At 38.1% G+C, this 288358-nt stretch overlaps 2 protein-coding genes, 1 non-coding gene and 2 pseudogenes across 7 annotated transcripts; 2 read left to right on the top strand and 3 right to left on the bottom strand.

Moving 5' to 3' along the window:
* Window positions 1-85256: 85256 nt before the first annotated feature.
* Window positions 85257-198379, bottom strand: METTL8 (methyltransferase 8, tRNA N3-cytidine). 4 transcript variants are annotated; one of them, XM_004485044.4, is made up of 11 exons: window positions 198123-198365; window positions 174925-175015; window positions 152030-152184; window positions 133016-133107; window positions 122290-122660; window positions 120382-120431; window positions 114333-114396; window positions 94734-94873; window positions 91528-91634; window positions 91335-91400; window positions 85257-90605 (listed from the first exon to the last, which is right to left on the bottom strand). In XM_004485044.4, exons 3-11 carry the CDS (start codon window positions 152170-152172, stop codon window positions 90457-90459), a joined length of 1182 nt encoding a protein of 393 aa, XP_004485101.2. In that variant the 5' UTR covers window positions 152173-152184; window positions 174925-175015; window positions 198123-198365; the 3' UTR covers window positions 85257-90456. The 4 variants fall into 4 exon arrangements, with proteins under 4 accessions (XP_004485101.2, XP_071072403.1, XP_058156638.1 ...); XM_071216302.1 differs by lacking the exon at window positions 198123-198365 and adding an exon at window positions 176323-176432; XM_058300655.2 differs by lacking the exon at window positions 152030-152184 and having other exon boundaries at window positions 198123-198379.
* Window positions 97042-98271, top strand: LOC101417291 (proteasome subunit alpha type-1-like; annotated as a pseudogene).
* On the bottom strand, window positions 157274-159479 carry LOC101417717 (protein FAM217A-like; annotated as a pseudogene).
* Window positions 198380-198487: 108 nt separating the features above from the next.
* Window positions 198488-239524, top strand: DCAF17 (DDB1 and CUL4 associated factor 17). Of its 2 annotated transcripts, none has more exons than XM_004460781.4 (14): window positions 198488-198967; window positions 199368-199471; window positions 209606-209696; window positions 212101-212237; window positions 213336-213414; window positions 216001-216090; window positions 218295-218399; window positions 218696-218801; window positions 225685-225827; window positions 227230-227339; window positions 232933-233023; window positions 233690-233773; window positions 236198-236353; window positions 237148-239524. In XM_004460781.4, the coding sequence occupies exons 1-14, from the start codon at window positions 198842-198844 to the stop codon at window positions 237286-237288; spliced, it is 1563 nt and encodes a 520-aa protein (XP_004460838.1). In that variant the 5' UTR covers window positions 198488-198841; the 3' UTR covers window positions 237289-239524. The 2 variants fall into 2 exon arrangements, with proteins under 2 accessions (XP_004460838.1, XP_012381532.1); XM_012526078.4 differs by having other exon boundaries at window positions 198493-198679.
* A 5622-nt stretch (window positions 239525-245146) lies between these two features.
* On the bottom strand, window positions 245147-245274 carry LOC131279338 (small nucleolar RNA SNORA31). Its single transcript, XR_009186706.1, has one exon. It is a non-coding gene; the product is annotated as a small nucleolar RNA SNORA31 (small nucleolar RNA).
* Between the last annotated feature and the right edge of the window lie 43084 nt (window positions 245275-288358).

Here is a 288358-nt window from a genome sequence, read left to right as displayed (position 1 = left end):
GTCTTTTATGGTTGTTACCTTATTTAAAAAGAGTCACAACTCTTTTATAAAGTAGGTATTCATACACTCACTTTACAGATGGGAAAGTTGAAGTTTAGAGAGATTAATTTTTCTGAGGTTATTCAGCTCATAAATCACTGCTCCAGAATTTAAACTCATGTCTTTCAGACTCCAGATCTTTCTTCTAAGCAACATTGCCTATCTCTATACTTAACCTGCACATATAAGTCAGGGTTCTCCATAGAAACAGAACCAAAAAGATATCTTTCTCTCCTGCCTTTCTCTCCACCCCTTTCCTTCTCCCTTTCCCTCTCTCATATAAGGAATTGGCTTATGCTACTGTGGGGGCCGGCAAGTCCGAATTCTATAGCAAGCTGATAAAAATGATGCTGAAGTTGAGTCCAAATTCCCCAGGGGAAGCTGACTGTCTGAAGTTGAGGCAGAAATTCCTCTTTCTGATTTTTGAAATCCTCAGTTTTAACTTTTATGACCTCTAACTGATTGATTAGAAGATCCCCTACTTTGCTGAGGGCAAGCTCTTTGGTTGATTATAGATGCAACCAGCCATAGATACAAATCCGTCTATGAAATATCCTCACAGGAACAAACAGGTCAGTGCTTGCTTGACCAAACAAAATGTATGGTGGACACCATACATTAGCCAAGTAGACACATGAAATTAACCTTCATGCTGTATTATTAGATAATGGTTGTCTGAATCCACGAAGATAGCAATTTATACTCTGGAGATATATTTTATTAAACCCTTGGTTTAATTTTGTAATAAAAATATTTGGTGTTGCTCTCAGGATACTAGACACTTCTGTCAATGCCTGGCTACTCACCCAGCCAATTGGACTCCTTCCTCCTGAGCTACCAGCTGAAAGGACCAGAAATGGACATCTGAACTGGCAAGCTAATTAGATTCACTCATTTGGGAATTTAAGTAAAAAGCAAAGAAGAAAGTTTCACTTGGTGCATGCTCGAGTGGAAAGGGCATATAAATAATCTGTATGACACTCTTCTCCAGTTTAAGGGACAATATGGTCTGTATTAGTTTTCCTAGTGCTGCTGTAACAAATTACCACACGTTGATGGCTTAAAGCAACAGAAATTTATTCTCTTATAGTTCTGGAGACCCAAAGTCTGAAATCAAGGTGTTGGCAGGGTTGGTTCCTTCCAGAGGCTCTGAAGGAGCGTCCATTTCCTGCCTCTCTTCCAGCCTCTGGTGGCTGCCGACCATCCTTGGCATTCCTTGGATTAGAGGTGATCACTGTAATATCTGTCTGTATCAAAATCTTCTCTCCTGAGTGTCTTCTCCCCTTTTTGTCTCTTCTCAGGACACTTGTCATTGGATTTAGGGCCTACCCTAATCTAGGATAAACATATTTTATGGGGGGTAAACATATTTTATGGGTAAACATATCTTATGGGGGGAGCACTTTTCAACCCACGATGACTGTTTACTTTGAACCTCACAAATGATGTGTCACAGATAACATGGCAATTCTTTCCATCCCATCTACCTCCCTTCATCCCCAAGGTAACCACTATCCTAAGTGTTACTGTCATGCATGATTTAATATTTTCACTACCTTTGTGTGTATCCAAACACAACATGTGGTTATTTCTTATTCTGAAACATACATGCAACATAACGTTATCCATTTAAACCATCTTCAAGCATTCACTGGAATAGTATAAATTACATTCACAATGTTGTGCTACCATCACCAACATCCTTACCAGAACTTTTCATCCCTCCAAACAGTCACTCTGTCCCCATTGTAGGATTGACTTCCCTTTCTACCTCAACCCTGCCCTTGGGAAACTATAAGCTACTTTCTGTCTCTGTGAATTTGCATATTCTAGTTATTACATGTAAATGAAATAATGCAGTATCTTTCCTTTTGTATCTGGCTTATTTCACTCAACGTGATATCTTCAAGATTCATCCATGTTGTAGCATGTATCAGAGCTTCATTCTTTTATAAAGGCTTAACGATATTCTCTTGTGTTTATCCATCACATTTTGTTTATCCATTCAGCCATTGATGGACATGGGTTGCTTCCTCCTTGTGGTTATTGTAAATAAAGCTGTTATTAACACTGGTATAAAATTTCCTGCTTTCAGTTCTTTTGGGTATGTACCTAGAAGTGGGATTGCCAGGTTATATGGTAATTCCACACTTAACGTTCTAAGGAATTACAAAACTTCTTTCCACAGTGACTGCGTCATTTTACATTCCCACCAACAATTTATAAAGGTTTCTATTTCTTTGCATTCTCACCAACACTTATTTTCTGTTTTGTTTTGTTGTTGTTGTTAATATTAGCCATTCTAGTGGATGTGAAGTGGTATCTCATTGTGGTTTTGATTTGCATTTCTCTAATGGATAATGATGTTAAGCATCTTTTCTTTTTTTTCACCCCCTCCCCCATTCCCTGCTCTTTTTTGCTGTCTGTCCATTCGCTGTGTGATCTTCTCTATCTATTTCTCTTTTTGTCTTCTCTTCTCATTTTTCTCCTCTAGGATTCACTGGGATTCGATCCTGGGGACCTCTGATGTGGAGAGAGGTTCCCTGTCAATTGCACTACCTCAGTTCCTGGTTTCTGTTGTGCCTCGCCTTGACTCTTCCCTTTGTCTCTCTTTTGTTGCATCATCATCTTGCTGCATTACTCACTTGCACAGACACTGGCTCGCCACATGCACACTCATTTCGCCATGCGGGCTTTTGGCTTACCAAGTGAGCACTGGCTCGTCACATGGGCACGCTTTTTACCAGGAGGCCCCAGGGATCAAATCAGAGTCCTCCCATATGGCAGGCAGAAGCCCAATCACTTGAGCCACATCCACTTCACTTGAGCATCTTTTCATGTGCTTATTGACCATTTGCATATCTTCTTTGGAGAAATGTCTACTCAAGTCTCTTGCCTATTTTTTAATTGGATTGTTTGTCTTTTTGTTATTGAGTTATAAGAGGTCTTTTTATATTCTGATATTAAACCTTTATCAGGTATATGGTTTCCAAATATTTTATCCCATTCACTTTCACTGTCTTATTGATGCACAAAATTTTATATCCTTTTTTTGATGAAATCCATTTTATCTATTTTTTCTTGTGTTGTCCACACTTTTGGTGTAAAGTTTGAGAACCCATTGTCTAATACAAGAACTTCAGGATATTTCCCTATGTTTTCATCTAAGAGTTTTATAGTGTTAGCTCTTATATTTAGGTCATTGATTCATTTTGAGATGATTTTTGTATATGGAGTGAGATAAGGGTCTAACTGCATCTTTTGAATGTGGTTATCCAGCTTCCCCAGCACCATTTGTTGAAGAGATTATCTTTTCCCCATTGAGTGGACTTGGCACCCTTGTCAAATAGCCATAGACATGAGGGTTTATTTCTGAACTCTCAATTATATTCCATTAGTCTATTTCTGTATCCTTGTGCCAGGACCACACTTTTTTTTTGTTTTTTGTTTTTGTTGGTTTTTTTAGGAGGTACCAGGAATTGAACCCAGGACCTTGTAAAATGGGAAGTAGGTGCTCAACTACTTGAGCTACATCCATTCCCCATACTGTTTTGATTACTGTAGCTTTATAATAACTTCCAATTAGGAAGTGTAAGTTTTCTATCTTTATTATCTTGAAAAAGATGCTTTTGGCTGTTTGGGGGTCCTTGCTCGTCATATGATTTTTCCCCCTCCTCTCTCTCTCCCCCACCCTGCTGTTTTGGCTGTCTGTGTCCATTTGCTGTGTAATCTTCTGTATCTATTTCTCTTTTTGTCTTCTCTTCTTGTTTTTCTCCTTTAGGATTCACCAGGATTCTATCCTGGGGACCTCTGATGTGGAGAGAGGTTACCTATCGCTCGCGCCACCTCAGTTCCTGGTTTCTGTTGTGCCTGCCTTGACTCTTCCCTTTGTCTCTCTTTTGTTGTGTCATCATCTTGCTGCGTGACTCATTTGCACTGGCACTGGCCCGCCGTGCAGGCACTGGGCTCACCACGTGGACACTGGCTCGCCGCGTGGGCACGCTTTTTACCAGGAGGCCCCAGGGATTGAACAGGGTCCTCCCATATAGTAGGTGGAAGCCCAATCAGTTGAGCCACATCTGTTTCCTCCTAATGATTTTTAAGATTAGCTTTTCCATTTCTGCAAAGAATGCTATTGGAATTTTGATTAGGATTGTGTTGAATCTGTAAATTGCTTTAGGAAATATTGACATCTTAACAATATTAAGTCTTTGAAGCCACAAACGTGAGATATCTTTTCATTCATTTAACAATGACTTGTCATTTCCTAGCTATTTTAATCTTAATTATATTCCATATTGCTATGGAAAATTGAATAATTTCTTGATTTCATTTTTGAACTGTTCATTGTTGGTATATAGAAACACCACCGTTTTTTTTAAAAATTTCAAACTTACAGGACAGTTATGAAAATAATACAAACCCCATACAGATAACTCCAACATATCCTTACCCTCCAGATACACAGACCAACAATTTTAACATTTTGCCACATTTGCTGTATCATTTTATCTCTCTCTCTTTCTCTCTATCTACTTATCCATCCATCCATTTATCAGCCTATCGGACCATTTTCTCAACACTTACGTGTAGGTTATATACATCAAACTCTTTAAACACTGAATACTGCCATGTAATTTCCCTGATCCTTTCTGTGCATGCATCTTGTGTTCAGCATCTGTGCATTGCCCTAAGAACTCCTCTGTTTACATGGATACATATGCCTCCTCTTTTCCAGGAAACAGTTTCCTAACAGTTTAGAGCAATGCACTATACGTCCTACAGCCATCAGTCCTTTGCGTCATGTGGTCACTTGACTACTCTCCCACAGCATTTTGTAGAAAGCTTGGTGAGCCAGGTTCTCCATGCAGGGCAAATTCTGGGACCATGAGTCCCTTAGGCTACCATGAGACAGATTGGCCAGACATACATGCTCTTTACTCTGCTTCTTCTGGAGCTGGGACCAGTGATCCATGCATTGGGAGCCTGAGCCAGCTTCACTCTTAGTCAGCAAGAGTTTGGGGAGGGGACTTTCTGAGGAACCATGAAATTCTACCACTTCTAAGTAGACATTTTCTTGATTTGGTGCTCATCCTGTTATTGCAGTCCTTTAACTGTTTTCTGGGGATTTGAGAAAGGTATTTCTGACAGTTCTTGCTAGTTGTTCAAAACTTCCGGCAGGGATGGAGCCCTGAAACACTTACTCTGTTATCTTGGTCAGGGCAGGCTCTTTTGTTTGTTTTTAAGACTTTTCTCTTTGTCTTTTTTTTTTTTTTAAACAATTTATTAAAGTATATCATTCATACATGAGCAGACATAAAAAATAAGTATATAATAAAAATTGTGAACTTACAAAATGAACATGCACAACATCTTTCACCCCACCTTTCATCCCATATATCACCCCACCATTTTTTAAAATTTTTGTAACAAATTATGGAAAAGCATCATCAAAGTATTACTAACTATAATCTGTATCTTACATTTGGAGTATTTTCCCCCAACCCACCCTATTTTTTGTTGTTGTTCATAAACAATACAATTTACCTAAAGTGTACAAACAATGGCATTTGGTGTAATCACTGATTGTACATTCATCAATTCAATCAATAAATATTAAGGCATTTTAATTACTCAAAAAAAAAAAGGGCAACAAAAATCAAACCACTATCATATCCATATGTTTGCACTACTAATTGCAAAATCTATGATGTGTTTACACCATTTCTATTCATTTACATTCATTTACAAGTGACATTTTACCAACTCTGCAGAGATTAAACCTTAGCTTTCCATTTGTTAACCACATTCTTTTCCCTAGTAACTTATATTTTATCTATTAACGCCATGAGTTTGCTCATTATATTTAGTTCATAATAGCAAAGTCATACAATATTTGTCTTTTTGTGCCTGGGTTCCTTCACTCAACATAATGTTCTCCAGGTTCATCCATATTGTCATATGCTTCATGACTTCATTCCTTCCTAGATCTGAATAATATTCCATTGTGTGTATATACCATAGTTGTTATTTTTTATCCATTTGTCAGTTGATGGACACCTGAATTGTTTCCATCTTTTGACAATTGTGAATAATGTTGCAATGAACATCGGTGTGCACGTGTCTGTTTGTGTCATTGCTTCCAGTTCTTCTGGGCATATATGTGATAGTGGCCAGGTCTAACTTCCTTTGGAACTGCAAACAGACTTCCACAGTGGTTGTAACAGTCTACATTCCCACCAGAAGTGAATAAGTATTACTATCTCTCCATAATCTCTCCAACGCTTGTAGTTTCCTGTTTTGTTAATAGTGGCCATTCTAATAGATGTGAAATAATATCTCCTTGTACTTTGATTTGCATTTCCCTAATAGCCAGTGATGCTGAGTATTTTTTCATCTGTTTTTTCTCCATTTGTATTTCTTCTTTAGATAATGTCTATTCAGGTCTTTTGGCCACTTTAAAAACTGGGTCGTTTCGTCTTTTTATTGTTGAGCTGTAAATTCTCTTTATGTATGATTGATATTAAGCCCTTGTCAGACCTGTGACTTCCAAATATTTTCTCCCATTGAGTAGGCTGCCTTTTCACCCTCTTCACAAAGGTCTTTGAGGTGCAGAAGTGTTTAATTCTGAGGGTGTCCCATTTAGCTTTTTTTTCTTTTTTTGCTCATGCTCTGAGTGTAAGGTTTAAGTGACCCCCACCTCCACATGATCTAGTAGATTTTCCCCTATGTTATCTTCTAAGAGTTTTAGGGTCCTGGATTTTTAGGTCTTCGATCCATTTTGAGTTGATTCTTGTATAGGGAGTGAGATGGGGTCCTTTTTCATTCTTTTGGTTATGAATATCCTGTTCTCCCAGCACAATTAATTAAAGAGACTCTTTTGTCCCAGAAAAGTGGACTTGGTAGGCTTGTTGAAAATCAGTTGACCTCAGTGGTGAGGGTCTATTTCTAAATGCTCAATTTGATTCCATTGATCAATGTGACTATGTTTATGCCAATACCATGCTGTTTTGACCACTGTAGGTTTATAATACACTTCAAGGTCAGGAATCATGAGTCCTCCTACTTTGCTCTTCTTTTCTTAGGATGCTTTTGGCTATTCAGGACCCCTTTCCCTTCCAAATACATTTGGTAATTGACTTTTCTATTTCTGTAAAGTAGGTTATTTGGAATTTTGATTGGTATTGCATTCAATCTATAATTCACTTTGAGTAGAATTGATTTGTGATGTTCAGTCTTCCAATCCATGAACAAGGAATGTCCTTCCATTAGTTTAGCTCTTTTAAAATTTCTTTTAGCAGTGTTTCATAGTTTTAGAATATAGATCCTTTACATTCCTGGTTAAATTAATTCCTAGATATTTTCCTTTTTGTTGCCATAGTAAATGTAATTTTTTCCTTGATTTCCTCTTGCTCATTACTACTATATAGAAATGCTACTGATTTACGTGTGTTGATCTTCTATCCTGCTACTTTGCTGAACTCGTTTATTAGCTCAAGTAGCTTTGTTGTAACTGTCTCAAGATTTTCTAAACAGAGGATCATGTCATCTGCAAATACCGAGAGTTTTACTCCCTCTTTTCCTGTTTGAAAGACTTTTGTGTTTTTTTGCCCAATTGCTCTAGCTAGAACTTCTAGCACAATGTTGAATAACAGTGGTGATAGTGGACATCCTTGTCTTATTCCTGATCTTACAGAGAAATCTTTCAACCTTTCCCAATTGAGTACAATGTTAGTTGTGGGATTTTCATATATGTCCTTTATTATGTTGAGGATTTTTCCTTCTAAACCCATATTTGAAGTGTTTTTATCAAGAAATGATGCTGGATTTTGTCAAATGCCTTTTCTGCATCAATTGAGATGAACATGTGTTTTTTCCCCTTCAGTATATTAATGTGGTGTATTATGTTACTGGATTTTCTTATATTAAGTCATCCTTGCATACCAGGAATAAAACCCACTTAATTGCAATGTATAATTTTTTTAAAAAAAGATTTATTTATTTATTTATCTCCCCTTCCCCCCTGCCCCAGTTGTCTGTTCTCTGTTGTCTATTTGCTGTGCCTTCTTCTTTGTCTGCTTCTGTTGTTGTCAGTGGCACGGGAATCTGTGTTTCTTTTTGTTGCATCATCTTGTGTCAGTTCTCCGTGTGTGCAGCACCATTCCTGGGCAGGCTGCATTTTCTTTTGCGCTGGGCGGCTCTCCTAATGGGGCACACTCCTTGCACGTGGGGCTCCCCTATGCGGGGGATACCCTGCATGGCATGGCACTCCATGCATGCATGAGCACTGCACATGGGCCAGCTCCACACGGGTCAAGGAGGCCTTGGGTTTGAACCGTGGACCTCCCATGTGGTAGACGGACGCCCTAACCACTGGGCCAAGTCCACTTCCCTATAATTGTTTTTTTTTTTTAATATGCTGTTGGATTCAATTTGCAAATATTTTGTTGAGAATTTTTGCATCTATGTTCATTAGGGAGATTGGTCTGTAATTTTCTTTTATTGTAGTGTCTTTATGTGGCTTTGGTATTAGGGTTATGTTGGCTTCATAAAATGTGGTGGGTAGTTTTCCCTCCTTTTCAATTTTTTGAGGAATTCAAGCAGGATTGGTATTAATTCTTTGCAAAATGTATTCTGGAATTCACCTGTGAAGCCAACTGATCCTGGACTTTTCTCTGCTGCAAGATTTTTGATGACTGATTCAATCTCTTTGCTTGTAATTGGTTTGTTGAGTTCCTGTATTTCTTGTAGTGTCAATGTGGGCTGTTTATACATTTCTAGGAATTTTTCCATTTTGTCTAGGTTGTCTAATTTGTTGGCATACAGTTTCTCATAATATCTCTTAATGATCCTTTTTATTTCTGTGGGGTCAGTTGTAATGTCCCCCATTTCATTCTTGATTTTATTTATTTGCATCTTCTCTCTTTTTTCCTTTGTTAGTCTTGCTAAGGACTTGTCAATTTTATTGATATTCTCAAGGAACTGGCTTTTGGTTTTGTTGATTTTCTCTATTTTTTTGTTGTTCTCAATTTCATTTATTTCTGCTCTAATCTTTGTTATTTCTTTCTTTCTCCTTGCTTTGGGATGGTTTGCTGTTCTTTTTCTAGTTTCTCCAGTTTTTCAATTAGCTCTTTCTTTTTTTTTTAAATATAGGGATTTAGGGCTATTAACTTCCTCCTCACCACTGCCTTCACTATATCTCATAAGTTTTGATGTGTTGTGTTCTCATTTTCATTGGACTCAAAATATCTACTAATTTCTCTTGTAATTTCTTCTTTGACCCACTGATTGTTTAAGTGTGTGTTGTTTAGCCTCCATATATTTGCAAAATTTCCCCTTTCCCAACTATTACTCATTTCCAGTTTCATTCCATTAGATCAGTGAAGGTGTTTTGTATAATTTTTTTAAAATATTCATTTTATTTATTTATCCTCTCATTGTTTGTGCTCACTGTCTACTCTCTGTGTCCATTTATTGTGTGCTCTCTGTGTCTGCTCTTCTTCTCTTTAGGAGGTATCAGGAACTGAACCTGGGACCTCCCATGTAGGAGAGAAGCACTCAATCACTTGAGCCACCTCAGCTCCCTCGTTTGTTGTGTCTCTCATTGTCTTTCCTCTTTGTGTCTCTTTGTTGCATCATCTTGTTGCATCAGCTTGTCACACCTGCGCATTGTGCCAGCTGACTGTCTTGCTTGTCTTCTCCAGGAGTCACCAGGAGCTGAACCTGGGGCCTCTGATGTAGTAGGTGGGAACTCAATCACTTGAGCCACATCCACTTCCCTGTATAATTTCAATCGTCTTGAATTTATTAAGATCTGCGTTGTGCCAAACATGTGGTCAATCCTACAGATATATCCATGAACACTTGAATAGAATGTATAACCTGCTGATCTGGGGTGCAATGTTCTGTATATGTCTGTCAGGTCCAGCTCATTTATGATATTATTCAAGTTCTCTTTCATTATTGATCTTCTGTCTAGTTGTTCTATCTATTGATGTTAGTGGCATGTTGAAATTTTCAACTATTATTGTAGATACATCTATTTCTCCTTTCAGTTTTGTCAGAGTTTGCCTCGTATATTTTGAGGCAACCTTGTTAGGTGCATAGATATTTATAACTGTTATTCCTTCCTTGAGATTGTCTCTTACTCATATATAGGGCCTTCTGTATCTCTTATCATTCTTTTTATCCATTTAAAGTGTGTTTTGTCTGACACCAGCATAGTTACTCCTGCTCTCTTTTGGTTACTATTTCATGAAATATCTTTTCCAACCTTTCACTTTCAGTCTATTTGTATCCTTCACTGTAAGATGAGTCTCCTGCAGATAGCATATGGATGGCTCATGCTTGCTTATCCATTCTGTCAGCCCATGTCTTTTGATTGGGGAGTTTAATCCATTAACATTCAATGTAATGAACTGTAATGGCATTACTTATTTCAGCCATTTTATCCTTTGGCTTTTATATGTCATATCTTATTTTTGTTCATCTTTTTACCTTTCTGGTTACCCTTTCTGATGATCTTCACTTCTCCACTATCCTCCAGACCTCTTTCTCTTGTCTTTTCTTTCCTGGCTGCAGAACTTCCTTTAGTGAGTTCTGTAGAGCTGGATTCTAATTTACAAACTCCCTTAGTTACTGTTTATCTGTGTTTATTTTAAGCTCACTGTCATATTTGAAGGACAGTTTTGTTGGGTAAAGAGCTCTTGAATGGCAATTTTTCTCTTTCAGTATCATAATTATATCATACAACTGCCTTCTCATCTCCATGGTTTCTGAAGAGAAATCTGCACTAAGTTTTATTGGATGTCCTTTGTAAGTGAACTTTCACTTTTCCTTGTTTCTTTCAGAATTTTCCCTTTATTTTTGGCATTTAGCATTCTGCATATTATGTGTCTTAGGGTAGGTCTATTTGGAGTACTTTCTGGACACACATATTCATGTCTTTAATGAGAGTTGGGAAATTTTCAGTCATTATTTCCTCAAATACTCTTTCTGCCCCTTTTCCCTTCTTGTCTCTTTCTGGAACATCCATAAAATGCATGTTGGTATGCTTTGTGTTATTGTTCAACTCCCTGAGCCCCTGTTCATTTTTCCCATTCTTTTTTCCCTTGTTTGTTCTTCTTTCTCTTCAATTTCAGCTGTTCTTTCCTCTATGTTGCTGATTCTTTCTTCCATGATTTCAAATCTGCTGTTGTATGCCTCTATTGTATTTTTAATCTCACTTATTCTGTCTTTCATTGCTAAAAGCTGTTATTTTTCTATACAAGATTTCAAAATCTTCTTTGTGCTCACTCAGTGTCTTCTTAATGTCTTTTACTTCTTTAGCCATGTTGTCCTTCAACTCCATGATTTGATTTAGGAGATTTGTATGAACCTCATTTATTAGCTGTTTCAAAGCCTGTGTCTCATTTGGCTTTGGTTGTTCCTTTGCCCAAATCATATCTTCCTTTTTTGTGTGTGTGGCTTGTAATTTTTCCCTAATGTCTAAGCATCTGATTCTGATACTGAGTTTACTCTGATGTTCAGTTTCTCCTTTCCTAGGAATTTACCATTAAGTAGCTGTGTGCTACCACTGTTCTTTGACTCTTAGTTCAACTTATTCTGGATATTTAGGGTTGCCCCTGTTTAACTGTTCAAATCAAAGCTAAGGACCCAGTAATGGGGTGCAGGCTTGTTTCCAATAGCCTTAGAGAGGATGGTAGTAAAGGCCACTGCTTGCCTCTTATTATTCCTTTTTCATGCACTTTTCTAGTCTTGCCTGAAGATGGCGTTCTTTCGCAGGTGGGGGGGGGATGTATTCAGCGTAGCTCTTCAGGCAGGTGGGTGGTGCAGAAGTATTTTCCTCAGGGCTTTGCAATCCTTACAAACAAATTTTCTCAGAGGCTATTCACCCATGGCCACCTCCTCCCTCCCTAGTCCTCTTCAGCAACCAGCCTGGGGCAGTAGAGAGGGTGTTTGAGGAGGCAAATTATCTTTAGTTCCCTACAGGCTTTCAGGGCAAACATGTCACCGCTCCACCCAGCCTGGAGGTATTTGACCCATCTGGTTCAGCAGACCAAGTTCCCTGGACAAGATTTGAATTTGCTATGGGCTGTATCCTTCCATCTCCCTTTTCTTGGGGAAGAGGATCCCTGCAACCCCCTCAAGTCCACAGCTACAGCAGTCCACAGCCTCTGCAGTCCACAGACTGCTATTTGCTCTGTATGTGGGGGGAAGGGCTCCCGTTGCTGCTTTTGTTTGCAGTTCTACTCACTGGATTTTTTTGGCCAGCTGAGATGTCTTTCCTTTGCCCCTCTCTCTTCTGGGTGGTGTCTTGTCTTTCCGTGGTATCCTGAGTCCCAGAGCAGCCTCTCAGACAGTCTCTGTTTGTCCTCTAGCTAGTTTTTTGGGGAAAGATGTCATTCTTCCTCCTCTTTAATCCTCCAACTTCCACATCAACCTCCCTTTATCTTTAATATTCCATTATTCCATTATGATGCTTCTAGTTAGATTTGTTTTTATTTATACTACTTGGGAAACTTGCAGAACCCCAAGGCTTATGGGTGTTACCATCCAGCACCCAGCCTCTAGGGTCAATGTCCTCGTTTGGCACGCCAGTTGGTTGTAGGTAACTCCTGGGTCTTACTACTTTGGCTTTGAGTTTTTACTTCATTTCCTGCACGAAGAATTGATTGCTTTCTTTCTCTTTCTTCTTTTCTTTCTTTCATTAAAATTGACTTAATAATTATTTTATTCTATATTTCTATGCATTTATAGTGGGAAGAGGTTCTTTGTCAGCTCTGTCCTCCCTATTGATGAATCAGAAGGTCCTCAATTGCCTTTAATCTTCTGTGAGACCACTGCTTTCCACTGAGAATCACAGAATTGAGAATGAAAGCATATCATTCACTTCTAGCCCATATCCCCACGTAAGTTAAGATTGGTGTAATTAAAATATTGGATAACCTGTAGATTAAAAGTATTTTATAAAAGTGAATGATGGGGGATGTAGCTTAAGTATTTGAGCACCTGCTTCCCATGTATGAGATCCTGGGCTTGATCCCTGGTATCTCCTAAAAATAACAAACAAAAATGAAAAACAAAACCAACTCTCATTAGGAAGCAGATGTAGTTCAGTGGTTGAGTGCCTGCTTCTCATGTAAAGGTTTTGAGTTCATTACCTGGTACCTCCTAAAAAAAAAAAAATGATGATGCCAGCATGAAAGGATATATTATTATATTCTATAGCAGAGGAACTGAGGTTCAGAAGTTAAATAACTTTCCCAAAAGTTACAAAGACAGTAAATGTGAGAACCAAGATTTTAAGCTAAGATTCTGAGACCAAAACACATACTTTCCCTACTATGCTTGCCTATTAGGAAATTATAATCTTTGTAACAACAAGAGACATAGAAAAAATGTAAAAAGGAAAGAATCAGAGTATATTTAAGGACTAAAATGTGTAGTTCAGGGGAAAAAAACTATATCAAGGTAGGATATATATATCCCTTCCTTCCTATTGAGATAAATCAAATAGCTACATGTCAGTTCAACATACTCCTTAGAGATAGAATTACCTGTCGAGTACAGTTTTGGAAGAGCTCAGCAGATGGCATTCCAAATGAGAGATGCCCACATGGGCTGTGAAGAGTATAATGGATTCAAACATCTATGTCTCTCTGTCTCTCTGTCAAATGACATTGCTTTGAAAAGGCGACTTTTTTTTTTTTGTCTTTTCAAGTTTGCATCCACTTGTAAAGAGATGCATATCTGCCTTATATGGATTAGTTCTAAATCTGCATATATATCAGATTATGTGTGGCAGTTGGCCCAATGACCCTGGGTGATACTAAGGCTAGAGGTACTCCAGTTGATTCTATTACTCCTTACTATTCCCATTCTTTTTACCTCATGAGACAAAGCAATCTGATTTTCCAAGTAAACATGTTATTTCATGATATGAAGCTGATGGTAAGTAAGGTCCCTGTCTTCAGTTCTAATGTATGTAACAGAAAATCCAACTAAAAGTGACTTAAACGGTAAGGAATTTATTTTTCCGCCTAGGAATTCAGGATATAGGGTAATTCATAGGTTGGTCAATTTAAAGCTCAACAGTGTCCTCATGGACTCTGGCTCTTTCCATGTTTTCCAGCTCCCATCCTCAGTGTGTTGGTTTTGTCTCATCATGGTTCCAAGATGGCTGCCATCACATCTCCAGGCATCTTCACCTCATACAGCAATATTAAGACATCAAAGAGAACTCCTAGCTGGAGGAAAATCTTTCTCAGTAGCTACCCTCACCCCAGAAACCTTTCTCTCAAGTCTTATTTGCCAGAATTGTATCATAGACCTATCTAAACAATCAACGGTAAGAAAAATGGAATTACCAAAATGGACTTTGCTAATGGAGGTTCATCCTTTGGGGCTCCTTCACTTAGCATATGGTCATCCTGAGGGTGAACCAAATCAAGGTTCTATTGGTAAGGAATATGGGAGGGACTGGCTGTTGATATACAACCTGTTAGATTGGGAAAATATGCTAACAACTATTACCTTGGTTAATTGGTTGAAGAAGGAGGATCTACTGTCATTGTTTAACTATCATAGTGTTAAGAATGATGTGGTTTTTCCCCCCATAAACAATCTTTTTCAGTTCATGAAGATTGGACCTGTATCTTAAAATATAATAGTTTCGTCTGTCCAGAATATCATTTCCCACCCCACCTTTTTTTTCCAAAAATTGAATTTTCACTACTCTGAACAAATGAATCTTTTGGATATTGCTAATCACTGTATTCACTCTCTTGGCCACAGAGGTGTCCATGTGGCCCAGGATAGCCAGTTGCACCCTACTACTCTGGCCAGTAATTGATCCCTGAATGGGCACATAACCCAAGCCAGGTCTAAAGTCTTTATCAAGATTTTTCTAAGTGGTGATGAAAGAAAATAATTACTCTTTTATGATGAGTGGGGCTCTGTTTCCAAACAAAGACTCTAAAAGCCTGGACACAAATGTGACCTTGATTCTAGCTGCACAGTTATAGCAAGCCTGAGAAAAATAAGGCCACATACAAAAAGAAACAGAGACAAGAAATGGGGTGGATGGAGGGAGAGATAAAGAGAGGACATGAAACATGAAAACAGTTGATTTCATGAACCTATCATTATGCCTATTCTAAGGTTTGGTGCATTGAACCTATAAATCCTTTTTCTGTTTAAGCTAATTCAAATTAGATTATTCTTATTTGCAACAAGAAAGAGTCCTTACTAAACAGTCTTTTAGAATCTAAATTATATAGTTAAGGAGTGCCAACATTCAAATTGTACAATATTGACACTGAATAAGTCAAGTTCCAACCAGGAGACAGAAACCGCATAGAAATTTGAACACAGAAAATTTAATATAAATTAATATAAAACCATTACAGAGGATTGATGTAACAAGGGAATGGCTAGTAGGAGGTAAAGAGAGCTCTAAATAATATAGGGCTACCAGATATAGGGAGTAGCCTCTAAACCTAGGACTGAGGTGAGTGCCCAAGGAATAGTCTCCCTGTCCCTCTAGATCATGCCTTGTTTAAGAGGGCATGACCTCACAGAATGGCAGAAAAGTCACTCTGGTGCAGTGTTAGCAGAACTTGCTGGAAATTCCCCTGCCAGGAAAAGCTGTTAAAAGGAAGGTGTCTTGCTGGAAGCGTTTCACTACAAAACTGCCTTAAGAGGGGTGCGAGGGGAAGCTGCTGGTTGCCGAATTCTGCTGACCACTATGCACTACAGGAGCCCTGTCCTGTGAAATCACATGCATTGCTGGAACTGGTGGCCAGAAAAGCCACCCATCCTGCAGGATCCTGCTGTAAGACACACAGGAACGGGAAAGGAAAACACCTTCTTCCTGTAATGTCTCTCTAGTGCCCCTCTAACAAAGCATAACATTCATTATGCCAGCTGTCAAAGGAAAACTATTTAGGGGGCCCAGGTCCATTTTGCAGTGCAGGCAATGACTACTGAATTGGAGTTGAGAGGCAATAAATTGAGAACTGGCAAAGGCATCTTACTGGAATGTCCTGAAAGCCTCAGACAAGACTCAATCACAGGTCCAAGAATAACATTTGCCTTACTTGATCTCAAAGAAACATACACTTTACTAAACATACAGCATTTAGGAATGTTGTTTCAAGGCAACGGTTCCTCAAGCTACTTCTTTCGGCAATCAGAAAACTAGATGCAGAACCACTTAGTTCACTTTTTGGTTGTTTCATAAACACACTGAACTCCAATAGAAGATTCTGCCACAGCAGAGCTGGAGTCAGATATCCTACCCCCTGCCAGGAAAGGTTGTACAGCTTGTTAGAATAATTTGGTAACTTTGTTAGGCTAGAGCTTAGAAATAACTTTCTCCTTTACAGGGAAGGGAATACTATGTAACAGATAAGAGTGCAGTTTCTGAAGTTCCATGGCCTGGATTTTAAGCTTTATTTGCCCACTTATTTATTAGCTATTTAGACTTGTTCAAGATACTTAAACATTCCTGTCCCTACTTCCTTCATCTATAAACTGAGGATAATAATAGTCTCTACCCCAGTGGCTGATCTGAGGATTGAGTGAGTTAATATTCTAAATTGTTGAGAACAACACGTGCTCATAGTAAGTGGTTGAAAATGGTAGTTATTATTATTATTAAAACCAGACCCTAGAAACTATAACTAACAGAAGACTATAAAGGAAGGTAAGACTAAATTGCTTGCAAACCCAAACCTTCAGGGGCTCTAAAGCTTTCTCTATCAAAAGACCTCTTCTCAACCGGTAAAATGAAGAGACTGAGACGACTATGGACTTTACTCATCAAGTGTTTTCTTAGTTCATCTGTAACCAAGTGACAAATTTCTCATCTGTTTTCCCATTAGGCTCCACTTGACTGAAGAACCTTACATTCTTTAATTTCTATATTGAAGGAATAGATTAGTAACACGAGTTGTCTCTCTCCTCTTCTATTGACACTTTCTCAGAAGAGAGAAGCTCTGTTCTGATTTTATTATGTAGCAGATGATTGATAAAATGAATAGTCATTGTATAAGTTTAAATTATACCCTCCATCATGACCCTAATAAAAAATTTGCAAAGGATCTTCTGTTCAAATCACTATGCTTGGATGCATCCTCCCCATGCAGTTTTTCCTTCTATTAATGAAATCCAAAGTACAGTACTAGGACTGGGGGCTGGAGGTGCTGAGTGGAGAGTCTGGGAAGTAGGGGCAGAGCCCATTCACTGCCTTGAAATAAAGAAGTGACTGACTGTGAGCTCCAGGTGGCAGAACAAAGGCCCAAGGGTAGAAATTAGAAGCAGATTTTAGCTTAATATAAGGAAGACTTTCCTAGTAGAGTCATTCAAAAACAAGATAAGCTACAATAGTAAGTAGTGAGTAGTGAGTTCTCCAAAATGGACATTTAGGTACAATATCTACAGATGTGGCAGAAAGGATTCCTGCCTTGGTGGAGAGAATGGGATAAATAACCTACAAATTTTCGGTGATTCCATGGTACTTGATGAATCAACCAGTCTTATAGAGAACTACTTGATAATGGCTATGTAAAGACTCAGGCATAAACAAATTCTTGTTTGGGAACCCTGGCTCACCACACATTGTCAAGACTTTACATTGTTTAATCCTCTCAGTAAGTCAGTGTCAATTATTATTGCACTTTTCCAAATGAAGAAACCAAGGCCCAGAGAATTTAAATTACTAGTGTTACCGGATTTTGTCTAGATTCTTGGCTATGTTGTAGAAATGAATTTCAAGAACATATCGGGTGAGTTAGGCCAGTAATTTATTCAGGTAGGGAGGGATGAGAAATGGGAGAAAATAACAGATCAAGGGTCCCAGGTGGAGAGGAAGGGGCTGAAAAACGATAAAGAGAGCTGATTTACGGCTACAATTACCCATTATAGATGATAAATCCCCAGGTTTACTTGTGTAATGATCCAAGCGGGGGAGAAGGTAGCCAGAGTCGGGGTCCAGAGGTGAGAGAGTGAGCTCAGGCCTCGTGCCTCCGTTTTGAGCCATTAATTATTCCACCCCTTGGCAAATGGCATAGGTGGAGTTACAGCTGTTCGCTGTTTTGATTGATTACTCCACCTATCAATCCCCTGTGAGGGTCCAATGATAAAGTACGGGGCTTCTCCTTGCTTCTGGAAGAAGTCTTTGTTCTGAACGGCAGTATCTTGGGGAGGGTCTCCCAGCAGCCATCTTGGGGGTCACTGATGTCCACGTGGACTCTGCCAGGGTCCAGATCTGTCTACTGATTTTCTATCTTACTAGTCTGCTTCACCAGTCTTAGATAAGAATCCAGTCTTGTCTGTCTTGAAGGACTGTTCTTGACCACTTTATTAAAATGAAACACTGGTTACAAATGTGTAAACATAATTAAAGCAAGTACAAAATCAAGTAAACTTTAAAAGCAGTCAAACAGGTAGATACATACTTTAGTGACTAACTATATCCCTAAGGGCTACTCATTCAAATCTTCATTTCTCTCTCTTACTTCCAGGAAAAAAAAACCCACCCTTTTCTCTCAGTTTTAGAACTACCAGGCTTATGTCAAGCTATGAATAAAGAGTTCTTTCAAAGACGTACTAAACTTTATAGGGTTTCTCCTCTTGTGTATGTTAATTCAGAATCTTGAATAGTCTTCCATGTCCTTATTGGCATCAGACTTTCTCCAGTAGCTCCTTTTCCTTGCTCTTTCCTCTTCCTGTTCTGAAAAAAAAAAAAAAAAAAAAAAATCAGGGAAGCGGAGTTGGCCCAATGGATAGGGCGTCCGTCTACCACACAGGAGGTCCAAGGTTCAAACCCTGGGCCTCCTTGACTCGTGTGGAGCTGGCCCATGCGCAGTGCTGATGCGCGCAAGGAGTGCTGTGCCACGCAGGTGTGTCCCCGCTGTAGGGGAGCCCCACACGCAAGGAGTGCACCCCATAAGGAGAGCCGCCCAGTGTGAAAAAACTGCAGCCTGCCCAGGAATGGTGCCACACACACGGAGAGCGGATGCAGCAAGATGACACAACAAAACGCGACACAGATTCCTGGTGCCGCTGACAAGAATCCAAGCAGACACAGAAGAACACACAGCGAATGGACACAGAGAGCAGGCAACTGGGGTGGGGAAGGCAGTGAAGGGGAGAGAAATAAATAAAAAATAAATCTTAAAAAAAAAAATCATGCTCTTCTTTGTCCCCCCCCCCCCTTTTTTTTCACTTCTACCACTTTCCAAAGTCTGTGTCTAACCACTTTGTTTTCCTTTCAATCAGGAAAAATGTACTATTGTAACCAAATTACTAATTCACTCAACTTCCTCCTTCATCACTTCTAAATTAGCTTAAGCGACTTCTTTGCTAAACCCTGGAATTTTATAATCTGCTCTAACCAATCAGTGTTTTCAAAGAGACCAACAATTTAAAAAAATTCTAAACATTTTTAATACTTCTTAAAAGAACAGAAACACTTAAAAATAATTTGAAATGTAATTAAGGTACAAGTGTTGTAGTCCATACACTTCAAATGATTTATAATCTCAAAATGCCACTACCAATAAAAATGTTGTAAATTGAGTCTTATTTTCCCTTTGGAAACTATAGGAAGGAGATGATGTTTCTGACTAAGGATCCAAAGCCCATCTTAAAGTGAACACTAGGAATTCATTAAAATGAAGGAAATGAGGAACTGGAAGGAACCTTAAAAATCATCAAAAAACTCCAATTCTTCTATTTTACAGATATGGAATAGCAGCCACAAGCATCCCTGTCAATGAATTATATATACCTCATGCTGAATAGCATATAGTTTAAGTAAATATATTATTCAGCCATAAAAAGGAATGAAATTCTGATATATGCTATAACATGAATGAATTTTGAAGCCATCATGTTGAATGAAATATAAACCAGACACAAAAGGACATATTGCATGATTCCACTTATGAAATACCCAAACATGCAAATTTACAGAGATAGAAAATCGATTGCAGGTACCAGAGGCCATGGGCAGGGATGGGGTGGAATGGGGAGTCCATGCTTAACAGTCATGGAGTTTCTGTTTGGGGCAATGGAAAAGTTTTGGCAATGTATGGTGGTAATGGTAACACAACATTGTAAATGTAATTAACAACACTGAAAATTGTATATCTGAATGTGGTTAAAAGACATTTTAGATAGCATATATGTTTCTAGAACAAAAACACAAAAACAAAACAAAACAAAAATCATAGGCTTGTACAACACAAACAGTGAACCCTAATGTAAACTATGGATTATAGTTTATAGTATAAGTATAATAATATTCTCTCACCATTTGTAACAAAAGTACCACACTAATACAAAATGTTAAAAATGGGGACAGGTATACGGGAACTCTGTTTTCTGCATGTTCTTTTCTACAACTCTACAACTTCTCTAATGTAACTTCTCAAAAAAAAAAAAAGCAAGAAAGAAGAAAGGGCTGGGGGTGTGGGGGTGGGGGTGGAATGGGGTGTCAGTTCTTAATAGGTACAAAGTTTTGGTAGTGGATGGTCATGATGATGACACAATACTGTGAATATAATGTTGTTGAATTGTACTAATGAAGGTATTTAAAATGGGAAGCTTTGCATTGTATATATGTTATGACAATAAAAATTTAAAAGAAAAATATAGCCCAAATAGTAATCCAATCTACATACAGCTTCAATTTACATGATAAAATCTGAACAAATTTCAGAAAGTCTTTTATAATTCCCTTCAAAATTTTTGCCTTATTTTTATCATGACAAAGCAAAAATTGAAAGATCATTATTCCGTGGGCCAGGGAACTGAAAATAATTTATAAAAGAGATTTTGACAAAGCTTCTTAGGCAAGAGACTTTGGGGGATACTTCCATCACTAAATAACTTTTCAGGAACTCAGTGCAGCAAAGTTTGCTTCATTGTGTAACTTGCCAGTTTTATATATCAAATTAAAAGTGCTGGATGCATGCAAGGTTGGGATCCATTTCCCCCAGATTAGTCAGATGACAACACGTGGATGCATTTGTCACTACCTTGAACTACTCATTTCCTTATCTGTCCAGACTGAACTTCCGTAAGACTAAGATGGGTCTGAGTGCATCTGCATCCTAAAAGTCACACACCAGGGCACATCCAGGTTCTACAGACCCGAAGTTTATATGATTTGGGGGTGGGGACTTCTTCAAAAGAATGTAAAATTAATTGTGAAAGTAAGTAATTATTTAGAATAAGAAAAGAAATCACAACCAATTACAAGTATTAAAAAGCAGATGAAGAGCAAATGGGAGCAAGATGGCGGTGGAGTAAGGAGCTCCTAGAGTCAGCTCCTGCTACAGGGCAGTTAGTAAACTCCCAGAGCTCTCTGGAGCTAGCTGAAGCACCTTTTTGTGGGCTTCAGGAGGCCAGAAAGGCATCCTGCAACATCCTTGAAGGAATGGAAGGAGGAGACTGCCCATCTGCAGAGAAGACTCGTTAAGTAGAGGCTCCATGCCCCGGAGGCCAGTTCCCATCCTCCACTGGAGGTACAAGCCACCTCGGGAGCTGTTCTGCGGCTGGAATTGAAAGCTTCACTTCCCCAAAACGGGAGAGGAAGAGACAGTTAGGCACCAAATTCAGCTATGATGAGGAAATTCAGTGGGCTACAGTATAATCCTGAGAACAGCTAAACTTTGAGCCTGTTCAAGTGAGAAAGAGGCCGGGAGCCACCATCTTAACTCTGCTCCTGGCATGAGGGGAAGTCGGGTGGACTGGGGATCCCAGTGCTGATGGGGACTGGCTTCTTCCCATCCAGATCATATTGCAGGTCTAGCCTAGGCCCAAGTGCCTCCTCCAGCAGGGAGGAAGCTGCAGGGACCTGCACCAGCCTCTCCGGGAAATTATCGGCCAAGCTGCGGAGGCCAGTGAGTATCCTACTCTGGCGGCACGAGCCGCCCCAGGAGCTATTCTGTGACAGGAATTGCAAACTCCATTGCCCAGAAACAGGGGAGGAGAAGACGGTTGGCTTTTGATTTTGGCTACTGAATGGGAGACTTGGCTGGCTAAGAGATAACCCTGGGAACAGTTGGGGCGAGAACCAGCCCAAGTCAGAAAGAGGCCAGTAGTCGCCATTCTGAAACGCCCCCAGCCTGAGGGGAAGCCGGGCTGACAGTTTCTTTCACGCAGCTCAGCCAGCAGCCCGCCTAGGCTTCAGCCCTGCCTCTGGCAAGGAGGAGGCTGAGGAGCCCTGCACCAGCCTAAACAGGTAACTGCAGGGAACTTTGGCTGGTATAGACTGAAAATCAGAAGTCTACCAGGGCAACTGCGGTCATCTCAGACCCGCACTGCATAGATTGCTGCTCACACCTGCAGCTCCATCCCTGTCCCAGGCATGGGGAGAAAGGGGCAGGAAGCTTTATCAGTCTCTCTGGGCAACTACAGTCTAGGTAGGCCTGCACGTGGATTATTCCACATAGCTGTGACTCTGTCCCTACCCCTGGCAAAGGAAAAAGTTAGAAGAAGCTTCATTGGTCCCTGGTGCAATGAGGGCAGCTTGAGCTTCCACAGCTTGTAGCACCAATTACATGCTTGGCTCCTACTGCACAACCAGCAAGGGAGAAACAATAGGAAGCCCTAAACGAAAGAGAAAAACTGCACCCAGAATAAATACTCTAGTAAGCCAGATGCGAAGACACCAACAAAAAATTATAATCCACACCAAGAAACAGGAAGCTATGGCCCAGTTAAAGGAACAAGATAAGCCTCCAGATAAGGAGTTGAGACAACTAATTATAGATGTTCAAACAAATCTCCTTAATAAATTCAATGAGATGGCTAAAGAGATTAAAGATATTAAAAAGACATTGGATGAGCACAAAGAAGAATTTGAAAGCATACATAGGAAAATAGCAGATCTTATAGGAATGAAAGGTGCAATCAAAGAAATTTAAAAAGACATTGGAATCATAATAGCAGATTCGAGGAAGCAGAAGAAAGGATTGGTGAGCCTAAAGAAATGAACTCTGAAAGTGAACATACAAAAGAACAGATGAAGAAAAGAATGGAAAAAATTGAACAAGGTCTCAGGGAACTAAATGACAGCAAAAGACATGCAAACATATGTGTCATGGGTATCCCAGAAGGAGAAGAGAAAGGAAAAGGGGCAGAAGGAATATTTAAAGAAATAATGGTAGGGAAGCAGACTTGGCCCAATGGATAGGGCATCCACCTACCACATGGGAGGTCCGTGGTTCAAACCCCAGACCTCCTTGACCTGTGTGGAGCTGGCCCACGTGAAGTGCTGATGCGCACAAGGAGTGCCGTGCCACACAGGGGTGTCCCCTGCGTAGGGGAACCCCATGCACAAGGCATGCACCCTGTAAGGAGAGCCACCCAGCATGAAATAAAGCACAGCCTGCCCAAGAATGGTGCACACACACGGAGAGTTGACACAGCAAGATGACACAACAAAAAGAAACACAGATTCCCAGTGTCACTGATGAGCTTAGAAGCAGTTACAGAAAAATACACAGCAAATGGACATAGAGAGCAGACATTTGGGGGGGAGGAAGGGGAGAGAAATAAATTTTTAAAATAATAAGTAAATAACAGTAGAAAATTTCCCAACCCTATTGAAGGACATAGATATCCCTGTTCAAGAAGCACAACATACTCCCATCCAAAAAAATCTGATAGACCAACTCCAAGACATATATATACTCATCAGAATGTCAAAGACCAAAGACAAAGAGAGAATTCTGAGAGCAGCAAGAGAAAAGCAATGTGTAACATATAAGGGATATCCAATAAGATTAAGTGCTGATTTCTCGCCAGAAACCATGGAGGCAAGAAGACAGTGGTCTGATATATTTAAGATACTACAAGAGAAAGATCTCCAGCCAAGAATCTTATATCCAGCAAGACTGTCTTTCAAAAATGAGGGTGAAATTAGAATATTCACAGATAAACAGAAACTGCGAGAATTTCTAAGCAAGAGACCAGAATTTCAGGAAATACTAAAGGGTGTGCTAGAGCCTGAACAGAAAAGACAGGAAAGAGGGGCCTGGAAGAGTCTAGAAATGAAGATTACATCAATAAAAGTAAATGAAAGTGTCAAAAGAGTGGTGAAAATAAAATATGACAGATAAAACTCAAATAGTCAGGAATAGACTTAACCAATGATGTAAAGCACTTGAATTCAGAAAACTGCAATTCAATGTTAAAACAAATCAAAAAGTCCTAAATAACCGGAAGAACATTCCATGCTCATGGATTAGAAGACTAAATATCATTAATATATCAATTCTACTCAAATTGATATACAGATTTAATGCAATCCTGATAAAAATTCCACCAGCATTAAAGAAAAAGTTGAAAACACGATCATTAAATTTATTTGGAAGGGTAAGGAGTCCTGAATAGCCAGAAACATCACAAAAAGGAAAAGTGAACCCTCATCTCCAGATTTTAAATCATAATACCTACCTATAGTGGTAAAAACAGCATGGTACTAGCCTGAAGACAGACACAATAGAACAATGGAACCAAATTGATGGTTCAGAAACAGACCCTCACAGGTATGGTCAAGTGAGTTTTGACTAGCCTGTCAAACTCACACAGCTCGGGCAGAACAATCCATTCAACAAAAGGTGCTGAAAGAATTGGACATCCATAGCTGAAAGAAGGAAAGAGGACCCCTATCTCATACCTTATCCAAATATTAACTCAAAATGGATCAAAAAACTAAAAATAAAAGCAACAACCATAAAACTTCCAGAAGAAATTATTGGAAAATATCTTCAAGTCCTGGTGGTGGGTGGTGGATTCTTAAAGGAGATAAGAGAAGGAGTGAGTGGACTACTGATGTTTAATGTATGTACAAGTTTTAATTAGCTTTACTGTAAAAGTGTGGAAATGTATAGAGTGGATGGTAACACACAGTGAGTGACAGCTAATTTATAAATGGGGATGTGACTGAAAAAGGTAGTCTAGTTATGTAAATGCCAATTGACAGAATGCTTGAGAATAATCTAGGAACTGGATGGCATGGTGAACCAAGAGGTGGGTGAGAACTGTGGTTGATGGTACAGATGCAAGAGTGTCCTTTGTTAGCTAGAGCAAAGGTACATCACTACTGCAGGGTGTTGGGAATGTGGAGAAGCATGGGGAAAAATACAGCTGGAGTGACCTATGGACTGTGGTTAGTGGTAATGATATAATATTCTTGCATCTATGCAAAAGATGTACTGTGCTGATACTGAGGCAGTATGGAAAATGTGAGCCAAATGTACACTATGGACATGGTAATAATCAGATGATAGTGTTTTATCTGTAGCAAATGAAACACCACATTGTGGTGTGTTGATGGAGGGGTGTTGTTTGGGAATCTTGCACATGTGCATGATTGTTTTATAAGTTTACAACTTTTGTTGTAATATTTAAAAAATATTAATAAGGTGGGTTGGGGGGAAAAACACACCAAATGTAAGATAAGAACTATGATTAGTAGTAAGATTTTGACAGTGATCTTTCATAGTTTGTAACAAACATCTCATGACAATGCAAAGTGTTGGGGAGGGTTGATGTATGGGACTCCTGTATAATGTTACACATGTTTGCTTTGTAAGTTCACAACTTTTCTATACACCTAATGTATGTTCATATGTAAATGATATAAAAATAATAATCGGATTGGTTAGGGGAAAAATACTTTGTTTAGTAGTAATATTTTGACAATGCTCTTTAAGCATTAGTTAAAAAGGTTTAAAAACAATGAAAGTTATTGGTGGTAGGGTGAGATGATATACATGTTTGTTTGGTGTTATATATGTTTGTTTTGTAAGTTCACAATTATTATACACTTCTTTATGTATGTTTATGTATGAGTGATATATTTCAATAAATTTTTTTAAAAAGCAGATGAATACCACAAAACCTATAAAAAATGAGACATCCTTATTAACTATCTGACACATCTGTCTAAAACCTTTTTCATACTCTTTTGGTGACATACTCTTTGGTTACCTTTATGTGATAACAATTTGTAAGATCATTTTCTCCAGAGAATGGAGAACAGAAAGATAATCCATGCTATTCTCTTGATGCTACATCAAAATGTTTTCTATTATTGGTAATTTAGAAAAGCGTTGGTTTCTCAACTCTTTATTGATAAGTCATGTAAATTTGGGGGAGTGCATCAAATGTGGGAAAGCCTCTACCAAGTTTCTCTTATGTCCAATATATAAAATGTACGATTGGACTGTATGATTTCAGGGCATTTCAAGTTATGTTGTGCAGTGACTAATCTTAAATATTCTTTGAATTGACTGCACTCATTAACCAGAGTATAATATCAATGGCACTGGGAAGCAGATTTGGCTCAACTGATACAGAGTCCACCTACCATATGGGAGGTCCAGGGTTCAAACCCAGGGCCTCCTGACCTGCGTGGTGAGCTGGCCCACACAGTGAATGCGCACACAAGTGGTGTCTCAGTGTAGGGGAGCTCCACGTGCAAAGAGTGCATCCTCAAAGGAGATCTGCCCCATGTGAAAAAAGTGCAGCCTGCCCAGGAGTAGCGCTGCACACATGGACAGCTGAGGCAGCAAGATGACACAACAAAAAAGAGACATAGATTCCTGGTGCCACTGACAAGAATACAAGCGAACACAGAAGAACACACAGCGAATGGACACAGAGAGCAGACAACGGAGGGGGGGAGGAAGAAATAAATAAAAAATAAATCTTTAAAATAATAATAATAATATCAATGGCAAGGAACTTCCAGGTCACAATACCAGGTGAGTCAACACACTGGAAGGCAAGAGTATTCTTGGAAGCCAATTTACAGAAGTGACTGCCAACCACATGAACTTATCCCACCAAGTTCAATCTAAATGCATTCCTAACTCACCCTCCCTTAGATGAATCCCCCAAAATGACCACTGACTTTCCAATGTCACCAGACACAAGGGAGAATTATGACAGAGAAGTTGTCAGAGTCAAAAGAGAGAATGGTTTTTACCAATTGTGGTTAAAATACTTCATTCCACAAATTTTGCTAAAACACATGGCCACTCGAACACATCGCTAGGGGCTCCCTTGGAAGAGGCCCATGCAGTTGAGGGTAACTGACACTTCAGTTTCACTGGATTAACACCAAATTCACCTCTGTCTAGCACAGTGCCAGGCACAGAAAAGTGCTTGAGGCGTGCTTGAACGGGAAGTTCCCTCTGTGAGCTGCCTACCGCAGTATGGAATGATAACAAGGATAGGGAAGGAGTAAATAAGTGCTTTGAGTCAAAACAGTCATAAACAGGGACTGTTTATGAGCTTCCCTTTTAAACATTTGTTCCAATATAGTAAAAGAAACAAAAGGTTCTTCTGGGTAAAAACAGTGAACTGATAAAATTCTCGCAGCTCTGAAAATAACTTTCACAGCACATACCTCATAGTCTCTTCTTGCTGCGTAAAAGCAGAGGAAGGGCTGGCACATCCACTGTATGAGGAGGGCTTCATTCTCTCTGCTGCCTTCATTGGGAATACCTCCCTGGTCACTTAGCCTCATCCCCATCGCGAGCATTTCCATGATTTGGGGTGTTCTTTAAAAACTTGGCTATGATAAAGCCTTTCCCATTTTCAAATCAGGACTTAAGTTCTATATTCATGAAATTAAAATGTGAAAAGAGGCTTTTTCATTTAATCAGCACTCATAGGTATCATCATCAGGAAAATGCCTTCATAAACTGTTTAGGGAGCATTCTGATAATGAAAAGAACCAAAATTTTCAAAGTTTTAAAGAAAAAATTTGAGAGTCTTGAATTCATATAAAAATACCTCCCATTCTAATAATTTGGGCCACTTGTATCCTATGAAAAATGAGCTATTTGCTAATGTTATGGAGCATGGTAGAGATCTACACTGCTGTTTAGCTTATTTTTTTCTGACTCAATTCTGGGTTGTGCCCCAATTTAGGACTTATGCAGAAAGGGTTGTGACCTAGTTGGCAGTCAGAAATCAATGTCAGAGTTGGCTAGCAAGAACACGTCCAAACTTTGAGAAAAGTAAAGCTAATAAAGTTAGGCTTTCTAAAGGATGGGGTGGGTCACAGACAGGAGTTCTAGCAGCCCGCCCAGGAAAGAGGCCAATTCTGTAGACTGTATGTTTGCAGTTTCTGCCAACATTAGGTAATAGATCCACCCTTTAAAATTCCAACATAGGAGTGATTTCTTATTGTGGGGAGCGGTGCTACTCAGCTTCTGCATCTCAGAGCCTGCCTTCCATTTTAGAAGCAGGAAATGCCAGATCATCATTTCCCAGCTCCCTTACAGGAAGATTGTGTCACATGATGGGGGCACAGCCTGTCTTTGACTTTGAACCAGCCATACAAAGGCAGAGTTATGGCAGGGAATCTTTTCTGTGTGGGGGGAGGATCATCAGCAGAAACAGCAAGTGGGAAACAGTGTTTAGTGACATAATTTTGTCCATGGCTTCTGCCTGCCCTCCTTATTTTTATCCATTTTTCAAGCCCGATTTACAGCCTTCCTGGTAACTGTGGGAATTACTCAATAACATTGAAAATTTTTTTCCTTCTCTCATTCTCCCTTTAATTTTTGTTTCCCTCAAATCAGCCAGAATTAGTTTCTGTTGTGTGAAACTTGTGACCAAATTGTAACTTCTGACACCTTGGTCACAAATGAAATGAGGGCTTGAAGGGCACTTTGAAATTTTGAGTAGTTCTTTTTAAACATTTAGGTATAGCTTTGTGTTGCATTTTTTTTTTTTAAAGATTTATTTATTTAATTTCCCCCCCTCCCCTGGTTGTCTGTTCTTGGTGTCTATTTGCTGCGTCTTGTTTCTTTGTCCGCTTCTGTTGTCGTCAGCGGCAAGGGAAGTGTGGGCGGCGCCATTCCTGGGCAGGCTGCTCTTTCTTTTCACGCTGGGCGGCTTTCCTCACGGGCGCACTCCTTGCGCGTGGGGCTCCCCCACGCGGGGGACACCCTTGCGTGGCGCGGCACTCCTTGCGCGCATCAGCACTGCGCATGGCCAGCTCCACACGGGTCAAGGAGGCCCGGGGTTTGAACCACGGACCTCCCATATGGTAGACGGACGCCCTAACCACTGGGCCAAAGTCCGTTTCCCTGTGTTGCATTTTAAGCTTTGGAAAGATGTTGACATCTGTTATGATAATTGATCCTCATAGTATCACTGAGATAATCAGGCAAGTATTATGGATCCGATTTTACAGTTTAAGAAACTGAGGCACAGAAAGCAACAGTGGCTTGCCCTAGAAACAAAGCCCATTTAATGACAAAGCAGAGGATAAATCGAGTCTGTTGAAATCCAGTCCTATGGTCTTTCTTTTCTTTCCTTCATAAATCTTTATTGGGAAAGCAAAAGAAAAGCAAAGGGAAAGATGCATTATCAGAATTCAATTCAGAAAAAGAGCAAAAAGGTAAAGGCCAGAATCAAAATGACCTGAGGCAGCTTCTTCTGTCAAGACAGACACCAAACTGCTGAAAACATGACCCGAAAGCAGCAGAAAGGGGCTTATGAGTCCCTCCCTTGTTTTATTGCTCAAAAGGCAAACACAGAGACTCTCCTTTTTCTCTGGTCCAGCTTAGACTGTGACCAATGGAGAAGGGCAGTGACAAGATAATCAATCATCCATTTTCTCTGTTTAAGAACAACCTTTGTAAGGTTATCTTAAGGGGAACAATTACTGCTAAAAACCCGGTCGTGGAGTAGTAATCCGAAAGGCCTTCTCCTATATAATTCCCAAAGGACATATTTGTACTGAACAACATACTTAAAACAAACCTACTCTGCAGAATACATTTCAGTTTCCTGATAATGCTTCAGCTTTCTATAAGAACTCGACTCTATAAAGAGTAACTGGAACAATAAGAGATCTCAGGATATCAACCCCCAAACAGTAATGTACATTTAATGAGAGCTTCAAGGAACATTCCTTAATTTGGAAGAGGTGCTGTCTATAGGCAATGATTGTAGTTATTGCAGGCATCCACAGAGAGTTCAGCTGTTGTGTTAAAAATAAAAGGTCAGATTCCATCTTCGAGTTTCTCACAGATTATGTTCTATTCAGAGTGACAAATAAATGCTTTGGGAAGTTATTCTTTTTTGTACAATGCTTTAATTTCAGTTTTTATCTAGATCTGATTAAAAAAATGTTTGGGTGATAGTTCTATTACACAGACCCAGAAAATGAACTGCAGATTGAGCTCAGTGCAGACTCTGGCTGCTGTCTTTGGTTGTGGAAGACTGCCAGAGGGCTGGGGAACAAGTCTAGCAAAGTCTACCAAAAAGGAAAGTCCACTATTTTTTGTTTAATAAAACTTTGCATTTTTTAACTTTTATATTTACAGAATTATTGTAAAAAAGTCCAAGGAGTTCCCATGTACCTACCCCAGTTTCCTTTCTTATTAACACCTGAGGTTAGTATGGTACATTTTTCACAATTAATGAACCGATACTGATACATTATTATTAACTAAAGTCCATACTTGATTTGCATGTCCTCAGTTTTTTCCTAATGTCCCTTTTCTGTTCCAGGGTCCCATCTAGGACACCACATTACATTTAATTGTTATGTCTCCTTAGGCTCCTCTTGATGATGGCACTTTCTCAGAATTTCTTGCTGTTGATGATCTTGAGGATTTTGAGGAATCGTGGTCAGGTATTTTGCAGAATGTACCCCACTGGGATTTTTCTGGTGTTTTTTTTTTTTTTTCCATTCTCATGATTAGACTGTGTTATAGGTTTTGGGAATGAAGACTACGTTGGTAAAGTGCCATTCTCATGACATCCTATCAAGGGAAATTGCTATCAACATGATTTATCACTGGTTGTTAGGAAAGTTCACTCTTTCTTCTCAATCTTAGGTACCTTCTTTCAGGTTCCCAAATAACACTGACTTGCTTTCTCTCCTGATTAGTTAGTTATAATATCATAATTAAGTCAGGAATCAAATATTCCAAAGTTGGACAGAGTCCCTATGGCAGGCAGGAATTCTATCAATTCTAGACTCATAACAGAAGAGAAGGCAGAGAGAGAGGCCTTCTAGTCTAAGCCTCTGCCTTCTCATTGTTCCCCTGACAAATCAAATCACCTCAGACAGATGAGTCTCTTTTCAAGTCAGAATATAAACCAGGTGATACTGTCAGTAAAGGACAAGAGGAATTGCAAATTGTGTCAATCATTTTGTCCAGTACGTTTTATACAGCTTTGCTTTGGCTAAATATAGTTGTAATCCATTTCTGTTGCTAAGTGTCATATTTTTATTAGGCAAGGTAGTCTATTTGAAATTGCAAACAGAATCTGGGACTTGCAGTGAAGTGCCTGGATAGAAAGGGACAGACTCTAAATGTCAATGACTGGTCAATTTGGGCTTCCAGAAAGGCACGGTATAGTTTCCCATCTCCATCATACAAATGAGTCCCAGGAATGACCTGCTTTCGTTTTGCAGCCTACCTTATTTTATTGCCATTCTCTGTGTCTTATTTTACATATCTTTCCTGTCAGCCACGGAAAGGCTGAGCTACAGCTATGGCCACTGAGCTGTGTCTATCCACAGTCACGTGGTTCAGGTAACAGCAAAACAAATAGCTCACTCGGATGAGCAAGGGCTCTCTAGAGCAGGGTCATTTATATGAGCAAGGGAAGAACAAATCTATCCAAAATCCTTTCTCATGAGAAGATTCTGGGAATGTATTAGACAGTACAAGGAGTCTATGGGTTGCTAAAAATTGCAGCAGGTGATCCATGGAGGTTTATGTAGAACATTCTTCTCTGGCAGTTAAAGAAAAGCAGAATGGGTATTTGTCTCTCTCAGTGGCTTGAGAATAAGCTTCTCTTAAAACAGAGGTATAAACTAAATTTATCAGTCAGGATTTTATAACTGCAAATAAAAAACCAACAGTGGGTAGTTCAAGAATAAAAGGAATGTTTTTGCAGAGGTCAGCAAACCACAGCCCATGGGCTAAATCTGACCCACCACTTATTTTTATGTGACCCATAAGCTAAGAATGGTTTTTATAATTTTAAGAGTTGGCAAAAAAAAAAAAAAAAAAAAAAATCTAAAGAAGAATGACATTTTATGGCCTGTGAAAAGTATGTGAAATTTAAATTTCAGTCTCCAGAAGTAAAATGTTATCGGAGCGTAGGAACCCTCATTTGTTTACATATTGTCTAGGACTGCTTCTTTCACGCTATGGTGGCAGAATGGAGTAGTTGTGACAGAGACTATGTTATCCCAAAGTTGAAACTATTTACGAACTAGCCCTTTATAGAAAATGTTTGCCAATCCCTGTATTAGAGGAAATTAGGATTCTCACAAAATCTCCAAGAAGGCCAGGGAATCAGAGTTGAAGGCAACAAGCCAGGAATGCTCAGAATCACACTGTCAGTTGTTCAGGGAGACTCCACTTCCATGACCCCAGGTGCTGCCAACATCCCCAACACCAGAACTGGACAGGACTGTCAGGAGCCTTGGCACTGCCGCCTCTGTAAACTGGAAAGTTGCTACTTGCACCTCCCCGGAAGGATTCAGCCAGCGCCTGCCACTTGCTTCACAAGCTTTTGATTTGAAGTCGGGTGTGAGTGGATCTGATTGGTGGATCTCGGACCACGGGTCTGTGTTACAGCAGTAAGAAAGGCTAGGACATTGCGTGTTTGACCTCAGCCGTGATGGGGTTGAGAACCCAAAAATAACATGGGGAATTCCCCAAATGTCTCATGGTACTCGCTAATAGCAAGATGCATTATTATTAATAAAATGACTTGTTTGTGGATTGTCACCTCCATCATTTTGCCTGAGAATTGTTGCCCTAAAAATATCTCAGGAAAATAAAAAACAACTCTATTTTCTTTGGGAAGTACCCCCATGTGACTTCCTAATATTTAGCAAGACTTCTTGGCTCCAGGCACTGTTCTTGACAAAAATGTGAAAGGGGCAAAAAGTAGGGCTCAGTGATTCAGAAACTGCTCTGCAGAGGCATGCCACACACATGTCTCTCCCTCCTGCCCTTGCTAAATTCTCTGCTCCAGAAAAAAGCTGCTATGAGTTTTTTCCACTTTGGGTTTAGGATTTGTCTCCTCTCTCTGGGCATGAACATACTTTTATTTATTTTTTGACCACAAGATGTATGTTTTGGGACAACTAGAAAGAAGAAATCAAAGGACTCCACAACATTTTATTCTCCTTAAAGTTCTTTATCAGGAGAGCTTCCACTTTTAGCAAAGCTGGATTAACAGGGACTAGATTTACTTTTTTGCCTAGGACAACCCATGGGTTTTAAAACACAGGGCAGCAGGCATTGAAGGACATGAGATGAGCACTATGATTGACCTAGTTTATTGTCTTGAGAGAGTTTTTAGGTCATGGAGCAGGGAGAAGGAATCCAGGAATATGGCAAACTGAGTTGAGGAGATTAAAATTATTTGACATCAAGAAACTAGGGTTTGCAAGACAAAGTATCAGAGAGGAAAGAAATTTACAAGAGAAAGAACTCTGGGAATGTGCAGAGGGCGTTACCCGAGTATTCAGCAGAATACTCAACAACCCAGGCATGGGAAGGAACTGTCCCAGTCTGAGAAAGAACAATCTCAGAAGATTTGAGGGAACAGTGTCCAGTGCTAACACAGGACCAGGAATACAGACTGCTCCATCAGCTAGACTGGAATCTCGTAATTGATAGGCATTTAATAAAGTACTCTGTTGAGGACCTTGCCTCACTAGGGGGAAATAATGACTCCTAGACTAAATGCTGCTCTGATTCCACCTAACAAATCTTAAAAACAAGATGCAAAATGATCAATCTTTTTCCATGTAATTTAACTGCACCCAAGAACAAAACTCTAGAATATAGGAATACAAAAATATTGAGTACCCAATAGGGTAAAATTCACAATATCTGGCATCCAATAAAAAAGGTACCAGGAAGTAGACGTAGCACAAGTGGCTGAGCACCTAATTCCCATGTACAAGATCCTGGGTTCAATCCCCAGTGCCTCCTAACAACAAAAACAAAACAAAACAAAACAAAACAAAAAATCCAACTTGCACTAGAGAGTGGATGTAGCTCAGTGGTTGAGCACTTGCTTCCCATATATGAAGGTCCTGGGTTTAATCTCTGGTACCTCCTAAAAAAATAATACAAAAAAGAATTTAAAAATGTAAAAATTAAAAAAAAATACCAGACATGCAAAGAAACAGGAAAATATAGCCAATATGAAGGGGGATACTGGCCAATTGAAATGGACACAAAACTGATACAGATATTGGAAGTAGAGATAAAGACACTAAAATAATCTCTCTAACTGTATTGCAGATGTTCAAAAAGTTAAGCAATGACATGTATGATAGAAAAATGAAATTTCTACAGGTGAAAATTACAATGTTTGAGATGATAATTATACCAAATGGGATTAATGACCTAAGAAAAGATTAATGACTTTGACGACATGGCAATAGAAACTATTCAAAATGAAACAATAAAAGAGGATGAAAAAGAAGCATTGCACTAGTCAAGGACTATAGTTTATAGTTTATACTGTGCCCTGCACAATTTTTTAGGTATTGACAAAGTGTATAATGGCCTGTATCCATTATTGCATTGTCATGCAGGACAATTCCAATACCCCCAAAATGTTCCCATGTTGTACCTATTCTTCCCTCTCCCTCCTTAAGAACCTCTGGTGGCCACTGCCTTTATATCAATGACACAAATTCTTCCATTGCTAGAATAATAATATCTCTACTTTAGTCCAGAGTTGCTTTCCCCCTTATGTTTGTTCATTCCTCAATCTTGAGGATTTGGGAATGGTGATGGCAACCCTGTCTCTGATTGAGAGAGGGCTTAGATCCCATGGGATGTATGGATGGAACTGTATCGCTTGCAGTTGCAGACACTCTCTGCTTCCTGGGACGGGCATTGTCCTTCATTGTCTTTTTATTAGTTGTCCTGGGTGAATCTAATGAACTGAAGAGTAGGTGTTGCAACTCTGCTGAGATTCAGGGTCCAACTGGTATATGAACAGACTGAAGATTTAAGTCTCTGGTACATATGTTTAACAAGTATAGTACTAATTATAGGTCCAAATAGAAGGAGCAGAAGAAACGTGTAGGGAGATTATAAATGAGTCTAACTCTTTTACATTGGGGAGCACCAAGAATCTTAATGAAGCCCAGGCACAAGAAAAATGAAGAAAATGACACTAAAGCACATCATAAAAAATTATTCAAAAACAGTGATAAAGAGAGAGCCTTCAAAGCAGTCAGATAAAAAAGACATTATGTAAAGAGGACCAAAGATAAGGATTACAGAAGATTTCTTGTAGTATACTATGCAAGTGATAAGACAGTAGCACACCTTTAAACTACTGAAAGAAAAATAAGCTGTCACCTAGAAATTTATACCCAGAGAAAATATCTTTCAAAGATGAAGATGAAGGTGAAGATGAGACAAAAGTTTTTTAGGACATAGGAAAGCTGAAAGAATTAACCACTAAAGATCTGCACTATAAGAAATGTTAAAGGAAATCTTTCAGGCAAAGGAAAATGATACCAGATGGTAACTTGAATACACACAAAAGAAGGAAGAACAATAAAAATGGTAACTACACAGACAAATACATAAGATGTTTTCCTTATAATTTGAATATTTTAAAAGATAATTAATGGTTTAAACAAAAGTAATAACAATGTATTGTAGAGGTTGTAACATATACATAAGTAAAACATATGATACCAATAGGATAAGTGCTGGGAGGGAAGTAACAGAAGTACACTATTAAAAGATTCTTATACTATATGTGAAATGGCATACTACCACTTAAAGGAACTTGTGATTAGTTAAGCATGTATACTATAAACATTAGAGCAACCACTAAAATTTTAAAAAGGTATAGCTAGGGAGCAGATGCAGCTCAAGTGGTTTGAGTGTCTGCTTTCTGTGTATGAGGTCCCAGGTTTGATTCCCAGTACCTCCTAGAAACAAAACAAATAAATGAAAAAACAAATTCTCATTGGGGAACAGATGTAGCTCAGTGGTTGAGTGCCTTCTTCCCAATTATGAGGTACTGTGTTTAATCCCCAGTGCCTCCTAAAAAAAAAAAAATTATAGCTAAAAAGTCAACAAGGGGATAAAATGAAAACATAAAATAAACTTGATTAAGACAAAACAAGGCAGAAAAAGAAGAAAAGGAGAATCAAAAATATATGGGTCAAATGGGAAACAAAAACAAGGAGATAAATTTAAATCTGTGATGGTTAATTTTATGTAATGACTTGGTTAGTGTATGGTGTCCAATTATTTGGTGAAACAGTGTCTTAGATGTTGCTGTGGAGATATTTTATAGATGGGATTAGGACCTATAATCAGTTGATTTTTTAAAAAAAATTTATTTACCTACCCTTTGCGGCTTGCTTGTTGTTTGTTCTCTGTGTCCATTTGCTGCACGCTCTTCTGTGTTTTTACTTGTCTCCCTTTTTGTTGCATCACCTTGCTGAGTTGGCACTCCGTAACATTCATGGGCTGGCGACTCTTCGCAGCATGTGGGCAAGCCTGCCTTCACAAGGAGGCCCTGGGGATGTGAACCCAGGGCCTCCCATATGGTAGATGGGAGCCCAACTGATTAAGCCACAGCCGCTTCCCCAATCAGTTGATTTTAAGTAAAAGAAGATTACTTCCCATAATGTGGGTAGGACTCATCTAAGCAGTTGGAGGCCTACAAGCAAAGGACTGAAGAGTCAAGAGAGAAAAAGAAATTCTGCCCCAAGGATACACCATCTTGGGGTGATGAAAATGTTTCAATAATTCTTGGCAGTTAGGGTAGCACAATATTGTGAATAGAATTAACATTACTGAACAGGATACCAGAAAGTGGTTAAAATGGAAATTTTGAGTTTTATATCATTTACCACAATAAAAAGTTTTTTATAAAAAACATTGCACTACCTATTCCTTTCTGAGTTTCCAAGATGACTGATCTCCTCTACAGACTTTGGACTCATGACTTCAACATCAACTCTTAGTGGAATTTCTGTTTTCCCAGCCTGCCTACAGATCTTGAACTTGCCATCCCACACAATTGCATGAGCCATTTCCTTAAAATAAATCTCATATACCCCATTAGTTCTATTCCTCTAGAGAACACTGAATGATATACTAACCATATTGAAAATTACATTGACTGTAAATGGACTACACACCCCAATTAAAAGGCAGAGATTTTAGGTTGGAATTAATGGGTAAGAGCCTACTTTATGTTCCCTAATAGAAATCCACTTTAAATATAACATCACTAGTAAGTTAAAAGTAAAAGGATGAAATCACTAGTCAAAATAAAGTTGGAGTGACTATATTAGCATTAGCAAAAATAGATTTCAGAACAAAGAATATTACTAGGGATAAAGAAGGTCATTTCATACTTCTAAAGGAGTCAATTTATCAATGGGAAATAACAATCCTAAACATTTATTCACCAAATAATGTAGCTTCAAAATGATGAGCTGCAAGGAGAAACAGATACATTCACAACTATAGTCAAAGATTTCACTCCCCTCTTTCTTCAACAACTGTTAGAACAATTGATGGCAGGAATAGAGAAGATCTGACAATACTATCAACTAATTGGTATTTGTAGAACACTTACACACATTATTTTTAATTATTCACTAAATATTTACCAAGATAGACCATATTCTAGGCTAAGAACAATTCTTAATACATTTAAGAAGTTAAATTCATGTTCTTCGACTATAATGGAATTGTATTAGAAATCAAGAAGTTCCCAAGTATTTGGTGTTTCTAACTTTCAAGGAATTTGTCCGTTTCATTCACATTACTGAATTTATTGGCAAATGGTTGTTTGTGGTATTCTCTTCTTATACTGCTAATATCTGTATAGTCTATAGAGATGTCACCTGTTTAATTTCTAATTTCTAAGAAACCACAGATCAGGAAAAAAAAGGAATCAAAAGGAAAATTAGAAGGCACTTAAGCCTGAATTAAAATATGACACACCAAAATTTGTAGAATGCCACTAAAGGAGGACTTATAAAGAATGTTATGGTACTAAACACTAAATCAGAGACTCCATTTTTCACCTCAAGAAATTAAGAAATTAAGAGAGAAAAAAAAAAAAAAGAAGAGCAAACGAAACCTAAAGTAAATAGAAGAAATAAAGGAAATAATTAAGATAAGAATAGAAATCAATGAAATAAAACAGAAAACCAGTAGAGAAAATCAAAGAAACTAAAAGCTGATTCTTTGAGAAGACCGATAAATTGATAATCCTGTAACCATACTGATCAGGAAAAAGAGAAAGACACAAATACCAATATTAGAAATTAGACAGGTTACATCACTACAGATTATACAGATGTTAAAACTATAAGAAGAGAATTCCCCAAACAACTACTTGCCAATAAATTTAGCAATGTGAATAAAATGGACAAATTCTTTGAAAGATACAAACATCAAAGCTCACTAAGAAGAAATAAATAATCTAAATAGCTCTAAATCCATGAAAGAAATTAAATTTTAAGTTAAAACTTTCCCACAAAGAAAACTCCAGGCCTCAGATGGCTTCAGTGGTTAATTCTACCAAAAATAATACCAATTCTACACAAACTCTTCCAGAACATTGAGCAGGAAAAGATACTTCCCAACTCATTATATGAGAGCAGCACTACTCTGACACCAAAACTAAAGATATTATAAGAGAAGAAAACTACAGACCAATATCCCTTTTGAAGTAGATGTGAAAATTCTAAACAAATTTTTGGCAAGTTGAATCAAATAATATATGAAAAGAATACTACCTCATGAACAAGTTGGACTTATCCCAGTAATGCAGGGTTGGCTTGACCTTTGAAAGTCAAGCAATATAAGAAATATAATTCACCCTATTAACAACTAAAAAATAAAACATATGATCATGTCAATAGATGCATAAAAAGCAGTTGAAAAAATCCAATCTCTTTTCTCAACAAAAACTTTCAGGAAACAGTAATAGAAGGGAATTTCCTCAACCTGACAAAGAGCATTTATGAAACACCTATCACTACCATCACACCTAATTGTGAAAAATAGAATTTTCTCCCTAATATCAGGAACAAGACAAGGATGTACACTCTCATTACTTCTATTCAACATTGTACTGAAGTTTGTAGCCAGTGCAATCAGACAAGAAAAAGAAATAAAAGTCATCACGATTAGAAAGGAAAAAGTAAACCTGTCTTTACTCACAGAGATATGATTGTCTTTATAAAATACTTATTGGAATCTACAAATACGCTACTAGAACTAATGAGAGAGTTTGGCAAGTCTCCATGTACAATATCAATATAGAAAAATCAATTACATAGCAACAAAATACTGGAAACTGAAATTCTAAAAATATAACACAAAAGCATCAAAAATATAAACTTCTTAGGGATAAATCTGACAAAAGAAGTATAAGACTGGTATGCTGAAAACTACAACACACTATTGAGAGAAATAAGGAAGAACTAAATAAATGGAGATTTATTCTCAATTCTTTGGTTAAAGACTCTTTAATGTAAAGATTTCAATTTTCTCCAAACTGACTTATAAATTCATTGCATTCCAGTCAAAATTCTAGCAGGGAATTTTTGTAGAAATTTACAAGTCAATTCTAAAATTCAAGTGTAAATGTAAAGAACAAGAATAGCAAAAGAACATTGAAAAGAACAAAGTTGAAGGGCAAAATACCTGATTTTAAGATATAAAATAAAGTTACAGTAATCAAGACAGCTTGGTACTGGCATCAAATGGACAAATAGGTTAATGGAACAGAATAGAGAGGTCCCAGAAATAGATCCACATATTTCAGGATAAATAATTTTTTACAAAGGTGCAAAGGCAGTTCTGTGGAGAAAGGATAGTCTTTTCAAGAAATGGTATAGGGAAGTGATTGTGGCTCAACTGATAGAGCATCCACCTACTATATGGAGGGTCTAGGGTTCAATACCCAGGGCCTCCTGACCCATGTGGTGAGCTGGCCCACGCACAGTGCTGCTGTGCACAAGGACTGCCGTGCCATGCAGGGGTATCCCCTGCATAGGGGAGCCCCAAGCACATGGAGTGTACCCCACAAGGAGAGCCACCCTGCATGAAAAAAGCACAGCCTGCTCAGGAGTGGCGCTGCACACACAGAGAGCTGACACACAGCAAGATGACACAACAAAAATAGTGTCACAGTTTCCCGGTGCTGCATGACAAGAATGCAAGTGGACATGGAAGAACACACAGCAAAAGGACACAGAGAGCAGACAAGGGGGGGAGGGGATAGAAATAAATAGAAAAGAAATCTTAAAAAAAAGAAAAGAAATGGTGCAGAAACAATTGGATATCTACATGCAAAAGAAAGAACCTTGATCCATATATCTCTACCTATACAAAAATTAGCAAAAATTGGATCATAAACCTAAATGTAAAACTTAAAACCAGAAAAGTTATAGAAGAAAACATATGAGAAAAATCTTACAACCTTAGGTTAGTCAAAGATTTCTTAGATATGATACCAAAAACACAATTCCTAAAAGAACAAATTGATAAATTGTACTTCATCAAAATTAAAAACCTATGTTCTTTGAAAGACACTGTTGGGGAAGTGGATGTGGCTCAGGTAGATGGGCTCCCACCTACCACATGGGATGTTGTTGGTTGGACTGGTGCCTCCTAAAGAAGACAGCAAGCTGGTGTGATGGGCAGGTGTGGCAAGCTGATACAAGAGACACAAGAAGAAAAGCCAAAATGATAGAGTCAACAAAGCTGGGAGTAGAGGTGGTTCAATGATTAGGCGCCTCCCTCCCACATCAGAGGTCCCCGGTTCAGCTCCTGCTGCCACCAAAAGAAATAAGGAAGACGAACAGAAACAGCAAGTGAAAAATAATAATAGGGTAGGGAGATATAAATAAATAAATAAATAAAATTTTTAAAAAAGACAAGTTGGGAGAATGAAAAGACAGGGTACAGCTTGGAAGGAAATATTTGTACTGCTTATATCTGATAAAAGACTTGTATCCAGAATATATAAAGTAATGTCAAAATTCCATAATGAGAAAACAAACAACCTAATTCAAAATGGGCGTATATTTTCAACAGACATATGGATGGCTAATTAATTATTAGGAAAATGCAAATTAAAACCACAAAGAGATACCACTACATACCTATTAGAAGTTTAAGTTTAAAAGACCAACAATACCAAGTGTTGGAAAATATTTGGAGGAACTGGAATTCTTATATACTACTAGTAGGAATATAAAACGGAGCAACCACTTTGGAAAACAGTTCAGCAGTTTCTAAAAAAGTTGAACATATGATCCAGCTATTCCCTCCTTGCTATTTATCCAAGAGAAAAGAAAGCGTACATCTACACATAGATTTGTACATGAATATTCATAATATCTTTTTTTTGTAATAGCTGCAAACTAGAAACAACCCAAATGTCCATCTCCAAGTGAATGGTTTAACAAACTGTGATATAGCCATACAATGGAATACTACTCAGCAATAAAAAGGAATGAGCTATGAAATAATAAATTTTATAGTATATAGAAGTTTTACTTGCCTTCAACATTGGTTTTTTCATTTAGTCTTTCCCTTGGCATATGTGTAATATGTTAACTTGCATAACTATTAAAATGCACAGTACAAAGGGAGAAAAAGGAATGAATTTTCGATATGTAGACCAACAGAGATAAATCTCCAAATAATTATGCTAACTGAAAGAAGTGAGACAAAAAAAACCCCAAATGTACTGTATGAGTTCATTTATATGACATTCTATAAAATGCAAACTAATGTATAGTGACAAAAAGTGAGTAGTGGTTTCCTGGTAGGTGGGCAGATGGGGAGTTGTAGGAGGGAGGAATTAAAAAGGGTACAAGGAAACTTTTGGTGGTGATATGTTCATTATCTTGATTGTAGTTATGGTTGTATATGGGTGTATACATATGTCAAAACTTATCAAATTACGCATTTCAACTATACATTATTTATTGCATGTCAAGTATACCTCAATAAAGCTGTTAAAATAAATAGACGTCAGTCATAAAAATCAGTGTTAGGCCTTACCACACCTTGTCTAGTCTCCTGCCTGAAGAAGGCAGGTTCTTTAGTCATCAGTATGGTTCAGGCCCTGGAAGTGGTAGTTCTTTTTGGTAATTTGGGAGCAAAGAGTGATTACTTTCTTATTGCCAACACCTTGCAACCCATATTAAAGGGATGGTTGGGGTGGGGAGACATAGGTGTTGGGGCTATTGTTATTATTATTAATTATTTCTTCAAGGAAGATATTAAAGTCCTTTGGGGTCTTCCAGTCATAATTTTCTCTTCTCATTTGAGTTGCTGCAGGGCAGATTTCTTTGCTTTCCTTTACAGAAACAAAGAATGAGTATGATTTCTAAACAAAGCATGGGATTTACAGATGCTCTTGTCCCTTGATGCAGATATAAATTAATCTTCTGACAAAGGACAAAGAGATTCCTATGTGCCATGTTTAAGAACAATAGACATTGTCACTGCCTGTTAATCCCATCTGCTTCCATTAAGAGGAGAAGTTTTCTATAATATAGTGTCAGAAGGTCTTCAGGCCCCGTGCAGGGATTGTCCTGAAGGGATTCCATCACAAATTTCCTGTGTATTTAAGGCAATATGCTCCACTTCCTAGAGTAGTGGCCATATCTCTTATTGTGGAATAAAAGGTTTGTCTTATAAAATGAATTTGAGGCATGGGGAGAAGGGAACGTATTTTGGTTGGTGGGAGTTGAAGTCACATAGTGACATACTTTCCTGGTCAAGATGGCATCATCTGTGCAGGGAAAAAAACTGAACAGCATCCAAAGTAAAGTACTCTCAGTCACCATAGTCCAGAAATCATGAGTTTTCCCAAGGCTTTTGGTAACTGGAGCAGAGAAATTGTAGGCAGAAGATAATAAGGACCAAAAAGGCAAACAGGTCCACTCCATTCCCTTTTTTTCTGGGTTCATGGGAATATGTTTACACAGCAAGAAGTACTTCTGCTTTCCCCTCCTTTCCTTGCAGAACCCTGTTCCAGCCCTCGCTGCCTGCCTAGGTCCAGGGCCTCCATTCCAGCAGGCCAAGAGGCAGGCTACTTTGCAGTGTGATGCATGGGTGTCCAAACAGTCCCCACCCAAAAAACTTCTCCTGCTTGATGATTCTGGTCATCTTTCTAGTCTTCTGCACAGAGGGAGTATGAGGGAATCCCTGTAAGGGAGTTACTTGGGACTGCACACCTTCCTCCCGGCAAGTTTTCCTGCTGGAGAACCAGCTCAATTGGCCCCAGTCAGCTGGGTGGGGGTGAAGTGTATTTTCCATTTCCAGGTTCCCAGTATATGCGTTCCTTTTTCATGATAGCGTGTGAAGCTGTGGGTGGGCTGTGGGGCTGAGGAGCTGTGTGAAAAATAAGTGTGGGAGTTTCACCGTATGTCTGGAAATTCCTATGGAGAACTTCAAGAGAGAGTAAAAATAAAAATGCTCCTCTAAGCAATGTAATCTTTCCACACAGGAAACACTTCAGAAAATATTTTCGGACAAAGGTACGATCACAATAAAGTGAAAAGTGTTACTTTTATTCCCATTACTTGATAGATAACATTAGGCTATACTATTCTTTAGGGCTTGACCACCAATCTCAGAAACCATCTGAGCACAGGACAACTTTGCATGGACATTAGATCATTAAAACAAACCACATTGATTAACCTTGAGTGAAGTTCAACTCTAAGTTTTGTCCCTCCTCAAAGAGTACCTAGTGAATTTGTTTAAACAAAAATTAAACACAAATTTAATTGAAAAACAAATACATAAATGTGCAGATATTCAGCATAAAGGGGAATACAATGAAAGCAATTCCTCCTCTAATTCCTGCCCACAGTCTCCCTCCAAAGAGCTCCATCAACAATTACTTAAGTGTCTTAACATGGTCAAGGACACACATACACACGTATATATACTCATACATATGCGTATACACATGTGTGTATATGTCACATATATCACATACCCTTTCATTTTTGGTGAAAATTTTCATGCATATATTCTTTTGAATATAATGTATCATTGATGAGCAAAGATTATGACTGGCATGAACCCTGTTTTATCAGTCATGCTTCTGGAAACAGATGGCATGCTCAAACTGGGAAAATGAGGATCATTTAATAAAATGACTATTTACAAAGTTTCAGGCAGATTTAGGGAAACCAATAAAAGAGTAGTATATTCAGCGACTTATCCAAGTTTTGTGTTCTAAAAAGCTGATATAAATGTTAGAACTCTCTTTAAGAAAGAGAATGCAAACTAAGTACAAAATGAACTTAGAATGAGAAAGAAAGCATAACATAAATTTATAAAATTACAAACATCACAAAATCTAACTAATATCATCATTGTATCATTATTAATTTATACCACCCCAACACACATCTTTAATGCTTTTATGGTCCCTTTTTTTTTTTTTGCTCTCTACTCTTTGATCACCACTTCATATGACAATGTCATAAACTCAATGGCAATCTTTTTTTTTTTTTTTTTTTTTTTTTTTTAATTTTTTTATTTTTTATTGAATTTGTAATAATATTACATTAAAAATATATATGTGAGGTCCCATTCAACCCCACCCCCCCACCCCCCCTCTCCCCCCCCCCCCCAACAACACTCGTTCCCATCATCATGACACATCCATTGGATTTGGTAAGTACATCTTTGGGCACCTCTGCACCTCATATACATTGGTTCACATCATGGCCCATACTCTCCTCTATTCCATCATGTAGGCCCTGTGAGGATTTACAATGTCCGGTGATTACCTCTGAAGCACCATCCAGGGCAGCTCCATGTCCCTAAGACGCCTCCACCTCTCATCTCTTCCTGCCTTTCCCCATACCCTTTGTCCATTATGTCCACTTTTCCCAATCCAATGCCACCTCTTCTATGTGGACACTGGATTGGTTGTGTCCATTGCACCTTTATGTCAAGAGGAGGCTCAGATTCCACCTGGATGCTGGATGCAATCCTCCCATTTTCAGTTGTAATCACTCTAGGCTCCATGGTGTGGTGGTTGTCCTTCTTCACCTCCATCTTAGCTGAGTGTGGTAAGTCCAATAAATCAGATTGTAGGTGCTGGAGTCTGTTGAGGCTCAGGATCTGGCTATCACATTGTCAGTCCAGAGATTCAAATCCCCTAAATATATCTTAAACCCCAACATTAACTGCACCTCCAGCACATTAGCATGAAAGTCTTATGAAGGGAGATCCCATCTGAGTCCAGATTCATCACACATAAACACCATTTCCAAAGAGGGGCCATCTGCCCTGGTAGTTAACCCCATCGGCCATGACCATAACTCCCATGGGTCTCTTTAGCCCTCAAAGGAACCAATATCTGGGGGTTGTATCTGCTTTATCTGTCTCTCTGACTCTGCTCAGTTGTGCATGAGGGCAAACCTTCTGCCAGCCTCCAGACTCTTTTTTAGAAACTCGTAGCCATATAAACTCATTTCTCCTTTCCATTTCCCCCTTACTTTAGGTCAAACAGCATTTTAAAGTCATGGTATTTTATGTAGACATGGATATTCTGCTGATCCGCTCAATGGCAATCTTTACAATATAAAGAACAGAAAGTGAATTCAGTTTTTTCTCTAGCATTGGTCTCTTTCTAAATTCTCTACTCTGTTCAACTGCTCTAAGGGTTTCCCCTACATGAAAATGAGAGGAGTTCAATGCCACAGTTGGAAAAACAGTCCTATCAAGTGACCTGCTGAGCACTGGTCTAAGCACCATTTCTTTTTTTTTCCCTAAAGATTTATTTATTCATTAATTCTCCCACCCCATCCCCTTCCCCACCACTTGCACTTGCTGTCTGCTCTCTATGTCCATTCGCTGTGCATTCTTCTGGGTCTGCTTGTCTTCTCTTCTTGTCTTCTTTTTAGGAGGCCAGGAACTGATCCTGGGACCTTCCAATGTAGGAGAGAGGCACTCAATCACTTGAGCCACCTTAGCTCCCTGGTTTGCTGTGTCTCTCACCATCTCTCCTATGTGTTCCTTTTTGATGTGTCATCTTGTTGGCCAGCTCTCAGCACCGCACGGGCCAGCTTGCTTTCCACCAGGAGGCCCCAGAAATTGAACCCAGGACCCTCCATAGGGTAGATAGGAGCCCAATTGCTTAAGCCATATTCGCTTCCCTGAGCACTGTTTCTTTAAGTGCACAGGTCTGGGCATTTCACAAAGCTAAGGAAACTTTTGAAAAATATATATAAACTTTAGTGTTTAAAGCTGTTTTAAATTTACAGAGATTCCCTAGGAAGTTTAGAGAATTGTCATTTATGCCATTGTTCCCCTACCCTCAAACAGTTTCCCCAATTATTGACATCTTACATTACTGCGCTACATTTGTTACAATTAATGAACCAATATTGATATATGATTGTTCAACAAAGTCTATAGTTACATTAGGGTTCTCTCTTTCTGTTGTACAGTTATATGGGTTTTGACAAATGCATGCAACATGTATCTATTATTACAATATAATACAGAATAGTTTCACTGCTCTAAAAACGCACTGTACTCCACCTATCAAGCCAATCTCTCCTCTCCTGGAACCCTTTGCAACCACTGATCTTTTTATTCTCTCTGTATTTTTACTATTCCAGAATGTCATATAGGTAGGCTCATATGGCATGGAGCCTATTCACACTGTCCTCTTCCACTTAGCAATATGCCTTTAAGGTTTCTCCATGTCTTTTTGTGGCCCAATAACTCATCTAAAAAAAAAACAACTCAACTCTTTATTTTTAAATACTTTCAAATGTATAGGGACAGTTACAAAAATAATACTAATCTCACACAGATAACTTCGCCATACCCCTATACTCCCGGATACCCAGACCAACAATTTTAACATTTTGCCACATTTGCCATATCATTCTATCTATCTATCTATCTATCTATCTATCTATCTATCTATCTATCTATCCTTTCACCCATTTTCCCAATACTTGAATGTAGATTGTACACATCAAGCTCCTAGAACACTTCTTACTGCTATGTATATTTCCTCAGAGCAAGGACATTCACCTATGTAACACCATTAAATGCAGTTATCAAGTTCAAGAAATTTAACATTATATAAATATTCCATCTATATTTCAATTTTTTTCATGTCTCAATAATGTCCCTTTGAGTCTTTTCTCCTCCCTTGTTAGATCCCATCCACGATCACACATTGCTTTTTTTTTTTAAGATTTATTTTATTTATTTATTTCTCCCCACCCCCTTGTTGTTTGCTTTTGCTCTCTCTGTTCATTGTGTGCTCGTCTCCCTTTTTTAAGAGGCACTGGGAACCGAACCCAGGACCTCCCATGTGAGAGGGAGGTGCTTAATCACTTGAGCCGCCTCCACTCCCTGCTCTTTTGTGTCTCTCATTATGTTTTCCCACCTGTGCCTCTAGTTGCATCATCATGTTGCATCAGCTCGCAGTGCCAGCCTGTCACGTCAACTCACTGTCTTGCTTGTCTTCTTTTTTTTTTAAAGAGAAATAAATGTATGATTTTTTAAAAAATTTCTTTCCCCCTTCCCCCCCCCCACTCCCCCCATTGTCTGCTCTCTGTGTCCATTCACTGTGTGTTCTTCTATGACTGCTTCTATCCTTATCAGCGGCACTGGGATCTGTGATTCTTTTTGTTGCATCATCTTGTTGTGTCAGCTCTCCATGTGTGCAGCGCCATTCTTGGGCAGGCTGCACTTTCTTTCGCACTGGGCGGCTCTCCTTACAGGGCGCACTTCTTGCACGTGGGGCTCCCCTCCGTGGCACAGCACTCCTTGTGCGCATCAGCACTGCACATGGCCCAGCTCCACACGGGTCAAGGAGGCCCGGGGTTTGAACCACGGACCTCCCATGTGGTAGGCGGACGCCCTAACCACTGGGCCAAGTCCGCCTCCCATTGCTTGTCTTCTTTAGGAGGCATTGGGAACCAAACCCAGGACCTCCCATGTAGTAGGCAGGAGCTCAATTGCTTGAGCCACATCTGCTGCCCACATATTGCATTTAATTGGCATTGTCCCTTTACTTGCACTTTTTTCTTTTTTAATTGTGGGAACATATATACAACATAAATTTTCCTATCTCAACCACTGTCAAGCATACCATTCAGTGGGATTAATCACATTCACAATGTTGTGGTACCCTAACTCTATTCCATTACCAAAAGTTTCCCAAACCCCCAAATAGAAACTCTATACCCACTTTCTATTAACTCCTCATTCCCTCTGACCCTGGCAATCTGTACTCTAATTTCTGTTTCTATGAACTTGCTTGTTCTTTGATATTTTCTTTGTAGTTACCATTGGGCATAAATTAACATCCTAAATCTATAACTACCTTGCTTGCTTGATACCAACTTAACTTCAAAATATTCACAAACTACATTCCTATAGCCTCTCCATCCTCCCACCTTTAATGTCACAAATAATGAGTCCAAAACCATTGATCTATCATTATATTTTATATATATAGCTTTTAGATCCTGTAGGAAGTAAAAAGTGGCATCACAAACTAAAATGCAATCGTACTGGCAATTATATTTACCCATGTCATTAACCTTATTAGAGATCTCTATTTCTTCATGCAGTTTCAATCTATTCATTTCAACTAGCAGAACTCTCAGACATTTCTTATAGGACTGGTCTAGTGGTGACAAACTCCTTCAGTTTGTTTTTCTGAAAAGGTCTTAATCTCTTCCTCATTTTTTCTCTATGTATTTACTTTTTATTGAATTTGTTAATGTTTTAGAATCCCTGCACTGCCAACACCATGCCTGAGAATTCACAGAAAGAAATGGTACAATGGACAGCCTCATCTACCCATCATACAATATATTAAAACTTGATTGATGTGCATTTTGATAATTTCACAATCTTTTAAAAAGTTTTAACTAGAGCTGGAATTTTAAATCTATTATAGGTTTTCAGATTTCTAGTACAGTATGCCATTAAATAATATTTTCACACATTCATCTAAGCTCATTCCTCAAGAACATAATGCCCAACAAGATTTTGCTGGAAAAGATGCATACCTTTCAGAGAAAGTATGTGGCTCAATGCCCAAGAGACAATTTAAGGTTTTTGGTTCCCAAACGAAGTCTTCAGTATAACCAGGCCCTTGTGTCTCTTTTAATCATACAACCTCTCCTTGCCCAAATAGATCAGAAGGCAGTCATCCTTCCTGCCGTCTCAAATAGTACCAACATTATTGCCCAGAAGTGGTTGGCAGGTCCCTTCAGAAGTCACTGTAACCCTCCTAGAGTCCAATCCCTGCAATGACACTTTCATTAAGACTGAACTCCTACAGGAAAATGCTCCCACAACAGGATGGTTTTATTCACCCATTTGCTTTGCTCTTTCCAGTAGAAAGTCTGCAACTCCTGCATTTGGCAAAGGGATTTATTATAGAGACACCTGGACTCTGCATCAAGTGGTCACATACCATTGCATATATTTCTATTGAACCAAGAGACAAAACTAGGAAATTACCAGAATATCTCATTAGATGGAAAGAAACTTTCCAGTAACTCTAGGTAGCTTCCTAAAGTCCCTTTAAAGGACTAAAACTTACTGGATCATTTAAGCTGTAATTATTAAAAACACACGTGCTACATCACCTGTCTTTTGCCCCAGACTCTCCAAATGAACAACATAAAGATACACCAAAGGACTGATAATAGAGCTTGAAACCATCACTGCAGCTATAGAACATCTAATACCTTTAAAATGTGGGCTCAAGTATGATATCCAGAATTCTTGTCAAAGATCTCACAAGTCCTTGGAACTTAAAAGGGTTTTAGGCAAGGTTCTGCTCATGCTGCTCTGAACTTTTGAGAAGAGGTTAGTGAATCCTTTAGCATGAGCAGAAAGCGGCTAGATATGGTCTCCACTGCCATTTACTGCACAATTTAGACCTGATTAGAGACTTAAGCAGCACCTGAAGTAGAGGCCCCTGTCCTTTACATCAAAGGCTATTTGGTTCCATTCTAGGGGTTGGCAAATTCATGAGGCATTTCATAATCCTAATGCATATTTCAGATTACTAAACCAAGCAATATGTTCTGTCAAGGAATTAATTCCAAGTCAAACTAAAAAAAGGATTTATTGTGGAACACGGAAAAAGCACTACTCAAAAAATTACTAAAAGAAATAACATTATTCCCTTCCCTAGCCCACTTGGTGGATCTAAGCTTGGTTTAATCTAACTTGTGGTTATCTCAGAGTACAACTAAAGGCTTAAATTATAAATCACAGCCCTAAACAAATGACCTGAACACATCAGTTCTTTAGAGAGGCATGTTCCAGGAAGTCTAATACAGCCACAGCCTACTACAAAGAGTGTTCCTTAAGGGCAGGGCACCAGGTTAATTAAGGTCACTTAAATCTTCATCTTCTACAGCAGATCGGAATCTGAATGGCTGACTTTCTGCAGGATTTCTCATAGGAATCCAGTAGAGCTGGTTTCAAGTTTCCTGTGACATTTAATAGCTGTAAACTTCTTATCCAGTGTGACCCACAAAATCATTTTGTTTGAAATGACCTCCGGCTGCAATTGTTTTTTGTTTTTGTATTTTCGCACTTAGGAAAGACACTGCTCAATTTAGTTTATACATTTTATATAACAATGAAAATTCCCCTACATCCAATATATGTTAAGAGCAGTTGATGGTTCAAACTTCCACAGTGCAATAAGGCCAATTGCTTATATTGAGGTCTCCCTTATTTTTAAAAGACAGTTTGCCAGATATAGAATTCTTGGTGGGCAATTTTTTGTCTCCAGCACTTTAAATGTATTATACTACTGCTTTCTTGCCTCTATGGTTTCTGATGAGAAATTGGTACCTAATCTCATTAAGACTCCTTTGTATGTGACATATTACTTCTCTCTTGCAGTCTTCAGAATTCTTTCCTTATTTTTTGCATTTGACAGTTTGATCATAATAGGCCATGGCATGTGTCTTTTTGGGTTTATCCTGTTTGGAGGTTGTTGAGTTTCTTGGATATGTATATTCATGTCTTCTGTTAAATTTGGGAAGTTTTTACCCTTTATTTATTTGAAATTCTCTCTCCTCTTTCTCTTTTCTTCTCTGTGCGGGACTCCCACAATGTATACACTTGATACACTTGATAACATCCTACAGGTTCCTCAGGCTCTGCTCACTTTCCTTCATTCTTTCTTCTTTCTACCCCTCGGACTAAAAGACTTCCATTGACCTATCATCAAACCCTCTGATTCTTCTGCCTGCTCCAACGTGTTGTTGAACCCCTTTAGGGAATTTTAAATTTCTGTTGTTGTGGTCTTCAGTTCTGTTTGGTTACGTTTCATAATTTCCAGCTCTCTATTGACATTCTTCTGTGTTTGTCTTTGCTTTCCTTCAGCTCTTTGAGCATATTTAGGATCATTTTTTTAAAAGTCTGTCTGCTATGTCCCAGGTCTGGTCCTCCTCACTGATGATTTCTAATGCTTTAATGTTCTCATTTCCCCGGGCCATCATTTACTGGGTTTTTTGTTTGTTTATGTTTCGTAACCTTTGGTTGAAACTTGGACATTTTGGTATTTTAATGTGTTATCACTAGGATTTAAACTCTGGGGCACCTGTTCCTTAAGCTTGTATCCAGTTAGTGTTGACAGAGCTCTCCTTGAATGTCTGAAGCTAACAGAGAATGAGAGGGAGAGAGAGAGAGAGAGAGATTGAGAGAGAGAACCTTTCCCACTCTTTGCAAATTCTCTTGTGCAAATGCTCTCCTTCAGGGCTTATCCATACCATGTGTTTAGAGAATAGCTCCAGGCCAAAGCTTAGGGGCCTCCTAGGTCCTTCCTTCGTGTGTCTCTTGTCTTGGGACTGTACACACAGCCCTAGAAACGCTCCCCTCACCCCACGCAGGTTTGCATGGTTTGAATGTTCCCACTTCCCTAGGAAACCGTTTCCTCATGACCCCAGCCACGGAACTGTGTGTTCTACAAGCTGCAATCCCTTGCCCCAGGCAGCACAACTTGACTGTTCTTTCACAGAGAGATGTAGGAGAGCTCTGTGAATTGACTTGCACATGCAGGGTAAATTTTGGGATAGTGAGTCCTCAGACAAGCACTAGACAGATTGAGCCAGACAAACATACTCCAGTATGTACTCTGCTCCCTATGGAACTGGGACCAGGGCCTGTGCTGGGAGCGGGGCCTGCTCCACATCAGGCAGTAAGGGGCAGGGCATGGGCCAGCCAGGGCGTCATGAGATCCTACAGCATTTAAGTAGCCTGATTCAGCACTACCCTATTCCTGCAAACCTTTAATTCTTTTCTGTTTTGGGAAAGATGTTTCTGCCTGTCTTACTGATTGTTCAAAGCTCCTTTGGGGGAAGGGAGCCCTGAAGCATCTGACTCTGCCATCTTTATCTGGGCGGGGCCTTAGGAAACTCATTTTTATTCAACGTTCTCCTTTTCATTCATTCTGACTCTGGCCTGGGCCACACACATTCCATCCTCATCAGATCAGCCTTATTTTATCACTAAGTATTTCAGTGGTTCCTCATTCCCTCAAGATAAATTCTAAACTCCTTTGCATTACAAATAACATTATTCACCCTCTGATTCCTGACTACCTGCCTGGCTTCATCCCTTGCCCTCTTACTTCTGCCACCTCCACATGTTCCACACAGGTTGTACACCAGTAACACTCAGCTATCCTTAGTTCCAGAATACGCTACACTCAGTCCCATTTTCTGGGCTTTTGTACATGATGCTCTGTTTGTTCTTGCCAGCTTGTCCACCTGGTAAATCTACCTCATCCTTTCATGTCCCAGATGAAACACTGTTACCTCTGTGAAGCCCTCCTTGATTCCCTCAGAGAGACATCAGGTTTTCTTCTCCCTTGTCACTATCCCATTGACTCAATTATCTTGCTCTACTGCAATTGTTTGCATGACTATCTCTTCACTTCTGTACACTTTTGGAGAACACGGACTGAGGCTTCTCATTCTTCTATCCTATGTAGGGTCTGGCACCCCATAGGACTCGAAGAGTATTTCTGAATGAATGAGCATTGAGTAACTTCTATCAGCTGTCCCTTTGCCTTAGCATTCTTCCCATCCCCCCCCCCCCTTTTTAAAAATATATAGCTGGTTCTTTTTTATCCATCAAGTCTTGGCTCTTTGTGACCAGACCACTCTAATCAGAATGACCTTGCCTTTTATTCCCTTTCTCATCACCCTTTTTATTCTTCAGTGCTCATTCCACAATCTATTAGTACAACATTTGTATATTTGCATACTTGTAAATTTTGGGACTCCCTCATTATAATGTGAACACCATACAGATCTCATTAAATGAGAAAAGTACATGGTCCGAGGCGTGGACTGCCTGCATGCGGCAGAATGAGAGTGCGTAGGGCCCCAGGGCAGGGCTTTTTAAAGTCTTTCCTCCTCTTCCTTCATAATGTTGTAGGGAGGAACCCCAGCTGCTTGCTGTTCTGATTGGTGGCCCCACCTGTCAGTTTTCAGGGGCCAATGGTGAGGCCTTTTGAGGGTATCCAGAGCTCTTCCATGACCCCAAATAGGATTATTCTCAGGGCCAGAGTCTTGCAGGATCCCTTAGGAGGTTTCTGGGTGGGGTCTCAGAGCCATGTGGTCTGCCAGTCATGTTGTCTGCTGGCCAAGTTGTCTGTTGGCCATGTTGTCTGCTTCAGCTGTGACCCAAGACTTCCCTTCCACTATACTAACCTGCTTCACTACTTTATCACCAGCACCTGGACCATAACATGCTGCGAAAATATTTATTGAGCAAATAAATAAATAAATACATGAATGGATGATCTGATCATTGAATGGCAGCAAAAGAAGAGACATTTCCTCCAGTGTACCTCTTTAGCCAAGAAAGAACAATAAATTCCTTAATAAGTCCACTCTCCATGAGAGCCCAGGTCCAATTCCCAGCCTCCTTGGGGTTCCAGACATTGAAACAAGGCCCTGGAATGGATCATACCTCTTGAATCACACCTCTTCTCTGGAAGAGGCAGGTCTGTCAAAGGATCAGAGCAATATATCACTTGCACTCTCTTAGTGGTATAGTAAACCATGCTATTTTCTGGAGCTCCGAGGTCTGTGATGGTTACCCGGGATCTCCATTTTCTTTCAGGCAGCTATTTGCAGCCAGGCCTGACCATTCACATTTAGATAATCATCTTTGCAAAAAGCCCTGCAATTCTAGACATTCAAAGACACAGACAAAATATGATGGTTTCCAAATATTTTGGATTTGTTGCCACAATCCATTTACTATGGTTTTTGGTTCTGCCTCACGCAAGAGCTATAGGCATATATTTGTTTTTCCCAAACTAAAGAGAATCACCATGAAAAGGATTTTGAAGGAATTTCAAGACTTTTGCCAGTTTCTTTAAGCTTCGGCTTCAGGCGTCAAAAGACTAGCACTCCAAATCACCAATCTAAAACACCTTTTGACAATCTCATCAGTACTGAAGGTGGGATTTACCATTTCATTTGCCTTATCAAGGTGATATTTTTTCCCTTTCATTCACACTGGATCTTTGGCCAAAGAAATGTGCTTGCAGCTTTCCTTCAAGGAAGATTTTGCTTCTATTGTTTTTCACTGTACTTCTTTTTCTTACCTTCACAATTGCTTGTCAATTTCCCTTGCTATTTTTTTCTTACTGATGGTATTTAAGTCCTTTATGACCTGTTATCTTTATTGATAACAAAATGGAAGCTTATTTTTCTCTTCCCTTTGCAACTTAGGAAGGATTTGTCAAGTGTGACATTTTAAAAACAACAACAACAACAAACCAACTGTATCTGTTTGGCAAACGATTCACTGGTACATTTGTGATTCTCCTCTCCAGCACTTTTCTAAAACTGACAGTTTTTTGGTCTACCTCACCGGCTGCTGTAATGTATTCCTTTACGCCGCCTCATTCCCAATGGTTTGGCAGCAAGTCAGCGATGCATGAGTCAAGACAAACTGCCAAGTAGAGTTAGCACTGCATGCTTCCCTCGCCCCCCTCACTGACCACCTCACATCCTTTACCTGTTGCAAAGAGCCAAGTAACTGACTCTAATGCCTATTCATCTGTCTCCAAGTGGAGACTGTGAAATCTTTATGAGCACAAAAAAAAAGTCTGCTATATCTGAAATTTTTTTCTGCTACTCTTTTCCCCTTGGAGAGTTAACACAATTTTAAATCTAACTGTTCTGATAACTAAAGGATCGTTTTATTGAAGAGAAAAAGAGAGACTGGATGTTAATTAGCAACATTTTTATCATTTCTCTCAAGCATTACCCAAATCCCTCAACTATCTTATTGCTCAGAAGAATTCTGTAATCTCTTTCAAAAGAAATCCTTTGGACTGCTACCTCATAGACAAACCTTGAGAACAATTTAATGTGACTGTGCCTTTATTGTTTTCAGTTCCTTTAAAGAAAGGCAAATATTTACTACATCTGATACTTTGTCTCTACTCAACTGATTTTGAAAAGACAAGGTCTTTTTGAGCACTTTATTTTCTCCCAAGTACCCTGAAAAGTGTTCTCTTTTGCAATGATCTTCACAATGTTCCATCTGTTCTGATTTTTCAAAGGCTTTTTTAAGAATCTCCTTAGAAAATTCAATGAAAAAGGTAAAGGCTTAACTGCCAGTAGATTTTTGTTTCTCTTCTTTCTGGGAAAGAGCCAGTTTGAGTTTAAAAATAGACCTGAGAAATGTCTACAGCTTGAGAGTCTTTCAACCCACTAATATTTGTTCTAGAATAATAAGAAGAGATAATACATCTGAACTAAAATGATCCCCATATTTGTCATCTTTCCATTTCAGAGCAAATAATTCACCATGGCAGCCTTCTGTGGAAGCAAACTCAGTTATGATAACCAACCCCCTCTCTCTTCTTTTCAATTTATCTCTGAGAATAGCAAAGGTGACAATTCAGATCATTGTAAGTATTCCATGTTAAACATTTATCAATTGATGCTATTTATTACTTATTACCAATAGCAATGTCCATGGTTCTAACACCAGATATCCACTGGAATAAAAATACTGGGGCAATAAAGAAGAATCATTTAATCTTAAAGTTGTTTTTATTAAGGTATCATTTACATACAATAAAATTCACAAGCTTTAATTTACGATCAGTGACTTTTCATAAACGTATAGTCTTATAACTACCACTGCAATCATGACGTAGAACATTTCACACCCCTAAAGTTCTCTCCTGCCCCTTTGCAATCTCCCTTGCCCTTGCCCCAGGCAATCATCAATTTGATTTAAGTAACTAAAGTTTTTATTTTTGTAGAATGCTATATGAGTGAAATCACACCAAATGTGGTCTGCCTTCTTTCACTCAGCAAAATGCTTTCGAGATTAGTAATAGATTATTCCTTTTTATTGCTGAGTAATATCCATACATATCATCTTATGGAAATAGCATAAATTGTTTATCCATTCACCAGTTGATGGACATTTGGTGATTCCAGTTTTTCACTAGTGTGAATAAAGCTGTTACAAATATTCAAGTACAAGCCTTCGTATGAACATATTTTCATTTCTCTAGGAGTGGGATTGCTAGGTCTGATAAGTATATGTTTCAATTTATAGAAGCCGCCCAGCTGTTTTTTCTCAAGTGGGTATACCATTTTGCATACACACCAGCAGTCTACGAGCATTGTAGTTGCTCCACATCATTGTCAACCCAGAGCATTGTCAGTCTTTTAAATTTTAGCCACTCTAGTATGCGTGCAATGGTATTTCATTGTCATTTTAATTTGTGCTTTTTTCCTAATAACTAATAATGTTGCATCTTTTCATGTGTTTATTTGCTATATATCCTTCTTTGGTGAAATGTCTATTCAAATATTTTGCCTACTTTTCAAAATTGGATTATTTTATTATTGAGTTTTAAGTGTTCCTTAACTATTCTGGATAAAAGCCTTTATCAGATATATGTTTTGGAAATATTTTCTCCCAAAACAATGACTCAATTAGCTAAAAACCAGAGGATTTTTGATGAGTTGATACAACCAAAATTGTGATTGCTTAATTTCCAATAATAAATAAGAGTTGTTGATATTAGTACATTGGTACTTTGATGCAGTCTCGGGGTCAATGTCAAAAGACCTCTGTAATTAAGATGATTTGGATGCTTTTCCCTAGAAGCAGCTCATCTCTGCCTATAAAATCAACTTTAAAGGAGCCATGAGTAAATTTTCCATTTACTGGTTCCAGAATGAAGTAAATATTTCCCTTCCCCACAATGGGGATGGATTTACCTTATGGCAAATCTAATGCTTAGAAGAGAAGTAGAGTATACTCCAGAAAGGGGGCAGATAAAAGATACCCAGGTAGGCCAGCTCCTATATATCCTCTTCTGATTTGTTTCAATCTCTGACTTAAGTTTACCTTTTTTTGGGGGGGTGGGGGGTAGAAGGTACCTTTAATTTTTATAAAATTTCAAAGTTACAGAAAAGTTGCATGAATAATACAAGAAACTCCCATATACCGTTTACCTAAATTCACCAATTTTTACATTTTGCCCCCACTTACATAAACTTTACATTCAGTTGGTTTTTTGTTTTGTTTTTTTTTTTGATAAAAAAACTAAGGTCTAGTTTTTTTCAAATTTTTTGTTATCATTTATCTCTAACTAAAAGGTGGATAAAAGCAGCAATTAATGCCTCTATTTTATAGCTAGAGAGTCTGAGACACAGAGAGCACTGGCATGGAGCTTGGGGGACCCTGCCATTCAAGACGGTGGCCACTTCCTTGACGCCAGTCATCACTCAGCTTTGTAGTCTAGCTTTGCAGCCCATTTCCTGACCTGTTCCTGCTGTCCTTGCTTTTGATGACTGATATTGCTCTTGTCCTGATCTTTGATGTGCCTTCTGACCTTGACCATTTTGGGAAACACCCTATCCAGTTCAGCCCACCAGGGACCTCACCCTGGTATCAACCCTATGGTTCTCCTTTGCCAGTGCCGTAAGAGCAGGCAAATAGACATGTGGTAACATTTCCAAGTACGCAAAGCTAGTGAAAGCAGGTGTCCCAGCCCCTAGAATCATAGAACCAAGACACAATAGGGAAACGGACTTTGGCCCAGTGGTTAGGGCGTCCGTCTACCATATGGGAGGTCCACGGTTCAAACCCCGGGCCTCCTTGACCCGAGTGGAGCTGGCCCATGTGCAGTGCTGATGCGCGCAAGGAGTGCCGCGCCACGCAAGGGTGTCCCCCGCGTGGGGGAGCCCCACGCGCAAGGAGTGCGCCCGTGAGGAAGCCGCCCAGCGTGAAAAGAAAGAGCAGCCTGCCCAGGAATGGCTGCCCAGGAATGGCGCCGCCCACACTTCCCGTGCCGCTGACGACAACAGAAGCGGACAAAGAAGCAAGACGCAGCAAATAGACACCTACAACAGACAACCAGGGGAGGGGGGGGAAATTAAATAAATAAATAAGTCTTAAAAAAAAAAAAAAAAGACACAATAGTGCTGAAAGGACCTTGAGATCATTTAGTACAACTCTTTCATCTTCAGATGAGGACACTGAGGTCCCAAGAGATTTAACATTTTGTCCAAGGTCACCCATTTAGGTTGTAGCTAAGGCGTGACTAAAATTCTAGTCTTGTGCTCTTCTTTCTACAATATAGTGCTGCCTCCATTTTTATTTCTACTAGTAATTAATTCTCAGATATGAAAGCCCATGTATTCATTCATGGATTTAACATATATTTATTAAGCATTTACTATGTCCTATACTCCAGGCACATAAAATAGACTTAATCTGCTTTCCCCGAGGTTACTTTCCAGGAGAGAAAAGATGATTTAAAAAAGTAATTATGACTTCAACATCCGACTGTGATGGAGTATCAGAAACTAGATTTACTCTCCTAATTTAAGCAACTAAAAAACAAAACAAAATATGAAACAGTGGTTTTCAGACATTGGACAGCATACAACACAGGATAGAGATCCCGCAGAGAAAGGAGCTAAGTGAAGTGAGCCATATAATTGTCCTTGCTTATTTTCTGGAGAGGTTTCCAGGCTACAGCAGAGGGAAGGACAACCCAAACAGAACTCAGAAGTCCCGCTAAGTTGAGCAGACAGAATTGAGAATTGGGGTGGCAGCAGCGGGGGTGCAAAGTAGATAGACATCACAGGGCAGAATTCCAGATAAGAGAAAGCTGCACAGAGAAAGAGATCTCGAGATCTGCAGAGGGTTCCTTTCCAATCTTTAGCTAAGTATTGACCAGACACGTTGAGTGAGGAACCTACCAGAGTAGGGGGAAAGACACACTGGAAAGGAGCAGACGGAACAATTCTCAAACACAGGAGGCCAGAATTAGTTTCTGTTTCCAGCAGTCAAAGTGGAAGAAACTTGGGATACACTAGTGTCAAGAAGAGTGCTTAGAAGGGTATTGCTTTAGTAAAGCTCTGGGCCAAATTAGCAATAGACCAAAGATCGTTCTGGTATGCCTAACAAAACTTAAAGCAGGTCATGAAAGAATTAAAATATTTCTAAGAAACTTAACCATGACCCAGAACAAAGCTCAAGAATATTTAAAGGAATAACAAAAATATCTAGCATACAATGAGGTAAAATTCACAATGTTTGATATTCTATTTAAAATTATCAGGCATGCCAAGAAGGAAGAAAATAGGTCTTAAATGAAATAAAACATTCAATAGAAACAGACTCAGAAATAATTCAGATGATAGAATTAGTAGACAAAGGCACTTATTAAATTATTTCATATGGTCAAGAAGGAGGATGAAAGCATGAATATACTAAGGCGATATGTAGAAGATTTTAAAAATATCCAACATGGATGAACCTGGAGGACATTATGTTGAGTGAAGCAAGCCAGACACAGAAGGACAAATACTGTATGATTACGTAACCATGAACCAAATATTTTGTGCAACATATTGTATGATTTTAAAAAATTATATATATCAGTACATTTAATTGAGAAATGTATGTTTTTATTTAGAAACAAATATATATATATATCCAAATGAAACTCCAGTAGTAATGAGCATGTATAGTGCTCAGATCTTGGGTTCTAGCGTCAATCTCCAGTAAAAGGAACCAGGACTCCTTGAGAAATGGCTGATTCTAGGACTGGTGCAGGGAATATACAAGATGAGCTGGGAGCATCTCATAGTGCCAGAAAGTAAGGAAGTGCTACATACACAAACACTCTGATAGGGGTTTATGTCAAAAGGGCACAGGAGCAGAAAGAACTCCAAATGGCTAGAGTCAGAACAATTTCTGCATCAGAATAAAGTAGTATTGGATAATAATCCAAAGTATGAAATAAATATCCATGAGTCCATACTGATATAAATTGAATAAATTAATGAATGAGGGGGAAGAGCCAGATCTCCCAGGCAGAAGAATTCCAACTGGTTTCTGTAAATACACTACCCTCAAGGAAGGGAAGCACAACTCCCCACTCCCTAAGTGCTGATTGCACAGTGACTTCCTTCCAAATGTTACAGAAGGGAAATGGGGGAGGAAGAAGTAACATTTTAGGGGAGAAACTTGACAAACACTGTTCAGCCAGGGGGTCAACATGAGCAGTCATAAATCATGTTGATAATATGTACCCTTAATATGATGTGATGAAAATGGCACTTTAACTCTGTCTTCTTTCTTCCAAAAACGGATAACCCCAGACTAATCACGAGAAAAACATGAGGCAATTTCCAATAGAGAAGCCTCCTGAAACATACCTGACCAATACTCCACAAAACTGTCAGGGTCATCAAAACAAGGAAAGTCTGGGAAACGGACTTTGGCCCAGTGGTTAGGGCGTCCGTCTACCACATGGGAGGTCCGCGGTTCAAGTCCCGGGCCTCCTTGACCCGGGTGCAGCTGGCCCATGCGCAGTGCTGATGCGCGCAAGGAGTGCCCTGCCACACAGGGGTGTCCCCCGCGTAGGGGAGCCCCACGCACAAGGAGTGCACCCATAAGGAGAGCCGCCCAGCGCGAAGAAGGGAGCAGCCTGCCGAGGAATGGCGCCGCCCACACTTCCCGTGCCGCTGACGACAACAGAAGCGGACAAAGAAACAAGACAACAAGACGCAGCAAAAAGACACAGAAAACAGACAACCGGGGGAGGGGAGGGGAATTAAATAAATAAAAATAAATCTTTAAAAAAAAAAACAAAAAAAAAACCAAGGAAAGTCTGAGGAACTGTCACAGCCAGAGGAGCCTAAGGATGACATTCTGAACTGTCAGTGATTTGGACCTTCCAGAGACTGGTCCAAAGTTCTCACCCGCCTTCAATGGCTCAAGTCTGTTCTTAACTGGGGAAGGGGGTATGGCTTGAAGATCAGCTGCTCTCCAAGCAACCCAGGCAGCTCTTGAAAATACCAGGCTAAAGAATGCTCAAGAAACTAACGCAGAAGTCTTGGGAACATTGGAAACAACCTAATGGCCCAATATTATGGGATTTTAAAAGTAAATTATGGTGCTTTCAGATAATTGAAATATTTGCAGCCATTAAAATCTATGGTTTAGAAGAATATTTAATAACATGGGAAAATGCTCAAATTGTAATAGTAAATGTAAAAAGCATAGGCAGTATCAGGCTATTTCAAAAGAGAATTGTATATGTAATTTAATTTCAAAAGAAATTAGACCCAAATATCAATGAAGGTTATCCCTAGATGATAAAAATGTGAATAATTTTGGCTTCTTTAACCCATTCTCTATTTTCAAAAATTCCTACCATGACTTACTTTTTTTAAAACAATTTTTGATACATATTAATAAAGATTAAATCTATCCAAAGCGTACAATCAGTGGTATTCAGTATACTCACATAGTTGTGCATTCATCACTTAAATCATTTTTAGAGCATTTTCAGTATTCCAATAATGATAGTAATAAAAAACAAAAAACAAACAAAGAAACAAAAAAACCTCACCACCTCCCAATCTCTTTATGCTTCCCCTGCCGTACATAGCTGTTATTCTGTTTCCGGCTCTCTAGTTTGTGTTTATATTTTGTGAAAAGTCTTATATACACAATATCACACATATTTGTATTTTACATGAGGTTTCACTGTGTTATAATACAGCATGACTTACTTTTAAAATTAGAACAGAAAATGCTATTAGCATGATTATTTTTAAAGAAGTCGGCTTGTAGAACTAGAAGCAGACAGCCTGGGTGTAAATCCTGGCTCTGTCAGACCAGCAAGCCACTGTCCCTCTCTGAATCTCAATTTCTTTATTTCAAAATACAGATAATGATAGCACCTACTCATCGAGTTGTAAGATTAAATGAGTTAAATCATAATAACGTGCCTGGCATATAGTAAGTGCCCCCTCCCCCAAGTAATCTATTATTATTATCATTGTAGGTTCAAGGTTCTGCCCTCCTACCTATTTACAAGTTCTGTTATTTTAATAAAGGCTATTTTCTGAATATAACCACAGACCTCCAAGACTCCGCAGAGCCTACAAACAATAGTTATTCAAAAGAACCCTAACAATTTCCTTGAGGAGGAAGTGTATAGCTTGCTGAATTAGGCAATGGAGAGCAAACTAGTTAGAGAGGTAGCCTGCTACTTCTTTTCCTCTTTCTCTATGGCATTATGCTGCAGGTGTGATCAGTGTGTTAAACCTTTTTATTCAAAGTGTGGAGGGGTGAAGGAGTCCTCTCTGAATTTTTCTTTGGTGGATTCCAAACTTAGAGCTGTGTGTCCACCTCTCAGAATTCAGTTCAACCCCTGATTCAAATCTGGGTGAAAAGATTCCATGTCCAAGACCACCCAGCTCTGGATCCACACATGAGAGTTTAACCTATATCTTAGAAGATCATCCAGTTGAAGGAAGAATAGCTTCAAGAATGTCACCTCATCCATTAAAGCCCAACAGAGGGGCAAAGAAAGGATTGGTTTGGTTCCAGTTTCTCCTTCATAAATCTCATCAGGATAAAACAAACCAAGATCCAGCATGGCACTGGTGCAAGGATCAGCTTTTGCCTATAAAACAGAGCAAAGAATAGAAGGGACCTATTCTTTTCATAAAACAAAAATGAGTTGCCAAAGAGGTCCCAGGGTACCATGAATTGGGCTAGAAATCTGTGTGCTGGTGTCATTATCTTCTCAAGTGAGGAAACTCTGGGTGAAAGTGTAGGAAGGGAAGGGTAGCTTCACTCTGAGAACGTGGGCTTTGCTGGCTCCTTCAGCACTTAAAGTTTGTGCTATCGGTTCCTAACTGTTGGTCTGTCTGTCTGTATTCCCGCCTGCCTGATAATGATCTCTTTCACATGCATTATTCCTCCTTGAAAACTAGAATGCTCTTACCTCTGTGAAGCCTGACCTTGCTCTCTGGGAAAAGCTACCAGGTCACTCTTCTGCTAAACTCACCAGCTTTGGTCTGTTCCTCCATGACGTTGCTTCTCACACTTTGTGTTGCTGTTCTCTGTCCTGTCACACCCCAGTGAGCTCCTTGAGGTCAAAACTTACTTTTTTTTTTTTTTTTAGGGTTGATGGGATAATTAATTGGGATTATGTAAAGTCATCAGCAGTGCCTAGTACATGAAAGGTGCTCAACAAATGTTAGTTCTCCCACTAAAGGGACCCAGCACTCGGTTCAGTTCCACAATGATTACTGTGGTAGTTTGAGGTTTTTATGGACCCCAGAAAATGAAGTCCTTAGAGCTAATTCATTCCTGAGGGTGTGAACCTATTGTAGATGAGAACTTTTGATTAGATTAATTTAGTAGTCTAATCCTTTATAAAATAGAATGAATATGGAGAGAGGGAGAGAAAGAGAAACACACAGAAGATGAGGGAGAAAGCCAGAGGAAGCCAGGAACTGAAGCAACGGAGCCCAGAAGAAAAAGGAGACCAGCAGACACTACCATGCGCCTTGCCATTTGACAGAGGAGTCCAGGATTGCTGGTAGCTGGTCTTTGGGGAGAAAAGCATCACCTGATGAAGACTTGATTTGGTTATTTTCATGGCCTAGGAACTGAAGGTTTTAAGTTACTAAGTCCCCATTATAAAAGCCAACCCATTTTTGGTATGTTGCATTCTGGCAGCTTTTGCAAAGTAAAATAGTTACTAAACAGATTTTTTAAAAAAATAAGTAAATAAATGAATGATTCCACCTCCTGCCTTGAGGGCAGAAGTCATGTCTTATACTGATAGTCCCCTGGATAATCTTATTTTTACTTATATCCTCTGAAACATGGCAGGGTACAGTAAATAATTTGAATGATATTTCTTTTGCTGCAAAGGATATTGATTTTTTTTTTTTAAAGATTTATTTATTTATTTTTTATTTATTTAATTCCCCTCCCCTCCCCCGGTTGTCTGTTTTCTGTGTCTTTTTTGCTGCGTCTTGTTTCTTTGTCCGCTTCTGTTGTCGTCAGCGGCACGGGAAGTGTGGGCGGCGCCATTCCTCGGCAGGCTGCTCCCTCCTTCGCGCTGGGCGGCTCTCCTTATGGGTGCACTCCTCACGCGTGGGGCTCCCCTACGCGGGGGACACCCCTGTGTAGCAGGGCACTCCTTGCGCGCATCAGCACTGCGCATGGGCCAGCTCCACACGGGTCAAGGAGGCCCGGGGCTTGAACCGCGGACCTCCCATGTGGTAGACGGACGCCCTAACCACTGGGCCAAAGTCCGTTTCCCAAGGATATTGATTGATTCAACATTTATCTCTGGGCAGCTACAGGAAAAGTATTCTACTGTCTGTTTTATCTTGAATTGAATGTGATTGCCAGTGGTCTTATAGACAAAGCTTTAGGTCTCTGATACAAGTCTAACTTAACCCACTTGACAAGAAGAGGTCTGTTTTCCTTTCTTTTTAAATAGTTAATAACCAATATAAACTCTAGAAGAATAAATCCTTCTAAAGTTAAGACTCCTGGAGAAATCCAAGCATTTGTTATTATGATCCTAAGGAAGATGTGGAAAGTCTAATTTATTTCCACATCTCCAGTGCCAGACTAGTATTTCATGCATAGTAGGTATTCAACAAGTATTTCTTGAATAAATGAAGTGGTTTTTAAGGATATAAAGAGAAGGAAAGAGATCAATTCTACAAGGTAACTTTGTGGCCTTACAGCTACATAGTGCAGAGCAGAGATGCAAAAATAATTCACGTGTTTGTATAGCACTATGCTATTATAAAAGCACTTTCCCACATTATATAGTATTATTTGTATAGCATTAATTGAACTCCTTCTGTATTACAGATGGTTTAAATATCATTGTCTCTGATCCTGACAACAAATCTTGAAATGTTATGGTGTCCATTTTACAAATGGAAAAACAAAAGGGTCTAAGTGATTTGATCAAGGCCATAGAGTAATTATAGTGGCCCTCATTAAAATGTGAGCTTCACAAGGACTGCATTTCTGGCACCTGGACCAGTGCCTAGTATATAGTAGATGCTAAATAAATATTTGTTGAAGAATAAACCAGTTTGATTCCAAAGTCCTCTTTCCACAATGTCACGCCACTCTATACAGTGGTCTTTTGAAGGATCCAGAAAGGCTATTATACCTCTTTACATCCATGAAGAACTGAGGTCCAGGGAGATGAAACTAATGAGAGTGACTGAGCCAGCACTAGATCTCAAGGCTCCAGATTCCTAGTAGAATGTTCTTTGGCTACTTACTATTCAGGGAGACTATGAGACCGATACATGTTGTGGCCCATTCCCTTTCCCCAGAAAAGTCCAGGGGACTTGACCTGGAGAGAAACATTTAAGGAAAAGTTACATCTGAGACTTTTCTCCTAGAAACCAGGAGGCAAAGTGGTACTGGAGGAAAGGTATTTTCCTCTTTAGATGGACGGACATTTGGGTGTTAATTTTTTATTCACCATGTCAGAATCTGATGTTTTGAGATAGACTTAGTCTTAAGGCAAAGTCGAACCAGGCTGCGGCAACCTGACAGTAGCTACTTCATCACACAGTTGTTTTTCTCCTAATCATATCATTTCAAATGGTCATGAGCTTTGAACTTTTTAAGGAAGAGAGATGAGTTCAATTAAACATTTTATGGTTATCCAGACATTTTTATTTTATTTGTTGCCAAATAGATTTATTTTTCTTCTTTTTTCATTTGTGTTTAATACCAAAGAAAATGACTATGCATATGCTACTGTTAATATGTTAGTAGCTATAGCAACCCCTATAGCTATCCGTTAAGTACCCAACTGGGTATATCCCTATGCTAGATATAATGTAAAACAATAAGCAAAAAACCCCAAAAACAAAAGTTTATCATAAGCTATGCAGCATTAAAGAGACTACGTAGAAGGACACCAATGTATATCAACCCTACAGACAACCAGCAAACCGATTACCTGCTATAACGGGCAATGAAGTATTTACAACCACACAGATCAAGGCACTCAATGTCATTCATCCCATTTTCAGGCCGTCTAGCCTTTTCCTTTCCTTTTCAATTTTCAAAAAATCTCTGACTATTTTGCCTGCTACTCTTCTCACTGCACCAAAATCTGAGTGGAGACAATCAGAGTCTGTTGTGGTTACCTTCCCCCCAGGAGTCCCCAAACCTAAGGTTTAGTTCACCAGCATCAGCTTGCAGAAAAGCCATACACACCCCTCCTGGCTGCGAAAGGAGTCATTCATCTCCCCAGCAGCTCATGTGCTGACAAAGCCCCCACAAAGGCGATTGTATGTGGCCATAAAAACCAATGAACATGCCTTTCACACCCGACACATCTGTCCCTTCCTGGATTCTCACATGTGTCTGGTGTCTGCCTTGGCAAAGCTCGCTCCGAGGATGCCAGATTACTGGAGCCATGTTTTCCTTGGCTATTGTTCCTCTCCTCATCTCCACATTTAATGACTCCACAATGCACAGTGAAATATTTGGCAACGTCAGAAAGAAATCAAGCCTGGGGGCCAGGGGAGGCTTCTATTCTTGGAAGGAATCTGTGATGGTCTCTTGCTCTTCTCTCACCTCCTCATTGCACTTTGCTTTACCCTAATTTTTCCATCTTATACATCTTTTATTGCTTTCTAAATATAGACATGCTAAAACATCAGTGGAAAGACCATCTACTGAAACCAGCAGAGTGATAGCAAGTAATGTGCCCAGCAGGCAAATCACAAAACAAATAGAGGGTACACTCAGCACTTTTTTTCAGCTGCACAAAAGAACCCAAATAAGGCTCCTGGAAACATGGGTTGAGTAATCAAGTCCTTTTCCTGGGTATACGACAGCACAGCTTTGGGAGATAACTAATTCAGCTTGTATAATTGTACACCCTTCTAGAAGAGGAAAAGGAGGCACAAAAAAAGAGACAGGGAGAGTGGGCCAAACTTTTAACTGCTTGCCCTCCTTCTGCACCTGCCATGACTTGCAAACATAATAGTGTGTCCCAGCTGGCCACTTGTCCTGATTCTGAGACCCCAAGACACCCATTGCCCTTGGAATTAAAGAATTACAAATGGAATTTTTGCACCTGCAAATTAAAAAAAAAAAAGATGTGAGAGAACTTGGAAAAGATCCCTGAAACATTTCTATCACCCTTGTCAGTTCATGTTTTCTGCCCCTGGTGAATGCTAACCAGACATATGAGTAAGTTCTCTTGAGGATCATTTGGGATGTTTCCCTGAAATTAATTTCAGTTCCTACATATTAACTATAAAGACATGTGCTAGCTGCAGGTGTGCCAAAGCCAGCTTTAGGAGCAAACCCAGCAAATTTTGCAGAGATGGTTAATGACTCCTGCAAAATTAATTTAAATTGAAATCGGATAAGAACATATGGAAGGAATCAATCATTCCTCATTTTGTGTGAATATTATTTTAGCATGCATAGATTTCTGATATAATTGTCTTCCTTTCCCTTAAGGGTTGGGATGTGCTCACACACAGTCTTTTTGCAAAAGGGAAGGTATTTTCCCAGGAAAGGGGAGAAATGTGTTCCATAAATCTCTTTCCTTGCCTAATGCTGAAACATAAATCTGGGGCTCTACAGACACTGATAAAAGCGCTCCCCGAAAATAAAACTCTGTTCTCCGGGTAATTAGGCTTTCCTGGGGTCTGGATACTGATTCTGGTTTCCATTTAGAGTAAGATCTGGACCCACTTATTATGTATGTCCACATTAACTGGATGGTTTATGGAATTTAAATGTGAAATGAGGAGAAAAGAAAAGAGGCAATGACAATTGAATGGAATTAGAAAAGTATTTTTCAAGTGTGTGGAAGGAAATGAGTATGTTAACAAAAATCCCAGGGCCACATGTCCACACTCTTTTATTCTCAATTCATGTACAAAGTCATCTCCAAAGTTCAGTTTCATATTCTCTCGAGGGGAATGAAACAGAGGCAGGCACACCCATTTTAAGGATAGGTTCCCAGGGCAGGAGTTACATCTTTGTGGCCTCTTCTCATAGGGCTTCTCTAATACTATTTATCATTTATTTCCTTCAGTAATTTATATCTTGTTTCAGAAAATATTTAAGGTGATAACATTACTGATATAAATCTTCATCCGTACCAACAACATATTTAGTGAGCATCAAGTATTCATTCATTCTTTCTTCAACAAATATGGCTTAAGATTCTGTTCTGTACCAAGTACTGTGTTAGTCACAGGGTGGGGAAAGATACAAAGGAGAACAAGGAATAGTCCCTATTCTTAAAGACCAGATAATTTTGGGACAAAAACAACATGTAAACCCATAAATTTATATAAAGCAGCATTGCTTATGCAAAATGATTTACTGATTTTTTTCTCACCCTTTTCACTTTGGTTTTAGATTTATGTAAGTTTATTGGACACATACGATGTCCCAGGAGATATGCTAGGAATTGGGGATATAAATTTGGATACAAAAATCTGAAGAAGAATTTTAAAACACATTCCACAAATCTAGGGACTGTAGGAAAGAAGTCAGAAGACATCTATTTTGTAGTATCTGTGCCAATGGACGTGGAGCAGAGAATTCAGAAAAAAGAAATTATTCCTATGTGGCTTTGGAAGAGATTCTAAATTTTGTGGAGAGCAGGGAATAGGGGGTGGTGGAGAACTAATGATTGTCTAATTCAGCTTTCCTTGGGCTAATGTTTCAACTAATCCCTGTTCCCTTAGCAGCCATCCGCTAGGGAGGGAGGTTTAGTGGGGGAGGATTAAATCCAGATTCCAGTACTCAGGGTTCAAACTTTTATTGTGCAAAATCCATGTAAGAAATCATCTGGAATTGGCTGGGTAAATAGTACAAAGTAAGGAAAGAAGGGGATGGGAGACAGTTGGAAAAGGAAGTCCTTAAGAGAAATGGACAACCGGAGGACAGTGAAATAAAAGATAAACTCAGTATCAAACTGAAAGAACACCCTTCTTCCCATCTTAGTGACTAGACCCCTGGTTGGGAGCACTTAACCAATTGGTGGATCGGCCTGCCTCTGTGCTCCTCGGCCCAGTGGAGCCTGAGAGAGCTGTGACTGTGACTGGTCGTCCTCTTCAGCAAACCTCAGCACCACCTGGCCAGAGCCGGCCTTCCTCAAGTGTTGGCTAAATAGATTAAAAAGTGAATCAAGTGTGGGAGAGGATAGAAATAAGTTAAACAAACACTACGCGAGGCTGAATCAGAGAAATTTTAATGTTGAACAGCCTCCATTTGGGAGGCCCAAGACAAGCAACATTAGGAGAGAACACAGATTGGAGTCAGCACAAGGCTTCCTAGTGACCTCTGCTCAGAATGAACTCATCTATATAATCCTGCCCTCCAGCCCTCTGCCTAGAGAACCCAAATGTGCTCAGCAAGTGCACATTCTGCCAAATTATAAATAAGTGTAAGTTCAATCTCATATGCTTCCAGGCATAGTAAGATGTGGCACAAAGCTGAATCAGGATTCCATGGAGGGAAAAGAGCATCGTGATTAAGAGCTTAGGTTCCAGCCCCCATTACACTACTTGTGACTCTGTGATCTTTGGAAAGATACTTAATTTATCTAGCCTCAGTTTCCTCATTTGTGAAATGGAGATAATAGTATCTCCCTTATTAAGCTATTGCAATAATAACAATTCCAATAAAATACAGCACCATAGTGAAGCAGGCTAGTAAGACAGAGAATCAATAGGTGAATCTGGAACCTGGCAAGAAGTCCACGTGGACGTGGATGCCCCCAAGATGGCTCCTGGAAGACCGTCCCCCCCAAGAGTCTGTCATTCAGAACAAGATTTCCTCCAGAAGCTAGGGGAAGCCTCAGCTATTCCCCAAGGACTTTTTCATTGGACCCTCCCAGGAGACTGATGGGTGGGGGTAATCAAAAGAAAAGAGCAAATAGCTGGAACTCCTCCCCTGCCATTAGCAAAGGGTAGAATAATTAATGGTTCAAAAAGCTGGCGCAAGGCCTGAAATCCCTCTCTCTCCTTTGGACCCAGATTCTGGCCACCTTCTCCCCTGCGTGAATCATTACACAAGTAAACCTGGGGATTTATAATCTATAATGAGAAATTGTAGTTTGTAAATCAGCCCTCTTTATCACTTTTCAGCCCCTTCCTCTCCACCTGGGACCCATGGTCTGTTTTTTTCTCCCATTTCTCTTTCCTCCCTACCTGAATAAATTATTGGCCTAACTAACCCGACATGCTCTTGAAATTCATTTCTGTAGCATAAAGAATCTAGACAAAATCTGGTAACAATAGAAGTTTCCAGTAAACATTAGCCAGTGTTATTGTTAGCACTTTGGGGCCTAGAGTCTGAAGCCTTTTTTTTTTTTTTTAGGATGTACTGGGGATTGAAAATGGGCTTTGTACATGGGAAGCAGGTGCTCAACCTCTGAGCTGCACCTGCTCCCTGAGTCTGAAGCTTTTAATGTCAAATATGCTGCTGTACTCCAATGTGAAACTCAGTGGTGAACCATAACAATGTACTCCCTCCCCTGATAAAATTTAAATTCTTGTTAGGGAAGCAGACAAAAATCAACAGAGACAATTTAAATAAAACAAATACATATGGTGATAAATACTACCAAGGCAATAAAATAAGACTGAAATAGAGAATGGGGAGGGGACCCTAATTCAGTTATTAAGTGGTCAGGAAGACTTTCCTGCAGAAGAAACATTTGAGCTGAGAGCTAAAGTAGAAAAGGATGAAAAGGACTGAGGGACATCCTAATCTCAAGCTTGCCAAGAATGAAAGAAAACCTGTCCGAGCCTAAGGAATAAGAGATACAAATGTCCAGAAGTGCACTTCAAATGGAATTCCTAACAATATCTACAGTTGTATAAATCCTTAACATAAATACATCATATTTACATAAACATGATATAAATGATATAACATGAAACATGAGAGCATGTACCAAATGCACATGCTTACTTGGTGTTTAATTGGGCTATGCATGTGCACTACAATGATATGCTAATGTGCACAGTTTTATGTAAGTGGACAAATGCAGACTTAAATTTCTATAAAAGACTAATGCAGACCTAAACTTTCCTAATTAATGATACGTTTAATTATTTAAATGAAAGTATTTTAAAAAGGCAGGACTCTTATCTTTAGGATTGCACAGAAACAAATTTACCTGGCAGTACAAGTTGATGCATTACTTGTTTCCAATGAGTTAAAATTTTGATATATAACACATTTGGGTGTGAATGCTGTGTTTTAGTAGGTTATTTAAAGTATATAGATATATACTTTATATATATATAAAAACACAGGGAGAAATGTCTTTAGAATGCCTAAAGTAATTTCACTAAACTCTTAAGAGTCATAAAGCAATTTGAAAAGCACTGCTCCAAAAAGATCCCAGGTGGGGAAATATTAATTTATCACTGTCCCCCATTCTCTCCCAATTGGCTAGTGTCATTCATTCATTCAACAAACATATTGAGTCTTGTGCTACTTACTTTCCATCTCCTGCCCCACTCTTGCTCTGAGCTATTCTCTGCTCTTCTCGGCTTGGTGATCCCTAGGGGATGTATCATTCAGGATCTCTTGCCTTCTAGTTTTCAGTTCTCAACAGTCAATGGGAGGAGATCACAGGTGAACTCGCCATTGGTTCCATGGATTTGGCAGTGACTGGGTGCCTTTGTAACTAGCGCTCCTGTTCAGTAATCCTCTACTATCCCTCTATCACTCACCAACTGTAATAACATCATTTTAAGCTTGGGGTGTTACCAGGTCTCCTCTATTGCTAGTTTCTTGGTGCTTCAGCATCCTTTGGGAGTTTTCTTAACCTTGTCAACATTTTGGTAAACGGCCCTGTATGAGTCAGCCAAAGGGGTGCCGATGCAAAATACCAGAAGTTGGTTGGTTTTTATAAAGAGTATTTATTTGGGGTAGGAGCCTACAGTTACCAGGCCATAAAGCATAAGTTACTTACCTCACCAAAGCCTATTTTCACATGTTGGAGCAAGATGGCTGCTGATGGCTGTAAGGGTTCAGGCTTCCTGGATTCCTCCCTTCCAGGGTCTTACTTCTCTCTGGGTTCAAGTTTCCTTTCTTCCTGGGGCTGGCTTCTCTTTACTCTGTGAGCTTACTTCCCAGGGCTCCAGTTAAGGCTTCAGCATCAAACTCCAACATCAGAAACCCCCAACTCTATCCTTTGCCATGCCTTTTATCTGTGAGTCCTCACCCACCAAGGGGTAGGGACTCCAAGCCCTAATCATAACTCAGTCGTGCCCAGGTACAGATCAGATTACACACATAATCCAATATTTATTTTTGGAATTGATAACCATATCAAACTGCTACAGGACCTTTCATTAATAGCTCTTCAAAATTTGAACTGAGTGTATCTTCTTTTTCCTGCTGAGACCCTAACTCAAATAAGACTTTACTATGTTCTAGACCAGTCCTGGCCAATAAAAATATAATCGGAGCAACATATATAATTTTAACTTTCTAGTATCCACATAAAAGAAAAAAGAAACAGCTAAGATTAATTTTAATAACACATTTCACTTAACCCAACATATGCAAAACATAACCATTTCTACACGTTATTATTATTATTTTTCTTCATTTTAAAGATTTAATACATATAATGTTAATTTATTAACTTGGTATTTTATAAACCAAAGAGATAACACCCAAGCTAAATAAATTGAAACTGTTATAGTTTATGCAAAGAATGTTTTTCCATTTTTTTTTTACTGGGGGTTAAATCCCTTTTTTAAATACAAACTGATGTGCTTTTTTTTTTTTTATGGAAAAAAATATAATTTTATTTTATTCATTTTTTTATAAGAGAAATTTTATTCTATTTTTAAAATATTAACATTCAAAAAATATAAGAGGTTCCCATATACCCCCACCTCCTCCACCCTACTCCTTCCACATCAACAACCTCTTTCATCACTGTGGCACATTCATTGCATTTGGTGAATACATTTTGGAGCATGTTATTATTAATATTTTACATTCTCTTATTTGTACCAGTCTTCAAAATCTGACATGTGTTTTATACCTGCAGCACATCTCAATTTAAACTACTGACATTTCAAGTGCTCAATAGCCACGTGTAGCTGATTGGACAGTGCAGATCTAGACACTGTTAGGGCTGGGGATATAGAGACGAAATACACCGTCCATTCCATCATGCGGTTGATGTTCCAGTAAGACAGTGGACAAATAAACCATTACAAAACAATGTAGTAAATGCATCATTAGTGCTATGTACAAAATGCTATGGGAGTAAAGTTCTTTCTACCAGTGGAGTTTAGAGAGAGGAGATAATATGAATAGTGACACACGAGTAGATTCAGAAAGCCATTAGTATTCTGCCAAGGAAACAAGAGGGTGGAGGGGGCGATGAAAGCAGATAGAGAATCCTCATGCTTTCATCTGCTCTAGCTACCTCAATCATTTCTTGACCATACATCCGAGATGGACATCCTATTCACCTAGGATACACTTGGATCACCCTAGTTAATCTGGTCCAGGTTTAGGTGAATCTCTGTAGCCTTAGCCCAGGCTCTGAGATTAGAAGTTTCCAAAGGAAATTCAATCAGGAAATAAAGGTGGAGGGTTAAGGGTGGTGGTGGTGGTGAGTTAAGTGTATGGGAAGAACAGCCACACATAAACAGATACCTTGAGAGAGACTGGGCTCACCTTCCTACCGTAATGGAACTCTGCTCACTGATTGACTTAGTTGCTTCAGGATCCTGGGCAAAAGCCTGGTCTTATTTTCCTCACCTCGTCTTGTTTCCTTTGGTTTTCAGTGGCCAGGTATTAAAGCCCATTGTTCCTATCCTTTGATGATGCTTCTTTTTTTTTTTTTCTTTTCTTTTTTTTTTCTTTTTATCATTCATTCATACATGAACACACATAAACAATAAGTATATAGTAAAGATTGCAAACTTACAAAATAAACATATATAACATCACACAGAGGGCTGATGCTTCATTTTTTAATATCTATCGTCCCCTTAAGAAAAAAAAATTTGGAGACCTTATTTCTCCAGTCGTCCTGAGAACTTAATGATCAGCATCATCATCCCTGAAGTCTGCCTCTTATATGAAAATCATACAACCTTTAGCCAAATATCTCTTTTCCCATTTCAAAGATGAGCCTCCCTATAGAAGAGGCCAAGAAGTTCTTGTTTCCCATCTGACAGACACTGCTGGTTCTCAGCAACTTGAAGGGAGGATTTAATTTAAGGGACCCCAAGACCAAGGAACGGTCACATATTTCCTGCCTCAACTTACCTTCTCAGTGCACTTTGTGAGATAATTTTGAAAAACTCACCTGACCGTCCTAAATCTTCCAACTTCATTTTTTTTTTGTTTTCTGTTTTTAACGTCAAGGTACTTCACACATATCATAATGACAATATGGAGCTGTCTACCTTTCAAGCCCAGGGCCTCATGGGAGTTGGCTGATCCTCCTTAGGAAGTAACAAAGTCCCCTACAGATTTCTTTGGGTAACTCCACAGTCCTTAACAGCTCATGGGGATTTTTAAGGATACCCAAACAGTAATGGGAGAGCAGAGGAGGATATCTATTCTTAGACACTTTAAAAAAAAAGGACACACTTAACTCAGACAAACATTCTGGCGCCTTTCTGTATGAACAGAGCTCTGATTTTCAGGCGGTTGGAAAGCTATGGCTAACTGTTTACATCCTTTGTCTGTAGCAGTCAGATGGTATATACTGTAGCCTTATTTTCCTTGTCTCCTTCTTAAATCAACCACAAATCATTTTTAATGTTGAGTTTTCCACAAAAATTCCCTGTGGTTTCTTTTGGTCTCTCTCATTCCAACTATCACATTGCGATTCTCACTGGCAATAATGTCAGCATCTGTTCTCCATACCAGCACTATTTGCAAATACTTTGAGACCAAGTCCTTGATTACTACTCAAAAGTTCAACTTCTGTTTTCTCAGAGCCAAAACACATACTGCATTATCCAGTTTAAATAGTTTCCAATCCTCATCTGGGCAGCGGGCGTCTTCACTTCCTCCCATTACTCATATAATTTTTTTCTTGCTCTTTAGCCTTTTCTTTAAATTCACTCACTGTATATATGATTTATTTTAGTCTTGAACATTGCTAACTTTGCCATTCTGAGCTGTATTTCATTCCCTCCCTAAGGATCTCTTCCATCCATGATGTCATGGATTCTAAGAGGTTCTTTTACTTCCAAAAGCAATTTATTGATGCCACCTTTTTGTTTTTCCTCTAAGTGGTCTAAGTTAGATATCAACATGGCATGGCATGGCATGACAACGATTGCACACAAAGAGTAAGTTACTCTTAAAGAGAAATTTCCATGATTTGCAATTTCTTTCATTTCTCTGGCTTAAAACATCTGTTGTTTTATTTGTTTGCAATACGCGAGTATGTACATGATTTGTTTTTGGTTTTGTAGGTGCGTGTATGTATGTGGCTTGCTTTTACTTTTGGTTTTGTTTGTTATTTTTCTAAACAATTTGGTTGGACAGTTCCTCCGCAGAGCTGGGTGAGCCAGTCTGGGCACTGTCAGGCAGTCACTGTTTTTGTGAGCAGCCCCTTTTGCACAGATGCTGTTTCTGGACTTGTGGGAGAATTGCGCATGTACACCTCCATGTGCGCACTCACAGAGGCATGACTAACAGAAATCAAAGCAATCCGGGGAAAATACTTTACCAAACCCAGCAGATCAAAGAAGTCACATCTATACTATATAAAGAGTTCTCTTATAAATTAATAAAAAATATTTATCCACTTATACAAGGACTAGAAGAAATCATAAATTATTGAAGAACCCAATCCACTAATATCTGTTAGATAACACAAATCTACTACTACTATTTTTTTGAAGTTCCTCCATGTATTAGGTACTAATTTAGTAATTAGTTTAATCCTTACAACAACCCTCTGAGACAGGTACTATTATTACCCTGTTTATTTATTTATTAACTTATTTTTAAAGATTTCTTTTTTATTATTTCTCTGAGCCTGTCCCTCCCTCCCCCAGTTGTCTGCTCTCTGTGTCCGCTTGCATTCTTATCAGCGGCACCAGGAATCTGTGTTTCTTTTTGTTGCGTCATCTTGCTGCACCAGCTCTCCGTGTGTGCAGCTCCATTCCTGGGTAGGCTGCATGTTTTTTGTGCTGGGTGGCTCTCCTTACGGGGCAAACTCCTTGTGTGTGGGGCTCGCCTACGCGTGGCAGGGCACTCCTTGCGCGCATCAGCACTGCGCGTGGGCCAGCTCCACACGGGTCAGGAAGCCCTGGGTTTGAACCTTGGCCCTCCCATGTGGTAGGCGGACGCTCTTATCAGTTGAGCCACATTCACTTCCCAAGACCTCTTTTTATACCACCAAAACTTCTAATGTGGTCTAATCTAAAATATCCCTTAAAGTCAAGGACATAACTGAAGTTGGTAGCATGGGCCTTTCTATATTGTCCCCTACTTCAGGTTTGCCACATATGACTTCTTGTATGGCTATGCTTTTCCAGATAAGCCTGTTGGGAGTGACATTCTCTGGGACCAAGATTCAGGCAGCATGGCTGGAAGGGACATTTGAATTGAAGTAGCAGGGAAGCTGAGGTAAGAAGATGAGCATCAACTCCGAAGGGAGACGCAAGATCAGAAAAAGGGAAATGAGCACTTGGGTCAGAACGTGGGAGGATGGAGAGCTGGAAAAAATGTGGCACATAAAATTCTAAAGTAAAGCTCTGAATAATGCTGGGGTTTCTCTTTTATGTCATGCCCAGCACACCATGTGGAGAAGGTCAAGTGTAAAACCTTTCCCTCAGGCCCTGTCCACTTACTCATCACTCCAACAGCAAAGGTTGGTGGAAAGGCTGAAATGTTTTCAGGTTTGCTCGACAGAGGGTTGTGATGGTCCCAGAGGGTGTTTGGGGGATAGAGGTTATGAGTTGTTCTGTGGTGGTGGGACCCCGGGATCTCTTCTATTTAGGCCCTTTCTACCAACCCTGGGCATTGACAGTGTAAGCAAAGTGCCAAGTGGAGTCCAAAGGGTCTGGGCATGGTGAGACAGGGTGATACATAAGGAAAGTGGGTAGGATGAGCAGAAGACTAGAGATGGAGGGCAGCAAGTTGATGATTTTGGAAAGCTGACTGAAAGCAGGTGCCAGTTTTTTAGTTTATGTGAGAATCAGGAGATGATTGTGGCAAAAGGTGAGCCAGATCATGCTCCTTGCTTGAACAGCTACAGAATGATGGTGAATGGAATGAAGCTTTGTAAGCAGCAGTTGGCCTATTGGAGGGAGCCAAGCAGATCTCTTCAAGGCAGCCTAGCTCTCATTTCAACTGTGACTATTTGTATGGACTGTGGTATTGAGAGTGGAAGCCCTAACTACTGGCAGGACGTGATCTGCACTGAGGTATGAGCAGCATAATTTAAAGCAACCTTTTGAGCCCCTATCTTGTACCATATACAAATATTATTAATAACTCAAAATAGATCAAGGATCTAAATATAAGAGCTAAAAATCATAAAACTCTTAGAAGAAAATATTGAGAAAAATCTTTGTAACCTTGGATTTGGTAATGATTTCTTAGATATGACACCAAAAGCATGAATAACAAAAGAAAAGATAAATTAGATTTTCTCAAAATGTAAGACTTTTGTGCATCAATGGGGGGAAAAGGTTAGGTTTCCAGAATATATAAAGAACTTTTATAACTCAACAACAAAAGATAAATAACACAAGTGAAAAATGAACAAAGGACTCGAATAGACATTTTTTCAGAGAAGATATATAAATGACCCATAAATGCCCTAAATTATGCTCAGCATCATTAGACATTAGGGAAATGCAAATTAAAACCACAATGAGATACCACTTCACACCCACTAGGATGGTCCATTATTTTTATAAAACTGAAGATAACAAGTTTTGGTGAGGATACAAATAAATTGGAATCATTGTACATTGTTGACAGGCATGAAAAATTATACAACTGCTGTGGATAACAGTTTGGTGGTTCCTCAAAAAGTTAAACAGAATTACATATTGCCTGGCAATTCTACTCCTAGGAATACACCCAAAAAACTGAAAGCAGGGACTCAAACAGGTATTTGTACACCAATGATCATAGCAGCATTATTAACAATAGTCAAAAGTATCCATCAACAGATGAATGGATAAACAAAATTATTAACAATAGTCAAAAGTATCCATCAACAGATGAATGGAAAAACAAAATGTGGTATATAACTGCAATGGAATATTCAGTCATAAAAGGAATGAAGTTCTGATACATGCTACAATATGGATGAACATTATGACTTATTATGCTGAGTGAAATAAGTCAGACACAAAGGACAAATATTATATGATTTCATTTATATGAGCTATCTAGAATCAGAAAATTCATGGAGACAGAAAGTAGATTAGAAGTTATAGGGGGCTGGGGGGAAGGAAAATGGGTAGCTATTACTTAATGGGTACAGAATTTCTGTTTGAGGTGATGAAAACATTCTGGTAAAGGTGGTGGTGATGGCTGCACAACACTGTGAATATAATTAATACCATTGATCTGATACTTAAAATGGTTAAAATGAGATTTTTTGTTTTATATATCTATTACCACAATAAAAAGAAAAAAAAAAAAAAAGCAACTTTGGGTGCCAGAAGTCAGGTGGTAGAGAGGCTATAACTTGAGACCTTGAGGACCTGCTTTATATGCTTTTTTTTTTTTTGGCCTTTGCTGGGTTGTACAACTAGATTTATTCTTAGAGGACCTTTGAAAAGGGTCTCAAAAATAAGATGCCCATTGATACAAAGGCGTTGGATAGACTGGTATTCCAATGGTGGTGGCCAGCTGGAGCCAAGAGATTGAACACATCTTGAACAAATGGACACCCATTCCAAATTGTAGGTATCTAAGGAACAGGGGCCAAGTCTTATTCATTTCGGTATTCTGAGTATTAGGCACTGTTTCTATTATACAGTGAATGCTTAATAAATGTTTGTTGAACTGGACTGAACACAAGCCAAGGAAACAGCCATGACTTCCTGAAATGAACTTTTCATAGTCAGGAACAGTTTCTAATGGCTGATTTAAATTACACATAAACTGCAGGGAGAGTTCACATCTCCTTTCCTCAAAAGAGATGAAGACTTTATCACCATCTTTTGTTTAAAAAATTATATTTAAATATAATTTTTAAAAAAATATTATATTTTAAATTAAAAAAATATATATTATATTTAACTACCACTTATTAAGCACCAAGCATTTTCAGGCATTGTGCTTGGCACTTTATGCTCATTTAGTCCTTGCAGCAATCTGCAGATAAGCATTATAATTTCCATTTTATAGCTGAGAACACTGAAACTCAGAGATATTAAGTGTCATGCTTAAAGTCACACATCAATAATGAAACTAGGATTTAAATCCACATGGGTCCACACTTCTTCTCTGAGAACCCTTTTATACCTGTTTCTACCTGGGAACTATGGCCTAATCTAGAATGCTCTTCTTCCAGGGTAAAAGCACTTTCTTCAGGCTCTCCTTATGGCCCGTATAAACAAACTATTAGTAATCTTTTATCTGTCTCTGGCCTTTCCCCAAGTTTTCCATGTTCCTTGAGTTTAGCATCAACCCAGCATTTAAAATATTGTTCAGTGAAAACACACACACACACAAATACAATTTTTGACTCCAGCAAAAAAATAGAACAATCTCCTCTTCCATTTAAGTTAATCTAGAAACTATTTTGTGTGCCTAGTCACATATTCACAAAAGAGCCAAATTTTTAAAAAGTGAACAAACAGAACAATCATCGCCGGCACCCTGGTGGTTCTATCTTCTTAGCACAGACATCTGTATGAAAAGGAGAGGAGGACCTGGACTAGGCATTGGTGCAAAGTCCAGATTCTGGCAGTGTATACCTCCAGACAAAGAGACAACAGACTTCAGGAGGCGAAGCATGACAAACACCGTGATGTCGATTTTTATTCTAACCCCTGTTGTCTAGAGCAGAGCAACTGAAAGTGAGGCCTGTGGACAGGTGCTGGTTTGTGAATTATTTTTATTACCAGTCTGTGATGAGGCAAGTATAGAAATCAAGTAATTTTATATTTGTTGAATCTAATAATAAAATCTTGGGCTTGTATTTTGTATAGCTTACTTAGGCTTGTCCATTCCTTCATTCTCAACAGTGCTGTGTCCCTGGTACACACTGACTAACTGGGTGAGAGAAGGGAGAGATGGTAGGGTGAGGGCAGAGACCAAGAAACAAAATGGCAGGAACTGTAGTAAATCTGTTTTTTTATTTTCCAGGAATTATAGTTTTCATTGTGTTTTTCAAAAGTATTGATTTCTGACAGGTTAGAAATTTAAAAAACAAAGCATAAAGTCACAACTGATCCTTTATCTCAGATAGTTTGAGACACACTGGTCTAGAGCCAGCTATTCATTTTAAGAGTTAATGTAGAAGTGGTTGTAGGCAGGGCTGCTAGACCTTCTGGTCATTTATTGAGCAGTATAGTAGTAAAGATTTAAGCATGGTAGAGTTCTCAGAACAAGTCACTGGTTATAATTTTGGAAATTCATTTTGTTTGCAGTTCTCATATTCTGATCATGTACATATGTCAGTCCATGCCACAGATTTCATCCTTCAGCAAGGCAAATGGATCCAGAAAACTCCCACAGGTTGATAGATAAATGCTGAAGAACGACAGACAGTAAACCTCTGTTGTCAGACTACTCTGCAAGTGACAAAGGGACAACGTAGAGTCCACATTGTTTCAGTCTTGGTTTATGTGGGGTATGCTGTACTCAGCAGTCATGGAAGGTTTTAGGTAATTATCAGTCTGGTTGCTTTGTTCCATGTGGAGGGACAGCAATTGGTATAATACAACTCCTGGCCTCTGTAGTCCATCCTTCTTCATTCCTGGGGGAAGTGGCGAGACTTATCCAATTAGTGAATTTGGGAGATGAATTAGGCAATTTTAACCCACCTCTTCTTTGCTCTTGGGAATAGGCTCTGCAGGGGCAGCCCCATGAGTACAGTCCTGCAGCTGTCCAGCTGTAGGTCCTGACTTTGGGGCTCAGAATTAGGAAGCCAATTGTTTCCATGTACCTTAGTCCATTTCTTCAGTATAAGCTCATCTCCATCGTGTTGATGCATATTTTTCTCAGTTGGTTTAAAACTTGGGCAGGAAAAGCAGGGTTATTATTTTTTGGCCTTCTCTCAAACCTAAACAAATGACGATGATACCATATCATGATCCTGTCTAGTAGGCTATTCCGGCCCTCCTTGCCCTTCTTCCTTGCACAGGGTCAGTATGCTTTTAATCACTTAGTGACTCCATTACACCGATATCTATCATTTTGCTTCTTACAGTAGAAGCTGGGCCTTTCTCCTTTACCACAGGGAAAACTGGCCATCTTCTGGCTTGGCCTGTGTCCCTTCCTTCTGCACCTCTCTGGGTATGTTTCTTCTAAAGCTGTGCCCCATCTTTGTAGGTTTATGAAGGATTATTAAACTCATGCATTGTGATATGATATGGTAGAAAGCAAACACAAAAGTCCAAGGGCTCTGGAATCAAAAAGTAATAATCTTCTAAAAAGCATCAAAGACAAAATGTCTTCTTAGCCACCTTTGTGGTATTACTATAATTCAGGTAAATGGAAAAATACTCATGACCTCTGTAGCCTTCTTATTCCCAAATTGACTGTCATTTGCAGGCTCAGCTAGGGTACTTTCTATGACTCTGCCTTAGACCTTAAGGTAAGGGGCATTTAAGCTTAAAGTCCAGTTCTCTGAGAGTCACTCTTGCTATACTCTTACCTGATCTGGCATGTGCTGAAAAAGCATTTGGTTGCTCTGCAATCAGCTTGTGAATACTGCCTCTTCTCTCTAAGCTGGAGACCTGCTTGTTTCTGCTGGTAGCCTCTCACAGTGGTGACTGTGCCTGATCAGACTTCAAAGAAATGACTGACCTCAGATTCCTTGTGTCCACATTGACATAGTGTGCCTCCTCAACTGAACTTTGTCTATGGCAATAGCTTTGTCTTTGTTTCTACCCCTTGAACATGGTGTTTTATTTGCCATGTTACTCTATTTTACAGATTAAGTTTAAGTCCCCAAGGAAAGATAATACTCACCCTGGATGTACTTAGGATTTCTGATTTGTTAGTCAATGTTTTCTGTTTCCATCATTCACCTTTCCTAGCCCCATCTTTTGATGTATAAAAGTGCATTAATCATAAAAGTACAGGCTCCAGGTTTAGAAAGCCTCTCTTTGGAAAGTAACTGATGTCATAACAAACTTAGAATCAATTCCCCAAATCAGAATGAAGCAAGAGTAAGTAATATAGATATATAAACATACTTACAGTATAGATACAATTGCATGGGCTAGAATTAAAATTTAATGTAAATGTGCCAAAGAGAAGACTATACAGAGGACTTATAAAACTTACATAAGAAAATGTTCAACCAAATAAGAACCAAAGCTTTAGCAGCTCAGCAGTCATAGGTGTTATGGACAAGGCGACTGGCCATGGAATCAGAGTCAGTATAGCCTTGCACATCATGTTGTAGGTGAAAAACAGTAAAGAGATAATGGTTTATTTGTGAAGGTTTCCCTTTGCACATGACCAGCTTCTGTATACATTTGAAGTGTCTTTTTAAAAGTGAAAGCTAAACGACCATACATTAAAGTTTTGAGGAATGCATGGTTAGAAAAAAAATCTATGGAAAAAACATCAGCATGCTTCTCCAGAGAATGAGCAGAAGAGCTTAATTCTCATTCCAGCATGGAGCTGCTGGGCACCCAGCTCCTTTCACTGTGGTAGAAAACAAATCCCCCAGTTGCTACTGAGCCAAAACTTTAAAGGCCAGTCAGGAAATGAGCAGCACTCCAGAGTGGGAAAGCCTGATCAGTGTTTTTTCTAAAGTAAACAAAAGATCTGCAAACGTATTTCCTTGCACTATTTGGCAAGAGAAAGAAGCACCTGGAGAGTGAGTTGGGAAGAGAAAGCACATAGGAGGTGGGAGTATAACAAGGACGGTTATAATGAAGCTTTGTCTCGCTAATCTCCAGGGCCCAAGTGTTCTATTAGGAAACAAAGCTGCAAATGAAGAGACGCTCAGAAAGACTGGGTAAGGATACATTCATGGAAAGGATAAACAGAACAAATACTTTTCTGGATCCTGAATATCACCTTTGATTTGGATTTTTAAAGAAAACCTTAAAAACTATATTTTAGAAAGTCAAAGTGGAATATATGCATTAAAATAAATGAGGGCTGAGAAGAAAGAGGCATGAGCAATGAGAAAAGCAATTATCCTTGGAGACAGAAATGTCTTCCTTGCTTCAGTGCAGCATGTGACACTGGCAATTTCGGCCATTCTCTTTCGGGTGGTTTTCAGTGCCAGTTACAAGTGATGCTGGAGGGGCCGCTGGGTCTGCTCACCTGAGGGATCGGGGCATAACTAAACAGGTAGGAAGAGCAATCACATTCTTTATGCCAAACATTCTTTCTGTTCAGCAGAACAGCCTCAGGAGGAAAAACAGGTACTCTCTGGAGGCAGGAGCCTAGAGAAATGAGGCAGCAATCGCATAGTGTTGCTTATGCTAAGCATATAGCATTAAAAAAAACAAAAAACAAACCAACAAAAACCCCAGTGTAATTGACTCCAACAGCACCTCACCGTTAACTTTAGAGGAAGTCAGAGAGTTTTAGTGCTTTTCCCAACTAATAAGCCTGAGACCAAAAGGTGAATGCCGTTCCCCAATATTTTTGGAACAACCATTACTCAAACTCAAAAGATCAATTGAGGGGAAAAAAATTAATTTCAGCTTTGTCTGTAATGAATAAGGAAGTGTCACATAAAGGAACATAGACTGAAAACATCACCAAAGAGTTTTTATAAACATAACAAAATTTATAGTTTTCCCGGACCAAACCCCATCAGCCCAAGTAGGAGAGATGCTTGGGCCATTTTAGGTGGCAATCTATGACTCTTTTTATCTGGAAGGTAACATTTTGACAGAAAAGCATATATTTCCTGGGGTCCACAATCTCCTTAGTGCCTACCGGTTGAAGAAAATCAAAGATAAAAGAGGCAGAACACTGGGTTGCCAAGGACAGAGCTAACGGGATGCCATTTGAAGTATTGATTTCCCCTCCTTACGTAATGTTATCTTGTACTTATTCATTCGCCTGCCTCTAGCTGTTCCTTGCTAAAGGTTAAGTGGTTGTGAAACCACATGCACTGCAAAATCAAATTTGGCTGTTTTGAACTCTTGGCCAAGTAGCATGCTTCCCATGAGCTCCAGGGGCAGCTGAGGGTGGGCTGTCTTGACCATTTGGAGGTTTCAATATGCTGCATCCCTCTCATGCCAAGCTGGCCTGCCAAAGTGAGGGTCCCTGGTCTGACACACTTCACCACTGGGTTCAAGGGAGCTGTGGTTTGCAGCCTTCTGGGCCCCTCCTGCAGGTGCACTTGCTCTTTCAATTTGCTGCTGTTTTTCTTACCCTCTGTGAGGCACTCACACATGGAACTATTATTACTTGCTTGTTCCTGCATGTTGCTGATTCATGCTCATAGGAAAAAGTAATTCTGTCTTCAACACCTCTTCCCTGTCATTTAAGGAATATGTTAATGAAAGACAGTTAGATTTTGGCATCCCTCTCCTCGGTAGTTTTGAGGCCACACTATAAAATTCATTATAAATGAAGATGCAACTGTTATTTCACTTCTATTTATATTTATAAGTACAGTAAAGCCATCTTGCAGATACCTTTGTGACTCTCAAATCCCAAACCATATTCCAAGAAATGCTCAACATTTCATGTCTGAATTGGCATTAATGTACATACACTGTTTTAAAGAAAGATGTCTTCACTCGTTTTATTATTGACATCTCCCAGATTCACATATTTTAGATTACATTAGAGCTGAATCCCTTTGAGGGCATTTGTAAAGGCATTTTTCCTTCTTTGCAGTACAGAATGATTTTTTTTTCTTTAACTAAGGAGTATGCAAGTGATAAGTGCTGGCTTCAGTGATGCCAAGTGGCAGGCTGAGCCTGGAGGGGGTGGAGCGGGAGCTGGACTAAACATCCGCAGAATGCTGAAAAGCACTCTTTGAAAGCTTTTTGCGTTGTCATTCCTTTTCCTTTCCTTCTTTTCCATCCCTGTTAGTAACTGTGGATGACTGCAACCTAATTATTTCATAGACTCACTAGATTGAGCCATAACCTTGAAGCTTGTCTGAACCAAACACTGCAGCAAATCTCTGCATGATTTGAGCTCTCTTTTCTCCGGCACTTTTCTGAGCCGCAACTGAGCCTATCAATTCGAAGTGAAGTAAGGAGTGGAGGGTTTGGAATCAGAGAGCTCTAGGTCGGAATTCTGGCTCTGGTACTTTTTAGGTACGGAATCCTAGGTAAGTTAACCAACATGTCAGAGTCCCAGTCTTCTGTTTAAAGATTACAATAAAAATCAGTTCATAGGGATTTGTGGATTAAACAGAGTAATGTGTAGCATATAAAAAAACACAGCACTCAGACTAAATTAAGAGTAGCTAAGTGGCTCAAAAGGGACCAGGATTCATGCTTCCTGTATGATTCCGAAGCAGTACTTTTTCTACGGCACCTTACTGTCTTTCTTGCAATGTTGCACGAGACCACTAAAGTATCTGTTGCTGGAATACTCTGTAATTTGCCTTGCAGACTGCAAACACTGTAATTAATAACAATATTTCACATATATTCAGTGCTTTAGAATTTACAATGCACTTTCACAAGTGGGGGAAAATACCCACATCAACATGCAGTCTTCTGATGACTCAGACGGGAAGCAGAAGGAGCAGAGGCTTTGAAAGAGGTCTATTAGTGATGCAAATGTGAAGTTATTTGCACTTGTGAGGAGCATAATAAACATTAAAACCAATTTGAAATAACAATGCATGATATATTCAGATTTCAGAACGGTGGCTTTGATGAGTTGGAAAACCATAGGAATATAACATAAGGAGATTTGGGGCAAGGATTTAAATTAAGTTTAAGAGTCCAAATAGTTCAGATGGCTTTACGTTTTGCCCCCAGAAGGGCAGTGATTTGCATATGGGTGAATTTTCACATACAGACTATAGAGTATAGCAACGAATTAGATCACATAATGGTAGAAACCAGGATATGTTCACAATTTAGAGACAAAGCATGTGGAACTGAGATAAGCAAAGCAAATAAGTTCTCAGAAGTCTACAATAACTGGGTGTTTCAATATGACAAATGTGTTATACTGAATGTAAAACTTTAACAATAAACTGTTATCTTACCTTTCTCACAACCTTCTGAAACAGTTCTTCATGTGTGTGAAAATTTTACGTTTGGACAATGCTCAAAAGTAAATTGGAGGGTGCATTTTTAATAAAGTATATTTTGTCATTTCTGTATTGCAAGAAGATGAAAGAATGTACCTATTTCTCTTGGAAAGAAAATAGTCCTTCTGAAATTCAGCTCTCTCAAGAAGATGGATTTTTAAGTATCAAACTCTAACCAAGTTAACCAATTGGCCCTAGCTCTATGGATATGAGGGGAAATTAATTTCGGGCAGTTATCAAATATTTTGAACTAATATGCAAACAGATGCATTTGAAACACTTTGTGACTTCTTCATATCTATAGGCAAAATTCCAAATCAGTTCTTTCCCTTTTTTGTATCTGCCAAAATCAACATTAAAAAAATTTTTCCAGCAGCAAATCCTAAGTAGAGGGTTGCTTCAGGTAAGCCGAGAGAGAGAGACTGACAGGGCAGGAATACATAGGAGAAAATAGCCTTACTGCACAACCATGTGGAATGGAAGTCTATGCTGCACAGGGCCCCAAAGAGCCCAGTTTGTATCTCACAGTCCAAATTTGGCTGATGTATTTTTGAAGTTTCTAAAGGTTAACTTACATGCTGTAATACATTATAGAAAGACACGAAGCTGAAATTTTACTGTGCCAGTCAAGAGGCTGGCTTGAGTCTGCTATTTAGGACTGAGAGAGACAGTACAATTTACATATGTGAGAATGTGAGAATAATTTTACCTTCTGTTGTTTTTCAAACCACCTTGGGCCATGAGTTTTAAATTGAGACACAAGAAGATGTGCTGGGTTTCCATAGCAACATTAACTTATCAAAACTGCCCTTGTATGTAATACGTTCATTACTAGTTTGGCTTTTTAAAGTACCCTTTAAATATTATGGCATACAACTGAGTTAAGAGTCTCAGGCAAGGGTTAACTTTTACATATACTGACTTTTGCATGTTTAAACAGGAACCTTGATATTATACTTCTAAGGACTTGCCGCCAAGGTAAGTTATTGCAAATCCCTTTATATGGTCTTCTTCCATTCTGCAAACTACTCCTAAATCAGTCTTTCTAAATACTTTTATAACATGCCATGGCTAGGCTAAAACAGAAAAACAAACCTCAGATGGCTCCAGCTCACAGACTAGAGCCCAGTGCCTCAGCCTGCTTTAAAGGCTGTCTATAAGCAGACCTCCTTCCCATCTTTTCTCCACTATTCCTCATAATGTATGTCCAACTCCAAACAAACTTGTCTTCTCACCATCTTCTGAGAATGTAGTCTTCTGGTCAAGGCCAAGCACAAGATCCACCTACCTCCCAGAAACCTGATTTTTCACCATTCTGCATTCCTTTTCACAACTGATCTCGCTCTCCTTACATACAGAACTACTATTACTGTTGCTACCACTGATCCGTGATGTGTTGTTTGTGACCAGGCAGCATTCCTCTCCTCTTTTTTTGATAACAATGTCTGTCTTGATTTTTGTTTGGGGAACTTTCTTCCATCCCTTAAACTCTGGTGAAGCCATCAATTAAGCTCCCCTGTCTATGAAGAGATAAGTCCATGACCCAGGTGAGACCAACCACTTTCTTCTAGGACACTGAATCTTAAGTACATTATAAAAGGAAAAACAGATGGAACTGAATTATTCCAATGGTGGTTCTTTCAAGAAAATTTTTCTTGAAAAATTGTCTGTTTAGTCCAGAGTTCTGTGGGTCATAATCAAAGTCCCCTGGCTGATAATCTACCTATTTGACTGCTTGTTTATCATCTTAGATCATGATTAGAGGATTGGGGTGTGCACATTTTGCTTTGCTGGCTAGATCTTAATTATGTTTCCTGAAGACAGGGATTGGGTTTTTATTTACTGAGTCATTCCATATAACTCAGTACCATGCAAGTACTCAGTAAATATTTGTATAATTAATGAAAAAGCATTAGAACGTCCATTGTTATAAAGCAGAATTTACAAGCCAATTTATATGCTTTTTAAAAACATTTATTTATTTATGCCCCCCCCCCATTGTCTGCTTTGTCCATTCACTGTGCATTCTTCTGTGCCTGCTTACCTTCTCTTTAGGTGGCACTGGGAACCAATCCTGGGACCCTCTGGAGTGCGGGAGAGGTGCTCAATCTCTTGCACCACCTCAGCTTCCTGGTCCGTGTCTCTTATTGTTTCTCCTCTGTGTCTTTTTTTTTTTTTTTAAAGATTTATTTTTTATTTATTTCTCCCCCCTTCGCCCCCCTTCCCCCCCAGTTGTCTGCTCTCTGTGTCCATTCACTGTGTATTCTTCTGTGTCTGCTTGTATTCTTGTCAGAGGCACCCGGAATCTGTGTCTCATTCTGTTGCATCATCTTGCTGCGTCAGCTCTCTGCGTGTGCGGTGCCATTCCTGGGCAGACTGCACTTTTTTTGCTTGGGGCGGCTCTCCTTATGGGGTGCACTCCTTGCACATGGGGGTCCCCTATGTGGGGGACATCCCTGTGTGGCACGACATTCCTTGCGCACATCAGCACTGCGCATGGGCCAGCTCATCACATGGGTCAGGAGGCCTTGGGTTTGAACCTTGGACCTCCCATGTGGTAGGCGGACGCCCTATCTGTTGGGCCAAATCCGCTTCCTCTGTGTCTCTTTTTGTTGCATCATCTTGCTGCACCAGCTCTCCTGTGTGTCCATCACTCTTGAGCAGACCAGCACTCCGCGAAGGCCAATGCTCTGCGGAGGCCAGCTTGCTTTTGCCAGGAGGCCCTGGGAATTGAACCCTGTACCTCCCATATGGTGGAAGGGAACCCAATCACTGGAGCCACATCCACTCCCCCCAACTTGTATCCTTGAGGCAAGGTGGTAAGTATATTTTTAATTGCCACAATTTAAGCATTTTATTGGGTATGGCAGTTATATCAAGGAGACCTGTATATCTAAGAATAGCCTTAAAATAATGTTACTATCGACCATACTTCCCCAATTTTATGAAAGGAAAGAGAAACAAAAATTCTATTTCAGACATTAGTCTCTGAATTAAAGTAATAAAAAAAAATTAGCTTTGGGGAACACAAGACTAACAGCAAAGCAAAAAACAATATACATTGGTTATGGACTTGTCATGACTTTCCCTGGAAATAAGGTGTGCTTCCTCTTTAGTAGCAGATGACAGTGGAGAGCAGCTGACTGTGAACTGAATTACTAAGCTTAATGTAAATAAAATAGATGATTTTTCCTACTTCTAAAAAATGGTGGATGATGAATTGTTCAAAATTGTCTGACTTACATAAGTAATTTAATTAAATTAAAAATTCCAGGAATAAACAAAATGGTCAGATGTAATAAACCCAAACAAGCTTGGGCATATCACATGTTCTGAGTTTTGAAACACAGAATATGGTGCACTCTTCTGAATCAATAAAACGTACTTAAGAAGCACAGAAAAGCTTACTCATGATAAAACAACAGGTAGTCTTTTTGGAGGCAGTGGCCTCTGGAGGTTCTTCTTGTCTTTTGAGAAATGAAAGCTTTGCAAAAGTCTTTGTACCTTGACATGATACGTAGTTCAGTGATCAGAAATGAGTGAAAACAACAATTAGGAACTGTTTTAAGTCAAGTGTAATGGTTTCTGGAATTTGCCTTGAACCCACACACGGTGCATTTTCACTTGTTTTTTCCTATTAACTTGCAAGCGACGATCAACCAGATTTTGTTTCTCATCTAACCCAGCCTTGCAGAACATATCATGGATTTCCCCTGTGAGACAAAAATGGCAATCAAAGGTATGGCAAGACTGAGGGTGGGGAGAGGAATGGTGGAACGCTGAAGCAATGACTATCTAAATTTCATTTATATCAAAAACACTCATATAAATTGATGAAGAAAACCTCTGGAACCAAGTAGGTTTTTAGTACTTTACACGAACACACCAAGTATAAACAGATTAACATAGCCGGCATAACAGACAACATTATCGTTTGCAGCTTTTAACATTTTGAATTTTCATTGGTTTACAGGGACCAGAAACGGTACATTACAAAAGTACTCACAAAAATTTGGGGAAGTCCCTGAATTCAGGATTCATTTGGTATTGTCATAAAGCTTTTTTAAAATGAGGGACTGAAAAGAGATAAATAATTTCCTATGGGACTCATAAAATCAAATGCTCTCCTATGACTCCGGCGTGTTATCAATTTTTTCTTATCTGGGCTAACAGTACCTCCAAAATAGAAAAGACTACACATTCATTTGGCTTATGAGAGTGAACAAGTGACTCTCTGAAACAATTTCAATTGGAAAAAGATTAAAAGGCAAAAAGGCCATTTTCAAGTTTTTAGGTAGAACAGTTACATGCACCAAAGTGTGAAAACATTCAAAACTTCATCAGCTAATGAAGCCTCGTTTTTATAGCTTCTGAATTTCTCCCTGCAAGTAATAACCAGAGAGTTTTTACAGCTAATTATTTCCTCTTGGAGGTAAACATACCTTTTGTAAAGAAATATGCTCTGGTACCATCTCCACGAACATAAAAATTTTCTGATAAACAATGCCCTAAAAAAATAATGGTGAAAAGAGAAACTTAGTATTCCTTTTGAAAAAAAAACTTGACAAGAAACATAAACAAGGCATTCTTTAAAACACATGAAAATAGCAACTACAAAACTGATTATAATATTACCCTTTTTAAAACGAAGCTGAGTCTTATCATATCTTCCATAGTCTCGAAATAACAACATTCCTCCTGGTTTCAGTAACTTGGATAGGCGGTTCACAACACCTTGCATCCTTAGAAAACAAAATAAGATAAACTGCTTACCGAAATCTTGTTTTATATACCAGATTTAACCTTCTTGAAGACAAAATAAACTCAATTAAGTCCTAAAGAAATTTAAGCCACAAACATAAGGGCAACAAAAACAGAAATGTTTTGTAGAAAAAGAAAAAAGGGCACCAAACCAGCTAAATGACCAGATGCAAAAGGCCTACAGTATCAAGAAATCACCCAAATGACCAGAGAGGTAACTCTGCAGTGGTTAGTGGATGTTAAAAGCTGAACTGCAAAATCCCATAGATGTTTCCTAATAATTACAGCAAATTATGGGAATTCCAAGGGAGTCAAAAACTGAAGGCAGTTAATTTTCCTTGCAATATTAAAAATATGCCAGAGCCATCTCAAATTGTACAAATCTAAACCAGGAGCATCTTTCCTCCTTCTTCTGATGTTTTTATTTAGTTCAAAGGTAGAATAATTCACCAAAATGCAACACCTCAGAGAAACCTTTTGACCCCTTTTATTTTTCTCATCTCCACTCTCCTCTCCACAACCATATGGTCATCGAATTCCACATGTTCTTTTAACACAACATCTTGGTTATTTTCTCTTTCTTTTGCTTCCCATTGGTACTTCCTTAGTACAAAACCCTATCTCTTCAGGCCTGGAAATGTACTAATTTCCTAACATGCTTCAGTATTTTCCCATCAATTCTTCCGGCATATTCCTGACCAATTATTCTGCCTAAAATGTTGGTTCTGCCAAGTCATTCCTTGGTTCAAAAACTTTAATGATTCTCATCTATAGGATAAACTCTTAGGATCTTAGTTGAGCCCTTAAGATCTCCTATAATTGACCCAAATTAATCTTGCCAACATCTCCCTCCTCCTTCCCAGTTTTAAGCATTTCCTCTGGACAAACTGTTTTATGCCTGGCTCTGAGCAATCCACGTCTTTGCTCATGTGGTTTCCTCTCAAAGTGTACTCTCCTCCTTGCTGTCTGCCTATTTAAATTCTATTCATACTCCAGGCCCCAGCTCAATACTGGGGAGCCTTTATTTTTTTTCTCGAGATTCTCCTAACATTTACTATTTATTCTACTTATCTGGTTCTCAATCAAATACGACTCCTAGGGATTGCTCTTGATTTAGTGTTAATGGTTGTGTTCACAGCCTTATGTGTGATCATGGCCCAGGAATGGCAAAGATTTCAGATCTTGCATCTGGCACTGGCTGCCTACAGAGCTCTACTGAGAAGTCTCTTAGGGATCAGTGGGGATGAGAGAGCCCAAAATCAATTATCGATGTCTGGACAGAGAGTGGTAAATGGCAGCCTGTGTGCTAAATACTTGCTGTCCTTGCTTTATCCAGGCCATTTAAAGCCTCTGAGGTTTTCTAACTTTAAAAATGAGGGCTTTGGATCAGATAATCTGTAAATTCCTTCCAATTAAAACACTGTTCAGTGGAATAGTGGGGCAAAAGGCAGATTATGTCAGGTTATAAGGGAAGTGGGTAGTGAGAAAATGAAAGTAACTATGAAAACAAGAGAGAAATGACAGAAAGAGGTGGCATAATTAGGTGGAAAGTTCTTAAAAAACAAATGAACTGGAACATAGCAGCATAAAAAGGAAAAGGAGAAGAGCTTTTATCTTGTTTATTTTATTACAGATTATTTTCATACTGTGTTAATATCCTTAGGCTTTGGCCACCTCCATTCCCTCAAATAGTCTTTTTGTGGTCTTACTTAGAATGTAAACATCTCTGGTTATGGGCATCTAATAAGAAATCCTGCTCTCTTCCCATCTAACCTATATTTTTAACTATTCAGGTAAGGAAACAAAATAAAAGGATGACATCTTTCTACTAAGCCAGTAGTTGAAAGAGAAAGAAGTAGGTTATAGAAATTGGGAGGAGAAAATGGCTTTATGGAACCTGATATATCTCACCAGGTGCAAATAATTTTTTTTTTTTTTCAGGATCAATCGAGTCCAAATAAATCTGGGAATCTAATTTGTTCTTCCATATGTAATCAAAGTGCCCATCTCTGAGAAGTGACCTTGTAATTGCAAAGAAAGAAGTACACAATAACTCAGGGTCTTTGGGGAAAGGTTTACAATCATTAAACAAAAAGCACTTGATGCCAAATCTTCATATACTACCAGAGGAACAAAAAAATCCAATTTTCTATTTTTTTTTTTTTAGGAGGTACTGGGGATTGAACCTAGGACCTCATACATGGGAAGTCATCTCCACCATCCACTCCCCAATGAGAGTTAGTCTTCTCGTTTGTTTGCTTATTTGTTTCTAGGAGGTGCCAGGGATCAAACTTGGAACCTGGGGAATCAGGCGCTCAACCACTTCAGCTATATCCACTCCACAAGAAGATCCAATTTTAAAAGTATGAAAGCACATACTCCTCGCATCATCTGTGTGTTAATACATATAAGGTGGCAAAATTTTTAAAAAGGTGATCACTTTAATTGCTGGTAATACCTCTTTATGCCTCCTACTTGGAGAAAAGTTATGTTTATAGCTTTAAAACAGTGTGAACACAAAAAATTTAAATCCTAAATATTTAAATGATGGCACTAGACCAATCTTAGATCATAAACGTCCAAGGTTAAACTGGAAAAATCTCAATAATGCCTAATTCCTTAGTAGGCTTGTGTAAAACAAAACATTTTAAAGCCCATCTAAAGAGGTGCATGAAGCCAAACAGATGCACAGCCTACCTCTTCATGAACATTCAGTGAGATGCTAAATCAAAGATGTTTGTTTCTGATCACCAAGTACAATTTTCCTCTTGGGAGTCTATTAGGCTGTTCTGAATTTGTAATTTCCTTGAAGCACTGTCACTTTTAATAGGTATGTGTCTTAGCAGACTATGCTCACTTCATTCTGACAGTGACAGAAAGCTCACTAATGAAGTAGTTTGACCAGTTTCTTTCTAAAAGTATGAAGAAAGGAAAAAACTGCATTTAAAAGGCTGCATATTATACATAATGTAGTTCACTAAATAATAAATTCAGGAATTGTCATTTGCTTTGATAGTTCTGAAAACCACTACTGATGAAGGCACTTTATACATTCGCTTTGCCTTTTTGTCTTCATTTACCTGTCAGGATGAATAGAAGAGAGCACAAAGACAAGGAGAATGACATCCAGGATCCCATCTGGAAAAGGGTAGGGCAAACCATCATCACATACATCATGAACAAAGGCAGAACACTGCGCTGCTCTGTAGGATGCGTGTGACTGTCATGATAAAGGAATAAAAAGAAAAAAAAAAGTACTTAGCAGGTTTCCAGTATTTTTTTAATATAAAGGTCATATTTTTTACTTCTCTTAAGTGCCTTTTCTCTGTAAATTTAGATACACTTTATTTCCAATACAGCATTTTGTTAGATTATTTCAAACAGTCAAAAATAAATTAAGACTAGCATTTGGACTTGATAAATGTTCTTCAAAATCCCTCTTTAATTTTCAAAGTGGCATATAGTACTGGCTCTATGAGTTAGTAGGCAGAGTTCTTGGAGGCCTGAATCAGTTTTTTCCTAGGCACTGAGTTGGTCTTCAAATGACTCTTCCATGGCTTTGCCAATGCCTTTTTTGTTTGAAATACAAATTCCCTATACTATATGATCAAAAGTGATTGCTCAACTCTGAATACACTAAAAACCGCTGAATTCTATACTTCGAAAGGGTGATGGTATGTGAACTATACACCTCAGCAAAACTGTTATTTTAAAAACTACACCAGCAAACACACATATACTCACATAACTCACCTACAAAAATAACATAAGGATATATATTAAAATATAACAGTGATTCATTCTAGGAATTGTGATTACAGGTGATCAATCTCCCCTTTAGGCTTTTATTTTTATTTTAGAAAATGTCTACAATGAATAGTTATTACTTTTATCATCAGGAACTAAGTTCCATGTGCTTACTATGCATTTTTTTGTGTAAGTAGAATTTCCTTTCCTTTCATGTTTCCTAAAGTTACTTCTTCATTCTAAGGAATACTCACTGGTCAACCAAATCCAGTTCCCCACTGTTTTCCTAATGGTCTAGGATATTTTAGATTTGTATCATACGCCTTGTCATATACATATTTTTTAAATTTATTTTTTATTGTAGTATTTATTTGTTAGGTATCCAAGATGTTTTAAAGTGGTCAGCAATATTTTGGTTTTGTTATTGTATTTTTTAATGTGTTATGTATAAAACTATACATGTGATCAACATGGCAATGTAAGTCATTCCCTGAAAAAAACCTCCTCAGAGATTCAGTGAATAAAAGGACATATTTCACTTCCTTAGAACTCTGGAGGATAGCAGAGACTGGAGACTCCACAAAGGCGGGATCAAAGAAAGAGTAAAATATCAGGTGGGAAACTACTGCCCTGTCTCAGACCTGCTGGACCTCTTCCCCTCCCTCTCATTCAGTCCTGTGAAAAGCTTGGGAATTTTCCAGAGGGAGCAGCCTGGGTCCCTCCCACCAGGGACACAAGCTACAGAGGAACTCACCAGAGGGAGTTACAACCCCACCCCATGCATATCCAGGCACAGGGACCCAAATCCGCAGTGACCCAGGATGGGACACAAACCGGAAAACAAGCCAGTCAGGAGTCTGCACACAAAAGGGCCCATAGGGAGGCAGAGGGGAAGAGAGAAAAACTGTAGCAGAATGGTGGTAGCTAAGGGCTCTTATGCAATCTAGTTACTGTTGGTGGGACTCCCAAAATGCAAAATGGACTTTTAAAAAAATGAATTACCGACATTTGTGGATTTACCCCTTTTGGTACAACATGGGGACATTTTTTGGGACACTGGAATTGTCCTGCATGACATTGCAATGACGGATACAGGCCATTATACATTTTGTCAAAACTTATAAAATTTTTCAGGGCAAAGTATAAACTAAAATGTAAACTCTAGTCCATGGCTAGTACAGTACTTTAATATGTGTTTATCAATTGTAATATACCACACTAATAAAAGATATTGTTAATCTGGGAAAGTGTGGGAGAAGGAGGGGGTGAGTTATATGTAAATCTACCCCCTGCCCCCTGTCTTTCTCTCTCTCTATTCCTATATGTTGGGTTTTTCTTGAGGTATTATGGGCCAGGGATTGAACCTGGGACCTTGTATGTAGGAAGCTGGTGCTCAACCACTGAGCCACATTGGCTTCCCTGAGTTGGTTTTTTCATGTTTTGCTTGTTGTTTGTTTTTGTTTATTCAGGAGGCACTGGGAACCGAACCTGGGACCTCCCATGTGGGACACTCAACTGCTTGAGCTACACACAAGCTCTCCCTATGTTTTTGATATAACATTAATGTAATCTAAAGCTTCTTTAAAAAAAAAACAAACATTAGAGGTGGCAGGAGGTCACAGCCAGTCCCATCCTGGAGCCATGTTTCACAAGCAGTATGACAACATCACTGTTTGGAGCCCTCAAGGCAGGAATCATCAAATTGAACACGTAATGGAAGCTGTCAAGCCAGATTCAACCACATTAGGTCTGAAATTGAAAACCAAAGCAGTATTGGTTGCATTGAAGAGGGCACAATCAGAGCTTGCACCCCTTCAAAACAAACAATTCTTCATGTTGAAAACCATACTGGTATTTAAAGTGCGGGACTTAGTGCTGATGTTAGACAGTTATGTAATTTCATGTGCCAGGAGTGTTTGGATTCCAAATTTGTATTTGACAGATCTCTTTCTGAGTCTTGCCTTATCTCTAATTGGAAGCAACCCATATACCAACACAACAATATGGCTGAAGATCATATGGTGTGGGACTGCTCATTGCTGGTTATGATGATATGGGCTCTCACATTTTCCAAACCTATCCATCTGCTAACAGTTTTGACTGCAGAGCTATGTCTATTGGAACTCATTCTCAATCAGCTTGTACTTACTTGGAGAGATGTATATCTGAGTTTATGGAGTGTAATTTTGAATGAACTGGTTAAACATGGTCTGTGTTCCCTAAGAGAGACAATTCCTACAGAGCAGGACCTAACTACAAAGAATTATTTCCACTGGAATTGTTGGTAAAGACTTGGATTTTATAATCTATGATGATGATGATGTGTCTCCATACCTGGAAGGTCTTTTTTGTTTTTTGCTTTTTTAAAGATTTATTTTTTATTTATTTCTCTCCCCTCCCCCCCACCCCAGTTGTCTGTTCTCTATGTCCATTCGCTGTGCGTTCTTCTGTGACCACTTCTAACCTTATCAGTGGCACCAGAAATCTGTGTTTCTTTTTGTCACGTCATCTTGTTGTGTTAGCTCTCCATGTGTGCAGAACCATTCTGGGGCAGGCTGCACTTTCTTTTGCACTGGGCAGATCTCCTTATAGGGCACACTCCTTGCACGTGGGGCTCCCCTACATGGGGGACACCCCTGCGTGGCAGGGCACTCCTTGAGTGCATCAGCACTGAGCACGGGCCAGCTCCACACGGGTCAAGGAGGCCCAGGGTTTGAACGGTGGACCTCCCATGTGGTAGGCGGACACTCCATCCATTGGGCCAAGACCACTTCCCTGGAAGATCTTGAAGAAAGACCACAGAGAAAGGCACAGTCTGCTCAACCTTCCAATGAACCTGCAGAAAAGGCTGGTGAATCAATGGAGCATTAAGTGATAAACCAGATGATATGCATTTATCAAATATGTAGTAATGAAGGAGCAGTACCTGAATGGCAGTAATCTATACTTTGAACCAAAAGATGCAGAATGATGAAATGGTATGTTTTAGCAATCGGTCCAGAGTGAGTGTTTTTCCAAGTAACCTAATTGAAACCATATAAGGGGGTGCTTTTTTTCTTTGAGGAGGTCTATATAATAATTTTCTAGAAAGTATAGGGTATCTGTACTATGTTTTTATGTGAAGAACATAGTATCTTTGTGGTTTTAAACTCAATTGAAATAAAATTGTTTCACCCGCTGGAGAAACAACAAAATACATTAAAGGCATATAATTGCAGATTTAAACTGGCTGAGGACAAGTAAGTGAGTTGGAGGACATAATATTTGAACTTGAAAAGATAGGATAAAAGAAAGAGAAAAGATTAGAAAAAATGGAACAGGTTCTCAGCATATTGAATGACAATGCAATACGCACAAACACAAGCATGACAGGTGTCCCAGAAGGACAGGGAACAGAAAAGGGGCAGAAAATATATTTGAGTAAATAATGACTGAAAACTTCCCAACCCTTATGAAAGTCATATATATCAATATCCAAGAAGGACAAAGCATCCCAAACAGACTAAATCTGAATAGACCTACTCTGAGACAACTACTATTCAGAATGTCAAATGCCAGAGATAAAGAGAGGATTCTGAAAGCAGCAAGAGAAAAGCAATGCATCACATACATGGGAAACTCAATGAAAATAAGTACTGATCTCTCATCAGAAACTATGGATGTAAAAGGCTGTGGTATGATATAGTTAAGGTTCTGAAAGAGAAAAACTGCCAGCTGATAATTCTTTATCTAGGCAAAACTATCTTTCAAAAATGAGCATGAGTTTAAAGTCTTTACAAACAAACACTGAGAGAGTTTGTTACCAAAAGACCCGATTTATATGCAATACTAAAGGTAGTCCTGCTGCCTAAAAGGAAAAGACAAGGGTAAGAGACTTGAAGAAGAGTACAGAAATGAAGAATATTACAAAATCAATAAAAAAATAAATAAATATTAAAAAATAGATTATGTATGTAAAAAAAAAATAAATGAGACTTGATCAGAAAAAAAAAAAGAAATGAAGAATATTAGTAAGGGTAACTAAAAGGGAAAAAGAAAGATGATGGTAAGATATGATAACAAAGTCAAGGGATAAAATGGATGAAGTAAGTAATGCCTTTAGAGTAATAACATTGAATGTTAATGGATTGAACTCCCCAGTCAAAAGACATAGACTGACAGAATGGATAAAAAAATATGAGCCATCTATATGCTGTCTAAAAGAGACTCACCTTAGACTCAAGGAAACAATTAGGCTGAAAGTGAAAGGTTGAAAAAAGATATTCCATGCAAATAGTAACCAAAAAAGATCTGCAGTAGTGATACTAATATTGGGCAAACTAGATTTTAAATGCAAAACTGTTGTAAAGAGATGAAGAATGTCATTATATACTAATAAAAGATGCAATTCACCAATAAGAAATAACAATCATAAATATTTATGCGTAACTGGGTGTCTCAAGATACATGAGACACACACAAAACTGAAGGGAGAAAAAGACGTCTCTGCAATAGTAGTTGGAGACTTTAATACATGACTCTCAGCACTGGATACAACATATGGACAGAGGATAAAGAAGGAAACAGTGAACTTGAATAATATGATAAATGAGCTATCAAACAGACATTTATAGGTCAATATACCTCAGGGTATATATTTCTTCTCAAGTGCTCATGGATCCTTCACCAAGATAGTCCATATGTTGGGTCACAAGACTGGTCTCAATAAATTTAAAAAGACTGGAATTATAAAAAGCACTTTCTGTGATCATAACAGATGAAGTTGGAAATCAGTAACAGGCAGAAAAAGGGAAAATTCACAAATATATGGAGATTAAACAATACACTCTTAAATAATCAGTGGGCCAAAGAAGAAATTGCAAGAGAAATCAGTAAATACCTAGAAACAAATGAAAATGAGAACACAACATATCAAAACCTATGGGATGCAGTGAAGGCAATGATGAGAGGGAAATTTATAGCTCTCAATGCTTACATTAAAAAAGAAGAGCTAATATTGAAGACCTAACTGCATACTTAGGGGAACTAGAAAAGGAACAGCAAACTAATCCCAAAGCAAGCAGAAGGAAAGAAATAACAAAGATCAGAGCAGAAATAAATGAAATGGAGAAAAAAACATTAGAGAGATTCTACAAAACCAAAAGCTGGTTCTTCGTGAAGACAACAAAATTGACTGGCAAAGACAAAAAGAGAGACAATGCAAATAAATAAAATCAGAAATAAGACGGGGGACATTACCAATGACCCCAAAGAAATGAGAGCGCTCATAAGAAGATACTATGAACAACTGTATGCCAACAAACTATACAATGTAGATGAAGTGGACAAATTCCTAGAAACACATGAACAACACTGCACTGACCCTAGAAGAAAGAGAAGATCTCAACAAACCAATCACAAGTAATGAGATTGAAACAGTCATCAAAAACCTCAGCAAAATGAAAAGCTCAGGACCAGATGACTTCACAGGTGAATTCTACCAATTATTCAAAGAAGATCTAATACAAATCTTGCTCAAACACTTCCAAAAAATTGAACAGAAAAGAATGCTACCAAACTCATTCTATGATGCCAACATCACCCTATACCAAAGCCAGACAGAGATACTAGGAAAAAAGAAAATTATAGACCAATATCTCTAATAAATATAGATGCAAAAATCCTCAACAAAATAATTGCTAACTGAATAGAAGAAAATATTCTCAACATGGTAGAGTGCACATATGAAAAACCTACAGCTAACGCTGTAACAAATGGTGAAAGACTGAAAGCTTTCCTGCTGAGATCAGGAACAAGGCAAGGATGCCCAATGTCACCACTGTTATTCAATATTGTGCTAGAAGTTCTAGCTACAGGAATCAGGCAAGAAAAATAAATAAAAAACACCCAAATAGGAAAGAAAGAAGTAAAACATTTGCTATTCACTGACGATAAAATCCTATACCTAGAAAATCCTGAAAAATCCCCAACAAAGGTATTAGAACTAACAGATGAGTGCAGCAAAATGGCGGGATGCAAGATTATCATGCAAAAATCAATAGTATTTCTATATATGCTACTAATGAGCAATATGAGGAAGAAGTCAGAAAAAAAATTCCATTTACAATAGCAACTAAAAGAATCAAGTATTTAGGAATAAACTTAGTCAAGGACACAAAAGACCTATATTTAGAAAACTACAAAACATTGCTAAAAGAAACCAAAAAAGACCTAAATAAATGGAAGGACTTTTTGTGTTCATGGATTGGAAGGATAAATATCATTAAGATGTCAATTCTACCTAAACTGACTATAGTATTGATTATCCCATGGTAATCACAAAGAAAGTATTTTTAAAATATACAGAAACATGGAAGCAGATGTGGCTCAGGTGATAGGGCCTCTGCCTACCATATGGGAGGACCCAGGTTTGATCCCTGGGGCCTTCTGGTGAGAAGGAAGAGAAAGCATGCCTGCGCAGTGAGCCAGTGCCCACATGGCAAGCCACATGTCTGTGTGGCGAGCCAAGTGCCCTCATGGCAAGCCAGTGCCCACACAAGTGAGTCATGCAGCAAGGTGATGATGTAACAAAAGAGAGTCAAAGGGGAGTGTCAAGGTGAAGTGCAGCAAAGACCAGGAACTGTGGTGGCACAATTGACAGGGAACCTCTTTCCACATCAGATTCCAGGATTGAATCCTAGAGGAGAAAGATAAGAAGAGATAACAAAAAAAGAGAAACAGACACAGAACATCATACAGCAAATGGACACAGACAGTAAAAACAGCAGGATGGCGAAGGGGGAGGGGAGGAGAAAAATTATACAGAAACAGAAATGACAAAGGGGTCAGTGAGATACATAACAAAAGGAGAATTGCAATAAAGGAAAAGAGAGGTAAAACAAACAAATAAAAGATATGCCATATAAAAACCAAAGGACAAAATGGCTGAAATAACGCCTTTCCAGTAATAACACTGAATTTTAATGAATTCAACTCCCTAATCAAAAGACACAGATGAACAATTTGGATAAAAATGCATGATCCAACCATATGTTGTTTACAAGAGTTTACTCTTAGAACTAAAGACACAAATAGGTTGAAAGTGAAAGGTTGGAAAAAGATACTCCATGCAAATAGTAAACAAAAAAGAGCTGGGGTTGCTATACTACTATTGGACAAAATAGACTTTAAGTCAAAAGCTGTTGTAAGAGACAAATAAGGATACTATATATTACTAAAAGGGGAATTCCATCAAGAAAAAATAATGGGGAAGTGGATATAAACAGCTGGGCTCCTGCCTACCATATGGGAGGTCCTAGGTTCAGTTCCTGGTGCCTCTTAAAGAAAATGAGCAAGACAGTGCTGATATGATGGGCTGGGATGGCGAGTTGATACAACAAGATGATGTAGTGAGACAACACAACCAAGAGACACAGAGAGGAAACACAATAAACAGGGAGTGGAGGTGGCTCAAGTAATTTGGTGTCTCCCTCCCACATGGGAGGCCCTGGGTTCAGTTTCCAGTGCTTCCTAAAAAGAAGACAAACAGACAGTGAGTGCAAAACAACAAGGGGAGGAGAAATAAATAAAAATAAATAAATCTTAAAAAAAAAGAAATAATGAAAAGAAGAACAAAGTTGGAGGACTATCACCTTTGGACTTTAAAGCAACTTAGCTTCAGTGATAAGAAACAGCATGGTACTGGCATAAAGACAGACAAATTGACCAATGGAACTTAATTGAGAACTCAGAAATAACCCTCACATCTACAGTCAAGCAATTTTTGACAAGGCGATCAAGCCCTCCCAGCTGGGCCAAAACACTCTATTCAACAAATATTGCAGGGAAAACTTGATATCCATATCCAAAAGAAAGAAAGAAGTCCCCTATCTCACACCACATATAAAAATTAACTCAAAATGGATCAAGGATCTAAATATAAAAGTGGCAACCATAAACCTCCTAGAAGATCTTGTGGTAGAAGGTAGTTTCTTGTGGTAGGAGGTAGTTTCTTAAACCTTACACCCATAGCATGGGCAACAAAAGAAAATATAGATAAATGGGACCTCCTCAAAATTCAGCACTTTTGCACTTCAAAGGCTTTGTTAAAAGGGTGAAAAGGCAGCCAACTCAATGGGAGAAAATATTTGGCAATCACATATCCAATACGGGTTTAATATCTATGATATACAAAAAGATCATAGAACTCAACAATAAAAAGACAAACGACTTGATTAAAAAATGGACTTGAAATTGTCCAAAGAAGAAATACAAACGGTGAAGAAACACATGAAAAAATGTTCAATATCACTAGCCATTAGGGAAATGCAAATCAAAACTACAATGTGATATCACTTCATACCTATTAGATTGGCTGCTATTAAAAAGTCAGAAAACTGTAAATGTTGGAGAAGATGTGGAGAGATAGGAATGCTGATTCACTGTTGGTGGGATGTAGATTGGTACAGCCACTGAGGAGGACTGTTTGGCAGTTCCTAAAGAAGTTGAATATAGATCTACCATGGGACTCGGCATTACTATTACTAGGCATATATCCAGAAGAACTGAGAGCAGAGACACAAACAGACACCTGCATACTGATGTTCATAGCAGCATTATTCACAATTGCCAAAAATTGGAAACAATCCAGGTGTCCACCAACTGAAGAATGGATAAACAAACTGTGGTCTGTACACATGATGGAATATTATGCAGTGGTAAGAAGAAATGAAATCGTGAAGCATATGACAACATGGATGAATTTGGAGGACATTATGCTGAGTCAATCAAGCCAGACACAAAAGGACAAATACTGTATGAGCACGCTATTATGAACTAAATATATTGTGTAAATTCATGGCGTTAATAATAACTATATAGGTCACCAGAAAATATAATGAGTTTAGAGAATGGAAAGTTGAGTTTTAATCTGTGCAGAATTGGTGAAAAGGGTGTTTTTAAATCTTTGGAAATGAATAGAAATGGTGAAAGCATATCATGGTGTTTGTAACGAGCAGTGCTATTGTATGGGTATGACAGCAGTTGAAAGAGAGTCTAAGGTCATGTATATAATTAGAAGGAAAGCTAAAAACTGTAACATGGTACTGTATATGACAGTAAAACTTCATGGAAAACACGAATATGAGTGATATTACACATATAAAACTGTTTTTGCAAAATATAAATACAAATATACTAGACAGAAGGAAAAAGAGTAGCAGCTATGTACAGCCAGGGAAGCATAGAGAGATTGACAGGTGATGAGTTTTGTTTGTTTTTTATTATTATTATTATTGGATTAATGAAAGTGTTCTAAGAATGACTGAAATGATGAATGCACAAATATGTGATTACATTGATTACCACTGATTGTACACTTTGAATGGATTTATGCTTTACTAATATGTACCAATAAAATTGATTTGTTAAAAAAAAGAAGAAATAATAATAAATATTTATGTACCTAACTATGGTGCTCCAAATTACATGAAGCAAACAGTGGGAAAACTGGAGAACTAGATGTCGCTACAATAATAGTCGGAGACTTCGATACATCACTCTCATCCCTGGATAGAACATTTAGACAGAAAATCAACAAGGAAAATCAACAAGGATAAATAAACTAGACCTAACAGACGTATGAAACTGAGAATAAACAACAGAGAGAATTAACAAAACCGAACTTTGGTTTTTTGAAAATATAAATAAAATCAACAAACCCTTAAATTGACAAAAAAAAAAAGAAAAAAAAAGAGAAGATACAAATAAAATCAGAGTGGGGGGATATTCCTACTGACCTCACAGAAATAAAAAGTATCATAAGAGGATACTATGAACAACTGTATGCCAAAAAATTAGACAATTTAGATGAAATGGACAAGTTCCCATAAAGAGACCAACAGTCAACACTGACTCTAGAACACAAATTACATGTGAAGAGATTGAACCAGTCATCAAAAACCTCCCAACAAAGAAAAGCCCAGGACCAGGTGACTTCACAGGTGAATTTTACCAGTCATTCTAAGAAAAATTAATACCAATCCTGCTCAAACTATTCCAAGAAATTGAACAGGAAGAAACACTGCCTAACTCATCACCCTAATACCAAAGCCAGATATAGATACTAAAGGAAAAGAAAATTATAGACCAAAATCTCTTATGAATATAGATGCAAAAATCCTCAATAAAATACTTATAAATCAAATGCAACCACACATTAAAATCATCGTACACCATGATCAAATGCGTTGTATCCCAGATATACAAATGTGGTTCAACATAAGAAAATCAATTAATATAATACACCACATCAACAAAACGAAGGGGAAAAAACCACGTGATCATCTCCATTGATGCACAAAAGGCATGTGACAAAATCCAGTATCCTTTCTTGATAAAAAACACTAAGAAAAATAGGAATAAAAGGAAACCTCCTCAACACGATAAAGTGAATATATAAAAAATGCAGAGCTAACATCCTACTCAATGGTGAAAGTGTGAAAGCTTTCCCTCTAAGATCTAGAACAAGATAAGGATGCCCACTGTCACCACTGTTATTCAACATTGTACTGGAAGTTCTAACCAGAGCAGTTAGGCAATGAAAAGAAAATAAAGAAACAAAAAGTATCTAAATTGGAAAGTGTATTAGTCAGCCAAAGGGGTGCTGATGCAAAATACCAGAAATTGGTTGGTTTTTATAAAGAATATTTGTTTGGGGTAGAGCTTACAGATATCAGGCCATAAAGCATAAGTTACTTCCCTCACCAAAGTCTCTTTGGAGCAAGAAGGCTGCAGACATCTGCGAGGGTTTAGGCTTCCTGGGTTCCTACGTTCCTGGGGCTTGCTTTACTCTGCTTCAAGGTTCCTTCCTTCCTGGGGCTGGCTTCTCTTTCTCTGCATGCTGACTTCCCCGGGCTCCAGTTTAAGTCTTCAGCATCAAATTCCAAAATCAAAACTCCAACATTAAAAGCCCGCTTGAACTGTTTTTCCGCCACGCCTTTTATCTATGGTGGGGACCTAACACCGTAAAATTAACTCAATCATGTCCAGGTACAGATCAGATTACAAGCATAATCCAATATTTCTTTTTGGAATTCATCAATTATATCAAACTGCTACAGAAAGGAAGAAGCAAAACTTATAATTTACAGATCACACATTTCCTATATACATGAAGTCCTGAAAAATCTACAACAAAACTACTAGAGCTAATAAATGAAATCAACAAAGTGGCAGGATAGAAGATCAACATGCAAAAATCCGTGGTATTTCTATACACTAGTAAAGAGCAAAATGAGGAGGAAATCAAGAAAAAAAATTCCATTTACAATAGCAACTAAAAGTACCAAATATCTAGGAATAAATTAAACCAAAGAAGTAAAGAACTTATACACAGAAAATTATAAAACATTGCTGAAAGAAATAAAAGAAGACCTAAATAAATGGAAGGACATTCTGTGATCATGGACTGAAGGACTAAATATATTCAGAAGTCATTTCTTCCCAAAATGATTTACAGATTCAGTGCAATCCCAATAAAAAACTTCCAACAGCTTACTTTGCAGAAATGTAAAAGCCAATAATCAAATTTATTTGGAAGGGTAAGGGGTCTTGAATAGCCAAAGCCATCTTGAAAAAGAAGAACGAGTTGTAGGAGTCACACTTACTGGCTTTAAAATATATTATAAAGCTATAAGTAGTCAAACAGCATAATACTGACACGAGGATAGATATACTGACCAACATAATTGAACTGATAGTTCAGAAATAGACCCTCACATCCATGGCCAATTGATTTTTTAAAATTTTATTTATTTTTTTTAATTATCTTTTTTTAAAGTTAATAGATCACAAAAAATGTTACATTAACCAATTGATTTTTACAAGACTGACAAATTCACTCAATTTGGAAAGAATAGTCTCTTCAACTAATGGTGCTGAGGGAATTGGATATCCACATGCAAAACAATGAAAGATGATCCCTATTTCACACCCTATTCAAAGGTCAAATCAAAATGAATCAAAGGCCTAAATATGGGAAACGGACTTTGGCCCAGTGGTTAGGGCGTCCGTCTACCACATGGGAGGTCCGCGGTTCAAACCCCGGGCCTCCTTGACCCGTGTGGAGCTGGCCCATGCGCAGTGCTGATGCGCGCAAGGAGTGTCATGCCACACAGAGGTGTCCCCCGCGTAGGGGAGCCCCACGCGCAAGGAGTGCACCCATAAGGAGAGCCGCCCAGCGCGAAGGAGGGAGCAGCCTGCCCAGGAATGGCGCTGCCCACACTTCCCGCGCCGCTGACGACAACAGAAGTGGACAAAGAAACAAGATGCAGCAAAAAGACACAGAAAACAGACAACCGGGGGAGGGGAGGGGAATTAAATAAATAAAAATAAATCTTAAAAAAAAAAAAAAAAAAAGACCTAAATATAAGAACCAGGACTATAAAACTCCAAGAAGAAAATGTAGAAAAGCATTTATAGCACTTTGTGTCAGCCAATGATTTCCTAGACTTTACCCCCAAAGCACAAGCAACAAAAGAAAAAAGAGATAAATGGGACCTCTTCAAAATTAAAAACTTTTGTGCCTTAAAGGACTTTGTCATGAAAGTAAAAAGACAACCTGCTCAACTGGAGAAAATATTTGGAAATCACATATCTGATAAGGGTTTACTATCCAGAATATATAAAGAAATCCTACAACTCAACAATAAAAAGACAACCTAATTTTAAAAATGGACAAAGGACTTTATAGACATTCTCCAAAGAGGATATACAAATGGCTAAAAAGCACATGAAAAGATGCTCAACCTCACTAGCTATTAGGGAAATGCAAACCAAACCCACAATGAGACATCATTTCATACTCACTAGAATAGCTATTATAACAAACAAAACAAAACAAAAAGTTACAAATGTTGGAGAGGATGTGAAGAAAAAGGAATACTCATTCACTGCTGGTGGGAATATAAAATGCTGCAGCCTCTGTGGAAGACAGTTTGGCGTTCTTCAGGAAACTAAATATAGAACTACCATATGACCCCACAATCCTGCTACTAGGTATTAATACATATCTGGAAGAACTGAAAGAGGAACTTGAATAGATGTCTGCATACCAATGTTCATAGCAGCATTATTCACAATTGACAAAAGATGGAAGCAACTCAAGTGCCCATCATCTGACAAATGGATAAACAAAATGTGTTGTGTATGTATATATATACATTGTATGAATATACACACACAATGCAATATTATTCAGCCGTAAAAAGGAATGAAGTCCTGATGTATGTGACAACATGGATGAACCTTGAGGACATTATGCTGAGTGAAATAAGCCAGACGCAAAAGGACAAATATTGTATGATCTCACTGATATTAACTAATTTACAGTAAGCAAACTCATAGAGTTAGAATTTAGAATATGGTTTACCAGAGACTAGGGATAGTTTGGGATTAGAGAATGGGGAGTTGATGCTAAATTTGTACAGAATTTCTATTTAGGTTGATTGCAAAGGTTTGGGAATGGACGGTGGTATGGTAGCACATTATTGTGAGTATAATTAACAGTGTGAATTACATAGGTAAATTGTGGTTAAAAGAGGAAACTTTAGGTTTCACATGTTACTCGAATAAAAATTAAAAGAAAAAACAGAACTATATAGCACAATGAGCCCTATTGTAGACAATGGGCTACAATAGGCTATAGTAGATAAAATGGGCTATATTATACTTGATAATACAAATTTAAGGATGTTCTTTCATAAATTTAGATTAAAAGTATAACACTAATACAAGGTGTTAATGATAGGGTGGCGTATGGGAAAAAGTACACCTAACATAAACTGTGGGTGATAGTGAATAGCACTATTTTAATAATCTTTCATCAGTTATAACAAAGGTAACTACTGTTAAAAAATAGTACAGTTACAAAAAAGTGCTATCATCAGTTGTAACAAATGTTCTACACCACTGCAAGGTGTTGGTGGTGGGGTGTTGTATGTGAATCCTGTACTGTATGCATTATTGATCTGTAAACCCACAACTTCTCTAATAATAAACTAAAAGTTATACAGTTTATTTTAAACTTTCTATTTTTAAATACTTAAAAATTTACAGGACAGTTACAAAAATAATACGAACCCCATACAGAGAACTCCCACATACCCCTTATCACTGAAGATACTCATATACTCCAATTTAAACATTTTTTGCAGTATTATTCTATATCTATCTATCTATCTATCTATCTATCTATCATCTATCTATCCATCTATCTACCAGCTATCTGTCTTTATATTTATCAATCTATTTTCTCAACAATTGAATGTAAAAGTTGTATACATCAAGCTTCTTGAATACTTAATACTGCCACATATATTTCCTAAAAACAAGGATACTCACTTATGTAACCAGCTTAAGTGCAGTTACCAAGTTCAAGAAATTTAATATGGATATAAACTTATAGTCTATTTTTCAATTTTTTCATAAGTCCCAGTAATGTTCCTTTGAGTTGGCTCCTCACTTGCTAAATTCCATCCAGGATCACGTATGGCATTCAGTTGTCATTGTCTCTTTACTTGCTCATTCTTTTCAATTGTGGGAAGCTATATTCAAAACTTTCCCATTTCAACCATTCCCAAGAACACCATTAAGTGGGTTACTCATATTCACACTGTTGTAATACTCTCACCATTACTAAAAACTTTCCCATCTCTCCCAACAGAAACCCTACACTCATTACGCATTAACTACCCATTTTTCCTGGCTCCTGTCCCTAGCAACCTGCACTCTAACTTCTGTCTCTATGAGTTTGTATATTCTCCAATAATTACTCTGTGGTTCCCATGTGGCTTAAAATTAATATCCTAAAATCTATAAAATTCCCATTTTCTTAGATACCAACTTAACTTCAATGGCACATGCAAACTATGTTCTTATACCCTTCTGTCCTCCCACCTTTATGTAGTTATTTTCCCAAATTGCATTTTTATACATTATGAGTTCAAAAGCACTGATTTATCATTATATTTTATGCATTTGCTTTTTAGCCCCTGTAGGAAGTAAAAAGTGGCATTACAAAACTAAAATACAACAGTATTTATATTTATATTTACCAATGTCATTAACCTTACTAGAGATATTTATTTCTTCACACAGTTTCAATCTATTGTCTACTGTCCTTTCTTTTTGACCTGTAGAATTCTCTTGGGCATCTCTTATAGGGCTGGTCTAGTGGTGACAAACTCCCTCAGCTTTCTTTTTTTTAAAATCTGGGAATGTCTTATTTCCTCCTTTTGAAAGACAGTTTTGCCAGACAGAGATTTCTTGGCTGGCAATGTTTTGCTTTGAGCACTTTAAAGATGTCATCCCACTGCTTTCTTGCTTCTATGGTTTCTGACAAGATTCAACAAGAATCCTATTGAGACTTCTTTGTATAGGACACACTGCTTCTCTCTTGCAGCTTTCCCAACTTTTCTTTATATTAGGCATTGAACAGTTTGAGTATGACGTCTTGCTGTTGGCTTATTTGGGTTTATCCTGTTTGGAATTCGTTGAGCATCTTGGATGTGTATATTCATGTTTTCCATTAAATTTGGGAAGTTTTCAGCCTTTATTTCCTTGAAGGTTCTCCCTACCACTTTCTCCCTTTCCCACAATGCATATATTGGTATGCTTTATGGTGTCCCACAGGTTCCGCAAGCTCCGTTTTCGCCATGCTTTCTTTTTTCTGTTCCTCAGATTGGATGATTCAATTGTCTTATCTTCAAATACCCTGATTCTTTCTTCTGCCTGCTCCTATCCGCTGTTGAATCCCTCTAGGGAGTTCTGCCCTCTCCCCAAGATGGCTCCCTTGTCTATTTGCTTATTGTTTTTGCTTGTTGTCTCTCCCCGCCCCCTTTAGGAGGCAATGGGAACCAAACCTGGGACCTCCCATGTGGGAGGTAGGCACTCAGCTGCTTGAACTACATCTGCTCCCTGCTCATTTGTTTTGGCTTGTTGTCTGCTCATTGTTTGCTTGTTGTTTTTGCTCATTGCCTGCTCATTGTTTTTGCTTGTTATCTGTTCACTGTTTCTACTTGATGTCTGCTTGTTGTCATCTTTAGGACGTACCAGAAACTGAACCCGGGACAACCTCCCATGTAGGAGATGGGCACTCAACTGCTTGAGCCACTTCTGCTCCTATCCCTGTGGTCCTTAGCTCTGCTTGGTTCCTTTTCATAATTTCCAGCTTTCTATTTCTTTATGTTCATCTATAATTTTTCTGACTTCCTTTAGTTCTTTGTTGATGTTTTCCTTTTTGCTCTTTCAGCATAATTAGAACCACTTAAAAAAAATGTTTGCCTGGTATGTCCCAGGTCTGGCCCTTCTCATTGATAATTTCTAGTGCTTTAATGTTCTCTTTTGCCTGGGTCATCACTTCCTGTTTCTTTGTTATGTTTTGTAGTCTTTGTTGAAAGCTGGATATTTTATGTTTTAATGTGTAATCACTGGAATTTAGACTCTGAGGTATCAGATTCTTAAACTACTTAGTATCATGACAGAGCTTTCTTTGAATTCCAGGAGCTAACAGCAATAACAGCACCAAAAAAAAAAAAAAAAAGGAAAGGAAGAAAACAACTTTCCCAGTGTTTGTAGACTTACCTATACAATAAGTGGTATCCTTCAGAGCTTAGCCATACAATAAGTTTAGAGAACAGATAGATACTAAAATGAAAAGAACACCCTGATACTTTATGTACATGTATCTTGTCTTAGGCATACATATGTGGTCCTGGGAATTCCCCTATTAATACAGATATGAATTATCCCTCTTCCCTAGGTGTAGCAGTTTGATATGGCTATGAATTCCAAAAATAGATAGTGGATTATGTTTGTAATCTGGTCTGTACCTGGGTGTGATTAAGTTATGATCAGAGCTTTGATTGGGCCACATCATTAGACATGGCAAAGGACAGAGTTGAGGGTTTTTTGATGTTGGAGTTTGCTGCTGAAGCCTTAAGCTGGAGCCCCAGGAAGTAAGCCCACAGAGGAAAGAGGAGCAAGCCCCAAGAAAAGAGGAACCCTGAACCCAGAGAGAGGCAAGACCCTGGAAGAGAGGAACCCAGGAAACCTGAACCTTCATAGACGTTGGCAGCCATCTTGCTCCAACACCTAAAAATAGACTTTGGTGAGGAAAGTAACTTATGCTTTATGGCCTGGTATCTGTAAGCTCCTACCCCAAATACCCTTTATAAAACCAACCAATTTCTGGTATTTTGCATCAGCACCCCTTTGGCTGACTAGCACACTAGAAAACAGTTTCCTCATAGTCTGGGCACTGTGCTGTATGTCTTTTACCCAGCAGTTACTTGACCCCCGTTGACTGCTCTTCCTCAGCATTCTGTAGAATAGCTCTGTAAACTGCCTTATGCAAGGGAAGTTCTCAGATAGCTAGTCCTTCCAGCAACAACCAGACAGACTGGGCAAGTTCTTCAGGTCAGCAGATCACTCCCAGTATATGCATAATGGTTACCCTGCTCCCCCAGAACTGGGATCAGGGATCTGCACTGGACGCATGGTCCAGTTCTGTGCTGAGCCAGTGAGGGGTTTGGAGGGAGACCAGCCAAAGTACGATAAGATCCTATTGCTTTCAAGTAGCATTTTTCTTGATTTGGAACTTGCTTGTTTCTGCAGTCCATTAACTTTTTTCTGGAGCTCTGAGAAAGATGTTTCTGCCAGTTCTTGCTGGTTATTCCAGTTCCATGGTTGTAGTGGTAGTAGTGGCATGGAGCCCTGAGATGTCTCACTCTATCATCTTGATCAGACAGGACCTTTTATTATTTTATTTTTAGTGTGTGCCTACTATGTATCAGACTGTGTGTGTTAGGTTCTAAGGATACAAATAGGAATGAGATCATTCTATAGAAGAAAACAGAAGAATCTAATTTTGAGGGGAAAGGGGATTTACCCATATGAAAGTCTTCAGTAATTGGAATTGTTCTCCTCTGAACTTAAACAAATTCTGCTTGGCCTTTATCTGAAATTCAGCAATGATGGCTGAACCATGGTTATATATGGGCTGGAGTATACTATGAATTTTGTGCACCAGTACCCTTCTTGATAATTCCCTATATACTGTTGATCATTCTAGGTGTACTATTCCCTTTAGATCTTTTTTTCTTTCTGGTGCATCCCTTCACCACATAGGGGCCTATACCTCTCTGTGCAGGTCTGGGGTGTCCTTTTTCTTTTTTTTTACTGGGAGGTCCCAGGGATTGAACCCGGGTCCTCCATATGGTAAATGGGAGCTCAATTTCTTGAGCCACAGTCACTTTCCCCTTTAGATCTATTTTTTTTTTTAAGATTTATTTTATTTATTTCTCTCCCCTTCACCCCCATTGTCTGCTCTCTGTGTCCATTCACTATGTGTTCTTCTGTATCTGCTTGCATTATCCATGGCACTGGGAGACTGTGTCTCTCTTTTGTTGCGTCATCTTGCTGCATCAGCTCTCCGTGTGTGTGGCGCCACAGGCTGCGTTTTTTTTTCACACAGGGCAGCTCTCCTTGCAGGGCGCACTCCTTGCACATGGGGCATCCCTATGTGAGGGTGCCCCTGCATGGAACGGCACTCCTTGTGCATGGCAGCACTGCATGTGGGCCAGCTCACCACATGGGTCAGGAGGCCCTGGGGATCGAACCCTGGACCCTCCATATGGTAGACAGATGTTCTATCAGTTGAGCCATGTCTACTTTCCTCCTTTAGATCTATTTTAATTTAAAAACAGTGTCTATTGTTTTAAGGTAATATCATCTTAGGCATCAGTTGATGGTATGACTACCAGAAAAAGCAGAAGCTCAGTTAAAAATAGTCAGAGATAACATTTCACCCAGAAATATTTCAAAAGAATCACTTTAACAGCAATAAATCAGAAACTTACATGGTCTCTCTTTATTAAAGAAAACACGAAACATACCTTTACTAGTGCTACAGCTCCAGAAGCAAAATCACAACAATAAAGGAAAGACTCTGGGGCATTTCTATAAAAATGGAAGAGATATTTAAAATTCGTGTCAATATTTATTCAAACTACAGAAGAAAGAAATCTATAGGTACAATTTGTTAAGGGATGCTTCTTTAATAGAATTTGGGTTGACATTGGCTTGGCATTTCCTCTCTGTAAATATTATTTTCTATACTGGCATATGGTTGTTTTCAGTGCTTTTAAATCAGCACTGTCTCAAGGACATCATTAGCTGCAGAGTAACTTTCAAACAGCTGTCTGGGTTTTAAGGTCCTCCATTTCTTGGGCCAACTGCTTTTATCCCATCACACTACCATAGGGCAAACCCTAGGGCCATCCATCAGCTCTCTTCCATCTTGTCCCCACGCACCACAGGCATTCTTTCCTCTACGTTTCTAGCCAGCATGTCTTACAACTCCTTAAGATTAGTTAGCTTTCTCTAAGAAAATTCTCAGATCTCTGAGTCCCTTGGTGATTCATTTCTTTTCTGTCTGTGTAGCCCATTTGGCTCATAAAGGCTCTGAGGCCCTGACAGGACAGAAACAAAGGCACTGTTCTCAAGGAAAGAAAGGGACATCGTATGTATATGTGTATGTGTTTAGGTACTACGACTAGGGACTGAACCTGAGATCTTGTGTGTGCGAAACCCATATGGTGCTCAACCAATGAGCTACATCGGCTCCCCTGAGCTGGTTTTTTTGTTTGTTTCCTTGTCGTTTTTTTTTTGGTTCGTTTGTTTGTTTTTAGGAGGCACCAAGGAGTGAACCTGGGACCTCCCATGGAGGAAGCAGGGGCTAAGTGCTAGAGCCACATTCACTTCCATAAGCATGTATTTTTAACAGCATCAAAATAGAACTTCTAAAAATAATACATTAATTCTTAGTCATCTTATGAAATAATTGTTGAACAATTATTGAGCCTCATGAATATGCCAAACAGAGTACAAAGTAGTAAATGAAACTGTCTATTAAAATAGTTAAGTTTAGCTTTTGAAGCCCAAAAGACTTTTGCTTGAATCCTGGATTTGCTCTGTGAATTTGACTTATCTTCTTTAAGGCTCAGTTATCTTATTTACAAAATGTAGATAATCACATTGCTTAGTACCACATGTGAATCACAGAGAGAGGTCAGTATGTTGTTAAACAGTAATTTTAAATTTGGTCCTGGCTCTCATGGTTGTAAAGTCTAGCTGGGAGCATGAATAGTTTTATACAACTTTGGATAGGACAGGAACCTTGACTGTACTTCTTAAAAGTTTTGAAGGAGGAGGATGACATTTCTAAGTGAGGAGAAGAGAAAATGGAATAAGGGTTTAGAGGAGGGAGTCATGTGCCAACAATATGAAGCAGAGTTGGTCCAGAGAACCCAAAGTGGTATTCTGCAAGATATAAAGGCAGGCTGTAAAGCATGTAATTAGGACTTCAAATTTGATTCAAGAGTCATTTTAAGTAGGGAGGGTTTCTAAATAAATATCAAATACAAGCACAAATATGCATTTAGCAAAATCTCAACCTGGCTCAGATTATACTCTTAAATGCTACCCATTGATGAATACTATGTTTACATATACATCTCATTTATTCTGTGGCATGAGGGATTTGCAGTCACTTTAAGAACTGTCTGAGGAGTGGTTGTAGCTCAGTTGTTGAGCGCCTGCTTCCCACGTACGAGGTCCTGGGTTCAATCCCTGGTACCTCCTGAAAAAAAAAAGAACTGTCTAAATAAGTTAAAGTATGATAAATAGCATTTAGGTACGAAAAGTTGACCAGTACTGAATCAAAGTTAAAACTTTATACTGGTTGGCCTTTTCTCATCTGTCCCATATTAAAAACAGTGCTTTATTTCATAAAACCTATCATTGCCTATGAAATCCAGATATTTGTGACCCATAATTTGCTGCATGGTTACCCATGTTTGAAATGTTAAGACTCGGGGGCATATAGCGCTATATGGTATAAAGAATAAGGGTAAGGACTCTGGAACCAGAGTGAATAAGATTTGAATCCTGGCTCTATCACTTAGTTGAGTGACCTTGGGAGAATTACTCAGTCTTTCTGTACCTGTTTCCTGGTCTTTAAAATTCAGATAAATTTGACATTGAAGGGTGTTGTGAAAAGTGAATGAATAAATACAAATAAGTTTCCTGGAAAGGTGTCTAGCTCAGAGGAAGCACTCAATATATGTAGCTATTATTTTATTATCATTGTTGTTATTATCACTGTTATTATTATGAAAGGAATATCAGGTTTCTGCCTTCCAGGAACTTAAAAACTAACCTGGAAACAATAATCTGTGTCATCAAGTTGACAAGAAAGGAAAGGCACTCTAAGCAGAATGAGCAATATACACGAAGTCCAGACATGAGAAGGAAAGTGGCAAGGGTAGAGCAGTTTGATATTGTTATGAATTCCAAAAACAGATATTGGATTATGTTTTTAATCTGGTCTGTACCTGGGCATGATTAAGTTATGATTAGGATTTTGATTGGGCCATGTCATTAGGGCCGAAAGGCATGGCCAAGGACAGAGTTAAGGGTTTTTGATGTTGGAGTGTGATGCTGGAGCCCTGGAAAGTTAGCACACAGAGGAAAGAGAAGCAAGCCCCAGGAAGAAAGGAACCCTGAACCCAGAGAGAAGCAAGCCCCTGGAAGGGAGGAATCCAGGAAGCCTGAACCCTCACAGATGTCAGCAGCCATCTTGCTCCAACACGTGAAAATAGACTTTGGTGAGGGAAGTAACTTATGCTCTATGGCTTCTACCACAAATAAATACCCTTTATAAAAACCAACCAATTTCTGGTATTTTCCATCAGCACCCCTTTGACTGACTAATACACAGGGAGAAACCTACTGGAGATTAAGTTGGTGAAGCAGACAGAGGAACGGTTATAAAGGGCTATACTTTGTGTAAAACTTTGGACTTTACCCTGAGGCTAACAAGGACTGTTTAAAGGATTCTTAGTGGGAATATACAATGAACCACAGAAAGGTAATTTCCTTTGCAGTATGAAAGATGAAATCAGTGTGGGGGTGAGTAAACATGGCATTGGAAGCAGACTGGATGCAAGATGACCATTTGAAAACTAATCTAGAAATCCAGGTGAGTAGTAGAATGGCCTAAAGGAAGACAATACCAATAGGGAGGGACTTATCAGTGATAGACTCAGATTTTTTACAAAGTTGGATAGATAGAACTTAATATTGGATGAATAAAACCTAATTCAAACCCATCCTCAGTTTATCATTACTTTAAGAGAAAAGATAGGGAGCCAGGGTTGCTCCAGTGTTTGAGTGCTGGTATACCACATATGAGGTCCCAGGTTCAATCCCTGGGCCTGGTACCTACCAAAAAAAAAGAGAGAAAAGATATTTTATCATGAATACCAAGTTAAGATCACTAATATTACTTAAAAAAAGGAGGGGAAGGGAGGAAACTAACCTGGTTCTGTAAAGTCTTTCGTATAAATGAAAATGCTTTTCTGGACCCTGTCGCATCCAGCTCACTATGAAAGGTGGATACATGACTTGGCCCAGTGGTTAGGGCGTCTGTCTACCACATACGAGGTCCACGGTTCAAACCCCGGGCCTCCTTGACCCGTGTGGAGCTGTCCCATGTGCAGTGCTGATGTGTGCAAGGAGTGCCTTGCCATACAGGGGATCCCCATGTGCAAGGAGTGCGTCCTGTAAGGACAGCCGTCCAGCGCGAAAGGAATGGTGCCACACACACGGAGAGCTGACACAGCAAGATGATGCAACAAAAAGAAACACAGATTCCAGTGCTGCTGACAACAGAAGCAGACAAAGAAGATGCAGCAAACAGACACAGAGAACAGACAACCAGGGTGGGGCGGGGAGGGGAAATTAAAAAAAAAAAAAAAAGAAAGGTGGATACGGTCTGCCTTTGGGCAGAAGTTACTGAACAAGACCCAGGACAGTCCAGTGGCTAAAGGAAAGCATGTGTCATTGGCACGTGCCCTACCAGGGCACTGAGATGGCCGCTGAGATGGAATTCCCACTTCATCAGCAGCCCAAGATGAAGTCTTGCGACTACTCAATGACCTTGCAGAGCCTTTCTGTAAAATCAGCTGACTGCTTTGGCCCTTTTCCCACCAAGTAGGTGTAAATATCACTAGAACCTACCACCACACCATCAAACACTCTCTTGGCAGAGGGCTTAAGAATTAAATGATCCTTAGAGAATGAAATGATCTCTTATTCCAGAGATCTAATTATATTAAAATATTCTGAAAATGTAAAACATTAATCCTATACTCTCCAAAAGTAATAAAATATAATTTCTTAGGAAGGAAAAAAGTCTAATTCTCCCTTTGGAATGCTAATCATTGCTTGCCTTTTAAAGAAGCATGAATTTTCTCACATTATTGAGCTAGAATGATTTATAAAATATGGACATGAGGCAAAAAAGACACAGCCAGGAGGAAAAGAGTCAGGGACTGATGTGACAAGACCTTACAATTACAAGTTGGAGAGAGAAGTAGAGAGGGAAAAATATAACTAAAAGTGATGAATCAGAGGCATTAATCAGTCAATATGTATTGAGTTCTAGCTGTACTACACTGTACTAGGCATCCTGGAAAATTAGATTAGGGTAAGATATGGTCTCTACTTCAAGGAATATAAACAGTGGTTGGAGAGACACAAGATAAAGAAATGACATCCTAAATAATAGCTTGAGATGTGTCATTGAGCAATACATATTCAGTTGTCAATGAGACATATTTATGTGTATATGTTCAGGGATCACTGAGGTGAAGGAACTCTGGCTATGTGGTGTAAGGAAAAAGGAAATTTTGACCCAGAAACTGGATATAGGAATACTGAGAAAGACACAAAAAGAGAAAGGCTATTAGAAACCACAAATTTGCCAGGATCACTTGAACCAGCTCACTCTATATACTTATTAGATGATATTAGGGGATTACCTACTCTTCATTATGTTGGCTTATAATAGTATAGGAGAATCTCCTCATTTTTTGGAGATACATCTCAAGTATTTAGGGACAAAGAGTCAGTGTTGTTGATATTATGTTAATTGTTCAATCAAGGTGATGGATATATAGGAATTCACGTTATTCTTCTTATTTTTCTGAATGCTTTCATTATTTTCATAATGAAAAACTTAAAAATAGCATCACTGAATAAAAATAGGTATAGAGAAAAGACTGAAAGGAATTAAAAAAAAGTTCTGACAGTGGCTATGTTAGGATGATGGAGATTATGGGTGATTTTTTCCCCTTTTCCTCTAATTTTCCAAGACTTCTGCAATGTCCTTATAATGATTTTATAATGGAAAAATAGTGTGAAAGCTATTGTGTAAACTTAAAAAAATTAAGAATGGAACTTGACAAACCAGATGTAGGTAGGTGCTTAAAAGTTTTGTAAGGTGTGTCTTCACCACGGAAATACTAAAAAGTTTAGGTGAAGTGGTGAACTGGAAGGGTGGGTCTGAAGGACATCTTTATCCTTATCATTTCCTTGTTTTTTTGATCTTGGGGTTACTTGCTATTATCTTCAAATGATTTCAAACCTAGAGATAATCATTTGACAAGCCAAAGTTTTATATTGGTGTAACTCCAGAAATGATGACAAAGTAAAATGAAGGTTAAGCTTTAAACTCCATTTTCTATGTGTAAATTGACACCTAAGTATCCTAGAAGAGCAACTAAATCTCTAAAATTTAGCAATTCACAGCTTAGTGGAAGGATCACATTTCTTGCTCTTTTCTTATTCTCTCATCCACACAAAGACAAGCTTAGTGTCTTTGTGGACGACCCATGGCTGTGAAAAACTATTTTCAAAGTAATTCCTAGTTCACATGAAATTAGACACTGAGACTAGGATACTCCTATTGAAATTTGGTTTAGTCATTGTTTGTATGGAAAATGAAAACACTACTAGCATAGAAAAGACAATATTTTTTTCCAGAATTTCTCAACACACTGTTCATATGTAAAATTTTGTAGGAAAAACTCTAAAACTCACCGCAAGATGTTCAGAATTGGAAAAACACTATTTCCAGCACCACAGCCAACCTAAAATCAAAAGAATAAACAAGGTTACATTTTTTCTCACCAGTGTCAGGTTTTCTTAAAAACAAAACAAAAAAGGCCAAAAGAAATTTACTGGATCTCTGGGTAGAAAAGAGTTTTCTAAACTTAAAAGCAATAGAATAAACCACAAAGAATAATAATAGAGAAATTTGACAATGGAAAGATTTAAATTTTTTACACACCAAAACCCAAAACAAACCAAGTTAAAATGTGACTGACGCACTGAAAAATAAATATGACAAAAGGTAAATAAAGCTCTTCTTAAATAAAAAACAAAACAAAACCAACAGATAAAGGTGCAAAGGAAATAAATGGACAGACCACAAAAGAAATACAAATGGCTTCTACACCTTTGGAACTAATCTGTTTAATAGTTAAAGAAATGCTAACTAAAGGTAAAATTTTTGTCTAACAAAGTAGAAAATATTAAAATAAGAATATTTAAGTCATTGAGGGTATGACATATAATGCCATGGAACTGGAATTGGTATTGGTACAACAGCAATTTGTCAGTATGTTTAAGAGTAGAAAACATTTTCATAAATTATGAACTAGTAAATCTGACTTAAGACAATAAAAGAAAATACAGCTAAAGTCTATAGTTAAAGATATTTGCTGCAGAAAACCTGAAAACAATTTAAATGCCCAGTAGTGGGGATGTGGATACTTTACACAGTAAAATATTTTGCAGCCATGAAAAATATTAATAGAGAAATTTTAAAGATATATGATACATATTTATACTATATATTCACTATATATTTACTATATACTATATACAAAGATATAAAAATATATGATATATAGCTTCTAATATAATGTTAAGTAGAAACAAAACAAAAATACATAGTAATATAGCTCAACTATATAAAACAGTATAAATAAAAGGAGAAAAAAAATCAGTAAAATGTAAGCAGTAGTTATACCCCTTGTTTGTGGGACTGTGGATAATTTCACTTCTCTCATCAACTCTTTAGCAAATTCTATGTCATCAATACATACTGCCTTTAGAACCAGAAAAAAGGTTTATTTTTTTAAAGTAGAAAACCAAGTTCTACATCAGATTATAGAAAATTATCCATCTTCCCATTTTTTATTTTACCTAAAAAGGGTGTAATAACAGAGAGAGAGAAATTAAGGTCAAAACTTTATTGGTAGGGAAGCAGACTTGGCCCAAAGGATAGGGCATCCACCTACCACATGGGAGGTCTGCGGTTCAAACCCCAGGCCTCCTTGACCCGTGTGGAACTGGCCCATGCGCAGTGCTGAAGCGCGAAAGGAGGGCCCTGCCACGCAGGGGTGTCCCCCGCATAGGGGAGCCCCATGCACAAGGAGTGCGTCCCGTAAGGAGAGACGCCCAGTGCAAAAGAAATTGCAGCCTGCCCAGGAATGGCGCCACACACATGGAGAGCTGACACACAAGATGACGCAACAAAAAGAGAAACAGATTCCTGGTGCCGCTGATAAGGATAGAGGCGGGTCACAGAGGAACACACAGCAAATGGACACAGAGAGCAGACAACTGGGGAGTGGGGGAGGGGAGAGAAATAAATAAAAAATAAATCTTTAAAAAAAAACACAAACTTTATTGGTAGTTAAAATTGCCCTCAAATTAGAAATTAAGGCATACAAAATTTTTTAAGAAGTTAAAACCACAAAATTTGACTGATTAAAAACATGAGCCCCTTAAATATTCTTTATGCACAAAAGTATACTGAATACTTATTTAGTAAGATTTGATGATTTGTCCCTAAAAAATAAAGAACATTAATAAAATACTATGGAATATACATACTAAAATTATTTGCCTCTTTTCATTTTTGCCCCTTGAGTACAGTACCTCTAGCAGTCTGAAAGTAGCCATGCTACCAGGAAACAATTCTGTCTTCAGAGGTCTTTTTCTGTGCTCTTCATAATCTAGGTTGGTAAAATCAGATCCTGCTTTGCTTTGCTCATCTGACAAACCAGAATTTTTCTTATTTTCATTTTTTTCTTCAGGCATAGTAGGGGAGTGCATTCTTGAAAAACAATTTGCAGCATTAGTTTTTACATGATCCCATGATACTTCTCCCACCTTCTCTTCAGTTTTTTTATCAAATGGAAGAATTTCAGGAAATTCCCTCAGCAGCCAATTACGATCTTTGAAAAACTTATTCTTATGAATCTTGTAAAACATGTCCCAATACTTGCTAGCTTCACTCTCATACTTCACTAAAACAAAGAGAGAAAAAGAGAGATTTATTTTACTATGAATTATATTTAGTATTAGGTACTATTTTAATATCTAAATATATTACACACATTGTCATTTACAACAACTACATACACTATTGAATAACGAATATTATAACATTTAGCTAATTATTTTTTAAAATAATTTTTATTTATCTGATTTTTCTTTACCCTCTTAAAGGGTAAAACTACAGAGGTTTAATTCTCTCAAAATGTGTCAATGTGTGGGGTACTTAGTCTTATCCCCATAAATCTGCTTCTGTCTTACTATTAGGCCAGTAAGATTTTGCAGGGAATATAATCATAGTAAACTACTTTCTACAGTCTAATCTTGGAATCTTACTAATTATGTTTTTACTAATAACCTGTGAGGTTCTTTATTATCTTAAAGAAAGGACACCTCATTTTTTGTCTCTACAAATGCAATTTCAACACCACAAATGTCTTGTGCAAATTGCTAATCAGATAGGAAATTCTGGAATTACACATGACATAATTTTGGAGCAGGGAGGTCCACTGAAGTCATCTAGTCCAGTGCCCTTGTTCCACTTGTTCCAGGTCCAGAGCTGCAGCACGGCACGACCAGGACCAGGCCTCCTGATTCCGAGAGTCTAGGGGCCATCCCACAACTCCATTCTTCACCTCCCCAAACCCCTCCGAGACATCGCTTCCCTCCTGAAAGCTTCCAACATGACGTTTTAAAGAGAAGTTTTGATGCCTTCTTAAAATAGATATGTATTTTTTCCTGGATCCCAGGGTCTGTGTTAGGGCAACGGTCCCAGGGCTTCAGGCAATTCTTAGCTTTCTGACACTTCCTATTTGTACACTGAATTAATAAAATAATTTAGTTGCTCATTCATTCAACAAACATGTGTGGGATGCTACTGTGTACCAGGCTTAATCCCTAGGCCTAATTCCTGGGTCAGGAATACTTTCAACCAATGTAGACACAATATGTTTAAAAGCACTTTCAAAGAATGAAAAAGCCTTCTGTTGACATAGAATAATTTCCAAGATCTAACGTTAGGTGAGCAAGCAAGGTGTAAAGAGTGTGTATATTATGAAACCATTTGTTAAAAAGAAAAGAAAGAAAAAGAAAAAGAACACATGTGTTTGTATATACACATGTATGCATGTATACATATTTACTTGCCTATGCACAGAATGCTTCTGGAAAGATAATCCATAATTAGTAACACTGGTTGCCTCTGAAGAGGGAAACAGGGGTTGGGGATTAGGGTTTGAGGGCGAATCTTATTTTTTTAAAAAATGCTTCCCAGAGGGTGAGAGGTGTTGCAATGATCAGAAATCGTGCTGGTGGCAGAGAATGCCCCCATCCCTGGCTCCCTGACTCCCACACTCCTTCCCCCACAAGGTAACTTGTAAGGTACCGTGCTGGGCTCCTCCTTTGAAGCCCAATCTCGTGCTGTCCAACGGCATCTCTAGTCTGGGCCTCCCTCCTTCTCTCCCCAGTTCCTCAGTGGCCCAAAAGAAAGAGGAGCTGACAACATGCCTAGACCATGTGCTGTGATGACCACCTCTACGGCCTGCATGTTCTTGTTCTCGTCTTCCCCTGCGACATACTCCCCTTCCACATCAGAGATGTGGAGGGAAATGTAGGGCCCAGCCAAAGGCTGGGCTAATGAAGCCATGGCAGCATAGCATTTGGAGACTCCTCTGTAGATGGGCCCTGTGAAGCCAGCACTGTCACTGAGAAGGTCCTTGTGCAACAACTGGCAGTTGGCTGGGGACCATGCCCGGCACACAAGCATGATGAGCACTTGTGGACCTGTGGGGCATTCAGCAGCCCAGCGGCCGGTGGATGGTGGGAGGCTCAGGTGACAGGGCTGCCTAGAATATGGTAAGCTCTGCTAGGCTTTGCTTAGCAGAGGTGGAGAGTACCAACTGAATTTTGACCCATGTGAATTTACTATCTAGTAAAAAAAACAAACTAAATACAGTGAAAATAAAGGACTCATTTCCTTCATGATTTTAATGAAGTCCCTACCCTCAGAACCAGCAGTTACTTATAGTTAGGTTCATCTTTGTTCATGAAGCCCAATCTGAACCCCTTAAAGTTTTCCTTTTCTTCTTTCCATTTTTATCTGTTTGGCCTTGTTCCATGGACCTCCACCCGTCTGGCCACAAGACTTTCTTTCCATCAAGGCTGAACTGTATCTGGCCACAGGACTGCTATAAAGACAGAAACTCCCATCTGTATTTAAGGACTGAGAAATGAAAGTGGATCTCTGTAACAAAAGAATTGTTATGCTGAAGTCCAAAACATGTGTTCACATCTGAACTAATGGAATGAAGCCTATTTATGGCTAATCTGAAAATGTTGTAAATTTACCTTCAAAATAATTCTATATGTACTGTATTAGTCAGCCAAGGGGTGCTGATGCAAAGCACCAGAAATCCATTGGCTTTTATACAGGATATTTATTTGGGGTAGAAGCTTAGTTATAAAGCCCTAAAGAGTCCAACTCAAGGTACCATAATAGGTACTGTCTCACCCAAAGTCTGTTGCCACATGTTGGTACAAGATGGCAGGTGATGTCTGCAAGGGTTCAGCCTTTCTCTTTCCTCTTAAGGCTTCATGGTTCCAGCTTCTTCCAGTCTCAGCTGTAGGTTGGTATATGGCTCATCTCTCTTTCTCTGGGGTTCATTTCTTTCTGTTCAGCTGCTCTGTGCTCTTTACAAGGTCAGCTGTAAACTATCAGGCTCACTTCCTGGGGCTGCAGGATCCTTCATGTATCTTCTCTGTGTATCTACTTCCGTGTGAGAGTCTGTTTTATCAGCCCACTCCCTGAGCAAGTGTCCAGTATACATAGCCCACAAAGGGGGGGTGGGGACTCAAACAGAGTTGCCCTAATGATGTGGTCAAATCAAAGTCCTAATCTTAACATAATTTAATCAAAGACATCTCAACTGAATCTAATACAATCAATGGATATCACACCCAGAGGAACAGACCAGTTTACAAACATTGCGGCTGGGGCGGCTTGCACCCCGACGCTGACGGGGGGGGTTTGGAGGGGTCAGCTGGCTGCAAAGGCATCTGAGGCTGCGGCAGACAGCCTCAGAGGGGCTCTCAGGCGTGGAGGACGCGCGGCGAGGGGAGAAAGAATGCCGCGGAGACCAGGTCTGGTACGCAAGTCCGGTTTATTGCGGAAGGGGACATAGCTTTATAGGGTTAGGGACTGCGTGGAGGGATTTGATAGGTGCGGGCGGGTACTGCTTCCTGATAGGTGATTGTAAGCGGTTGCTAAGCAGAGGGCTGGCGGAGAGGTTTGGAATAGGAGAGGGGAAAGGGGGAGTGAGAGCTGGCCGGATGTTGGGCTAGGCGGGAGATAAAAAGGGGGAGGGCAGCGCCGGCCAGCCGTTAGCAGCAAAGGCCTAGTCAGGCGTAGTCACCTTATCTAGGCCCAGTGGGCAGAGGCGGTATCACTTCTTGCCGCACCGTTTGCTACTGTGGCAAGCCGGGTGCCCTTCCTCCCACAAAACATAATCTAAATCTCTTTTTGGAATTCATAAATAATATCAAACTGCCACACCTACTTTTAAAAACTGGAGTGTATCTGATTTATGGTATAAGAAAACAACTTCTGAAAATCTGATTTAAGAGGAACTAGGAAACTGTCACATTTCCCCAGGGTCTTCACACACCTTTTCTCTTCTTCTTTTACCTGAAACACTCTCTTTATAACGCTCTTGGTATTATGTTTCTCTTTGTAACTCTCTTGAAAACTCACTCCAGGCTGGTAAAAGATTCTCAGTCTTTTACAACAAGCAGCCATCTAAGAAAACCTACAATTAGTCAGATATCTAGTATTTGAGTTTCTAATACTAAGTTTCTTGTGAAGTGAGCTTGAACTTAAACTATCAGTAACTAGAATGTATTATTATACCTTAATTAATTCATGGGAATATTCCCTAAGGAATTAATGATGGGAAGGGACAAGTGGGGAGTAACTTGGAAAAAATAAAAAAAAGAGGTTTATACCAGTGTTATTTATAATAAGGAAAAGTGGGAAACAGCTCAAACACATAACACAGGAATGACTAAGTAAACTACAGCATATCAAAATAGGATAACCTTACGCAGAAATTAACAATTAAAGTATAATAATGTTAAAACATTCATCAGAATGCATATATATATATGCTGATTTCAATTCTATAAAATGCATTTTATATTCATTCATAACAACCAGATGAAAATTTGGAGTGATGGTAATTTAATGATTATTAGGTAGTTCTTTCTTTTACAAAGTTAATCTACATCTTACACAAAGATCCTAACTGAATTCTTCATTCAACTTGTTTATAGAATTTCCACATCTGATAAGGGGTTGAACTAGAGCATCTCTAAGCCTGTATAGACTTTAAACATTCTATGTACTTTCCCATTATACCCCAAGGATTTATGGAGAATATTAAACCTTATCAGTTCTATAAAACTGCAAAATCTTGGATCAGACTGTATTTTAAACATGGGCCTATGCACTGTTTTAATTTTCATAGTTTATAAAGAAAACGAATCTGAAGTGAGGTAACTGCAATCTGCTTCAGATGTCAAATACATGCTGCAACTAAATTCAACCCTAACCTACCTTATCTTTAAAGTGACCTGATTGCTATGAGAAAATAATGGTCAAAGTCTTTGAGACCCTCTTTTCAAGTATCTCCTACTCAGGAATTAAGAGAGAAAAATTAAATTACATAAATCATTATACCAATAACAATAGCATTAAAAATAACAACACATATTGAGGGTTTATTATGAGCCAGGTACTATGTCAAATGCTTAGATTTTTTTTTTCCCATTTAATCCTAACCCTGTCTCTGAGGTAGGCATATTATTATTCCAATGTATAGATAAATTAATTAAAAGTCAGGGGGATAAAAAATTTCTGCAAGGTGACCCAGCTGTAAGAAGCAAAGCCAGGTCCTGGACCAAATCTTTTGGACTCTAAAGTCCATGCCCTCAACCATAATACTATACTGTCTCCCTAACACAAAGTCAGTATTAATCCCCTCCAAAATATCTCTGAAAATAATCTCTTTTTGATTTTGTACTTTTCTCTCAATTACTACGCATCAAGTTGAAATTAAAACTCTAGTGTGATTTATAATCAGCATAAGCAATTGTAAATGCCTATTGGAGTTAACCTTCATTAAAACACATGAGAAATATAGAATTAATTAAACTTCATTCTTTGAAATATACAAAATTAAAACTTTGCAAGGTTATATGGCAAAATGATGATGAGCAATGAAAATATAAAATGTTCCATGTGAATACATAGGTTTGTGAGATAGAAACAAAATACAAAATAGCACCCAAGAAGGGTATGAGTAGAGACTAAAGGGCTGAAGTTTTGTGGGGTTTTTTGCCATTTAAAGTAGAGCTTTCAGCAGTAGCTCCAGTCAATGCTGGCAATTCCATAGGTTCCCAGTAAAGTGTGACAACCTCTGAACCCCCACAGAAGCTTAATCATAATTATGATTATGAGACAACAAACACTTTCAGTGTATGATTTAATTTCCTGAAATGCAAGAGCATCTGTGGTTAACAGAGGAATTGGAAAAGTTAATTCTCTGACCACAAGTGAAAAATTTAGTCTCAGACTGCTGTTAACTCACCACAAGCTCAGACCAATAATGATAAAATAATATAGTATGGAGAAACCTGTCCTTTCTTCATCTTGTCCAACTGACTTTCTAAAACAGATCTAGTAATGATAAGTTTTTTTTCTGGAGGAGCATTTTTTCCCCCTTCCTTTATTAGGTTACAGTGACAGTAAAAGGGATATAGTTATCTGTTTAACCACTGCCAGATGAAGCAATTTCTCTACTATTCACTTATTAAATTCAGTACTGCTGAGGGGAAGAAGGAATATAGCACACTAACCATATTCAAGTATTCAGAATTTATCCTGAATCACAGTGAATATCACAATTAAGAAACTGAATTAAACCATTTATGTATTTCTGACATATATGATATGATTAATATGAATTATGAAAATTTATTCTAAGTTGCTATGTAACAAAAAGCAATTTAAAGTTATTTTTGCACATCAATTACGCAAATACTTGAAACTCTCAAAGTTGGAAATTTCCATGTGTCACTGACAAAGTCCTTGTCTAATAAAGGAAAACTCTTAAAGTTATGAAATTAAAAGTATATTTCTGAGAGCACTGCATATAATTTTAAGCAATCAAAGCAGCCTTATAAACAAGAACCTTAAATTTATCAGCACATACTTTAAATAACTTTTTTTTGGTTTTATTTATTTATTTAGATTTTTTCCTCATTTTTTTTTCTCTTTTTTTTAAGTAACTTTTTTTTTCTTCACGTAAGACACTCTCAAGTGGTAAGGCATTCAGAAGGTAAGGTACAGTGAGACACTATTTTGCTTGACGTAACTCATCCTAGATAGGTAGTTATTTACGAGGGTGTTTTAAAGTAAAAATAGCAACTATTTTGTTACCAAGTTTTAGAAGCCCATTACACTTGCTAAATAACCGTCTGAGATACAACACACTGGGGATGTGTTCAGGAAATTATAATATATAATCATGTTAACTCAAAAACTGCCAAATGTATCTTTCTTTTGTTTCTCTGAATTAACCTCTTTTTAAAAGATAATGGGTGATAATAAAATTTAAAAGAAATGACCAAAAGGAAATGTAGGATTAAAAGTCATTAATCTGGGCAACCTAATTGAAATAAATATTGCTAATGAGCACCTGGATGCTATACATTTTAATCACAGAAATGAAATGTCAACCGTTCCTCTGCAAAAGACTGTTATTATTTGCGAATGATAAATTCTTATTCTCAGAAGTATGAGAGTGTTTCCCAACTTCAGTTCTCATCAACAAACTGAGACAATAGGTGAGAAAATGGGAAATGGGAGTGACAGGAGAAATGACATACACAGAGACTGAAGGAAATGTGGAGAATTGGCCAACTTGGGAGAAAAGTATTTCCTCCCAGTGGCATTAAAATAAGTGAGATAAAATCAATAAGCAGTGCTTATGCTTTATAATAATCTGCATATGGAATACTTTGTGATGGAAGAAAACTGGCTGTTTTGAAGCTAGGTCACTCCTAAATAAGAAGAGATGGTGGTTAATAGAGGCACTGGCAGAAGAACCACATCAAAGCTTCCTTGCTGCCTTGCGAGGTTTGGGAGCAGAGCTTTTAAATGGTCTATTCACCTTGACCCATATTCAGCGGAGACATCAAATACCAAATCAGAACACTTGCCTACGTCTTCTGCAGATGAGTAGGTCAATGATCCCTAGCAGAGACTGGACTGGGCGGCTGGGTAGGTATTTACGCTCACTGTAATGTCCCATCACTCAACACAGTCCCTCAGAACAAAAGGTTCCTTTTTCTGCCACCTTCACAGCAGCCTCAGCATTGCTGCTCTGTTCAGCCTTGCTTAAGTGTGATGAAACGGTCACCCCCAGTGTGCATTCCTCTTTCTGGATCAGTTCCCTGACATGTAAAACTCCACAAGACTGAGCAACATTAGGACGGGATACAGAGGGGACCCAACAGAAACCTCTACCTCTTTGAATCATTTCAAAATGGAATCTTTTGTTCTGTCTCCACGGCTGCCAGAAAATCTGCTCAGAAAAAGACTGGACATGCTAATAAGCAAATCAAATGCTTCAAAGCAGTATCATCAGTCCTGCTTTTCCTGCTTCTAGAGAGAGGCCAGTCACTACCTTTCTATTTTAGTCACAGTTTGGTTCTGTGGAAACTGTCATTTTCCTTTACTGCAGTTTCCAGGGCCTTAAAATAACTTTCTCATTAGCTATGCTCAAGTTCATTGTTCACATAAATAGGCCAAAACAGGCAGCCATGTACAGAACACTTTAAGGGAACATTATCAGCACTGTTCATCCATTCATGTTCTAAACAAAATACCCAAAAGAGGGTGAAAAAAATACTTGGCTTTTCATATTATCAAGAAATATATGGTGGATAATTTTTAAGTTTCTTAAAATGAATTAAGATATCTGATAAATTTAAAATTCAGTCTAGGCTTGACTCTGTTACATCCAGGTGGCCACTAGCAGAAGCTTGAGTAATGTGGAAAATATGTCTGTGCAGCTGCTGGCAAAGAAACAGTTATACTTCCTCAGAAACAGTGTGACGGAATTCCTGAAAAGGAATGTGATATTGGCTGATTCACAAGCAGGAGATTTGCCACTGGTATGTACCCTCAAATCCAACCCCAACTCTCCCTGGCCATATCCCACTCTGGGACTGCATGGCTGGGGCTCATAAAAATAGAATGGTTCCATTGTGGATCAGATACTTTTCTTTCCTGTCTACCTGTGGGACACATTAATGCTTAAGAAGGAGGAATTCTCTAAGGAATGGCAAATGATGCCAGAGGATAAGATAGGTCCTCATTGCACCCTTCACTGGTTAAGGGCAGTTAATGAGGGCTGTCTTATTACATTAGCTCAGTTTCCACAGCTACCTTTGCTTCAAACTTCAGTCTCAATTACAAACTAACGTCAGTAGAACAATAGTTACCTACCAGTAGAATGAGTGATTTTTCACTATACTTGACTTTCACAAAGGAATGCAAACCTCTTTCCATGGGAAGTTTCAGGACAGCTGATCCATCTAGAAACAAGATTCTATCTTAAGGCTGGCAAACTTTTTTTTTTAATAAAGGGCCAAATAGTAAATATTTTCATCTTTGTGGGCCATACGGTGTCTGCTGCAACTACTCAGTTCTGTGGTCATAGCTTGTAAGCCACAATAGACAATTCATAAACAAATTATTGTCTGTGTTCCAGTAAAACTTTATTTATTAAAAAAAAGTGTGGGCCGCATTTGACCTATGGGCCATTGTTTGCCAACCCTTGCTCTACCTAATGGTTAGACTTATGTTGCTACAAGAATGACTGAGAAATAATGATGACAATAATCAAGCTGTTCTGGCAAAACTAATCTATGGTATTTTTTTTTAAGATTTATTTATTCTGCCCCCTCCCCCCGCCATTGTCTGCTCTGTGTCCATTCACTGTGCATTCTTCTGTGTCTGCTTGCATTCTCATTAAGCAGCTCTGGGAATGGATCTTGGAACCTTCCAGAGTGGGAGAGAGGTGATCATTCTCTTGTGCCACCTCAGCTCCCTGATCTGCTGTGCTTCTTATTATCCCTCCTCTGTGTCTCTTTTTGTTGCATCATCTTGCTGTGCCAGCTCTTCTGCATGGGCCAGCACTCCTGTGTGGGCCAGCATTCCACACGGGCCAGCTCTCCACATGGGCCAGCTTGCCTTCACCAGGAGGCCCTGGGCCCTGAACCCTGGACCTCCTATTTGGTAGACGGGAGCCCAACTGCTTGAGCAACATCTGCTTCCTGATCTATGGTATTAGAAGCCAGAATAGTGGTTGTTCTTTGCAGGGGATGAAGGGGAAGTTATTGTAATTGGGAGGGGACATGGGGGATCATCTTGATTACTGGCAAGATTTTGTTTCTTGACTTATGGTGCTAGTTACATAAGTGTATTTGCTTTATGAAAATTCATTTTTGATGTCTGTAAATTTCTAAATGTATGTGGTACATCAATAACCTTAGGGAAAAAACCACAAAAAGAGAACCAACCTATTCTAAAGGAGAAATCATTTTAAGAAAACTAAGGTGGAAAACCCTACCTAGAGAATATAGGGGTTAGGTGAGGTATCTGCTGGTTCCTGGATTTGTGGTGAAAGGGGCATAGGTTAATTTTTAAAAGCAATTTTTGAAGGTCAGCAAGGGCTTACCTCAGTTAAACTCTAAATATCAAAAGCTACAGGAAAAGGCCCTTAAATTCTCACTGAAACTTTATGTTTATGCTAAAAGACCAGCAACATTTTGTTGGCTTTACCTTTTTCACTCAAACTTTTTGACTTCGTTGAACTTTCCTAGCAAGTAAATGCAAAATAATATACTGAAAAAAATGCAATAAGAGGAGAATTTTAATGTTTTCACATCTTGTTTGAAATGGCATGCACATGTGTGTATGCTTGTATGTGTGGTAGCTGTCTGTCTCCCAGACAAAGCAATAACATGACTACCTGAAGGCCAATTACTGGGTGAATACATAATTTATTTCATTAACCTTGGTCCCACTACAGTGGAAGAACTGGGAATTTTGCCAAATGGAACAAATGAATTGGCACAGGTAGAAGCTAAGAACTCTCAAAAGTAATGACACAAGTAGGAGGGAAACAGAGTAAATGTGAACTGAGTCAGTGGAAGGTCCAACAGAAAAGCCTGGCTCCAGGAGCTAAAACATGTAGTGGGCTACCTTGTTCTTCCAGAAGGACTCGCAGAGCAGAGTTTTCCTCTACTTTTTTTCTGGCTGCTGCTTCTTCTTCTTTTGACCATTGCATGTGATCCCTATCAAAATACAAAAGATCAAAAAACATATTTTATAATTGGAAAAGGCAGGAAAAAAGGTGAAAGGGGACATATCTTTCATTCTAGATTAGTCAGAGACAAATGACACCAACTACTTCCATGTCAAATGAATAATTTTTGTGTCAGATGTTCTTTCAGATAGTGCTGGTACAATCCTGGAACTCCTATAGTGGTTTTTTGTTTGTTTGTTTGTTTTTAAAGATTTATTTTTTTATTTTTATTCCCCACCACTCCCACCCCCCAACACCTGCACTCGCTGTCTGCTTCTTTATCCATTCGCTGCACATTCTTCTGTGTCTGCTTGTCTTCTCGACTTCTCTTTAGGAGGCACTGGGAACCAATCCTGGGACCTCTGATGTGGGAGAGAGGCACTCAATTGCTTAAGTCACTTCAGCTCCCTGGTCTGCTGTGTCTCTTCCGGTCTTCTCTGCTTCCCCCTTTGTTGTGTCATCTGGCTGCGCCAGCTCAGCTCTTGGTGATGCAGGTCATCAGCTCTCCATGATGCAGGACATCAGCTCTCCTCGGTGCGGGCCAGCTTGCCTTCACCAGGAGGGCCCAGGAATCAAACCCAGGCCTCCCATATGGTAGAGGGGAGCCCAATCCTTGAGCCACATCTGCTTCCCTACAGTTCTTTTTAAATCTGGTTGTGCTGTTGGCCCCAGTTACTTCTTAGAATCGCTGCTGAAATAATATCCCCAGAACACTCTGGTGCATGATTATTCGAGTGCTGGTACAGTTTGCTATTTTATACTCTAAGTTAAAATTTATTTACCTTTTGGTTACTTTATGCTTAGGGTATTCTTGTTTTGTCTTTTTATTTTTTTCTCTTTTTGTTTGTTTTTAGGGGATCCTTTAATAGATTTTTAATGCTCCCTTTACAATACTTGCAGTCCAGTACTCTATTGTCAAAGAGGTATGAGTTTTAAACTACTATGTAATTTCCCTCTTTTTTTAAAATTAAATTTGGATTTGTTTTTCTTATTAGTAGCTTTAATTTCTATAAATGGATTCATTTTACATTTAAATAATAGACTATTTTATATGGCATAAAAAAGGGTCACTTTTTCAGGATCTGGTACTTCTTGTTTGGAATAGAAACAATATTTGATACAAAAAAGGTGGTTTTTATTTTGCTTTGTTTTTACAGCTTGCATTTCTTTTGTTGCAATAGATGAAACTATAAAGAGTGAAGCAATTCCATGGAATAAACCATTTTTCTAAACAATAAAAAAAATAAAATACCCCAAATTCAAGTTCTATATAGATAATTGACAACTATAAGGAAAAAACCTAGCACTGTTATATGATACATGAAGTCATGTCACTGATGAGGAAGAGATAAATTATAAAATCCTCAGAGGTACGTCATTAATGGGGATCAATAAACAGTAACCAAGGGTTTGGTATGATCATAATTACTACCACTCATTATTTATGTGCCTGCCACAGTGTTAAAGTATATTACATATATGTGTGTGTGTGTTACTTAATCCTTTCAAAAACACTTTGAGGGGAATAATCATGCTCATTTTACATCTGAGGACACATAAATTTAGTAACTTGCTCCAGGTCATCCATCTGATAAACCTGAATTCAAAGCTAGGTTTGTCTCACTTCAAAGTCCATCCTCTCAACCAAATACAGTTGGTATTATTACTACACTAAGAGAGTGGGGGACACTAAGGGATTGAAGATGTAATCCTTGCTCTCCATGGGTTTATATTCTAGTAATGCAGGCAGATGAACAAAAAGTAAATGATAATACAATGTGGCATACATGGTTTGTACCTGATGAATGGTTGTACAGTTAATTAATAGCTACTGAGGAATTAGGGAGGTGTAATGGAGGAGGTGGGTTTGGGCTCAGGTTAGGGGGAAAGAAGGTGGGGAATTACATGTGTCTATAAAGCTGGGAACATAGACAGCATATACAGGAAACAAATCAATTTTCACTGGTTCTTTTGGGTAACCATAAATGAAGTTGGGAGTTGGTCAGATTTCAGAGGATCTTAAATGTGGGGCTAAACAGTGTAGTAGTGTGCTAGACACAATAAAATGGAGAGGGACTGGAGGAAGGGAGACCAATTAGAAGGCCATTGCAGCCGTCTAGAGTAATGAGTCCTATGATGAAGGTGATAGCAGTGGAAAAGAGAAAGGAAGAAGTGGAGGGCAAGACACAGTGAAGGAATTGTAGTTACGAACAACAACCTGAGTAACTAGCTGTTGGGGAGAATGTAAGAGTCAGGAATGATTCTGGGGTTTTTAAAACTGAGTTTTTAAGAAAGTGGGGGTAAAAATGACAGAATAAGGAGCAGGGTTGAGTGGAATGATGTTAAGCATGGTACTATTTTCAGTTAGGTTTAGGCAATCAGAAATGACAGGGTTTATCACCAGTGATCTGGCTATAAATATACTACTGAAAGGTGAGAAACTGCTTCTTTCTAAGGTTCAAAACTGGTATACTGAAGTCCTCAGGAAAAGCAAATGGTAACTTAAAAATCAGAGTTTCACAGATGAAAATTTAATCACCAATATTTCAGATAAAACCCAATAATTTAAAACCCAAATAATTATTAAGCAGCTTTGCCACTTGCTTTAATGAGTGAGGTTAGAATAGATTTTTTGTTTTACTTATTTTACTATATGTAAGCAATCCTATATAACTTGGGGTTGGCAACCATACTTTTTATATGCTGTATATAAAAATAGAGAAAAATATATAGAGAGAATATTATATCACAGTTATGGCATTAAAGGCAACAAGACATTCACTTAAAAAAATAGTATTATTTTTTTTTTTTTTTTTTTTACATTGTACTTTTCTTTAATATTATGCTGAAATATTGGTAACTTTATACATTTTTAAGCATTCATAGAAACCTTTTATCTATACGACTTAATTAATAGAGGGTTTAAGGGAAGAAAAAGTTGTTAATTTTATAACATTGTAAAACACCTTTATTTAGCTTATAACATATTAAATGAATTTAATTATTACTTTAATTTTTCTTTTAAGGTAAAAGAACAAATTTCCTACAATTAGTTTGGAACAAAAGGCCACTGTTTAGGATTAGGTTTTGAGAAAGCAGTTTTGAACGTTATGTTCCTTTAAGAGATAAAGCTTTCTTTCTTGGAACACCGAGGAAACGATAAGCACAAGAAACATTAGATAGACTTTCTTTGTATACTGACTGAGGATAAGAACTTTTACTAAAACAGATTAATGGTGAGAGGCCTTGAGAAAGAACAAAAATTTTCAACTTTGCATCAGCATACCCGACACCAAAGCCTGTAAAATTTTATAGATAGACCCATTAAATTTTATTTAACTTTAACTGTAAAAATTCTTTTTCCACCAACCTTCTGCACTTTCAGTATTCAGTCAGGTTTTGTCCCACATTCTACTCTTTCCAATAATCAATCATTTTATCTCAGGACAAAATCATCTTCTGTTTCCTTAATAATAAAAACACATTCCATATAGCCTTCATCAAAGTTATCAAGCAAACCTCTTATAACAATACTGTGAACATTAAACAAGCTTGTAAAAATAATGAACTTTTCTTTAAATACTTAGTAGCATGCAATATTAGAAACAGAAAAAAATAGTATTATTAAAGCTAGGAACATGTTTCTCATCTACAATTTTCTACAACATAAAGGAAAGAAAATGGAACAATCCATTTCCCATAAAGAATCAAGCTGTGAGACACTGTGTATATGTGCTCTAGAGCCTTAAGCATTTGTTTTAAACTGTTAGTTTAACTTGCTTCTTCCTGAGTATTTAATAGAGTTTAGTTATTTCTCAAATTGCCCAAACTTCCTTATACTATTCTTTATGTTGCTTCATTTTCCTCACTGCTAAGTAAAGGGAATATTACACCCTAAAGTCCTGCTGAACAGAGTTTTCCATTGTACAGTTACAAAATCCCCACAGAAACATACAAACTGCTCCTGCTGTATTTATAGAGACTTCCTCTAGGTCTGTCACTTTACGGTAGCTTTTTATATTATAAGAATCTGATTCATATATGCCAAAACCCAATAGCTGGTGATAAGAATCATTTATGCTTTTATAAGTAATAAATATAACTACAATAAATTTTAAGCATAGAGACAAATAAATAAACTGAAAACTATCAGGGACTTAATAGCAACAATAAAAACCAAAGGAAAAGAAATTGTTCATATTGTTTGACCCATCAATTGTACTTCTGGGAATTTATTGCATTGAAGTAACTCAAAAGAACAGAGAAGATAAATGAACAAAGATACTCATTGAAACACTAAATATAATAGCAAAAATACCGGAAACTACTTCAGTGATAGGGGAGTGAAAAAGTTACATTAACTCAAAGGAATATTATGTAGATATTTTAAATTATATATCTATAAAAGCTATGCAACATGGAAAAGTATATATGAAATAACATCAAGTTAAAAAAATTGTACGTCTTGTAACTATATAAAATTATGTATTTATTGGGTGAAGATTACAAACAGTGAAAAGGAAACCATTATGATGGGATAAGAGAAAACTGTCTTAAAATTCCTTTAACTATTAGTAAAGATGTTTCAACTATAGAGCATTTTTTTTAAACCTATATTTACATTAAAACTATATGTATGTTTAAGACATATGCTGGTCCTGAAAATGCCCCCACATCACATCTCTTCTTCCCTTTCACTGCCCTCAGCAACTACCATGGCCACTTTCTCCACATCAATGCCACAATTTCTTCCATTACTAGTCACAATAGTTCTGTAGTCGAATACCACTAAGTCCACTCTAATCCATATTTTATTCCTCCATCCTGTGGACCCTGGGTGATGATGTCCATTCCACTTCTAAATCAAGAGAGGGCTTAGATCCCACGTGGTTGATGGATGCGATTCTCCTGCTTGCAGCTGTAGGCACTCTCGTTTCCCTGGTGTTGTGGTTAACCATCTTCACCTCCCTGTTAGCTGATCTGGGTAAGTCCAACAAACTGGAGAGTAGGAGTTGCAACTCTGCTGAGACTCAGGGGCCAGTTGGCACATGGCCAGTCAAAAGATTCAAGTCTCCTGAGTATACACCAACCCCCATGCCAACCACAGGTTCAGTAAAAGTGACAGAAGAGGCACGTGTAGAAAGGTCACATGTGAGTCCAACTCCATCACATTCAGGAGCACAAATTCCAAAGTAGGGACACTGACAAGGCACTGAACTACAGAGCCATCTGTCATGACTGTAGAACCTGTGTGTCTCCGTAGCCTTCAGGAGCACCAGTACCTGGAGTTTTATCTACTTTGGATGTCTCTGGGATCCTGCTGAGGCATGCATAAGCGTGACCCCTCTGATGACCTCCCGACACTTTTTTGAAGACTCTTAGACATATAAACTCATTTGTCTTTACCATTTCCCCCTTCTATTCAAGGTCTTTTTCTAGTTGCATCACAAGTTAATGATTTGTGCCAGGGAGGCTCATCCCTGGGAGTCATGTCCCATGCTGGGGGGAAGGTAATGCATATACATGCTGAGTTTGGCTTAGAGAGTGGTCACATTTGAACAACATGGAGGCTCTCAGGAGGTAACTCTTAGGGACCCTGTAGTTCTAGGTCTGGTTGAAATTTCAGGCACACAGGCACCCATTTTCAGGACTTGGAGTTGTCCTAAATGATACTGCAGGGACAAATGCTGGGCATTATATATCCTGCCATAACCCACTGAATGTACTGGGGGAGAGTGTAAACTACAATGTAAACTATTATCCATGCAGTGCAGCAGTGTTCTAAAATGTATTCACCAAATGCAATGAATGTGCCACAATCAAGAAAGAGGTTGTTGTTATGGGAGGAGTGGGGTGGGGGTGTGGGGTATATGGGAACCTCTTATATTTTTTAATGTAAGATTTTTTGTGATCTAAGTATCTTTAAAAAATACAATTTAAAAAACTAAATGCAAAAAAAACAGACATATGATGGTCATTAAAACTTTTATGTCATCCTTCTTGGGTACTAAAAGTCAGCAATCCTGTGATAAAAAGGGAAGGTATGTTTTCTTTTTTAAAATTGAAAATAAAAAAAGAGAATTGCGCAGAAAACATAAAATACACTTAATATTTTAAAAATATTAATATACTTAATATTTTTCCTGAAAATTTGAATTTGAGAAAAAGAAATCTCAAACATAAAAGATAGGCTTTTTGAGTAAGACATGACAGTCTCATAATTTTGTGGTAGTCACATGTCCTATGACCTTAGTTCATACCTATATATTTTTTAAAATTTCCTATTTTATCTCTATGATATAAGTGAATGATAATTCTTAGTTTTAGCTTTAAGCTGATGGAACTAACAGCCTAAATAATTGTGCATTTGGTTGGGTTTGGAAAAGTTAAAACACACACATCAATTGTCCAGCTTGGGTACTCACATTGTTGAGGATCCTACCTATAGAAAATTCTGCTGAATGTAGTGCTGCTTCCTACTATAATTTTAAATATCAGATATAAACCAGAACACCCCAGAAGAAACTATGTGGATACTATGTTTTCTGTCTTCCTCGTTACTGTATATGTAAGGATCTCACTATACAACACAATTTAAAGACAAATTTGATAAAGGTATTAGGTTGGTAGTGAACTAAAAATAAAATATTTTTGCTAAAAGAGAAAATGGAGTTTATTAGTTTCTGCCTAAAACTATTTCAATAATTCTTAATTCTATAACAAATTCATATTTAGTACATAGTACATAGAATTTGAAAAAATGAAAGCTGCTAATGTAGTAGGATATTTAAATACGTAAAATTCTTTAAAAATTTTCCTTTATTATTGTAAAATTTTCCTTTATTATTATTTCCTTTATTATTATTATTAAATTATTTTACGTATTTAAATATCCTACTACATTAGCAGCTTTCATTTTTTCAAATTCTGTTCCTGTATTTGCATGCACATACACAAACATTTGTCTATTTAGCTACAATATCTTCCTAAACTTAAAAATTAGTTAAGTTTAAAACTGACTTAAAACTGCTGTATAGAAATTGCTCTGATCATGTGGTAGACTGAATTGTGTACCCTAGTTGAGATATATTCTTGGTCTTGGTCCACATTCTGGTAGGTATGGACCCATTGTAAATTGGATTTCTTCAAGATGTTATTTCAGTTAAGGTGCTGTCCAACTGAATCAAGTTGGACTTTTACCTGGATTATTGAGGTCCTTTATTAAACAGAATGAAATTCAGACACACAGAGAGAAAATCACTGGGAGCAGACAGAAAATGGAAGTCAACTGATTCCATTGCCATATGATGGAAAAGCAAATGACCAAGGATTGCCATAGCCAGTTCCAAAATGCCAGTCTTTGGACAAAAAGCATCGCCTTGCTAATAATGTCTTGTTGTTGGACTTCTCCTATCTCAAAACCATGAAACAATAAATTCCTATTTTTTAAGCCAACTCATTATATGGTATTTGTTCTAGCAGCTAGGAAACTAAAACAGATTATGACCAAGTAACTGGTAATGAGCTTACCCTCTTGCCATAAACAATTATAAGCCTAAATAAAATACATGAAGTAACTGCTTTCAGGTATTGGACTACACTACTATGATCCTTGAGAGAAGAAAAATGTAAAAGGTTGAATCTCCACATTCATCCTACTTTTCTGTCTGGCAACACATCCTAGGACTGTGGAGTTGAAAGGTAGAGTCCAATTGACAGTGGTTGAGTTGAGGAGGCAGAGATCAGAGTTCAGAGTTGCTGAGGTGGTTAGAGTTTGAGAAGAAGGAACTGGATGGGGGAGATGGCCCCTGAAGTCTGCAAGAGAGTTCCCCTGGTTTTTATAGCTGAGTGTTGGCTGCTCGTCCACATGCAAGACTCTACATGGCTTAGTAGAGAAAGAGGATTCTGGGGTTGGGATGGGTGGGCAGAAGGCTAACTGGAGATAAGACAGTGAAGTGCTGGGAGACACTGTAATTCTAAGCCAGAGAAGAGAGACCTCTCTGAATACCTTGAGTAACACATTTAAGGCCCTGGAAATGCCAAACCATAGGAATAAGAACCACACTAGACTCAGAACAATACAAAAATATTCCCAGCCTAAAAAAAGCCTAAAATCTTACCTGACCAGACCAAGAAAAACTGGCAGTAATTTAACCACCTACTAGAAAAAAATGCAATACCTTTAAAGGAAGACAACATAACTCAGACTCAATATAAGATTTCATCCATAAGATACACCATATAATAAAAAACTATTAAGAAATAAAAGGGAAATTAGACAGAATTGTGAACTTAATAAAAATGAAAACAAAGCAAAAAAACTATTAGAAATGTGAATAATCATATTGTTTTAAAGTTCTTACATTGTATGTGATATGGTACAATAGTAATTCTAAGTAGACTGTACTAAGTTGTGGAAGCATATTGTAATCTCTAGAAGAAATGTTCTCAAAGTATAGTCTACCCTTTCATATAGTCTACTAAGTCAAAACTATTTTCATAATAACAATAAGATGGTATTTGCCAAAATAAAACTACTACTGCCCTAGCATGAAACAAGGTACTGACACCAAAATGTACTAGTAGTCAATCCAGTTTCACTGAAAAATGTCATTAAAGCAGTAAAAATTAATTTTATAAAATCTTGATTCTTTTTAATATTCTGTGCAACAAAATAGGAAGCATATATAAAGCATTTCTTCTGCATATTATGATGGACAGAGGAAATACATTTGTGTGATTGTTAGAATTGTGAACCAAATCAACTACTATTTTGATGGAATGATACTCTCACTTGTAAAAGGAATGGTAGACACACTATAGTTATTCAGACTTGGGTATTTGGCAGATATTTTCTCAAAAGTAACTGAAATGAGTATATCACTTAAAAAAAAATGAATGTCAGTATCTGTTGCCAAAGATAACTTTTGTGCTTTCAAGTACAAATTAGAATTTTGGAGGGAAGCACATGTGGCTTAAGCGATTGGACTCCCATCTATCATATGGGAGGTCCAGAGTTCGATTCCTAGGGCCTCCTGTTGAAGGCAAGCTGGCCTGCATGGTGAACTGGCCTGAGTGGAGAGCTGGCCCGCGTGGAGTGCTGGCCCGCGTGGTGAGCTGGCCCAGGGAAGGAGTGCTTGCCCATGCAGGAGTGCTGGGCCCACACAGTAAGCTAGCCCGAGCAGAGAGCTGGCACAGGAAAATGACGCAATGAAAAGAGACACAGAGGAGAAACAATAAGAGATGCAGCAGACTAGGGAGCAGAGGTGGCACAAGAGTTTGAGCTCCTCTCTCCCATTCCAGAAGGTCCCAGGATCAGTTACTGGTGCCTCCTAAAGATAAGACAAGCAGAGACAGAAGAACACACAGCAAATGGACACAGAGAGCAGGCAACAAGTGGGGAGAGGTGGGAGGAAGGAAGGGAAGGAGGGAGGGATCTTAAAAAAAAAAAAAGAATTTTGGAAAACTTGTATGACCACGAGTTTGACAGCTTCCCAAGACTTAAAAACCTTTCTGATGAGACTGGTTGTGATATTAATGAATGTAATATTTATATTATATAATAAAATAAATCAGGGAACCAATCTTTTCCAAATTATCCATGCATGATGTTACATAATGATGCACATAGAAGACTCATTCCAAGTAAAGAGAGATAAAAGGATTTTAATATAGCAGAATATGAAAGTTCACTGATATGGTTTCATATCCCATACAGCAACTAACATTTAAGAAACCATCAATATTGAGATTTAGTGTAGTATCAAGAAAAATATCTACAATTATCTGAGAAGGCCATTAAAATGCTCCTCTGCTTTACAACTACATATCTGTGTGAGGACAGATTTTCTTCATATATTTCAACCTAAACAACATGTCATAACAGATTGAATGCATAAGTAGATATGAGAATCCTGCTTCTTCCATTAAGCCAGGTATTAAAGAGATTTGCAAGCATGTAAAACAATGAACAAATGTAGAAAATTGAGGGGTGGGGGGAAGATAGACCATGCAAACACTAAGCCTAAGAAAGCCAATGTTGACTTCAAGGTAAAGGACATTACCAGAGATGGAAAGACATTTCATAATGATAAATGGGTCAATCCATCAGAAAGATGCCATAATTCTAAATGTATGTGCACGTAATAGCTTTAAAATACATGAAGCAAAAACTGAAGGAAAAAAAAAAAACTAATGGAAAAAAAATAGGTAAATTCATAATCATAGTTGGAAATTTTAATATCCCTCTTGGTAATTGACAGAACTAGTCTAAATAAATAAAAATAAATAAATACATCAGTAAGAACATAGATTAGAACAACAATATTGAGTGCTACATTAACTGCAGAATAAATTGTTCAAGTATACATGGAACATTCATTATAATTAGTCATATGCTGGGTCATAGGATAAGTCTCAATACATTTCTAAAGACTGAAATTATATAGCATATGTTCTCTTACCACAGGAATTAAATTAGAAATTAATAACAAGATTTTAAGAAGAGTCCTAATATTTGATATTAAACAATACATTTCTACATAACTTGTGGGTCAAAGAAAAAATCTGAAGATAAATGAGAAAATATGTTAAACTGAATGATGAGTAAACAGCATATCAAAATCTGTGGGATGAAGTTAAAACAGTGTTGAGAGGATAATTTATAGCTCCAAATTCTTAAATTAGAAAAAAACTAAAGGTTCAATATTGATGATCTAGTGTTTTACTTAAGAAACCAGAAGAAAATCAAATCAAATCCAACGTTTATAGAAAGAAGGAAATCATAAAAATGAGAGAAGAAATTAGTCAACTGAAAACAACAAGTGGAAAAGTCATTTAAAAAGTATCAATAAAATAAACAACTTCCTAGCAAGACTAAACATGGCAAAAAAAGAAAGAAAACACAAATTACCAACACTAAGAATGGAAGAGGGGACATTACTATAGATCCTATAGACATTAAAAAGATAATAAGGAAATATTATAAATTATTATACCAAAAAATTGTGTGTGATAGTCGATTATTTTTTAAATTTTGAGCATGAAGAGTGTTTCCTATTTACACAATTATTAGCAAAGTTGAAATAATTCTTTTGAATTATAACTTTTACAATAAATTCCCAGTAGTTGAATTTTTGAATTATAGAATATGATTATTTTATGATCCTTGATAAAATGTGTCAAGGTGCTAACCATTAGCATTAATTAACAATACAAAGAGGACTGGATGTTATCTTAAATTTTTTTTCTAATTTAATAGATCTAAAGAGGGCCTTTGATTTTTTAAATCTGTATTTCTTTTACTGTGGTACAGTCTGAATATTTTTTCATATGTACTTTCTCTTATATCAACTTTCCATCTATGCCTGTTGCCCATATATCCATATAGCAAAGAGTTTAATGCTTTTCTAACAATATAGCCAATACTCTAAATGTTAGCCTTTATGTACAGCAGTGGAAAATCATTTAACTTCCCTTTCCCTCAGTTTTTATATTAGTAAAATAAAAGTAATGGTTCTCAAAACCATGTACAATTAAGATTAAGCACTCTGAAATTATAATTATCCTATTTCATCAAATCTAAGAAGCCATTACTTTCTGTATCAGTAAGAAAGGAAAATCACTTCCAATTAGAGTGGTAAGATGCCATCAATTGTAAGAAGTATCATGAATTCAGAGATGTTAATTGGTAAAAAAAAAAAAAAGAGTCTCAGAAGTGGATGAAATATAGTTGTTATAGGAATATCAGCTAACAATTGAAATAACTTCAAGAACAAAGCTTCTTTTCCACTATTGATGCTATTTATACTTCTTACTCCTGGCTACCTACATCTCATTTTGGGTGTAATTAATATTTCAGCAGATTGTTTTTATTAGTATCAGTTTCTGACTAGGACCAAATGACTTAGAAAAGTTAAGCACAGAAAGAGCCAATGCCTTCCCACTTCTGTATACAATGGAATGGAGGTAACAGGTGCTGAAGAAACCAATATCCACCTCCCTCATTAAACATTTATTGAGAATCTATATATATCAGACACTGGATTGTGAAGTGGGGAGACACAAGGACCAAGATTTGGTAGAACTCCATGCACCGTTGAGAAGATGAAGAGCTGCAATCAATATTAAAGAATACATAATTTATCAAGTAGATGGCAAGATGGGTGTTGGTATGTGTAAGGGGAGCATTTTTTAACATCAAAATTCAAACAATATCAATGTATAGAAAATATAAAATTCCATTTCTATTTTGCCTCTCATCCCCACTTCTATCTCTGGAGATAACCATTGCTGTCAGTATGATGTTGACATTTCCAGACTTTTCTCTATGTATATAAAAACCAAGATATACATATATATATTTATACACATACATATATATGTGTGTGTACATGTAGCACATGAATAAGAATTCCTTAATAAAAACGAGATCATGCTATAGATCCTTTTCTGCAACTTGCTTTCACTTCATGACATACTATGATCATCACTTGATAGTAGTATACACAGATCTCTCTCATTTTTAATAACTGCTACATTATTTTCCAATATATGGGAAATATTTTAATAGTTTTATTGAGGTGCAATCAATATATAGTAAACAGCACATATTTAAAGTGTACAATTTGGTAAGTTTTGATACTTGTGTATATTCATGAAACCATCACTACAATCAACATAATGAACATAGGGAAGCGGACTTGGTCCAGTGAATAGGGCATCTGCCTACCACATGGGAGGTCTGCGGTCCAAACCCCGGGCCTCCTTGACCCGTGTGGAGCTGGCCCATGTGCAGTGCTGATGCGTGCAAGGAGTGCCGTGCCACGCAGGGGTGTTACCCGCGTAGGGGAGCCCCACGCACAAGGAGTGCGCCCTGTAAGGAGATCCACCCAGCACGAAAGAAAGTGCAGCCTGCCCAAGAATGGCACCGCACCCACGGAGAGCTGACACAACAAGATGACGCAACAAAAAGGAACACGGATTCCTGGTGCCGCTGATAAGGATGGAAGTGGTCACAGAAGAACACACGGTGAATGGACACAGAGAGCAGACAACTGGGGCGGGGCGGTGAAGGGAGAGAAATAAATAAAAAATAAATCTTCAAAAAAAAAAAAAGATAAAGAACATATCCTTTACCCTCAAAAGTTTTTTTGTGCCCCTTGGTAATCCCTCCCTCTTACTTCTTCCCTCACCCTCGCCCACTTGCAACCATGATCTGCTTTCTGTCTTTATAGATAAGTTTGCATTTTCTAGTACAGAACTCTAAGAATATAGTGCACACTCTTTATTTCTAGCCTTGCTCGATGTAAATATTTTGAAATCCACCTGTGAGGTTAGGGGTACTAATAGTTCATTCCATTTTTTGCTGAGTAGTTATTCACTATATAGATATACCATAATTTGTTTATCTATTCACCTATTGATGGACATTTGAGTTGTTTCCAGTTTTTGGCAATTATAAATAAAGGTGCAATGAACAATCAAGTATAAGTATTTTAAGAACATATGCTTTTTTTTTCTTGAGCAAACACCTAAAAATAGAAAGGCTAATCATATAGTAGGTACATGCTTATGTTTTTAAGAAACTGCCAACTGTTTCCCAGAGTGGTTGAACCATTTATATTCCCACCAACAGCGTATGATCCAGTTTCTCTACATCCTTGTCAACACTTGGTATGGTCAGTATTTGGAATTCTAGCTATTCTGATAAATATGTAGTAGTATCTCATTGTGATTTTAATTTACAGTTCCCTAATGACTAATGATGCTGAGCATCTTTTGATATGTTTATTTACCATCTGTGTAGTTTTAGTAAAGTGTCTGTTCAAATATTTTGTCCATTATTATTGGGTTATTTATTGTATTATCAAATTTTGAGAGCTTTTTATATATTCTCATTAGAGACCTTTATCATCCCTAAAAAAGAACAAACCAATGATACATTCAAGAAAATGAATAAACCTCAAAATAATTATGCTTAGGGAAAAAGACCAGACAAAAAGAGAGTACATATTGTATGATTCCGTTTATATAAAATGAAAATGAAAATTAATCCATGGTGTATGCTATGTTATTTCATCCTCTTTCCTTCTTTCTGTTGTTTTGTAGGTAAATTTTTTTTTAAAGATTTATTTATTTATTTAACTCTCCCCTCCCCCAGTTGTCTGTTCTCTGTGTCTGTTTGCTGCGTCTTGTTTCTTTGTCCGCTTCTGTTGTCGTCAGCAGCACGGGAAGTGTGGGCGGCACCATTCCTGGGCAGGCTGCACTTTCTTTCACGCTGGGCGGCTCTCCTTACGGGGCGCACTCCTTGCGCGTGGGGCTCCCCTACGTGGGGGACACCCCTGCGTGGCAGGGCACTCCTTGCGCGCATCAGCACTGCGCATGGGCCAGCTCCACACGGGTCAAGGAGGCCCGGGGTTTGAACTGCGGACCTCCCATGTGGTAGACGGACGCCCTAACCACTGGGCCAAGTCCGTTTCCCTGTAGGTAAATTATCCTTGACATCCCACCTTACTGTTTCTTTCCTGCTAAGCTCCAGTTTGAAGGCTAGGTATTATATATTTTCTCCATTTTTCAGGAGGGTATCAGAGGGGGACAACTCCACTGAAGGAAGCAGTGTTTTTCAAACTAAAGGTCATGATTTAGTTAATCCAACTAATACTTTAAAAGAGAACCAATAGAATAGAACAAATAGAAAATATCAGTGCACATCTCCCATGGTAAAAATGGTGCAGGAAACATTTGTTCCTGCTTTATATATGTGCATATATTATGTATACATGTACTGGTCCACGATGTAAACTGTACTTCTCTCTGTGGATCATGACAATTAGTCTGAAAGTCACCAGCCTAGCTAATTTAGTCACATGTTAATGCAAGTGCTGTTTCCTTATAAATTTCAGGGATCCCATCAAAAATTCTTATACACTTAAACCAGGAACAGCCATGGAATGAAGAACGATTTTTCCAAGTAACTGCTTAAGTTACTTAATATAGTCAAATATCTGGACCATGTCTCAAAAGCATTCCAAGTATGGTTTCCTATCAGTACTCAGAAAATTGATACATGTATTAAGTATAACTGAAAACCCACAGGTAGATGTAAGTACTAGCAATATGAACGTCCAGAATCTGGAAGGCAAATCTTCCTCAGGATATTCAAACCTGAACAGGAAGCATTATTTTTATTTTCTCAAAAATAAAAAATAAAAAAGAAGGTTGCATATAGAATAAATTGTCCTTACTAGAGAGTAAAGAGTAAAATGAATTGTAGACATTTCTGATCAACATCTTTGAGAGAAAACTGACATATTTTTGTCGAGAAACACCTTAAGAAAATCAAATTAAGCAAGAGAGGAAACATTATTCTTAAATATAAAGGAGAAAAAAGGAAGGAAAGAAGATATTTTGGACAGTACTTTGGACTTGAAGGAAGGGGAGAGCAAATCAGTCTTAGTTAAATGTACAGACCTTCTCTTTGGGCAAAATAACAAAAAGAGAGGGGGAGATGATGTGGAGCAACTCCTTCTTCTTCCCTTGGAGGACATCAATTTGATTATTGTTATTACAGTATGGGAGAGGCTGTTATTACAGCCTTGGGAAAGAGCTTACTAGGGCTATCTTGACATAGGCTGGAGAGAGGATGAGGATGGCTACTGCCCTAGATCAAGATTTTCCAAACTAGGATTAACAGAGCCCTAAAGATCTCTAGGTTGCTAGAACAAGGGAGGAGGGGTGGGGCAGGAAGAGCAAGGTTGAGCTGTTGCTGCCCACTTCATTAAAAGCAGGTTTGTTTTTCCCTCTTAAATACTGAAATTCTATGTAATCCTTCACTTGGAAAAAAGTTCTACTACTAAAGAAAAATCTGAAAATCACTGGGCTAGATTAGGGTTCCCAATCATGGCTGCTCAACAGAATTATTTAAAGAGCCTTTTCAAATTACAAATTCTTTTTTTTTTTAAGATTTATTTATTTTTTATTTATTTCTCTCCCCTTCCCACCCCCCCAGGTGTCTGCTTTCTGTGCCCATTTGCTGTGTGTTCTTCTGTGACCGCTTCTATCCTTATCAGTGGCTCCGGGAATCTGTGTTTCTCTTTGTTGCATCATCTTGTGTCAGCTCTCTGTGTGTGCGGCACCATTCTTGGGCAGGCTACACTTTCTTTCCCGCTGGGCGGCTCTCCTTATGGGTGCACTCCTTGTGCATGGGGCTCCCCTATGTGGGGGACACCCCTGCGTGGCACGGCACTCCTTGCGCACATCAGCAGGGTGCATGGGTCAGCTCCACCCGGGTCAAGGAGGCCCTGGGTTTGAACTGTGGACCTCCCATGTGGTAGATGGACACCCTAACCACTGGGCCAAGTTCGCTTCCCCAAATTACAAATTCTTGAACCATACCCCTAGACCTAGTGAAACAGTAACTCCCCAAAGGATTCCTGGGCAGCCAGCCCAAAGCTCATCCATGGTGTTGGGAACCCCTGAATCCAATGACCTTTGCTTTTCTCAAAGTTTTTGATAAAACAGAATCTAAATCCATAGGTAGGAATCTTGGATAAAAAAGCAGGTAGTAGCAGATGGAAAAGGGAACACAGACAGCAGAATCACTAGCTTCTACTGAAGAAAAAAAAGGGTAAAAAAGGAGTTCTTCTAGGACCTGAAGCTTCTTTGGAGGTTTAATTGTTCGGTAAAGGAACCATATAATCTTACAGGCTGCAATAAGTGTTCATGTTGATAATGGCAGTCAAAATGCTTTAATTCAGCACTGTCCAAAAAAATATCATATGAGCAATATATGTAATTTAAAGTTTTCTAGTAGCCAGATTTTAAAAAGTAAAAAGATGTGAAATTAATTTTAATGTTTTATTTAACCCAGTATGTCCAAAATATTATCATTTCAATAGGTAATCAGTTATATTGAGAGATTTTACATTATTTCTTGTATTAAGCCTTCAAAGTCTTATAGTATATTTCTGTTCAGAGTAAGCACATTTTAAGTGTGCAATAACCACATATGGTTAGTAGCTTCTGTATTATACAGTGCATGTTTAGTAAAAGATAAATGTATTTCGCTTAAAAATTGCTATTCTGTTCCAATGAAAACATAAAAATCCCCTGAATCACTTCCCCAACCCTAGTGATCCTGTTCCAGGGAGCTAGTCAGATAATATTTTGTCTGCACATATCATCCCAAACTCACATCTTAGCCCTGATCCCTCTTCTCTCTTCCCAAAAGCTGTACCTGTGTTCTGAACATTTTCTCCTGAATGTACCACTCTCAAAACGCCTACAACAAAATTTCCCATCTTTCTTCCAAAATTAATTCACCTTGATTTTCCTAATTTTCTCATTCACCTACGATCAAAACTTCAGAGTCTAACTCTATCTCCTCCTTTATTCTGTACAAGCACCAAGTTCTATTAATTCTTCCTTCTCAGTGTCTCTCTCACTAGTCCTTTCTTGCTTCTAGTTTTCCCTACTGATCTGTCAAGCACACTATGACCAAATACATATACTTAATATACTATGCATAATGTCAATTTGAACTCTTCAGTGCCTCTGTAATGCCTAACACTTTGGCTTTGAATTCAGGACCATGTACAATCTTGACCCCCTCATCTCTGGCTTATCTTTCATCAATTATCTATCACCAATCTTCTAGAAGATCTTTATTTTAGCCAAACTATCTTCTTTACTAACCCCTGAAAATGCCTACTTCCTTATCTCTTTATATTTTGTTTATGATCCCTCAAGAATGCTCTTATTCTAGCTTTACTTATTCAATCATTATTCAACATTAACATGCCAGGCACTGTGCTAGTACTGGAGGCAGCATAAATAAGACAGATACAATCCCTGATCTTGGTTTCCCCCACTCTAAGAAATCTTCCTAGCTATGCCCAAACAGAACTGGCTTTCCGTCTTTAAGTTGTTCTTATAGGGCCTATAATTTATAACATTCAATGGGCCCTTAAAATTTGCTGTCTTGTATTGCTAATTATCATCCTTTTCTATAAATATCTATCTGTATTCTCAAATAGAGTATAGATTAATTAAAAGCATGGACTAGGGTTATACCAGTGTATTTCCCCTACACTGAGTATATATTTGCTAATTGACAAGCACTGGTAAATGTGGGAAGGGCCTGTGGCAGGAGGTGGGCCCCACCTAGATATGAGCTCATCCTAGTGATGTGCTGGCAAATCAGGACCAGAAGTGAATGGGAACTACAGATGAATGGATAAATAAAATGTGACATATCCATATAATGGAATACAACTCAGCCATAAAAAGGAAGGAGGTACTGATATATGCTACATGTGGATGAACCTTGAAAACAGAGAAAGAAGCCAGACACAAAAAGACAAATATTGTGTGATTCTATTTATATGAAATAACTAGAATAGGAAAATTCATAGGGACAGAAATTAGATGAAAGCTTATCAGGGTTAACCTTGGTTGGGATTGGACAGAATGGGGAGTTAATGTTTTAAAGCATAAAAAAGTTTCTGTTTTGAATGATGAGAAAGTGTTAATAATGGAAGGTGGTGGTAATACAACATTGTAAAAGTAAGACCACTGACCTGTGTACTTTAAAATGGCAAATTTTATGTTATATATGTTAGCACAATAAAAAAAAACACCTGAAAAAAAAAAAAAAGGGTAAGAAGGAGGACCCACAAGAACCCCAACACTGCTAAAACAACTTGGGAAATTTCACTTTTCTGATTCCATCTGCAAAGAAATTCAGAGCTGGCAAATTTTAAGGATCATTTACCCTGGCTTTTGAACCTCGACAATATAGGTTAATCAGCTTTAAATATACCGCCTGGAACTAGTACCACTAGTACTAGTGGTACTAATACCACTGGTAATGTTTAATACACACTGAATATAGAGCTAAAAAGATAACTCACCACATGTTGTGTTCAAAAACTTTGGCTGGGTCAGTTAAAATTCTTGATCCCAGAGGAGCTGTGGGGTGATAACCACTCTGGTATCTGTGTGGCACTTTCCCCATCCTTAGACAGGAAACAGAATTTCTCCAAATTACATTCATCCTAATTAGTACCTGGGAAGTTACAAATGATTAATTAGTTGATATGGATTAAACAGTGCGTTGTGTATCTAAAAGTCGAAGTTGGTCCAAAAGAATTGCTAAAAACTGAATTTTTAAAAATGAAACAAGTGTATTATAGCTTCTTTTCCCAAAAGAGAGGGTAAAAGGCCAAGAGAGGGTAAAAGAATACTTAGAACAGGGGTTCTTAAACTTTTTGTTCCACCGACCTCTTTGCTAGTCAGGTGAAAACCACGGACCCCTTACTAACTCCACACTATACTGTGTATTATTTAATAAATATATCATACTTGCGCCAACACATCCCAATAAGAATGATGTTTTTTTGAATTCCAATGCAAGCTTCCAGATCTCTTGTTAAAATCCCCTGATTTAGAGGGTATAACATTGGCTGGCATTCTTTATAAGCCACAGGCTTGGCCAATTTTGCTTCGTTTGGTATTTGCTTAGTTAATTTTTAGCACATGGCCAAAGTATGTAAGCCTAGAATCTGAATTCTGTGTATTAAAAACAGTAAAAAAAAAAAAAAAAAAGAAAGAAAGAAAGAAAATTGTTTTGTAATTGTAGGCAACCATATTTCTAGGGAATGTTTTCTGAGTCCTAGACCAAAAATGCAAGTTTAATGGCAGAATAAGAAAGCAAACCTATTAAATCTTACTCCTCAGGCTGAGTTGAGTAATATAAAATTAATCAAATACTGTATTAAGCTATGATCTCAGCAATTCTTGTCCCAACAATCCTGTATACATATATTTTTAAGAATAGCCAGTAATACAGTTGCAGAATAGATTTCCCTAAACAAAATATATGCTTAAATACTAGTTCAATAGGAGAATCACCAGCTGATTAACACAAATCCATATCCATTGCTGGAAGAACAACTTAAACATTTAAAGAGCATGTCATCTTAATTATGTACTGGTAAATGTTCAAAATCTTAATAGAAATGTATCCAAAAGCTTCAAAGAGCTTACTTTATTTTCACCCAATAAAAATCCACTGTAATACTGTGTGGCATTTTATCCTCATTCAGTTGTTCAACACATTATTTGGCCAAATACCATAAGCTGTATGGTAGAAACAGATGCTAAACGGTGTGTGTACACAATGTTCATTCGAAATTATTGGCATAAAAGGTCATGTATCACCACACAGAAAGTCAGTGGGTTTTAAGACTATGAATTTCAAAACAAACTGAAGAAAGCGAAAAGCATTTCATTGTGCTAATTATCACACAAAATTCAAGACTTTCTTGTTTGGGAAAATAAAAAAAGGTTTAGTTATACACACTAAAAAGACTGTAATAGTTCCATTTAAATGTGACTAACAGTGGTGAGAAATGAAGCGTTCAATAGCTAATGCAGATGATCCTGTTTCTTGTTTTTCTTCATCCAATGTTCACTCTTTGTGGAGGCAAAGGAAATGAAATGCTCTGCCTTCCCATACCTTTACCCTGATGTGCCTTTGTTCTTTTCTCCTGCCAGTGCTGCACAGAAGACTAACAAAATCCTAACTGCACGATTATTTTTAGAACTCTCGTCCTGCACTGAATATTATTCATAAAATTTTCTGTATGCTGAAGAGTAGAAATTAATTACACGTAGAAAGAGAGGCAATTCATGCTCAAATGTGTACAATGATATAAACATAATCCAGATGAAATGAGATTTCAATCCTTCAAATAACCATGTGACATACATCTATAACTACCTATATATACACAAGGAAGAGGTAGGGGGGAAGGCAAGAGTTTTCCTTATAATAAATGACTGAGAACCTCTCGGACAGAGACAAAAAGTCATAAACAGACTGAATATTAAGCAATTCAGAAGAATGTCAAAGAAGTGTGTGCTGTGCTGGCTGCAAGCCCCAAGAGAGCAAGGTGTGGCCAGGGCCTGCACATTTGCAATTTCCTGCTTAGCCAGATGTTTCACTAATTAACCACACAAACCTCTTTCTCTATTTCATGTATTTATTATCTGTAACTGTCACACAAAGCCTTGCATTACTATTTATCTTTTTATGATTATATAAATATATAATAAAATTATACAATAAATATATGTACTATAAAGAAGTAAATAATAAAATTACATAAATGCCTTCTCAACTAAATTGCCAGGTTCTAGGGGCAGCACTAAGCTACTCTTGAATTAATTAGCTGATGGACTGATGACACAAATTTAATTAGAAGAAAGTTTCTTCATACTTTCCAGGGTGGCTCCTCATATCCTTACAGAATGGGAAAAAAAGTGTGACCCTGTACAGGCAGCTATCCAGTTATACTGCCTACAAGGATTAACATATATATGCTTTATGTTATGGCGACCATTTAGCTTAATGTTTACTAGGTCATGGCTCCATTCCATGATGGGAAAGGAGAGAAGGAAGGGGAGCCCTAAACTCCCCTTGTGCACCCTCTCTTAACTCTCTTTCAGCAGACTCTAATTTGAATACAAGTGTCACTAAGATATTAACTGCATAATGAAAGTGGGTAGATAAGTAGTATTTTTATGCAAAATAACACAAAGAGGTTTAGCTAAAAATAGTCAAGTCACTCCAAAGAAGGCAGGAATGGAAGAATGAAATACAGATATGCCAAGAGGAAACAAATACCAAGATGGTATATTTAAACTCAACCATATCAATATGCAAATGGACTACAATTAAAAGGCAAAGAGTATCAGTTTGAATTTAAAAGCACCACTAAACAATATACTGTCTATAAGAGAAGCATTGTGAATATAAAGACACAAACATATTAAAATTAAAAAAATATGGCATGCAAACACTGTATTAAAAAGCTGATGCAGCTCTCTTAACAGTAGAAAAAGTAGATTTCAACAAAAAGACTGTTCTGGAGATAAAGAAGGATATTTAAAAATGGTTAAGAGTCAATTCATCAAGAAGATATTATGACCCTAATGTGCATGTACCTAATAACAGAACTTTAAAATACAATAAGAAAAAATGAACAGAACTAAAAGGAGAAATAAATCTACAGTAAATACTTAAAGATTTTTAACCTGCTTTTTTCTGTAATAAGTAGAATAATAACAACAAATTATAAAAAAGTCATCAAGGATATAGAAGACTTGAACATTATCAACAACTTGACTGAACTGACATTTATAGGATATTATACCTACTTAACAGCAAAATATATATCCTTTTCAAGTGATCATGGAACATTCACCAAGATAGACCATATTCTGGACTTTAAAACAAATCTCAATACAGTCCAAAGGATTGAAATCATACAGAGTATGCTTTCTGACCATAATAATGTTAAATGTTAATATTTTTTGATAAATTGACATCATTATTAAATGTCCTTCTTTATCTCTATAACAGTCATTTTCTTTTTTTAAAAACCAATTTTATTGTTGACTTATAATTTCTACTTATTGACTATAATAGTCTTTTTTTTAAGTCTACTATAAATATAGTCCCACCAGTTACCTTACTCAGTTATATACATAAATATATATATTTAACTTTAATCTATTTGTGTCTTTATATTTACAGTGCTTCTTTTGTAGATAGCATATTGTTGGTTCTTGCTTTTTATTCCAAGCTGACAATAACAATAAGATATCTAAAAAAGCCCCAGATATTTAGAAATTTAGCAACACATTTCTAAATAACCTATGAGTTAAAGACTATATCTTAAGGGCAATTAGAAAATAGAACTGAAGGTGAACTGAATGATAATGAAATCTCAAAATATGAAAATTTGTGGGATGCAGTTAAAACGGTGTTTAGAGGAAAATTTATAGCTTTTTAAAAGATCTCAAATCAAAGATTCAGCTTCTATTTTATGAATCTAGAAAAGGAGGAGCTAATTAAATCCAAGGTAAGAAGGAAATATTAAAATAAAAGCAGAAATCAATGAAATAGAAAATGGACAAAAAAGAGAAAATCTAAGTCAAAAGTTCATTCTTTAAAAGATTTATAAGGGAAGCAGACTTGGCCCAATGGATAGGGGGGTCTGCCTACCACATGGGAGGTCCACAGTTCAAACTCCGGGCCTTCTTGACCCGTGTGGAGCTGGTCCATGTGTAGTACTGATGCACGCAAGGCGTGCCCTGCCATGCAGGGGTGTGTCCCACGCACAGGGGAGCCCCACGCACAAGGAGTATGCCCCGTAAGGAGAGCCGCCCAGCACTCCTACCCAAGAATGATGTGGCACACATGGAGAGCTGACACAGCAAGATGACGCAACAAAAAGAAACACAGATTCCCAGTGCCGCTGCTAAGGATAGAAGGGGTCACAGAAGAACACACAACGAATAGACACAGAGAGCAGACAACTGGGGAGCAGGGGGAAAGGGAGAGAAATAAAAAATAAATCTTAAAAAAAAAATTAATAAAACTGGTGAATCCTAGCAAGATTGATCTCAAACATTTACGTTAGAGAAAATTCCAGTAACAAGAATAAAAAGGGACATCACCACATACTCTACAGGCATTGAAAACTTAATCAGGGAATATTATGACCAATTTTATGCCCATAAACTCAACAACTTTGATAAATGGGCAAATTCCTTGGAAAACGCAGCTTATCAAAACAACATAAATCTAAATAGCCATAAATCTATTACATAAGTTAAATGTGTAATTGAAAACAAAAGAATTTTAAAAACATTCCCACAAAGAAAACTTCAGGCCCAGATGAGTTTCACTAGTGAATGCCAAATATTTACAGAAAAATAACAGGGACACTTTCAGAAAACAGAAAAGGAAAGAATGTTTCTTTTTTCCAATTATACCATTTATTGATGAAATTACACTGGAAAACAATCATAACAAAAGAACAATCTTGAATATGATGGCATAGTTTACTGAGTGAAATGTTTCTTTGAAATATAACATACAGAAAATTTTTAATATTTCATTATTAGAAGCCCTGGAATTTATACAGAGACATTCCTCAGTGATTTTCACAAGTTCCACTCCATGTCACATCAAGCAACTGTTGTGTATGTGTGTTTAATACCTTGTATCTTGGAATGATGAGCCATACTTTAGCTAGGCTTTTTGGAATAGGTTTGCTCATAATGAGATATATGAAAGAAAAGGGTTATTTTTGGTCAAGGGGTGAACATTTATCCTTCATTATAAATGAAGATGATAGGGAAACGGACTTTGGCCCAGTGGTTAGGGCGTCCGTCTACCACATGGGAGGCCCGCGGTTCAAACCCCGGGCCTCCTTGACCCGTGTGGAGCTGGCCCATGCGCAGTGCTGATGCGCGCAGGGAGTGCCGTGCCACACAGGGGTGTCCCCCGTGTAGGGGAGCCCCACGCGCAAGGAGTGCACCCATAAGGAGAGCCGCCCAGCGTGAAGGAGGGAGCAGCCTGCCCAGGAATGGCGCCGCCCACACTTCCCGTGCCGCTGACCACAACAGAAGCGGACAAAGAAACAAGACGCAGCAAAAAGACACAGAAAACAGACAACCGGGGGAGGGGAATTAAATAAATAAATCTTTTAAAAAATAAATAAATAAATAAATGAAGATGATAAACAGTTCAGCTTCTGAATATAGAATAGTCTGTTCAACACCATATTTTTTTGGTGACGTTTCATTTTGGTCCTTGGTGGTTTAATTTCTTTCCTCTGACATTGGGAAAAGACAAACACACACGTGAAAATGGTATTGCAGACCTTGGTGGCAGACATCTTGTTAAGACCATTTTAACCAGTTGTGTTGTTTGGGCAACTGTAGACTTGGTTGTGAGTTCTTGGCATGGATTTAAAATGGAGTTTTTGGGATTTATAACATTTTCATAAGGGGCAGTCAATTGTTTTCTGGTGAATGAACCTTTTTTTTTCTTTAAACCAACTTTAATAGAGGGCTGCTTTTTTTTTTAAAGACTTATTTTTAATTTTTAAAAATTTATCCCCCCTACCCACTTGCTTGCTGTCTGGTCTCTGTGTCCATTCATTGCACATTCTTGTGTCTGTCTCCCTCTGTTGTGTCATCTTGCTGCACCAGCTCTCTGTGGTGCGGGTCGTCGGCTCTCTGTGGGCACGGGCCAGCTTTGCCTTCACAAGAAGGCCCTGGGAAACGAACCCAGGGCCTCCCATATGGTAGATGGGAGCCCAATCAGTTGAGCCACATCTGCTTCCCTATGGTGAATGAACTTTTTAGAGATAGTGGTCTAGTATTCCTTTTATATTTTCCAGTGTTGCTACAATTCCATTTTGAAGCATTTTGTTCTATCTTTTTTCCTTTCTCTTGACTTTTATCTATACATGATGTCTGAAGACTGAAAGAATCCAAAAGTTTTAACTGCTTCACTTTGGGTATAGCTTTGGAGGATGAGGGTTGTTCAGTAATTGCTGGTATAAAGAAGGTAGTTTGCAGTCTTGGCCTCTTTCTGTATAGTCACATGCTATATTCTATTTCCAGTATACAAGTTATCAATTGTTCAATAGAGCTTTCTGGGGACACCACTGTCCCTTTCCAATTTTCAAATTTTGAGAGGGATAATTTGTGCAAGTCCAGATTATTAAAAGGCGGCGGGAGAAAATCAGGGTGTGGAAATACTTTACTTGGTTCTTCTATGAAAGATTCTTCCAAGTTTTCTATTGTTTCTGGCTTTAAGTTCAGGTCCATCTTCTTAAAAATATTTGAGTAAAGTATCATTTGTTTTTTGATTTTCTGAAAAATCACTTTCATCTGTTAAATTTTCTTCCACACTGCTATTTTCATATTTCAAATTTCAATTTGGAGAAAAAGTTTCATCATTGTTGTTTTCTATAGCTGAAGCCAAATTAATATGAGGCTCATTTCTATCTTTGAAAAACAGTCTCCATCAGCAAAGGGCCAGCAGAGACCTAGCGGGAATCTGCCCTTGCAGTTCAGGCTAAGAACCAACTTGCTTGTCAAATGAAGTGCTTGTTGGTGAGTGGCTCAGAGTGAAGATCCTTATGGGCTTATTGGTTACATTTAAGTCAGTTTCCAATGACGATTTTTGAAATCCCTGTTCTCTGTGGTGCTTCCTCTAAGATAAGTCTGTAAATGAAATATTCGTTTACTCTTCTGTGTTCTTTTGTAAGCATGCTCTGACAAATCAGTTGCTCTACTGGAATTTCCAAATGGTTCTATAAAGCAGCAGAAGTCTTGTTAATTTTCCCACCTGCTTGCCTCTTCTAGGCAGGAGGTTTTTATTTCCAGGAACAGATAGAGTTCTGAATCCAAATTCCAGTGAGATAATGTTTCATGAGAGATGTTTCTCACAGGTTGTATATTGGTACCACAGTTCCCACTATTTCTCCTTCCCATTTTGTTGTAGTTGCTCCAGTTTTCTTAAAACCCTGCTGTATGCCAAGCACAGGGATGGAAGAAAGAAGGTGGGAGGAAGCTGCTGAGCAGGTGGCACTGTCCTGGGTGGGCGCCATTGAGTTGAGGGGAGCCGCTTCTGATCCGGCTTGCCTGGAGGCGCCGTGACTGTGGTGGGGTCAGGGGCAAGCCTAGGCAAGTCAGCCTGGGCTGGGGTGGAGAATCCGCAGAGTCCCCAGCCGCCGGGGTGTCCTTGGCACCCCGGGCCCACCAGGGCCCAGGTATTCTTGGGCCAAGGACCCGCCGCTAGGGCTCAGCCTGGCAGCTGCTCCTGGCCCTGCACCCCGCGAGGCCCTATTGGGGACGGTCTGGCCCCCTGGCCGATCACAGTGGAAGTCAGCAGAACCCTGATAAATAGTATATTTGTGTGAAATAAAGGTTTGAATTTTGGCTACATGTAACATTGCAGTTTGCCCATAGACTTAGTGCCTCCAGTTAAAGTTTCAAGTTATCAAATGTTCTCCAGGAATAAAACTTGAAGACTCTAAAAGGGGAAGTTTTCCAGGTGGGCCTTGCTGGGTTTTAATTGCTAAGAATAACAGAATAGTTAGTTCAGTGCAGAGTAGTATGAAGAAGGCAACAAGAATCTCCACAAATCTTGGTTATATGCTTGACAGAGTTTTTATTTACAGTTGGGAGCATCTGAAAGTGTTGGTGGTCCGTACTCCTCACTTAATTTAGCCTAAACTAATTATGCCAAATAAAATTCTTGTCCATAAAATCCAGTGGCATTTCTATTACTTTGCCTACAGGTTCCCACTTTCAGCTCACCTACCTATGGTGTTTCTTTCGAGTTCTGTCAAGGTGAAAGTGAAATCAAATGAGCATGACTTCAGTGCCATGGCCCTCTGAGATCACATCACCAAGATTCAGTCATGAATAGTCAACTGGCAAAAACACTCACTGAGGAACAGATCCAGAAAGGAACTGAAGTTCATACAAATATCAAATTGACATTGTCATTAGGAATAGCATTTATTAATGCTACCAAGTACACAGGGGCATGCCATTAAGAGCTGACAGATTTCCTGCCAGCTCTAGGTATGGGTAGGTGTGGGTCTATTTTAGAATGTAAGGGTAAGAACAAACATATAAAATGACTTGAGTTCAGCATATGACAAGTCTAGGAGAAGAAAGCCTTAATACCAATTTTCTAGGCCCACTAACACCACATTTTGCTCAGTAGCAAAACAAGAGGCCTCAATACAGAAGGAAGACCTATGGAGGAGAGATTTCCGTTAAAATGAAGCCCTTTCCACAATGGTTCACACATCTGATTTATTTCACCAACAATATAACATTCCATCAGAACAGGTAAATGTATATATGAGGATATTTCATGTTACACATATGAGAAACATGCTCCTTAAATAACTGCAAATTATTGTAGGGCATTACATTATTTTAAGTACATTATACAAAGGAGAATTTTAGTTACAGGAAACACTCCATACTATATTTTGCAAAATGTAAAAAATATTTTAGGAAGTAAAGCATGAAAATGCAATTTATCATTCAAGTAAATATCAATTTCTAAAAAGTTAAGTATTTCCAAAGTGTGAAGTCTTGTTCTAAGCACTTTATATGTATTATTTAACCTTCAATTTCCAATTTTATACAGTAAATTTTCATTCCCATTTTATACAGTAAAAACCCATACATCGGGAAGCGGATTTGGCTCAACTGATGGAGCATCTGCCTACCACATGGGAGGTCCAGTGTTCAAACCCAGGGACTCCTGAACCATGTGGTGAGCTGCCAAGGGCAGTGCTGATGTGTGCAAGGAGTGCCGTGCCACGCAGGGGTGTCCTCTGCGTAGGGGAGCCCCATGCACAAGGAGTGCACCTTGCAAGGCAAGCTGCCCCATGCAAAAATAACGTAGCCTGCCCAGGAGTAGCAACGTACACACAGAGAGCTGATGTAGCAAGATGACGCAACAAAAAGAGACACAGATTCCTGGTGCTGCTGACAAGAATGCACGCGGACACAGAAGAACACAGCAAATAGAGAGAGAGAGCAGACAATGGGGCAGTGGAGAAGGGGAGAAAAAAAACAAAAAACAAAACAAAACAAACCCATACATGATGAACATGCTTAAAGTCACCTAGTAACTGATGGGGCTGCATTTTGAACCCAAGCAGTCTAACTGGAAAGCCCATGCTTTACTCTTTTTTTTTTTTTCAGATTTATTTTTTTTACATTTATTTCTCTCCCCTTCCCCACCCTCCCAGTTGTCTGCTCTCTGTGTCCATTCACTATGTGTTCTTCAGTGTCCATTTGTGTCAGCAGCACCCAGAATCTGTGTCTCATTTTGTTGTGTCATCTTCCTGTGTCAGCTCTCCGTGTGTGCGGTGCCATTCTTGGGCAGACTGCACTTTTTTTGCACTGTGTGGCTCTCCTTACAGGGTGCACTCCTTGCGAGTGGGGCTTCCCTACTTGGGGGACACCCCTGCGTGGCACGGCACTCCTTGCACACATCAGCACTGCGCATGGGCCAGCTCATCACACGGGTCAAGAGGCCCTGAGTTTGAACCTTAGGCCTCCCATGTGGTAGGCGGATGCCCTATCCATTGAGCCAAATCTGCTTTCCTACTTTTCTTTTTTAAAAAGCTTTATAATATATAATTTACATACCATACAATTCACCTATTTGTGCTCTACTTTGGTACACTACATATACAAATGAATCACCACCATCATTCCCCAGTCTTTACCAGAGTTTCTAATTTTTGCAACTGATGTAAGGCCCAGAATTCCTTCTTTCCTTTCATCTCTTACAACTCTGTCTCTTCTCTTAGGCCTTAATCAAGTAGCAAGCAAAGCCATTGGGAGGTAACACTCTCAGGATTAAGAAAAGCATAGTAATTCTCTTTCCAGTATTCAAATCTCAAAATACAGACAAAGGGCTCTTGCATTCACCTAAAAAAATAATGTAATGTTTTAACACCCAGTTCTTTTCACTGGTCTACTTTTACACAGCTACAGAGGAATAGAGACAAAGGACTTCTTATTTCCCTTGTTTTTTAAGCTTGATCCTAAGATTGTTTTCTCACGTCTCAATACTACTAGAGGAGCACCAAAGAATTGGAGCAAATAGGACTGAAGTTTCTGTGAATCTATAATGATTATCCTTGGAGCACTTAGCTGGCTCACAGCAAAAACTCTTTGTAAAGCTCCCCAAGAATGATTCCCAGTTGTCTCAGTTCACTGAAACCCAGAGAAAGAACCTGCTGTTAATCATACACTAAATGCCTACCCACCAATTAAAAGTTAACTCCCCTTCAATGTTTCTTGATTTCTGAGCATCCTTTAAATAAACTAGTGAGGCACTCATGTTTTTCTCTTTGTAACTGTTTAGCTTTTCTTCTCAGCTGGGAGGCTGGCACAAAGGTTTCATTCAGAGGAACAAACATGATCTAGATAAGGCTGTATTAAACATTACCTGAGAGGCTAGCATTAATGACAGCAAATTAAAGTGCTATTGTTGTTACTGTTTTGGATAGTGAAAAGAAACACTTAAGTACCAACCACACTGCAGTGAAAAGTGAAGCTTCAATTAACCCTGGCAATTGCAGAGAATTCCAGAGGGTGACCATCTGAGAGGCACACAGTTCAGGCAACTCACATCTTGTTCTAATCTTCCTTTGGATGGTTATAATTTCAGGGTATAAATAAGGTTATTAGTGAGAACAGAACAACAATAATTACAGTAAGTATTTGCAGAGCACTCTGATCGCATTATGACGTCAGTCTCTCCGCAGCTTCAAAATGGGAATCTCATGCTTAGTGTTTGCTCTCCATGACCACCCTCAAAGGCGGCTGCACGATGTACTTACTGACAAGAAAAGAGGCTACTGGGACTCAGAAGTTATTTCTTCAAGGAATTCCATGTTAGCCTGTCTCAGAGCCACCTCAATCCAAAATACCTGAAAGGTATATACTATTCTAATTACTATGGAAGCTCTCTTCACAAATATTATGCTAGACCACAATGAAAGCTATTTTAACTCACCACCTAGCATTTCACATTTGTTTGTGCTATAGTAATTTTGGAAGAGTTCATAGCTCTTAAAACCAAATTTGATAGCTTGATAAAATGTATTATGGGAGCAGATGTGGCTCAAGTGGTTGAGCACCTTCTTTCCACCTGGGCAGTCCTGGGTTTGGTTCTGATGCCTCTTAAAAACAAAAAACCAAACAACAAGCAAACAAATGGCAAAAAAAAACAACTCAGAGGAGCTGATGTGGCTCGGTGGTTGAGACTGGCTTCCTACACATAAGGTCCTGGGTTCAATCCCCAGCCCATATACTTAAAAAAAAAAAAAAAAAAAGGTATTAGGTTACACCCAAACTTTGTCTTTTTAGTACTTACAAGTTCGTGTAGTAGAAAACTCACAATGGATGAGATTAAAGGAATTCTGCACTTAATGATACTTCTGCTTTCCTATTTATTGCAGAGGTCTCTCGGTACACTAGATAGCAGGAGATCCTTGTAACTGTATGAAGGATTTTACTTAATCATGTTTGGACTAATGTATCAATATGGCTGCTTTGTCAGAAATGGAATATTATTGAAAAAAAAATCATCAAGTCATAAATGACTGTAAGCTATGAAAAATTTGAAATACAGCATCAGGGAATTAAAGTGTACAAATGAATGTATTTTTAAAAGAACATGGGATTCAGGTAGGCTAAGGTATTAGCACTGTGCCAATTCTATTTTAAGAGACTACAAATAGTTATAACCTGCAAAAAGGCAAGGTAAACTGCATCATCAAATAGCAAGTAAAATTTTGATATTAGGAGGTATAGCAGTTTGATACTATTTATGATTTCCAAAAACAGATAGATTGTTTGTAAACTAGTCTTTTCCTCTGGGCATTATACCCTTTGATTGTATTAGATTCAGCTAAAATGTCTTTGATTGGATTATGTAAGATTAGGGCTTAGAGTCATCAGGGAAACTCCGTTTGAGTACCTGCCCTCTGGGTGGGCTATATAAATGGACACTCAATCAAGAACATGGGAAGCAGATACACAAGAAAAATGAGATAGCTCCATAGAAATGGCAGAGGCCAGGGGAAGAGAAATGAGCCATTCGCCTGATAGTTTACAGCTGACCTTGTAAAGAGAACACAGCAGCTGAACCCAGAAAGAAATGAGCCCAGGGAAGAGAGATGAGTCTATGCCAGCCTATACTTGAGATTGGAAGAAGTTGGACCCACGGAGCCTTAAGAGGGAAGAGGAAGGCTGAACCCTTGTAGACTTCACTTCCCATCTGGCTTCAACATGTGGCAACAGACTTTGGGTGAGGAAGTACCTCTTATGGTACCTTGAGTTGGACTCTTTAGGGTCTTGTGACTGTAAGCTTCTACCCCAAATAAATACCCTTTATAAAAGCCAACAGATTTCTGGTACCTTGCCATCAGCACCCCTTTGGCTGACTAATACAGGAGGTATGACACAATGAGAAAAGGGTCCAGAGAATGAAAAGGAAAATTCATGGTAATAGTATACTTTCTACATGAGTACAATTAACTGAAAGCTTCAAGGAAGCAATAAAGAATTCTTTAGGATTATGAGTGTGGCCAGAGTATGTTAGATTCCTCATAAAGGATACATGTGCTTTCTACTTGTACCAGTTAGATGTCTCTTACACTGGGGTCACTCCATTTCTCCACTTGTCTTGAAGAGTCTTCTTGGCCTGGTTTTCTGTCTACTTTCAGGTCTTTGATCCAACTGGAAACAAATTTCAGTTCTGTTTTTAGATAGTGTAGTTACATTGTGATTACTTAAAGTTCCAGTATCCAGTTCTTATTCAACGCTCAGTCTCCCTGAAAATTCACCTTTCCAGCTTCCCTGGCAGCTGGAAGAGCCATGTTACCAAAGTTCAGGCTGACAGAACACAAGCAGAAACATGCTAAAGCCTATGCTTCCTAAAGAAGGAAATGGGCCAAAGATAGATTGCTGGCACTAACTCATGCTTGTGTGCAGAGTGGAAAAGAACCTAGATTATTGATGTCATGATTGAATGACAGTTATCACTTACTTCTGGACTTCTTGAGAGAAAAGAAAAAGAAATCCTTATGTATTTTGGCCACTATTAGGTTGTCTGTTATTTTCATTCAAGAAGATTCTTACATACAATATTCAACTATTGTTAAATGCTGGGAATCCAGAAACAAATTCTTTTGGTTTCTGCCCTCAAGAACTTTATCATCTAGTGAAGGAGAATGAAAGGTAAACAAAGAGTCCTGATACAATGTGTAGTAGAATTAAGTATAAGGTGCTATTAGAGCACAGAGGAATGAATGATTAATTCTACTGCTGATGGCTTAAAAAAGCTTTACCGTGGAGAAGATATCTGTGCCAAGCTGAGAAGAACAAGTAGGAAATATCTAGGGAGATAAGAATGAAAGTCAGAGCTACTCAGACAATGGGATTAGCACAAATAAAAGCATAGAAGGGGGAAAGAATATGGGATACACAAAGAAAAGTAATTTGGAAAAAATGTGCAGACCTAAGTAACTTTGGAAATGAATGGAGTCTATAAGGCTAAAGGAAATAGGAACTATGATAAGCACTGTACTCTAGTTGATAAAGTTGTTTCTCATAAGGGTATGGGTTAACAATTCTGAACCTATAATACAAATATACTGGAATTGAACAATTAATAAAGAAAATGGTGGATGGCGGGAACCAGGTGTTTGGATTGGGGAAGTTATAGACAAGTGAGGAGAGAAGACTAAAATGATCCATAAGGTAATAGATTAGAACCGGAGACATCAGTATGAACTCAAGTTTAGCTTAATGTAAATACAAATGGTTAAAAATAGAAATACTTACATTTATATGTATATACCGGGGTTAGAATACATACACATATTTCCTTGTGCTGGCAATTTTGAGAGAGCCTTAAGGCAAAGACACCCCAATAGCAACAAGCATACCTAACACCCAGACCTTGGTTCCTAACACCATTCTCTAATAAATAGACTTGTGCTCCTTGGAGAAATGGCTGATTCTAGGGCTTGGGCAGGAAATACACAAGATGAGCCTAGAGCATATTATAGTTCTAGAAAATAAGGGAGTTGTAAAAGCAAACAAGCAAACACAAAGATGGGAGTATATCAAAGGGACATAAGAGCCAACTAATACATCTTCCGATGGCCAAAACTGGAACAATCTGAGCAAACTCAATTAGTATTGGATTACAACCCAAAGTATAAAATAACTATCCATGAGCCCATTCTGATATAAGTGACTGACTAATAAATGGGAGAAATTCATATACAGGAGTTGAATGAAATTCAATTTCAATACATGAAATTCATGTACAAGAATTTCAAGCAATTTATGTAGATACTTCCCACTCCTTAAGCGATTTCCTTCCAAAAAGTGTGGCATGGAAAGGGAGGAAAAAACCTAACTCTATAGTGGAGTAACTGGACAATACTACCTCAAGGTTAACATCAACCGTGATAAATCTTGTTGATAGTATGTGTCATGATACGATGTGATGAGAATGGCACTTTACCTTTGTAGTCTTCCTCCCCAAACCCATAACCCCAGTTGAATCGTGAGAAAAACATCAGACAAATCCCAATTGAGAAAAATTCTATGAATACCTGACCAATACTCAAAACCATCAAGTCATCAAAAATAGGAAAGTCTGAGAAATCATCAGAGCTGAGAGGAACCTAAGGAAACATAAGAACTAAATGTAATGTGGTATCCTGGATGGGATACAGGAACAGGAAAATGATATTAGGTAAAAATGAAAGAAATCTGAAAAAATATGAACTTTTATTAATAACATATTGATGTTGGTTCATTAATTGTGGTAAATGTACCATACTAATGTAAGATGTTATAATGAGGGAAACTATCTATGGGGTATATAGGAACTTTCTATACCATCTTCACAATTTTTCTGTAAATCCACAACTATCTTTAAAATAACCATTATTTCTTAAAAAAGGTAATTTTTTATGCCTACAGCCTATATTGTGAGCAATCCCAGGGGTGGTGGTAGTGGTGGTTGTAAGGCAAGAAAGGTAGGCAGGGGCCAGATAGTGAGGAATCCTTACGTAAACCAAATTAAGGAGTTTGAATATTTTCTTACAGGTATTGCCAGCAACTGAAGAGTTTTAAATAGATGAGCAATGTGATCAGATTTATATTTTATAATTTTTATGTTTGTCTTATTCTACCAATCACTGGACCTTATATCAGACCAGCAAAAACCTAAGCTCAGGGACTAAGGCATCTGTAGCTTTTAAAATCTTCACATATGTTCCTGGTGTACACTGAGGACTGAGGATCACTGGTATAAAGAATCAATTAGAAGAAAAGGGCCAGGGCTATACACAATAAAAGTTTAACTCAGAAATGGTTAAAGAAGACAATGGCCATGAGAATAAAGGAGGAAACAAATTCAAGACACACTTAAAGTAAGCGGATGTGGTTCAAGTGATATGGGCTCCTGTCTACCATACAGGAGGTCCAGGGTTCAATTCGTGAGGCCTCCAAAGGCAAGCTGGCCCACATGGAGAGCTGGCCCATGCAGAGAGCTGGCCCATGTGGAGTGCTGGCCCATGCAAGAGTGCTGGCCCTCACAGAGTGCTGACCCACATGGTAAGCTGCTGCAACAAGATGACGCAACAAAGAGACACAGGAGAGACAATAAGAGACGCAGCAGACCAGGCAGCTCAGATGGCGCAAGAGATTGAGCGTCTCTCTCCCTGGTGCCACCTAAAGAGCAGACAAGCAGACACAGAATATACAGCCAATGTACAGAAAGCAGTGAGCATAAAACAATGAGGGGGGGAGGAATAAATAAATATATATATATATATATATATGTACTTTTTAAAGACAAAGTTAAGAGGCAGAAATAACTTATTTTTTTTGTGTGTGTAATGACTAGATATATGTACAAGTAGAATGAAACCAAAAATCTGAGCCATGGTTTCTGGCTTGAGTAGAAGGGTAAATGATGACAGTTTTAAAGACAGATTTCAGAAAGAAGGTGGATAATAGTGGGATGGAGGAAGGAAGGGAAGATAATGAGTTTTTTGCACAAGACAAACTTTAAGGAATACATTCCTTAATGTAATACATTAAGAAATACATTTAAATGGATATCCCCAATAAGTAGTTGGAAATAGAGTTCAAGTGAGTGCTTGGTGCTAGAATTGTAGATTTGGGAGTCAGGTAGTAGTTGAAGTTATAAGAAAATGATCAGGAAAGAAAAGTGGGACAAATGGAAACCATGGTAGTACTGACATTTAGGACGCAAGAGAGGAAGAGGAGTCAGTTATTGGATTAAATATGAAAATATATTAAAAAATGAGAAGCTAAAATAAAGAATTGGTTTTGGAAATACAGGAAATCAGTGCTGACCCTTAACAAAGTGATTTGAATCCTGGCTCTGCCAGCAGAGTACAGAGAGTTGAGGAATAAACAGGGCAGTGGGGAAACTGAGGTGTGAGTGTAGACAATTCTGATAGGCAGTGGAGAGGAAAGGAGAGAAGTGGGGCTATAGCTTGAGGAATCACCTGTGTCAAAGACAGGCAGTTGGTAAGCTGCAAAGAATCTTGAATATCTTTGTAAGATGAGAGGAAACCCAATGTAAAGAAAGACTGAAGATTCTGTAAAGAGAGGGAATTGTTGATGAAGCAAATTTCTGGAAGTAGGAGGAAGAGAAGGAGAATAAGTACACAGAGAACATTTTAGCCATGAAAGGTGTCAAGAACAATCTCATTCTCTGAAATGGGTCGGGATGGATAAGAATAGGGGCATTAAAATGGAAGGGAGGATGGTTAAGAGAATCCTTTTCCAGTGTTCCCTTTGTGAAGTAGGAGGCTGAAAGAGAAGACATCTGAGGACAGGAGGAACAGGAAAGCATGAGAAAGGAAACCAACAGTATTTGAGTAAATGGCCTATCTGACGTTGCAGTGAAATTAGTGATCATTTATTGGTTGCCTCCCCAGCACTCACTCCCCACTTACAGTAGCTCATGTACTTGGGATCTGTGAGTTTCCAGAGAAGCCAGGATGGACCCGAATAACCTGCACCAAACCAATCAGCACACTGCAAACCTCTGGGCATAGGCGATTTGGTACAGAGGTGAACATATAACTAAATCTATCCAACAGAGTGCATCTCAGGTCTATCACTAGAGATTTGGGAACAAAAGGTGACTTCATGTCCCTGTTACTTATGAAAGGGGATGCAAATAGCTCTTCAAGCTATTGAAAGCCATCTTGAAGTCATGAGTGGGCCTGGCCTTACGATGATACAGTACAACTTTAAGATGGAGCGGTCTCCGAGGAAGGAAAATTGAGATAAAAGATAAAAGATATAAGAAAGAGAAAGAATCCAAGCTCTGTAGTTGAAAGATAAAAAGAAGCTAGTTCCCATCATTAAGTAGTTGGATTAAATTTCATTTGAAGCCAGTCCCACCTTTGGGTTTTTCAGTTATTGATTCAATACATTCTCTTATGTGTGCCAATCTGATTTGAGTTTTCTGTTATCTACAACCAAAAGTAAAATATACCACCTGCAGTCTGGGGGCTAAATATTTGGTTTGATTTAGATTGGGCCCATCCAGGCTGATCGAACAGAAAGTAATGGTGATTTATGATAGTGGAATTGAGGGAGAACAGAACTAACAACCAGGAGGCTGACTAGTTAAAAGCACACAACACAAAGGGATGGGCAGTGAAAGAGGGGAGGAGGGGTTAAGGGCGCTGGTGGGCACGATGTGGATGAAGTCTGTGTTTAATAGAAACAAGACGAGTGGAAGACAGAAATACTAGTTAGTAATTAGGTCTGCTGAGTTTGTTAATCCATGTCACCTAGTAACAAAAACACAAATACTGTAACAATGAGAAGGAAATACTAGCTTTGAATAAGGCTTTTACAAAGTGGTTAGAATCATAAAACCACAAACACCTATGAAAGAGAAACATTTTAATCCTGACAAAGAGCTAAAACATGGACTCCCAACTACCACCTAATTTTAATCTTCTGAAGGTCATTACAATAGATCCCAATCCCTTGCTTTTCAGGAACAACCCCGCTCCCCCCCCTGCCGCCCCCCCCACTGGACCATTTAAAACAGGGTTTTTCAAATTAATGTCCTACGGCAATTTTTAAAATTGTTCTTTTATTATGATAATAATCTAAAAGTAAAATCAACAGGAGCACATGTGTAACCGCTACTTGATTTCAGTGCCTGTGTTTGCTTTTATGATCTGGTTGGCAACAAGCAGCACAGATGTAATATGTAAATGATGCATCTGAGAATACAGCACACTGTAAAAAAATTCTGCAGTAGTTTGAATAGAGAAAAATGGTGAAGGATTGAGATTATACATAGCACACAATGGCACAGATGGGCTGAAGTCAAAAGAACCTGTAAGTGATGGTCAGTATCTTGTTCATAATGAGAGCTGCCATTTAGTTTCAGTTAATCATCAGCAGTCACATTCTAATACTGTTATTTTGAATTTTTATTGGCTTTTCGGTTGTATATGTACTTATTTTGATTTTGTAGCTGAATAAGAGCTCTGTGTACAGGAGTTTATACTTAGATTTGTGTTTAAAAACAATATAGTAAAATTATTTTAGGTCAACCCAGGGGTCTGTATGAATTTTCTCCCTTTAAACAGAATTTTAGCATTTAGCATTTAAACATTTTCCAAGATTGGAAATACACTATTAGATGATTCTTTTCTAGATAGTCCGACTCTTAATCCTCCTTTGCAGTAGAAATACTCTAAGTAGGGCAGATCATCTTAATTCTCCTTGGAAAGCAATTTAGGTAGAGGCAAAGAGTTCAGACTAAATGGAATCCAGGCTTTGCCACTTACTACCATGTAACCTCTGGTTGATATTTAAGCTTGTTATTCTTAATTTCCTCAATAAAATGTGGTTAAATAAGAATATTTCAAAATATAGGTTTCTTAAAGGAGATGATGTATGTAGCATATATGTAGCAGAGTGCTAGATGTGTGGTATATGCTCAGTAAATGTTAGCTGATATCATTAGTTCAGTCTCTTCTTACAATTTCTACTGGGCTTCATGAATACTACAGGATTAAGCCTTCCACTGAGATATTTCTTAGTTTAAATAACATGCTATATAAGTAGTCCCAGTGTTACAACCCAACTCCTAAAGGTCACAAGTTGGTGAGGCTGCAAGACCAAAGAACACACATGGAATTTAGTCAGGCTTTATTGGGAGTTAAGGACAGGAGTGAATCTTTGACAGTGGCCTGTCAAAGAATGAATGAAGTTTGCTCTCGGTAAACAGATGAGAAAATGAGGGGTGATATATAAGGGGTTCCAGAACAAGGACATTCCATAGGATATGAGAACAGAGTTCCTGCTAAGATCACGTGAAGCGTACACATGGGGAGTGGTGATGTTTTCACTACGCTCATAGGAAGGACATTTACTGAGGATGTTTATTGCTTTGGGAAGATTATAGTTTACCATAACATCTCTACATTCTCTTTCCTCTGGGGAGGGTTGTTAACCTTCAACTTACGCCTAGGTCACACAATCAGCTATGTGCTAAGACTTGGGGGGGGCCCTGGATCCCCACAATCTACCTTCACATAGCAGCCTATGTTGACCATAGAACAAGTATTGCATCCACATTCTACAGCAAGAGTATAAAAGATAACAGCTAAACACATTGTGTCTCTCAGTGACAACTGCAGCACCACCTGGCACAAAAAACAGCCAATGGGTAGAACTACCAGGGAGCACGCTTTACTCTATATATCTAGCCTTAATAGTAAAATTACACAACTCAGCAGGTAACCACCCCAACATTATGGATTCCCTCTTGTTGTTACATGCAGAAAGGAGCCATGTGATCTATGGTGACAGACTCAGCTGTTAACCATCCTAAACCATTATATACAGCATATCCTAATAAAGGCCTGGGCTTATTCATCTGTTCCCAATAAGAGAAAAAAAATTATATATGTGTATATATATATATATATATATATATATATATATATGAGTATCATTGAAAGATGGCAGCTGAATCTCAGTCTTAAATGAGAAAGTTTTGTTCCAAACTTGCTGATGGGTCATATTCTGCCATGCCAGCGAGGTGTTCCACACTGTCCAATTTGCAGGAGTTGTGGTCCAAGAAAGGCCAGTAGCACCCAGAAATGGTAAGTCTGTGCAAACCCAACAGTAGGTTCCATTGTGGACATGGATTATTGCTGAAGCCCACTACAGGAAGGTATTGGCTAAGGTGTTATGGGTGAAAAGAAAGATGTTTATGGCAAACAGTAAGGAGTCTAACAGTGTACAAGCAACATTTCCATTAGCGGATAAAGGAGTCCAGGTCTTTCAAGTTGGACCTCGTGGTCAGAGTCTTTACTGGGCTTTATTCTGACCAGTTGCCTTCCTTGTTTCCTATACTAACTTGCCTCAACTACCCCCCTCAGATAATTCACATCTTATTCTTAAGGGGGAGCTGAAGGGCAATGGTCATTCTTCTGTAGCTGCTTCCTGCTGGTTAGGGGCAGAAGACCCTGCCTAACAAGGTGTGATACTCTCTGGCTATTCTATTGAAGCTAAGGGAAGGTAAGTTCGGCACTGTGGTTGGAACTGGATGAAATCTCCACATGACTAATAGCTTGTTCTGGAAGGCACTAATTCTGGGAGAAATAAACTTAGTTAGAATTTTGAAGATTCATGTTCCTGCTGAAAGGATAAAGAAAATGGTGGTAAGCAGCTCCAAAAAGGGGGCCAGCCATGACATACTGGACAATGGGAATGAGAAAGCCCAGGTGCCTCCAGAGGCTACATCCTTCTGAAGCTGATGGGCTTTATCTAGTAAGCTTCACATGCAGTCTAGGAAACCACCAGCCCCCAGTTCCCACAGCAGTGGTTATGACGAAGACAGCTAGGAGAAGTAGGAGGAGAGGTACCGTTCTAGATATAAACAATATAGGCAACAACAAGATAAGCATATGGCAAGCAAAATAAAGACAATATTGAAGAAAGCCATTCTTTTTATCTTATGTTCATTAATTACTTAGAAAATGAATTAAATTTATGAAGACTTTTAACGTGTTCAATATCCTTCTGCACATGATCTAGAATAGAGGAGATATATATTCATCAGGTAAATAGGCACAATACTTAAATACTAATCAATGCACTAATCAATGCACAAGCTCCTCTTTGAGATGCAGTGAATAGATCTAAGATCAGATTTGCAAAACTGTACATGTTGTCTCTCCATGGGAGCAGGTCATAATGCCGACTGTGTCTGTTTAAGTTCTACTCACATCACTCTGGTAATTATTGCTCCCCTTGGTATGTCCTTCACACAGCCAGCATGCTGCAGCACTAATAGCTCTTGGGGAGAGCGCCAGTGTTTCACCAGCCTGGTGCATAGTGCCAAAGGGCATTATGAAACAGAGCCTGTTTGGAGGCAATGTTGTAAATCTGGCCATACTGAGCCATCACCAGCAGCTTCGAGAGTCTGAAACTGCAACATACTCTCCATCCACTTCAAGAACATAACCAGAGATGTGGTAGATACCTTTTTTGTTTTAGGGGTCTGTGACCAACCTAGCCAATAACTCAAATAGAGAGGCACCATGCAGTGTACTGAATGCCCAGTTTGAATGCACAAAACAGCCTGACGATAGTGAAGTCAATCTCTTAATTTTATACACTTTCTAAATACTTCCAATGCAGTTTATAACATCAAATGAACTTAACTATTTTAGTACTTTACTTTTTACTTTTACACATTTACCATGATGACATTAATAGGTATTTTACTTTAACAGTACAGGAAAATCTGCTTTCTCCATTATTTTACAAAAATCTAAGATTCCCAATGGAGTCAAGGTTATCTTCCCCCTACCACCACTTTAATATGCAGATTGAGGTGGCCTCTGACAGGTTTCCCTGCTATGAAGTTACTTTTTACTTTTTATCAACTTCAATTCAGGTTTCTATTTAATAATGGCTGGAATTAGCCATGATAGGACTTCATTTTAGACAATGCATTTACAAACTTCTTAGAATTAACCTTAAGTTACTTTGGTTAACCAGATTTCTACTTAATGATTTCTCAGAATCAGCACTTACATTATAATCTTTCAGTTTAGAAAATGCTTTTACAAACTTCCTATAACCAGCCATAACCACATGAACTACTTTGCCTCAAGGAAAATTTTGCCTTTACAAAACACATTCCCTTACTTAATGCTACCTTCTACAATACCCTCTATAACTTTCTATAGTCATTCAAGTCTTGTCTAATATATTTCCATCCTGATTTTATGAAAATCAGTCATCTTAGGACAAAATACATTCCCTTAAATAAACTTACCAAATTTTAGTCAGCACTGACTGTTAATTCACTTCCACAAGCCTTTTGCTTCTTTCTATATCCATTAAAGTCTCACATCCCTCATTCTGTTCTGTGAAGGAAAAAGAAAAACCAAGCTATTCATTCCATTTAGGCAAAAAACAATTTTTTAAAAAGAGGCTTGTCATAATTTCATTAGCCAAAAGCTTAAAATTTTCATATTTAAGAATTAACATATATAATGCTAATTTATTTTATTAGTGTCCTATAAACCTAGTGAGATTACACCCAAGCTAAATAAAATTGAAATCATTATCGCTTATGCAAGAGATGTTATTTTTCCTTCCTTCTCCATAGGAAGGCTAAAACCTCCTTTTTTCTTAATAAATTCAAAAACTGTGAATAACCTTAAAAGCATACTGGGGAAGTGGCTGTGGCTCAATCAGTTGGGCTCCCGTCTACCATATGGGAAGCACTGAGTTTGTGTCCCCAGGCCTCCTTGTGAAGGCAGGCTTGCCCGCACACTGCGGAGCGCCGCCTGACCTGCAAGCACCGTGGAGCACCAACTCAGCAAGGTGACACAACAAAAAAAGAGAGGCAAGCAAAAACACAGAAGAACGCACAGCAAATGGACACAGAGAACAGAGAGCAAGCAAGCCGCAGGGGAGAGGGGAAATAAAATAAATAAATATAGACACAGAAGAATGCACAGCGAAGGGACACAGAGAGCAGACAGCAAGCAAAAAGCCACAAGGCAGGGGGGAAGCATACTGACTGTCAGGTCCTGGAATAATTATAATTGTTTAATTTATTTAATCATAATTTAGAAAAATCTTTCCATAGCTTTCAATGACTTTCTTTACTTACCAAAATCTGGATATTTGTATTATTACTATCATCTCAAAACCTGTTAAAATTTAATAGGGGAATTACAGGACAGACTATACAAAATAAGGTTTATTCTGTAATATCCCCCTCTGTCCCTATCATTTTAATTTCCAGGCCTCTTAGAATTCTAGGTTAAACTCACATCTCCCCTATTTTTCCACACCCAGCCCATCCCCTTAGTTTTCTCAACTGGTTTTACTCGAATTCAGTTAAGGTTAGGAGAAGACCCTGGGTGTATGTAGGCTATGGAAAGATTATGGAAGAATTTAGGATAAAATAGCTTCTTTATTTTGATTTTATGTCTTTTTATCCTGTTTGGCTTTTCTAATTTGGACTCCAGGAGTATTCAATCACCAATATAAGCACTTATTTAATTTTTGGCCCTTTGAATAGAGCTCTTTTAAGAATTTTCATATGTTAATATTACCAGCTAGAGGTATGAAAATATACACTGAACAAACAGACAAACACAAAAAGAGTTAACCCACACCAACAGAAACAAAGCTCACTAATTTGACTCATAATTCTTACTCTTTTGGTATGGCTGCCTCCAAGCTCTCCACATTTCACATCTCTGATTTTTATTGCTTTTAAGATCTCCTCTGGAATCAGTGTTGCCTGTAATATGCAAGCTCGTTCTTGGAAACACATTTATTAGTAACCAGCAACCAGTTAGGAATACTTGAGCAGTATAAATGCAGGTAAGCACTAATTTAGCAGTTTAGACAGACATTTAACTCCTCTATTCTGGATTACTACTCTTTAGGAGTACACTTTTCAGAGTCGAAGTTCAGGAGTAAGCTATTGATTCAAAACTGAAAGTTGGTTTTAACACCTTGATAAAAATTCTGGTCAAAATAAAATGTGACTAAAACTTAAAACATTGTCAAAATAACATCCCATTTAAACTCTTCCACAGTTTACACAAGTATTACGAGCTTTCAGTTTCGTAATATATTTTTAACTGCAGGCTTACAAAAGCTGCTAGCATTTCTTTCTTTTTTTTCACAGGATTGGTCCAGTTCAAACTTACTAAATTTTAACAGCACCTATTTTATTAACGTGGCTATCCAGATCTAATTATAGAGTTAACATGGAAACAGAACAGAGAACATCAGTGTTGCTACTTCCCCAGCAGCTAAACTAATTCTATCAACCCCACTAGCCCACAGTTGCATCATCCAGGTGGCAGGGAGTTTGCAGAGTTGCTGCCAGAATGTTTTCCCTATCTTAGTTAATTGCTATTCCCATGAGCATTTTTGGGGTGTCCCCATACTCACATGGAGTTCCACAACAATCAAGCAAGAGGGCAACTCATATTCTCTCGGTGGTCCCCACTGGTTCAGGAGGGCTGCCACCCTTACCCACATGGACGTTACAAGCCAACCCAGGATTTCATCGATGGATTATCCTTTCCCTGAGCTCTTGCCTGCTACTGCTGCTGGTCCTTCAGACTCCTGGATCGCCAGTTGTTACAACCCAACGCCTGAAGAGCATGAGTTGGTGAGGCCACAAGACCAAAGAACACACCTGGTGGCATTTAGTCAGGAATAAGCTTTTTTGGGACTTACGGACAGGAGAGAATCTTTGACAGCAGCTGGTCAAAGAATGAATGAAGTTAGCTCTCCGGAAAAAGATGAAAAGATGAGAAAATGAGGGGTGATATATAAGGGGTTCCAGAACAGGGACATTCCATAAGGTATGAGAACAGAGTTCCTGCTAGGTCATGTGAAGTATACACTTGGGGTTTGGTGATGTTTTTACTATGCTCATAGAAAGGACATTTACTGTTTTGGGAAGATTAGTTTAAGACAACATCTATACATTCTCTTTCCTCTGTGGAGGGTTGTTAATCTTTAACTTATGCCTAGGTCATGCAGAGGGCTACGTGTTAAAAACTTAGGGGGGACCCTGGGTCCCCACAAGCAGCTTCCCAAGAAGGCGAAAGACTAATTTACCAATGAAGAGGGTGGTATAGCAGAAAGATCACTGTACAGAGAACAGAATTAGCCTCAGGGAAGTAGATGTGGCTCAAGCAATTGAGCCCCCACCTACCATATGGAAGGTTCCAGGTTTAGTTTCTGGTGCCTCCTGGAGAAGATGAGCAAGACAGCGAGCTAACGTGAGGCACTGACATGGCAAGCTGATGCAACAAGATGAAGCAACAAGATAACAAAGAGGAAACACAATGAGAGACACAACAAAGCAGGGGTGGATGTGGTTCAAGCAATTGGGCACCTCTCTCCTACATGGGAGGTCCCAGGTTTAGTTCCTGGTGCCTCCTAAAGAGAAGATGAGCAGACAGAGAACACACAGATAATGGACACAGAGAGCAGACAGCAAGTACAAACAATGGAGGGGGGATAAATAAAACTTAAAAATAAGACATCTTTAAAAAAATTAAAAAAGAATAAGCCTCAAGTTCAAGTCCTGGTTCAGCCACCTAATTATTCATTATTTGGGAGAAAGTCACTTACTATGCCTAAGCGTATAGGTTCATTTTTAAAAGGGAAGTAATTTCCAAGTTATAAAACTCTTACAAAGAATATTATGAATTACATACACAGTGCTTCACAAATGTAAAGTCAAATTATTATTCAGTAAATTCCAGAAACACTTCTAAAGGGCAACCCCTTAAAGCTTGAAAAGGAAAAAAAAATCACACAATGAAATTAATAAATTATTAGAAAACCATCCCTATCCCCACCAAAGAAAAAAGAAGAGTACAATCATTCCTAATCAGACACATAATAAATATTATCCCAAGAAACTAAATCAACTAAAAAAATGAATAAATTTAAAAATAATTTAGAGAAGTCCATGAATGATAATGCCACAGCTAGCTGTTTAAGAGTAATTGAGGAGGGGAGCAGGTGTAGTGGTTTGAGCACCAGCTGCCCACGTACAAGGTCTGGGGTTCAATCCCTGGTATCTCCTTTAAAAATAAATAAATAAAGCCATTGAGGATAAAAATTATTAGTCTTAGCCTCCAAGGACCACATATAGAGAAATCTCAGTAATCTTCAACCTATAAAGGCTCTTCCTTCTAAGATCATGAGGCAGTTTTTAAGAGCTAAGAACCATAGTTTCTATAGGAACATTTTAAATGGTGATTATGCTACCAGGCCAGTCTACACATTCTTTTTCTTTCTTATTTTTTTCTTTTCCTTATTTTTAACACATGCTTTTTCTTAAAAAGTTTTTAAATATTTAAAAAATTTTTGTTTTTCTTCTCCACACATACTTTTAAAAATCCATAATAAAGTAAAGAAATTTATTTTAAATGATTCTAGAAAACTGGCAAACTCCATTTTCCCAAAGAGCTGAAATACTGCCAATCCACACTGCCTGGGGTAACTTGAATGTTATTTAATACAAAAACAATTTGATTAAATTTGATTAAAACAATTTGATTCCTTTAAGATAACAAAAACAACAAAACACATGATAAACCTATCACCCATCACTTTGCTACTTGACAGCATAAGGTATGTCTATAAAGAACTGTTGTTTAGCTATAAAATGGAACTTATATATCAGAATAAGTGTTGGCCCTTCAAATAAATCCCTTTAAGAGATTACTCTTATTCCAATAATAGCAAAGCATTTTTGAAATTCCATTTTCAGGTAATGTCCTCATAGCAAGCAATTGATTATTTTTATAAACTCAGCAGTAACAACCCTTTTGTTTTAGAATAATACATTTTGTTTCTAGAGTAGATTAGTCTTGTCATAAATGAATAGACTGCAAACATGCCCAGCTTGGAAGGACAGTCAGATATAGCTTCTGGTATATTCTATTTCCTTAAACAGCCAAACCGCATAAATCAGGTTAACACAGTAAACACTGTAATACCACAAATGATAATATCCTTATTGATATCCTTTTTTAAAAAGTCAAACTTATTTGGAAATACGAGCTAAATGTTTTTAAGAACTGTTTTGTTTTGCCATTAAAATATCTATAGGAAAAACAGAAAATATATAGAGGGAGGTAGATCCCTTTCAACAATTACAATAAAAACAATATGAAATATCTAGGAATAAACTTAGCTGGAAAAGTACAGGGCCATTATCAAGAAAACTACAGAACTCTACAGGAAGGATATGGAAAGCAATTTTAATAAATAGGATGACATAAGATGGGCTTCTGGACCTGAAGATGCAATACTATAATAGTACAAAGTCTTGCCAAAATAATCTATCAATGTAAAGAAATTCCCATCAAAATCCCAAAAATGTTTTTTGGGAACTTGAAACAAATAATTTTAAAGTTTATCTGGAAGAATGAACATGCAGGAAGTGCTAGGAAAATATTGGGAGAGAAATGAGTGATGTTGCTCATGGTGGGATAGGGACAGGAATGGGGTGTGTACTTGCCCTTCCAGACATTACAACATATTACAAAGCAAGAATAATTCAAATGTCACGTATTTGGTGTTAGAATATACTCTTAAAACAATGGGACAGAATAGAAAGTACAGAAACTAGCCAAAAAGTATATATACAAATTCTGTTTGTAATAAAGCTAGTATTTCAAATTAGTGAACTAAAGTTTGCCTATCCAATGAATGGTATTAAGAAAATGAACTATCCATTTGGAAAAAGATATAAAGTTATATCTTTACTTCATATTTTACACCAGAATAAATTCCAGATGAATTAAACTATTAAATATAAAAAATTATACCACAATAGATCTAGAAAATAGGTAGATGAATATTTACTAAAAAGTGGGGTAGGGAAACAGACTTGGCCCAGTGATTAGAGCGTCCGTCTACCACATGGGAGGTCCGCGGTTCAAACCCCGGGCCTCCTTGACCGGTGTGGAGCTGGCCAATGCACAGTGCTGATGCGCGCAAGGAGTGCCGTGCCACGCGCAGGGGAGCCCCAGACGCAAGGAGGGCACCCCGTAAGGAGAGCCGCCCAGCACGAAAGAAAGTGCAGCCTGCCCAGGAATGGCGCCGCCCACACTTCCCGTGCTGCTGATAACAACAGAAGCGGACAGAAGAAAAAAAACGCAGCAAATAGACAAAGAGAACAAACAACTGGGGGGGGGATTAAATAAATAAATAAATCTTTTTTTAAAAAAAAGTGGGGTAGAAAGGATTCTTTCAAACATGATACTAAAGTGATAAACTATAAAAAACAAACAAACAAAAAAAGACTAATAGATTGCTTATATAAATATATATGGAAAAATATTCTATAAAAGACTGGTGGGAATACCTACAAAATATTACAATGCATTAATAGTATTTATATGTAAGGAATGCTTAGAAAATAATTAGAAATGAGCTAATGCCACGCACAAGCATTCAAAGAAATGCAAATGATCATAACATTTGAAAATGTTCATCACACTAATAACAAAAACGTCTTCGGGATGCTTTTGACTGCAAGTTATGGAAGACACTACTCATACTGGTTTACATAATAAGGAAATTTTCTCTCTCATAAGTGGAAGCTCTGAGATTGGGAAAGTTTCAGACCTGGTTTCATCCACAGTTATACAATGCATCAAGGACCCAGGTTCCCTCCATTTCTGCATCTTGCTCTTCACAACATCACCTTCATCCTAAGGTTGGTTTCCCATGCAAGTCACAAAATGGTGGCAGCAGTTCTAGGCATTACACTGACATGGCAACACCCAAAGGAAGAATAGGACTACCTCTTTCCTATGTCTCTTTTTTAGCAATGAGCCTCTCAGAAGCTCACCAGCAGACATGCTCTCATTCTTCACTAGCCAGAATTGGGTCACAACTATTCACAAACCAATCTATGGTGAAGAATGGGCTGATGCTGTAATAACTTTAGACTAGAGGTTCTCAGAGTATGGTCCATAGATTCCTAGGAATCCCCAAAACCCTTTCAAGGGGTCTGATAGAGGTCAGAATTATTTTCACAATAAGGCTAAACATGCTATTTGCCTTTTTGACTGTTGACATTTGCACTGATGGTACATAAGCAATGGTGGGTACAACTGCTGGCACCTTAGTCTGAATCAAGGCAGTGGTACCAAACTGTACTAGACATTATTGTCTTCTTTACCACCATGCACTCACAGAAAAAAAGGAAAAAAGAAAAAGAAAAAACCAGGTTCACTTAAGCCTAACCTTGATGAAGCAGTAAAAATGGCTTTTACGGTGTACCATTTTTACTTTGGCATTTTCTCAAGAATAAACAAAGTATTTAATATCAATATCATGAAAACAACTGACATTATTTATAGCAATTGATAAAATTCAAGTTTTCAAAACAAAAATGAGAAGTTTGGGAAAACCTGTATCCAGGTGAGCGTAACAGCTTTCAAAGGCTTAAATATTGCTTTGATGATAACGAGGTATGGTGTTTTTTTTTTTTTGGTATTATATAATGAAATGTATCAGCATTTTGAAGATCTGTACAACTCAGTGAACTAATAATTTCCAGATGACCAATACATGATGTTACAAAATCATGTGTGAGTATAAGATCCATTCTAAGAGCAATATCAATGGGTTTAATGTAGTCAAGTATGAAAAGTTAACTGATATGGTTTCAGAATTCATGTTGCAATTAACCTTTAAGAAATATCATTTATTGGGCTTTTGTGTAGTATCCACACTTATCTGGAAAGACTATTTAAAGTACTCCTCCCCCTTTCTAACTGTGTGAGATCAGATTTTCTTTATATACATGAACAAGAACAACATATCACAACAGTCAGTGCAGAAACAGAAGTATCCAGCCACTTTCTTTTAAGTCACACATTAAAGATATTTGCAAAACTGTGAAACACTGCCACTTTTCTAATTATTTTCTTTTGGAAAATACTTTTAACAAAAGTATATAATTCATGATAATATGCAATGGACTTATTTTTAAGTTACTTCTTAAATATCTTAACTTTTTCTCAGCTTTAATTTCTAATATGGTAAATATCAATAGTTAGGACCTACACAAACAAAAGCTTTGGGAGGGGTTGAAACAAGCTAGTAAGATAGGGAAAAAATAGATGGATCTGGAACCTGGCAGAGAGTCCATAAGGACAGAATAGCCCCAAGATGGCTGCTGGAAGACCCTCCCCAAGATTCTGCCATCAGAACAAAGCCCCAGATATTCCCCAAGGACTTTACCATTGGGCCCTCAAGTGAGACTGATGGGAGAGATAATCAAAATGGTAAACAGCTAGAACTCCTCCCCCGTCATTGGAAAAGCAGACACAGGGCCTAAACTCTTTCTTGTGCACTCTCCCACCTCTGTCCTGCCCTCTGCACATGGCCCTCACCATTCTTCCTCTGCCATGTGTCCATGCAAGTAAAACTTGGGCATTTATAAGCTATAATGGGAAATTGTAGCCTGTAAATCAGCCCTCTTTATCACTTTTCAGCCCCTTCCTCTCTACCTGGGACCCCTGATCTGTTATTTGCTCCCATTTCTCGTCCCTCCCTACCTGAATAAATTACTGGCCTGACTCACCCGATGTGCTCTTGAAGTTCATTTCTGCAGCATAGTCAAGAACCTATGCTGGGTCTGGGTCTCTATATGCTGGTACTGGGTCTCTATAATTTTTAAGAGTGTCAAATGGTCCTGAGCCCCAAAAGTATGAGATTAATTATCTTGGGTGACATGGATATTGGAAAGTCCATCAATTTTAAAACAGTAGAGAGGTAAGTTTCTCACTATCATTTTGGCAAAAGTGAAATAAGATCAGTGGTTTGCAAAAATCGGCATCCTCACACACTATGATGGTAGACTGAATGAGAGACCTGTCCTGGGGGAAGTTTGGCAACACATATTAAACATTTTAAAGAAAAAAATTTGATGGAAAATTCCATTTCTGGACTAAATCCTAGGAACACAATCAAAAGAATCTATTAAGGATTTGTCACAGTGTTATTTATAACATTATATGGAAAAACTGCAAACAATCCAAAGAGTCATCTTTAGAGGACTAAGTAAATTATCGTACATCCACATAAAGGAAGTTACATAACCAATTAAAGATGTCAATAAAGAAGCCCTAAATTTATTATATGGAAAGACGTTCATCTTTATTGAGTGAAAAAAAAAAGTATGAAATAGTACCTATGGTATGATCTCAATTTCAAAAACAACAAATATGCATAGAAAAAATCCAGTGGAACTTGCAGTAGTTATCTCTGATGAAAAGGCTCACAGGAGATCCTTATATTTTCTTCCTAATGTGTCTCAAAATGTTCTCTTTCTTTCTTTTTAACCAACTCAAATTATCCTTTATAATCAGAAAACATAAAAATATTTTTAAAATCACTAAGTATACAAATGACATATAATATGCTAGGGGAGTTCGGGGAAAAAATGGTATGGGCATTATGTGACAGTAAAACCAGAAAGATTTCAAAATTTTTCTGATTGCCACTCATTTACACTGAGAAAAGGATGCTGTTGAATCCACAAAAGTCTCATTAATCAGACCTAGACAGGGCACTGCTGCTAGCTGGAGTCAAGACCCAAACACCACAAGGCCAAAGAAATTCAGAAAAAGGCTACGTTAAAAGACCTGATTTATTAGACTAGGTTAGGCGGGAAATGATCATGGGTGCTGATGAAGGTGAGACCAAGAACCCTTAAAAAAGAACGAAATTATTAGAAAAGGAAAAGAGTAGCAGGAGGAAGAACACAGACAAATAACCCACATTAGGATGCCAAATTCCAGTTATCCAGAAACTTACAATTCACCAACTATGGCAGGTACTTATATGTTGCAGTTTGCCATTATTGCCACCCTCCTTTTCCATTTGGTAACTGTTTCTGATGTGCCAGAATCTTTTCATTTATAGTACTTGTTAATCATCAGCTGGCTAACATAGATGGCTCCAATCAGATCTGCCCAGTTTTTTTTCCAGGTCTGGGGAAAACTCATGCACCCTCTGCTGGTCAGCTCCACATCAGTACAAAAGAGTATGCACTCAGAGCAGATAAATTCCCAAATCACAGTGATACACTTTTATGTTCTCTATATAGATAATTTCAGTGAAGAATTTGGGAACCCATTTCCTCAAACTGCCATCTGAGAGGGTAATTCCAAAACAAAGCCTTCCTTTTTTAAACCAAAGAAAAATATGATAAAAACTAAAGTGCTGTGAGAGAAGATCCCATCAAAAGCATGTCAAATCCTAATGGTTCCGTTTTACTTAACAAATAAGTAAAGGTGTTCAGATGACTGTACTCTTAATGTGACTATAAAGCTCCATTAGAATTTTACTATTTTTTGACAACTTGAGAATTACTATAACAAATAAGATTTGTAAGGTTTTACAACTATTTAAAGCGCTTTCAACTTTTCACACTTAAGCCTCACAACAATCCTATAATAGAGCGAGGAAGGCAGGACAAGCATTTTTGTTATCATCATTTTACAGATGTGGGAGCTGAATGAAGCTCAAAGGGGTAAGCTTCATCATGTAGCTGTAAGAGTTCAGACTCCAAGGAGGCCTCCCGACTCCAGATTTTCTGTGCTATTCAGTACACTGGTTTACCTCAGCTAATGATCTTATTTGGAGTTTTCTAAAGAGTTGGCATGCATTTTAAGCAGACAGGTAAAATAACTTTTAAAATGTTTCAGCAATACATTGCATTTTTATTTTAAACATCAAAATTTTAGCTGCTGAGCCCTAAATCTTGGAGACTTAGAAAATGGGAAGTACTTTGTCCTAAAACAACATCAGTTTAACAAAGGGAAGTGGAAATCATAAGGAGCCTATCAAAGACTCAAAGTTTATCATAGAATTTCATTATGGTACATTCATTACAATTAATGAACCAATATTATTAACTGTAGCCCATACTTTCTTCAGATTAAGTCCTCATGTCTCCTTAGGCTCCTCTTGGCTATGGTAGTTTCTCAGACTTTCCTAGTTATGCTTGTTTTTAACAAATAAAGTTTATCGATACATATTAATAAACCATACAATTCATCCAAACTGTATGATTAATGGTATTTGGTATAATCACACTTGTGCATTCATCACTTCAATCATTAAAAGCATTTTCATTATTTTAATAATAATAATAAACAAAAACAGACAAACAAGAAAATTCTTTACCTCTCAATCGCTCTGTTTCCCATACTATACATAGTTGCTATTTCTGGCTATTCTTGCACAATTATTTACTTACTTATTAAGCAGTTTTAGTGAGATATATTTACATACCATATGATCTATCTAAAGTGTATAATCAATGACTTTTAGTATAATCACAATGTTGTACATTCATCATCACAAAAATTTTTAGAATTATTTCATTACTCCAAAAAGAAAATGTAACACATTCCTTAGCATGCCTTCTCTAACCCTACATAACCATCAATTTTCATCTGTATAAATTTATTTATATTAACATTTTATAAAAATGGAATCATGCCATATGTTACAGAATATATTTAGTTCATAGTAGCACAATCATACAGTATTTGTCCATTTGTGTCTGGCTTTCTTCACTCTCTCCAGGTTCATCCATGTTATTATGTTTTACGACTTCATTTCTTCTTACAGCTGCATAATATTTCATCATGTAAATACACCACAGTTTATTCTATTCATTGGTTGATGGACACCTGGGTTGTTTCCATCTTCTAGCAATTGTGAATAATGCCGATATGAACATAGGTGTGCAGATGTCAGTTCATGTCACTGCTCTCAGTTCTTCTGGGTATATACCCAGTAATGGTATTGCAGGGTCATGTGGGAAATCTATATTTAACCTCTTAAGGAACTGCCAAACAGTCCTCCACAGTGGTTGTACCATTCTGAATTTCTATCAACCGTGAATAAGTGTTCCTATTTCTCTACATCCTCTCCAACACTTTTAGTTCTCTGTCTTTTTAATAGTGGCCATTCTGATAGGTATGAAATGATATCTCATTGCAGTTTTGATTTGTATTTCCCTAATCATTACTGATGTTGAACATTTTTTCATGTGTTCTTTTCACCATTTGTATTTCTTCTTTGGACAAATGTCTATTCAAGTCATGCCCATTTTTAAATTGGGTCGTTTGTCTTTTAATTGTTGAGTTGTAACATCTCTTTATGTATCATGGATATTAAACCCTTATTGGACATGTCATTTCCAAATATTTTCTCCATTGAGCTGGCTGTCTTCTCACCCTTTTGACAAAGTCCTGTGAGGGGCAAAAGTGTTTTATTTTGAGGAGGTTCCATTTATCAATTTTTTCTTCTGTTGCATGTGCTTTGGGTGTAAGGTCCAAGAAACCACCACATACCACAAGGTCTCTAAGATGAGTCCCTATATTTTCTTCTAATAGTTTTATGGTCCTGGCTTTTATAGTTAGGTCTTTGATCCATTTTGAGTTGATTTTTGTATAGGGAGTGAGATAGGGGTCCTCTTTTATTCTTTTGGATATGTATATTCAGTATTCCCAGCACCATTTGTTGAAGAGACTATTTTGTCCTGTTAACATGGACTTGGTATGTTTGTGAAAAACCAGTTGAGTGTAGAGGTGAGGGTTTATTTCTGGAACTCTCAATTCTATTCCACTGATCCATGTGTATATCTTTATGCCAATAGCATGCTATTTTGTTTTGTTTTGCTTTTGTTTTGTTTTTTTTTAAAGATTTATTTTTATTTATTTCTCTCCCCTGTCTCTCCACCCAGTTGTTTGCTATCTGTGTCCATTCACTGTGTGTTCTTCTGTGACCGCTTCTATCCTTATCAGCGATACCAGGAATCTGTTTCTTTTTGTTGCATCATCTTGTTGTGTCAGCTCTCTGGGTCTGCGGTGCCATTCTTGGGCAGGCTGCACTTTCTTTCACACTGGGTGGCTCTCCTTAGGGGGCGCACTCCTTGCGTGTGGGGCTCCCCTCTGCGGGGGACACCCCTGCATGGCATGGCACTCCTTGTGTGCATCAGCACTGTGCATGGGCCAGCTCCACACGGGTCAAGGAGGCCGGGGGTTTGAATTGCGGACCTCCCGTGTGGTAGGCAGACGCCCTATCCATTGGGCCAAGTCTGCTTCCCAGCATGCTATTTTGACCACTGTAGCTGTGTAATGTATTTTGTAATATGTTTCAAGGTCAGGCAGTGAAATTCCTCCCCCATTGCTCTTCTTTTTAGAATGCTTTTGGCTACTCAGCTGCACTTTCCCTTCCAAATGAATTTGGTAATTGCTTTTTCTATTTCTATTAAGTAGGCTGTTGGAATTTTGATTGATATTGCATTGAATCTATAAATCAGTTTGGGTAGGACTGACATCTTCATAGTATTTAATCTTCCAATCCATGAAAATGGAACATCTTTCCATTTGTTTAGGTATTCATTGATTTCTTTCAACATTGTTTTGTAGTTTTCTGGATATAGGTCCTGTACTTCTTTGGTTAAATTGATTCCTAAATATTTGGGTCTTTTTGTTGCTATGAAAATGGAATTTCCCCCTGATTTTCCTCCTCAGAATTGTTCATTACTAGTATACAAAAACATTACTGATTTTTGTGTGTTGGTCTTATATCCTGTCACTTTGCTGAATTCACTTATTAGCTCAAGTAGCTTTGTCATAGACATTTCAGATTTTTCTAAAGATAATGTCATATGCAAATAGTGAGAGTTTAACTTCCTCTTTTCCTATTTGTATGCCTGTAATTTTTTTTTCTTGTCTAACTGCTCTAGCTAAAACTTCTAGTACAATGTTGAATAACAATGGTGACAGTAGGCATCCTTGTGTTGTTCCTGATCTTCAAGGGAAAGCTTTTGACCTTTCCCCACTAAGTATAATGTTGGCTGTGGGTTTTTCATATGTCTTTTATCATATTGAGGAATTTTCCTTGCATTCCTATCTTTTAAAGTGTTTCTATGAAGAGAGGATGATGGATTTTGTCAAATGCCTTTTCTGTATCAATTGAGATGATCATGTGGTTTTTTCCCTACAATTTGTTAATGTGGTGTATTATGTTGATTCATTTTCTTATGTTGAACCAGCCTTATATACCAGGAACAAATCCCACTTGATCATGATGTATAAGTCTTGTGATGTGCTGGTGGATTTGATTTGCAAGTATTTTGTTGGGAATTTTTGTATCTATGTTCATTAGAGAGATTGGTCTGTAATTTTCTTTTTTTTGTAGTAGCTTTATCTGGGTTTGGTATTAATATTAGGAAGATGTTGGCTTCATAAAATGTGGTGGGTAATCTTCCCTCTTCAATTTTTTGGAATAGTTTAAGCAGTATTGGTGTTAATTCTTTTCAAAATGCTTGGTAGAATTTATGTGTGAAGCCATCTGGTGCTGGACTTTTCTTTGCTGGGAGATTTCTGATGATGGATTCAATCTCTTTAAATGTGATTGGTCTGTTAAGTTCTTGTATTGTAGCATCAGTGTAGGTTGTTTGTGCATTTCTAGGAATTTGTCTATTTCATCTAGATTGTCTAGTTTGTTGCATACAGCTTCTCATAATATGCTCTTATGATCCTTTTTAGTTCTGTGGAGTCAGTGGTAACTTCCCCCCTTACATTCTGATTGTATTTATTTGCATCTTTTCTCTTTTTCTCCTTGTTAATCTAGCTAGGGGTTTGTCAATTTTATTGATATTCTGAAAGAACCAGCTTTTGGTTCTGTTGATTTTCTGTATTTTTTTTTTGTTGTTGTTGTTGTTGTTGTTGTTTTCAATTTCATTTATTTCTGCTCCAGTCTTTATTATTCTTTCCTTCTGCTTGTTTTGGGATTGGTTTGCTGTTCTTTGTCTAGTTTCTCTAGTTGTTCAGTTAAATCTTTGAGTTTAGCTCTTTCTTCTTTTTTAGTATAGGCATTTAGGGCTATAAATTTCCCTCTCAAGACTGCCTTCACTGTACCAATAAGTTTTGATAAGTTTTGTTCTCGCTTTCATTTGTCTCAATATATTTACTCATTTCACTTGCAATTTCTTGTTTGATCCACTGATCATTTAGGAGTACATTTAGCCTCCACACATTTGCAAATTTACCTGTGTTCTATTATTGATTTCCAGTTGCTTTGTATAATTTCAGTCTTTTAATATTTATTGAAAGCTGTATTGTGCCCTAACATGTGGTCTATCCTGGAGAAAGATCAATGGGCATTGATAAGAATGTATAATCCACTGAGTTTGGATGCAGCATTCTGTATATGTCTGTTAGGTCTAACTCATTTATCTTATTGTTCAAGTTCTCTTTTTTTTTTTAAAGATTTATTTTTACTTATTTCTACCTCACTTTCTGCCAGTTTGTATCGCTGGGTCTAAGGTGAGTTTCTTGTAAGCAGCATATGGATGTCTCATGTTTTTTTATCCATTCTATCAGCCTGTATCTTTTGATTGGAGAGTTTAACCCATTCACATTCAATGATATTACTGTAAATGCATTATTTACTTCCTCCATTTTATCCTTTGGTTTTCACATCTTATATCATATTTTCATCTGTCTTTTTACTCTCTTGGTATCCTTTCTGCTATTCTTTCTTCTACAGTCTCCTCGAAGCCTCTTTCTCCTGTCTTTCTTTCCTTTAATATTTCCTGCAAAGATGGGTTCTTTTTCATGAACACTTTCTGTTTGCTTGAGAATATTTTATACTTATCTTCATATTTGAAGGACAATTTTGCTGGATAAAGAATTCTCAGCTGGCAATTTTTCTCTTTCAGTATCCTAACTGTATCATACCACTGTCTTCTGGCCTCTATGGTTTCCATTGAGAAATCCGTACTATATTTTACTGGGCATCTCTTGTATGTAATGGTTTGGTTCTCCCTTGCTGCTCTGAGAATTTTCTCTTTATCTTTGACATTTGACATTCTGAGTAGTATGTGTCTTGGAGTGTGTCTATTTGGGTTTATTCTGATTGGGGTATGCTGTGTTTCTTGGACATGTAAGTTCATTTCTTTTGTGAGAGCTGGGATATTTTCAGCTATTATTTCCTCAAATACTCTTTCTGCCACTGTTCCCTTCTCTTCTCCTTCTGAAACTCCCATGATATGTATGTTGTTACATTTTGTGTTGTCATTTAACTCCCTGAGCCCCTGCTCAAGTTTTTCCATTCTTTTCTCTCTTCAATTTCAGCTGTTCTCTCTTCAATTTCACTTATTCTTTGTTCTATCATTTCAAGTCTGCTGTTGTATGCCTCTAATGTGTATTTGCTAAGATTTATTTCTTTTATCCCCTCCCCCCTTGTTGTTCTGCACTCACTGGAAAGCTGTCTGCTTTCTGTGCCCACTCACTGTGTCTGCTTGTCTTCTCTTTAGGCTCTAGTGGGAACTGATCCTAGGATCTTCCAGAATTGGAGAGATGCACTCAATCTCTTGCGCCACCTCAGCTATCTGGTCTGCTGCATCTCTTATTGTCTCTTCTCTGAGTCTCTTTTTTGTTGTGTCATCTTGCTGAACCAGCTCTCTGCACAGGCCAGCACTCTGTAGGGGCCAGCACTCCTGCACGGGCCAGCACACTACATGGGCCAGCTCTCCTCTTGGGTCAGCTTGCCTTCACCAGTATGCTCTGGGAATCAAACCCTGGACTTCCCATATGTTAACAGGAGCCCAATCACTTAAGCCACATCCACCTCCCTCTAATGTGTTTTTGATCTCTCCTCTTATATCTGTCATCCCCATGAGCTCTGTTATATTTCTATTCAGGATTTCAAATTCTTTCTCTCACTCAATGTTTTCTCAATGTCATTTATCTCTTTAGCCATAATGTCTTTCAACTCATTTGATTTTGGAAATTTGTGTTCATCTCAACTACTTCTCTGAAATCCTGCATCTCTTCAGGGGCTTTGATATATTCCTTTTCTCGGGCCATGTCTTCCATTTTCTTAGTAAGGCTCATAATTTTTTGCTGATGTCTAGGCATCTGGTTAGGATGGTAGTCAACTGAGATGCTCAATGCCCTTCCCTTTTGTAGAAATTTAGTGGTGGGAGGCCATGTTTTACTACTGCTTTTTGATTCTTGGTTCAACCTGGTTTAGGAATGCTCCTTAGTTGTTCAAAACTGGGTTTTGGACCCGTAATGGGTTGCAGATCTGCTTCCTAGGCAGACTATGAAGGCCAGAAAAGCCTCTATTACTGATTTATTTTTAATTTTCTCACATGCATTTCCTTGGTCTGCCAAAGATGACACTCTTTGGTAGCCCTCTCAGTTCAGTGCCTGGTGGGAGTGCATTTGCTTCAATACAGACAGGATAAATGTAATAGAGGTTCCTGCCTGGAGTCTAAGAGCCTTGTAATTCAAACTTTCTCAGAGACAGTTCTCCAATCCAGCATTCCACATGGGCCAGCTCTCCACTTGGGTCAGCTTGCCTTCGCCAGGAGGCCCTGGGAATCAAACCGTGGACCTCCTATATGGTAACAGAAGCCCAATCGCTTAGGCCACATCCACCTTCCTCTAATGTGCTTTTGATCTCCCCTATTATATCTTTCATCTCCATGAGCTCTGTTATATTTCTTTTGCTGGATATGAAATATTTCCATTCACCTCTGCATCCTCAACAATCAGTCCCAGTTAGTAGAAAAAGAGATTGGGAGAGTTGGATCTCTTTAGTCCATGGTTTAGCAAAGGGTAGCTTGAATTTAAATGAAAAAACAAACAAACATTATTCTTGTGGGGATGTGTTGATGCAGGTGTGATATATTTATTATAATACACAGGATAGTGTGGACTTAGTAAGGGGTCCATGGTTTTCACTGGACTGGTAAAAGGGTCTGTGGGAAAAAAAGGTTAAGAACCCTGCTTTAGTCCCTTGCTGGCTCCCAAGGCAAACAAGGCACGGCCCCACCATTCTGGAAGGGCTCGTGGGACACAGCAGACCAAATGTGTGGGTCAAAAGCTGAGTCAGTTTCAGGTTGTGTCCCTCTCTCTCCCCTGCAGAGAGCTGCAACCTCAACAATCAGTCCCGGCTAGAAAAGAGGGAGACTGAGAGGGTCATATGTCCCCAGTTCTGTGTCGGCTCCCAGGGCAAAAGACGATGCTTTCCCACCTGGCCTGGAGGGGCTGGTGGGACACAGCAGACCAAGTTTGTGGGTTAGAAGCTAAGTCAGCCTTAGGCTGTGCCCCTCTCTCTCCCTTTTCCTGGGGCCCCCTTTGTCTGTATCTAGCTCAGAGTCCTGAGAATTCTACTGTGTCGTTAGTGTGGGGGAGAGTGCCAGCAGTAGCAGCCACTGGTTTCAACTCACAGCTTTGCTGTCGCAATTCCCCTCCTTTGTCCCTTGCTCTTTTGGGCAGTGTCCAGTGTTTGCCTGGAGTTCTAAACCCTAGAAGATCTTTTTCCAGCCATTTCAGTCTGTTCTCTATCTAATTTTCTGGAAGATAAGAGAGTTGCAAATCTTTCTAATCCACCGTCTTCCTGGAAGCCTCCATTTTCCTTTTTTTTGATAAGCATGACAGTTTTGAGGACTACAGGTCTGGTGGGTATTCAAAGAATGTTGTAAAATTGGAGTTTGCCTGATGTTTTTCTCATGACTGGTCTGGGGTTTTAGGTTTTGGGGAGAAAGACCACAGAGATAAAGTATCATTCTTATCACATCATATCAGGGGTACATACTACTGCCATGACTTATCATTTGCTGATATTGACCTTGATCACCATGCTGCAGGAACGTTTGTCAGGTTTCTTCACTGTAGAGTTATTGTTTCTCCCCCCTTTCCAAACAGCATTTTTGAAAGGAGGTCAATATGTGCAGTTCAAACTTACTTACAGAGTGGAGACTTTGAGGGCAAAGTACCTACATGAATTATTTGGAATTCTTCTGCATGAGAGATTTTTCTCTTTTGCAATTATTTGCTTATTCAATCATTTATTTCTGTCAGTATGGACTCATGGGTATTTATTTTATACTTCAGGTTGTAATCCAACATTACTTTATTTTCTTGTTCTAATTGTTCCAGTTTTGGTAATTGGGAGCTCTTTCAGTTGGTTCTTGTATCCCTTTAACATATCCCCATCATTGTGTGTTGTTTCAAAATTTTTGAACACTTCCTCATTTTCCAGCACTATGAGGTACTCTAGGCTCATCTGGTATATTTCCTACCCCAGCCCTAGAATCAGCCATTTCTCCAAAGACTGTTGGTTCCTTTTATAAAAGAATGGTCTCGGTGTTGGATATGCTCCTCATTACTGGGTTGTCCTTGTTTCTAGGCTCTCTCATCTGGCAGAGCAAAGAAATAAATGTAAGTATACTAACCCATGTGTCTATCTATAAATGTTTCTATATGTATCCATCTCTATCTTTAGTAAGCTAAACACAAGTTCATACTGATGTCTTCAACTCTAATCTGGTAGCACATGGATCATTCTAGCCTTCCACACTCTTGCTTATCTATAACCTTCCACTATAACAGTAAGGAATCTGGCTCCCATCAACTACCATTCATCTATTAATTGTTCAATTCCAGTACAGTGTATAAGTGGTTTCAAAATTAACCAGTACTCCCACGGGAATAACTTTACCAGCTAGAGTTCCTTTGGCCTTTAGTGAGAGTATAAACATTTCCAGAGTTACATAGGTCAGTTTCTTTTCATCATACCCTACCCTACCCTCTAAGTTGTTTCATACATTGGTAATCATTAGATTTTTTGTTATTGTTGTTGGTACAGTCTGCATCTCCTCCTAGGATCCTCTCCCCACATGACAAATATTTTTTTCATTTGCATACTTTAAGATTTACTCTTTGTGCTTTAAAGTTGTATGGGATTTAAGAAATTCATAGTGTCATATATCACACAGAATAATTTCACTGCCCTAAAAAAATCCTCTGCGTCACCCAATCAACACTCCTAACACTTTCCTACCAAAGAATGTACTTGCTTATCACTACCTCTAATCCTTTCCCTTTACAATTTTCAAAACTGTGTTCACATTCATAAACTCATGTGATTCTCACTTCAAGCCTAAGTGCTTCCTCTAAGCAAATGAACTGATGAACCAAACTCAGAGAGAATAAGTGGCTTGGTCAGGATCTCACTAAATGGTAATGTTGACCCTAGAATTTTGTCTTTTGACTCCTGGTTTGATGCTTTTTCCCCACTCTGCTTCCTTGTTTCCTGCAAAGGGGTATGTGTGTGGCTGTGAGTAGAGACGAGGAAGTACAGAAGACAGCAATGGTGGTAAGTGATCATTAAAACCATGTACCTTTCTAAACCTAACAGAAGCTTTTACACTAAAAATATGAAAAAGTAGAATTCCAATTCTGGTAATTTGGTGAACCTAACATCCCCAAAAACCATTTTGTTATAAAATGTCCCATAAGGCAGGATAAATACATTTTTAAAATGTCTTGTTAAAGGCATCACTGAGTTAACAAGAAAGAAAGAGAAATCCTCAGAGACCAAAAGCTAGCAAAAGTCCAGAGAGCTAAATGAGCACTGAAACCAACAGCTGCTCAAATTTTGCAATGTATAAAAGACAAAAGCACATCACAAGGGCTTATCTAAATAAACTCAAGTTTGGTTTAACATTAGAAAATATATTTATGCAATTCATTACATTATAAGATTTAAGCAGATCATTTCAGCAGATAGAAAGCACTTGATAAAATTCAATACCCACTCATAATTAAAAATCAAATAAAACTTGTAGCAAATGTGGAATGTAAGAGAATTTCATTTGGTTCAAATTTCTTTCATGTGTTGAACAAATGTTTAAGAACCTGAGTATTTTATATATTTATTTGGCTATACTCTTTTTTTTTTAAACAAATTATAGCAAGTGTTTTATTAACTTCTGAACTCGTATTTTCTCCTCCATTTCTTTAAAAATATTGTGGCAAGGATGATTAAATATCTTGTAAACATCAATAGATTCAGAAAATAAATAAAATAAAAAGAACCAATGTTTGTTCTATGCCCAAAACTAAAAAGAATTAATTTCCAAATCCTAATTTAGCACTGGATCCACCTATTCACACCATTTTACTTCAACAAATGGAATACCTACTCTAGACATATAATTCTTGGTGATTTAAAACTTTAAAGTTATTTCTTCATATTAATATAGTGTTTTCCTATTGATTTAAAGAATAAAGGAGATTAAATCTGCAACTATACCAAAGCAGTTAACTGCTGATAATAGATTCTACACAAATATATTGGGTTTTTAGAGTATTCCATTTATTCATTCAACATAAATAGGCATTAACCACATTTGAGTTAGTGTAGTAAGGATGCAAAATTATTATATATTATTATGCAGTTTCTGCCCAGGCTAGCTAGTTGGGGAGATAAATGACAGTTCTAATGTAGTGCCGTAACCATCGTATGTAGAGTCACAAGGGAGAAAAGGCAAGGCTACTAAGTTGGAAGGCTCAGAAAAAGTTTCCAAATGGAGCTGTGGCAGCTGGGATGAGTACTGAAGATAAATAGTAGGTAAAAGAAGGAAAAGGAAGGGAGTTCCAGACAAAGAAAATTTCAAGTATACACACTGGCTTGAGAGTGTGAGCAAACATGTCAGCACCACAAGAGCAAATGGTGAGATGGCCAAAAAAGGAGGCTGAAAATGGGGGCAGGATGCACAGCATTTCTCACAACCGGTCTACCAAGGACTAATAAATTTTTCCTCAAGGCTATGACATTTCTGTAGGAGAAACTTTTAAATTATTTTCAAATTGAGAAAAATCTAAAAAAAAATTTTATTTTTTAACATAAAGGTACTCTGAATCATCTAGATGACAACCTTATAATTGAGTTCCACCACAGGATTTCAGTTCACACATCTGCCTTTGGGAGTACATTGACGAACAAGCTGCACTGTTTTGTTTTCAATGGTCTAGGTTAATAATAAAGAAATGGAGACTACTATATGCAATGGTCTGGTGAATAAAGGTATGTTCCACAGTGGTTTAAATAGAGAAAAGAGATGAGGGCATTGAGTGATATCTCAACACAGAGTGGGGAAAAGCCACACTCTAAGCAAAATATGCCAGAGGGAACATTCTGAGTTCTTTAGGCCCAGCAAATAGTCTCATTGGTCACAATGAGTAAGTATTCATTTGAATTTTATTGGTTCTACAGTTTTTCCCTAAATGTTTCTATGTTATAGCTGTATAAAAGCTACAACATAAGGAGTTTGTACATGTTTTTTGTTTGCATAAATTTAACATAATGAAAATATTTTAAATTAACAATGGAGGATCTTGAGTATCTCCTTGGGTTTGAGAAATATTCCTATGGATGATGGGGAGCCACTGAAAGATTTTTAATAGGGAAATAACAAATATGTGCTTTATAAAAAATCACTTTGACAGTGGGGGGCAGAGGAAGTGGGATTCGGAATCTAAAGTAACCAACGTAGAAAGAATAGTTAGGAAGCTAATTAATAGAATGATTTTGATAAAATGGTGAGGCCTTACACCACTCAGGGGAAATGAAGAAAAGATGGATTACAGAACCAAAAAGACTCACTTGTGGGTGAAGGAAAGGAGGGCATCTAGGATGACTCTCCCTTGGGTGACCAGGTTGTGCGATAAACACCCCAGGAACACAAACAAGTGGGAGCAAAGGGGAAGGAGAAAGTGAAAGACGTTGAATTCAATTCAGTAGTGATTTGAATTTCATTTCAACCAAAGAAAATCCAGTTAGTTTTTCTGGGTACTAGTTTTCTCTGTGACAGATCCATTCATAAATTACCAAATCAACTATTCTGAAACTCTCTAAAAATACACAAAGCACTTTACAGTATGCTGTAAATAAGTCATGAAATTCAGCAAAAACGCAGGCACTGAAGGAAATTCAGTTAAGTTAAAAAGAGATATGGCAAAATTTTCCTAAACACTAAATTGTGACCCAAAACATTCACCCAGTACACTGTACTTTTTTATTCTGCTAGTGGGAGCCATTATTCAAACTTTCATTGAAGGCTTATGAACAAGAGAGGAAGCATGCCAAGTCGACGTGGGAAGCGCGGAGACACCACCCTCAATGGACTTAAAGCAAAGCAATGGACACATCTGGTGCGAGATTACTGAACTTTCAGCGTGCCGGGAACTTCCAATCTACAGGCAGAGTTGGTTAAAGTATAAATTACCTTTTACTTAGAGGAAACCAGAGTGGACTATCTTAGGAAGCCCAGTAACAATTAAACATTTTATATTCTATTCCCTATAAGGTAAAAATGGGAAGGAAAACGCAGAGATTATCGCAAAATCAGCTTGTGTCCCAGCAGCCACAGAAGGGGAAGGGAGTGGAGAGGATGGTAGTGGAAGGGGACCTCTGGGAAAGAGTAATTCAATCCTAGTGTAGTGGGGGAAGGCCAGGCTCTACCACCACTAACTCAATAAAAATGTTTATAGATTCAAAATTTATAACCGTCAACTTCATTTCCATCGTCCAAGTCGCGGCTCAAGGGAAAGCCGTGGAGCGTACCTTCAGCAAAGGGCGCAATCTGGGGGTCGCACTCCACACTGCTCCCCTACCGTCACCCGCGCAGGACCTCCCTGAGTGAGGATCGGGGGATGAGAGTAGTGAGGTGGGGTCGGGACGGTGAGGGACAGACTGCCGAGAGCCCAGCGCTCAAGGAAATAAACAGCACGAGGACTGAGCACCGTGCCCCTATTTCTCAGGTCAGCGCCCAGCGTGCAGAGCCGGAAAAGCGGACCCGCCAGCGCCACCGCGCAGCCTCCACTTAGCCGGAGGAGGCGGAGCCAAGAGGCCTAGAGGCGGGGCCGGAGGGAGAACCCACTCCCCGCGGCCTGGTGGGAATTGTAGTTCGATAAAGAAGCAAGGCTCCCGCAGCGGGTACTGGGAACTACATTTCCCGGTGAGGGTGCGGCTCCGCGGGCCAAGTGGTACGGAGGATGTCGCTTTGTCCTCAGCCGGGTCGAGAGCCGGCGAGGGTTTGAAGCCGCAGGGGAAGAAGGCCAGAAAGGGGGTGTCTTTCCCTTTCTTGCTTGCGCTCGGGCGGCCGCCGGCTGCAAATACCGGTGCGGCGCCAGCTGTGCCTTTCCTCGCCCCGTCGCCGTACATTACCCGTCTGGCCCCCAGTGGAAACCTCAAGGAGTTAGGGCCTAGAGGTTCCAAGGTAGCGGCCACTGCTCCCCGTGGGAGTAAGAGGCGCACCCCCCTGCGACCCCGCCCGCGCTCTTATGGGTCCGACCCGGAAGCCCAACGTGTGCCGCCAACTGAGCCGCCGGGCGCTGGGCTTCTTCTCGCGCGACGCGGGCGTGGTGCAGAGGACGAACCTGGGCCTTCTGCGAGTGCTTGTGTGCCAGGTGACGCTTGGCAACCGGGAGCGGGAAGAGGGGCAGCGGAGCGCCTGGCCGTCGCACCTCCTTTGGAGTGCAGTTTTTAGGCACTGGGAACCTCCTTTTAAGAGGGTCCCATATGTTGGGGGGCGGGATACTTGCCCTGAACCTGGATTCATAAATAGCTATTAAAGGGGCTGCCACTTGTTTTTCTTTAAAGCGTATGTCATCCTTCACAAAATATTTGAAAGTTGTCACCCCGCTTAAACCAAAAATGTGAGAGCAGAGTGAGGAAGAATTGAAAATAACGTTATGAATGTGAAATTACTTTGTAAACTGCAGATTTGACTATCCAGCTTAAATTTGGTGCACAGTGAAGTCTTTAGGTCTTAGGAATTCTTTCCTAAACCGTGATTGTGTTTTTCAGGAAAGTACTAAGTTCAAGAATGTTTGGACAACTCATTCCAAGTCACCTATTGCCTATGAGAGAGGAAGAATATATTTTGATAATTATCGGTGTTGTGTCAGCAGGTAATTTTTTGGTGAAAATCTTTGCTATAATTCACCTCATTGTTGATCTTCTGATATTTTATAGACCTACATGTCCACATTAGTGCTTAATGAAATGGAAGAGAACGGAAGAATCGATCCAAAATAAGACTAGGGGATAAAATGAATGTAATTTGGGACTTTATCATTGTAAATTCTTATTTAAAGCAGCATTACGTTATAATGTATCAGAAACGATAGATTGCCCAGAGTACTATTTTTTTATTCTACTTAAAACATACCGGAGCAAGAGAACCAGGTAACAAATAATTAGATGCTGCTTTGGGAAGAATTTCTGTATTTATTTTGGAGAGAACCTTCTTTTAGAGGAACTTTTTAAATGTGCTAAAAAATAGAATAGAGTACAGTGAACCCCTTTATACTCATTACTTAGATTCAAAAACTATCAAGATTTTGCCACACTCATTTTATCAATCCATTTCTACACTTCTTCCCACCTTTTCCTTTGCTTCTTTGCAAAGTATTTTAAAGCAAATTCCAAACATCCTTTGCATCTCTAAAAGATATGGACATTTTCTTTTTTAGTACCTCCATTGAGATATAATTCACACTTTTAAATATATTCACAGATATATGCAATCATCACAGTCAATTTTGAAGCATTTTCATCTTCTCAAAAGAAATATTGAGGTGTTACTTCGTTGGGGATTGAATTATGTCCCCCACAAAAGGCATGCTCAGGTTCCAACTCCTGTTCCTGTGGATGTGAACCCATTTAATAATAGGACCTTTGACAATGTTATTGGCTAAGTTGTGCCCACACTGAATGAAAAAGAAATTGGACACAGAAAAAGAAACCAGAGGCTGGAAGTCAATGGAACCCAGAAGAGAAAGGAGAAGATGCTGCTGAGTACTTTGCCAAGTGAGAGAAAAGCCAAGGAATTCCAAAGATTATTGGCAACCAGAAAATTCTGACTCTAGCAGGAAGTATGTATGCTAGCTTCTGATTCCATGAGCCAACAAATTCCTGTTACTAAGCCAACCCATAAAGTGGAGTTTGTTTTAGCACCTAGAAAACGAAAACAGTTTTTAGAACCAGAAAGTGGGATGCTGCTATGACAAATACCTAAAAATATGGAAACGTTTTTGGAATTGGGTAATGAATGGAGGCTGGTAGAATTGTAACTAGCTTAAGAGGGAAAGCTTAGATTGCTATAAAGGTAACAATATGGACATTAAAGGTAGTTTGGATGATGATACTTTAGAAGGAAATGATGAATGTGTTATTAGAAACTGAGTGAAAGGCATTCATTGTTATAAAGTAGCAGAGAACTTGATGAAATTGTGTTTTGATGTTGGATTGAATGTCGAATTTGTAAGCAATGAATTTGGATAAATAGCTGAAGAGATTTCCAAGCTAAATATGGAAGGTACAGCCTGGCTTTTCCTTGCAACTTATAGTAAAATGTGAGAGGTAAGGGATAAGCTGAGACTGAATACTTAAGCACAATGAAACCAGAAATTGATGGTTTGGAAAATTTTGAGCCCATGCAGATAGTGTGCTCTGAAACTAGGGCCAGAAATGGATCTATCAGGGATCTTTCTGAACTTTGGGGAAGTGACTTCTCAGAGTACAGGGTTCTATGTAAGTGTTTAACTGAACACTAAAGGAGGTGTGGCTGAACATGGATCAAGTCAGACATTTCAGTCAGGATTAGAAATGCTGTTATGTAGGAAAGATCTGTGGAAAAGGCAATTGTCTGATGATTTGGACCCCCTGGAACTACACTCAGAGCCAATAGGTGTGTGTGAAATTTGTATGAACAGAAGCGATGCCTGAAAAGGACAGAGAAAAGTCAAATTGGAAGAATGAATTAAGGGCAGAACCATGGAAGCAGAGGTCTGGGCTGAAATCTCTTCAGGCCAAGAGAGCGGCCCACCCATGTGTGGAAAGAGCAGGTCCATGTCTGTGCTTGGAGGGGCAGGCCTTGTGCTCTGTGGTCAGGAAAAGTGCTGCCACCCCAGTGCTCAGAGATGGTAGGGCCTGTGCCCCTGTGTTTGTTTAGGGCCAAGCCGCCATCCTGATGCTCAGAGAGGGTGGGGTCTGTGACGCAAAGTTCAGGGAGAGAAGATGCTACTGCACAAGCATGTGGGAGGGATGGGGCTGCCACTCCAGTAGGGCTGGAGGACAAAGCATCAATCCACAGATAACTTTCAGACCTTGAGATCTAAATGGAGTTTGCCTTGCTGGATTTCAGACTTGTTTGGGACCCATGACCCCTGTTTTTCTTCCAGTTTCTCCCTTCTGGAATGGTAATGTTTATCCTACGCCTGCCTGCCTCACCATTGTATTTTGGAATGTGTTTTCTAGGTTTCACAGGTCCATAGACAGACAGGAATTTTGCCCCATGACAGACCATACCCATAACTGATTTACATGAAACTGTGTGCTTGTTTAAAGTCTTTTGGGATGTTGGGATGGAATAAATGTATTTTACATGTTGGAAGTACATGGCTTTTTGGAGTCCAGAGAGCAGACTATTGGAGATTATATCATATCCTCCACATAAGACATGTTTGGGTCCCAGCCCCTGGTCCTGTGTAAATAGAACCTTTGAAGATTGGTTAAGGTATGCCCAAACCAAATGAGGGTGGACGTACTCCAATATGGCTGAAGTCCTTATAAGCAAAAGAAATTGGATACAGAAGCACAGGGAGCAACCAGAAACTGGAAGTCAACAGAATTTGGAAGAGAATGGAGAAGATGCTGCTGTGTACATTGTCATGTGACAGAGAAAGCCAAGAAACTCCAAAGATTACCTTCCAGCCTCCGAAACTTAAGCTAATAAATTCCTGTTTTTAAACCTATTGTATGGTATTTGCTTTATCAGCTGAGAAACTAATATATATCCCCATCAACTCCAGCCCAAGCAACCACTAGTCTATTCTCTGTCTCTCTATATTTGCCTATTCTGGACATTTCATATAAATGGAATCATAAAATATGTGATCTTTTGTGACTGGCTTCTTTGACTTAGCATGGTGTTTCAGAGTTCATCCATCTTTTAGCATGTATCAATATTTTTTATGGTCAAATAATACTCTGCTATATGGATATACAACATTTTGCTTATCCATTCAACAGTTGATAAACATTTAGGTTGTTTCCACCATTTGGCTACCATAAATAATGCTGCTTCATATACAAGTTTTTGTGTGGACATTGTGGACATATGATTTCCTCTAGGTCATACAGTAGCTCTGTGTTTAACCATTTGTAGAACTGCCAGGCTATTTTCCCAAGTGACTGTACCATTTTATATTTCCACCACCAGCATATGATAGTTCCAATTTCTCCACATAGTCACCAACACTTAATATTACTTGACTTTTTGATTCTAGCCATCATAGTGAGTATAAAATAATAGGCATTTGATTTGCATATCTCTGATGACTAATGATGTTGAGCATTTTTTTGTGTGCTTACTGGCCATTTGAATATTTTCTTTAGTAAACTAATTAGTCAGATCCTTTGGCCATTTTTAGTTGGATTGTTTGTTAAGAGTTCTTTAAGTATTCTAGATACAAGTCCCACATTAGACATATGATTTGCAAATATTGTTTCCCATTGTGTCTTTACTTTTCTGATGGTATTGTTTCAAGTTCAGAAGTGTTAAAGTTTGATGAGGTCCGGTAGAATCTATTGCCAAACCCAGTCATGATGATTTACCCCTTTGATTTTCTTCTAAGAGTTTTATAGTTTTAGTTCTTACATTTAGGTCTTTGGTCTTTGGTCCATTTTGAATTAATTTTTGTATATAGTGTGAGATGAGGATCCAATTTCCTTTTTTTTGTATGTGGCAATCCGGTTCTCCCAGAACCATTTGTTGAAAAGACTATTTATTCCCCATTGAATGGTCTTGGCACCTTGTAAAAAATTTGTTAGCATAGACACATGGCTTTATTTCTGGACTCTCAAGTCTATTCCATTGATCTGTATCTTTATCCTTATGTCAGTACCACATTGTCTTGATTACCGTTGCTTTGTAAAAAGTCCTGAAATCAGGACGGCTATGTCTTCCCACTTGGTTCTTCTTTTCCAATGTTGTTTTGCCTCTTGATGATGCCTTGCAATTCCATATGAATTTTAGAATCAGATTGTCAGTTTCTACAAAAAAGCAAGCTGGGATTCTGATAGAGATTGCATGGAATCTGTAGATCAGTTTAGGTCATATTGCCTTATTAACAATATTAAGCCTTCTGTTTCATGAATAAGTGATATATTTCCATGTATTGAGATCTTTTTTATTTCTTTCAACAATATTTTGTAGTTTTGTTTTATATTTTGGACTTCTTTTTGTTAAATTTATGACTAAGTAGTTTATTCTTTTTTGATGCTCTTGGAAAAGGAATTGTTTTCTTAAGTTCATCTTTGGATTGTTCAGTACAAGTGTGTAGAAATATAATTGATTTTTTATATTTCACTGGGCATGGGCTTTTTTTATGGATAGTTTTTTGATTACCAGTTCATTCTCTTGTTATGGGTCTATTTAGATTGTCTATTTTATCTTAAGTCTATTTCAGTTGTGTGTTTGTTTTTTTTTAAAGATTTATTTATTTATTAATTTCCCCCCCTCCCCTGGTTGTCTGTTCTTGGTGTCTGTTTGCTGCGTCTTGTTTCTTTGTCCGCTTCTGTTATCGTCAGCGGCACGGGAAGTGTGGGCGGCGCCATTCCTGGGCAGGCTGCTCTTTCTTTTCACGCTGGGCGGCTTTCCTCACGGGCGCACTCCTTGCGCGTGGGGCTCCCCCACGCGGGGGACACCCTTGCGTGGCACAGCACTCCTTGCGCGCATCAGCACTGCGCATGGCCAGCTCCACACGGGTCAAGGAGGCCCGGGGTTTGAACCGCGGACCTCCCATATGGTAGACGGACGCCCTAACCACTGGGCCAAAGTCCGTTTCCCTATTTCAGTTGTTTTTGTCTTTCTAGTAGTTTTTCCGTTCGTCAAAGTTGTTTAATTTCTCACAGTATTTATTTATAATCCTCTTTGTTTCTCTAAGGCTAGTAGTAATATCCTTTCTTTTATTTGAGTCTAGTCATTTGAGTCTGACTTTTTCTTGATCACTCTACCTAAAGGTTTATCAATATTGTTGGTCTCTTCAATGAACCAGCTTTTGGTTTCATTGATTTTCTGTATTGTGTTGTGTTCTCTATTTCGTTAATTTCTGCTCTCTTTAAACATTTTTTCCTTCTGCTTACTTTAGATTTAGTTTGTTCTTCCATTTTCTAGGGTCTTACGGTATAAGGTTAGGTTATTGATTTGTGATTTTTTTCACTGTGGTCATTTACAGCAATAAATTTCCCTCTAAAAACTACATTAGTTGCAACCTCTATATTTTAGTATATATTGTCTCCATTTTCATTCATCTCCAAGTATTTTCTGACTTCCCTTTTGTATTCTTTTGTTATATAAGAGTGTGTTGTTAGTTGCAACATATTTGTGAATTTCCCAAATTTCTTTCTGTTATTGATTTCTAATTCCATTCCATTGTGATTGTAGAACAATTTTCTATTAGTTTTGTCCTTTAAAATTTGTTGAGATTTGTTTTATGACTAACATATGGTCTACCCTGGAGAACATTCCATCAAGTTAATATAAGACTATACTGCTGTTGCTGGATAGAATGTATATGTGGTAGGTCTCTTTGACCAAGTCTTCTATTGCCTTTTTGATCTTTTCTCTAGTTGTTCTTCCATTATTAAAGTAAGATATTGAAGTTTCCAACTACTATTATTGAATCATCTCTTTCTCCCTTCATTGCTATCAATTTTTGCTTCATGTGTTTTGGTCCTTTGTTACTAGGTGCATATACGTTTATAACCATTTTATCTTTCTGATATAACCTTGATCCTTTTATCATTATGAAATTATAAAATGTCACCTTTTATTTCTAGTGACCCATTTTGTTTGAAAGTCTATTTTCTGTGATATTAGTATAGCTACTCCTGCTTGTTGTTTGCATGGTATATCTATTTCCATCCTTTTACTTTCAATCCATTTGTTCTTTGAATCTAAAGTTTATCTCCTATACACAACATATTGTTGGAGCTTATACTTTTATCCAATTTGACAGTTTCTGCCTTTAGATTAGATTGTTTAACCAATTACATTTAATGTTGTTATTGATATATTTAGATTTTTCATCTGTCTTTTTTTTTCTAGGTCTCATGACATTTCTTCTTCGTATTTTACTGCTTTAAGTGAATATTTTCTAATATTATATTTTAATTTCTTTAATGATTTCACTATATTTTTTTAGTTATTTCCTTTAGTGATTGCTCTAGGGCTTACCATATATATAATCTTAACACAGTCAGCTTCAGAGTTATACTAATTTAATTTCAGTGAGATTATTCCTATATAGCTCTGTTCTCTTTCCCCCTTTTAATGGTGTTATTGTTATACACATTACATTTGTAAATATTACAAAATCATGCATTGTTATTATTACTTTCTATAATTTAAGTCTTTAAAGAAGTTCAGAGAAGAAAGTAAGGCAAATATTTATAGCTTTTGTTATATTAACCTTCTTATTTGTCATTTCTTGTTCTCTTCATTTTTTTCCTGTAGATTCTCATTATCATCTGGAGTAATTTTCTTATCCTAGTAATAAGCCTTTGCTCTCACTCACCTCCTTTATGTTATTGGCAAATAAATTGCATTTGTATTTGTTAGAGGCCTAACAGTGCACTTTATACATGCTGCTTTACACAATTGCTTGTTAGGTAGTCTTTTTCTTTTTTTGTGTGGATTCAAATAACTATCTCGACTTAAAACTGATTTTAGCCAAGGAAGGATCTTTAGTATTTCTTCTAAGGCAGATCTTCTAGCTACAAAATCTCTCAGTTTCTGTTAATGTGAGAATGTCTTTCTTTCACTTCTATTTTTAAAAGATAGCTTTGCTTGATATAAGATTCTTGGTTGATGGTTTTTTCCTGTGAGCACTTTGAGTACATTATCCCACTGTCTCTGGCCTCCATGGTTTCTGATAAGCAATCAACTGGTAATCTTATTGGGGTTCCCTTATAAATGATAAGTTCTTTTTTTCTCATATGTTGGTATACTTAATGGTGTCCCATATTTCTCTGAGGCTCTGCTCATTTTTCTTCATCCTTTTTTTCTCTCTTCTTTGGATGGCATGTTCTCTCTCTCTCTCTCTTTTTTTTAAATGAGGTCCCTGGGGATTGAACATGGATGTATGAGCTACACCTGTTCCCTGCATGATCGCTTTTTTTTTAAAGATTTATTTATTTATTTAATTCCGCCCCCCTCCCCTGGTTGTCTGTTCTTGGTGTCTATTTGCTGCGTCTTGTTTCTTTGTCCGCTTCTGTTGTCGTCAGTAGCACGGGAAGTGTGGGCGGCGCCACTCCTGGGCAGGCTGCTCTTTCTTTTCACGCTGGGCGGCTTTCCTCACGGGCGCACTCCTTGTGCTTGGGGCTCCCCCACGCGGGGGACACCCTTGCGTGGCACGGCACTCCTTGCGCGCATCAGCACTGCGCGTGGCCAGCTCCACACGGGTCAAGGAGGCCCGGGGTTTGAACCGCGGACCTCCCATATGGTAGACGGACGCCCTAACCACTGGGCCAAAGTCCGTTTCCCAGCATGATCGCTTTTGATCTAACTTCAAGTTTACTAATTGTTGCTTTTAGCTTGTATTTACTATAGTCTCTCTAGTGAATTTTTTCATATCAATTACTATACCTTTCAGTTTACAAATTTTCATATGGTTCTCTTTTTTTTTTTTAATAATTTCTATTTCATATTGGTGTTCTCAATATGATAATACATTGTCATCACACCTTCATTTACTTCTTCAATCACAGTCCTTTAGTTTTTTGAACATATTTATAATGGCTACTATGAAGTCTTTGTCTTTTAAATCCAACATCTGGTTCCTCTCACAGGTAATTTCTGTTGCCTGTTTTTGGTATATTGGTCAGTCTTTCCTGTTTCTTGGCATATCTTGTAATTTTTTAATTGTTGGAAACTAAACATTTCAGATAATATATTGTAACAAATCTGGCACTCTCCACTGCTCCCAACCCCTCACCAGGGTTTGTTATTGTTATTTGCTGTTTATCTGAGTTGGGAACTGGCAGAGGGAAAGAAGGGGGCAGGCCCTGATTCAAACACCCCAGACTCTTCCTGTTCTTACCATGCTCTTGTAGATTTTCTTGAATAAATTACAGAAATTGTTTCTTCATGTCTATACAAAGAAACAAATGGTCTCAGGAACATTTCCAGAGACTGCAAATGTTTCTCCTTTCATCATTTTTGCCAGTTTGACTGGTGAGTGTATCCACAGAGCTCCTCAACTGTCAGACCAGAAGTGGAAACCTGAACATTTTCTTAAATAACCATAATGTCATATCACAGCTAGCAAAATTAGCAGTAATTACAATAACTTGTAATTTCAAGGTACCTACTTTAATTTTTTTTTAAGTTTAAATCAGAGCAAATGGTATTATTGATTTGTGATCTAGTGGTGAATAGTCTTGGCATCCTTTAACATTCCATCCTTGGTATTTTATCTGCAGATTAGAATCATATATAAGGTAGAATCACATATGAGGTTGCTTTTATTATATGAAATTCCATTTGGTTTAAGTTTTTGAATTGGTGAATATAAAAGGTGAATAAAATTATCACCCTAAAACTCTTTCACCAGTAGTTTTATTTCCAAAATTCATCAGTTTAAAATATTTAAACATTCATGATCACACCTCAGTGTTAATCAGGGAAGTATGTATTAAAGGATGTTATTTTTCACATCAGCGTAGATTAAAAATGTATTCGTCAGTACTGGCAGAAGTATAAAAATTTTCAATCTTTCTGAAAGGCAACTTGGGTGCAAAAAACATTTTAAAGGGTATTTTTTTTTTTATCCATGAATTTTCATTCTAAAATATTGGAACAAAAGTTTATGAATTTCATGGATTTCACAGATTCATATTAAATGTTCAGGCATGAAGGAAGAATTCAATATGATCCAATTTTGGAAAATAATGTCCAATTCGATATATATATGTAAAGAAAAACTAGAAGGAAATATGCAGCAAAATATTAGTAATGTTTATTTTGGGTATTTTTATAGTACTATAAACTAATTTTATCATTTTTATGAGGTGGATTTTTTCCCTATAAATGTGTATTATGAATCATCTGATTAAAATGTTAACATTTAGTTAAGAAGAAAAAAACAATATAGAAAATTGTATTTTGGTATTCCATATCTGTGAATAGGAAAAAATCACTCAAAGTACTCAAACAGATACTTGTACACCAGTGTTCATTGCAGCATTATTCACAATTGCCAAAAGATGGAAACAACCCAAATGTCCATTGACAGATAAGCAAAATGTGATATGTTCATATAGTGAAGTAGTAGTCAGCCATACAAAGGAATAAAATTCTGATATATGATACAGCATGAACTTGAAGACATGCTAAGGGAAATAAGCCAGACACAAAAGGACAAATATTGTGTGATTCCATTTATATGAAATATCTAGCATAAGCAAATTCATAGAGACAGAAGATTAGCAGTTATAAGGGACTGGGGGAGTGGAAGGGGAATATATTATTGGTGGTGTGAAGTTTCTTTTTTTGGGTGATTTTATTAGTCAGCCAAAGGGGTGCTGATGCAAAGTACCAGAAATTTGTTGGCTTTTATAAAGGGTATTTATTTGGGGTAAAAGCTTATAGTTACAAGGCCCTAAAGATTCCAACTCAAGGTACCATAAGAGGTACTTCCTCACCCAATGTGTTGCCATATGTTGAAGCAAGATGGTGGGCAATGTCTGTGAGGGTTCAGCCTTCCTCTTTCCTCTTAAGGTTCTGTGGGGCCAACTTCTTCCCATCTCACCTGTAGGCTTGCAGAGGGCTCTCTTCTCTTCCTCTGGGACTCTTTCTGGACTCAGCTGCTCTGGCCTCTTCACAAAGTCAGCTGTAAACTATCAGGCTCATCTCTCTTACTCCTGCCTCAGGACAATGTTACAACAATTAAAAAAAAAAAAACAAATCACTCAAACCTGAGTAATAATAGCATCAATTATCCAAAAGAATAATAATTTATTTTCCCTTTTATTCCTAGCATTGCATCAGAGCCAAGAAAACTTTATGAAATGCCAAAATGTTCAAAATCCGAAAAAATAGAAGATGCTTTATTATGGGAATGCCCAGTGGTAAGTTTTGTTTCTAGAGCATTTTTATCTAGAAGAATTAGTTACTGTTAACATTGTATAAAGAAATAAAACCTAAATATTGCAATGATTATTGAATCTTTAAAGAGAGTGTATCTTTCGATTATATTTCTTAATGAAATAATTTGTCTTAATGAATTACATATTAATATTATGAATATATTTCGAACATTAGATACTATTTTTGAATCTTGAAAACTAGAAAAACTTAAACTGATTAAAGGTTTTGTAAGCATTATAAGCTTATAGATAAGCAATATAATTAAATGTAAGTAGTTTATAGTTTTTCTTTGTGTTTAAGTGATCATTCCACTTAATATAGTGAAATAATAATGAATAATTTAAGTCAGTGGCTATATTACATGGGTCTTTGAAAGTGATTTCTTATGAATTTCCTCCATGACGCTCATTAGGAAAAAATAGGATAAAATCATTCCATCAGACCAGCAATACTCTAGTGGATATATTTCAAAACACTTTTTCATGGGGTATTAACACGTATATAGTTACCAGAGTTGGGAGGAATCAAGGAGCTGTGAACAATATATCTGTGACATGCTGAGTTTAAAAGGGCAAACAGTTTATTTATAGTTTACTCCTCCCTAGCCCTCAATTCACTAATGCATGTTGATTGTCAAACCATCTTTCCCAAACTAATTTTTGATCATAGAACTCCCTCTTATGAGGAATATTTTTCAATATTAATTTTCCATGGAATCAATTTTCTAACAAATGCACTTAGGAAATGCTGTAACAAATTAATCAGGCCTTTGATTCTGATTGCCTATTCTTTAGGAAAAATAGAACTCATAATATTTGACCAAAAATAATATCTGAAATTACTATTAAAGTTTTTTTTTAAGTTGTAGTTTATACATACAATTATAATCTTCTGGAGCTGCTATATTCTTTTTCTTTGGATGCTTACTCTCTGTTCATGGAAGGCTTTTTCTGAAAAATTAGAACACTTGAAATCTCTGTTTTCTTCTCTAAACCCTTACTGAGAGCTACAAATAACTGTTGAACCCCCAACAATTAAACCTTTTAATTAATGTTCATTGGGGAAAAAATGACAGATTTCTTAATAGAGAAAAGTTTTGAAAACACTATTACAGAACACAAATTTAGAGCAATTTTGCAAAAAATTGGATTTGTGTAGTATCTAATTTCTATTCTCTGTAAACATTTTGTTCTCATTTACAGTGCAGGAAGATTTTCCTTTAAGAAAAAGTAAGGCATGTATTGTATTGTTGTACTAATGTGAAACTCCTTTTAAATTAGCACCCTTCTTTTCCATAATAATTCATGAAATTAAACTTTTGGTGTAGGAAAATAGTTCAGACTGCTAATATATGCTTCTTTAAATCCTCCTTTAAAAACAAACCAAAAAAACTTTAAATCTCCATGGAATTATACTTAAGGCACCATAGAATAAAAGTATATATATCATTACCTGTAAATTCAGTGTAAGACCTCTATTAGTTATTTCAAACAAACAAACAAACATGCCTTCTTTCCTTAATTTTTGAAAAAATAGAAAAATCTTCAGAAGCATATATAAAATTACTTCTTACTCATTCTTTTCTCTTTTAGCCTAAGCAAATACTAGATTAATTTCAATCTCTCTATTTTAGCCTTCTTAGAACTAACCTTTTATTCCACAAATCAGAGCAACCTTTGCCTCTCTTTCGCCTGCATTAGACTTCCACCTTGTGGTATAGCTTCTCAGTGACAGCTTGCCCAAGCAGCTCTCCTCTCCCTTTTCTGGAGGTAATTATTTGGTGACATGGGTCATCTGTAAAATCAGTTCCATTTTTTGTTCTTCTTTGGCTGCCTTGATTCTGGATTCTAACTTTTCATTTGAGGTTAGAGAAGAATCACAGTAAGTAATTGGGTAATTTGCACTTTTGCCATTTTGACATCCATCAGAAGGAAAACAAGTCCTAAAGTAAGAAAAAAGGGAACAACATGAAACTTTATTCTAGCAGGTGACTCTTAATTGCCATGCTTTTATACATGGTTTATAGAGTTGTTTTGTCAGCAGCAGGCACATTATTAATGCTCTTACTACTACTGTTATTATTTTTATGGTTGGCTAACATTTGTTGAATTCTTAATAGTAAATTAATAATAATAAATATAAAAACAATAAATTAGTTCAGGCCCTATATAAGTGTTTTATGTGAATAAATTCATTTAATAAATTAATGATGAAAATAATTGCCAGCAATTTTATCTTTCTTTGTTTTCTGTATTTGTGCATTGAATATTTCCTCATTGGTTTACATACTTATTTAAGTATTTAGCTATTTCCTTTGGATATTGATTTACTGTGAATTGTCCATGGCCAAGCAGTTTCATTTTTATACCTAATTTATTTTTTTAGGGAGAAATACTTCCCAGTCCATCAGATTATAAGTCCTCACTCATAGCACTGACTGCTCATAATTGGCTACTCCGTATATCTGCAACTACTGGAAAAATCCTTGAGAAAATATATCTTGCCTCCTATTGCAAATTCAGGTATTAATTGTGGCTTTTTTATTCAAGTTTTATTATAAAATTATGAGATCTGTGGCCCAGGAAATTTCTAGGTTTTATTTTTGGGTTTTTTTTTTTTTCCCTCTGTGCATACCAGGATCTCTGTAAACCTATTCTTTTTCTCCCTTCCTAACTATATTTGAAGATCTTAAGATACAGGCCTTCATGAATACTTAACCTATCGTAATTGCCACATAAACTTTTTTTTTTAAATTCCCTGTGGTATCTACAAATAGCATTATCAGTTTTATAAATTAGGTGTAAATTTTTGAAGTGAATATGTGCATGCATGTCGTGAAAGTAGCATTTTTTATAATTTTTTAAAAAGATTTATTTATGTACACAAACCCCCACACCTCCCCATTGTCTGCTCTCTGTATCCATTCGCTGTGTGTTCTTCTCTGTCTCTTGTATTCTCATTAGGTAGCTCCGGAACCAATCCTAGGACTTTCCAGAGTGGGAGAGAGGTGACTGTTCTCTTGGGTCACCTCAGCTGCCTGATCTGCTGCATCTCTTAGTCTCTCTCGTCTGTGTCTCTTTTTGTTGTGTCATCTTGCTGCGCCAGTTCTCTGTGTGGGCCAGCACTCTTGGCGGGGCATCACTCCTGCATGGGGCAGCACTCCTGCGTGGGGGAGTTCTCTGTGCAGGCCAGCACTCCGCATGGGCCAGCTCACCACACAGGCCAGCTTGCCTTTACCAGGAGGCCCCCGGACCTCCTATATGGTAGATGGGAACCCAGTTGCCTGAGCCACATCCACTTCCCTTATGATTTTTATAAATTCCGTTTTAAAATAAAAATAGTCATTATGTTTTCTGAAGATTGAATACACTTAGATCAGACAATTCTTATTCATCAAGACTCTAGAAGGATTAAAGTGGTGTATATTATAGCAATAAATCCATTATAGGGCTCTGGAGGGAATTTTTTTAGTTAATTATATGCTTATTTTTTAATAAATGACCTTGCTTTTATAATGTAAGTAACTAAAAATTGTTTACTTATAAAATAACTATAGAGTTTCCTTTTAAGTATAGGAAAGTTGACTTAAATGAATAAACTTTTCTTTATGCTTTTAAAAGATACTTGAGCTGGGACACCCCTCAAGAAGTCATTGCAGTCAAGTCAGCCCAGAACAAAACCTCAGCAATAGCCCGCCAGGTAGACATCATTAAATATTCAATAAACCAAAGAATTTGTTTCCATTGGAATTTGTCTGCAAATTTGTTAAAAAGAACTAATGATCTTTTATTTCAGAAACATGTTATAAAAGTTGGTAGGTAAGTAAAATAAACAGACATAAAGTACTACATATTCTTTTATGCCATTTATTTAAAATACAAATATAAATACATTTAGAAAGATGGGAAAGATAGAAGGATTGAGAGGTAGCAGCTAAGGGATAGGGTTTTTTCATTTTTTGAGTAATGAAAATACTCTAATATTGTTTGTGGTGATGAGTGTACAGCTTTGTGATTATTCCAGAAGCTATTGAATGAGCCCAATAAATGGATTGTGAGGAATGTGAATATCTAATTAAGAAAAAAAAAAGTTGGTAGGTAGATTTTTTTCTGAATCATGCTATGTAAGTTGATAGGTAGATTTTTTATTCTCTCTCTCTCTCTCTTTTCTTATAAAGAATTCCCCAGGATTTACTAGACTTTATAAAGTAAAAAGTTTAATTCTTTCACTATATCTATCAAGTAACTTTTTTTCTGTTGTTAACTTGTGGGGAAATGTTTTTTAAAAAGCATTTATTGAGCACTTTTTTTTTCATTGATAAAGACTCTACAGAAAACAGAAGTTTTCTGTTTCTTCATTCCCCAAGACATCTAGAAAGACAAATACTGTCTTCTCTTGACAGAATCCATGTTTTAGGACTTTTGTCATTTTTAAGTTGTGCTACTTCAACTCTTTTTCTCACCAGTATCCCTGGTTACTCATTATAGTAAGTGCTTTACCTGTATTAACTCATTTAATCCTCTGAATAGTCCTTGTAGTAGATAGTGTTATCCCATTTTACAGATGAAGAGACTGAGACCCAGACAGGTTGAGTAATCTGTCCAAAATTACCAGTGCTGGTAAGTGACAGAACTAGGATTTCAAACTCAGGCAGTCTTATCTCAGATTCCCCATTTTTTTTTTTTTTTTTCCCCATTTTTAAGCGCTACACCTTGCTGCTGCTTGAAATTTCTATAACACTGATTGGTAGGTAAAGTTTATACAAAATTCTAGGATATCTTTTTAAAAATTAAGTAGTTCTTTAATTTTACCTTATTTACATAGCCACATCAATCATTTCCTTGTTCTGCCTTTTTATAGTCCCATCACATTCTCTCCTAAGCAAACATCTGTCTTTACTTTAAGATCTTCATGCCGTGAATGCTGCTTTTCATTCCTTTCTCATCTCCTTTTTTCTTCTTCCTGTGTCCTCCTAAAACCAACTATTTGTTGGCTACTTCCATTTACTTTTTACCATGCTATCTACAAGCATTCTTCTACCCTTTCCTTATATCCTGCCCAGCACATTCCATCACACTAATAACGTAACTGCATGCCTTCTATTGACTGAAATCTTCTCACCATTTTCCTGGTTTTTTGGATATAACAATCTATGAGAAAAACAGATGTCCTTGTGTCTCTCTCCTTATATTCTGACTCATTATTGTCTTCTCTATTTTGGTAAAAGTAAAATACTAATAGTATAACAGAGTAGCAAAACATTTTCTGAGATTTCTGAAAGTGCCTTGTCTAATTTGCTTTTTTAAAAAAAAGAGTATAAACTCTCAAAGAGCAGAACTCCAGTCTAATTCTATACAGTACTATCTATTGTGATAATTTAAAAATGTTAGTAAAAATCTTTTTGATATTTCTGCATTCTAGAGTCTGTTTTCCAACAATTTCCCTCCAACAACTAGTAGCTCTTGATTGGTATATGTAAATAACACCTTTCTTTTGGGTTTTGGGAGCATGGAGGGAGTCTGCTTTACACCTTGAGGATCTTCGGTTTAGTCAGAATTTACCCCTTTTAAAGGGACAATCTTTTTGGGCTTTAGCTATTATAGTCTGGTTTTTGTTTGTTTCTTTTCTAACTTTTAGTCATGGCAGTTTCAAGTTGCCCCAACCTTTAGGGTTCTGTTGAAGCAATCTGGCTGTGATGAGACAGAAACCTTCACCTACCACACATTTAAGAAATTCCCTTCAAACCTTCCTGGGGAAGTACAACAGAATATTTTACATTTCATAGTAGAAGATATTGACTGGGCCTTGCTCTTCAAAGTAAGGGAGCTTTCATCTCCAAGTAGAGAAACCACTCAAGCTTTAATTGTTGATATTTTTTTCTCATCTCATACAGCTGTGCTGCACATCATGTCTGCAATGCTACTTTCAAATGATATGACTGTGATAATTGCACCTTTCATTCAGACTTTATTGTTTGGACTTCAGTTTACAATAGAAATGCATGGCGTTTTGTTACTAAGAAATGTTTACTATTATGTTTATACTTTTATAGATTGTGTGTGCATGTATGCACTTAAGTGGATGAAGGTTTAGGGAACATATTTTGAACACATCTGCCTTCCTGTTTTATGTAATTTTGGAATTGAAGTAGATGAAAATGTTTTCAATTCTTGAAAGTATCAAGATAACTGCATGCTAGGACAGATGGATGTTTTCAACTCATATAAATGGAGCGTTTCTGATGTACTTTTGAGAGCGGCCTGTAATTTTAGTCTTTCCTTCTAGGCAGGCATTCAGCAGACTATTTTGCTGTACCTTGCAGTGTTCCGCGTTCTACCTTTTTCACTTGTAGGGATTCTAGAGATCAGTAAAAAGGTAAGAATTTATTTCTAATTTAAAAGAAATATTTATTGATATAAGATGTAATGCCATTATATAATTATTTGTTTATTAGATGTTTAAATTGGAAATGATATGTTGGCTGTCAAAAATTCGCAGGCCGGATTTATTTTATAGCAAAATATGTGAGAACATTTGAGTTGGGAAGAAAGCCTAGTCATCTCTGTGTTTCTGCATGTTTTTATGCCTCTCAGATGGATAGTGTTGAATACCTGTGGCCATTAACAAACCACTATTTTATAAAATTTCAAAATTATTAAGGTTTTTTTTAGAGGAAATATTCCAAAGCTCATTATAAAATTATCATTAAAGGAAAGTGAAAAGCTACAACAAAATGTCTCATTTTAATTGCAGTATATAGGTCTAAAACTTGTTTTATGGTATATTAACAAGCCTTATAATTAAGTATGTAAATTTTTCAACTCATCCAATTTTGGGTTGTGATGTCGTTATTGAGGGCAGGGGCTTGGAGGGGCCAGTATGGGTGGAAAGAAGGGACAAGTTTCCTTTGAATAGAAGAATCAGTAGTCTATTTCTCTCTCATAAATTGTTACTTACTCTTGGTGAATAGTCATTTATTGGGCTATTATAATAGTCTCTAATTAAACACTTGAAGAGAACAAGATCTTAAGGGTACACTAATATTAGCAAAGAAGATGAATGCATTAAAAGTTGTTTGTATTATGTAAGCATATTATACTAAATAGCATAAAGGCTAAAGAATAGTATTAACTATGATTTATTAATATTTGTTTTGTGTCAGGCACTTTAAATATTTTACAATATTGTACATATAATTCATTTCAGTTAGGAAGTTAAACAGCTACCCAATTCCAGTAGATACTAAGTGGAAGAGCTGAAACATAAACCTAGCTTTGACTACAGAGTGTAAATCGTATTTTAAAATAGTGCGTCTACTTTATTATATCACTCATTATTTGAAAACATGTTTGAATTATACAAATGCTTCTTTTCAAAGTGGAGAGTCAGGATCAATAAATAAAAAATCAGGAGCTAGTGTTGATCAAAGGAAATCATAATTACCTTTTGAAAAGATGGTAAAAAGCACAGCCTATGAATTTAATTGTTCTCTTTGTGCTTGTGAATTAACATAATTGTTCATGCTTATTATAGTCTACAACAGAAATGAACTCACAGCAAAGTCACAAATTGTTTCTATTTTTTCCTACATGTCTAAGGTAATCATTTGAAGAAGTTGGTCTCCATTTTTGTTACTTGGAATTGAAACATATCTTTCACTTATCATGTGTAATAAGACCACCCAGTGGCCAGGATCAGAATGTACTTTAAGCTACTTATTGAGGCAGTAAATCCTTGCTAAGTAAATTTGTCTTGAGGAGGAATGGAAATAGATTTTTCACTTCATTTCTAGTTGTTCTTTCATTGCTATGAATATTTGTCTATGTTGGCTTTGTTAAATATTAAAATAGGCTCAAAATCAAGTTTTTTAAATCAGAGTTTTGTGTAGAATCATGACTACACATAGAGCTCATCCACTGCATAGAACAAAAGCAGAAAGTTGACAAACAGTGAGCCAAAGACGTTTATTCAAAGTCAGTTAGGCCTGTATGTCTCAGGAGGTGATTGGTTTTTAAAATGTTTGGTTTTTATGTGACTGACTAAAAATCAAACCATTTTAGAGATTTAAAGAACAAGGTAATGATAACCGTCTGAAGTTGGCTGTTTTTCCTTAGGATTACTTTTCTGGATCCAAACTTTTTGCCTTTAATTAGCTAAAAAATAAGTTCCTTCATAAAGAACATTTTAGCATAAGAACGTGATCCTGGCAGGATATGTATGGTAGAGTAAATATTCATTTAAAATTAGAAGGACTCAATGTGTTCCTAAGTCTGTAAGGAATCAGGTTTTACTAGTGGATATTAACAAGGTCTGAAGCAAATGAATGAAGCAAAGGAGTGCTTCTGCATCATTTTGAAGGTATGTGCTACACTCCCATTAGTGAGCCTGAGACTCCAGTGGCTCACCATTCCTCTCTAATAACACCTTATCCTCAAGTTGCTAAATTATAGTTAAGTTATAATGCTAGGCAGCAGAGTTGTTGTGGTGCCCTCAATATGAAACAAGACCCAAAGCACCATGAACACTCAGAGGATTGACCTTCCGGTCTTTTCTCATGTAATTTCTGCCTTTCCCCCTAGATTTTCGGGAACATTACAGATGCTACTTTGTCTCATGGAATACTGATTGTGATGTACAGCTCAGGACTGGTCAGACTTTATAATTTCCAAGCCATCGCTGAACAGGTAGAGAAAACTAGAATTTGCTATACTATAATTACTTTGAGGTTTGAATTGAGGTAGGATTTTCTAACAAGATACTTTTAGAGGAAAGCACTTGTGTAGATTTCAGCTCTACAAAACTGTACAAATGAGAAAGACAATCTTAAAAGATGGGTGGGGCAGGTAAACAGAAAGACACTTGAATGAATAAAGACATTTCCTCTTTCATATGCATGTGCATTTGATTTTTTTTTCTCTCCAGATGGCAAATAAGTAGGTGCTAAAGCCACCGTTTTTGTTTTGTTTTGTTTTGTTTTTAGTTCATGCAACAGAAACTTGACTTAGGGTGTGCATGCAGATGGGGTGGGACTACTGGAACTGTAGGAGAGGCTCCTTTTGGCATTCCTTGTAATATTAAAATCACAGGTATGGTTGCTATATAGTATTTTTTTTACCTTAAAAAACTAAGTGATCATATAAATAGTTATTAATTGTAATTATCCAAATGTTTTTCTCATAACTTAATTATAAACTTAATTCATTTTGCTTCTGTACAGCATATTCCTTGCTATCAAGTAGTTGTCAACAAAAATCTATCATTTATTTATTGAACTGAAGGCTTGGGGATGCTGGGCCTTGCTTGCCCAGAGATTGATGCCATGTGGCAAGTGACTATACCCTCCTGGTTTTTTAGATCCTTATCTACAGAAAGTGAGGTTAGAGTAAATTTTGCCATATTAGCTCCCTTTTAAACTTAATAATTTATAATTCTGTGAAATCGATCTACTTCTAAGAAGGATGGTTTTCAAGGAAAATAAAATTACCATACCATCTGAACATAGAGCTTAGACATACAGCGAACTTCTTAGTATATTTAAAGGTGGACAAGGCACAGAAAAGAAAATTATGCAAATATCACTAAAATTTTATGCATATAGTTAATCAAATTCATCTATTTATTAAAAAAGAAATAAGCTACTACTCAAATTCAACACTGTATTTTTTTTTTTTTTAAATATTTATTTATTTATTTAATTCCCCCCTTCCCTTGGTTGTCTGTTCTTGGTGTCTATTTGCTGCGTCTTGTTTCTTTGTCTGCTTCTGTTGTCGTCAGCGGCACGGGAAGTGTGGGCGGCGCCATTCCTGGGCAGGCTGCTCTTTCTTTTCACGCTGGGCAGCTCTCCTCACGGGCGCACTCCTTGCGCGTGGAGCTCCCCCACGCGGGGGACACCCTTGCGTGGCACGGCACTCCTTGCGCGCATCAGCACTGCACATGGCCAGCTCCACACGGGTCAAGGAGGCCCGGGGTTTGAACCGCGGACCTCACATATGGTAGACGGACGCCCTAACCACTGGGCCAAAGTCCGTTTCCCCAACACTGTATTTAGAAAGAAATTATGACCAGAGTTCATCCTAGGAATACAGGGATGGTTTAATATTTGCAAATAGATATTTTAAAAATCACATTAGTAAATTGAAATAGAAGATGCATTTTATTATCTTGGTATAGATCTTTTTTCTTAGTTCATTGAGAGTCATTCCTTACCATGTTAAGGACATTTCCTCCTATTTCCAATCAATAAACCTTGTGTTTTTAGGTGAAAAAACTCCAAAGGGTCTTTTATTTAAATAGAATAAGTCAAGAATTTTTCTATCATTATTATTTAACATTATGTCATCAACAGGTCAAGAAAAAAAATAAAAGATATAATTGTTAGGAGGAGATGAAGTTCTTTTTAGTAGTAAATGGCCAACTGAAAACTTATGAGAGAGTTCAGAACAGCCATTAAGTTATCCAGGAAATTCAAAATAAATATATTTTTTAAATTACCCAAATTTTTAGATGCTTCTGATAAACTGATTTAGGCAGCCCCAGCAATACTTCCTATGTTCTATACAAGTAAACTAGCAGGAATCTATTAAGAATTTTAAAACTATAGGCCCCAGTAATAACTTATTTTGAAGAGTTTCCCAAAATGGCAGCATTGTTCTCATTGAAATGCAAAGAAAAGTGGATAAAACAAAGAACAAGGTGACAGAGACAAAACGACTAGAGCCTGAAGGATGTGGGTTTGGTTCCCTGTTGGAAGAAAAAAGACTGAATTTGGGATCAGAATCTTGGTCTGCTACTACTAGTAAAAGTGAAACTCTGTAGGTGATAGTATGCAAATTGCTTAAGCTTTCTGGACCTCGTTTTTCAACTCTAAAATAATGTTTGAAAACATGATCTATGAAATCACTCATCATTGTAAAACAGTATATTTCAATGAATTTTGGATATTTGGCTAAAAAAAATAGCATGTTACATGAAACTTATTTGTTTTTTTCTAACAGAAGAGACAAGTTATATTGATTTCTTCACATTTGTTTTTCAGGTTCATTAAGGTCTATACAAAATAATATTTATTGTAACTTTAACTTTTTTATTAATGAATTTCCTTGTAGATACTTAATAGATGGTCTTGTGAAAACAAAGGTGAAGTTCTATCTCACCCTTTATACTAATTTAAATAATAGATGGATCAAAGATTTTAAAAATTAAGAAGAAAACTTGAGAGTACCTTTTTATATCATAGTGGGCAAGACCTTTCTAAGAATGACACAAAACCCAGAGACATAAAAAAAGACACTGATAAATTTGATTACATAAAAATAAAGTTCTGCAAGGCAAAAAACAAACACACACATACCCACACACAAAATAAACCAAGTCAAAAATCAAACAATAAACAGGGCATATTTGGAAAACCTACAATAAAGGAGTAGTTTCCCTACTATATAAAGAGTTTTACAGATCAATAACAAAGAATGAGAACACAATAAAAAATGGGCAAAGGATATTGTTTAAAAAACAGGTAATATAAGTGGCTTTTAATGTAGAGGGGGACGAAAAAGGTCAACCCCACTTGTAAGAGAAATGCAACCTTAAATTATGAGGCATCTTTTTAGAGTTTTAAATATCAAAAAGTTAGCTAACACAGTGGGTAAAAACATAGGGAAACAGGCACTTTCATTTATTGTTATACCCTTTTTGGAGAACAGTTTGCCGTTTATATATATAAATGTTAAATGCATGTAGTCCTTGAGCCTAGCAATTCCACTTTTACAAATTTATCATCTGTATATTCACATGTGTACAAAATACAAATGTACAATTATAGCATTTTTTCTAATAGCAAAAAATTGGAAGCAGTCTGTATATTGGTAGGTGACACTAATATTATTTCATTATATGACTGCGTTATAGTTTGTTATAATGAAAAGGAATTCTTTTGCACAGATATAGAATAATTTCCAAGATCTATTAAGTGGAAAAGTGGGTGCAAAACTGTGTGTATAAAACACCCCATTTGTGTAAAGTTTTCATATTAATATATTAAAAGTATGTATATGAGCATATGCTTTTACATTTGCTTAGAATATCTGAAGGGCACACAAAAACCTGATAAATAATAGTTACCTCTGAGAAGACAGAGATGAAAGGAAGACTTAGTTTCCACTATATATCCTCTGATATCTTTTTCAATGTAGTGCTTGTATCTTATAAGTATGTGAAAACATGTGTGGGTGTGTCTGTTGTCCAGGTTTTAATTAAGAACTTGACTTAGATGCCATTTAATGGATAAACTATGACTTTTTTTTTTATTCCCCCCCCCCCCCCCCCCGCACCTTGTCTGCTCTCTGTGTCCATTCGCTGTGTGTTCTTTAGTGTCTGCTTGTATTCTAATTAGGTGGCTCCGGGAACCAATCCTGGTACCTTCCTGAGTAGGAGAGAGGTGATCACTCTTTTGTGCCACCTCAGCTCCCCTGTTCTGCTATGTCTTCTTATTTTCTCTCCTCTGTTTCTCTTGTCATGTTATCTTGGTGTACGAGCTCTCCTCGTTGGCAGGCATTCCCACGCAGGGCGGCTCTCCTGTGCAGGGCTGCATTCCCACATGGGCCAGCACTCCATGTCGGCCAGCTCACTGCGGCCACCTTACCCTCACCAGGAGGCCCTGGGCATTGAACCCTGGACCTCCTATATGGTAGACAGGAGCCCAACTGATTGAGCCACATCCATTTCCCTGAACTATACCTTACTTAACGAATTCCCTTCTTTGGATATTTAGGTTGTTTCTAATCTCTAATTTCAGATAGTTCTATAATATTACTGTAAGCATTAATGATCCCTGTCTGAATCAGTTATTTCATTGTGAGTTGTGGAATGCAGTTTTGAAAATTTCTATCACTTCTTTCTACTTTTAATAGCTGGCATTTTTCTATAAGTAAGGTCTTTCATTTGTCAACTAGGGATGAACTACAATTCCTTCTAAAAAGGCAGGGTAAATTGCTTATTCCTTCCCTTTAATTACCAATTTTCAGAGCTAGGAGTTTGTGTAATAGTCACTTCCAATGGTAGCATAATATTTGATACATAAACACACATATATAAATGCAATAGATTCATGACTTTTACTTACCAAATATTTTATAGTTATATTCATTATTCTTAGAGATGCCAAAATTGTCCCAAATTTGGCCAATTTTATCAAGTAGGTCTTTTTGACATACCCAGTAGTCTTTGAGCATTTCTTGCTTTCTGGAACAATAGTGTCTCAGGTTTACCTTTTGCTCTCCTTGTCTGAGATCTGACATGGAGCCAGTTTAATAGGGAATGCCATTAGAGACCAAGAATTGGGTTTTGTAGGCCCTTTCAATGAACAGAACTGGGAAATATATTAAAACAAAAGTTCATTTTCCTATTTCCAGTTCAGATTTAACAATACTTCTTTATTTTATACTTTTATTTCTTTTTTGCTTATAGTGAAAATATTGGTTTCTAATAGAACTTTATTCTATACTATACATAAGATAGTACCAGTGTTACTATTAAAAACAAAGTAATAACAGCATGAGGGCTAAGAGTTCTTTGTGGTTCCTTTTGTCCTTGTGTACAGTCCAATGTGTGCTATCAGGGTAATATGTTCAAAAGAAATCATTCTCCTATATGATTAGATTACCAATTTGATATAATTAGTTTCATTTGTTTCCGTTTATTTTCTATTTTGGGGTGTTTTGTTTCTTGTGGGTTTTTTTTTTACTTTTTACTTTCATTTTTTAAGTTGTGAAATATATATATAGTTCAGAGGTCTAAACTGTATAAAAAGTATATATATGCTGAGAAATTTTGCTTCCACCTTAGCCCTTCCATCTTGTTACTTGCCTCCCCTGGTCACCCTGCCCCCAATATTTTTAGTTTCTAGTATATCATGTTGTTTCTTTTTACAGAAATAAGCAAATGTGTATAGATAGACCCTTTATTTATTTGTTTTTTTTTCAGAGCTTGAACTTAAGGGGAACTTTATTTGGTCTTCTTCCTGAGCAATCTAGCTTAAAAGAGCGCTGAGGTGAAGAGAGAAAAGTCTACGAGACGGGCTTACAGACAGTAGATAGACCCTTTACATTTAGCCTTCTTTCTTATACAAAATGTAGTATATTATATACTCTTGTTTTGTACCTTTTATTTTTCACTTAATATATACCTAAAGTTTTCATGTACTTATTTAATAGAAAAAATATGTAAGGTTAACTATCCCCTACATTTTAAAATTAAAGAAAGTATATATTATTTTATATCATCCTTCTTTTATTAAAAAAAAGTAAGCATTTTATATACTTTATATTAAAACTCTTCTTTGAAGTATCACTGTTTGAGCTTCCACAGACTCAAAGTATTCTAATTAATATTATTATTTTCTTGTTAAAGCTTCTCTTTTCATAGTCTGCATAGTTGCAAGACATGGAATCAGCTATTCTCTGAGAAATCCTAGTCATTTTAACTGAAAATAGTATTAGAGATAAAAATTTAAACTCTTGGGAGGGTGTGGGGTATCCATCAGAGTTCTGGTGGGCAGAGTCCTGCTGCCTCATTTGGGCTAGTTTGACAACCCCTGGGAAAAATTTTTCTTTTTAAATACATCTTTTTGCATTATATATTTTTTCTTCATATACCATCATTTGGTGGTCTACATATTAATACATATGATGTTTGTATTTCTTTTTTAATTTATGTGTTCCTGTCCTTTGCCCATTTTTCTGTTGGGGCATTCATATTTTTCTTATTACTTAAAAAGATCTCTCTATATATTAAGGATATTAATTTTTTTTCTTAAAAGGTTAAAGAGGCATTCTGAATATATTTGATATACCTGTCTCTTTCTTGAGATTGTCAGTTTGTGAACCTGTTTTTCATTATTTGTTTTTATCTTATTATGCTAAGAAATAAAAAAAGCAAGAAAAAAAAAGTTCTTAAGAAGAGGCCTAGTAAAGCATACATATCTGTCTATAACATAATTCTCATTTGAATGATTTCACTAAGACAGGTCCCTTTACTAACAGTGGTGGTCTTCTCTAAAGATTAAACTCTCAAGTTAGCAAGAGGTAAACCAAGGAGTCATAAATTAGCTGCCACCCAAACAAAACTATACGGTGTTTCCCTAAGACTTTCCAAAAGGAATTCTGGTCTTTGAAATCTGCATTTTCCTCCACCTACACATCCCTCTAAGAGTAAATCAGTTAAATTCTACCTAAAATTGATTGCGATCAGAACAGACTACTAAGAAGCACCAACAGAAATTTCGTTTATGGTGTCAGTCTCCAAAAGACAGTGACTGGGTGTATCTGAACTACCTTAAAGATAACCCGTCTGATGATAATACTACTAGTAATGGTTACTTTTTAATAAAGCTTCCACTATGACAGGCCCTATCCAAAGTGGTTGCATTCATTATGACTAATTTCACGTCTATGCTGGAAGTCTTAAGCAAGACTGCTCTCATAAAGTTTGCTGAGTATAACTTGTAGTTGAGGATATTAACAATCTCTTCCTCACATTTGAATGAATTGTTAGATGTAATTGCCTTGTAGGATTGTCATGGGAGTCACAAATGGTATCTAACCCAAAGTCATGCACAAGGCAAATGTGCAGTGAATGGCAGCTGTTTTTATTAGGCATACTTTGTCACTTTTTGGCATCATATACACCTTAAGCCCACCTTCTAATTCTCTTAAGCTGTAGCTCACACATACTTATCCTAAAAAACAGAGGTCTAGAAAGTTGAGTTATAGCCTAATGTGTTTCTTACTAGCTTTCTCTTTTCTTGGGAGTAGCTCTCCTTCCTGCTTGTATTTTATTTCCTTGAACATAGTAAATTTGCATTAATGGAAATTTATAGATGATGCGTGCAAAGAAGGGTTGATTTCAGTTAATGAATGGTCCAAGGCTATTAGAACAGAGAAGCTAATAAATTCCTTTTGCCCATCTCTACAGACACACCACCACTGCTCTTTGAAGTGTCTTCACTGGAGAATGCTTTTCAGATTGGAGGCCATCCTTGGCATTACATCATCACACCTAATAAGAAGAAACAGAAAGGGGTTTTCCATATTTGTGCCCTAAAAGACAATTCCTTGGTAAATTATGAGTGATCAGACTTTTTAGTAGTAAAGTTGTATCAGAAATATTTTATTCCTTCTTTAGTAGGTCAACATCCCTAAGAATGTTTGAGGTCCATTTATCAACTTTCTTTGAGGTCATAGCCACCAGGAGACCCTGTGTAGTGTCACATAGTTTTCTTTTGTAGGATTATTCCTTCCATTTTCTCATTTACCTATAAGATGTGCCAGCTCCTGTTTGGCCCAGCTTGTGACATCCTCTCTTACATTTGTCTCTCTGTTTCCCACCATAAGTCTGTGGTTTGATGGCTCACCTCCCAGCCCGTAAATGTCCTTCAGCCATTGGGACCTGTCTCATCTCTTTTTCACTTGCCTTTTCCACTGAGTTTGCATAGTTCACATTCTAGGCATTTAGTGTAAATTCTGCTTATAAAAGAACCAATAATACATGTGCTTTTAAATATATGTAATGCCCTTCAGCATCTATATCAAGCATGCCTATGTATCATGTACCCTCCTTCTGTAATAACTGATTAAAACAGTCAAATCTGCATTTCAACATATTCATAAATAATTGCCAAACACAAGGGAAGTTTTCAGTCCTTTTTCTGGACAGCTTGGTAGGAGTGATACTACCTTCCATGCATCTATGCTGGTATTTGTCCCCAGGACTCCTGTGTATAATATAAACCATTAATGTACACATTATCACATATCGTACAGGTTTCTTTTTTTTTTATTTTTAATGTCTAAATATACTAGAGTGAATTAAATACTAAGCAGCCTTAGACTCTTTCCTCAGAAATTAGAGTTTAATTTTTGACTTATCTAAGGAAGTTATAAGATCTGTGTCGGAGATTTTCAATTTGTTTTTTTGTGTTTTTTTGTGCTATTCCCTCTTCTGATTGACAGGTTGTTGGGGGTGGGGAAGGGCAGAAGAAAGGGAGGAGAGCTGTGTTTGCATAATTATAGCAGAATTATATAATAGAAAGTCCACAGACTTTGGAGTCAGATGTGTTGTTTAGTAAGTACAAAACCTTGGGCAAATGATTTATCCTTTGTATCAGTTTCATCACTCCTACAAGGGATATCATAATATCTGCTTTGAGTCTTGTAAGGATCAAATGAAGCAGTGACTAAAGATATCCAGCACCTAATACAGAGTAGGTGCTTGAGACATAGTAACTATTATATTATTGTTATTGGTGAGGTATAATGTATGGTGAAGTGTAAATCTATGTAATTTCTGTGTTTAAGTTTTTCTGGATTTCTCAAGTTTGAGCATTCTTATTCAATCTTCACATATATCCCGTTTCAACTGGTTAATATTTTTCTCCCTGTACTTTTGAATTACTGGTCTATCGCTGGTATTATATTTGAAAATTGTTTGATTTTACTGTGATATTTTTTTCAACTTTAGGCAAAAAATGGGATCCAAGAAATGGAATGTTGTTCTTTAGAATCTGATTGGATCTATTTCCATCCTGATGCTTCTGGTAGAATAATACATGTTGGTCCAAATCAGGTCAAGTGAGTATTGTCATTAGATACTTTAAAGTACTTTTGGGAGCATTTATTGGCGTCTTTAGTTTTGCCAACTAACATTTAGCCAGTTATGAAAGTAATTAGCTTATTATAAGGTACTTCCTCACAAACTGGCATCTAGAAACTTTATTCTCTCAGCCCCTTTGTTGCTGTTTGTAAATTTTACATTTGAATAAGTTCTTTGATGGATAATACTCAGTGAAAATAGATTACAGATTGACCCTTCTTCACAGATCCTAAATTCTCCAGGAGTAAGGAGAAATGCTTTCAAACTTACAGAACAATTACAAAAATAATACAAACCCCATAAGGAGAACTCCAACATATCCCTGTCTTCCCAGATACCCTGATCCACCAATTTTAATATTTTGGCACATTTGTTGTATCGCTCTGCCTGCCTGCCTTCCTATCTACATACCTACCTGTATATATATACACATACCTAACCATCCAAACATCCATCCATCCGTCTATGTATCAGTCTATGTATCAGTCCATTGTCTGAATGGATTGAATTTAGTTGTAAACATCATACTGCTTGAACACTTAATACTGCCATACATTTCATAAGAACAAAGATGTTCACTTAGGTATCAACCTTCTAACACTGATACAAAGCTTACAGTCTATATTCCAATCATTTATATTTCCCAATAAGATCCTTCTCTCCTCCCTTGTTAGATCCCATCCAGGATAACATATTGCCTTTAATTGTCATTGTCTCTTTAGGTGTTTTTTCTTCCCTCCCTCACTGCCTCCCTTCCATCCTTCCTTCCTTCCAAGTCTTCCCATCTCAACCACTTCCAATCACACCATTCAGTAGGAATACTCATATTTATACTGTGTGGCACCTTCATCCCCTACTCCACACCTCTTATAACTTGTATTCTAATTTCTGTCTCTGAGCTTGCATATTTTCTGATACTTTCTTTGCAGTTACCATGGGGCTTAAATTTAACATCCCAAATCTTTAACTGTTTTGTTTGCTTTGTTAACTTAATTTCAATAGTATACTCAAGCTATGTTCCTATACCCTACATCCCACCACCTTTATCTAGTTCTTGTCACAAATAACACCACATTTATACATTATGAAATCCACTGATTTATCATTACATTTTATGCATTTGCCTTTTAGTTCCTGTAGGAAGTAAAAAGTAGAGTTACAAACCCAAAATAAAATGGTACCGGCATTTATATTTACCCATGTCATTATCCTTACAGGAGATCTTTATTTCTTCATGTGGCTTCAATTTATTTTCTGTTATACTTTGCTTTCAAACTGCAGGACTCCCTTTAACATATCTTAAATGGTTGATCTAGTGGTGACAAACTCCCTCAGCTTTTGTTTAGCTGGGAATGTCTTATTCTCATTCTCATTTTTTAAAGACAGTTTTCTTGAACATAGATTTTTTGGTTAGCAGTTTTTTGCTTTCAGCACCTTAAATATGTCATCCCACTGCCTACTTGCCTCTATGCTTACTGATGAGAAATCAGCACTTAATCTTATTGAGGCTTCCTTGGACATGATGTGATGCTCCTCTCTTGCAACTTTTAGAATTCTCTATCTTTAGCCTTTGGTAGTTTGCTGCAGTGTGGGTCTATGTGGCTTTTACCCTGTTTGGAATTCATTGAGTGTCTTGGATGTGTATATTCACATCTTTTGTTAAATTTGGCAAGTTATGTCTTTGAATATTCTCTCTGCCCCTTTCTCTCTTCTCCTTCTGGGATTTCCACCATGTGTATATTAGCACACTTGATGGTATCCCACAGGTTCATCAGGTTCTGTTAATTTTTCAGTCTTTCTTCCTTCTGCTTTTCAGACTGGATAATTTCAATAGTCTTATCTTCAGGTTCACTGATTTTTCTGCATGCTCCATTCTGCTGGGTTTTTTTTTTTTAATCACCATTTTTTTAAAAGAATATTTTTATTTATTTATCCCCACCACTTGCACTTGCTGTCTGCACTCAGTCCATTCCCTTCATGTTCTTCTATGTTTGCTTGTTTTTTCTTCAGGAGCACCAAGAACCAAACCCAGGACCTTCCAACATGGGAAAGAGGCAGTCGCTAGAGCCACAGCTCCCTGGTTTGTTATGTCTCTCATTGTCTTTTTCTCTGTGTCTCTTTTTTGTTGTTGTGTCATCTCTCCAGCTCTCCATGTAGGACATCTCTCTGTGCAGGCCAGCTCGCCTTCACCAGCAGGCCCTGGGAATCTAACCCTGGACCTCCCATGTAGTAGATGGGAGCCCAATGGTTTGAGCCACATCTTCTTCCCTCCAGTCTGCTGTTGAATCTTTCTAGGGATTTTTAAATTTCTGTTAACTATCATTGTCAGCTCTGTTTGGTTCCTTTACATAATTTCCATTTGTCTATTGATATTCTCTTTGTGTTCATCTATCATTTTTCTGATTTCCTTTAGTTCTTTGTCCATTTTTAGCTCTTTGAACATATTGAGGACTTTTTTATTTTTTCAGTCTTCAGTATGTCCCTGGTCCGGTCCTCCTCGTTGATGGTCTCAAATACTTTTTTTTCTCTCTTCCTCTCCCCCTCCCCCACCCTGCTGTTTTTGCTGTCTGTGGCCATTCGCTGTGTGATCTTCTGTATCTATTTCTTTTTGTCTTCTCATCTTTCTCCTCTAGGATTCACCAGGATTCAATCCTGGGAACCTTTGATGTGGAGAGAGGCTCCCTGTCAGTTGTGCCACCTCAGTTCCTGGTCTCTGCTGCACTTCACCTTGACTCTCCCCTTTGTCTCTCTTTTATTGCATCACCATCTTGCTGCGTGACTCACTTGCGTGGACACTGGCTCACCACATGAGTACTTAGCTTGCTGCGCAGGCACTTGGCTCACCACACAGGCACTGTTTTGCCACATGGGCACTGGCTAACCATGTGGGCACTCAACTAGCCACACGGACACTTGTGCGGGCACTTGGCTCACCACGCAGGCATAGGCTCGCCACATGGGCACTCGCATGGGCACTTGGTTCACCATATGGGCACTCAACTCACCATGCAGGCAACCACAAGAACGCTCAGCTCACCATACGGGCATTCCACTCACCGTGTGGGCACTCTACTCGCCATGTGGGTACTGGCTTGCCATGCACATACACTTTCTCTTCTTTTTCACCAGGAGGCTCCAGGGATCAAACCCAGGTCCTCCCATATGGTAGGTAGAGGCCTTATCACTTGAGCCACATCCAAATAGTTTAATCTCTATTGCTTGGGCCATCACTTCCTATTTCTTTGTAATTTTCCATTGAAACATGGGCATTTTGGTATGTCACATGCTCTTGCTGGAATTTATACTCTGTTCTTAGGCTTGTATCTAGTTGGTGTGACAAAGCTTTCCTTGAATACCAGAAGCTAACAAAAAAATGAAAAATAAAGAAGGGAAAAAAAACACCTTTCCCAGTCCTTGCAGATTGACTTTTGTGAGTCAGAGCTTATCCATACAGTTAGTTTAGAAATAGCTTGAGGCAAAAGTATAGGACCTGCCCTGATCTTTTCTGTGCAGTCATCTTGGGCATGTGCAAGTGGCCCTGGAAATTCCCCTGTTTACACAGATATGAATGTCCCCTCTACCCTAGGAAAGTCAGCAATCCCTCGCCCCAGGTAGCCACTTAACTTCTCCCTCAGCATTCTGTAGGAGAGTTCTGTGAGCTACCTTCTATACTTCAGGCAAGTTCTGGCAATATGAGTCCCTCAGGGTACTATCAGAGAGATTGAGCCAAACATATGTGCTCCTAGTATGTGCATAAAGGTTACTCTGCACCGCCCAAAACTGGGATCAGGGATCTGCACTGGGAGCACAGGCTGGCTCTGTGTTCAGCCAGTGAGAAGTGTGGGAGGCGCCAGCCATGTGCCATGAGATCCTCCTGCTTTTAAGTAACCTTTTTCTTGATTCGGTTCTTGCCCTGTTACTATAATCCTTTAACTGTTTTCTGGAGCTTTGAGTAATATGTTTCTCCAGTTCTTTCTGATTGTTCAAAGTATGACAGGTTGGAGCCCTGAAGCATTTCACTTTGCCAACTTGATTGGGCCGGGGCCTGTGCTTTAATTCTTTTATGGCTACTTGTTTCTCTTAGGTTAGAGACCAATATACTTAGGGTGGTCTAAAAGACCTTCCTCCTACTCAATTTACTTCAGTTATGCTTCCTTTTAAGAAAGATGAAGACCTATTCCCTCTATTTGGAGTCTGTCTTCCCTACCCTTTTGGCTTCATTTCTATTCCTTTTATATTCCTTAGCTTAAATGTCATCTTTTCATGGAGATCTTCCCTGATACCTCTTGTTAGATTAGCTCCTCCATCCTGTTTTCATTGTAGCATTAATAGCAATTTAAATGAATTACTTGCATGAGTTTCTGTTTAAATATCTAGTTTCTCCACAGTAAGCTCTTTAATGGCAGAAAAAGAGTGTTTTTGTTGACAATTATAACCCCAGCACTGAGCACAGTGCTTGGCACAGAGTAGGTGCTTATTATTTGTTGAATAAAAAGGTTAGTGTCTGCCTCTTCATTCCTTATGCTTTAGGATAATTAGTCTCCCTCTTTGTAGCTATTAAAAGGGCGATGAAAAGATTTAATGAAATAAGATTATGATCTTTTGAAAAATAATCTTAAATTGTGGTTCAGCTTTCATAGGCCTTACTTTTAATGTTTGTTACCACCCATCATTTAATATTAGTCTAAGAAAATTAGATCCACAAAGAGTATGTGTGCCCATTTGCCAGGTTTCAAATGTTACTTTTTTAAAAATTTGGCACTAATTAAAATAACTGAATTATTTAAAATATAGTCTGATTTCTTTACCTCTGGAAATTCTCAGGCCTGCAGCTCTCCCTGGCCACAGTAGCTTTTTCTCTCTTGCGTTCTCTTTGCCTACATTTAAGACTTTGAGAACATTGTACTTTTGAAGCTTGTTAATGATGGGAACAGATTTGTGTGGGTGGTGAGCAAATTATTTTATTTTCTCTTTCTTCATAAGCTTGATCCATGAGGTCTTGTGCACACAGAAAACCCATATGTTTTAAATATAACTTATCTTAAGATTAGTTATTTAATTTTAGTTAAATTGCAGTTTAAATATTACTGTCATGAAAACTCTTAGCTTAAGTTTAGTTGCTGGTCCAGTCTGTGTTATAGTTAACGTTAAGTATTGTTCATAGGTGCCTCATTCTATCCTTAGAAATAAAAAATGCAAATATCTCCGATAATGCTATTGTTAAAGCTGAAACATTAAAATACCATTGCAGAATGTCAGAGATGTGATTCTTCAGAGTAACTTTCATTAAACCAGTTTGTAAGATGGCTTGGGCCTGAACAAACTGCTTCACTACGTATTAGTGGCACTTGTCATCATTCCTATGTCTTTCTGTTTTAAAAATTCTGAATATGAAGGGCTTCATGGACTCTTCGATGATCAGACATTAATACTAGAATATTCTAGAGGAAGGCGAACTCAGTGTTGTGACTCTAATTTTCATTGTTGACTTTCATTTCAATAGGTCACCTCTGGTACTTTAATTGTATATTGAGATCCTTATGTTCTTAGAATCCAGTTCTCCTTTTTCAGGGTTTTAAAGTTAAGTGAAATAGAAGATAATTGTTCAGAGCATCAAATCGCTGAAGATTTTGTCATTTTGGCCAACAGGGAGAAGAACAAAGTAAGTCCTGAGTACTTTAAATCCTTTGTATGTTATCACCTTTTTATTAACAATATAATATGCAACTGTGTTTGCCTTTGAGTGTGGATGAAAAGAACAGTACAACCCTTTAAATGTGTTTATCTTGTCTACATAGGTAGCTAATCTTAGCCCCATGTACATATGAGATTTGAAGAAAGTTGTTTATGTTGACTTTGTCTTTTGCTTATTTCAATTTCCTTCCTTTCTCTGTATGTTTTATTGACGAATTATCAAACTTATGCATGAATTATGCAAACGTAGGATTAGTTGAGCATTATATAAACCTTGAAAAGACACATATCATGCTGTGATAGTCCAGACTGTACTTTTCCTTAGTGCACAAATTAAGAACATGAAGAAAATGTGGAAAGAGAAATTTCTAGAAGCATATCTGCTTTCTCTTTCCTAGAGTACGGCAAAAGTCAGAAGCATGAGTGAAGCAGTAAATCTATAACTTTTTTTTTTTGTCTGTTCTGTTTTTTTATCCATTCAAACTTTACTGTAATAAAATATGTTTACTAACCTAAGATTTGTGGCTCTTGGAAAAGGATTGGTTAGTTTTACCAAATTTGTTAATACAGTTTTGCCTTTGACTGCGTATAATTAGCATATGTCATATCTTTTTTATTTTTTCCCATATGATAGAATGAAAACTTACACACTGTTACTGCTTCTGGACGAGTGGTAAAAAAAACTTTTAGTCTTCTGGATGATGACCCAGAGCAAGAGGTATTACTTTGACAAAAGCTAACAAATGAAACCAATGTGTACTTGCACTGAGGTTTTCAAATTATGCTTCCCAGACCCTCGGGTAGGATTTGGGGGTAGGTGGTTCCATTCAGGCTCATGGGTAGGGTTGTGGGTGCTATTTCAACAAGTTTACCCCCACCATCCTCTTTTCATAGTGGGATTAGTAATAAGATTTTGCTTGCAGAAAGGTTTACTGAACCAAAATAATTTGAAAGCATTATTAGCTTATTGATTTGCCTTGTTGATGTGTACAGTTTCTGCAGAAATTTCTTAATAGAAAATTCTTGAGTTATGTCCTGATGACTTAATCACTTTTGCCTTATTTTTTACTCACTAGACATGCATTTATTTGTTAATGTTCATGGGCCAGGCTAGGAGGTCAATTTATTTAACCTCTGGCCTCAGTTTGTCATTGGCAGTCACTAAACTAATACCTTTTATCCTTTCCCTTTTAAAAAGGCACTAGAGAGGAGCAGATATAGCTCAGTGGCTGAGCGCCTGCTTCCTACGTACAAGGTCCCAGGTTCAATCACAGGTACCTCCTAAAATAAAAAGAAAGGGAAGCGGACTTGGCCCAGTGGATAGGGCGTCCGTCTGCCACATGAGAGGTCCGCAATTCAAACCCCCGGCCTCCTTGACCCATGCAGAGCTGGCCTACGTGCAGTGGTGATGCGCGCAAGTAGTGCCCTGCCACGCAGGGGTGTCCCCATGTAGGGGAGCCCCACACGCAAGGAGTGTGCCTCGTAAGGAGAGCCACCCAGCATGAAAGTAAGTTCAGCCTGCCCAGGAATGGTGCCGCATACATGGAGAGTTGACACACAAGATGACGCAACAAAAAGAAACACAGATTCCCGTGCTGCTGACAACAACAGAAGCGGACATAGAAGAACACGCAGCAAATGGACACAGAGAGCAGACAACCGGGGGGGCGGGAGGAGCGGTTCGGGGGAAGGGGAGAGAAATTAAAAAAAAAATAAATAAAATAAAAAGAAAGGAAAAAATGCATTAGAAACTTATGAAATCATCTAGCAGTGATCCTGCTTCAAATAAAAACACATGGCATAAATATTAAGTTGATTTAGACCATGTAACTATATTATTTGAGCATACGTGACCATTCCAAGGAAGAAACATTAGAGTAGTCTTCTGAGAGTAGATGAGTTGTATGGTATCCATTTTTGAAAAACTTTAGAGATAGGTCAGTGGTGGCCAAGTATGTGACTGTGGAAAATAAAAGAAAATCTTTTGGACCACAGAAATCTATTGAGATCAAAGCAGAAAACTCCCTAGCCTTTATATAAAACTATATTCAAGAACGAATTACCAAAAGGTAGCAAGAATAATTAAGAGGGGGAAGGTGGTAGCAAAGAGAGGGAGAGATGCTCTACATCAAGAGATTAAAAAAAACTTTTTGCCTGTAAAGAAAGAGTTAAAAACAGTTGTGACTAATATCTACAGAATCACTGACACCAGGCTAGAAAATACCTTTTGAAGTTTACCCAGGTAAAATTAGGGGGAAAAAGTAAATTAAAAGGCACCACAGGTAATAAATCTATGTAAATCTTTTTTTTGTCATAAGATAAGACAAAAAATATAAATGAATTAAAAAGTGATTTGACCAAACATAAGTGAAGGATTAGAGAAATTTGCTGAGTATGCGTTCAAGGTTGACACCAGGCAGTCCACCAAGATAATGTCTGCCATCCATGGATGGGCACTGATTTCCTTTCCCTTTGAGGCTGTTGGCTACTCAGGTTTTTCTCCTTGAGAACCAAAGTTCTGGGATTAGGTTTTCTCTTTAAGTTTTTACCATTATGAGCCACTTCTCGCTGACCTCTCTTGTCCCCATCCTGTTCTGTGGGTTGGATTTCAGTTCCTAATATATTCCTTCAGGTATAAGCCCTCTGAGAAAGAGTTAAAAAAAAAAAAAAGATGGCAAACAGAGTGATAAATAGTATATTGGTGAGCTGCCAGGCCTTGAAACAACTGTGTTTTCTTGTGTGAGAACTATCAGAGCTCAATGGGCAGTCTTCATGTCTCAGAACTGAGCTCCTGTCCAGGAGTCATTGAACACACATGTCAGAGGCAGCAATTGAATACTTCTTTGGATTTTGAAGATTCTCAAGTTTGCTGTCAGTGTAAAGAATTTCAATTATATTTTATCTGAGATCTTTAGAGACTTGGTGCTGTTTGTCAAAATCTGTAGGACACTTCTTGAGAATCTTGGGGCTGATGTTTTACCAGGCATCTATATAGATTTTATTTCTACCTTTCTTTCCATCCATTCATTCTTCCTTATATTGTATTTCTGTAAGTAATAAAATAATTAAACTACGAATGTAGGAATAATCCTAACTGGGTTTTGCCCCTTTTCTTCTCTCCCTTATCCTTTTGTCCCCTGAGACTTTCAAAATTGTAGACTATGAAGATGAATTAGATTTGCTTTCCGTGGTAGCTGTTACTCAACTAGATGCTGAAGGAAAAGCACACCTGGATTTCCACTGTAATGAATATGGAACTTTACTAAAAAGCATTCCACTCGTGGAGTCATGGGATGTGGTGAGTAGAATCCATGGAATACAAAGTTGTAAGAATTTTCTGTACAGGTGACATTTATTGTAACAAAGACTGCTGTGTTCATGTCAGCCCATACTTACCTATACCAAAGACCATATGAAAGAGGTTATCATCCTACAGGCTGGACAAAATGAGTGCTTCCTAAGCATTTACCCCCTTAGGGAGTATCTCCTTAAAGGTGGCCTGAAAGAAAGATAAAATTTTGTTTTTTCCTAAGACATGGCTCTCTGTTTCTTTTACCATAGTCTCTGATTTTTTTTCCCCATTTCGTTTGATAACATTTTCAAATAAAAAGAATACACTGTAGTGAATACTCACAATTATTTAATAGATACCTTACCTAGCATGTAAAGTTTCCTGGCACCCTTAGAAACATTTGTCTGCTCTTCCAAGTGTTACAGAATATTAAAGTAGGAACAGTAGACATTATTTTATCAGTCCTTGTTTTATTAATCAAGAACCTGAGAGGTTTAGCAGCTTTCCCACAGTCACGCAGTGAGGTAGTAGCAGTGTTGGCAATAGATTCTGGATGGTAGACTCCTGAATCCAGTGCTCTTTTCATTCTTTACATTTTGGGCAGAGCTTTTCTTGTAAGTAATCTGTGTATCTACCAATAATAAAAAAGGAACCCTTTTCTGGCAACTGTTTTGTCTCCAAGTGTTTATTTGCATTCCATTGAAGATTTCTTGGCGTAGGTGCTATGACATTTTAGTGATACAATTAGTGAATATAGGTATGTGAGGAGGAGGTTCTATTTGATTGTTCTTTCATTGCAGACATACAGCCATGAAGTCTACTTTGACAGAGATTTGGTGCTACACATAGAACAGAAACCTAACAGGGTCTTCAACTGCTATGTTTACCAGATGGTATGTGACAATGGGGAAGAAGAAGAAACCATAAGCAGAAGTTGTTAAAAAAGAGTGGGATCATTTTAAATTTTGAGATGTAACTTATGAGACTGTTACCCCAACATCTTGCAGCTATGTCCATTTCAACCTTTTATTATCTGCATGACATCTCCAGTATTTTCCAGATAAGTTCATCTTGTGTTAACTTTACTTTTAAACCCTTGCCATGGAAGGTGATGAGGACTTAATTTTATGTAAAGGTTTTTAAAAATGATATCCAAAGAGTCTAGCATTTTGGAACTTTTAACTATGTGGTAATACAAATACAAGATGCTGGGGAACAGAAAGGGACAGGTTAATCCTAAAAGGGTCATTGATGGGGAGATGTTAAAAATGGTTTATAAATGATTATATGGATTTTGGGTGGGTAAGACTGGAGAGAGAAACAAAAAGATAGCAGTTAAAAAAGAAATCTTGAATCCTCTGTACCAAACTTTGCTTAAGGATGAGAAATGAGATCTATAATATGGAAGCATGCTTTTGAGTCAAAAACGTGTCAGCACAATTTTTTTCAAGAATCTAGTATATGCTTATATAGTTTGTATTTATATATAATATCAGGAACTGGCTCTAGTTCCCAAATGATCTTTTTTTCCCCATAGTTTTATTCTCTTTTCTTGCCTTGATGTTCCCACTGAATATTTGTGCTTCTATTATCGATAAATATAAAAGATTCCAAGCAAATCTTAAGTGATTTTTTTCCCAATATATAATCTGTTTAGCTCTTTGTACATGTAAGGATGTTGTTCTTATTTTACCATTCAGTTTATTTGGTGGGTCTTCCTATTTCACTTAGGCATCATTTTCATTCCAATACAATAAGATAAAGGTACCATAGTTTGCACCTGCTCCATGTAGAAGAGTAGGTGAAATCTCAGGAGAAGTTTTTACTAGCTTGGACATTAGTTGCCTGATTAGACAGAAAAAGCTAATATTAGTTACGAAACTTGGCTGTTTTTTTCCCTTAACTATGAAGAAATAGAGATAATCATTCTTTGGAATGTTAAATAAAAGCTACCTTAGTAAGGGAAAAGTGTTTCTTTGTGCTTCCTTTTTGAGAAATCCAGTTACTTAAAATTGATGTGTTCAGCACATTTATCTGATTCAGCCTCAAAAGAATAACTGGTAAAAATAGAAGGGAAGCGAACATCAGTAAAAATCATTACTGATTCAAGTTTAAGGAGGTTAAAATGTGGAATTTTAGGTTGGATACTTTACACTAAAATCCTTCAAATTTCCTTCTCTTTCTATTTGATCCCATATTCATAATAATGTGAATTCTGCCCAGTTCTCTTGAAAATAAACAGATAAATTTCAAGTCTATTATGATCAACAGGGCTAAGGAGAAAGCCGTATTAGCTATTCAAAAGTCAAAGAAGTAGTAGCAGAGTTCATAAATTTAAAAAACATTAAGGGAACAAATCTAAAACTTTTGTGCAAGAAGAAAAGATTACTTAGAACAGGGAAAATATGTGTGGGCTTAAAATAAATCTTTCAGAATCTGAACCTATGTATTATAATCAGCTGGGAAAGTGGAAGTGATTATCTCATGAGGAAGATGCTAAAACTATGTTCATCCACTAAATTGTAATATTTTTATGTCTACTGATTGAAAATCCATTCATGTTTTATGCACAGTTAATAGTACTTTTTAATATAATATCTGAATATTTCAGAGCATTTTAGAGACACAATTATGATTAATAAGCAGTTGAATAGTTATAGTGTACTACATATTGTACCAAACTTCTAATTAGATACTAGTTATATCTAAACAGTTCTGGGAAACGGACTTTGGCCCAGTGGTTAGGGCGTCCTGTCTACCACATGGGAGGTCCGTGGTTAAAGCCCCGGGCCTCCTTGACCCGTGTGGAGCTGGCCCATGCGCAGTGCTGATGCGCGCAAGGAGTGCCCTGCCACACAGGGGTGTCCCCCGCGAAGGGGAGCCCCACGCGCAAGGAGTGCACCCATAAGGAGAGCCGCCCAGCGTGAAGGAGGGAGCAGCCTGCCCAGGAATGGCGCCGCCCACACTTCCCGTGCCGCTAACGACAACAGAAGTGGACAAAGAAACAAGACGCAGCAAAAAGACACAGAAAACAGACAACCAGGGGAGGGGAGGGGGATTAAATAAATAAATCTTTAAAAAAATAAAAAATAAAAAATAAACAGTTCTGCCTTTGCATCTTGAAAAACAAGTCCAATAAAAGGGAATGCAGTGAAAATACCAGAGAAAATAAAGAAAGCAATGTGTCTTAAAGTAGATGCAGTGCTATGTATGAAAAAAAAATTCCTACTCTCCATTCCCAAGAGTTTTCAGAAAAAAAAAATCTTTATGCTCAATCCTGTCAGAGATTTTTTTTTTATCAAGATGTTTATTGAGTTTCCCTTTCTCCTTGTACATCTTTACCTTCTTTTGGCAAGATGATAGAAAGAAATTTATATACTCAAAAAAAAACATTTGAGAAATATCTGAGATTCCTAGCTTTTGGAGGGGAAAGAGGGATGAATTCTGAACTGATCACTAAGACACTCCCAGTATGTCACCACTGCCAAAGTCTAATTAGAGCAGGATCCAAATGCCATGTGGGCCAAGGCAGGAAATTCATCTAGTATGAAAGATAATAGGGAGTTATGGGCAGTGTAGCAAACAGAAGAAGAAGCTATACCTCAACTAAAAGGGGCAGACTACTACCCAGTTCAGCCAGTTGTAACATTACGTGGGAATGTGGGCTGCATGATCATTATACAGAATGTTTAACGAAAAGATGCCAAAAGACATGACAGCAAAGAATGTGGAGAATTTACACATAGTACAAAGCAGGAGGCAATATAACATGCTCCCCCAAAAGGTGTGGGCTTCCCATCTCCACACAATGACATGCAGCTGCTCATTCTGCCACCTACCAGGTGTGACGTGCTTACTTTGTCTTTGTCTTGGGAATGGGATAGAGTTAATATCCTCCTGCCCCACCTTGATTTCCTTCTCCACCTGACCGTTTTGGAGATTCTTGCTATAACAGATACTAATGACAGGTACAAAACATTGTGGGTAAATTTCTGAATATTTAATGCAAGACTAGGTGAAACAGATTAGCTTCTCAGCTGGTCCAGACATTAAGCCAATAAAAGGTGCCTTTCAGTTTGTCACTCCTTGATCTAAGATTCTGTATTCTCACACTATCAGTGCAGCAAACTTAAAATTCTTTGACTTTCTAAAACATTTCTCACAACTCTGGGAGAAAAGAAAAATCCCATCATGATTACTAGTTGAACTACCTACTGAGGAGATGACCCTGTTCTATTTAAACAAATTAAGGTGTTCCACATTCTACCAATTGAGTGTTTTGTGTCTCACACATACTTTCTTAAAAATTACAGCTTTTATTTATTGAGTTCTATCAATCACTGTGATACATGTATAATGGATTATCTCATTTAATATTCAAAATAACTGTATGAGGTACGAACTACCGTTATCCATCCCCATTTTACAAATGAGTCTTTCAGAAGTTAATTTGCCCAAGGCCCCACAATGTAGAGATGGGAAAAATATCCAGATTTGTTTGACACAAACTTATCCCATATTTCCTTCAAAGCTCTCAAAAGACAATGGATGTTACTTTATCCCATATACAGCATACTGGCAATTATAATATTAGGCATGTACAAAAATGCTTACTAAGTGCTTTTTTAATGCTGTTTGAATATAGTATCCAGATTTTAGACAGTTAGCTGAGACACTACTGACCTGTTCACACATAACTTCATTTAAAAGATGATTCTCCACTCAGTGGTTAGAAGCAGTAACAAAAAATGGTACCAAAATGGCACATTTATCCTGTTTGTGGTGAGCATAGTATTAGTAATTGCTCTTAATGTAACTCATCTCCCTTTTACAAGAATAGTTTTTATATATTTCTCCTGTTTCTTACCATGTTTACACGTATCCTCTACCTTTTAGAATCCCAGGAAAAATTCAGGGGCCAATTTCTGGCTCATGTATTGCTAAAGAATCTATTTTATAAGAAGAATCATTTGTTTCAGGCAAAGAATACAGAATAGAAACTTAAGAGCAACTGAAGGATTTCTTCCCTGTCATTTTATTATGGTAATTTTCAAACACACAACAAACATAAAAAAATTTTACAGTGAATACCCAATTACCAATTACATGGATTCTACATTGTACTCTACTTGTTTCTTTACTTCACTAACCACTTTACTTTTCTGATGCACTTCAAAATACATTGCAGACTTCAATATACTTCTCCCTAATACTTCAGTATGCATTTCATGAACTAGAATTTAATACTTGTTTAGTTTTTTAAAATTTTTGATGTAACATTTCTGGTAATTAAATGTATAAATCTTAAGTATAAATTTGCTGAATTTTCACAAAAGTATACAACTGTATACCCCCAAACTCTTTTCAAAACTTAGGACATTATAATCACCCCAGCAAATCCCCACTCCATCTCTCAGGTATAAATACTAGTCTGATTCTTTTGTATCACAGGTTAAATTTACCAATTCTAAAAATTTATATAAATGAAATCATACAGAGCATAATGCTTCTTTAACTCAGCATAACGTTTTTTATACTTATTCATGTTGTTGTGTATGTCATTGGTTCATTCCTTTTTATTGCCAGGCATTCTATTATATGAATATGTCAATTTTATTTTCCATTTAACTTGATGGATGCCTGGGTTGTTTCTGTGCTTTTAGTATAATTACTATAATGAATAAAGTTGCTATGAGCATTCTTGTATGAATCTTTTTATTAACATATATCTTTATTTCTTTTGTATAAATGCCCACAAATGGGATCGTTGAGTCTTAGGGTAGAAATATGTTTAATTTAATAAGATACTACAAGACCCTTTTTTCCAGAGGATTATACCATTTTACATTCCTGCTAGCAGTGTATGAGAGTTCAAGTTGTTCCACATCCTCACCAGCATTTGTGATTGTCAGCATACTTGGTGGATGTGTAAGCATTTCTGGTTGATTCTCATATTGTTTCTACTTGGACCTAGCAGCCCTCTAATTAGGTTGACCCTCTTTAACCTTTTTAATACCACCCTGTAGGAGCTGCTGAAAACATTCTTTCATAATGATAATATTTAAGATAACCCAAACTCAACTTGAGGTATTCTTTCTCAAATATGGAATATACTGTTCACCAAAGACCATAAATTTCTTTTAATGGAGACTGATCTTAGAGAACAAACCTGGATTGCTAAAGATACACATGTCTACTGGAGCTGGGCAGGATGGCACCAGAGAAGAGACTAAATAAAGCATTGTAATGAAAACTTTTTCCTTTCTTCTTTTTTTTCTTCAAAGGTTATGAGTTAATGTTATTTCTGAATGAGGTGAATTTTTACTGTAATATGAAAGCATATTAAACAGTTTTTTTCCTTTCCCATTAACTTTAATATTCTGCATTTACGTATGTTGTGATACCAAATAATATGTTCAGATTTCAGCATTCCCAAAATTTTAGATGCCCTTATTTTTCTTTTCCTCTTTTGTTTCTTAAGTATCCTAAAATTTATTCCAGAGGGTACAGGTCCATTCACTTTCCTCATCATCACTTGAGCCCAGCTGGGATGGGGAGACATCTCAGCCTCCTGTATAGGCACACTAAACAATACCAGGCCCCGGACACTAAGATCTCAGATAGACTCCCAGGCAATTAAGAGCCAATAGCCAAAAAAAGAGTCAATAGCAATGCAAGGGAAATTCAGATTAACAAAAGCTTTTAAAAATTGTCTGGTGTTCTCCTTTGACTCTTTGTTTTCATGGACACTAGTGTCAGTCTTCATTGCAGACAGTATCGAGCTCATAGTTCTTAAAGAACTTTGGATAAATACAAATTTATTTTCTCCGAATTGCAGCAGCTAACTTGGCAAAAGCCAGTAAATCCCATAAAAATGTTGGTAAATAAAATCAAATTATTATTTAGAATTGTCAGATAATTTTTAATATTTCTTAACAGATTTTTGAGGTATAATTAACATTTAATAAACTGCACATATAAAGTGTACAATTTGATAAGTTTTGACACGTATTTACCCATGAAACCATTACCACAAGCAGGATAACAAATATATCCCTCTGCCCATCATTCTAAAAAGTTTCCTCACACCTGTCCCTACCCATCCTATTACCCCACTGATCTGTTTCTGTCACTGTAGATAAGTTTGCATTTTCTAGAATTTTGCCTTAATGGCGTCATATAATTAGTTTTTTTTCTGGCTTCTTTCATTCCATATAATTATGTTTTGAATTTCATCCATGTTGTTACATATATAAATAGTTCATTCCTTATTAATCCTGAATAATGCTCTATTGTATACATATAACCATTATTTTTTTTTAAAGATTTATTTCTCTCCCCTTCCCCCCGCCCCAGTTGTTTGTTCTCTGTCTATGCTGCGTCGTCGTCTTTCTCCGCTTCTGTTGTTGTCAGCAGCACAGGAATCTGTGTTTCTTTTTGTTGCATCATCTTGCTGTGTCAGCTCTCCGTGTGAGCAGCGCCATTCTTAGGCAGGTTACACTTTTTTTCGCGCTGGGCAGCTCTTCTTATGGGGCACACTCCTTGCGCATGGGGCTCCCCAATGCGGGGGACACCCCTACGTGGCACGGCACTCCTTGCGCGTATCAGCACTGCACATGGGCCAGCTCCACATGGGTCAAGGAGGCCCGGGGTTTGAACCGCAGACCTCCCATGTGGTAGACGGACGCCCTAACCACTGGGCCAAGTCCACTTCCCTATAACCACTACTTGTTTGTAGATACATTCACTGTTGATGGATATTTGAGTGGTTTTGTGTTTTTGGCTATTACAGATAAAGCTACTGTGAATATTTGTGTACAGTTCTTTATATGGATATGTACTTTATTTTTCTTGAGTAGTTACCAAGGAGGGAATGGCTGCGTCATATGGTAGGTATATGTTTAATTTTTTTAAAGAAACTGCCAAACTGTTTTCCAAAATGACTGTACCATTTTACATTCTTATCATAAGTATATGAGAGTTCCAGTTGTTCTTTATTCTTGTCAACACCAATATGGTCAGTCTTTGAAATTTTTAATTAAAATTAAATTCTAATAGGTATGTAATAATGTCTTAGTTTGTCAGGGCTACTATGACAAATGCCACACACTTATTCAATTGTAAACACAGTGATTTATTGTCTCACAGTTTTGCATGCTAGAAGTCCAACATCAGAATATTAGCAGGCCAAGTTTGTGCTGAAATCTGTGTGTTCTGGGGGAGTCTCTCAGTCTCTGCCTCCATCACATGGCAACTCTCTCTTTGTCTCTTCTCTGGTTTTTGCTTATGTGTCCAATTTCCTTTGCTTCAGCCCTTAAGCCTACACTTGTTCAGTTTGGCCATGACTTAACTAGTAACATTTTCAAAGGTCCAAAATGGGTACACACCCACAAGACAGAGAGGTTAGGATTTAAACATGTCTTTTGGAGTGGGGTAGGCATGATTCAATCCCCAACAAGTGGTATCTCAATGTGATTATAATTTGTATTTCCCTATTGACTAATGATAGTAAACATTTCTGTGTGCTTATTTGCTATCCATCATCTTTGGTGACATAGAAAATCTTTTGCCCTTTTCTTATTATTGAGTTGGAAGAGTTATATATTCTGAATACAAGTTCATTACTAGATATGTGATTTGCAGAAATTTTCTCCTGATCTTTGGCTTGTCTTTCATTCTCTTAATGGTGTCTTTGGAAGAGCAGAAGTTCTTAATTTTTATGAAGTTCATTTATCTTTTTTTTCCCTCTGTTTACTGAGTTGCAAAGATTTTCTCTTCCCCATCCATGTTTTTAGAATTTTGTATATTCTCTCATTCAATCTTGGCTGCCACAACCAAACAGACAGTGTAAGGGCCTTTTTTACTTGTATCTGTAGTGGAAACCTTAGCAGCAGACATTAACTGCTCCAGGTCTGTCAGAGATGCATTCTGGTTTTTTGGTTTGTTTTTTTTTAAATCCCACTTTTGGTATTGTATCTAAGAAATCTTTGCCTGATGCAGTAGTTCTCAACTCGGGGTGATTTTGTACCTAGGAGACATTTGACATAGGACATGTATTTGTTTATCATACCCAGGCTGCAGTGGGTAGAAACCAAAGATGCTGTTTAATATCCAATAGTGCACAGAACAACCCCCCACAACAAAGACTTTGGCATTATTGGCCCCAAATGCCAATAATGCCAAAGTTGAGAAACCTTGGCCTGATGCAAGGTCACAAAGACTTTCTCCTGTGTTTTCTTCCAGAAGAGTTTTAGTGTGATCCAATTTTTGTATATGGTACAAAATAGAGATTGAAGTTCATTTTGCATTTGGATATCCAGTGAATAGAGGAAATCATTGGCTCTTTCACCTTTAAGTATGATACTAGCTGTAGGTTTTTCATAGATGCTATCTATCAGGTTGAGGAGATTCCCTTCTAATTCTATTTTTTGAGAGTTTTCACCAGGAATCATTTTTAGAGTTTTTCCGATGTTTTTTTCTGCATGTATTGAAATGATTTTATGGTTTTTCTTTTTCAATCTACTAATATGGTGAATTACATTGATTTTTTAATATATTTTTAATTGAAGTTTATAATTCATACATGAACATGCATAAACAATAAGTGCATAGTAAAGATTGTGAACTTACAAAATAAGTATACATAACATCAAACAGTGGTCTCATACATCACCCTGCCACCACCACTTTGCTTTGTTTTGAAACATTTGTTACAAACTATGGAAGAGCATCATCAAAGTAGTGCCACCAACTATAGTCCCTATCTTACACTTAGTGTGTTTTTCCCCAACCCACCCTATTTTTAAAAAGTACGTATTTTATTACAGAAGTTGTGAACTTGCAAAACAATCATACACATGTGTAGAATACAATACTCCTTCACCAACACAACACACCGTGGTACAATATTTATTACAGATTATGATATAATATCATCAGACTATTACCACAAACCGTGGTCCATAGCATACATTTGGCACACTTTTTCCATACACCTCTGTTATCAAAATAGTACATCTTTGGTACTGATGCAAGAATATTGTAGTATTGCTGTTAACCACAATCTATAGGTCACACCATTTGTAGTTTTCCCATGTTTCTCCACATTCCCACCACCCTGCAATAGTGACATACATCTGCTCTAGCTCACAGAAGGACACTCTTGCCTTTGTACCCTAAACCACAATTCTCTTCCACCTCTGGGTTCACTCTGTTATTCAGTCCGCAGATTATTCTTTAGCTTTTTTTTCAATTGGCATTTACTCCCCAGACTACCCTTTTTAGCCCACAATCCTATTTATAAACCAATTGCTACTCACTGTAATGTATTACCATCAACTATATCCATTTCCACACTTTTACAGTCAACTTAATTAAAACTTCTACATGTATTAAGCATCAGTAGTTCTTCTCAACCTTCCTCTTCTCTCCTAATAACCTGTACTCTAGGTTTTAACTCGATGTGTTTTTTCTTTATATTTAGTTCATATTAATGAGACCATGCAATTTTTGTCCTTTTGTATCTGACTTACTTCACTTAGTATAATGTCTTCAGGATTCATCCATATTATCATATGTGTCCCAATTTCATTTTTTCTTATTGCAGCATCGTATATACCACATTTTGTTTATCCATTCATTAGTTGATGGACACTTGAGTTGTTTCCATCTTTTGGCAATTGTGAATAATGCCACTATGAGCATTGGTGTGCAGATGTCTGTTCATGTCATAGTTTTTAGTTCTTCTAGATATATTCCTAGTAGAGGAATTGCTGGTTCATATGGCAGTTCTGTATTTAGCCTCCTGAGGAATCACCAAACTGTATTCCACAGAGGCTGCACCATTTTACACTCCCACCAACAGTGAAGGAGTGTTCCTATTTCTCCGCATCCTACCCAGCACTTACTGTTTGTCTTTTTTTTTTTTTTAATAATGGCCATTCTGTGCAGTATTAGATGATATCTCATTGTTTTGATTTGCATTGCCCTAATAACTAGTAATAAGGAACATTTTTCCATGTGCTTTTTGGCCATTGTATTTCCTCTTTGGAGAAATGTCTATTTAAATCTTTTGCCCAAGTTTTAATTGCATTGCTTGCTCTCTTATTGTTGAGGTGTATGATCTCTTTAAATAGAATGGAAATCAAACCTTTATCAGATATGTGGTTTCCAAATATTTTCTTCCATTGAGTGGGCTGCCTTTACACCTACTTGATGAAGTCCTTTGAATCACAGAAGTATTTAAGTTTGAGGAGGTCCCATTTATCCATGTTTTCTTTCTTTGCTAGTGCTTCATTGTAAGGTTTAAGTAATCCAAAACCTACCCCCAGGTCTTGAAAATGTTTTCCTACATTTTCTTCTAGGAGCTTTATGGCACTTGCTTTTATATTTAGGTCTTTGATCCATTTTGAGTTCATTTTTATATAAGGTGTGAGATAAGGGTTTTCTTTCTTTCCCTTGGCTATGGATATCCAGTTCTCCCAGCACCATTCATTGAATGGATTGTTCTTCCCACCTGGGTGGGCTTCACAGGCTTGTCAAAAATCACTTGGCCATAGATATGAGGGTCTATTTCTGAGCCATCACTTTGGTTCCATTGGTCAATGTGTCTATCTTTATGCCACTACCATGATATTTTTACCACTGTAGTGAGGTAATATGATTTAAAGTCTGGAAGTAAGATTCTTCCAACTTCACTTTTCCTTTTTAAGATGTTTCTGGCTTTTGGGGGCCTCTTACCCTTCCAGATAAATTTGATAATTGTGTTTCCATTTGTTTTAAAAATGCCAGTGGAATTTTTATTGGGATTGCATTGAAACTGTACATCAATTTGGGTAGAATTGACATCTTAATGATATTTAGTCTTCCAATCCATGAGCATGGAATGTTCTTCCAATTATTTAGGTCTTTTTTAAATTTCTCATAGCGATGCATTATAGTTTTCTGAATACAAATGCTTTACATTCTTGGTAAAGTTTATTCCTAAATATTTGATTCTTTTAGTTGCCATTGAAAATGGAATTTTTCTCCTGACTTCCTCCTCAGATTGCACATTACTGGTGTATAGAAATATCACTGATTTTTGTATATTGATCTTGTATCCTAACACTCTACTGAAATTGTTTATTAGCTCTAGCAACTTTATTTTAGATTTTTTAGGACTTTCTAGATATAGGATCATATCATCCATGAATAGTGATAGTTTTACTTCTTCCTTTCTGATTTGGATGCCATTTATTTCTTTTTCTTGCCTGATTTATCTAGCTAGAACCTTTAGCACTGTATGGAACAATCGTGGTGACAGTGAGCATCCTTGTCTTGTCCCTGATCTCAACAGGAAAGCTTTCAGTCTTTTACCATTGAGTACAATGTTAACTGTGAGTTTTTCATATGTGGCCTTTATCATGTTGAGAAAGTTTCCTTCAATTCCTATCTTTTGTAGTATTTTATCAAGAAAGAATGCTGTATTTTGTCAAATGCCCTTTTTGCATCATCAAGATCATGTGATTGTTCTTCTTTAATTTATTAATGTGGTGTATTGTGCTGATGGATTTTCTTCTGTTGAACCACCTTTGCATGCCTAGTATAAAACCCACTTGATCATGATGAATAATTATTTTAATGAGTTTTTGGATTTGATTAGCAAGTATTTTATTGAGGAATTTTGCATCTGTATTCATTAGAGAAATGGGTCTGTAATTTTTTCTTTTTGTAATGTCTTTATCTGGCTTTGGTATTAGGGTGATATTGGCTTCATAAAATGAGTTTGGTAGCTTTCCTTCTTCAACATTTTGGAAGAGCTTGACTAAGATTGGTATGAAATCTTCCTTGAATGCTTGGTAGAACTCACCTGTGAAACCATCTAGTCCTGGGCTTTTCATTTTGGGGAACTGTTTGATGACTGTTTTAATCTCTTGCGATAGGTTTATTGAGGTCTTCTATTTTTTCTAGGGCCAGTGTAGGTTGTTTATACATTCCTAGGCATGTTTCCATTTCATCTACATTGTCTAGTTTTTTGGCATAAAGTTGTTCATAGTATCTTCTTATGAGTTCTCTTATTTCTGTGGGGTCAGTAGTAATTTTCCCATTTTCATTTTTTATTTCATTTATTTGCATCTTCTCTCTTTTTTTCTTAGTCTAAGCATTTGTCGATTTTGTTAATCTTTTCAAAGAACCAACTTTTGGTTTTGTTAATTCTATTGTGTTTTTTGTTTTGTTTTGTTTTGTTTTGTTCTCAGTTTCATTTATTTCTGTTCTGATCTTTGTTATTTCATTCCTTCTACTTGCTTTGGGATTAGTTTGCTGTTCTTTTTCTAGTTCCTGCAGTTGTGTAGTTAAGTCATTGATTTTAGCTGTGTCTTCTTTTTTAGTGTAAGCATTGAGAGCTATAAATTTTCCTCTCAACACTGCCTTTGCTGCATCCCATAGGTTCTGATATGCTGTATTCTCATTGTCATTTGTCTCGAGATATTTATTGATTTCTCTTGAAATTTCTTCTTTGACCCACTGATTATTTAAGTGTGTTGTTTAATCTCCATGTATATGTGAATTTTCCCTTTTTCTGCCACTTGTCGATAAACAACATTATTCCATTATGATCAGAGAAAGTGCTTTGTATAATTTCAATTTTGTTGAATTTAGTGAGATCTGCTTTGTGACCCAACATATGATCTATCCTGGAAAAAGATCCATGAGCACTTGAAAAGAATATATATCCTGCTGTTTTAGAGTGCAGTGTTCTGTATATGTCTATTTAGTCTATTTATTATATTGTTCAAACTCTTTGTTTCTTCATTGATCCTCTGCCCAGATGTTCTATCCAATGCTGAGAGTAGTGTATTGAAGTCTCCAACTAATATTGTGGAGATGTCTATTTCTCCCTTCAGTTTTGCCAGTGTTTGCCTCATGTATTTTGGGACATCCTGGTTAGGTGCATATACATTTAAGATTCTTATTTCTTCCTGGTGAATCATCCCTTTTATTAATATGTAATGTCCTTCCTTATCTCTAATAACAGTTTTGCTCTTAAAGTCTATATCATCTGTAAATATAGCTACCACATCTTTTTTTTTTTTTTTTTTTTTTTTGTTACTGCATGCATGGAATATCTTTTTCCAACCTTTCACTTTCAGGCTATTGGTATCCTTGGGTCTAAGGTGAGTCTCTTTCAGACAGCATATAGATGGCTCATATTTTCTTATCCATTCTGCCAGACTGTGTCTTTTGATTGAGGAGTTTAATCCATTAACATTCCATGTTATTACTGTAAAGGCAGTTCTTATTTCATCCATTTTGATCTTTGCATTTTATCTGTCATTTTATTTTTGACACTTTTAGTTACTGTTATTCATATAGTCATCATTTCTAGACTCTCTTTCAAGCCTCTCTCTCCTGTCTTTTCTTTTCAGGCTGTAATACTCCCTTGAGTATTTCCTGCAAAGCCAGTCTTTTTGTTATAAACTCTCTCAATTTCTGTTTATCTGTGAATATTTAATCTTGCCCTCATTTTTGGAAGAGTCTTGCTGGATATAATATTCTTGGCTAGCAGTTTTTCTCTTGTAGTATCTTAAATATATCATACCACTGCCTTCTTGTCTCCATGGTTTCTGATGAGACATTGGCACTTAATCTTATTGGGTATCCCTTATATGGTATGCTTTTCTTTTCTTTTGCTGCTCTCAGAATTCTCTCTTTGTCTTTGGCATTTGACATTCTGATTAGTTTGTGTTTCAGAGATGGTCTATTCAGATTTATTCAGATGGGAGTATGTTGTGTTTTGTGGACATGGATATCTATGTCCTTCAATAGGGTTGGGAAATTTTCTACCATTATTTCTTCAAATATTCTTTCTACCCCTTTTCCCTTCTCTTCTCCTCCTGGGACACCCATAACATGTATGTTTGATCTCTATTGCTGTCATTTAGTTCCCTGAGACCCTGTTCAGTGTTTTCCATTCTTCACTCTTTTTTTGTATGTTCATTTTTGGAGGCCCTGTCTTCAAGCTCAGCAGTCCTTTCTTCTGCTTCCTCAAATCTGCTGTTATATGCTTCCAGTGTGTTTTTAATTTTATTTATTGCACCTTTCATTTCCATAAGGTCTGCTATTTTTCTATGAATGCTTTAAAATTCTTCTTTTTGTTCCCCCAGTGTCTTCTTAATATCCTTAATCTCTTTAGCCATCTCACTGAATTTACTAAGGAGATTTATTTGAACATCTATGATTAGTTGTCTTAACTCCTTTTTGTCATTTGCAGGCTTATCTTATACCTTTAGCTGGGCCATATAGTCCTGTTTCTTGGTATGGGTTGTAATTTTTTGTTGGTATTTTCACATCTGGCTTGCTAGATGTATTTATTCTGGGTACAATTTCTCCCTTTTATTTAGGGTTTTCTTGTCTTTTCTCCCTTGCTCATTACGTAGTAGGAGTCAAGGATGTAGTTGGTGCTGTAAGCTATAGAGGCTAAAGTTGCCAACGTTGCCTCAGGAATTGATGAAGCTTCTCCCACCTTTCTCCTCTGTCAGGGGTAGGGACAGAGCTGCAGCTGTGTATAATAATCCAAGTTGGGCAGGACAAGACTGTCTGTAGCTTCCTGGAGAGACTGATGAAGATTCACAACACTTCCTCCCCTACCTTGGGTGAGGATGGAGCTATAGTTATGGGCAGCAGTCTCTGCTGTGTAGGTCCAAAATAACCACAATTGCTCAGTAGACTGACGTGGAACCAGCCCTCCCCTCCCTGTCAGGGTTGGGGATGAACCCTTTGGAGTGCCCAACAATCTAATTTGTGTGCACTGAATATGCCAGCATTGCCCTGAGAAGCTGAGGGAATACTGTCCCTTCTGGTCTCTAGAGGGTAGGATCGAAACCACCAATGCCCACCACTTCAATTCCTGTAGGCCAAAAGTACCCGCTGTTGCCCAGAGAGGATGAGGAAACACCAGCTCTCTCCTGTCCTATTGGGTGGTGGAGTTGTTTCTATGGGTGCCCAATAGTTTAGTCCCTTTAGGCCAAGAATACCTGCCATTGTTTGGAGAGGCTGAGGAAAAACAAGCCCCCTCCTATCTAATTAGGGCTTGGGGTTGGATCCACAGGCACTCAAAGGTTCATTCCCTGTAGGCTGAAAGTGCCCGCCATTGTCTGGAGAGGCTGTGGAGACATCAGACCCCTCCTATCCTGTTGGGGGTGGGGGTGGATCCATAAGCATCCAACAGTCCAGTCCAGGCAGGCCAAAAGTGTCTGCCATTACCCAGAAAGGCTGTGGAAACACCAGCCCCCTCCTTTCCTACTGGGGGGTGAGGATGGATCCACAAGTACATACCAGTCCAGGCTGTGTGGGCCAAAAGCACCCACAGTTACCCAGAGAGGCTGGGCAAACACAATCCATCTCTTGTCCAATTGGGGATGGAGGTGGAGCCACAGGAGCCTAATGGTCAGGTTTGTGCAGGACAAAAGCACCTGCAGTTGCCTTGAGAAGGTGAGAGAACACTAGCCCTCTCCTATCCTATGGGGGCAGAGGTGGAGATGGACTCAAAGGCACTCAACAAACTAGTTTGTGTTGGCTGAAAATGCCTGCAGTTGTTCGGAGAGGCTGAGGATACCCAGCTCCTCTCCTATTCTATTGTGGTGCATGGATGCAGCCCCAGGTGTCTGACTATTCATTCTGTGCCAGCCCAAGAAAACGTGCAGTTGCCTGGAGAGCCTGGTGCAGGTCCTGCTAGCTTACTCCCTTTTGGAGGTGGGGCTGGACTCTAGGCTAGGGCTGCAGTCTTCTCTTGGTAAAAAGAAACCAGTCCCTAACTTTACTAGATTTTCCATCAGCCAGGCTTCCCCTCATGCCAGGAGTAGAGTCAAAATGGCAGCTACCACTCTTTTCAACTGGGACAGGCTCTAACCCAGCTGTTTCTGGGATTATTATATTTTAGCCAGCCAAGCCACTAATCAGTAGCTCAGGTCAGTGGAACTGTCTCTTCCTCTGCTGTTTAAGGGAAATGGAGCTTCTAATTTCAGCCATGGAGTAGCTCCTGAGACAGCTTGTGCCACTAGAGTAGGATGGGCCCTGCCCTCTGCTGCATGGCTTCAGTTGCCCAGAGAGGTGGTGGAGGTCCTTTCAGCTTCCTCCTTGCTGGAGGTGGGGATAGGATTTAGGCTAGATCTGCAAACTGATCTGAGTGGAAAGAAGCTGGTCCCTACCAGCACTGTGATTTTCAATCAGCCCCGTTTACCCTTTGCTGGGGGTAGAGTCCAAATGGCGGTTACTGGCCTCCTTACCTGGACAGTCTCAAAGTTTAGCTCTTCCTAGGATTATACTTTAGCCCACCAAATTTACTAATCAGTAGCCGAAGTCGGTGCCACAACGTGTCTTCCTCCCCCTTTTTTTGGGAAACGGAACTTCCAATTCCAGCCATGGAATAGCTCCTGAGGCAGCTTGCACTGTGGGCACCAACCTCTGCGGCATGGAGGGCTCCACTCACAAATCTTCTCTGCAGGTGGGCAGTCTCCTCTTTCCATACTTTGATGGATGTTGCAGGATACTCTTTTGGTCTCCTTGGGCCCCCAAATGGGTGATTGAGATAGCTCTGGATGACTACTAACTACCCTGTAGCATGAGCTGACACCAGGAGCTCCTTACTCTTCACCATCTTGGCTTCCCCCTCCCCCCCAATTACATTGCTTTTTGAATATTAAGCCAACTTTGATTTCTTGGATGTTGGAGAAAAGGCGCTCACTGGGACACAGGGACTGATAATTGCAGGCAGAAAGTTTATTAGGAAACTCCCAACTGAGGGCTCTGAACAATCCCGGCCCTGGAAGGGGAAATATGAATTTATACAGTACCTTCCTAGGTGGGGAAATGATAGTCGGTGGGAGGGAGTCAAGGGTCTGAGTGAGGTGCAGGGGCCAATAGGAAGCCCTAAAGGTGAAAATTGTCCCTTGTATGGCTATAGGGTAGTGGGTTAGGGAGTTATGTTTTTTGGAATGCTGGAGAAGCAGGTGCTTTGATTTGGAGGGGGTAAAGGGGATGAAGGTCTCTCTCTCACTTGACTCCCATTTCCACGTGATTTCTTTGTTCAACCCTTAGGGGAAGTGCTGTGCTTTTAGGCACATAGGCTTATGGCGGGGGGTGCTTGTCTTTCCTTAATGCATATCAGGGGGAACTGAGTCACAGCTTATTAATTATTGCAGACCTAGTGAGGGGAACCTCTAACATTCCTAACTCTTTGGTTATATATATATATATATATATATATATATATATATATATATTTGGTTTTATATATATATATTATATATGTATGATGGGGACCTAGGTATTGGAGTATATGGTACTGAGCAGGATGGGAGGGGTGTCTGCTCAATCTGGCTACTTCCTGCTGTTAAGGGGTGGAGAAAAGTTCCCTTCCATCTTGTCCAGTGGGCTGTGGTTTTAGGTCCTGCAGGGGTTGATATTGTCACTCACGCAGCAGCAAGACACTGTTTACATATTCCTGAGTTGTTGACTGTACAGTTTAGTATATGACTTAGACAAGAGACAAGGACCAAAAAGAAGCAGCAGCAATACTATTAGTAATGGTGTTATAATGGATAAAAGGATTGATTTTAAGGGTGGAGGAAAATGAGAGGAATGAGGATAGCCATGATTGATTCCCATAGTTATTATCTTGGGCTCTTTGAATGATTTCCATGTTTTCTTTCAAGACTTTTTAGATATTCTATTGAACATATGAGTGTCTTGGTAATTAAAGGAGAAGGGATGCCATCAACTCCCACAATAGAGATAGAGGAAATAGATAAAGGTTCTGAATGTTTTAGGAGGACTGAATATGTGGCCCCCCTGTCAATTAAAAAGGAGATCAGCTTACATCCAACCTTGATGATAATCCTCGGTTTGGACTTACTGATGGAGACATGGGGCTGTCCCGAACCCAGGACCCATCAGTTATCTTTAGTCAGCCCAAGAAGGTCTAGAAAGGAAGATTTCGGCTCCGGATCTGTAGGGTGCGCTCGAGGAATTTTTCCAGAAACAAAGTTTTCAGGACAGTGTGATTTCCAATGACTTTTGCGCTGACAAACTGGAGAGGGCTCTGATGGGGGCCTTGGGACAGGGCAGGAACACGCCCAACGCTCTTCTTTTCTGTGTTTGAAACTGGGTTCGGGTGGTAGCCAAAGGAAAGAAGAGGGATTAGATTTTTCAAGAATCACCCCTGAGGGCAGCAGCAAGGAGGGAAGCTTTAGCCTGATCTCACTTATGCCTTTCCAATTTGACTTCCTCTTCTCTATTGTTGAAGACCTTGAAGGCTGCTTTAATCAGCCTTTTCTGAGGGGTTTGAGTGCTGTCTTCTAACTTCTATAGTTTCTTATATCGGGATAAGATTGATGAAGTGGTTGAATAAGTATAGTTAACCAGAATCTGAATCATGATCTAAATTAGTATATTTAAGGAGAGACTCAATTAATCCAATCATGAAGGCAGCTGGATTTTCGTCAGGTTTCTGTGAGATCTCTTTAATTTTATCATAGTTAACTGCCTTAAGGGCAACCTTTTTCATGCCTTCTGTTATGCAGGTGAAGAAATGGGCCATACGAGCAAGGTCGTGGAGCTTTGTTGGTAATCCCAGGGAGGGTTAGTGATTGGAACTGCAGTGGGGACCACTGGGTGCCTATTGGGATCTTGGGTATGCATGGAATCTGAGAAGGTTTCTGGTGTAAAAGAAGAATTTGGTGGGAAGAAGAGGATTGGCAGAGAGAGAGGTGATTGCAAAAATAAAAGAAGGCCTGAATGTAAGGGAACTCTGACATCTGCTGTTGCACTGGATAAAATTCTTTAAGTTTCAGAGAACTTGGAAATCGAAAGTGCTGTTCTCTGGCCATTGACTTTCATTGTCCAATTTGGATTGCAGCCAAACAGAGGTTGACTAGAAAATGGGCTTTTTAGGTCTAATGTCTCCTTCTGGGTACAGAGTTTTAAAGTTATGAAGGAGACAGCCCAGAGGCATGGCTTTTGGGGGGGGGCAAAATTGAATTCCCCATTTTAGGTGGTTTGGGCAAGACTAAGGATCTCTAGGATAGGAGATTCTGAGTGAGACACGTGTCCCCAAATCAGCAGAAAAATTCCACGGAAACAGGAAAGAGCACTTGGAGCCAGATGTCTCTGGAGCAAAGTGGTTTCTTCCCATGAGGATGCAGGCCTTCTGGCTGCTGTGGCCCTCAAGGACAGTGAGGATCACTGACCTAGTGCTAGGATTTTTGGCAGGTTGTCCCAGACAACAGGAAAAGGGGAGAGAACAGGATCCTCTGGTAGAAAAATCCTTAACTCACTCAGCCGAGATTTGATGTCTGGTGTTGGATGGGCATTTAGCCATGACAAGGAAGAGATTCTTCACCAATTAGTCTCAACACGACCCCAGTCCTGGGTTTCAGCACCAAATGTTGGAGAAAAGGCACTCACTGGGACACGAAGACTGATGATTGCAGGCAGAAAGTTTATTAGGAAGCTCTCCCAATGGTGGGGGGTCTGAAGAATAGACTTCAGTCCACCCCTGGAAGGGGGAATATGAATTTATACAGTACTTTCCTAGGTGAGAAAATGATAGTCAGTTGGTCAAGGGTCCAGGTGAGGTGTAGGTGCCAAGAGGAAGCCCTAGAGGTGAAAATTTTCCCTTGTATAGCTAGAGGGTAGTGAGTTAGGAAGTTATGTTTTCTTGGAATGCTGAAGGGGCAGGTGGTGCTTTGATCTGGAGGGGGTGAAGGTCTCTCTCTCACTTTACTCCCGTTTTCCTGTGGTTTGTTTGTTCAACCTTTAGGGGAAGTGCTGTGCTTTTAGGCACATAGGCTTTTGGTAGGGGGACTTGTCTTTCAATGCATGTCAGGGGGAACTGAGTTGCAGCTTGTTATTTATTGCAAACCTAGCCAGGGGGAACCTCTAACATTGGGATAACTTCACCTAAGACCTCTAAATTTCCAACCATATTTTGAGAGACAATTTCTGTAGTTCTGTTTTTTTCTCATTTTGTGCCAGTTCCACAATAATGACTTCATAAAATTTACTATAAAATTTTGTTTCAAGTTCATTATGTTTAGATGACTTTCTGCCTTTACAAATAATTTCCATATGTTTTTTAGCCCTTTGCCAAAGGTTTTATTCTCATATAAACATCATTCAGCAAGTTAATTAGCGCAAACATCTACATTTTTTGCAAGAGTTGTGTAGCAGTTTGATTTAATTGATGAATTCCAAAAAGAAATATTGGGTTATGCTTATAATCTGATCCGTACCTTGGCATGATTGAGTTATGATTAGGGCGTTGCATCCCCACCCCTTGGTGGGTGGGGACTCACACATGAAAGACATGGCAAAGAACAGAGTAGGGGATTTTGATGTTAGAGTTTGATGTTGAAGACCCAGGAAGTCAGCACCCAGAGGAAAGAAGCCAGCACCAGGAAAGAAGGAACCTTGAACCCAGAGTAAAGCAAGCCCCAGGAACGTAGGAACCCAGGAAGCCTGAACCCTTGCAGACATCAGCAGCCATCTTGCTCCAAATAGACTTTGGTGAGGGAAGTAACTCATGCTTTATGGCCTAGTATCTGTAAGCTCCTACCCCAAATAAAATACCCTTTATAAAAATGAACCAATTTCTGGTATTTTTGCATCAGCACCCCTTTGGCTCACTAATACAAGTTGAAACATTTTACTTCCAAGTTTGCATTATACAATGAACTACATAATTACCACAAAAAAAGAACAGTCATTTTACAGGCATAATGTGGAAATATTACATCTTCAGTTCTAGACTACCACAATAAAGTAAATATCGTGATAAAGTGAGTCAAACATTTTTTTTGGTTTCTCACTGCATATTAAGTTATGTTTATACTGTTCTATAGTCTAAAGTGTGCAATAGCATTATGTCCAGAAAAGCAATATTTATACCTTAATTTAAAAAAATACTTGGTTGCTTAAAAAAATGCTAACCATCATCTGAGCCTCCAGTGAGTTGTAATCTTTTGGCTGGTAGACGGTCTTGCCTTCATGCTGATGGATGCTGACTGATCAGTGTGATGGTTGCTGAAGGTTGGGGTGGCTGGGACAATTTCTTAAAATAAGACAGCAATGAAGTTAACTCTCTCAGTTCACTCTTCCTTTCACAAAAGATTTCTCTGTAGCATGCAATGCTGTTTGATAGCATCTACTTAACAGTGGGACGTCTTTCAAAATTGAAGTCAGTCCTCTCAAACCCTGCCACTGCTTTATCAACTAAGTTTATATAATATTCTAAATCCTTTGTTGTCATTTCAACATTGTTCACAGGATCTTCAGCAGAAGTGGATTCCATCTCAAGAAACCACTGCCTTTGCTCATTTATAATAAGAACTCCTCTTCCATTAAGTTTCAATCATGAGATTGCAGCAGTTCAGTCCCATCTTCATGCTCCACTTTCTAATCCTCATTCTTTTGCTATTTCAACCACACCTGCAGTTACTTCTTCCATTGAAGTCTCGAATCCCTCAAAGTCATCCATTAGAGTTGGGATGATCTTCCAAACTCCTGTTACTGTTGATATTTTGACCTCCTCCCATGAATCACAAGTGTTCTTAACTGCATCTATAATGGTGAATCTTTTCCAGAAGGTTTTCAGTTTACTTTGCTCAGATCCATAAGAGGAATCACTATCTAGGGCAGCTATAGCCTTACGGAATGTATTTTTTAATAAGTCATGGAAGTCAAAATCGCTTCTTGATTTTGCAGAATGGATGTTGTGTCAGCAGGCAAGAAAACAAAATTGATCTCATTGTATATCTCCATCAGGGCCCTTGTGTGACTAGGTGCATTGTCAATGAGCAGTCATATTTCTAAAAGGAATCTTTTTTTCTGAGCAGTAGGTCTCAGCAGTGGGCTTAAAATATTCAGTAAACCATACTGAAAACAGATGTGCTGTCAGGCTTTGTTGTTCCATTTATAGAGCACAGGCAGAGTAGATTTAGCATCATTCTTAAGGGCCTTTGGATTTTGGGGATGGTAAATGAGCACTGGCTTCCACTTAAAGTCACTTGCTGCCTCAGCACCTCACAAGAAAGTCAGCCTGTCCTTTGCTGCTTTGACTTCTCCACAGGCACTGACTTCTCCTCTTTAGCTATGAAAGTCTTAGATGCATCTTATTCCAATATTAGGCTGTTTCGTCTACATTGAAAATCTGTTTTTAGTCAAGCCACCTTCATCAATTATCTTAGCTAGATCTTCTGGATAACTTGTTGCAGCTTCTACATCAGCACTTGTTATTTCTTATCCTTTTAAATTATGAAGACAACTTCTTTCCATAAACCTCATGAACCAACCTCTGCTAGCTTCAGACTTTTCTTCTACAGCTACCTCACCTCTCTCAGCCTTCATAGAATTGAGGAGAGTTAGGGCCTTGCTCTGGATTAGGTTTTGGCTTAAGGGAATGTTGTGGCTGGTTTGATCTCTGCAGATTCTAAAACTTTCTCCAAATCAGCGATAAGGCTGTTTCACTTAGCGTTTTTGTATTCAGTGAGTAGAACTTTTAATTTCCTTCAAGAACTTTTCCTTTACATCCACAACTTGGCTGGTGTTTGGTGTATGAGGCCTAGCTTCCAACCTGTCTCAGGTTCAACATGCCTTCCTTACTAACCTTATTCTAGCTTTTGATTTAAAGTGAGAGATGTGCAACTCTTTCATTTGAATACATAGAGGCCACTGTAGGTTATTAATTGGCCTAATCCCAATATTGTTGTGTTTCAGGAAATAGGTAAGCCTGAGGAGAGGGGGAGGGACAGGGGAATAGCCAGCTGACAGAGCTGTCAAAACACAGACAGTTTTGTTAAGTTCACCATCTTATATGGGTATGCTTCATGGTGCCCCAAAACTATTACAATAGCGGCATCAAAGATCACAGATCACTATAACAGATATAATAATTTGCGAAAAAGTTTGAAATATTGCAAGGATTACCAAAATAGGACACAGAGACACAAATAAGCAGATGTTGGAAAAGTGGCACTGATAGACTTGCTCAACAGAGGGTTGCCACAAGGCTTCAATTTGTAAAAATGCCATTATCTGTGAAGCACAATAAAGCAAGGTGCAGTAACAAGGTTTGGCCTCTAGCCAGAGAAACCAGGTGGATGGGGGCAATGAAATCTCCAAGTGTGGCGTTTTGTTGCTAGCATCCAATCAAGCTCTCCATGATTGGGCTTCCTGGCGGGACCTGGGTCAACAGATTATTCTTAGTTCCTGTGATAAGTTGCCGGAAGTCCTGATATATTCAGAAAATGTAACTGCTTCAGATTAACTCTGTATTTGGAGTTGGTATTACCAAAAATTTCCCATTTGCTTGTGCATTTGACACCTGCACCTGGGCAGCACAACTTCTGTTTCACCATAGATCCCAGACCTCCCTATTTCTAATTGCCTCTTCCGGATTGCCTAGGTCTGGGGAGTTCACGTGTCTGCCCATCAGTTCCCAATGTGAGGTCAGGCTGCCTGCTTCTTTCCCATGTCTCTCGTGCTCGACCTGCTGAGAGTTTGCTACCTAACATGTAAATTTTTTCTAGTATAATAGGTGTTTCTTCTATTCATATTGTTCATTTTATATCTCTACTGCTTTTCCCAGAACTATTTTTATGAGGCAGGTAAAACTGCACAGGCCAGGACCATAAGGCAAGAATCTTAATAGACACAAATTATTTTCTTGCTGGGACTTACAGCAAAATAATTTGTGTCTATTAAGATTCTTGCATGTTGCCAGCCTCTCCCCATCTTAGCCCAGAAAGTTCATATGCTAAATAAAATGATATCTAAAGTTTAAAAGTCAGATAATACTTTAATTGTATTGCCTTGAAACATTTAGTTCAATATAGTTTGAAACCTTGGATTACTGCTGAAGTGAAACTTACAGTTAACTCAAAGAGATACAACCAATGAAAATATTCATATTTGGGGATACTCTATCAGCCCAGGTAATATATACCATTAAATTGATCTCTCAAATAAAATTTTCAAAAGAAATATCTCATGCTCTTACCAATAAGTTTTATGGGTCAATTAAGTATTCTTTATTTTCTCTTAGAAGAGCATCTGTTCATGTAGAAAATCTTTTCTAAATCTATTCTGAATGCCATCTTTTTTCTTTGAAAACCACCAGCTTCAAAGGCACAGTTTTTCAAGCTTTATCTGTAAGAGCAACAAGACTGTTGCTCTTACAAGTATGTTAAAAGAGAATTACTCTGATTGACAGTCTGGCATGAATTTAAAGAGGTCCTTGGGCCCACAGCCACACTCAGTATAATCCTAAATGCCTCCTTCCCAGACATTGGGATCCAGTTTGTCTTAGACTCCCTACAAGCTGGATTCCTGATCTATTTGTTTCCTGTTTTGATTTCTGCTGGAAAGCCTCAGGGCTCTCTGCCATTGACTAGAGTTAGGGTGATCATATAATTTATTGTCCAAACCCAGACATTTTTGAGAGTAAAAGGAGAGTGAAGGAGATTAATAATTTTAATCAATATGCCTGGATAATAGGCACACGCCAGGCCTGCTCTAAGCAAAGGGGGACATATGATCACCCGACTTAGAGCCAATAGAAGTAACCAGGAAATTGTAAGTCTGCCTGTTTGGGACTGTAATTTCTTTTCATTCTAGTATGCCAAACTTCCCATTATCAAGGGGGTAATGGACACATTCCACTGAAACAATATCTTTCCCATTTTTATCAGCCAAACATTTACAGCCCGCTGTGCTAAGAGTGGTCCTGTTATCTTGGTGTGTCTCCCTCAAATCAACCTAACTGCTAAGGTCTGGATCCTTTTGTCAGACCTGTATTGCCAAACAGGAAAGTAATATGAGTAACGGACACAGTTAGAGGAGGAGAATTTTTCCATAAGAGAAAAGTGTATGAAAAGTGACAGTGGGGACAATACAGCATGCTGGACATACAGGCTTTACACATTCTCACAAGGATATACAGCTAATAATGATTCCACCTATATAGGGTGAATTTCCTCCAGGGGTGAGCTGCTTGGTTTTGCTTTGTCTTGTGAGGTTTTATACTTTCCTGGTTGTAAAAATTGTGACTGTGTACCTCCTGTCCACCAGATATAACTAATGCAAAGCAATCCCTGCTTATTTCTCAGTTTTTACCATGACTAGGAAAAATTAAGGTAGATTTCTTAGGTTTAACATCCCTCAGCAAGCTCAGTCTTTTCTGCTCCTAGGTGAGATCCATTTCAGCATGAGCCCAATGCATGATTTGTTTTTAAAGATAGAAATCTTGATTTATGTCAGATATCCCAATTTTTAAATCACAACCCTTCTAAATTTAAAACACTGCACAATCCAAGCAAAATCAATCTGCAGCCTCTTGATTTCTCTATAGTTTACTTATAGATTGTATACCAAAGGCCAATTGTGTTTGTTTTCAAACCTCCCTATGTGTATTATTGTAATTTTATAATATTTATTACAGTAACCCATGAAATATACTAACTTTGTTGTTGTTGTTTTCTCTTGAAAAGTTTGAATTCTTTGGCCAGACTTGGTAAAATCGGGTGAGTAAGAACTACTTTGTTAAGGACAAATCTCAGAGAACAGGAATAAGGGGCAATAAGGGTGAAGCAGATACAGAGGGAAATCCTATGGGAGTTTGTGCTATCAAGCTGGCTACCACTAAGTGCAGCTAAATGCTTAATCTCATGGACCAACCTCTGAGAAGCTACATAAACAGTGTCTTGGGGCAGATGTTGGAGGGGGGTTAGGTGGAAAGGGAGAAGAATTTATCCTCTAGATCTTATCTGTCATTCATCATAGGTTCACCCCCAGAACATAAGTCCCCTGCAGGTATAGAATGCACAAGGTAAAATTAATCTTGACTTCAATGGACAGGAGGCAAAGGGAATTCCACAGCAGCAAAATAAAATGAGGTGCTGTCAGGTTACTCTGGCATGAAGTTTGCAGAGTCCACACAGAGCAGTCCTGAGCAGTGGTTGGAACAAGAGAGGTGAGGCCAAGAGACTGAATAAGTGCAGGTGTCTGATAGAAGGGGACACTGAAAAAATTTGGGGCTTATATTTCTTCATACGTGTTTTTCAGCTCTGGTCTGCTTTAAAAATACCAATTCTAGAAATTATAGCCAGTTTGGTTTATGCAAGAAAGATGGCAGAAAACTCCAATCAGCATATTTATACACACACCCCCCCCCCCCAAAGGCTTTGGCCTTGTATCAAAAGATAGTTAAATGATATATATCCTAGTATGTTTTAAGTTGAATAAAGGATTTACAGACTGTATTAGACAGCCAAAGGGGTGCTGATGCAAAATACCAGAAATTGGTTGGTTCTTATAAAGGGGTATTTATTTGGGATAGGAGCTTACAGATAGATACCAGGCCATAAAGCGTAAGTTACTTCCCTCACCAAAGTCTGTTTTCACACGTTGGAGCAAGATGGCTGCTGACATCTGCAAGGGTTCAGGCTTCCTGGGTTCCTCTCTCAGGCTTCTCTCTGGGTTCAGGGTTCCTCTCTTCCTGGAGCTTATTTCTCTTTCCTCTGTGAGCATACTTCCCAGGACTCCAGCTTAAGACTTCAGCATCAACCTCCAACATCAAAAACCCTTCAACTCTGTCTTTTGTCATGCCTTTTATCTGCGAGTCCCCACACACCAAAGGGCAGGGACTCAACGCCCTACAGACACAAGAGGTTTACTTGATTAAGTAATTAAGTAAACCTCTGAATCCAGTATAGTCTCATGTGCCCAGAGGAAAAGACCAGTTTACAAACAATCTAATATTTCTTTTTGGAATTCATCAATAATATCAAACTGCTATACAGACTGTATACATAATATATATAATGATTCTTTTTAAAGTAATTTTTAAAATAAACTGGCTAACCTTCCTCAGTAATCTCAGATAATAGAGCCTCTTTATTATTTTCTAAAGGATTAAGCCTTTCTGATTTTTTAACAGCTTTATTGAGATTTAGTTCACACACTGTTTTAGTTTACTAAATGTTTCCAAAGTAATGTACCAGAAATGAGTTGACTTACAGTGGGATTTATCAGGTTAAAAGTGCACAATTCTGAAACCATGAAAGTGTCCAAATCAAGGCATCATCAGAGATGCTTTCACCCCAAGCTGCAGCTGTGGGCAATCAGGCACGTGGTGGTGGCGTCAGAAGATGCACAGTTGTGGGCAATCAGCCATATGACTGGTGTCCACTTGTCTCTTCCCTCTCCTCCAGGCCTCATTGCTTTCAGCTTCTGGCTACAGTGACTTCCTCTCAGCTTCTGTGTTCCACTGATTCTGGTTCCTGGTCTTTCAGCTTCAGGGTTCTTCTCTGTCTCTGCAACTTTTTTCTGTATCTGTGGCTTTTTATTCCTCCATTTGTAAAGGACTCCAGTAAGAGGATCAAGACCAAGAACCACCCTGGGTCACACAATCTAATCAGAGACCCTTAACTGAAGTAATTTAATCAAAATTCTCACATACAATAGGTTTACATGCACAGAAATGCATTAGCATTAAGAAAAGGATTTTCCGGGGTGAGCAAAACTTCAAACTGCCCCACATACCATAAAATTCACCCTTTGAAAGCATACAATTCAGTGGTTTTTAGTCTATTCACAAAGTTATATAACCATCACCACTATCTAATTTCAGATCATTTTCATAACCCCAAAAAGAAACCTTGTATCCATTAAGCAGTAATTCTCCATTCTAACCTTCTCCAACCCTGGTAACTTCTAATCTACTTTCTGTCTCTATGAATTTGCTTCTTCCAGATATTTCATATACATGGAATCATACAAAATTTATTCTTTTGTTTCTGGCTTATTTCACTCAGCATAATGTTTTCAAGATTCATCCAGAGTGTATCAGAACTTCATTCTTTTTTATGGCTAAATATTTCATTGTATGGATATACCTATTTGTTCACCCATTCAGCCATTGGTAGGACATTTAGGTTGTATCCAACCTAATCTGCTATGAACATTTGAGTACAAAGTTTTGTGTGGACATAACTTTTCGATTTTCCTGGGTATATACCTAAGAGTGGAATTTATGAAGAGCAGAATTTATGAGTCATATGGTGTATTAGTCAGCCAAAGGGGTGCTGAAGCAAAATACCAGAAATTGGTTGGTTTTTATAAAGGGTTATTTATTTGGGGTAGGAGCTTACAGAACCAGGCCATAAAGCATAAGTTACTGCCCTCACCAAAGTCTATTTTCATGTGTTGGAGCAAGATGGCTGCTGACATCTGTGAGGGTTCAGGCTTCCTGGGTTCCTCTGGGCTGAGCTCCTCTGTTTTCTCCACAAGGTCAGCTGTAGACTATGAGGCTCTCTAGACCTTGCGTCTCTCCACAAGGTCAGCTGTAGACTATCACGTGAATGGCTCTGTCTCTCTCCCTGAAGTTTCTGCCGTGTCTAAGGAGCCATCTCTATTCCTCTGTGTTCATCTCTTGGCTCAGGTCCTCTCTTCCTGGGGCTTGTTTCTCTTTCCTCTGCTTACTTTCTGGGGCTCCAGCTTAAGACTTCAGCATCAAACTCCAACATCAAAACTCCAACATCAGAAACCCTCAACTCTATCCTTTGCCATGCCTTTTATCTGTGAATCCCCATCCACCAAAGGTGGGGACTCAATGCCCTACTGGCACAAGAGGTTTACATAATTACTTAATCAAGTAAACCTATGAATCCAATATAATCTAATATGCCCAGAGGAAAAGATCAGTTTACAAACATAATCCAATATTTCTTTTTGGAATTCATCAATAATATCAAACTGCTACATATGGTAGCTCTGTGTTTAACTTTCTGAGGAACTGCCAAATTGTTTTCCACAATGGCTGCATCATTTTACGTTCCAATCAGAAATGTATGAGGGTTTTAACTTCTTCACAACACTCTTTTCTGTTTTTTTATTATAGCTACTCTAATGGGTGTGAAGTGTATGTTTTTGTGGTTTTAATTTGCATTTCCCTAATGACTAATGATGTCAAGCATCTTTTTATGTGTTTATTGGCCATTGGAATATCTTCTTTGGAGAAATGTCTAACCAAATCCTTTGCCCATTTGTAAATGGGGTTATTTGTCTTTTTTTTTTTTTTTAAAGATTTATTTATTTATTTAATTTCCCCCCCTCCCCTGGTTGTCTGTTCTTGGTGTCTATTTGCTGCGTCTTGTTTCTTTGTCCGCTTCTGTTGTCGTCAGCGGCACGGGAAGTGTGGGCGGCGCCATTCCTGGGCAGGCTGCACTTTCTTTTCACGCTGGGCGGCTTTCCTCACAGGCGCACTCCTTGCGCGTGGGGCTCCCCCACGTGGGGGACACCCTTGCGTGGCACGGCACTCCTTGCGCGCATCAGCCAGCTCCACACGGGTCAAGGAGGCCCGGGGTTTGAACCGCGGACCTCCCATATGGTAGACGGACGCCCTAACCACTGGGCCAAAGTCCATTTCCCTGTCTTTTTATTGTTGTAAGAGTTCTTTATATATTTTGTATATAGGTTCCTTACCAGATACATAGTTTGCAAATATTTTCTCCCATTCTATGAGTTGGCTTTTCTCTTTCTTGATAATGCCTTTTGATGCACAAAAGTTTTAAATTTTGATGAAGTCCAATTTTTCTTTTTCTTTTTCTTTTGTTACTCTTGTTTTTGGTATAAAGTACAAAAACCATGGACCAATCCAAGGTCACAAATACTCCTGGGTTTTCTTCTGTGAGTGTTAGGTTAGCTCTTACATTTAGGTTGATTTTGTTCTTTAAATCTATAATCTTGGACTGAATGGAATTTAGTGTTAATACTATTTACTTTCTTACCCAGGAAAACAAGTGGCAATTTAATTCTAAGTTTACCTATAAACATAAGACTGGTGACAGCACCAGGAAGGGATGAGCATTAGGGCTATACGGGACATTGCTGGAACCCACTTCCCAGTAGGAGCTGGTGAGAGCAACTGGCCCCAGATACTGCCTCACTTAGAGGTGGAGGAACAAGATTTCATCCATTCTTAAAAGAAAGTGTAAGAGAAACACAAAGGTAGTGCCAACACATCTGTCCAGGTCCACTGAGAGGGGTTATCTCACATTCTTAAGTATGTTTCCCCAGTGTTTAGGTGGATGTGGTTTCCACATGCTCTTTCAGTGAGTGAACCCATATTCCATGATCCTGTGAAAATAATACCTGTTATTTTATAAATGCTGACACTAATATGTGTCAGCAAAATAATTACTGTGTTATAAGTTTTTGTGAATTTCTGAGCAATTGCTAACTCTTCCAGTCTTAGAATCTATCTTGGAAGTTCGACAATGTGCTATGACAAATACCTGTTACCCATTTTGAACTTAATAGATTACACAGAAATGCCTAAGATTGATTCTAGTCATCACAGCAATGCCCTCTAATACATACCAAAACACATATTTAAACACAACAATCTATGTGTTGTCTCATGAATTTAATCATTGAACTCATTAGGTGCTTTATCTGCAAAGTACAGCATTGCTAATTGTGCTTTTAATGATTTAGCAATAAAATAAAATGCATTTTAATAACTATTAATACCCACTAGAACAGTAAATGTTAGGCAAGAAGGTGCAGCTAGTAAGTAAATTATACATGTTAATAAATACTATAATTACATACAGACGGATGAAATTATTATATTCATGTCTGTTGTTGCTAGTCTGAAGTTCTATTGAGTGAGAAATCCTGTATAAAGGTTGGATCAGAGGTATATCGTCAATGACAGTCATTCTAGTACACCAGTGTCATTTGGGGTGTGTATGTTTCTGATCACAATTCTGTCCCTCCCCCAAGATTATTTTCCTGACTTATAGTAAATTCCTTGCTTATTTTAAAAAATAATTTTGCTACCTGTGTATGCATCCCTAGATAAAATAGTTTATATTTACCTCTTTTTGAACTTTATGTTAATAGAATTACTTTGTATCTATTTTTCTGGTTCCTGCTGTTTTATTCAACATTAAGTGTATAAGATCCATTTATATTGTTCTATATATCTCTACTTTGTTCCTCTTCGGTTCATTTTAGTTCATTTTTATTATTATATAGTTTTAAATTTGTATCAGTAGACCAAAATTTAATTATCCATTCTACTGTTGGTGGACATTTTGGTCACTTCCAGTTTGGGCCAACTTTTACTAACACTACCATGAATATTCTTGTATATATATCCAGTTGGACATGTGCATGTATTTCTCTATGATTTATAGCTTGAGTTAAATTTATTGGGTCAGAGGGTGTGTGTATGTTCAATTTTGTTGGAGCATGCCACACTATTTTTCAAAAAGATAATACTAATTTGCAATCCCACTAGTGATGTTTGAGAGTTCAAGTTGCTCCATTTCCTCCTGAACTGTTAATATTGGGTGGCATATTTTCTTCAAATCTATTAGATGTGTATCCCATTGTGGATTTTATTTGTACTTCCTTAATTGCATAAGATAGAGCTACTTTTTTCTATGCATTGGTCATTTTGATATCACTTTTTGTAAAGTACCGGTTAAACTCTCTTGCCTGTTTTTCTATTTGGGCTGTCTGTTTGTTCCATCAATTTGTAATAGCAATTCTTACCAGGATTTGTTGAGTATATATATTGAAAATACCTTCTCTCATCTTTTCCTTTTTTTAAAATCTAAAATACCTAATAATAATAATAATAATATAGTCTTTTGAGGAACAAGTGTTCTTCCTTTTATTGTAGTTGAATTTATCACTGTTTTATCATTTTTTAAATTTGCATCATTTTTATAAATTCCTTATTGTGCTATGGCCAGGAAGGTACTCCCCTACGTTTCCTTCTAAGAGCTTTATACTTTTGCCTTTCTTATAGGGATCTTCAATCAACTTGGGACTGATTTTTGTGTTTCTTCATTTCTTACATTTTTTTCATAGCTTTTCTATATTTTCTTTATGCAGATTCTCACTAACAATGGCTTGCCTTGCCTTCTCATGCGCTTGGTGATCTTTGATTGTGAATTCATTGCTTGATCTTAATCTGTGAGTATCCTATAGTCCTAAACTGGGAAAATGCTCCTCCATAGAGGGCTCATTGCTGCTTCTGCCTGTAGCCATGGATGCTACTGTCCCGTGACAACCTCAGGATTTTGGCTCAGTTCATTCTTCCCTACCTTGTGTTGGCCAACCCCCCAGCATCCTGACAGAAGTACATCTACTATCAGTATTTCCCTCAGGGAAAACTCTGGTTTGGTTTTGGTTTTTGGAGTGGATGTGTTACTGGAGACCTTCCCTGCCTCTTAAGAGACAAACAGTGCCTCAAAGAAATGAGCCCTATCCAAAGTCTGGCTGTTCCTTAGTAGAAAAGTAACTCAGCACACCTGATCAGCCATAATGCCAGATTTGGAAGTTCCTAACAGTATATCCTCATGTGGCTTCAGGTCAGTACATCTCGAGTTTCTTAATTCTTTTATAATGCTGTTTAATAATCGAGTGAATAGAAATTTATCTTTTTTTTTAAGATTTGTTTTATTTATTTCACTCCCCTTCCCCCCATTGTCTGCTCTCTTTGTCCATTCGCTATGTGTTCTTCTGTGTCTGCTTAGATTCTTGTCGGTGGCACCAGAAATCTGTGTCTCTTTTTTGGTGTGTCATTTTGCTGTGTCAGCTCTCCGTGTGTGTGTGGCGCCACTCCTGGGCAGGCTGCACTTTTTTCACATGGGGCAACTGTCCTTGCAGGGCACACTCCTTGCACGTGGGGCACCCCTATGCAGGGAACACCCCTACTTGGCACAGCACTCCTTGCGTGCGGCAGTACTGCACATGGGCCAACTCACCACATGGGTCAGGAGGCCCTAGGGATCGAATCCTGGACCCTCCATATGGTAGGCAGATGCTCTATCAGTTGAGCCATACCCACTTCCCTGAAAATTTATTTAACCAGTTCCCCAATGATGAACTTTTAGATTCTAGCCAACTGTTTGCTTTTATAAACATTGCAGTACCATTTCACAACACGTGAGTATATCTGTATTATAAATTCCTGTAGATAGAATTGCAGATCAGATTTCCCCCATAGGTTATCAATTTATACTCCCACCAGAAAGGTATGTACATGCCTGTATTCCCATATTTTCATGAAATGCATTATAAAATGTTCGGTATTTATCAATCTAATAGGTAAAAATGATATTTCATTATTTTAATTTTTTTTACTATAGGTAAGTGACTTACTTAGTCACAGGGCTGCCAATCCAAGATTACCAGAAATGGGTTGGCTTTTATAAAGGAAATTTACTAGCATAAAAACTTACAGTTCCAAGGCCATGAAATGTCCAAATCAAGGCATATCAGAGATGATTTCTCTCCAAAGTTGGCTACTGGTGTCCATATGGCAAGACAAGATTGCAGCCCAGGTCTCTGCCTTCCCCTCCAAGCTTACTGTCCCCCGAGTTCAGCTGTGGGTGATCAGGCATATTGCTTGTCTCTTACCGGGTCTCCTCTCTCAGCCTTGGCTACTCCACTTTCTCAGCAAGCTCAGCTGTGGGCAATCAGGCATCTCTCCCTGGGCCTCATCCCCTTGAGTGTGGGCGCTTCTTCTTATTCTGCAGGTGTAGGTAAACGTGGAGTCTTCTCTCTCACACATGGCAGGGTCAAAAAATAGCAGAGCTCCCTCTCTCCCCTCTTTGTGTGTATGTTCTCAGTTTATATAAGACCCCGCAAGAAGGTAGAGACCCAATTTGGGTCTCATCTCACTGATGTAGTCAAGTGAAAAGCCCTAAAGCAATCTAATTGAAAGTGATATAATCAAAGATTCTTTAACTGAATCTAATCAAAAGGCCCCATCTATACTGTGTTTACAGGCACAGGTATGGGTTTGCTTAAGAACATAATTGTCTGGGGTCCACAAAAGACAAACTAGGATATTCCACCGTCTGGACCCCCAAAAATACATGTTCTTTCCATGTGCAAAATGCATTCATTCCATCACAATATTTCAAAAAACCTTAAATCATTTCAGTAACAATGCTAAGTACAAAATCTCATAAAAATCACTTATAGACATGCAGTCTGCCTTGGATCAAAATTCCCCTCTGGCTGTAGACCAGAAAACAAGGTATCTACTTCTAATATACAAAGGAGGGATAGTTACAGGATAAATATTTCCTTTGCCATAGGGAAAACAGGTGTCATGGGTCCCAAACAGTTCTGAAAACCTGCAGGGCATACTCTGTTAGATTTCAAAGTCTAAGCATCATCTATAGGGTGATAATTTCTTCTCCTTGGGCTTCATGGGGGCATAACCCCTTCCACTGGCTTGCTAAAGGCCATCTTCTGGGTTCTACCCTCATCAAGCATCTGGGTGGTGGCTGATCTCTAGGCCTCACCCTCCAAGAACACCGCAGTGATGGCCACAATCTCTGCAGTCTCTAGGGCAGTCTCAAACCCTTTAGCACAGTGAAATGTCAGCAACATTCTTCCTAGTCTCTGGCATACAGGCCCAATCCCTTCAGAACAGTGGGGTGGCAACCTCTGTCTAATCCCTGGGGAATGTGCCCGACTTCTCTATAGCCTGGGGTGGCAGAGCTCTTCCTGAACAACAGGGTGGAAGGTCTGCTCTCTCCAAGCTCCAAAGTATACTCACCCCCTCTGCACACACAGATAGAATCCTTCTCTTGGCATGAGAAGATGTCCTAAGTCCAAACCTCAGCTTCCACAGTTTTCCTCTTGAAGGGTTTTCTCCTTCAATTTCTCCCTTTTCTGTACCTTGTAGTCCAGGGTGACAGTGGTTTCATTCATACAGCTCTCACAGAAAGCTTTTTTGGTTTTGCATGTAGTTCACAGGGGTCCAAGTCATCAGACAATAAGACAGATCTTTCCTGGATAACTGAATTTCCAATCCTGACGTGCAAGGAAATGGCTGCCTGGTTCCAAGTTCAATTAAGTCCTTACATGGGGAAGCGGATTTGGCTCAACTGATAGAGCATCCACCTACCACATGGGAGGTACAACGTTCAAACCCAAGGCCTCCTGACCCATGTGGTGAGCTAGCCCACGTGCAGTGTTGATGCACGCAAGGAGTGCCCTGCCATGCAGGAGTGTCCCCCACATAGGGGAACTCCATGCACAAGAAGTGCACCCCGTAAGGAAAGCTGCCCCATGTGAAAAAAGTGCAGCCTGCCCAGGAGTGGCGCCGCACACATGGAGAGTTGACGCAGCATGATGATGCAACAAAAAGAGACATGGATTCCCAGTGCTGCTGACAAGAATACAAGTGGACACAGAAGAACACACGGTGAATGGACACAGAGAGCAGACAACTGGGGGTGGGAAAGGGAGAGAAATAAATTTTTTTTAAAAAGTCCTCACATGGAACACTTCTCTGGGGACTTGTGTTGGGGGTGCGCCCGCCATTTTGCGGACCGCCCCACACCAGTAGAAAAAATGGCGGGCGGCATGATTCAGCACTGTTTCCCCCTGCTTCCTGCCCTCTCCCCACCCCTTTTTCCCCCGGAGCCCTTTCCAAGCCATATAAGGTCTTGTTCCAGCCCTGACCAATCCCCTTGCAACACGAATGCTTAAGACACTATATAAGCTTGCTCTGTACAAAAAGAAAAAACGAAAGAAGATGACACACCATGGTGCGGCTCTGAGTGGTTCTTCCCCGCCATCTGCCCACTCCCTCTCTCAGGTACCCTGTTGTCCTCGTGGTCTCCGTACACCCGCTGGCAGGGCAGGAGAGCACAGACTTGTTTCCAGAAGTTTGGAATATCCCAAACCATCAATTTCTGGTTTCTTTGTGCCCAAGAGTTTAGTTCTTCACTTATCTCTTTCTTCTTACATTTTACTATACACTGCAAGGAGAAGCCAGGCCACATTTTCCACTTTCAGTTTGGAAATCTCCTCAGTTAAATATCCAATCTCATCACTTTCAATTTCTACCTTCCACCTAGCATCAGAAATCAATTTTACCAAGTTCTCTACAACTTTAAAGCAAGGATTGCTTTCCTTTCAGCCATCATTTCTGTCTTAAGTCCTCATCAAAATATCTTTTGCATCCATATTTTTAAAAAACAGTCTCTTCAAAGCAATCTAAGCTTTTTCTATCAAGCATTTCACATTTCCTCAAGTATCTTCCCATTAGCCATTTATAAAATCTTTCAAAGGAAGCAGATGTGACTCAAGCAACTGGGCTCCAGTCTACCATATGGGAGGCCCTGGGTTCAATTCCTAGGGCCTCCTGGTGAAGGCAAGCTGGGCCACACCGTGGAGAGCTGACGGCCCTCACCACAGAGAGCTGACAGTCCACAGCAAGATGATGCCACAAAGGGAGACAAGCAGACACAGAAGAAAGCACAGCAAATGGACACAGAGAGCAGACAGTGATTGCAAACCGCAAGTGGGGGTGGGGGGTGGGGAATAAATTTAAAAAAATAAATCTTTAAAAAAAAGAAAAGAAAAAAAGCCATTCCAACATTTTTGGAGATTGCAAGCAACAGCATTCCCACTCTCCTGGTACCAATTTCTGTCTTAGTTTGTCACAAGGCTGCTAATGCAAGATTATCAGAAATGGCTTTTATAAAGATAATTTATTAGGGTAAGAATTTAGAGTTCTGAGGCTGTGAAATATCCAATTCAAAGTGTCACCAGAGATGATGCTGTCTGGCTTGCTCCTCCAGAACTTGCCCGGCAGGCAATAGCATCCTGTGGAGAACTAAAGCAGTGTAAGAAACAATTCAGTCAAAGTTGCCTGGGACAAAGGATTACCTGCTGTAAGTCATGCAATACAGCACCCAGGAGGGAGAAAGTGTATTGCTTCTGGAAGCATCTGAATTCCTGTAAATGGGAATCCCTAAGGCTTGAGCACAAGCCCAGGCTTAGAAGAGATGGAGAGGATCCTGTGCTCCACATATGCCTTGGGTGCCTATCTTCTTGATAGGAGAGCTAAATTCTGAAGGAAACTCCAACCATTGCAGAGCCAATTGGCAAAGACTGTGAAAGGTGTTTTTTTTTTCCATGGGCTTCTTTGTTTCTGTTAGTTCTTGGCCCTAAGGAAATTTCTGTCATATAACTTTGTCTTATCATTGGATACAAATGTAACGAACAACAAAAAAGAATAATAATAATAAAAACAAATGTAAGGAACAGACAAATCAGAGACTAAATCTCCCATAGTTAATACTTTAAAATATTAAAATGTGCACCATGCAACAAAAGATTACAAGGCAAAGAAAAAGGAAATGAAGCCCATCCAAGGAACAAGATAAAAAATCCAGAAACCTTCTACAAAGAAGACCAGGCTTGGACATACCAGACAAAGATTTTTAATAAATGATCCTCATTATGCTCAAGAAAATAAAGGAAAACACAGAAATAATGAAGGAACAATATGAGAATTTCAATAAAGAGAATTTTTAAAGGGAACCAAACAGAAATACTGAAGTTGAAGACCACAATAACTGAAATGAAAAATTCCCTATAGGGTTTCTTTTTTTTTTTTAAGATTTATTTATTTATTTTTATTTCTCTCCCCTTTCTGCTCCCCACCCAGTTGTCTGTTCTCTGTATCTATTCACTGTGTGTTCTTCTGTGTCCACTTATATTCTTGTCAGTGGCACTGGTAATCTGTATCTCTTTTTGTTGCGTCACCTTGCTGCGTCAATTCTCCATGTGTGCCGTGCCACTCCTGGGCAGTCTGCACTTTTTTCATGCAGGGCAGCTCTCCAAACAGGGCACACTCCCTGTGCATAGGGCTCCCCTATGCGGGGGACACCCTTGTGTGGACAGCACTCCTTGTGTGCATCAGCACTGCACATGGACCAGCTCACCACATGGATCAGGAGGCCCTGGGTTTGAACCCTGGACCTCCCATGTGGTAGGCAGATGCTCTATCAGTTGAACCAAATCTGCTTCCCCCTGTAGGGTTTCAACAGCAGATTGGAGCTGGCAGAAGAACGAGTCAATGACCTTAAAGACAAAACAATTGACATGATTCAAGCTGAGCAGAAGGAAAAAGGATCTTAAAAAGCATACAGAGCCTAAGAGACCTGTGGGACACCGTCAAATCAATATATGCATTATTGGGAGTCCTAGAAGGAGAAGAAAGAGAGAAAGGGATAGAAGGAATATGCAAAGAAATTATGGCAGAAAACTCCCCAAATTTAACCAAAGATATAGTTACATTCAAGAATCCTAACAAACCGCAAAAAGGATGAATTTGAAGAGAACCACAACCAGACACATAGTAGTCAAATGATTGAATGCCAGGGTCAAGGAGAGAGTTCTGAAAGCTGTGAGAGAAAAGGAACAGTTTATGTATAAGGGAGTCCCAATAAGATTAAGTGCTTGTTTCTCATCAGAAACCATGCAGGCAAGAAGGCAGTGAAGGAACATATTTAAAATGTGGAAAGCAAAAGCTGCCAACCAAGAATTCTATATTCAGCAAAAAACTGTCTTTCAAAAACAAGGGAGAGATTAAGACATTCAAGATAAACAAAAGCTGAGGAAGTTTGTCACCAGTAGACCTGCTCTACAAGCAATGCTAAAGGGAGTTTTGCAGTCTGAAAAGAAGGATGCCAGATGGTGAAACAAAGTGACCTAAAGAATAAAGACCTCTAACCATCTGCCAGTACTATTGTATTGTAATTTTGCATGTAACTCCACTTTTTACTTCTTATAGGTTCTAAAATGTGAATACATAAAAAGTTATGATAGATATATGGTTTTGGACATACAATGTATAAAGTTATTATTGTGACAAGTACAATAAAAAGGTAGCAGAATGGAGGGATATAGGAACAGTGTTTGTGTATACTATTTAAGTTCACTTGGTATCAAATCAAAGGAGATTGTTATAAATTTAGGATGTTAAATTTAAGCCCCATGGTAACCACAAAGAAAATATTTGAAAAAGTATATACAGACAGAGATGAGAACTGACTCAAATTGGTGTACTACAAAAAAATCAAATAAATATGAAAGTAGTTATTAATGGAAGACTTAGGGGACCAAAAGGTATAAGACTTACAAAGACCAAATAACAAAATGGCAGAAGAAAGTCTAACATTATTAGTAGTTACTTTAAATGCAAATAGATTAAACTAGTGAAAAGGCAGAGATTGGCAGAATGAATAAAACCCATGACCCAAGTATACCCTGTCTGCAAGAAAGTCATCTTAAATTCAAAGGCACAAATAGATTGAAAGTGAAAGGATGAGAAAAAATATCATGCAAATAGTAATCAAAAGAGAGCAGGAGTAGCTATACTAATATCAGATAAAATAGACTTTAGGTCCAAAACTGTTACTAGAGAGAAATAAGGTCAATAAATATTGAATAAGGGGTTACTTCAACAAGAAAACAGGGAAACGGACTTTGGCCCAGTGGTTAGGGCGTCCGTCTACCATATGGGAGGTCTGCGGTTCAAACCCCGGGCCTCCTTGACCCTTGTGGAGCTGGCCATGCGCAGTGCTGATGCGCGCAAGGAGTGCCCTGCCACACAAGGGTGTCCCCCGTGTGGGGGAGCCCCACGCGCAAGGAGTGCGCCCATGAGGAAAGCCGCCCAGCGTGAAAAGAAAGAAGCAGCCTGCCCAGGAATGGCGCTGCCCACACTTCCCGTGCCGCTGACGACAACAGAAGCGGACAAAGAAACAAGATGCAGCAAACAGACACCAAGAACAGACAACCAGGGGAGGGGGGAAATTAAATAAATAAATCTTTTAAAAAAAAACAAAAACAAAAAAACAAGAAAACATAACAATTTTAATACATATGCATCTAACAGCAGAACCCAAAATATGAAGCAAATATTTATAAATGTAAATGGAGAAATAGATGGTTATGCATTCATGGTAGGATACTTCAGTATACCACTTTTAATAATGGATGGAACATCTAGAAGATCAATAAGAATAGAGGATTTAATGATACACTAAACCAAATAAACCTTAAAGACATATTTTTGAGTGCACATAGATCATTCTCCAGGACAGAACATTTTTAAAGTCTTAATAAATTTTAAAAATATTGAAATCATATGATCCATCTTCTCTGACCAACATGGAATGAAGCTAGAAAGCAATAAAAGGGGGAGAACTAGGAAATTCATAAATATGTAGAATTTAAACAATGGGTCAAAGAAGAACTCACAAGGGAAATTTGGAAATATCTTGAGGCAAATGAAAATGAAATAATATACCAAAATATGGGATATACTGAAGACAGTGCTATAAAAGATGCTCTAAATGTTTTCCTTTAAAAAAGAAGAAAGAGGTTGCCCAGCTCCTGTGGTGATGAAGAAGGGCTCCCCCCACCACCCCAAGATGTTAAGGTGGGGTAAAACCCCAGGCTCACTGCAGCCAACTGAGAGAGGAGCAAACATCTTCTTCCCTGTCAGCTGTTTCAAGGGGAAAGGGAGGGGAGGTCAGGATGCTTTTCTTCAGTGAATTCAGCCACCAGAGCCTGTTTTGAATTGCTGATCTGGAGATTCAACACAGGAATGCAGGAAAGCAGATGAACTGACTAGCGCCATCTGCTGGCATGTCTGGAAATTGCATGGACAAACACTGTTGGCACTCTCTGTTTTCAACCCCTGGGAGAAAATCTGTGCCCCAATAGTGAGTCCCTGGCCCGATTTTTGAAAACTTAAGCTGGGGAGTTTTAAAGACTGAGAATAAATAAGTTGAACCAAATATCAAAGAAGAGATTTTTTTTTTAATAGGCAAGAGAGAGAAATTAGCCATCAGAGTAAAATCGCCAACATATTCAGAAGCCTAGGCATCAGCAAAAAAAATTGCAAGCCATTCTAGGACACAGGAAGAGATGGCCCAACTGAAAGAACAAACCAAATATACTGAAGAGATACAGGATTTAATAGCAATTAATCGGCGATAATCCTACAACTCTCCTAAATCACTTCAAAGAATTTAAAGAAAATATGGCTTAAAAAATTAAGGATATTAAGAAGACACTGGGAGAGCATAAAGAACAATTCAAAAACCTACAATGAAGAGTAACAGACCTTATGGGAATAAAAGACACAATGGATGAGATTAAAAATACACTAGAGGGGGAAGCAGCCCTGGCTCAATCAGTTGGGCTCCCATCTACCATATGGGAGGCCCTGGGTTTATGTCCCTGGGCCTCCTTGTGAAGGCAGTCTGGCTGGCATGCTGCAGAGAGCCACCCAGCCTGCAGGTGCTGTGGAGAGCTGACTCAGCAAGGTGATGCAGCAAACAAAAAAAAGGGAGGCAAGCAAAAACACAGAAGAGCTCTCAGCAAATGGACACAGGGAGCAGACAGCAAGTAAGCCACAAGGGGGGAGGGGAAATAAAATAAATACAGACACAGAAGAACGTACAGTGAATGGACACAGGGAGCAGACGGCATGCAAAAAGCTACAGGGGGGTGGGGATTATATAAAAAATTACATTAGAGGCACATAAGAACAGATTTGAATTGCTGGAAGACAATGATTTTGAAGACAGAATATCTGAACTGGAGAAGACAGGAGAGTAGAAAGGGAAGAGAATGGAAAAAATGGAACTGAGTCTCAAGGAATTGAATGACAACACAAAACACACAGACATTCTCATTATTGGTACCCCAGAAGGCGAAGAGTATAGGAAAGGGGAAGAAAGAATATTTGAGGAAATAATGACCCCAAACTTCCCAACCTTATGAAGGACATAGATATCAATATCCAAGAGGGACACTGCATCTCAAACAGAATAAATCCTAATAGACTTACCCCAAGACTGTTCAGAATGACAAATATCAGAGATAAAGAAAGAATTCTAAAAGCAGCAAGAGAAAAGCAAAGCATCACATACAAGGGAAACTTGATAAGATTAAGTGCCAATCTCTCATCAGAAACCATGGAGGAGAGAAGAAAGTGGTATGGTGTATTTAAGGTACTGAAAGAGAGAATCTGCCAGCCAAGAATTCTGTACCTGGCAAAGCTGTCCTTCAAAAATGAGAGTGCATTCAGAGTCTTCATAGGCAAAAACTGATAGAATATGTTAACAAAAGGCCAGATTTACAAGAGACACTAAAGGGGGTGCTGCAGCCTGAAAAGAAAAAACAAGTGCACGAGATTTGTAGGAGAGTTTAGAAATGAAGATATTGGGAAGGGTACATTAAAGGTTAAGATGGACAGTAGAATGATATGACAACAGAGAGCTGAAGGACAAAATGGGTGAAATAAATAATGCCTTTACAGTAATAACACTGAATGCTAATGGATTGAACTCCCCAATCAAAAGCATAGACTGATAGAGTGGATAAAAAAAAATCTGAGCCATCTATATGTTATCTGCAAGAGACCCACCTCAGACATCAGGACACAACCAGGTTAAAAGCGAAAGGTTGGAAAAACATATGCAAGTAGTAACCAAAAAAGAGCTGGGGGAGACCAGATAAAAATGTAAAATAACAACAGTATAGTATATGAACAATAATTACTCAGTGCACCTGGCAAATTGTTCCTGTGATCAGTATTCTGTAATTTTTTTCCATACAAATTAAACACTTGCTTTTAAATGAGGAGGGCTGGAGAAGAGATCTTTTTGGATACTTCATTTTTCTTAACGCTTTATTATTCATATTCTTTATTTAATTAAAATATTCTATCTGGATCAATAGTAATTTAGCATGACTACTGTTGAACAAGATTTTTAGTTTTTCTGCCTCATAAAACAATGAGTTGGCAAATTTTTATCTACTGTAATTGATTCCAATAAGATGTGAAGAATTCCCAAATAGGAATTTGATTATCTAGAAAGAATTATGGCCTAAATGGAAATTAAAGAACTAAACCAGTAATTCATTTCATTCTTAGAGATTATTATTATGTCCAATAGTTAGAGCTGTAATATAAAAATTAATAATATAATATATATAATAAAATTACATATATAAAATTTATAAATATATAAATATATAGAATAATTAATATAAATATAATATAAAAATTAGAATTATAATTAATTTCTATTCTATTTGAATTATTTATATGTATAAATGTTTGTTGCTATGCTATTTTTTATAATTGATTATATTAAATCTAACTTGGCCTTGCACTCTTGTTTAAAATTTGTAATTTCTTTCAATCTATTTTTCCATTTATTTTACAATTTTACAATAAAGGACTTTTTAACAACTAAAAAACCATTGATTATTCTCTTTGGATAGATTATATGGTATGTGACTACATCTCAATAAAACTGCTTAATAAACAAATAAATAACTGTGCAAAAATAGCAGCTATGTACATCAAGGAAAACAGAGAGATTGAGAAATGAGGAATTTTCTTTACTTTTTTGTCTGTTTTTTGTTTATTATTATTATTGAAATAATAAAAATGTTTTAATAATGATTGAAGTGATAAACACACAGCTATGTGATTATACCAAATATCATTGATTGTATACTTTGGATAAATTGTATGCTTTATTAACATGTATCAGTAAAAAAATGTAACATGGGAATGTATAACATAGTAAAACCACATGTGAAATGTGAATATGAGTAAGATTACATATATAAGATCATTTTTCTTTGAAACTGAACTAATAAATGTTAATATCAGACATATTGTATGTTTCCATTTATATAAAATGTAAATATGAATCAATATATAAATATGAAATTAGTGGTTATGTAAGGCTGGGAAATGATAGAGGAATTGAGGGGTGATTGCTAAGGGATGTGGGATTTTTCTTTTGTGGAATAATGAAATTATTCTAAAATCTTTTGTGGTGATGAATGCACAACATTGTGATTATATTAAAAACCATTGATTATACACTTTGGGTAGATTGTATGGTATGTAAGTATATCTCAGTAAAGCTGCTTAAAAATAATAAATAAGACTAGCTAGAAATAGCAGCTATATATGGCAGGGAAAGCAAAGAGAGATTGAGAGGTGAAGAATTTTCTTGTTTGTCTTATTATTATTGTTGTTGAAATGAAAATGCTCTAATAATAAAGCAATGAATGCACAACTATGTGATTTGTGATTATACCAAATACCATTGATTGTACACTTTGGATGAATTGTATTCTTTATAAATATGTATCAATAAAATTGATTTGTTTGGGGAAAAAAAAAGATCTCAAATCAAGGACCTGACCTCACAACAGGAAGATCCAGTAAACCATGACCAAACTAAGCCCAAAGTGAGCAGAATCAAGGAAATAATGAAGAATGAAGTGAAGATAAATACCAATAAAATCAGCAAACTTTTACTGACAAAGTAAAAAAATAGAGAGGACCTTATTACTGACCTCACAGAAATAAAAAGGATTATAAGAGGATACTATGCACAACTATACACCAACAAATTATATAACTTACATTAAATGGACAAATTCCTAGACTCATATAAATTACCAACACCGACTCAAGAAGAAATAGAAGGGAAGTGGATGTGGCTCAAGTGATTGGACTCACGACTACAATATGGGAGGTCCAGTATTCGATTCCTATGGCCTCCTGGTGAAGGCAGGCTTGCCCAAGTGGAGAGCTGGCCCACATGGAATGCTGATTCATGCAGTGAACTGACCTGAGCAGAGTGCTGGCCCATGCAGGAGTGCTGGCCCGTGCAGGAGTGCTGGCCCAGGCAGAGAGCTGGTGCAGCAAGATGATGCAAAAAAAAAAAGAGATGCAGAGGAAGACAATAAGAGGCACAGCAGACCAGGGAGCTGAGGTGGTGCAAAAGATTGAGCACCTCTCTCCAACTCTGAAAGGTCCCACAATAAGTTCCTGGTGCTGCTTAAAGAGAAGACAAGCAGACACAGAAGAACACACAGCAAATGGACACAGAGAGCAGGCAAGGGGGGGAAAGGGTAGGGTGGGAGATAAATAAATCTAAAAAAAAGAAGAAGAAATAGAAACTCTCAACAAATGATTAACAGGAAAAGAGATTCAATCAGTCATGAAGAACCTCCTGAAAAAAGAAAAACCCAGAACCAGATGGTTTCACTGGTGAATTTTACCAAACACCTGAAGAAGAATGAACACCAATCCTGCTCAAACCCTTCCAAAAAACTGAAATGGAAAGCACACCTCCTAACTCATTCTGCTAAGCCAACACAACCTTAATATGAAAGCCAGATAAAAACACCATGAGAAAATTACAGAACAATATCCCATATGAACTTAGATACAAAAAATCCTCAAGAAAATACCAGCAAACCAAATACACAACACATTAAAAGAATTATATACCATGACAAAGTGGCATTTATCCCAGGTATGCAAGGGTGATTCAGCAAGAAAACCAATTAATTGAACAAAGAAAAAAACACATGATCATTTCAATAGATAAAGAAAAGGAATTTGACAAAATCCAGCACCACTTCTTGATAAAAAAACACTTAGAAAACTATGAATAAAGGGGTATGTGAAAAATCTGTAGCTAACATCATACTCAATGGTGAAGGACTGAAAACTTTCCCTCTAAGATCAGAAACAAGACAAGAATGCACGGTTATTCAACATTCCACTGTAAGTTCTAGCCAGAGCAATTAGACAAGAAAAAGAAATAAAAGGCATGCAAATTAGAGAGGAAGAAATAAAACTTTCCCTGTTTGTAGATGACATGATCCCATATAGAGAAAATCCTGAATTGTCAACCAAAAAATCTCCTCATGCTAACAAACAAATTCAGCAAAATGGCAGGGCAAGATCAACAAGCAAAAACCAGGGAAACGGACTTGGCCCAGTGGTTAGGGCGTCCATCTACCACATGGGAGGTCCGCGGTTCAAACCCCGGGCCTCCTTGACCCGTGTGGAGCTGGCCCATGCGCAGTGCTGATGCGCGCAAGGAGTGCCGCGCCACGCAGGGGTGTTCCCTGGGTAGGGGAACCCCACTCGCAAGGAGTGCACCCGTAAGGAGAGCCGCCCAGCGTGAAAGAAAAGTGCAGCCTGCCCAGGAATGGCGCCGCCCATACTTCCCGTGCCACTGACGACAACAGAAGCGGACAAAGAAACAAAACGCAACAAATAGACACAGAGAACAGACAACAGGGGCGGGGGGGGGGGGGGAATTAAATAAATAAATCTTTAAAAAAAAAAAAAACAAGCAAAAACCAGTAGTATTTCTATGCACTAGTAGTGAACAATCTGAAGAGGAAACCAATAAAAAAATTCCATTTATAATTGCAACTAAAAGAATCAAATACCTAGAAATAAATCTAATTAAGAATGTAAAGTACTTATACACAGAAAGCCAAAAACATTGCTAAAAGAAATCAGAGAACTAAATAAATGACAGGACATTCTGTGTTGGAAGACTAAATAGTTAAGATGTCAGTTCTACTCAAAGCTATTTACAGATTCAATGCAATCCCCCAAAAAAATCCCAGAGGGAGTGGATGTGACTCAAGCAGTTGGGCACCTGCAATGAGCTGATGAAAGATCAGACACAACAAGCAGGGAGTAGGTGTGGCTGAAGTAGTTGGGCACCGGCCTCCCACACAGGAGTTCCCAGGTTTAGTTCCCATTGCCTCCTAAAGAAGATGAGCAGACAACAGACAGACACAATGAGCAGACATCGAGCAGACAATGAGCAGACAGATGAGGGAGCCTCCTCAAAGGCAGGAAAAATTCCCACAACCATCTTTGCAGAAGTGGAATAGCCAATCATCACATTTATATGGAAGATTAAGAGGCCCAAACAGCCAAAACCATCTTGAAAAAGAAGAATGAAGTTGGAAGATTCACATTCCCAATCTTAACATATAGGTCTATGGAATCAAATTGAAAGCTTAGAAATCAGCCCTCGCATTTATGGCCAACTGATTTTCGACAAGGAGGAAGAGACCACTCAATTGGGAAAGAATAGTTTCATCAACAAATGGTGCTGGAAAAACTGAATGTCCATATGCAAAAATATGAAGGTAGGCTTATACTTCATACCATATACAAATATTGACTCAAAATGGATCAAGGACCTATATATGAAACCTAGAACTATACAACCCTAGAAGAAAATATAGGGAAGCATCTTAAGCATCTTTGCTAAGCAATGGTTTCTTAGACTTTAAACCCAAAGCACAAGCAACAAAAGAAAAATAAATAAATAAATGGGACCTCAAAATTTAAAACTTCTGTGTATCAAAGGAATTCATCATGAAAGTAAAACAAGAGCCCACGCAATAAGAGAGAATATTTGGAAACTATATTTGGTAAGGGTTTAATATCCAAAATATATTAAGAAATCCTATGGCTTAACAACGAAAAGAACAACTCAATTTTTAAAATGGCAAAAGAGGGAAGCAGACTTGGTCCTGTGGTTAGGGTGTCCGTCTACCATATGGGAGGTCTGTGGTTCAAACCCCGGGCCTCCTTGACCCGTGTGGAGCTGGTCCACGCACAGTGCTGATGCGCGCAGGGAGTGCCCTGCCACGCAGGGGTGTCCCCCACATAGGGGAGCCCCACGCGCTGGGAGTGTGCCCTGTAAGGAAAGCCACCCAGCACGAAAGAAAGTGCAGCCTGCCTAAGAGTGGCACTGCCCGCATGGAGAGCTGACACAAGATGACTCAACGAAAGAGACACAGATTCCTGTGCCGCTGACAACAGAAGCGGACAAAGAAGACGCAGCAGATGGACACAGAGCAGACAACCGGGGGGAGGGGAGAGAAATAAATAAATATATAAATATTTTTTTAAAATGGCAAAAGACTTGAATAGACATTTCTCCAAAGAAGATATACAAATGGACAATAAAAGCACATAAAAAGATGCTCAACATCATTAGAGAAATGCAAATCAAAACCAATGAGGTACCATTTCACACCTATTATTTTGGCTACTATTTTTAAAAAATGGAAAATAACAGGTTTTGAGAGGATGTGTGGAAATAGCAATACCCATTCATTGTTGGTGAGAATGGAAAATGGTGCCGCTGCTGTGGAACATAGTTTGGGTATTCCTCAAAATGTTAAGTATAGAATTACCATATGACCTGGCCATCCCACTTCTAGTTATATACCCAAAAGAACTGAAAGCAGGAATTTGAACAGATATGTGCACACCAATGTTCATAGTGGCATTATTCACAATTGTCAAACGATGGAAGCAACCCAAGTGTATGTCAGCCAATGAATAGATAAACTAAGGTATATACATACAATGGAATATTATTTGGCCTTAAAAAGGAATGTGCTTCTGATACTTGCGACCACATGGATGAATCTTGAAGACATCATGTTGAGTGAAATAAGACAGACACTAAATTACTAATATTGTACAATGTCACTAATATGAAATGATTAGAATAAGCAAATTTATAGAGTCGGGAACTAGAATACATGTTACCAGGGCATGGGATAGTGTTAGGAAATAGGGAGTTCACGCTTAAATGTACAGAATTTCTGTTTGAGGTAATGGGAAAAATGTGGTAATGGATGGTGGTGATGGTAGCACAACATTGTGAATGTAATTAACACCACTGAATTATGTATTTGAAAGTAGTTAAAGGGAAACTTTTGGTTGTATATATGTTATTAGAATAAAAGTGTTTTAAAAAACTATAGGGGGAAACGGACTTTGGCCCAGTGGTTAGGGCGTCCGTCTACCATATGGGAGGTCCGCGGTTCAAACCCCGGGCCTCCTTGACCCGTGTGGAGCTGGCCATGCGCAGCGCTGATGTGCGCAAGGAGTGCCGTGCCACGCAAGGGTGTCCCCCGTGTGGGGAGCCCCACGCGCAAGGAGTGCGCCCATGAGGAGAGCCGCCCAGCGTGAAAAGAAAGAGCAGCCTGCCGAGGAATGGCGCCGCCCACACTTCCCGTGCCGCTGACGACAACAGAAGCGGACAAAGAAACAAGACGCAGCAAATAGACACCAAGAACAGACAACCAGGGGAGGGGGGGAAATTAATTAAATAAATAAATCTTTAAAAAAAAAAAAAAAAACTATAGGACTAAACAACAGAAACAGTAAACCCTAATGTAAACTACAGATTATAGTTAGTAGCACAGTTATAATATTTGTCATCAATCATAACAAAGTTTTCACACTAAGTAAAAGTTAAGAACAGAGAAAACTGCAAGTATAAATGGGATATATGGGGTCTTTGTGTTTTCTGCATGATTTTCTGTAAACCTACAACTTCTCTAATTTAAAAAAATTTCAAAAAAAAACCAATCCTGCTGAATTTTTAATCTTGTCAATAAATCCATGAATGATTTATCTGAAATTAATTTAAATAAGCATGCAAGTCTGAAGTCCTATAGATTAGATGTCATGGAATTGAAAGTACACAGCTAAAATGGGCAGCTGTCTCTATTATTTCCTTTGCTCTGTAAAGTTAATAGCACCTACCAATGATATTTTTATGACTCTTAAGTATTCACAAACTTAAATATAACTAACCCTTAAGAATATAAACAATAATCTATAACTTAGTACATTAATTGAACTAAACTTCTTTTAAAATTATGGTAGTAAAGTTTTTGGAAGCAAACAAGCTTTTCTGATTTAGAGTATCTAATGCTGAGTGTCTTCAAGGTAAAACAATTTCTTGTTCACATTACTCTCATGTCTTTAGGGACCTCATAACTTACGTATATTTGACCAGTGGAATATATTTTCATACTTTCTATGCTTGGAACGTGTTTCAATTATCGGTTAAACTACACAAAGAATTGACAGTTGTCATTTAGAATGTATCCAAAGTAAGTACATAGCCTTAAATAAACAGCATGGTTAGAAAATTTGACAGTTTTACTCCCAATTTATTAATTTTGCAATAGTTGTACTCTTTAACATTTGCTCTTAGGAACCCTTAACATACATTTTAAACATTTGGACCACAAGTAAATGCCAGGTTTTAAAGAGTAAATTATCTTAGAATTGAAGGGATTGTAAAGAATATCTAGATTGCTTTCCTGCTTCATCATAGGCAGAAAAAGTGAAGCATTGAGAAATTGTGTTTTGCCCAACAGATAAAAGCAGTTCACATAAACAAGATTGTGTGGATGTGCTTCCAGCATATTAGTGGAATTATAATTTTGTTCTAAGGTTCACTTTTAAGGCACAAAGGATGCCAGTGATGGAGACCATTCAAAGAAAACAATCCTTCATTCTCTGGGGCTGGATTTTAGTTAACAAAGGGGACATTCTGAGTGATTAAAATCATCATTGTGGTGCTTATGGAGAAACATCACTTAGCAAGACTCCCACCAAAAATTTAAGGATAATGGCAAATATCTTTGTACCAAATATCATACTGCTCTAGGATCAATGTATAGTATTTCAAGTTCAGAGTATGTGGATGTATTATTATTCTTAATTTCAATGTCTGTGCTGAACCAGAGAGCTAGTGCTAGACTTCCAGATCATTCATTCTGCTTCCCTGAAAGGCCTTCCCATGAGTTTTAACCTTGGTGAGTCATGTAAATTAAAAAGTAATAATAATACTTAATTGCCCCGAAGACTCTTCTCACAGAGACAGTTCTAGGCAAGATCTGAGTCAGAGCAAGCATAGGAAACATGAAAAAGAAATACCATACTTATCTCAGAGTTGGCAGGTCCTTTCTTTGTCAGAAAGTGTTGTTACAATGGAGATTCCTAGCCAAATCAAGGTTCGCAAACCAGTGGCTATTACAACCCTGTGCATAAGCAAAGGAAGGCTTTCTGATTTCACATAAAGCCAAGAGGTTACTAGAAGAAGGAAAAAAAAAACCTTTTTAGTACTTTAGACTTAAGTAATCATCTTGACACACTTTGAATGCAAATTTATTACCTAGGAGATGGGAAGGGGGGCTTCGAAGATTTTCTGGAAGCTAGGTTTGTCATAGCTTGGAACACAGCTGGATTTATCCTTGGCCTGGTTAATTGCAGTGGCCTGGGATACTCTGATTCCTATAGTTGCTGATTCATGGAGTTAATAGGGGAAGACCCTGACATGAATGATCCAGCTGATGATGGCCATGGGTAGATGTCCAGCTCAGCAGACAGAACACGGTATGCAAAAGTCATGGCCACAAACAACAGGTGGAAAGAATGAGTCAGCAATAGGA

This window comes from Dasypus novemcinctus, chromosome 7 (assembly GCF_030445035.2).
Source record: "Dasypus novemcinctus isolate mDasNov1 chromosome 7, mDasNov1.1.hap2, whole genome shotgun sequence".
In the NCBI taxonomy this organism is placed as follows: Eukaryota; Metazoa; Chordata; class Mammalia; order Cingulata; family Dasypodidae; genus Dasypus; species Dasypus novemcinctus.
Note: the sequence above shows the minus strand (reverse complement) of the source record. Positions and strands in the feature narration are given on the sequence as shown.

Coding starts and splice junctions, on each gene's coding strand:
- METTL8 (XM_004485044.4), bottom strand. CDS start 152,172: ATGAATGTAATTTGGAGAAATTCTGTTTCCTGTCTAAGGATGGGGAAA. Junction 122,661..133,015: donor AGTCCTTCTGGAAGAACAAG/GTAGCCCACTAC, acceptor TCTTTGTTTTAG/TGAAGTATGAGAGTGAAGCT. Junction 90,606..91,334: donor AGCATATTTCTTTACAAAAG/GTATGTTTACCT, acceptor TTTGTCTCACAG/GGGAAATCCATGATATGTTC.
- DCAF17 (XM_004460781.4), top strand. CDS start 198,842: ATGGGTCCGACCCGGAAGCCCAACGTGTGCCGCCAACTGAGCCGCCGG. Junction 213,415..216,000: donor CCTCAGCAATAGCCCGCCAG/GTAGACATCATT, acceptor CTTTCCTTCTAG/GCAGGCATTCAGCAGACTAT. Junction 233,774..236,197: donor ATGATGACCCAGAGCAAGAG/GTATTACTTTGA, acceptor TTGTCCCCTGAG/ACTTTCAAAATTGTAGACTA.